Source organism: Mustela putorius, unplaced genomic scaffold, assembly GCF_011764305.1.
Source record: "Mustela putorius furo isolate JIRA1106 unplaced genomic scaffold, ASM1176430v1.1 tig00000127_pilon_pilon_pilon, whole genome shotgun sequence".
Lineage (NCBI taxonomy): Eukaryota > Metazoa > Chordata > Mammalia > Carnivora > Mustelidae > Mustela > Mustela putorius.
The window spans coordinates 15,912,090-16,188,904 of record NW_025421288.1 but is presented as its reverse complement, the minus strand read 5'-3'; the positions used below and the strand labels follow the sequence as shown (position 1 = coordinate 16,188,904).

The 276,815-nt window shown below is 60.7% G+C and overlaps 6 protein-coding genes and 1 pseudogene across 24 annotated transcripts in view; 4 read left to right on the top strand and 3 right to left on the bottom strand.

Annotated features, from left to right (window-relative positions):
* The window catches only part of LOC101692173 (toll interacting protein), a 16,346-nt gene extending 15,382 nt beyond the window's left edge, over positions 1-964 (bottom strand). For both annotated transcript variants that reach the window (XM_045066762.1, XM_045066772.1), the window contains exon 1: positions 791-964. In XM_045066762.1, the coding sequence (XP_044922697.1) occupies positions 791-823 (33 nt within the window). In that variant the 5' untranslated portion in view covers positions 824-964. The remainder of the gene's footprint in view (positions 1-790) is intronic.
* Positions 965-44,671: 43,707 nt separating this feature from the next.
* BRSK2 (BR serine/threonine kinase 2) lies at positions 44,672-102,689 on the top strand. 13 transcript variants are annotated; one of them, XR_006602499.1, is made up of 22 exons: positions 44,901-45,116; positions 80,867-80,961; positions 81,972-82,057; positions 84,533-84,673; positions 85,249-85,365; positions 85,882-85,915; positions 86,106-86,174; positions 86,249-86,395; positions 87,414-87,445; positions 87,776-87,940; positions 88,036-88,133; positions 88,213-88,363; positions 90,050-90,115; positions 91,980-92,040; positions 92,797-93,004; positions 93,601-93,649; positions 97,076-97,199; positions 98,187-98,367; positions 98,438-98,527; positions 98,707-98,801; positions 100,981-101,028; positions 102,496-102,687. XR_006602499.1 is itself a non-coding variant. In XM_045066716.1 (21 exons), exons 1-21 carry the CDS (start codon positions 45,026-45,028, stop codon positions 102,340-102,342), a joined length of 2,277 nt encoding a protein of 758 aa, XP_044922651.1. In that variant the 5' UTR covers positions 44,673-45,025; the 3' UTR covers positions 102,343-102,689. The 13 variants fall into 13 exon arrangements, 9 of the variants coding, with proteins under 9 accessions (XP_044922654.1, XP_044922651.1, XP_044922658.1 ...); XR_006602500.1 differs by lacking the exon at positions 102,496-102,687 and adding an exon at positions 102,167-102,255; XR_006602502.1 differs by lacking the exon at positions 102,496-102,687 and adding an exon at positions 102,119-102,134.
* Positions 102,690-112,440: 9,751 nt separating this feature from the next.
* Positions 112,441-181,686, bottom strand: MOB2 (MOB kinase activator 2). 4 transcript variants are annotated; one of them, XM_045066747.1, is made up of 5 exons: positions 181,577-181,686; positions 120,740-120,900; positions 120,093-120,186; positions 113,704-113,828; positions 112,441-113,022 (listed from the first exon to the last, which is right to left on the bottom strand). In XM_045066747.1, the coding sequence occupies exons 1-5, from the start codon at positions 181,591-181,593 to the stop codon at positions 112,712-112,714; spliced, it is 708 nt and encodes a 235-aa protein (XP_044922682.1). In that variant the 5' UTR covers positions 181,594-181,686; the 3' UTR covers positions 112,441-112,711. The 4 variants fall into 4 exon arrangements, with proteins under 4 accessions (XP_044922682.1, XP_044922687.1, XP_044922690.1 ...); XM_045066752.1 differs by lacking the exon at positions 181,577-181,686 and adding an exon at positions 161,682-161,788; XM_045066755.1 differs by lacking the exon at positions 181,577-181,686 and adding an exon at positions 132,324-132,873.
* A 17,066-nt stretch (positions 181,687-198,752) lies between these two features.
* DUSP8 (dual specificity phosphatase 8) lies at positions 198,753-215,500 on the bottom strand. 3 transcript variants are annotated; one of them, XM_045066712.1, is made up of 7 exons: positions 215,317-215,500; positions 209,153-209,450; positions 207,424-207,562; positions 203,172-203,338; positions 202,481-202,640; positions 202,134-202,257; positions 198,753-201,603 (listed from the first exon to the last, which is right to left on the bottom strand). In XM_045066712.1, exons 2-7 carry the CDS (start codon positions 209,339-209,341, stop codon positions 200,532-200,534), a joined length of 1,851 nt encoding a protein of 616 aa, XP_044922647.1. In that variant the 5' UTR covers positions 209,342-209,450; positions 215,317-215,500; the 3' UTR covers positions 198,753-200,531. The 3 variants fall into 3 exon arrangements, with proteins under 3 accessions (XP_044922647.1, XP_044922637.1, XP_044922643.1); XM_045066702.1 differs by having other exon boundaries at positions 209,111-209,450; positions 215,317-215,497; XM_045066708.1 differs by lacking the exon at positions 215,317-215,500 and adding an exon at positions 211,755-215,134 and having other exon boundaries at positions 209,111-209,450.
* Positions 215,501-227,504: 12,004 nt separating this feature from the next.
* Positions 227,505-228,742, top strand: LOC123394883 (annotated as a pseudogene).
* A 2,836-nt stretch (positions 228,743-231,578) lies between these two features.
* LOC123394882 (uncharacterized protein C2orf16-like) lies at positions 231,579-235,850 on the top strand. Its single transcript, XM_045089722.1, has 5 exons — positions 231,579-231,691; positions 231,889-231,952; positions 234,702-234,808; positions 234,979-235,146; positions 235,276-235,850. The coding sequence occupies exons 1-5, from the start codon at positions 231,579-231,581 to the stop codon at positions 235,589-235,591; spliced, it is 768 nt and encodes a 255-aa protein (XP_044945657.1). The 3' UTR covers positions 235,592-235,850.
* Positions 235,851-246,091: 10,241 nt separating this feature from the next.
* On the top strand, positions 246,092-250,017 carry LOC123394876. Its single transcript, XM_045089720.1, has 5 exons — positions 246,092-246,105; positions 246,303-246,366; positions 249,109-249,180; positions 249,268-249,468; positions 249,649-250,017. The coding sequence occupies exons 1-5, from the start codon at positions 246,092-246,094 to the stop codon at positions 249,946-249,948; spliced, it is 651 nt and encodes a 216-aa protein (XP_044945655.1). The 3' UTR covers positions 249,949-250,017.
* Positions 250,018-276,815: the final 26,798 nt, after the last annotated feature.

Sequence of the window (276,815 nt, the reverse complement as noted above, 5' to 3'; positions counted from 1 at the left end):
CACGCGAAGACCCTGACTGGGCACCACACCCCGAGCTCCCTGTGTCACGCTGCCCCAAACACCAGGGCCCGCGACAGCGGCTGAGCACCACGGCCCGGTCCTGCGCCGGCACTGACGACCCCAGCCCCAGACGCCACATCCCCGAGCCCCCAGCCGCTCCCGCCCAGCCCTGACGTCACTGCGCGCCTGCAGGTCACCGAGGGCACCGCAGCGCGCACCGCGCGGCCGCGCAGAGCCCCAGCACCGGCCCCGGCGGCGCACGTCGGACCGGACCAGCCTGGGGCTCCGCGCGGCCGCAGAGCGGAGCGTCCCCGCACACGGGACGGGCGAGACCGGCCTCCGGGGGCGCCGCGGGGCCCCGCCCCAGCCCCGTCCCGCGGGCAGCGGGGCAGCTCCGCGTCGAGCTCCGGGCGGCCGCGTGCCCGGGGCTCCCGACGACGCCGGGGCCGTCCCTCCGGCGAGCACCGGGCGAGCAGCCCCGCGACCTCGGCCTCCGACGCCCCGGGCGCGTCCGGGCTGCGGGCGGCCCCCGGCCCCGCGCCACCGAGCCGCCCCCTGCGCCGGCAAAGCGAGGCCGACGGCGGGACGCGGGGCCCGCGGGCCCGGGGAGGGGCGGCCGCTGCGGCTCGGGCCTGCCCAGACGCACCTGCGGCGGCCGCTCGGGAGGCCCGCGGGACCCTGCCCGGTGCGGGGACCCACGCCGGGAGCCGGGCCTCCTCGGCCGCGCAGGCCCCGCCGCCCCCGCCCGGCCGCTCCGGAGCCCGCCCCGCCCGGCCGCCCGCCCCCTCACCGGCCCGCGCTGCGTGCTGACGGTGGTCGCCATGGTGCCCCCGCCTCGCGCCCCGGGAGCGGACCCGTCCGCGACCCTCGGTCCGGAGCCTGCGACGCCAACGGCCGGTCCCCGCGAAGCCGCCGCCGCCTCGGTCAGCTGACGGCTGGCCCCGCCCCCGCGCCGCTCACCGCGCAGGCGCCAAGTCCGCCCCGCCCCTTCCGGCGCCGCACGCACCCACGCCCCGGCAGGCGCCTGCGCAGTCGCTCCCCACGGGCCGCGGCCCTGCGAACGGCCTCCCGAGCTGGCCGTGTGCGCATGCCCGCAGTGGCGGGCTCGCGCCGGTCACGTGGCCGGGTGGGGCCCGCCCCCAACCCCCTCGAGGCGCCGCCGCGGCGGAGCAGGGCGGGCCGCCGCGGGGTTCCCCACCTCGGAGGCAAAGCGACGGCGTGGCCCTGCCGCTGCCCCAGGTGCTGGGAGTGCGGGACGCCGCGCGCGGATGCGTGAGCGCTGCCGTCCGGCCGTCGGGGCGGGCCGTCTCTGGCCGCACGCGCGTCCCTCCAGCCCCAGGGTCCCCCGGCCGTGACGGGCGCCGCCACCCCCGGGGCCCCGCACTCCGCTCCCGCCCCGCGCCCGCGCCCGCGCCCGCTGCGGGGCTCAGAGGCTGCAGCTCCGGCCTCCCCCGGCCTCCGGGGCTCAGAACCGCGCGGGCCGCCGGCAGCGGCCGGTCAGAGCAGACCCCGCTGAAGCGCAGCCCTCGGCGGCCCTGCGCGTTCGGCGCCTGCGGAGGCCGGGGGCCCGCGTCCGTCCCCGCGTCCGCCCCCGCATCCGCCCCCGGGCTGTCGCGAGTGGCCGGCCCCCGCGTGTCCGCGTGTTCGCCGGAGCAGCCGGGAGTCCCCGCCGCCCGACGGCCCGTCTGTTTGCCTGCGGGCCGCCCCGACGAGCAGCTCGGGCCCGGAGCCCCGCTTCGAGAGCCCGCGTCCGGGGGCCGCTCCTGGTGGCGGTGACCGCATGGTCAGGGTCAGGGTCCCGGCGGAAGCAGACGGCAGCGCGCGGAGACAGCGGGGTTTAGGGAACCGACGGTTACGCGGGGCACCGTGAAGCGAGGGAGCCGGGAAGAGGCCCCGTCAGCAGAAGGCGCGGCCTAGCCAGAGGAATGCACCCCGACCCCAGGCCGGGGAAGTCAACACTCCCACCGCCCCCAACACGCTCCTCTGCAGGTGTCTCCCGCAGCCCAGCCAGGCCCCGGTTCGCGGAGGTCTCCTTCCTGGAGCCCAGACACCGCCGGGGGAAGGGGCCGGTGCGCCTGGAGCAGGTGCGGAGCGGCCGACGCGCGTCCGAGCACGCTCACCGCGGACGCAGTTCTCTAGAACAGAAAAGACACGGAAGGAAACTTCCTAGAGGTAGTTAAGGAAAATTATGAAACTTTATTGACAGACGCTAAAGAGTCCTGGAGTCCATAGAGAACGGTGTACCATGTTCATGGATAGGAACTCAGCCCCTCAAAAGAAATTTTCATGAAAACCTCAGATGGGGGGACACCTGGAGGGCTCCGTCAGGTAAGCCTCTGCCTTCAGCTCGCTCATGATCTCAGGGTCCTGGGACTGAGCCTGCGTCCAGCTCCCTGCTCGGCAGGAGGCCCACTTCTCCCTCTCCCTCTGCCCCTGCTTGGGTTCCCTGTCTCCATGTCTCTCTTTGTCAAATAAATAAATAGTCTTAAAAAAAAAAAAGATTTGAAACCCCAGATGGGCTTTTTAAAAGAAATTCAACAAACTGATTATAAATGTGTGTGGAAGAACGAAGGCTGAGTAACAGCCGGAACATTCCAGAAGAAGGAAGAGAAGGAGGCGGGGACGGAGAGGAACTGTCCGGGGAGATGTGAAAACACCGTAAAACCAGCGATCAAGGTCCTGGTGCGGTGTGGGGGAGACGTTCGCCAGTGGGGCGGAGTACGGGAATGAGTAACGACGCTGGCCTGGCTGAGCAGATGGGAAAGGGAAATGTGGTTGAGTGAGTGTGCTGACCCGGTCCGCTGAACGCGGGGACCCGGCTTCGTGCCAGACGAGAGAGCCCTTCCTGGCTGGGTGGAGTCGATCCAGTACATACTTGATGGAGCCCACGTCTGTGTGACGTTTGGAAAGAGTAACAAGGGGACAAGCTGTCACTCTGCACTGATCCTTCTGGAAAGACGTGAGTGGGAGTTGGGAGGTGGCCCTTAAAATGGGCGGGGAGCTCGTAGCAAACCTCACGTGACAGCAAGGTGTTCAGCAGGCCAAGCAGGCTGTATCGGGGCAGGAACCAGATGTCCCTGAGAAGGAAGGGCGCAGGGATCCAGCAGGGGAGGGAGGCGGGCCAGAGAGGCAGTTTTCAAACCCAGAGTGGGATGTTAGCTGGAATAATGAGCCGTCATCACGGGCCCTTCATGAGCAGAGTGGGGAGGCCACAGAGTGGGGCCGAGAACACGCCTTTGGCCGAATTAGAAGCCAACTGTATTTCCATAGAGAGCACAGGCTGTGAAGGGAGCACAAACTGGTTCCCCTTACTGACGGCTCACGCTGTCTCACAGACCCACTGCTGACATTCGGAGCCTCGGCCCTGTGTCCCGAGTGGTGTCATTGCCCGTGGAGTCACTGCTCCCAGGCCATTTCCCGTCGTCACGGGAGTCCCACCCTCCCTGGCCTATCTGTGTCGGGGTGTCAATGGCACACATGGGTCTCAACATTTGTGGGGTCCCCTAATGTGTCCAGGAGCCCCAGACAGGTTTTATGGGGGTGTTGGGTGGGATTCTTCAGAAATAATAATGTTAAAAGAACATTTGGAGTGCTCAGTCTGTGTCAGGCATCGACCACACGCTTGACACCTGTCATCTTGTGAATTTGCCCGTTGGTCCCACAGATGGCACGCCTTCCTCCCCCGTGTCACAGATGAGGTTACGACTGAAGGACACATATGTCTGTGCTGTCCACCTCCAACAAGTGACTAGTGCCGACAGCGTACAAACACTTCCCATGAGTCACAAAACTCCCGTAACATGAGACAGAGACCAGGCAGGTAAAGGAATGGGTGTTGTGAGCTGGCGAGTCAAAGCTTTGACAGGTGTATGGAGATGCGCCCAAGCTCACGAATAATAAGGGAGATAATTCGACCGTGAGACACCACTTGACATTTACCAGAAGAGTAAAAATTCAGGAGGAAGGGCCAGAGGCCCCGCGGAGGACTGTGCTGGGAAGTTCCGGGGCACTGGTGGGAAGAGGGGCAGCAGGATGTGCTCTGGAAAAGCGGTGCCACCACACAGGGTAAGCTGTGCTGCTGAGCTGTCCCCGGGGACCCGTTCTGGAAGCACGCACACGGATGCACAAGGGAACGCGTTCAGGCTGTTTGCTGCAGGTTATTTGTGCGGGGGAAGTGGCCGGCCTCATCGCCCACCTCCAGAAGCGCGGAAAAACCAGACGTGATAGGTATGCACCGAGAATGCTGGGCCACGGGTGGGTGTCCACAGGACGATTCCACGCGCTTTTAAGTCCACACGAGTGCTTTAGGCGGCAGCTTTCAGGAGCCTCCCGTCAGGCGGCTGAGGCAGCATTCCCGTGACACCGGAGACCAGAGGTGAGCCCGAGGACCGCCCCTGCTTGCCACCTGCAGAGGGTTTCAGGGCCGCTGGGCAGGGAGGACCAGTGGTCTCCCTGAGCTAGGAGACTCGGCCCCGGCAGTGCGGGGTACGGGGGGTGGGGAACTGCCCAGAGAAAGAGCGATGGCGTCTGCAATGTGTGCCCTACGGTCTCCCGCTGAGGACACATCAGCAAACACATGGGATAAACTGCCCATGGCTGGGGAAAGAGCGGCTTGTAAGAATTACAGAGTGATGCCAGCAGCCCACCCAGGGCCTGGACCAGTTCCTCTTCCCACCAGTCAGAGCAGAAATTCACATGACCTACGGGACCCTGAGTGGACCACCGGGCAGGGTCTGCCTTAGCACCACCAAGGATAAGGCTGGTCGCTTTAAAATGCTAAAGGGATAAAGAAATCAAGGGTATGTAAAAGTTCTACAAGTTTACATGTCCAGTTATAACCCTCCCCTCGATGTGCAGCAGGACAGATGTGCGGCACAACCCGAACAACACTGCCAAACAACTAATCTGATCGACACCGAAAACTCACATAACAGTTAAATATGCATTCGTAAGCACACACTGAACATTTACCAGTACAGCTTGTATCGGGGGCCAGAAAAGAGTCTAAAAGATTCAAACCATACAAATTACATTGCCTGGCCAAAACAGAATTACATTAGACATAAAGATATATATAGAAAATAGATATAGAAAATCCCCCCATTATTTGGAAACCAAATAACTAGCCCACGTGTCAAAGAAGAAATTAAGAAGAAAATTAGTGTTTTGATCTGGGTGAAGATTAAATACTCGGCCCAGGGTGTTTTGCGGGGGCAGCTAACACGGCATATAGGGGAAATCCATCTCTACATTAGAAAGGAAGGAAGGTCTGAAGTCACTGACCGCAGCATTTACCTTGAGACACGAGAAAAAGAAGAGCAAAGTAAGTACCTCCTAAGCGAACAGAAAAAAAAGAGAAAATAAGCGTCATTGAATAAATCAATGACATAGAAAATAGACCACAGAGAAAATCAGAAAATCAGAAAAAAAAAAAATAAAAGAAAAAAAAAAAGGTTCTTTTTTTTTTTTTTTTTTTTTGGAAGACAATAGAATTGATAAGCCTCTGGTCTGGCTGATCAGGAAAAAAAGAGAGAAAACACACATTGCCAATACCAGGAATGAGAAAGTTGGTGTCACTTCAGATTCTACAGATGGTAAAGGAGTGACGTGGGGCCAGTGAGTCTGAGGAGCAGAGTTCGCCAGAAATCTATAGTCCTCCCCACACTGTGGTGCCGGCACTAAACCAGACGCAGAGGCCAACAGTGCAGAACAGAGAGCCCAGGACTGCACCCGCACACACAGGGCCCATTTGTCCGCCACCGGAAGGCGAGCACACGCGATGGGGAGAGAACAGTCCCTTCCACGAACGGTGCTGGGGACACGGACAGCGCCGTGAGGAAGGATGAGACGGACCCCTTCCTCACACCACACACACGGAAATCCTCGATGGAGGAAGTAAACGCTGGGACCTCCGTCCTAGCAATGCACGTCTGGACACGTCCCCTCAGGTGAGGCTGCCTGACGCCAGAGAAGCATCGGCAGAACGAGAGGGCCGCCCACGGTTTGGGAGAGGATGTTTGCGAATGACATCTCTGACAAGGGGCCACTGTTTAAAATGTTGGAAGAACCCATACAACTCAACACCAAAGCAAACAACCCAACTGAAAAATGGGCAGAGGACCCAAGCGGACACTTATCAAAGAAGACGTGTCGACATGGAGAGACGCCCCGCGCCCCGCCATCGACATGATGAGACGCTGCCGCACTCCGGTCAGAACCGCGAAAATCAAAAAGAGATCACGGATTGCACGGTTGGTAGGGGCGCAGACGGGTGTAGCCACTCTGGAAGCGGTACGGAGGGTCCTCAAAAAATAAGAAACAGGGAACGCATGTGACCCAGCAATTCCACGACTGGGTTCTTAGGCAGGAAATGAAACGCTAACTCAAAGAGATCCCTGCCCCGTGCTCACCGCGGCATCGTTGACAGTAGCCGAGATACGGAGGCGCCTCACACGTCGACCGGTAGATGAGTGTGTGAAGAGGATGTGGTACCCGCGCAATGGAACATTATTCCGCCACAGAAAATGAGTGAGATCCTGCCATCTGCGACGACCTGGGCGGACCTAGAGCTTATAGCGCTGAGTGAGGTCAGTCAGAGAAAGACAAACAGCGCATGGTCTCTCTCATGTCGAACTTAAGGGACGAAACAACAAACAGAACAAAACAGAAACGGGCTCCCTGACGCAGAGATCAATCTGGTGGGCGCCGGGGGTGGGGCGTCATGCAGGGCACAGGAAGCGGTGACACGCTAACCCACGAGGTGACAGGTGGCAGCGGGACCGACTGTGGTGACCACGTGGTATGTCTGCAAATGCCAGGCCACTTTGTCGTACGCCGGAGACAGCACGACCTCGTCTGCCGATTACCCGGCGACTTAGAGGAGGGACCGTGAGTGGGCGCTGTAGGGGACCGCACTGAATTTCAGTGGAAGACAATGTAGTAGGAAAAATCCCCAGAAGACAAAAATCACCAGAGCTCCCTCGAAAAGAAATAGAGAACCCAAATTGTTCCTTAAAAAAAGAAAAAAGATTTTATTTACTCAGGAAAGAGAGCGTCAGAGGGAGAGAGCTTCTCCAGCAGACGCCGAGCCGAGCGCAGAGCCCGATGCGGAGGCTGCGGTGGCCGGGGTCGGGGTGGGGGGGGCCTGTTCTCAGGACAGCGAGGGGAGGTCAGTCTCCAGTGAGCCGGCCCCCTGGGCCCCGGCGGTCACAGGAGGCTGGACACACGCCGGCCACGTCACGGATCAGCAAAGGCCACAGGTAAGGAAAGACAAACGACCTCTAAAGCGAGCGCAGTTACGCTTTTCTGCGGGGAAAGCTGCCAGGCCCGGAGAAGCCGTCTGAGCCGGAGCGGGCCTGGAGGGCCCTCCCTGCTCTGGGGTCCCCGAGCGCAGTAGGGGGTGGCCCACCATCTCCGGGTCGCGGTCCGCCCGGCGGGGGAGGCAGGAGGAAGTGGCCGCACACCCCGTACTCTCCCGGCGGCTGGAACGTGCTGGCTTGTGTCCCCACGTCGGTGCAGCCTGGACGCAGGTGAGGCTGGGCCGCGGCCCCCTCCGCCCCCCGCAGCCGGCGAGGTCCACCCGGCCTTAGTGCCCCGGGACCGCCTGCACCAGGCCGCACGCCCCGCGGCGCACCGCCTGCCCGGCCTCCGTGCCTGGGGCCTGCTCTGCTTCTGCCCCAGAGAGGAGACCGGGCTGCTTTCCGAGGGCGCAGGACGTGACCCACGCATGGTCAGAACTTGGTGGCTGGGAAACGTGGTCCTGGCGGGTGGGCTGTGGGTCTGCTGTTGGAAGGAGACAAGGACAGATTCTGGGGGTCGCCTCTTCGCAGTCCCCTCTGTTCCGCGTCCTCCACGTCCACCACCCCCACCTGTCCTGCTCTGGGTCACCCCAGTCCTGCTTGTCCCCCCGCCGCCGCACACAGCCTGGGCTGCTTCCCTGCCCCTGCCCCTCCCCGGGCCGCACACCCCACAAGCCTTTCACTCCGCGCAACTCCACGGCGGTCAGGACGTCAGAATCGTGCGCCCATCCCCCCTCCAACCTTAGGACTCTCCTAACCCCGCAAAGAGCCCGCACCCCCTTCGCCCTCACCAACCCCCCGCCCAGCCCCCACAACCACAAATCCGTTCTGTCTCTCTAGATTTGCCTCATTCGGACATTTTCTTCTTGGTAATATCTCGTCCTCCAGGGCCGTCCCTGCTGCGGCCAGAGTCAGCGTGTCCCCCCTTGTTCGGGCTGAGGGATCGTCCCCTGTGCAGACAGACCACGTGGTCTACGGCCATGGCCACGGACACCAACCCCAGGCTGTTTCTACCTTTCCCCTGCCATGAGCGGGGCTGAGCCAGGCGCGCCGAGCTCCCGCTCTCACCCCCGCCTCATTTCGTCCCACTGGCCCAACAGCCTTCTGCGGCTAGAGACGGCACCTCACTTGCCCCTTGTTCCCATGTGCTGTCGTAGGAATGACGTCGCCGTGGCCATGGCCAGTGTCTCCACTTTGGCCTGGACGTGTCTCCATGCTTCTTGGTTTTCCCCACGGCCCCACACCCTTCCCGGGCACCGGCGGGGTGTCCTACAGGGTTGATTCGACTCTGACCGGAGTCTCTGGAGATAGCGTCAGGCCCCACGGGTACGGCCGGGTCCCCCAAGATGGCCCCACTGCAGACGCTGGTCTAGGCTGCCCCCGTGCTTCTGACCCACTGGCTACAAATCGGAGGTTCCCACAGGTCCCCTTGGATTCAGGTAACTTGCTGGAGGGGCTCTGGGGACTCAGGAAACCAGCCAGCGTACTGGGTGACGGCTTTATTACAAAGGACATTAGCCGGTACAGAAGAAAGCCGGCCGAGAAGATCCGCGGGTGAGGCCCTCCATGCTGAGGGCGCCACGCGGCGGGTTCTCCCGCGATCGTCCACCTGCTTCTCCGCCTACGAGTCCCTCTCCACCACCCACTGCGTAGAAAAGTCCTCTTCCGCCATCAAGACCAGCTCCACGTCCCCTCTCCGCTCACACTCTGGGCAGCTTTAACGGCTCCCTGGGACCTGGGCTCAGGCAGACGGGGGAACCGAGCTCAGGGGAGCCTCGCACGACGAGGCTCCGCGGCAGGTGCGTCCAGGCAGATGCAGGAAGTCAGCTGCCCAGGAGGGAGACGGCGTCAGTGGGTCAGGAATGGCCTTTCCAGAGAACCTGTCAAATCCCGAACTCCTCCCAGAGCCCTGGGCATCAGCTTCCAAAGCGCTAACCGACTCAGAGATGTTTGGAGGCGCGAGTTTGAACCAACACAACCTTGGGGGACAGAACCGAGAGGCCGCGGGGACAAAGTGCAGGTCTTCGCTGTCCCAACACGACCTTGGGGGACAGAACCGAGAGGCCGCGGGGACAAAGTGCAGGTCTTCGCTGTCCCAACACGACCTTGGGGGACAGAACCGAGAGGCCGCGGGGACAAAGTGCAGGTCTTCGCTGTCTGGTGGTTTTGTTCCCTTCTCTCACGATCTCCGCCCGCGACGTCCACGCAGGCCCAGCGGAGGCCCCGAGATGAGGAGTCACGGGCCCTTGGACTGAGCCGGCCGGGCGCCCCGTTGTTCCTGAGTCACGTCCTCACGCGTGGCCCAGGGGAGCTGACCCTCTGGCCGCTTTGTCCGGCTGCGGGGCCGCCCGGCTGGCCCCAGCTCCCGCAGGCTTGCGGAGCGGACTGCTGACTGCCCGGGGGTGAGCCCGCCCCGAGAAACAGCCCTGCTAGGAAGGAGCGTCCCTAAGCTTCCAGTGAAACACGCTGGACCAGAGACAAAGGCAGCGAATACTCAAAACTCAGCACCTCCCGGTCACCGGGCGGTGTCCCCACGGTGCGTGGGGTGCGCGGGGATGCCCCAGATGCAGCCCGAGTGTCCCCCTGCCCCCTCAGGCAGCCGAGGGCCGCAGAAAGAGCCGGAGAAGGGTTAGTGATGCGGATTAAAACACGGAGCAGACGCTCTTCCGGAAAGCACCTTCCTCCAGCCGAGGCGCGTCCATGGGAGCAGGCACGGTGGGATCAAGGGGCCTGCTGCAGGCGGGGGACCCAGCGGCATGGGGCCCACTAGGACCTCTGGCTCCCTCTCTGAGTCTCCCTGGAAGCTGGGCTCGGCACCCCGGGCTCCACGGCTCTCGGGGCCCCGCCTGCCACGCTGCTCCCTGCCTCCCCGCCCCCCGCAGCGGCTTCTCCCCATCCCAGCCTTGGGGGACCTGCGGTTGGGAAGATAGTGACGGGGGAGACTCCCCAGTCCCACCACTTGCGTGTGCGCCTGCCCCACCACCCCGTCCCTGGAGGTCGGTGGCGCCCTCTGGTGGCGACCCATGGGCACATGCACTGTCCGGGCGGTGCCGAGGGTGACCTGCAGGGACACGCGGCTCTGGTGCAGACAGGCGTCCGCGGGGACGCGAGGGTACATGCGGCATCTGTGCGGGGAGGCGCCGTGGGCTGGACTCGCGGACCCGGCGGCGCCCACACCACCATTGGTCCGTTCTTCGGGTGAACGAGGTGTCCCTGGATTCCATGACCTTGTCCGCAGACTCCACTGTCCCCTACGGACCCCATGATCCAGCTCCAGGGCGTCCCCTGGGGCGGCCTGTCCCTGTCCCTGTCTGTCTCGCTGTCTCTCAGTGTCTCAGTCTCTGTCCGTCTCTGCGCCCCCCCCCCGCCCCCGGCCGAGGTTCTCCTTCCTGGGCAGACGCTCGTTCCCCAGGGGCTATTGCACCTTCCTCCGGATCTGCCTTCTGAGCCGGGGGGTCCCTGCGCTCCTGAGCCCACCCACGGCGGGGGGTGCCGCCTCCCCTGCACCTGTCCTCGCCCTCCATCTGTCCCTGTCCCCTGTGGCCCCATTTCCAGAGTGTGCCCCAGGGCCGGCAGCTGGGAGCCATCCTGCACTTACGCCCCTCGGTGTCCGCGGGCTGCTGGCCCGCCACCAGCTGTGTGGCCTCCAACGGAAAGCCACGTCCTGCCTGCATGGCTGAGTGTGTGCAGACTCCCAGCTCCCGCGAGGGCCACGCCACGCCCGTGCGTGCTCCCACGCGGTCTGCCTCTCGGCGCACCGTTCCGGGCCTCTCGGCAGGCCGCACTCCTGGCCTCCCAGCCCCGCACCGTGGGCCCACATGACAGTGCACGACGTGTGCGACGGGTGTGTGCGCATAGGGGTGCCCGGGCGTGTCTGCACATGCGTGTGTGCACACACACGTGTAGGGGGTTTGACGGGAGCCTTTCAAATCCAGTGTAAGAGGCTTCTCTGTTTCCGGAGACGGCAGAGAGCCCCCACACTGTGAGGGTGAAGGCCACGGCCCAGGGTCACGGGGCTCCAAACTCCGTGCTGACCAGCAGGGCAGATGTCCCCGCGTCCCTCGGCGTGCTCTGACCCTGCTCAGCGGTGACCACGGCACAGCAGTGCTCCCCTGCCCACGGTTCCTCCGGACGCCCCAGCAGGAATTTAGAATTCGGGCAGGATGCAAACCACCCAGCAGCCTCGGGGACCAGGCAAAGCCAGGGAATGCGGTGAGAAACGTGAGAGAAAACGCACAGCCCTCGGCGGTCCCAGAGGAGTGTGCCGGGCCTCGGTTCCGGGGAGGCCTCCAGCTCTGCAGTGGCCGCGCAGGCGACAGACGGCATCGGGACCTGCGCGGAGAGCGGGCTCCCGACAGGAGGGAAAGGACGGATCGCGGCCCCACGCGGACGATACAGACAGTATCTGCGGCACAGATGTTCGTGTCAGGGGCTTGGGACGGAAAGGAGGGACGTCCATCTTGACCGAAGGGGAGCCCTCCAAGAGGACCCGCTCTCGCAGCCCACCGCTCTGTGCTCCCCCGCGGCACAGAGAGCAGACCGGGGTGTGGACCAGATGCGCTGTCCCAGCGAGCCCTCTGGGACTCTCCGGAAGTGAGGAAGCAGAGAGCAGGTGCCCGGGGCCGGCTTCCCTCACTGCCGAGTTCGACCGTGTGCGTGACCGCGAGAAGGGGAGAAGCAGGCAGAACCCCATCTCCTCAGGTGTGCAGGCACAGGGGAAGCCGGTGGCCATGAGTCCCAACAGGACGGTCCTCCTAGGCCTTCCCCGCCCACGGCATCAGGGCGCCGGCCGTCTCGTCACTGCTGTTCCCAGGGGAGGACAGTGACACAACGTGCGGTACCACCCACATGTGGGACAACCTCGGGACCCGGCTGGGCAAGTGCATCAGCTCTGCGCCTGCCCCACGGAAAGCCACCGAAGGACCCTCTGGAAAGAAGATGAGTCCGGACTGTTGTCTGAGGACCCGCTTCGCATCTTGCAGGAGATTTTAAGTGCTTGGCATCCCAAGTTGCAAAACTGGCGTCGACCCTTAGAAGGACCCTGGGGACCACAGCAGGAATGCCGCAGGGAAGCCTGGGTGGGGGAGTCCGCGCCTCCCAAGAGGCCCAGGGCTCGCACATGGGGGAGGTGCCCGGCCTTGCACAGAGCTCTGTGCTTCCTAAACGAGCCCACAGGTTTGGAGGGTCCCCTGCAAAGACCCCAAGAAGCCATTCCATGCCGACCAACGAGCTGGCGATGAAGTTCTCTCAGGAGAGAAACATGGAGCAGGGACGGGAGCAGCCATCGCGGGGACGTCTTGACAGCCTCCCAAGCCCTCCGTGAGCTGCAGAGCTGGTGCGGCTTGGCGGCCGGTGCCGACCTGGGGGCGCTGGTCGCCGTGGGAAGCCCATCTGGGACAGGGCGGCCTTGGGAACCATGGGGTTCTCAGTAAGCAGCGCTAGGGGACCCCAGTGGCCCTGTGGACGGAGATGACCTTGGATCCGCTCCAAGCAGATTAGACAGGGAACCAGAAAGGAAGCCACAGGAGCCGATGAAACATGATGGGGCCTCTTTGCGCACTGGGTGGGGACGGGTGTTCCAGCCTGAGGCAGAACCAGAGGCTGCGAAGGAAGATGACACAGAAGTCTAACTGTATCAGCAAATGCTTTTGCTGCTGGGCAAACCCACTGATGAAGCAGCCGCTGCGGCTCAACTGGGGGAGGTTTCCCACCGGCGGAGCTGCCAGAATGGGGGCCAGTGTCCTGTGCACAGAACGTCCCTTCTGAGTTGAGGGAAATGAGCTCAAACACGGGAAGACCAGGCGGGGGGTGGGGACGACACGAGCAGCTCACACACATGGTGTAAAAAGATATGTCTCCAAAGGCAAAAAAAAACAAAAGTGAAAATGAACTTTTGGGACTTCATCAAGATCAAAAGCTTCTGCACAGCAAAGGAAACAGTCAAGAAAACAAAGAGGCAACCCACGGAATGGGAGAAGATATTTGCAAATGACAGTACAGACAAAAGGCTGATATCCAGGATCTATAAAGAACTCCTCAAACTCAACACACACAAAACAGATAATCATGTCAAAAAATGGGCAGAAGACATGAACAGACACTTTTCCAATCAAGACATACAAATGGCTATCAGACACATGAAAAAACGTTCATCATCATTAGCCATCAGTGAGATTCAAATTAAAACCACGTTAAGATATCACCTTATACCAGTTAGAATGGTCAAAATTAGCAAGACAGGAAACAGCATGTGTTGGAGAGGATGTGGAGAAAGGGGAACCCTCTTCCGCTGTTGGTGGGAATGCAAGTTGGTGCAGCCACTTTGGAGAACAGTGTGGAGATTCCTCAAGAAATTAAAAAGAGAACTTCCCTATGACCCTGCAATTGATCTCCTGGGTATTTACCCCAAAGATACAGATGTCGAGAAAAGAAGGGCCATCTGGAGCCCAATGTTTATAGCAGCAATGGCCACGGTCGCCAAACTGTGGAAAGAACCAAAGTGCCCTTCAACAAACGAATGGATCAGGAAGATGTGGTCCATACACACTATGGAGTATGATGCCTCCATCAGAAAGGACGAATACCCAACTTTTGTAGCAACATGGCGGGACTGGAAGAGATTATGCTGAGTGAAATCAGTCAAGCAGAGAGTCAATTATCATATGGTTTCACTTATTTGTGGAGCATAACAAATAGCATGGAGGACATGGGGAGATGGAGAGGAGAAGGGAGTTGGGGGAAATTGGAGGGGGAGGTGAACCATGAGAGACTGTGGACTCTGAGAAACAATCTGAGGGGTTTGGAGGGGGGCGTGGGAGGTTGGGGGAACCCGGTGGTGGGTATTAAGGAGGGCACGGACTGCATGGAGCACTGGGTGTGGTGCAGAAACAGTGAATTCTGTTACGCTGAACAGAAAAAAAAAAGCGGCCCCTGGTCAGTCACAGAAAGACGCCCGAGTCTCCCGAGCTGGGAGAAGTGCGGACTGAAGGTCAGAGCCCCTCCCCCAACAGGCTGGCAGTCCCGGGGTCGGGGGTGGCAGCCGTGGGCAGCCTCCAGCTCACGGGGCGGGGTCTTCTGGCCGCTGCTGGGGGGCGGGCGGCGCTGTGTCTGCCCAGGGCGCAGGGTGGTGCCCCCAGGTCGAGGCTGAGGGAAGGACTCCCTGGTTGGGGGCGGACAGAGGGCTGGTGGGCCCGGGAGAGGGGTCCGCTGCCTCGCCCAGCCCCTGCCTCAGCCAGAATCAGCCCGGAGAAGAGGCGGCGGCACAAGCCTAGAACCGTCCAGGGAATGGCCATCCGTACCCACGCGGCCAGCAAGGACCAGCCCGATGCTGCCGGAGACAGGCCCTCGCGGCTCTGCAGGGGCTCCCGGGTGAGCCCTGGTGCCGAACTCTGGAACCAGATTTCTAAGATTTTGTTTACTTATTTGAGGGAGCGAGAGCCAGCAGGCACCCAGGCCGGGGGAGGGGCACAGGGAGGGGGAAGCCGACTCCCTGCTCAGCGCAGACCCTGACTGCACTCGGGGCTCGATCCCAGGACCCCGAGATGGTGACCCGAGCCAAGGGCAGACGCTTCACCGACCGAGCCACCCAGGCGCCCCAGGAAAGAATATTTTTTAAAAAAGCAATTCTTTACCGAAGTGGATTGGAGGGACTGCGGGACACCGACCCTCCCCAAACGCAGACGGGCCCACGGGGCTCGCACCCACTTCGCCCCATCCCACCTTGGGAGGCCGCTCCGGGCCGCTCCAGGACGGAGCCCCGGCTGGTTGGAGGCCTGCTGACAAGCCCGGCCGGGGTCACTGGGCACAGGGGGCGGGGACGGGGCCTTCAGAGCCTCTGATCCGGGGGAGTCACGAGAGAGCCTGCCGTCGTCTCCCTGCGCGTCTGCCACGGGTGCCTGCGCCCCACGGCCCTGCCCCGGGGCTGCCACCGCCCAGCCTCCTGCTTTCCCTTGTCTGTCCACGTCGTTCCTTCCCGGGACACCCAGCTGCCGCCGGGACGCCTGTCTGGGAGATAGGACTCGAGGCTTGCTGCCAGTGGCCCCTGGTGGCTGGCGGACAGCGGGGTGTGAAAGGCAGAGATGCTGTGTGGGGACAGCCCGGCCCGAGGGTCCGCACACTTTTCCTGATACGTCTGCCGGAAGACGCATTTCCCGAGCTTGGGGTTTTCTGATAGGGCTGAACGCAGGCTGCCGTCAAATGGGTTGTTTCCAATGACTCTGATTTGGACAGTGAGGCCCCCCTGCTCGGGGCTCCAGTGAGCCCCGGACACTGGTTGGGGACAGGCTGGCGGCGGGGGAGGCAGCTCCTAGGAGACCCGCCTCTGCCGGTGTCCTCACGACTGTGTGCACCGGAGGCCCCGGAGAGCGCGGCCCTTGCAAAGCACTCGGTGCCCACTGTGGAGGGGGATGTCGCCCCCTCGGGCAAGACCCCAGGGGCAGCTTCCCCGCGGCGTATAACAAGGCACTGCCTCCCGGACCCACGGCATAACTGGGCACCGAGTCTGTGCAACAAAGACACGTGTGCTGTCGGGCGAGACGCTCGCACGCCATGGGATCACTGAGAAAAAGGAGCTTTTCTAGGTGGGCGTGTCGCCCAGTGAGACGGCGTGGGAGCCAACCGTCAAAGGTCGTGCTAGGATGTCTGTCTGCTCCAGCCTGTCCCTGAAGGGTATCTGTCCGAGTCAACCAAGCCTTTGTGTTGAGACGGGGGGGCTCACCTTGCCTGCCTTCTGGGGCCCTTGACCCCTGAGTCTCTATCCCTCGATCTCCGGAGGTGGACGGGAACCATTGCTCCGTCATAGAGTCACTATTGGGATTGACGACGCGTTTAACACGGAGAGGAAAACCTCGCGCGTGGCCGTGTCCCACAGGTTGGCCTTTATGGCTTTCACTGCAGCGGCTCGTGTTGTCAGGACCCCCCGAGCGGGCGTCTGCAGCTCTGGCTTCTCCCCAGGGCCCCGCGCTCCCCTCCACACCATCCCTGTGAGCGGACGGGCCACTAGCAGCTGCGCAGGCAGGAGAGCCGACAGTCTCCGCGACGTTCCCACCAGCCTCACCCCATTTCCAGTCCACGGCGGGGTCCGGCGAGAGGGTCTTCCTACTGATCCGTCGGACACTCCCTCAGAATGAAATGCCAAGTCCTGGCTGTGCCCACCGGAACCCGCTCGGCCTCTGACCCCTTCCGCCTCTGTCCGTGCCGCCTTCCCCAGTGTGCGGCAGCCTCCGCCCCCCGCCCCCCCGCTTGTCATACATGCTGTGGGGTTAGCTGGCGCCCCCTTCACTGCCCCTGCCCGCACCAAATGAACGCACAGGCACGAGGCTGAGCTGGACGGCCGGGTGGCTGGGCCTGGGCAGCGGTGCCTGTGGTGTGTGTGCCCGCGTGGCGCCGGGGGGCGAGCTGCGTCCTAGCACCAAGGGAACAGGCGTTTGTAACTCCGGCAGACGAGATGCCAGCCGGACTGACACCTTCTCCGAAAATCCAGCCACTCGTGGGACACACGTCTGTCTACCCGGAGCGCTCAGCCTGGGCCCCACCACCAGCGTCGGGGAGGAGCGGCTCTGCGAGCCAGCGGGGCAGCTTCCCTTCTTCCTGCGGCAGGTGGCGTGATTCGGGGGGTCCCTGGGAACGCCACCAAGAGCACGCGTCCCGAGTTTTCCAGAGGAAAGCCCCCCACTTCTGTGTGCCTCTCGTGGGGCCGTGCGACCCCAGTGTGGACAGCCCTCGGCGGACGGTCAGCAGAGCAGACAGAGAAGGCAGCCCCAGGGAAGTCCGCTGCCTCCTGGCCCCTCCCTATTAGAATTTAAATGAGGTCCTTCAGTTTGATGGATGGTTTGTGGCTGTCACTGGACCAAGAGCACAAAGGCCCTGAGTCCCCAGGGGCCCGGCTGCTCCATCTGGCCTGACTCTGGGCGGGCAGGGCTGGCTGCGTGGGGACGGGCCTGAGCTTCAGCTGCTGTCTTGGTTGCCTTTGTCTTCTTCCAAGACCCAGGCTGGGAGCGCTCGCCCCGCCGGCCTGCCGGTGACGGTTGGGGCTGGCCAGGTGCTCGGCCGGATGGCTTTTCAGGTAGAGAGACACCTGTCCGGAGTGCCCATGGCCTGCTGTCGAGAAACCACAGAGTCCCTTGGGTGTGGGGTTTGGGGCTGCGTGCGGCCCAGGCTGAGATCCAAACCCAGGCTGCTGTCCCTGGAGCAAGTCGGCCCGTGTCCTGCTGGCCTTCCAGAACCTTCCGTTGGCCTCACTTCCGGCCATCTTGGTGCTTCACCCTGGGCTGTCTGTCTGGGCTGACTCCCCTGCCTGTCCCGACACCCAGCCCCCTCCTACCCACAAGCCATCTGCAGTGCCCGTCGCATCCCACCTGCTTCCTGCCCTGGGGCTGCGCCTGACTCGAGGGCTCCATGATCCTACCCGAGGCAGTTGGAGCGAGGGTCACTCCGTCACAGTCCCCAGGTGTCCCCCTCAGCCCGCCCTCGCTGCACAGGCTGCCCCTGCTGTCCCGCCAGCCAGCCCTTGCTTGTATGCCCCCACTTCCCGGGTCCCCCTCTTTTCTCCCAGGAATGTCTGCTCTCCTCCGTTTCCAGGTTCAGCTGGAGGCTGGCCTCCTGCGGAAGCACCCCGGCCGTCCGCTCCCGAGTCGGCAAACATTCGCTGCAGAACTTAATTGCTCTCAGAGTGCTTGTCTGAGGGGCTGTCGTAGCTGGGGCAGAGCCAGAAGGTCCTGCGCTGTGGGGAGGGAGCGGCCAAGATGGTGCATGGCCCGCGGGACGGGTTCTGGTCGCACGGAAGCCTCTGTCCTTCCTGTCATGCCGTGGCCGGTGCCAGCTGCTCCCGTCACAGCTCCTCCCGGGCGGGCGCCGCCTTCCACACTGGGGCAGAAGCCCCTTCACACTCTTCCTCACGTACGCCGGGTCCCCGGCCCGGCGCTGTGGCCGCGCGAGGGCGTCTGTGACCTGCTCCAGCCGGACACGCCGAGAAGCTTCCAGCGCTTCCCGTGGGTTCCCGCGTCTCTCGAGCTGTTCAGCACTCGGCTGTCCCATTGGTATAGCAACAATCAAAAGCGCGACGGCGGGCAGAGCAATTGGAAAGAATTAAAGAGAAAAGGGTAGCGACAGAGTGTGGCAATACCGAAGTCCAGGAAAACCGGTCAGCTGTCCGAGGAAGGAGCCCTGCGTTGTCTGCGCGCGGGGATGCGTGGCACTTGGTCACGGTGGCATAGATACTGACTGTTCATTCAAATAAGTTTTCTTTATCCTGAGGGTGTGGGAGAGGACAGGTGGGTGTTGTGGCAGAGCTTAGTCCTCCCCTAGTGTCATGGAAGTTAGCGGGTAACGTCCAACAGTGACCAGTTAGGAGTCAGTAGCGGACAGCAGATGATTTCCCAGCGTACGAGAATGCACTAAATGCCACCAAATCGCAGGCTTGAGAATGATTAAAATGGTACATTTTGTGCTATGTATATTTTACCAGAATTTACAAATTTTGAAGAAATAAATAGCAAATAAAATTGTGTGCGTCTAGGAAGTACTGCTGACGCCTCTGTGCACATGGCAGATGAGACCCCAGCCTTGAGGAGACGACGTGGAGATGCAGAAATACATGTCAGGCTGTACATGATCCCGCTGGGGGTGGACAGTGCAGGGGGAGTAAGGGAGGGAGGGGCGGGCGGTTCTGGTGTGTGTAGGGCGAGTGGCACTTTAAACAGGGAGAAGTGAAGCCTCCCCTACCCTAGAGGCCCTGGGACCTGATACCGGGACACTCATGTGCATGTTCAAGAGAGGAGGATTGCAGGGAGTGAGAACAGCATGTGCCATGGTCCTGGGGCACAGTAGGCCCAACATGCATGTGCAGCCTGCAAGTAGGCCAATGGGGCCAGGCTTAGGGGTGGCTGGGAGGTAGGCAGTGGTGAGGCCAGGAAGGTGGCAGGGGCCCAGTTGATGGGGAGTCATTTGCTCACTGGAGGCTCTGAACAGAGGGTGATGGTACTGGGTGCTTCGGCTCTGGCTGCTGGAACATCTACCCAGGGTTGGGTCACAGCAGACCAGTGAGCGAGGAGAAAGCTCCTTGGCCAGCCAGGGGAGGAGAGCTGATGTCAGGATGTGTGCAGAGGCCGGGGCTGATAGCTTGGGTCGGAGCGCCCCGGGGTGGAGCTGCCACCCACGGAACTGGGTGGGGAAGTTCCTCAGGAGGCCGCCTCGGGCAGGGACCGACCAGGAGTGCAGTCCTGGACACGGCAGCTTTGATATGCCTGCTGGATGCCGAGGGAGGCTGTCACGGTGCCCGCTGGTGGATGGCCTGGACGTCGGGGACCGTCGGGGACGCGGAGGTAATCACAAGTGAGAGACGCGGATGAGGCAGGAAGGCCAGAACGGGCAGGAGCTGCCCGGGACCCGGCATGGAGGGAGACAGACGCCATGGAGGAAGCCAGGCAGTGTCACACAGGGTTATCTGGTGCCACGGAGAAGGAGGTTGGCTGGACAGGACCTTGGGTTTGACCCAGGAGCCAACATGGAGGGTGTCCTGCGGCGGGGTGCGGGGGGGGCTCGGGGTGAATGGGGCAGAGCATCGGAGAGCTGGGAGGTGGGTCGGAGCGGCCGGTTTGGTGTGTGGATGGACGGTGGCAGGTACGCGCCTGCTCCCAGGCAGGAGGGTCGGGGGAGGGGGGCTGAGAGGCAGGGAGCCTGCCGTCACGCTACTTGGAGAGCTGGGACATGGCTTTAAAAGACTATGGGACCCTCCTGCACAGTCCCCTCTGTGCTCCCCAGACAGAGGCAAACGGAGCACAGGAGGTCCTGTGCCTACCCCCATGCCAGCGTCTCCTCCGAGGTCCAGGCCGGAGAAGGCATGTTGTGCCCAGATGACCCCGAAGGCTCCAGGCCCAGGTCCACCCCAGAGCAGGGGGCTGACAATGTCAACCTGTCCCCCTGGTGACTGGCCTGTCCCTCTGGGGAAGGGTCTATTCTGGGGCTCAGCTTCGGCTCTGGTGTTGGTGAGCCGGGCCCTCCGTGGCGGTGACCACACAGCCTTGTGGAGGGAAAGCCACGTTTGAGGCCACGGTAGCCTCCTGCCTGCCGCGGGGACGCCCTGCTTGTGGGCCTGTGTGACATCCCCCCTCCCGGTGTGAAGGGCCAGCTCCCAGCCGCCTGCCCGCTGGACATGCCCTGCCCGTCCCGACCTCCTTGTCGCCAGCCTTCCCTCCAGAGCAGCCGCTTCCAAGCCTGGCGCCGTCAGAACAAACCGCCAGGCACCCCCGAGGAGCAGGGCAGCCTCGGCCACTTCCTTTCCGGGCTCTGCCCACTGGAAGGTGTGTCCTCTGGGGCACATGGTGGCTTCGTGCCCCCCCCCACCCCCGTCGCTTTCAGCACGGGACGCAGAACGGTCTGAGTTTACTCCTCCGTACCCTGGACATGGGAAGCACACAGAGGAGAGACGCGTCTTAGTTTGGGCGGCTGCCCCGGAAGGGCGCAGAGGGGCCCTTCAACACCCCGCGTCACCCCGGGCACCTCTGGAGTCCTGACAGCTGAGATCCAGGTGCCCGCAGATGGGGCATCTGGGAGGACCTGCGTCCGGTTTGTAGACGGCCGTCCTCTGCTGCATCTTCCTGTCACGGAGATCGGGGGACGAACAGGTGCACCGGTGCGTGGATCTGGAGACGGTGACGGGCGGTGGCGGAGGCTCGAGGCGGGGCCCCTCCTCCCCGTGGTGTCGCCGGCGAGGCCCTCCCAGGGTCCTTGGGCGCAGACATGCCTCCTCGGGTGGGCAGAAAGGGCTGCGTCTGCTGGCGAGGGCGGTTCGCTGGGACCCAGCACGACCCGCTCCGGTTCTCGTGCCCTCGCTCCTCCCGAATGAACGCCCTTTGGCTGAAGCGCGGCCGGAGAACCGCGACTTCTATGGCAGCTGCAACTCTGCAGCCGCGACGGAAGTCTGAGGTCCGTTTTGTACGCGTGGGTTTTTCTTACACTCGCTGAAGTTTAAGAAGGACTTTCTTGGGTGCCTGGGTGGTTCAGTGGGTTAAAGCCTCTGCCTTCGGCTCAGGTCATGATCTCAGGGTCCTGGGATCGAGCCCGGTATCTGGCTCTCTGCTCAGTGGGGAGCCTGCTTCCTCCTCTCTCTCTGCCTGCCTCTCTGCCTGCTTGTGATCTCTGTCAAATAAATAAATAAAATCTTCTAAAAAAAAAAGAAGAAGAAGGACTTTCTTGTATCTAATTCTCGTTTGCAGGCATACAGCGCAGTGCCGGGTTCCGGCGTGGAATTCGGGGATTCCGCACCGACAACAGCCAGTGCTCGGCGCAGCCGGTGCCCTCCTGGACGCCCACCGCAGCCAGCCCGGCCCCCGCCGCCTCCATCCGCCTCACGGAGAGTCTCCCACGCTCGGCCGCCTCCTGTCCCTCTCCCGTTTCCTAAGCTCATCTGTCCCGCTCCTCGCGCTCCGCACGAGCGAGCTCACACGATCGCGGGCTCTCTCCGGCGACGTCTTTCCACGGAGCACACCCTCGGGCTCCATCGAGCCCCGGTTCGGGCGCTGTGCTCGGCTCGGAGTCCGCTCGTCCCTCTCCCTCCGCTCCTGCCCCCGCTCACGGCCGTGTGCCTCCTGTCTCAGACCGATCGATCGATCGATCAATCAACAAGTAAAATCTTTATTTAAAAAGCCTCTCGGGCTCCACGCACGTCACCGCAAACGGCGAGCGGTCGTGCTTTCTGACGGCCGAGGGATGCCCCGCACATACGGACACACCCCGTCTTCCGTCTTCTTGATCCATTTGCGGTCCTCTTTTCAAAAAATTGCCTGAAACCTACAAGAGGTCTTTTTTTTTTTTTTTTTTTTTTTTTTTTTTTTTTTGCAAAGGAGCCCTGGAAGCCCGCTGGTTCCCTGGCTGTGCCGTGGGCTGAGAATGGGGCTAGTCTGTTCCTCGCTGTCCCCCCAGTGCACGCAGCCGCGTCTCACAACCTTCCATTGTCACGTCCTGCTGCGAGAGCCCCTTCGTCAGACAATTAGAGGTGATAATTTTGTTGGTAACTATATTCACAGACTATCTGTATCCCGATTTTTTTAAACAAAGATTTGTTTATTTATTTGAGGGGGAAGGAGCAGAGGCGGAGGGAGAGAGAGAATCTCAGGCAGGATCCCTACCGTGTACGGGGCCTGGTAAAGACTTTGACCTCGACCCTGAGATCAGGACCTGAGTCAAAAGCAAGAGTTGGACCTTCTAAGCCATCCAGGCGCCCCCGTATCCTGCTTGATACTGGTCCTAAATTCATTACTGACAGCAAACTTAACCTGATCTGATAACTAATCCCAGATTCCTAATTTTTTTTAAAGATTTTATTTATTTACTTGGGAGAGAGGGAGTGAGAGAGAGGGAGAGCATGAGAGGGGAGAGGCAGAGGGAGAAGCAGACTCCCCGCTGAGCAGGGGGCCCGATGCGGGACACGAACCCGGACTCCAGGATCATGACCTGAGCCAAAGGCAGTGGCTTAACCAGCTGAGCCCCCAGGTGCCCCTCAGATTCCTATGTTTAAGGTTTGATACTACTGGAAGCGCTGCTGGTACATGGGAAAGGTCAGAAGAGGGTACTTGGTCAGAAAAACTGAAGTCACGAGAGAAAGAGATCTATTGTAGGAAATTCCGGGCTTACATGAACAGTGAGAAATTTGGAAGTTGCAGGAGAGGAAAGTCAGTTTCGGAAAGGGCAGGGGGGCTGTATCTGGGACCTCAGGTGACGCTAGAGGCTGCCCAGTGACCTCAGCCTCCTGCCGCACTCAGGGAGGGTCTCACACTGACCCTGGAAGCCGAGGGAAGCTACCGCCACCAGCCGCAAGGGCCCCTGTAGATGCCACGGCGAGGAATGGCCGCTCCTTCCCTCTGCCTTCCAAATCCTGCTCAAGTGTCCCTCACTGTCAGAACGTCCACTCAAGGGACTCTGGGAGCCCGGCTACTAGCTTTCTCTACAGGGACACAGAAGAGAATGCAGCGGGAAGAAGACGATGCTGAGCTGACGACAGGCTGGTACCGAACGTTTGTCTTCGTTTCTAAATATATGAGTATTTTTCTGCTTATCTTTCCTCTGTTGGATTCTAGTATGATTCCACTGTGGCCCGAGAACAGGCCCTACACACTTCCAGTCCTTTCCAGTTTTTAAAGACTTGTTTTATGGGCTGAGATAGGATTGGCTTTTGTAAATGATCCACGCGCTTAAAGAAAAAAACAAAAATGGAGCGACGCCGTCGTCCGGGCTAGCGCTCTGCACACACGTCAGGTCACGATCGTTTTGGTCTTGCTCGTGCGGTCTGGGTGCTGGTCGGTGTCCTCTCTCACGTTGGATCGAGTGCTGCCACTTCGACGTCAAAAGTCCCACTGCGGTTGGGGGTGAGCCTCCTGTCTTAGAAGTACTACGCATTTTTGTTTCATGTATTTTGAGGTCATTATGAGGTGCATGAAATTAAGACTCACACCTCCCTGGTGAAACAGTCCTGTGTCCATTATGAAGTGACGTCCTGTCTCTAGTCGTGCTTTTTCGCCTCGGAGTTCACTCCCTTCTGGTGATGTCGTGGCCCACTTCCTGCTTCCGGTCAACGTTCCCGCGCTGTTTGCTTTTCCAGCATTATTTTCAGTCTGCGTGACTGAGACACGTTTCCTGTGCACATGATGGAGTTGGGTCCTGTTCACTTTTATCCAATCTGACAATCTTCATCTTCCAGGGAGAACCTTTAGTCCACTTACATGCAGTGTAGACACACACCCTGAAGGGCTGGGTCCCCGCCGGTTCCATGACTTCCACTGGTCCTGACTGCCCCATGTTTCTTTTTCTCCCCAATACTGATTTCTTTTGAATTGATTGCATCTTTCCTGTTATTTCACGGGCTTCCTTCTGTTGGTCTGTAACGTATATAGAATGTTGCAATGGCTCATCAAAGAACCAGTCACTGTCCCAGACTGGAGGGAGGGAAACACTTTGCCAGGCTGGGTGCTCTCCCGGAGGGCCACCTGCCCAGCACTGGTCCACGGTGCCCTTCCTGGCGCTGGCAGCGTCTTAGCTGGAGCAGAGCCAGAAGCCCCTTTGGTAGCCAGGACTCTTCTGGGGTTGGGGGTTGTTTCTAGAACAATGATTCCTGAAGAATTTTTGTGCGTTTTTTGGACAAATGCTTCTCTGTTTCAGTTACCAAGAGTGGGTTTTGTTGTCTGTAATTAAGAACCCTGATCAACACAGACTTCAATCCTCCATTTACATTTTTGAGTGTCCTAAGCGTCCTTTGTCAGACTACTCTACAAAGTTGATTTTATATGATCACGTAACTGATGAATAATTAATATCCTGAACATATAAATGGCTCTTACAATTCAACAACAACAGACTGTACTACTTTTACGTGGGCAGAGGACTCGGGTAGACATTTCTCCAAAGATACGTGAATGGTTATCAAGCACGTGGAGAGACGCCCAACTTCACTAATGACCAGGGAAATGCAAATGAGACATCACTCACACCAATTATGACACCCACCTGATGACTGCTGTCAGAAAGACCCACACGCTAACAAGTGATGGTGACTTCATGGAAAAATTGGGATGCCATGCACCGTCGGCGGGCGTGTAAGCTGGTGTGGCTGCCGGGGAAAACCAGGGGCGGTTTCAGAGCCACTGTACGATCTGACTCCCAGCCCTCGGTACTTCTGCCCAAGAGTGGAGGCAGGGACGTGAGCGGACGCGCGCACGCCCGCGTTCACCGCCACTGACCCACGGGAGCAGCCCCTGCGTCCATCCACGGACACACGGACACACTCAGTCTATCCACATACCATACTGTCCCTCAGCCCCATGGAGGGACACGCTGACACCGGCCACAGCTGGTTGGAGCCGGGGGACATGATGCGGAGTGAAATAGGGCAGACGCAGAGGGACAAACACTGCAGGATCCCACCCAGATGGGGTCCCTGGAGTCTCTGGATTCGCAGGGACAGGGAGTGGACGGAGGGCACCGGGGCCGGGGGAGGGATGGGGATCCAGGTCTCAGGGGGACGGAGAGTGGACGTTGGGTTCAGGGCTCAGGGGGTTGGTAGGGATCACTGTTTCACTGTTTAATAGGGACCGAGTCTCAGTTTGGGAAGACGGAAAGCTCCCGAGATGAACGGTGGGGAGGCTCGCACAGCATGAACGTGCTTAGTGCCCCTGGCCACGGGCTTACAGGAGGTGACGGCAATAAAGGTTATACTGTGTATATTTTACCACAATTTTAAAATATCAGTTTCTCTGGAGCGCGTTCACTCGCTGGCTCTGTTTCCATCACTGGTATTTTGGTTGTGCCTCCATCAAGCTGTGAAATCCTTTCAAAAATAAGGAAATTTAAAGCACGATTATGCGTGAAAGAAGCCAGACACAAAAGAACGTGTCCAGTTTGATTTCATTTATGTGAAATTCCAGAACGGGCGCGGCGTGTGTGGGGCGCTGGAGGGCGGGGCCGGGCTCGCCCACGGTGAACGGGGGCCCTGCGGGGCCCGCGGGAGTGTCCAGGGCTGGCCGCAGCCCGCCTGCCCCCAGGGAGAGTGTCGACCGCACACGCATGTGCGCACCCAGACTCCTGAAATCGAGCTCGCTGAACATCTGCCCGTTTCTCCCAGGTCGAGAAAAACGGGTGATCTAAATGACAAGCAGGCAAAGCCGTGTTCGTTATTGGCTGTCTTGGCCCATTCCCTTGGTAAATAATAAAATGGGGAAAATCAGTCACTCTCCGGGAGGTTTGAGTCCCACGATAAACGCGCTGGTGCCCTGAGATGGCGCTGTGGGGACATCCCTCTTTCCAGTGTGAATTCAATGTCCAGAGCAACACGCCGTGTCCGGGTCCACGGAGCGAAGGCGTACACCACGCTGCGTGTGCCCGAGACTTCACCAGGCAACGCTGCGTCCGGGAATCGGGACATGTGCTCCGCCCCGGGGACGGGGACGCTGTGTGGGGCCCGCAGCCGCCACTCCGCCTCGCCTCGCCGCTGCTCACCCGCCTGACCGACTCCGACTCCGGATTCTGCCCCACCCAATCCTCACGCAGTCCCGGCGCGCCCAGCCCTCCAGTGTAACGCGGGACTGACTGGCAGGGACCCCTCCTTGCCTGCAGGGCTTCTCGGCGTCCCCCACGTCCCCTTGCCGCCGCTCCCCTCCTCGGGTCTCTCCCTGAGCGGCGGTGGGCTCCCTCTCCTTGGGGACGAGTCTGTCCCCTGCACGGCCGCTGGGAGGGTGAGAGGACGGGGCGAGTGTGTTTTAGGAGACTCAGAGCTCGGCTCAGGTACAGTCATTGGCGCCGCAAAGGGCAAAGGAAGGAGGGGATGTGTCCCCAGTGTCTCGGGACTTGCGCCCGAGTCGGGAGAGCAGCAGGGACCGACCCAAAATAAATCCCACAGAGGCGTGGGAGGGGCTTTTGGTGAGCAGGACCGCGTGCGCTGACGTCCGGCCGTGGCCGAGGAGGCTCACGTGACGCGCTCGCCTTCCCGCACCCACAGCCTCTGGTCCCACCAGCGGGGACCCTCACGCGCACTCAGGCTCAGCAGTGCCCCGGCCCCAGGGCTGGTCCCCTGGGGACAGGTGGGGACGGGCAGCTAGGGGTCCCAGACACAGTGTCCTGGTCGATCTCAGGACCCCGCTGGGTGCACGCGAGGCCCCAGGAAGCTCCTGGGGGGACCCGTGGTCCGGCGGGAGTATCTGGGAGGGCTTCCCGGAGGAGCTGCCACCTCCTTACCAGCCCTGTGGAAAGTCTCCATGAGTGACCTCCTGGCCAGCAGAGTGAGGGGCCCTGGGCGGACGGTGAGCCGCGGAACAGCGACAGGGCCGCGGCAGCAGGAGGTCCCTCTGGACCTCGAGGGGGGGGGAGGCTGGGCCAAGGCTTTGGGTGCCGCGCGCCGGGACCCGTGAGCAGTCCGGCAGGGAGAAGCAGGTCATGCTGGGGACTGGCAGCTGCGGCAGCCGCGAGGGGATGGGGGTAGCAGATCAAGGCTGGCTGGAGACCGAGGCTGGCCACTCTTCGTGTAGCGGACCCTCCTGCTCCCCCGAGCCCTGCAGGCTGCGTCGAGGTGGGGGGGGGCTGTTCGCCTGCCCTTAGGTCTGCATGGACTCCTGAGTGACCTCTGAGGCCAGGACATTCCTCGATCTTGGAAGCCAGACGCCAAGTGCTGAGGACCGTCAGAGCGTGGAGAGGCAGTGACAGCTGAGGGCCCCCGAGAAGCTCTGAGCTGGAAATGGGCAGAGAGAGCACCAGTCAGAGGAGGTGAGGACCTTTGGAAGGTTCTGGATGATTCCAGAGCCTAGCCTAGCCCTGCAGGCTCCAGCTGCGGCCCCAGGCATCAGGCATGGCCACCGGCTATGCCTGCCATGCCCTGGCTCCTGACTCGCAGGCTCGTGAGCCGAACGGTGGTTGTTGCTGCCACGGAGTTCTGGGGAGGTTTGGTGCACGGCCGTGGAGCCGCAGGTTTGAGAACAAGCCTGGGGCATGAGGGGTTGGAGAGGAGGGGGAAGGAGGGGCCCGGCCAGGTCGGGGGTCCCTCTGGGTGCGCTGAGCACACGGCACCCACTGGGCAGGCCCAGCGGCCCTGGGACCAAGTTGGGCTCTGGAGTGACCACAGTGACGGGGGACGGGCAGGGCTGCCTTGCACACTTGCCCCGAGGACAAGGGCACCGGGAACCCAGAGGGAGACCCATATCCAGGAAGAGAGGCCCACCCCCCAGAAAGAAGACAAAGCAGAATCCCCAAGACTTGAGCAGGTGTGAGGGCCCCAAAAGCCGATACGCAGGCGTCCTGATGTTCTCCTGCTGTGGGTTGTTTCCCCCCAAGTCATAGGACAAGCCCTGGGCCTACAGTGTGATGTATTTGGAGACTGGGCCTTTGGAGATGATTCTGGTTAAATAAGGTCATGAGGGTGGGGCCCTGGTCCCATAGGACCCCCGTCCTGTGGGGGAAGGGCCCCAGGTCCTGCTGCCCCTGCCCCAGACCCCGTACCCCGGCCCGAGCCTGGCTGCTGTCTGCGCCCCGTCTGTGGCGTTTTGTTACCTGCCACCGCCCGTGAGTCCCTCGTCCTGGGGACGCTTCCCTGCTCCTGGCCTCCGTCCTGCCCCTCGCCAGCTGCCCCGGAAACACTGCTGTGCCTGCTGCTACTCCCACGCGGGATGGTGGCCGTGAGCCCGGCAGAGGTGCCCCGCCTGGGCTGGACTGACGTCAGGGCTTGTGGCTCGGGCCCCGGGCCCCAGCCTTGCCTCACCGCCTGCACACCCCGAAGCCGCCCAGCCTGTTCTTGTGGGGGCAGCAGTGAGGGCAGACGCTGCGGCAGACCCAGACCCCCTCCCCGGCACAGAGAAAGGCCGGGACTCCCGCCCAGCAAAGCTTGTGCCTACATGGGGCCCAGAGCCCTCTCTGGAGGCTGCTGCCTGGGGACCAGCCAGGGGTCCTGGACTAGCTGTGCTGGTCTCTCCTGTGTGGCCAGACCACCGGGCACTGTCCCCGGGACAGGCCCAAGAAGAGGGCGCCGCCAGGACCCCAACGCACTCCTGCCTGCGTGCCTGCCCCCCGGGAACCACTGCCACCACCTCCCTCACGCACAGGGGAGGCCAGGACAGGGGAGGGGCCCCGCCATTGCTGGGGGGGGGGCAGATTGAAGCCAGGGCGGGGCGGAAACCTGACCTGGGACGTGTAACCACTGGACCGTCCTGGTAGACTGGCACCCGGAGTCTCCTGTCCTCAGTAATGCCGGGGAGCTGCGGGTGCGCCCGGCTGCGTCCGGAGTCCCTCAGAGCCCAGAGCCTCAGCCCAAGAGGAGCCCCCCTGGCTGGCAGCCGCCCCCTGCATCTGGACTTGATGCCACGAGCAGCCGGTCCCGCCTGGCTGTCTTCTCGTCCTCACCCTCTCAGGGGATTGGAAGCTCAGACCTGATGACCCTGGCCGCTTCCGTTCCTCCTCTCCCGCGGCTGTGTCCACCTCATCCAAAACCAAGTGAGCCCACAGGCTGGGTTCTCCCCTCTCCTCGGGCGCTGCCCCGGCCAGCTTCTGCCTCCCCTGCTGCACGGCCCTGGGCGGCATTCCGACTCGGGTCTGGACGGACGCCGGCGCTCAGCTGGGCCACGCAGAGGCCAGTGCCCGTGTCCCAGCCCGGGATGTGTCTTCACAGCGTAACCGTCCCTCCAGAGCACGCCACGGTCAGTGCTCAGACTGCAGCCCCACTCCGTTCCCGGCCCGCTGGACAGGTCACCCCTATGTCCTCCCGTGGCCCAGGTGGAGAGAACAGACGACCTTCTGGAAACCAGCAGAAAGCCCCAACCAGACTTAAAAAGAAGGGACCAGCTCCTTTGTGGGCAGGCCTCTCTGGGCAGCTGCGGTGGTGGTGGTGAGAGTGTGGGTGACGCGGGGTCCCGCGCTGGCCCACACGCCCGCAGCCCAGTCCCCCCACATAGGCTCGCTGACGACACCAGCTCCCAGCAGCTCTGGCTGGCGGTGGCCCGTGGGCCCCAGAGGCCCATCTGGCCTGGGCTCACACAGCAGCCACTGAGACCAAACAGGCTGACCACCCCGCCCCTCCCCGAGATCTCCCTGTGTCATTGGTCTCACGTTCCGGATGGGGGTCACCAGCCTCCCCCGCCCCCACCAGCAGCTCGGCCGTCTGTAGGACTCCCTGGGCAGGGCGCTCCGTCCGCGGAGTGACCTCAGCGGCGTGGCCTCTGAGCATCTTCGTGGGATCTCGTGTCCTTGTCGTGGGTCCGGCCCTCTTGGCTCCTTGTAGGCGCTCAGGCCTGGGGCCCTGGTGGAGCCTGGTGCTGTGACCGACACAGGCGACAGGGACGGGAAGCCCAGCGCTGGGGCAAGAGGCACGTGCAGGGGAGTGAGCTCCCCGGCCCCTCACGGGGGGCGCAGAGCGGTGGGAGCCTGCATTCCTGTGCCAGTCAGTCCCTGCTGTGAAGTGTCACATAACAAAGAAACCAGATCCCAGTCTGCAAAATGAACGTGTGTGGCCCAGCCGAGCCATGCCTGGCTCTGGGGTCAGTGGCTATGGCCGCGGGCTGCGGCCTGGTGTCAGCCTGCTCCCTGGGTCCCCTCTGGCGAGGCCTCCAGGGACAGGAGGGGACACCCGTGCCGTCAGAAGGCACCTGTCCATGGAGAGGGCGTCCTGCTCTGTGACGGCGCGAGGGACGGCCTGGGTCAGGAAGTCTATGATGGACGGGCCGCGGCCTGTCTCGGACAGAGCTCTCTGACCCCCGTAGCCTCAGCAGACTCAGAGCGAGGCCTGTGTGAGACGAGGCAATGCGCAAACAGTGAAACACCACGGCCCAGGCCTTATGCCCCTGTGTCCCCGGTGGCCCATGCCCAGGATGCTGGAGCGGGCAGGGCGGGGTCCCCCCGAGGCCTCTCCCCTCATACGCAGACGCCGCGCGCTCCCTGGGTCCTCACAGGTCATCCCTCTGTGCGTGTCTGTCCTGATCCCAAATTCCTGTAAGGACCCGGGTCACACGGGATCAGGGCCACCCCGGGGACCCCGTGGTCCCTCCAGCACCTCCTAGAGGCCCCAGCGCCAGATGCGGCCCCATCCTGGGGCACTGGGGTTTGCCTTCAACGTATAAATTTGGGGCCCACGATCCAGGACACAGCAAGGAGGGGGTCAGGGCTCTGTCTCCTCCAGGCATGGCCGTCTCATGACCTGGGCATGACCAGACCGCGGGGACCACCCTGAAGCCAGTATCTCAGCAAAGGCAGCAGCCTCGTCTGGAGTGGGCACCTGGCCCCACTCTGGCCAGTCCTCCTGGGGGAGAAGGTCGGCCTCCAGCCGCTCTCTGCCCTGGACCGCGGGTATTTCCCTCGCTCCCGCCTAACCCATTCATTCATTCATTCATTCATTCAGAGAGGGGCAGGCAGGGAGAGAGAAGCCCGGGGTGCCTTTAGGACCAGTGGCTGGAGGAGTAGGGGGGACATGGACACCACGTGCTGATGGGGCTTCTGGGGGGTGGGGGGTCCGGGCTGGGTCCAGCTGGGCTCTTCCCTGAGAGGAGCTGTGGACCGAGGACCAGTACCGGAGAGGCCAGGAGACTGGAAGACAGAGACCCGACGCCTGCATGCAAGGGCAAGCAGCAGAAGGGGAGCCCCGGAGCCTCCGGAGCGGGTCGAGGGGGCCACGGGGCCACGGAAGCCCCATGCACAGAGAGTGCTGGGTAGGACCCAGCCTGCTCAGAGGGGCAGCAGGTACAGGGCGAGTGCAGAAGGAGCCGATGCCCGCGGCAAAGAGCAGCTCTGAGAGTCGCCGTCAGGGTCAGGCTGGAGGGCCGAAGGCTCCTGGAGGCAGGTTTTCCGCTGCCCCGTTGAGGCCGCCGCACGCGTGCACCAGAGCCGAGGGGCAGGGAATCCTCGGGAAGAGAGCAGATCCGGCCAGGCTGTCTTCCCTGACCAGGGAGGCTCCAGCGCTCCCCTGTCCTCCGGGATGGGTCGTCCTGGGATGAGCCGCTGGCCACTCTCCGCTGCCCTGACCAGTGGTACCCCAGTCATCGAATTCCTGACACGTGGCACAGAGGCACTGACCCAAAAACGTGGTCTCTGGGACTTTACACGGGCCTCCAACAGCCACACCCAACCACAAAGGGTCCCCTTTAGGTGACCAAAAAGAACTCCAAATTCTAACCCGCAGTCTGAGCAACGGGGGTGGGAACCGTCCTCCCAGGGGCTGCTTCCCCAGAGCACCTGCCTTGCCGGGGCTCCCCCAGCTCCCGCCTGGAGCTTAAGCCTCCTCCTGGGCCCTGGGCAGTGCACCAGAGGACCCAGGGGGTGAGGGGGGTCTGGGGACCCAGAGATCAGGGCTCTACGGGATGGTGGGACAGGACGGTGAGCACAGGCGCCTGGGAGTGTGGGCACATGTGAGCGTGTGGACGGGAGTGAGTGTGCGTCAGAGCTCACGGCGGCGGGACCCCGCTGGCATCAGAGACGCAAACACCAGCCGTGCAGCCTCACACCCACACGACATGACTCGGGGGATGGGTCAGCTCAAGGGACCCATCGTGCTGTGGGTCCGGAGAAAAGTGCGGACACAAATCCCTTCTTCAACCTGAGTTTCGGCGGAAACACTGATGTGCGGCGGATGCCGGGTGGAGCAGACACCTTCCAGGAACAGACTCTCCGCTGACTTACAGGAAGTTTAATTATTAACATTCATCGTAATTACGAGATATTTTTCTTCCGCTCCCATCCGAGGAAAGCTGTCTGCCCGCCCTTTGGAGACATGTGACCCGCTTCTGGGGCGAGAGAATATCTGATGGATTCTAATTCTGAAAAACAAATAACAGTAATGATAATCATAAGAAAAACAAAATGAAAACATAAATAACTGGCCTGGTCAGCGGGCGCAGAGCTGCGGCTCCCGGGGTGCGGTGGGGCTGCCGGGGCCTCTCCGGGGACAGGAGCGTGGTTCGCACCGACAGCGGTTCCGCGGTGCATGGAGGACACAGTCCCGCGCGCTCAGCTGTCCTCACCTCCCGAGAGGCCGCCAGCCGCCCCCGGGGACCCCGCGCTCCGTGCTCCTGCGCGCCGGGCGCGGGGCCTCTGCGCGGGCTCCCGGGGCGCGGGGCGGAAAAAACACGCACTCCCCCGCCGGTGCTTCCCGCTCGGAGCCCTTCACCCCGCGAGTGCACCTGCAAGCTCGGCCTGCTTCCTCCTTCCTCCTCCTCCAGGGCGGGAGGAGGGGGCGTGGGGCTGGGCTGTCCCCGGAGGAACCGGATTAATGCTCCAAAAATATCCGGCCTGCGCAGGGCAAGCCGCTGGGAAACAATGCCCTGCTTCCACCCCTGCCCCCAGCGCCCTTGGGCTGCCTGCCGCGCTGTCGCCCCCGCTCCCCATCCCTGGCCGAGGGGGACGGAATGAAAGCCCCTCACTTTTAAAGAATATGACCCCCATCTTCTTTCCAGCCTATTTTTTAAACGTTTAATTGCGGCTAAAAATATAGGTAAGATTTCCCATCTTAAGCATTGTTAAGTGCACGGGCGGCTGCTGGGTAGTGCGCTGTGCCTTCCTGCGGTCCTGCGGCTTGTCTCCAGCAGCCTGGGCCTTCCAGCTCTGTTTCTTATTCCGTCGCCCGCGGAAATACACACGTGGGGGTGTGCATCACGCAGCTGCCTCCCCTTCCCACCCATGACCTCTAATGGGCCCGGTTGCAAGGTCGTGTGCCCTTCCCCTTGACCTGGCAGGTCAGAGGTCCCTACACTCTCAAGGCTCCTCCATGGCCACCTGCTGATGGGCAGACTCCCCACCTCCCTGGGAGGGAGCTCACAGCCTCCTGGAGCCCCAGGGCAGCCGATCCCACCCTTGATTTCCTGGGCGTCTTTCTGTGCCCTGAGGCCAGATCCTCGGCTCTGGACCCTGTGCCTCTGGTCTGGACCCTGTGCCTCTGCTCTGGACCCGGTGCCTCTGGCTCTCGAGCTCACCTGTCTTTCCCCAGGACAGCCCTCGCCCATTAGAGGCAGGCACAGACTCCTGAACTCTCCTCGCTTTACTGTCTCCCTCTCTAGCTCTTTCTCTTGCACCCAAAGATGGGGAAGGAGGCAGAGCTTCAGCGGCTGTGGCAGGGGACTGGAGCGGGGCGGCCAGAGGAGCTGCCGTCCTCGGCTGCAGGGGCTCGGTCTCTCCCCCATCAGGCAGAAGGAAAGGAGGCATCGCCACTGGGACCCTCTGTAGAGCCACTGGGAACTGGCGTATCCTAGCACGGCAGAGCAGGGAGGGCACCTCGGGCTGGCTCTGAGGGCCTGAGCAGTGAGCTGTGTCCCAGCACCCGCTTCAGGCCCCTGCTTTTGTCACCACTCCCTCCCCCATTCTGAGCTGAGGGGGGGGGTGGGGGGTGGTGACCCCGAGTGGGGACCAGCCCAGCAGCCCAGGAAGAAATAGAGCTCTTAGGTTTGCCTCCAGGGCAAGGCAGGAGAGGAGTGACACAGGTGGGCAGGGCTTGGTAGCTCTCCAAGGGTTTCATGTCCATGTTGACAATGACCGGTCAGGCTGCCAGACACCCCTCCCCCCCAGCCCTTGTGTCTCTGGATGAGCTTGGTCAAGGATCTCTCTTGGTAAGTGGCCTACATCACTAAGCCAAGAATAAGTGGAAAATGACCTCAAGGGCACAGGACAGGGGCTCCTGGGCCAGAGGAAGGCCGAGGGGGCTGCCTCTGTCCCTGGGCCCTCCCCATCCCCTCAAGCCACTCCCAGCCCCGCCCTCTCCTCCTCCCTCTCTTTTTTTAAAACTTTTATTTTGTTTTATTTTTTAAGTAGGCTCCGCACCCAACATGGAGCTTGAATTCACACGACCCTGAGATCAGCAGTCATGTGCTCTCCTGACTAAGCCAGCCAGGTGTCCCTCCTCTCCTTTGTCATCTGAATTTGCCTCTCAGGTCTCCTGGGGGCCACCCCACCCTCACAGCTCCCAGACTTCTGTGTCCTCAGGTCGAGTGGGCAGCACCGCCTGTCGTGAGTGTGGGAACTAAACCACTACACGAGGTGGCCTTACAAGAAGAGATGTGGACATGAACATGCATGAGAGAGGGCGCCTGGGGACACAGGACCCGGGGAAGGTATGTGCAGACAAGGAATGAGATTGAACCTGCATTCTCAGAGGGTCCCTTGTGCACTGTAGTTACCCCATAAGAGTAGAGAGTAAAAGCCAAAGACCACCAGGGACTCTGAAATATGAATGTGCCTGTACACCGACACATCAGATAACCTTGGGGGGGGCGGGGCGGTGAAGTCCTAGAGAGACACAAAGCGCCAAAGCTGACTCGAGAAGAAACAGAAAGCCTGGATAGACCTGTAACAAGTACAGTGAGTGAGTCAGTGGTTTACAATCTTCCCACAAGGACAAACCCTTGCCCACATGGGTTCTCTGATGAATTCTACCCAAAGCTAATGAAGAATTCACACCAGCCCTTCACAAACTGCCCCAAGAAGAAGAGGTAGCCCTTCCCCACACGTTCTGTGTGGCTAAACAACCCTGATTCCAAACCAGACAAAGACATTACAAGAAAACTACAGACTGACATAGCTTATGAATATAGACACAAAAATCCTCAACAAAGTATTCGCAGACGGAATCCAGCAAGGCTTATAGTCCTATAAAAAAGGATCATAGACCATGACCAAGCAGGGTGCAGCCCAGCAATGTGAGGCTGGTTTAGGGTTTGAAAATCAGCTAATGTTGGGGTGCTTAAGTGGCACAGTTAGACATCTGACTCTCTCTCATTTTTTTTAAAGATTTTATTTATTTATTTATTTGACAGAGAGAGATCACAAGTAGGCAGAGAGGCAGCAGAGAGAGAAGAGGAAGCAGGCTCCCTGCTGAGCAGAGAGCCTGAAGTGGGGCTCGATCCCAGGACCTTGAGATCATGACCTGAGCTGAAGGCAGAGGCTTTAACCCACTGAGCCACCCAGGTGCCCCAACATCTGACTCTTGATTTCAGCTTCGGTCATGATCCCAGGGTCCTGGGATGGAGCCCAGCATTGGCCTCCCTGCTCAGTGGGGAGTCTGCTTCTCCCTCTCCTTCTGCCCTCCGCCACTCATGCATGCACTTTCTCTCTCAAATAAATACATCTTTTAAAAAATCAAAATCAGCTAATGTAAGATACCATATCAATAGCTTAAAAAAAAAAAAAAGCAGCATAGTGTCATCTCAATAGATGTGGAAAAAGCATTTGACAAAATCCAACACCCTTTCATGACCAAAAAAAAAAGTAATAAACTAGGAATAGAAGTGAACTCCTTCAACCTGATAAAGGACATTTACAAACAATCCTGCAGCTAACGCCAACCTTCGTAATGGGGATCGGACGCATTCTTTGTGAACAAGAACACGGTTTGGAAACAAGGAAAGGATGTGTCTCCTTGCTGGCTTGATCCAGTACTGGAGGTTCTGGGCAGGATGATTAGGCAAGAAAAGGAAATAAAGACATGCAGATTGGGGGAAAAAGAGGTAAAACTACATTTGCTGATGGCATGAGCTTGATTACGGAAGACAGAACGAGTAAGCCTGGCCAGCATCATTTTTGTTTCTCGTGCCAGCAAGGAAAACCTGAAGAGGAATTTAAGGAAGTAATTATATGTATTACAGCATCAAGGAGAAGAAATACTTAGGAATAAATTTAACAAAAGAAGCGTCCAGTCTGTTTCAGGAAGCTGGAAAGTACTGCAGACCATGTAATGTGGAGACAGACCATGTTCGTGGATAGGAGGCTCGCGGGCACCATAGAGAAAATCTGCTCCGCTCCTTCTCTGCCCTGACGGCGCTCAGCGAGGAGGCCCTACCCCGGCACACTCGCTCACTCGGCCGAGGTAAGACCTGGCAGTCACCCGTGCTCACAGCTAACCACGCCACCACGGTGGTCTTCTCTGCGTGGTTTGACCAAAAGTGATTTTTTTTTTTTGCTTCTATTTGTTTATATTTTTCAAAATGTCCTCTGGTAATTAAGAGATGCGCAAGTGTCCTTTTCTCAGCAGAGACTACTCAGACCCCTGCGTCCAGCCTCCTTCTAACCCTTGGCTGTTGGCTTCTCCCGCCCCCCATCCTGGGTCCTCTGTCTCCTCCGCAGGCCTTATGGTGCCATCCCTCCAAGTCCCCCAGCCCCGCCCCGTGGCCCATCTTGCTCTAGTGCACGCGCCACCCTTGGGGCCCATCACCCCAGGCACGACCTCCCTCCCTGTGGGTGGCTTAAGGACACAAAGAGCCAGACACCCGGCAGGGCCTGGCCCTGAGGCTGGGGAGACGCTGCTCTGTGACATGTGGCGAGGGCCTGGGCACGATCCCTGGGGGAAAGGCATCCGTGCGGCCACGTGGGAGGAGCTTGTGGCCTGTCGTGGGGCAGGTAGTTCATCCGTGTTGGTCTTTCTGAGCATCTGAGGCCTGACATGTCCTTCCGGGGCTTCTCCACCACGTCCCTGCCCCGGGCGCTGGCGCCCCCCACGCCACAGCCCGGTGGGGACTCACTCCCCCCTTCCTGCTCTGGCCCTGCCCCCTCACCAGCACACCGACCATTCACTGGAAAGGATCCTCCAGGATTCCCAACTGCCCCTTTCCTGGCTCCCCCTAGCCTGGGCCTCGCTACACCCCCAGACCAGCCCTCAGGCGCCTGCTCCCAGCTCCGCCCCAGCCCGTCCTCTACCCGCAGCCCCGTCACAGCCCCACTGCGGCCCTGCGCTGGTGTCCGGCCGCAGCTCCCACTGCCCTAAGAACCGCGGCCCAGAACCGGGGTCCTGATGCCGGGCTCCCCCCGGCTCCCCCAGAACCTGCGTCCCTACACCGGCGCCTTCTCTCTGCACCCCCAGGCCCAGAGTCCCGATGTCGGGCTCCACCTCTGCTCCCTCTCGGCACAAGGGGAGCTCTGAGGCCACACTCTGCCCGTCCCTGCCGCCTCCATAACTCATATTCACTGGTTTTCTGCCCACCTGGGAAATGTCACCCTCATTCTGCACACGAGGAAGCCAGGCTCCTCCTACAGGTGCCTTCCTGGGGTCTGTGCCAGCCGGGGCCCAGCTGGGGGCTTGTCCAGAGCCTGCCTCCGGGGTGCTGGCTGGCCTCCTACCACACTGTGCCTTCCCGTCCTCTTCTTACCATTATTACCACCCACTTGCCACAGACAAAGAGTTTCGAGCCACCCAGCATGAGCAGGAAGCACCCAGCAGATAGGGCTGCGCCCCGTGCGCCCCTCCCAGAGTGACCCAGCAGAGCTTCAGGGGACCAGGCATGGGGGCACCAGGTGTGGGGAGCACTGGACAGGGGCGACTCCTCGTGGGGGAGAGGGCACATGGGGTAGCATGGCCTAGCCTGCTGGTGAAGACGGGTGGGTCCTGGGGTCGGGGGTGTGGGCACCGAGGGTCACCGTCAGGAAGGGGGCTCTTGGTGGACCCGTTCGGAAGTCATCAAGCAGGGTACAGGCAAGGGGTCGGGCACAGGGAGGTCCTGGCCGCAGTCCCCTTCCTGGCAGAGCTCAGGGATGGACAGCCCTGCCCAGTTCCAGATGACTGGGGGAGGAGGGGCCAGGGTGGCCCTCAGGGCCAGGACGGTACAAGAGGTCCCCCCAGCCACACAGCAATCAGCCCCTGATGGACAACAAAGGGCGTGTATTGGATGCCCCTCAGGTGGGCAGAGGCTGTCGTGTCTAGGACGGCTCCGCTCCATTCCAGAGTGGGTCGGGGCTGGCCATCATCTAAGCTAAGTGATTGTGGGCTGGTGTGGAGGCAGGAAGAGGAAGGGAAGGCAGTGGACAGACCCGGGGGGGCAGGAGGACCCGGGGCCGTCGTCCTCTGAGATGCACGGACAGAGGACGGTGGGAGGCGAGGGCTCCCTCCCGGGGACCCCCGAGACCCAGAGGCAGAGCAGGGTCAGGCTAGGGGAGTGGCAACAGAGACCCTGACCAGAGCCACCCTGGTCCAGCTCTCAGGTCACAGCTGACCCCAGGGTGAGGTCGAGGGACGGGTGGGGCCCTGGCCAGATGTAGGTCAGGTAGCTCAGTGCACCCCTGAGAGAATCAGGGGTCTGTGCACAGCGTGGGGGACACAGGGAAGCCCGGGAGAGCTGGGGTGGTGCGTGAGCAGGGAAGGAAGCCTGGAGGCAGGATGGACAAGTGCCCAAGGCGGCTGGGGTCCAGGAGGGTCCCCGAGTTCTTACATGATGCTGGGAAACATCCTTCCCTTCTGGGCACATTGCTCTTGCAAAGGCGTGTGGGAAGCCTGTTTCCCTGTGGGTGAAGGGGTGGGGGGAGGGCTAGGAGGCCCCTTGGTTCTCTCCTGGCCCAGGAAGCCAGGGCCTGCCCACCCGTCTGGTCAGCTGTCCGCAGGTACATTCTCCCCAGGAGTCGGCTCCGGGCGCCCAGCCTCCTTGGCCGTGAGCCGTAACCCAGCTCACTTATGCCCTCCCCCCAGGACTTGTCACCTTCTGTGTGGCTGAGGGTCAGCAGTGGGGTGGCAGCGTCCTACCGTCTTTAATGTCGGGTGTCCAAGAACCTCAGGCGGCGGCGTGAATCCATGAGCCCTAGGCCTCAGGAAACCAGTGTGGACCCAGGAGATCTCATCCTGGGGGCTGGGGAGGCGCATTGCGGGTCGGACAGGCAGAGAGGAGGCGTCCCCGGACCCAGGGCGACCACAGACAGCCTGACACCGGCTGGACTCGACAGGGGGTGTGGGACGCACCGAGGCACACCCTGAGCCCCTCCAGCCTGAGCCATAGCTGTCTGCGCCCCCACGCCAGCCTCTGGCCACGGCTGCTCTGGGGCCTCGTGTCTCTCACAGAGGCCACGTGCAGACCCGCTCTTTCTGGCCTGTCCTCCTGCTGGCCTGCGCTCGGGGTGGTGGACGCCAGGACGCCCAGCCCTGGCCCAGCCCATGGGAACCCTTAGGCTGCAGTGGAGATACTGTGTCCCCACCAATCTCCGAGCGGGGGCGTGGCCCACTGCGCTCTGCGTCCACGTCCTGCAGCCCGAGCCCGTGTCCTCCAGGAGGCCTTCTCCTGCTCACCTGCCCACAGCCGTCGGATGCAGGAAGCCCCCAGGGCTGCGGGCGTTCTCTCCTGACCTGCTCCCTCGCTCCTCAGCGTGGACGGAACTCGCTCTCTTCAGCCGGTTTCATGGAGGGGACACCCTTGGGCAGAAACACCGGGCCGTCCTGCAGGCACAGTTGGGGGCGGTGACAACTGCACAGCTGTTCAATGCCACTGTCCGGCTAGGGAGCATTCCTGGCACCCCTAAAGGCCCCTTCCTGCCCTTCTGCCAGTGGCTTCTGACCCTGCGGCCACAGTCTGCTTGCTGTGACGGCAGTCTGGCTTTTGCTGGGATGTCATATACGTGGAACCCCAGCGTGTGTCCCCCGAGTCTCCCCCCGCCCCCTGCAATGTGTCTCTGAGCTCCGTCCGTGTAGGGCGCCCCTTGTATCGTGGGATCCCACGGTGTGACCGGACCACAGCCCATCCAGCCGGTCGCCCACTGAAGGACATCTGGGTCACTTCCACTTCCTGGCCGTTACAAATAAAGCCGCTATGCACGTTGGCACCCAGCTCTGGTGTGCACCGAAGTTTTAGTTTTCTCTTGGGCAAATGCCTCCGGGTGGGATTTGTGGATTGAGTGCTAAGTGTGCGGCATGTTAGGAGAACCTGTCAAGCCGGTTTCCAGAGGGGCCAGACCCTTTTGCCTTCCCCTCAGCACATGGAAGCTTAAACCCACTGAGCCGGTGTTCCGAGGTTCAGCCAATGCCCCGGGCGTACAGCGGGTCTTGCTGTGGGGTCACCTTTCCTGTATCAGATGGTGAAGCAGGTTTTCCCCAGCTGGTCGGCCGTCCACGCCTCTCTGTGGATGAAGCGTCTGTCCAGTCTTCCCAGTGCGGTCTCCTCTCATTGACCAGTAAGAGCTCTTCACATATTCTTGACGCACACCTTTCAGCAGGGGTAAGCTTTCAAAGCGTTTCCTCCAACCTGTGGATTTCACTTTCTTCACGGTGCCCTCTGAAGCACAAACGTTTTTAATTTTATTGAGGTCCAATTATTATTTTTCAAAATTTCTGCTTTGTACTTTTGGAATCTTATCTAAGAGATCTTGGCTTAACCCAAGGACGCAGAAGTTTTCTCCCAGAACTTTTACAGGCATCGCTCTTACGTTTCGCTGCGTGACTGTTTCTCGTTAATACTTGTGAACGTCGACTGGTTAATCTGCTCGATTTGGGCAGGGAGTGCCACGTGAGTTTCCAGGCTCCTGATCTGCGTACAGATGTCCAGTCCAACACCTTCCGTTGAAATGAGTACATTTCTCCAGGGGGTTACCTGCCTCCTTTGCTGAAAACCCGCTGCCACAAACGTCATTCTTGGTTTCTGGGCTCTGCTGTCGTGCCGTGGTTTCTAGGTCTATCTTTAAGCCAACAGCATTCTGTCCTGACGGATGCAACTTCGGAGGGAGACTCGAAGTCAGGGAGGATGAGCGCCTGATGTGACCGCTCCTCAGCACGGCAAGGGTTTCCTCGGTCCTTTGTACTTCCTTTTGAATTTTAGGATCAGCTTGTTAATTTCCTTTAAAAAAAGAAAATAAGGAGCTACCTGTGCTTTTGCTGGAAATTGCGTTGAAAATGCAGATCGATTTGGGGAGAATCGATATCTTAACATTACTGAGTGTTGGAATCTGTGAACGGGCACACACAGCTCCATTTACTTAGGTCATTTTTTTGGTCTGATCTCAGTGGTATCTTGTAGTTCTGTGAACAGATTTCACGCATATTTTGTTAAATTTACCTCCAAGTATCTCAAGGGTTTTGATTCTATTTGTACATGGTATTGTTTTTATGACTTCAGGTTCTCATTGTCCATTGTTAGGATATAGAAGCAGCACTGGTTTGTTGTTGTTGTTGTTGTTGTTTTTAAAGATTTTATTCATTTGAGAGAGAGAGAGAGAGAGAGCGTGTGCAAGCAGGGGGAGCGGCAGGCAGAAGGAGAAGCAGGCTCCCCACTGAGCAGGGAGCCCAATACGGGGCTCGATCCCAGGACTCTGGGACCATGACCTGAGCCGAAGGCAGAGGCTTTAACCCACTGAGCCACCCAGGTCCCCCGGAAGCAGGGCTGTTATACCCTGGCCTTGTAGCCCATGTGACTCTGCCAAACACTTGGCAGTTCTGTTCGTGTTTTATAGCTCAGGGTTTTCTATGGACAATAATGTCACTTGTGAATTGAGATGGTCTTAATTGTTCCTTTCCAAGCATGTCAAAGTATAAGCAGAAGGGCTTGGGGGTTTGCTCTCCTTGACTCATTACCTGGAATAAAGCGATGCTGGGGCACGTTCTCGCCTCACCCCGACCCGGTCCCTCACCACTGGGGTGACTCCTGTTTCCCTTTCTTCATCAGATTGGAGGACGCTGGTCCTGGTTTCCCCAGATTTGTTGTTTGTTGACTCGTGAACGGGTGCTGAGTAACATGGCCAGCTCAATCCATCAGCCTAAGACGTTAGACCAACCTTACGTTCCCGGAATAAGCCCCGCCTGGCCGTGCGCGACACTCTTCTTTGCACAAGCGGAGATCGGCTTGTTAAGACTCTGTGAGGGAGTCCTGTGTCTGCGCTGCGGAGCCACACTGGCCTTGGACCTGCGCTTCCTACCTCCTCCGCGTCCGGATCTGGTACTGGGATGGTCTCATGAGAGGCGTCGGAAGCGGCCCGCTCCCCCGTGCTCTGAAAGCCCTCTGCAGTGTCTGCGCTGTTTCTTCTTCAAGTGTTGGGGGCGGTCTTCCCCCCAGATCCCTCACCTGCCCCAAGACCAGCACCGGACTGGGCCAACGGAAGCCTGGCCAGCGGAGTCGTGTTCTGGACCCCCACAAAGATAGGAAGATGAGGGGTTCTGCTGGGAACGCATTGAGGTTGAGAATTTGTGCAACAGCCACAAGGAGAGGTGCAGAAGGCCCCAGGGCCATGGAGCTGGGGATGGGGCTGGCGATGGGTTAAGGTGGTGGCCTGGAGGACACAGAGTGGCACATGCAGGGGTCCCACACAGCCCAGCGAGACCTTGGTGGGTGGGTGGGCTGGGGCTCCACAGAGAAGCCTGAGAAATGACCCCAGAGGGCAGACCCCAGGAGCCAGGGGCAGGGTGCGGTGGGGAGAAGTGGGAGTCTTGACAGCCGGGAGTGTCAGATGTGAGTGGTAACAGGGCCCAGTGCTGCTGAGGCCACAAGGTGAGTCCTGACAGGGATTCTGCAGGACATCTGGGACAAGGACTGCAGGTTGGGGGCTCAGGAGACTGTGGTGACTCCGTTCTGCAACGGGCAGGTGCCCCTTGGGGACACTCCTGGGTTAGCCCCCCACCTCTGCCTACAGAGGACCCTCTGCATCCGGCACACTGGTCTGTGTCCAGGGGGAGCTGGCCACGGGGCCATTTTAGTCCAAGGTCCCAAACGTTCCTTAAATCCATACAGCTCCGCGCCTGGAGCTGAGCCTTTGACGCTGTGTTTCAGGCTGTGAGACCCCCCCCCACGCCCCCCACCCCCGGGCAGGAGCCCCCTCCCCCTGGCCAGGGCCCTGACTAGGGCTGCACACCTCTCGAGGCCCCGGCACTTAGCACAGAACCTGGTTCGTGCGCAGCCTAGCGGGGCAGAGCGCGGAGCGAGGTGTCCCCTGGACCAGCTGGGAAAGGGGAAGGCGCGTGGGAACAGCTCCGCCAGCCCCCCAGTCCGGGCGGGCGCTGGAAAGGTCCGGAGTTCGCAGCGTCCCCAGAGCCCTCCCCGCAAGGTGGGCAGGAGCGGCGGCTGGTCCCGATGGACTGGGGGCCGCTGGTGGTGCCCGGCGGGGAGCGCGCAGCACACGGGCCGCAGGCGTGCCCAGCGCCTCGGCCCGGGGGCCCGGCGGCGGCCCCGAGGTGGCGGCCCCGTCGCCCGCAGGGTCCTGGGCTCCCGGCTCCCCCGCCCCCACCCTCTGCCGCGCCAGCGTCTTTGCGAGAGAATCGGGGCCTCCACGTCCGGCGGCCTCTGCGGACGCCTCTGCGGAGCCGTCGGGGCCAGTGCGCCCCGGCCCCGCCGCGGAGCCGCGGAAGGCCGCCCGCGCAGAGGCCCGGGAGCCGCCGGGGTCGGGGGGTGGGGCGCTGCTGTGTGACTCTGGGTGAGTTCCTTGACCGCGCTGTGCTGGTCGCCGTGGACACCCCGGCGAATGGAGCGGGGGCCAGCGCCCCGGGCGCGGCCGCGGGAGGCGCAAGGTCACGGCTCGGCCGCTCCCCGCCCGCGGCGCCGCCCCTCCCGGGACAGGGGACGGGGCGAGAGACTCCTTCCGACCGCGGTGATCCGGGCCAGCAGGGACGGCGCGGCGGGGCCGGGAGGGGCCGGGGGCCGGGGGGCACCGGGGGCCCCGCCGCGGCACCAACCCGGGAGGAGCCTCTGGGTCCTCCGCTCCGCGGCGGGAGCGCGGCAGGCGGGGCGGGGTCCGGGCGCGGGCGGGGCGAGGGCCGGGGGGAGGACGGCGGAGCTGGAGACCTCCAGGCCCGGCCCCGCCCCGCCCCCGCCCCGCCCCGGCCCCGCCCCGGCCCCGCCCCTGCGCGTCGGCCTCGCCCGGCCCCTCCCGGCCTCGCCTCACAGAGTCCAGCTCTGACGGGAGCTTCAAGCGGCGGGGCGGGCCGAAAGGCGGAGTGAAGAGCCAGGGCGCCGCTGACTGGTTGATGGTGCTGATTGGCGGGCGCAGGAGCCACTCGCCGCCACCGCCTCAGGCCGCTGTGCTCGTTCGGGCTCGGCTCGGCTCGGCTCGGCCGCTAAGCTCGGCTCGGCTCGGCTCGGCTCGGCCCGGCCGCTCGGCTCGGCTCGGCTCGGCTCGGCTCGGCTCGGCTCGGCTCGGCCGCTCGGCTCGGCTCGGCTCAGCTCGGTGGCTCGGCTCGGCCCGGCGCCTCGGCTCGGCTGGGCTGCGCGGCCGCGGACTGACGGACGGGCGTGCGCGGGGGGCGCGGGACGCGGGGCGCGGGCCTCGGCGGCGGCGGCGGCGGCGGAAGCCTGGTGCCCCCGCCCGCCGGGTCCTCTCCGAGAGCGGAGGCAGCGCCGCGGGCCGGGCCGCAGCGGAGCCGGGCGCGGGGGGCGGCGGCGCGGGGAGGCGCGCGGGGCGCGGAGCGAGCGCGGCCCGCCGGGGCGCCGCGGACCCGGCCCAGCGCACGGACGCGCGGACGGACGGACGGACGGACGGACGGACGCGGACGGACGCGGCCCCTCCCTGCCGCCGCCGCCCGCCCGCCCGGGGCTCCCACGTCGCCGGCGCCGGGCCCGGGAGCGATGACATCGACGGGGAAGGACGGCGCGGCGCAGCACGCGCAGTATGTGGGGCCCTACCGGCTGGAGAAGACGCTGGGCAAGGGGCAGACAGGTGCGTGCGGGCCGGCGCCGGGGGCCGCGCGGGCTTTCGGGGACGCCCGGGGCCCGGGGGGAGCGGGAGCACCGAGGGGGGCCCGGGACCCGGCGCAGGGAACCAGGGGACCGCGGCACGGGGGGGGGCGCGGGGGACCGCGGACCCCGATGGAGAGCGGGGGCCGGAGCGACCGGGGCGCCGGGGGACGGGGGCTTCGGGGAGACCAGGGGTCCGTGGGGACCGGGGACACCGAGGGGGCCCGGGGACACGTGTGTGGGGGGGGGACCGGGGACATCGAAGGGGACTGGGGGCATGGATGGGGACCGGGCGCCGGGAAGGGCCGGGGGCGCCGGGGAGCAGGGGCGCACAGGCCCGCGACCGGGGAGGCCGTGCTGACTGCGCGCCTAGCGGGGGAGGGGGCGCCCGGAAGGAGGTCGTCCCGAGCGGGGAGCTGTAGGCCCGGCCCGCGGCTCCGGCCGGCGGCCGCGAACAATGGGCGGCTGGGCGCCGGGTCCCGCCGCGGATCCCGCAGGCCGCGCGGCTGCGGTCGGCCGGGCGCGGCCCAAGGACACGCGGCGCGGACGGGGGCGCACGGGCCGGGCCGGACCGGGCCAGCGCCCCTCGGCTCCGGCTGCAGGTGCGCGGCCCCGGCCGCATTGTGCGCCGGAGCGACCCGGCCCATTGTGCCGCGGGAGGAGGGGGCCGAGCGGGCGCCCATCTGCCGTCTGCCGCGGCCGCGCTAATAGGCGTGCTGCCCGAGCAGCTGCGCCCCGGGCCGCGCGCCCCCGGCCGCGACCCCCAACTCCCGGCGGCTGCGGCGGCGGTAGTGGTGGCGGCGGTGGGCAAGCAAGCAGGCAGGCGGGCAGGGAGGCGGCCTTACGCGTCTTGCGGGCCAAGCAGGCCACCTTGGCCAGGCTCGGACCTTCCTCCACGGTGGGAGTGGGAGAGTACCCAGGCGCCCGGGAGGGCTGGACAGCGCCTTGCACTCCTCTAGCCGCTGTTTGGCCTGTCTGCGACACTGCACTCCCCCAGGGGAGGGACAGGAAGGCTGATGGCCCTATTCGGGATCCCGGATCATACATCTCCAAATCCCAGCCTGTGGGAGGAGGCAGGGCCCTCGCCGGTCCGGTTGTCTTTCTGGGGATCGGGCTAGCGCCCAGCCGAGCACCATCCCCTCATCCAGCCGGCCAGGCGTTCACAGAGTGGCTTTGTGGGAGGCTCAGCCATTTTCTTTCTTCTCCCAGGATGGGCCTCTCCTGGCAGTCCGGAGGTCCGATTGGCACTGACGGCTTCTCCCTGTCTCTCTGGAAGTTCCTTGGACCCAGGGCCGGCAGAGGAGAGGAGGAAGGGACGAGCTGGTGCCACCCTGCCGGTGCAGGGTGGGGGTCCAGGAGGGAGCTGCTCTGCCCAGGAGGCTGCAGGCCCTTCCCAAGGCCCTTGGGTGGCGCGGAGCTGCAGCTAGGAGGTGGTGTGAGGGAGCAGAGTGGGCCAGGCCCTGGGCTCTCCGGGGAGGGCGGCTGGGATGGAACTAAGGCGAAGTGCCTAGCAAGGGACCTGGCAGGGGCGGTGGGAGCTGCCCCTCTCCCACTCTGGGGGCACAGCCTCTGTGCCCACCACGGAGATCCCAAGGGGCCTCTGGCAGTGGGGCAGCACTGTTGGGAGAGGGGATGGTGTGGCCCGGGGTTCAAGGACGTGGTGGCAGACAGCTGGTGTCCGTCTGAGTTCAAAACATGCATGCTTCCTGCAAGGGACAACTGTGGTTGGTGAAGTCCTCAGTGGGGGAGGGACCTGGGGCAGCAGAATGTGGGAAGCAGTGAAATAATCTAATTATTGTACCAATAAAATGTGATTATAAGGAAGCGTCGCCGTGTGAGTGGTGACAGCAAGGAATTATACGTGGGCCGTGCTCGCCCGTCTCCATGGCGGGGGCTGGTCTCGTACTCGCCATCGAGCTGTCTGTTGTACAGGTAATTACGGGAGGTTTCCACTGTAATTAACAGTAACGAATACAAAAGGATGTGCTGTGCGTGTGTGTCAACAACACGTTGCCCTGTGATGTTTAGAAGCAGCTCCCAGGGGCGCACAAAGTGAGCGGCCTTCCTCCTCGGGTCCCTCTCCCCTTCGAGGGGAGTCGCAGCTGGCCTAGTGGAACCCCCCCGGGGGGGGCTGTTCATCCCGCGTTCCTTCTGGCTTCATCGAGTGCCGGCAGCCCAGGAGGGCTGGGGGAGACTGTCCTCTTGGTGCTGTCTCACTGTCCCTTCTGTGGAAGGGTCACCTGGAGTTTGGTGGTTGGACGGGAGTCCTTGGGGTGTGGGTGCTCTGGGCCTGGCCCCGGGGCTTGCTGGCTGGTCTTCAGCATCAAATGCCAAGAGAGTTGCAGTTTCCTAGGCCTGTCCTTTTGCTCCGGAGATAAACGTGTGACCTTATCTGGGGCTAGGCTTTCTGCCAGGAGACCTCAGCGGAAGAATGAAGGACTGTAGTTCGAAGTGCCGCCCCCCGCCGCCCCCCCCCCCCCCCGCCAGCCCGCTGCGGGCGACAGCGTGCCCGGGTTCTCCCTGCTCTTCCGTGCACTCTGCCCGAGTCCTGCGAAGGGGAAGCTGCGCTTGGGGAGGGAGTCAGCCGGGCGGCTGCTGGTCCTCTCAGCCCTGCACATCCGGACTCAGGTGGGGTGGGGAGTGCTGCCCAGGGCGGAGCCGGTGGCAAGCCTGGTCCAGCGTTTTTACCGCAGCTTTCCCGTGGCCCGCAGCTCTTGGTTCGTGCTGGGCTCTGCAGGCGGGCTCTGTCCTTCGTGTGGGTGTTAGGCCACCTCTCCAGGCTGCTGTGGCTGTGGTTTCCAGCGCATCTTCCTTCTGCCTGGGCATCTCCGCACAGCTGTCCTTAACGTTCTGGGGCGCCTGGGTCGGCAGCGCCTGGGAGGTCTCTGTCCCAGCCAGTGTCGTGTTTTCCACTGGGGGGTTGGGTTTTCAGGACCTTCGGGGAGACAGGTGTCACTGCCAAGGCTGTCCATCCGGTCCCTGATCCAGGAAAGGCGTCTTCACCTGGGGGGCAGAGGACCTGTGGAGGGTGCTGGCGGGTCCCAAGCGGGTCCTGGTAGGCTGTAGAGCCGGGGGGTGTTGTGCGCTGTAGTGCTCTGGGCCGTTCAGGCCGGGGAGCGGAGCAGGGCCTGCCCAGACCCCAGCCTGACAAACGTGGCTGCGGCTCAGCAACCAGAAGGCCGGGGGACCCCGCTGGAGGAGGAGAACAGTGGGCTCTGGGTGTGGTTTCCGGAGCGGCGGTGCCCAGTAAGATGCGGGGCTCTCGGAAACCCTCTGTCTGCGGGTGGGAACCGAGGAGGCCGTGGCTGGGGCCTGGTGTTCAGATGAAGGGTCAGTCCAGCTCACAAGAGACATGGGGCAGGGGGCACCCTGCAGCTCACCTGGCTGCGCTGGGAGACTGGTGGGGGGCGGCGAGAGGGAGGAGCCGGGGCTGCCTCACGGAGGGGGCTGGGTCGGCTCCTGGAGGTCCTCGAGGGACCCTCGGAGAATTCCCATGGGGTGCCTGTGTCAGGTAGGCTGGAGAGGAGTTCTGGGGTGGGGGAAGCTGGCCACGATGGGACAGGTGAGGGAGGGGGAGACAGGTAGACCCGCAGGTGCCCCATGGCCCCAAGCTGGAGCAGCTGGGCAGGCCCGAGGCAGGAGGGGGAGGGGAGGTGCCGGGGCACCAAGGATGTGTTTGGTTTTAGAAAGTTGAGCAGAAGACAGTCGGGAGCCAGCAAGAGGCTGCGGGGGGAGGGGGGGTGCCCTGGGGATGGGGGACGGGGGTGGGCTGGCTGGAGTGGCCCCAGGGTGCTGTTGGGAGCTGAGGCCCAGAGAAGGGGATGCAGCCAGAGCAAAAGGAAGGTAGACGGGCGGAGAGTGGCTGGGCCTCTGCTGGCCGTGTGTGGACGACCTCCTGTGTCTGGGGACCTCTCCCCCCGCCCCGTGAGCCTCCGCCCTCGGTGCAGCAGGCGGGCCTCTGTCTGTCTAACCCGTCTCTGAGCCAGGACGCAGGCTCTGAACCGAGTGCTCTGCTCAAGGACAGCAGCTCCCCAGGGGTGGAGGGAAAGCCCCGCCTGCTCAGGGCACAGGCTCGGCTTCAGTGTTCCACGAGCAGGACCCTGTCCTCCAGTAGTTGTGGTCCGAGCCCCCCGTGCCTGTCTCCCTCGGGCCCCTGGAGCTGCCGGAAAGGCCTGTGTCCTGCCAGCCACCGAGCAGCACAGGCGCTCCCCAGCCCCCCTCCCACAGTGCATGCTGTCCCCCGGAAGCCCCGGGCCGGGACTGAGAGCTGTCCCTGCGGGGGTTGTCCCTGCCAGTGGAGGGGCGCTCAGCTTGGAGGTTTCTGGGGTCACGCCTTAAAGGACAGGCTGTTTTCTGAAGGTAAAGATGGGAGGGTCCAGGGGGTGGGCTGAGGCCTAGGACCCTGGTCTCAAAAGTGTCCCCTGCCCACTATGGTCGGCCACAGCTCTGAGTACCCCCGAGTTTTCATAGGTCCCACCTGCCGGGGAGCTGTGTGTAGCCGAAAGGACGTGCCAGGCGGAGGGCTCGGCCCGGGCAGCAGTGCGAAGGGGAAGCCAGGTGCTGCTGGGCTCGGCTCCAAGCTCCGAGGCCAGTACCCCCGCCCCCAGCCAGGGCTCCCAGGGTGAGGTGGGAAGAGCATGTCCTGCGCCCAGGGGCCTGGTTGTCTCTAGAGCTGTCTGGGAACGGGGTGCTCCCACCTGCAAGGGGAGAGACCAGAGCAGGTCATCACGGAAGGCTCTGGCGTGGTGGGGGGGGCAGCCACCCAGGACTGTTTTGGGGGAGAGGAGCCACACAGTGAGGTGCTCCAGGTCCTGCCCCCGAACCCAGCCTGCCTGAGCGTGGCCAGGGGCATCGTGACCCTGTCTGGGGTCTCAGAGGCTTGGCCACGCCTGGTGAAGTGTGTGGGACGGGGGCCTCCGGGGCTGGCTCCTTGGGCTCCCCTGCCCCCCCACTCCCACCGGGGTCTCCAGAAGGACCCTGTGGGGCCAGGACAGGGGTTGGCGCAGAAAACCAGCCTGACTTGGGCCCCACCCAGGGGCGCGGGTCTCCAGCTGATCGAGTCCTGGTTTTCACAGGTGCTGGTGGGTGACCTCAGGGCCTGAATGCACGCCGCCTGCGCCCTGGCCACGTGCGCGCGGATGGGAGGGAGGGTCTGGGACTGCTGCGGGCCGGGGCGGTTAGGGCACCTTCGCGGTGGCCTGCTGCTCTGCTTTGGAGAACACCTGTGCCTTCAGGGCCATGGGACCCCGAACGGGCTTTTCCAGGGGTCGTGGATGGCTGAGGCTGCTCTCCTGCCTGCACCCTGGCCAGGGGCTGTGCTGGGACAGGAGGCGGTTGACCGCCGGGGTCACCTTGCCTTTGCCCACTGGGCTGTGGCTGTGCCTGGGGCTCCCTGGGCCCCAGAGCCCCCCTCTGCTTTGCCTGCCTCTGGTGGACGGTGTCCCTGGGGCCTGGGAGGGCTCGCACTCTCTGGGGTCCCCGGCCGGACGGCGAGTGTGTCCCTGGGGCCTGGGGGGCCGCACGCCTCCCGGGGTTCTCACAGCGTCCGAGGGGCCTTGCCACCGGCCTCGGGCCCCACGTGTTCCCCACATCGGCTTTTCCCTCCGGGTATGCAGGGTGGGCCCAGAGGACTTTGTGGCCACCTCAGAGCTTAATGGGGTGGGTCTTTGCTAGAGGCCTAGGCCAGGGGCTGGCCGGACTTGGCTGCTCAGCCCCCTGCCCCTGAGCCGGGTTCCTGCAGCTTCTGTGGGGCTCGTGCTGGGAGTGGTGTCCGTGGGAGGGTACATCTGCGGCGGGCAGGGTCTGGCGGGACAGCGGGTCCACGGCTGTCAGGTCCCATCTGGGCTCTCAGAGGACAGGAGGGACCCCTGGGTTCCCTGGGGCCCTGCAGGAAGCCCTGTCTGGTGTGGGGAGGGCTGGTGTCTCCTGACAGCCACTCTGGTGGAGCCCTTCCGGGTGCGGGGCCCCGTCAGCCCCAGGCTTGGGGTGAGCCTCCCTGAGCCTGGCTACGGGTGTCCAAGCTGGCTGAGGCCTTGCCCCAGGGGTGCCGGCTAGCTGAGCGGGGCGGCCCCTGGCCGGCTGTCTCGGACGCTGGACAAGATGGAGGCTGGGCCGGGCCTGCGGCCGCAGGGACAAAGCCCGGATTGTGTCGGGCCCCACCCCGAGAGGTGGCCCAGGCCGTGCTCTGCAGCCTCTGAGGGGCCAGTGTTCTGGACCCAGGCAGCAACCCCACCCCCCGGCCAGTGCTCCCAAAGGCCCTGCGGCGTCCAAGAGCAGCGCTTCTCTTCCGGGCGGTCTCTTTGCTGTGCCCTGGGGCAGCGGGGTCCCTCCGGGTGTGTTTGGAGGGGACACGGAAGCATAGAACACCGCATGAGATCCTGGGGACACACACCCTGGCTGGGGGCGAGCTTGTGAGGACAGAGCCACACCCCCCGGTGCCTGCCACATCCTTGTCCGCGCAGGGGCCTGGGGCCGACCCCACTTGAGCCTGACCACAGGGCACAGAGGATTCCCAGGGCCTCCTGGTTCTGGTTTGGGGACTGGTGGAGGGGCTGAGGGTCCCCGGGACTAGGCCCTCAACAGCCCACGCGTGATGGAGGCACCTTCCACCCACTGCCGCCCACTCTGGGCTCAGGCAGGGGAGACTGTGTGCCCTGGAGGGCAGGGCTGGCCCCGGGGCGGAGGTGGGAGAGCAGCCCAAACCGCGATTATGCGGCTGAGTGGTGCAGCGGGCGCTGGGGATATGTCAGCCTCGGAGCCGTGGGCCGTCTGTGGGGGCGGCGGGAGGCTGCCTGGCCAGGAATGTGGCATCTGCGAGGGCCGGTTTGGCCCGGGTACCTCCTGGGGAGCTGCTGGCTTGGGCCAAGGGTCAGGGTGGGAGGGGCCTGGGGCCTCCGTGCTGGGGGTGGCCGCCTGGGCACCTGGCAGGTCCATCCCTGTGGCCAGCGAGAGGAGGCGACCAGCTAGGGAGCCCCTGCTTGGCCTGGCCTGGCTGTGAGCTCTCCTGAGCCCTGGCTGGCTCTCTCCCTGACTAGGGGGCCTCCCAAGGGGGGCCAAGACATGGACAGAGACGGCCACGGGGTAAGGCAGGGCTGGGGTGGGGAGGCAGCCCTGAGGCAGGGTAGCTTAAGGCCCCTAATTCTCTCTGAGACATGGGGGTCACCAGCAGACTGGGCCCCTGTGTCCCGCTTCCCCGGTGGTACTATTGCTCTCAAGCTGGAGGCCAGGGCACAGGTGGGCAGGGGTCGTCGGGAGCCCAGGTCTGCAGAGGCCAGATGAAGCCCCCTAGCCGGGGTGGGGAGCCCGGGGCCTGAGTATAGCCTGGGCAGTTTTCCTGCTGGGTATGGACAGCATCAAGGCGTGAGCCCTTGATGCCTGCGGTGAGGGACAAGGTGGAACTTTCCAGACTCTTTGCTCTTCAGGGGGGCAGTTTCCATGTGTTTGGGGAGCCCCAGGTCCCCTGGGACCATCGAGATGTGTGCGGTCGGCTGAGCTGTAGGCGTGACCCTGAGGCCTCTGACCTGTCCCTACCTCCTGCGTCCTCTCTTGGCATATGGCGTGTGGGAGCCTGGAAGGGGCTGGGCCGGCCGCCCCCTGCCAGAGTCAGCCGGAAGGTGTGGGGTGTTGTGACTGTCTGGGGTCTCCAGGCTCAGCCCAGACCCCCCAGGGCCGGGCCCCCACCGGGCCGTCCGTGAAGAGCTCAGATTGTGGGTGGTCTCTGCGACCTCTTGGAGAGGGTCCCGTCCCTATGCTGTTTCTCAGATCTCCTCACGTGTCATGCTGGTGAGGGACACGGCTACCCTAGGGCTCGGCAGGGGCCCAGTGTGGCTGCTGTACCCAGTATCCCCCTCGGGCCATGTGCCGGCCACGGTGCGTGAAGGAGCCCCGGCCTGGGCAGGGGCCCGCGGGGAGGAACGAGGACCGGTGAGTTGTCTCATCGACTCGTGTCCTGGCGGGTGTGATGTTGAGTTCTCATTGGGGGCCGAGTGGGCATTGATGCAAGGCCAGCGGGGCCAGCTGTGCTGGGCTGCAGGGTCGGGGAGCAGGGGGCACAGTCGCGGGGCCTCAGGGTGGTGGCTGCCTCACCCCGAAGGCTCTGGGCCGGTGAAGAGCTCGTCCTGTCCCTTCCTCCACCCTGCAACGCCCTGCTGCCCTGGGACGCCTCCGCTCCATGCTTCGCTGCTGGCCGGCCGGCGGCTTCCTCTGTCCTGCCCCCGCCATCCCCCCGGATCGGGCCCTGCCTGTCTGCTAGGACCACAGCTGGGGGCTTCATGGGAACCGGCTTCCCCCCTTCTTCCACACAGGGGCATTTTCAGACACAGAAGAGCACCCAGGCCCCGAGAGCCCACCCCAGCCCCGGCAACAGGAGAGCGATCTCGCCCCCTCCCCCAGCCTGCCTTATTTGGAGGCGAGTCCCAGCCATAGTTTAGATATTTTGGTGTGGGTGTCTGACAGAGACTCTAGGAAAGCACAGTGCCAGGTCACCCCGTGCAGCCAGCACCAGGTCCCTAAACTGGCCGAAGTCAGCACGATGCTAGATCCTTCATAAGAAGTGACCGTTTCCTGAAGGCTGAGTCTCCACCACTGGCTGGGTCTCTGCCCGGGGTGCCTGGAGGCCGGCGGGGCCCGGGGCCAGACGCTGCTGCCAGGGGTCCTCAAGCTGGGCATCACCCCGAGGCCTGGGACCGTGAGGGTCTGAGTTCCTGAGCTCCCCCGGGATGCGGCTGCTGGTAGGGGGGCGCACGGTGTGAGGCTGTATCCTGTCCCGGTGCAGCGAGGTCGGTGTAGCGGCCTGTGGTCCGCACCGTCTAGACCACGGACCCTCCAGGCTGGGAGCCAGGTGTGGGTCACGGCAGAACACAGGCTCGGGGCTGCCTAGGGGCCATAGCCCTGCCCCGTCCCGAAGCTCTGGTGACTGCTGTGTGCACAGAGGTGCAGGCCCGGCGGGGCTGCTGCATGTGGAGGAGTGGGGGTCGTGCAGGGTCATGCAGGTGGGGCCGGCCTCTGGTTCTCCCCTGGTCCCGCCTCCCAAGACCCCATGACCATAGCAGCGTGGCAGAGGGAGGCCCATCGGCGCGTGGACCGCACTGCCCCTCCTGGTATCCCGCTGGCCCTTGGCTCCACACCAGCCTCAGGCCCTGGCTACGGTGGTCGTCTCCCTGAGAGCCGGCTCACTGTGGCCTGGAAAGGCAGGCGGACAGCAGCGCGTGTCGTAGCCGGAGCTTGGGCTGGGGGGCCGCAGCCCTGCCCACCCTGGGCCCACGGGCCGGCTCCGTCCTCGCCGAGCGGCTCAGCCAGCACGCCGGGCCTGGGCCTTCCGCATGTGACCTCACGCAGAACCAGTGACTCCTGGCACCCCCTACACTGTGTGTGTTCTTGGGCTTCCTGCCTGGGGCTAGGCCTGCTTGAGGAGGCCGTGCCCGCTCCCGCCGTGGTCAGGGCTCAGGCTGCCTGTGCAGGTGTGTTCCCCAGATGGGCGTGTGCGTCTTGCTGAACCGTCTGACCGTCTGAAAGCCTCTCTCTTTACGCCTACGCCCTCTGCCCCTCTGTGAAGGCAGGGGCCCCCAGGAGCCTTGTGCTCCGGCGCCAGCTCCCTGTGAGCCCTGTCCCTGGAGCATGGCCTGCTGGCCAGCAGGGCCATCAGGAACTGGCACGGGGATGGGGGGGTGCATGGGACAACCTGGGACCCCTGCACTCTGCCCCGGAGTGCCCTTCACTGGTTCCTGCCAGCAGCCGGCAGCCCCCCTTACCCTGCCCCCTGCTTCCTGAGTCTCCAGGGGGCGCAGCCACAAGGCCTCAGGTCATGCCCCCATTTCTCCTGCACCCTCCTGGGTGGGGGGCCTTGCTGGCTGCACCCTGACTCTGGGGTCTTCAGGGCTGAGAGAAAACTGCCCTGGGTGGGGTCCTGGTTGTGGCCGGGGCCAAGGGGCTGCTCTCTGTTCGCGGAGCCGGCCTGCGGGTGGGGAGCTGTCCAGCAGCGCCGTGCTGAAGTCTGCAGCTTCCGCTCCCGGGGAGGGAGGCTGCGGCTGGCGCGTCCTCAGACCTCTGCCGCTGCGGGAAGGTGTCCGGCCAGCGCCTGCGTTTTAGCCCGGCTGTCGGGCCACTTCTGTGCTGACAAGGGGCAGGAGGAGGAAGGTGCTGGGGGGTTAGGTGTGCTTAGTGGCAGCTCCCAGGGGAGCCCCCAGTCCCCTGTCGCCGCTCTCCCTGCAGAAGGAGCTGGGGGCCAGACCTCCTGGGGCTGCCACTGACTCTGGGGGCAAGAGGAGGCTGAGGCCCCAGAGTCACGACCGTCATTGCTGCCTGTCCTCCAAGGCAGGGCCATGAGGGAGACTTCCCTCGCCCTGGGGTTGATTCGAGGTGACTTCCCTGGGCGGCCCCTGGTCCTCCTGTGGTATTTGCTTTGTATCTCCAGAGGCAGGAAACTTCCCCTCGGGTCCCCTTGGAGATGTGTTTGGGGGGGAGTGGCGAGGGCACAGAGCAACCTGGGGGACTTGACCCGTTGCCTGGCCCAGTGCCCTGGAGGCTGCAGGTGGCCGACACCGTTGGGACTCCTTGGGGAGGAAGGCTGGTCCCCACTGGCCAGTCCCCTGTGGCAACCCTTTGGGGCCCCTTGTTTCAGGGGTCCTGTGACCTGAGCGTGGTTGACGTGCAGGGGTTTATGCAGGACATTGAGCCCTCAGTGGATGGCCTTGGGGTGGCCAAAGGGGCTGGGCTGTGGGTTAGAAGTGTGCCTGCTCGAGCCCTCACCTTGGGGGGACAGAGATGTGGGGGGTGGAGGCGTCAAGTATCACCCTGTGCCCCTGTCTCCCCGGCCCATGGCGCTCCGTGCGCAGTCTGCTCTTGCCACCCTCTCCCTGGGGCTGGGCACTGGGGTAGGGGATAGAATTCAGGAAGCCAGGACCACCATCCTGGGCTAGCTGGGGGTGGGCATGGGTATCTCCCACGAGAGCTGAGAAGAAGACAGGAGGGAGTGTTTCCTGTTGCTGGACGGCTGCTGGGCTTGGTGGAGAGCGAGGGGCTGATGCTGGCTTATCTCTAAAGAGGTGGAGGGCTTGTCTCAGATTGGAGGTTTGCTGACTCTAAAGCCCAAATCCCAGGGGATTTATAACTAATCATAAAGTGGCACAGATAGAACACCCTCCAGCAGACGCCATGGAGGCATCTGCACACACGGGCGGTGTGGTCCTGGCTGGCACAACAGACGCATGAGGCTTGGCAGAGGCTGGAGGGGAACCCCCAGGTGGCACCTGGTGGCCTGGGGTCTTCAGGGGAGCACCTGTCGGAGTCTGGCTAGGGGAGGGGCTGTGGTGTGCATTGTCCTCTGCGTCCCCAGAGAGCTGCTGTCCTGGGCGCTGCCCAGGGAGGTAGAGACAGGCCACATCCATGCCCCACCCGGTTCCTCTGCCTGCGGGGTGCTCAGACCCTATTCCACAGCTTGCCTTTGGTCAGTTAGCCTTGGGGCCTCTGACCTTGGGGCTCTGTGTCCTAGCAGCCCCTCTGCACCACACTGCCCTCACATCTGCTAGAGAGGGCTGGGGAGCCCGGTTGGGTCACGTGGGGGGCCAGTCATGGTATCCCCATGTTCAGAGACCCAGAAGGGTGGCCGCTCCTCACCCCAGGCCATGCCATCCTTGGTCCATGGATCAGTGTGGGGATTACCTCCTCGTCGGGCTGCTGCCGCCCCCTTTGGGAGCCAGGCTGGGGGGTGCAGATGACCAGCGGGGGATCGGACAGAAGGCCAGGTCCAGGGGAGCGCTGGGGACCAGGGCTGAGCCTGTTAGCCCTGCAGCCTCCTTCACTGCTCCTTCTGTCCAGGCATCTGCCACATCCTGAGTCCACCTGGCTGGGGGCCCGTAGGTGACAGTCCCAGGGTACAGGCACAGCCCTGGTGGCCCCTGGCAGGGTCCCCCCATCTGCCTCTGCAGCAGGACTTCAAGAGGGGGCAGTAGGTCACTCTATCGAGGGACACCCTTAACCTTAGTGTCTGCGTGACTGGCCCTTCCGGAGCCTGGAAGAGGCCCCTGGGGAAGCCAGGCCCCCAAGAGTTGCTGGCGGCTGTGGGCACGCAATCCAGGCCCCGTCTGGCCGGCTCTACCCTTCCATGCTGGTCTCAGCAGCTCACTGCTGTGGGGCATCCTGCTGTCCAGCACCACCACCCCCGCTGCCAGCCCACTCGCAGGGGCACTTGTTTTATTTTTTTTAAATTTACTTATTTTAATTCAATTTAATTTTATTATTTCGGGCACTTCTTTTAGATGACTAGTGGCCTCTGCCTTGGGAGCTCTGTAGCCCCCAGAAACAGGGCGGGCATGTGGTGGCGGGGCATCAGCTCTAGGCAGGCTCAGGCCAGGTGCTGACTGGGCGTTTGGGGAGCAAGGGGCCCTGAGCCTCTCCTCGGCCTGTCGGGGGCCCATCCACAGGTCCGCAGAGACAGAGCCTGGGAGCCGCAGGCCAGCAGGGTGATGGCAGGTCTGGTGTGTGTGGCCTTAGGACGGGTGGCCTCCACTTGGGTACAGGCCTTCCTCACCCTGGCCCGTGTCCAGGGGGCCTGCTCTGAGGCTGGTTTGCAGGTTCCCGAGGGCAGAGGGCACATGTGTGAGTATCAGTACCTTCCCCGGCCCAGGCCCCGGGCGGTGGGTGCTCCTGAGGGTGGGGGAGGCTGGTGGGGCTGAGCCTGGCTCGGGGTTCAGGTCACTGGGTGTTAGCAGGTCAGGGCAGTGGTCCAGGGCCACCAAGCAGGGGCCTTGGACCCGGGAGCAGCAGGCCTGAGCTTGGGCGCCGGCAGGCCGTGGCCGTCAGAGGAGGGGCTGCTCGTTTCTGGGGTCTTGAACCCATCTCCAGCCCCCGAGGGCCAGTGCTGAGGGGAGAGGAGGTGACAGAGGTGACTGCGGACAGCTCCAGGCAGGGGACCCGGGCAGGGGTTTGGGAGGATGAGAGGGACACCTGTGGGCAGGGGGTCTTTGCCTCTCCCCCCACCCTGCCCGCGCCCGGTAAGCAGATTCCATTAGTAGCCCGCGCCGGAGATTACGTCCTCCTGGCACTCCTGGCTCCCACCCCAGCGGGGTGGCGGTGGGGGCATGGGGCCTCGGCGTGTTCTCCCCTGCTGCGGGGATCGGGCGCAGGGTGTGTGGCCCGCCCTCTGTGTGTCTGGGAGCATGACCCCCCAAGGGACACGAGCATGTATGGCTTTGCCCCCATGGAGGTCACTCCCTAGCAGAGGGGCTGAGAAGTACCCCCGACCGCTGTGCCTCACCCAAGCCCAGTACCAGGCTGCCTGGGCAGCCTTGGCCAGACCAGGAATGACCCACTTGTGGCCCCCCGCCTCCAGCCCCGGTGCCTTCACATCTCGGTCATGTACGACACTGGCCAGGGTCCCTGAGCCCAGGCACCCTGCCCCAGCACCCGCCTCAGCCCCTAACTCCCCTGGCTTAGGTGGTCCCTACAGTCGGGGTGTCTGTGCCTTGGTATGGACTGGGGCCTGGGCCTGCCCTGCCACACCCCGCGGGCTCCGGGCACTGGGCTCCCTGCCCCGGCTTCCTTTTCTAGGAAGAGCCTCCCTGTCCGGCCGGGCCGCAGAGCCAGCACTGCTCTCCCCGGGAGAGGTCTGGGCAGAGGGCCTAACTCAGTGACCCCCGCCCCCCCGGCAGGGAGAGGGCACAAGCTTGCGGGCCCCTGGGAGGGCGGACACAAAACCATCCTAGTGATTGGGGAAACCAAGTCAGAGTGTTTTAAGTGCTGACCAGGTTGGTTGTTTCGTTGGTTGGTTTGCTTTCAGCGCTAAACCCCGCACCGACGGAGTTCTGAGCAGCCCCGTGTTGTCTGCTCCCCTGCAGAGATGGCCTTGGTTTCCTGTGAAGGCCCCACAGACTTGTCCTACCTGGGGGACGGCCCCACGGGGCTCTGTCTGCCCTATCGCTTCTTCCCCTCCAGCCTGCTCAGCTATGGGAGCCTGTGCGTCTCTGAGGCTGACCCGGGCAGCCCTCCTGGGCATGCTGGGCTAAGGGGAGTCTGGGGGTGCCTGGTGGCCCCAGGCAGGGGACTACGCCTTCATCTGCCTGACCCCAGGCTGGCTGGCAGATGCAGGGGCCCTCAGCAGCATGTGGCTTCCCTGTGTCCTGTGTCAGCGGGCTGGTGGCTGGGCCACGGGTGCTCCTGGGAGCTGGGGAGCAGGCACGGATGGAGGGTGTCCGGCCTCTGGCGTCTGCTCTCTCGCGGCTCCTGCCCCATTGAGAAGGCCCCACGGCTTCTAGGAAATGTTTGCACCCCTGCCTTGGCTTCTGGGTGGCCCTGGGCCTGGCTCTGTGCCGGAGGGTCCCTCATGCCTAGCAGGTGTGTGTGGAGTTGGACAGGGTTGGGCCTGGCCCCCAGAGGCCGTGGGTGTCTGTCTGTGTTTGCGGTGGCAGGTGGTGGCTCCCTCGGGCTTCCCAGGGCGGGCAAGCCCATTGCTGTGCCGGGGGCCTGGCGGGACGGGTGCTGGCAGTTGTGGAGACAGTACGGAGGGAAGGCCTTTGTGCTCTGCTGGGCAGGTAGGTTGAGGTCTGAGTCTGCTGCTGGGACCCCAGGGACCCGGATTGCCAGCTGCTCCTCTCTCTGGGCAACCCCTGGTCTTTCCCCTGCCGGGCGCTTGGGCACAGACTCAGGCAGTCCCTCTACACCTCCCTGGGGCACTGGACAGCTGCTGGCCACGCCATGGCGTCCACTCTGCAGGTGTGACCCTGGCCCCCTGGGGTCTCGCCTCGCTGCACGTGGGGCTCCCCAGCCCTCTTCCCTCCGCGGCAGCCCCCAGGCCCTCGCCCTCTGCCAGATGCTCCCCGCAATCCCACCCCCTTCCCGAGGCTCCTCAGCACCGCACCTTTCCCTCCGGCATGTGGGCATTGGCAGGTGACCCCGTCATTAGCCCCAGTCCTGAGGCTTCTAAACTAGGGCACCAGCTTGAACAACAACAAAAAAACAAAAAACAGAACTTGCCAAGGTTGAATTTCTGAATAGCTACTGGGCTTAATCAAAATATTTCACTGGGATAATTTTACAGTATTGAATTGAAAAACTAGTTAGCCAAAGTCTCTTGCCCTCAGCTGCCCCTATGGGAACCGGATTCATGGTGCAGAGTGGGCGGAGGCTCCGGGTGGGGGGCAGGGGCGACCTGCAGGGGTGGGGCCAGCCGTCTGCTGGGCAATTTCCCGGGCTAGCCCCAGGACTACTGGCTCCACAGCCTTCTGTGCCCCAGGCCAGGCTGCGGGGTCCCCTTGGGCATCCTGCCCCAGCCTGCATGTGGTCAGGGGGCATTGGGACCCAGGTTGGGGGGCACCTCCTCACTGTCCCCCGACTCCCCCAGGCAGAGGGGCCCCTGTGGTTCTCAGGTTGGGTCTTCAGGTTCCCGAGCACCTGGGGCTCATGCCCATAGGGCGCAGAGCTGGGCACACCGTCAGTGGTCATCCCTCGGGGATGCTAGCTGGGCGCGTGGGCCCTGCTGGGTCTGCGGGAGCCCCTGCTCTGGCTGTCAGCCAGGGGCAGGCGGCTGAGGGAGGAACGGCTGCCCCCTGCCTGGCTCCCGGTGAGGAGGCCATCTGGGACTCCTTGTCCTGGAGGAATGGTCAGGGGGTCGGGGGGAGGCGGTGCCCGTTGCATCACACAGCCCTGTGAATCTTGATGCCTCTGTGGTTACCATGGCAACCACCCAGCGCCAAGCTTGTGACTCTGGGGGAGAGGGAATCCCTGCCTCCCCCAGCCAGCAGTCCTCTGGAGGGGGCTCCTGCCCTTCCCGCCAGTCTGGGGATCTGTGGCAGCCCCCAGCCTCTGGTTTCCTCAGCAGCCGTACTCCTGGGAGAAGAGACCGGCCCCCTGGCCCCCTGGCCCCCGCCCCTTCCGTGGCCCTGAGCACGTCCCCGCTTGCAGTGGGACCGAGTCCAGACAGACCTGGGGCACGGGTCCCTGGGCAGCAGCCCTCGGAGGGCAGATGCAGTATCACGGGAGGCGCACTCGATGTCTGCCCTGTCCACCACCAGGGAGGTGGCCGGTGCAGGGGGTCCCTGGGCAGAAAGGGCCAGACCGACCCGGGAGTGCTGGCATCCTCTTGCTCCCGCAGTCCCCGGAGCAGCATGGAGCCCGGCTGCCTCCCCCGCTCCCGGGCCCTGTGCCTGAGTGTGGAGAGCTGTGGCCAGGCCGGGAGCGGTCCTCCAGGATGGCCTCCGGCGCTGCGCAGGCCGGCCCGCAGCCGCTGTCTGGGTGGGTGTGTGACGAGCCGCTCCTCTCACCCTTGGCGCTCTCGAACAACGCGGCCTCGGCGGCTTCTGAAGGAGCCGGTCAGGGGCCGCTTCCCCAGTGCAGTGGGCCTTTCCTCCGTGGTCGGGGGAGCAGGGACGCCCGTGCCCGCAGTGCTCCCCTGCACACACCGGGCGGCCGCTGCAGGGGCCGAGGGCTCTTACGGGGGCGTCCCCATGGCTGGCTGACCATGCAGATGGGTCTCGGTGTGCCTAGAGAGAGGCCGCATGGTTCCTGGCCCTGGAGCTGCCTCGAGCCGCTGCCAAGGGCAGCCCGGGGGAGAGGCGGGCTTCGGCGGTAACCCGGACGAGCCTGAGGGCAGCCTCCATCCCGCACGCCGGGCGCTCGCCTGAGTCTGCGGCTCGTGGGCCTTCGGGCAGGTTGAGGAACCCGAGCGGGGCCTTGTGGAGAAAGGCACCCCTGTGCCGTCGGCCTGCCAGGGGTGTGAGAACGCACCAGGGCGCCCGCAGGCCGCTGCTGCTCTGGGCCGCCTCCACCCTGCCCCCGCCCCGCGCCCTCGGGCCCCTGTAGCTGCCCTGGACAGCAGAGCCTGGGGGCCGCCGTGATTCTGGGCCGGGTCCTTGGCCGGCCCGGGTTCGGCTGCGGCTGGCTCACCTGCGGGGCGCACCCACGCGCTAGCCGGGACCCTCCTGAGCCTCCCCAGCAGTCTCCGCATCCCTCAGGGTGGGCCGTCGGGGAGGGGCTGGCCCCCCCTGGGTGCTTCTGGGCTTGAGCACTGGGGGGCAGGGGGGGCAGGGACCAGACAGGCCACCAGCCATTCCCCAGTGCAAGCGCTGCCCGGGGCAGGGTGTTCCGGGGCGGGGCTTGGGGGGGGGGCGCCGAGTGGGTGGTGGAGCGGGTGTTCGTGAGCTGAAGCCAGGCCCGCGTGCCGGGGGCGGGGAGGCCGGGTGTCCACTGGGTGCTGCCCGGCCGAGGAGCCCGGAGAGCAGGGGGTGGAGGGGGGAGCCTTAGTGCGGCCTGCCTTTTCTGCTCTCGTTGCCATGGCAACAGAGCGCGGTTTGGCAGGAGAGAGGAGGGGAGGGCTTTGTATGAGGCAGCTCCGGTTTGGAGACCAGCCGGGGTCCTTCAGGGTTTGGAGACCAGCCGGGGGTCCTTCAGGGCTGCGGTGGGAGCGCCCGCCACCAGGCTGAGCAGGCTCCCCAACCTGGCCTCCAAGGTGGCCCGACTGCCCCGGGGGGCAGAGGTAACCCCACTGGCAGCCTCCAGCCTCACCCCTGCTCACCGTGGGGCCCTCTCGCCTGCTTCTCCCTGTTTCGTCCTGGCTCCTGGGCCAGGGCCCCCACCTGGACATCCCAGCCCGAGTCAGCGGGCAGAGTCGGGGCGGGGAGGGGGCCTGCAGCTGCCCCGTGGGCAGGGCTCTACCCCCGGCCCTGGACAGGCTTCTGACCCCACGACCCCAGCCCGCTCTGGGGACACACCCTTTCCCCTGCCTGTGCTCCTCTGCTGCTGAGAGGCGGGGCCCGGGCCCCCCTGGGAAACCACCTGGGCCCCCTGGAGCCCGCACCCCCAGCTCTCAAAGCCAGGCTGGCCCTGACCCCAGAGGCACCTTCCACCCGCGGGCTCAGCCCAGACCGCCTTATTCCCCACACGAGGGTGAGTCCCGTGCGGGCGCGTGTGGGTCCGAGTGGGACAGAGCCACCCATGGGAAGGGCTCCGTGTCTCCCCTGGGCCACGCGGGCCCCAGCTGTCAGGTTCCCAGGTGGGAAGGTGTGCACCTGAGCCGAGTCCTTGGGCCTGCCACTGCCCACCCCGTGGCTGAGGAGGCCGCTGGCCGCCCGCTGAGGCCGGGGTCCCCTGGCCAGGCCACTTCAGGGGCGGGCTCTCCCACGCGATTCGGTGTCAGAGGCCCTGTCCTGCACACCCCCCCCACCCCACTAGCTCCTCCCCAAAACTAGCTGTGGGTGGGGCTTGCGGGCAGGAGCTCTCTCTTCCCTGGGCTTTATCCCTTGGCCCCTCCCCTGGCCCCACCCAGAGGTCCCCTCATGGCTCTTGGGCTCGTGGGAGGAGCTTCTATGCCTTCTGCTGTGCTGACCCCAGCAGCCCATGGCCCCCCTGGGGGCATATGACCCATCAGCTGTGCCCGGCAATGTCCCCCCCCACCCCCACCGCAGCCTTCAGCCTGATGCCTCCGAAGGCTCCCCTGGGACCTCCAAGGACGGACGCAGGCCCCTGGTCTGTGCCCTGGCGCGGCTGCCCTCTCGTGCGCCCAGGGGACCCCGCCCCTGCCCCACCTTCTGTTACGGCTCTGCAGGCCCAGTGCTGACCCTTGGGGGCGCTCCAAGGGCGCTTCCCCGGGACTGGATTTCTCCATCAGGGGCCCTGAGCAGGCGGCTGTGGGAGACTGGCCGCTGTGGGGGGCCTGGGGCCTGGGCAGTCCCCTGGTGGCGGAGGGTTCAGAAGGCCCAGGCTGCGGGCTGGCTTCTCGATCCTTCCTTAGGAAGGAGGCGTTCGGTGATGGAAGCACGTCACACTTGGACCGCGGCGTGCATGCGTGTGTATGTGGGTGTGAGTGTGCTTCTCCGGCCCCTCCCGCGCTCCCTGCCCAGCACTAACCAGAGGGAGTGCAGTGGGCGGTTGCAGGGGCAGAGCCGGCGTGTGTGGTGGGCTCGCCTCCCCATGCCCGGCCCCTGCGGCTGCCCTCCCCTTTGGGGTGAGGAGGCTCCCTCTGGGGACATGGCCTCAGAGCAGAGAAGCTGACCTATTCCCGGGGGCAGGGAGGGTCCCAGGAAAGCCACTGGTGGGGGCCTTCGGCTGCTGGCTCTGGGGGAGCTCCCCTGTTCCCCTGCCCTCATGACCCTGTGGGGTCTCTGTCTATTCCCAAGGCTGGGGTCCTGGCCCCGGGCGGATGCAGCCTCCCTCCCCTCTGGCTGAGGGCCTGGGGTAGGAGCACACAGGCCTCCGAGAGCAGGTGGGAAGCAGGAAGACGGCCTTGGGTCAGCACTGGGAGCAGCTTCCTGCCCCTTTTCTGAGGGGCCGTTTTCCGAGTTGGGGCTATACCTGCTGTGCTTGCTCCCCTGAGAAGCCGTTTGGCGGCAAAGGGGTGTCCGCTGCTCCTGGCACTGGACAAGCAGACAGATTTCAGAGCCGGTTTGGTAAAATGCTCGTTTTTTTTTTGGTTGGACTTAATTTGACTGTTTCCAGTCTAAGAAAAGTATTCCTGGGAGGCGGGGGAGGGGCAGCCCGAGCAGAAGAAGTTGGGGTGAGCCCACTGAGTGAGGCGACATGGGCGCCGGCCAGGCTGGGCTGGGGCCCAGGGGCCTATGCAGGGCTGTGGGTTTGGCCGCACCCGCCCTCGGGGTCCCCCAAAGGCCGCCCAGGGCAGGAGGGGAGTGGACCTGGAGCGCCGGGGCTTGTGGAGCTGGGGCTGAGCCCTGGCTTGGCTTCCCACGTGGTTGCTGTGCCCTGACCCCGTGTATCCCAGAGCTTACAGGAGCCTGGAGAAGGGGTCCTGAGCTCAGCTCCACAGCTGGAGGGACGAGCTGCCAGCCACCCGCATTGCACCAGTGACGCGTGCTGTCTTTGGTGACACTGGTGGTCCAGGGGCCGGTGAACCTGGCAGTGGCTCTGGCCCTCCTGGGAAAGGGCAGGGATGCTCTGCTGGGTGTACTGGCTGCCGGCCCCGGCCTGGGTGGCCTGCAGTGAGATGGATGTGGCCCTTGGAGTGGCTCAAGGACCAAGGCCAGGGGCGGCCCCGGTCAGCGCTGCAGGGCATGGGACTGGGGCCACCCATGGGGTCGAGGCTTATCCGCAGAGCTTGGCACGGGAGTGGGGCTGCCCACCACGGCTTTGTCCGGATGCCCGTGGGGACGTGTGGGGAGCTGGCTGCAGCCCTGCTGCACCCCCCCTGGAGAAGGGACCCCTCCCCAGGACCCGCACCTTTTCTCACCCTGATGCCCAGAGTGGGCCGCCTGGGCCGTCCTTTGTATGGCCAGTGGGTGACTATTGAGTGCTGACCAGCGACGACTGCTTTCTCTTGATCTGGGCTTTAGTTCTCTTTTTTTTTCTTTTAATAAAATTTTTTTTTAAGATTTTTTTTTTATTTGACAGAGGGAGAGAGATCATAAGTAAGCAGGCAGGCAGGCAGAGAGAGGGGGAAGCAGGCTCCCCACTGAGCAGAGAGCCCGATGTGGGGCTCGATCCCAGGACCCTGAGATCATGACCCGAGTCCAAGGCAGAGGCTTAACCCACTGAGCCACCCAGATGCCCCCGGGGCTTTAGTTTTAGAAGAACTAATGATCGTCAATTTGAAAAGAAGAATTTATTTCCATTTTCAAACAGTAAAATACCCCACGTAGGAACTGAGATTTGTACTGATCAAGAAAGTTGTGCCTGCAGTTCACCATGTGTCATTGGTTAAAGTTTTAAAGCGGAGCACAGTTCCGGGATTGGGGGGCCACGTGGGTCACCTGGTCACCTGCTGCCTGGTCACCCGCCCTGCCGCCCCCCTCCTGGTTGCACAGAGAGGCACCAGAACTCCTGGGGGCCACCGTTGCTCTCAGGACTTCTGTGACTTAGCGTTTACAGATCTGTGCAAGTCAGGAGTTCTGAAGTCCGTGGCCGGCCGGCACTCAGAACAAGATGGACAGAGTTCATTACTGGCCCCTGTGGCAACCGCGGGGCCCTTAGCACATGGGGTCCCTCCCCGTGGCTGGGGGGGCAATCTGGGGGGAGGCAGCCGCTGAGAGTCCTCCTGGGAGGACGGCTTCCTGCCTGGGGTGGCCCACAACTGTGTCCCGCATCGATGTGGGACCGTCCCCTGGGCCCGCCGGGCTTTCTACAGGGCCTGAGAGCTCGCTGCTGGTCTCGACAGCCCTAGAGACCCTGCGCTGGCTCTTCTTCATTCTGTACCAAGGCGCTGCCCGAGTGGCCGATCACACGTGGTCCGCACGGGCGCTGCGGCCCCTCCGCGGAGCGCCGACTTGTGTGATTCTCAGCTCCGGACGGCAGTGTGACGCGTCGGAGGGAAGCGGTTGGGGGTGGGGGGAGGATCTCCGAAGTCTGCACACGCGCCACACACCTTACCGGCTCCTCCGACCTTGTCCTCTCCTGGGGGTCGCAAGCGCGCGCCGGGGCCAGTCGCGGGCTGCGGGCTCCGCTCCCAGTGGTCCGGCTGTGCGACACCCCGCGTGCAGCCCCCACGGCCACTTCCCTGAGCCGTTCCCAGTCTTGGTGCTCCCGGAGGGGGGCTCATCCCCGCATCCGGACAGGCACTCGAGGCAAAGCCCAGCGGCCCCTGCACCCCCGTGTCGGCCGTGCTCGGTCCCCGGCGCCCCGGCGAGGTTTGGGTTTGTGACCAACACATTGGCCTGGCTCCGAGCGGCAGCAGCGTCTCTTCCTCCTGTCCCCGTGCCCCAGATCACACCCCCGTCTGTGCTTTAGCCGCTCCGCGTTGTCTGGCGGCCGTAGCTTGACTCTCAGAACGGACGTCACAAGGAGGGTCTCGTGATTGTCGACGTGGGGATGTCGTTCAGTGCTGGGCGGGGTCGCAGGCCCGAATTCTCTCCCTTGTCGGGCCGGAGCGGCGGGGCCACTGGGAGGAGGCCGCGCCTGTGCGCCTGCCCGAGGCCGGGCTGTTAGGATTTGGGAAAATCCGAGTTTTCAAAGTCCTTTGAGTGGATTCTCTTTTCTGATACCCCATGAATGTTTGCATCTGTGACGCATTCCGTGTGCAACACAACGTGCTTGGAGTCCTTTGATTTTTCTAGAGTTACTAGTTGCCTTTTTTAAAAAAAATTGCACTATTTATCACAAACTCATTGAAGTGAGTGTGTGTGTGAGAGAGAGAGTAAGAGAGAGAGAAAAACAGGAGGATGGGGATGGGCAGGGAAGGACGCGCAGACCATTCATCTTCTCCAGTTCTCCGTCTTCCTGGTGGCCTCCTGAGAGTCCCCGGACGTCCTTCAATCCGCCGTGTCTCTCTGCAACAGCCGCCCTCAGGGCTGCGCGCGGCTCCGTTCTGTCCCGCTCTTGGTTCCGGCTCAGGTCGTGAGCTCGGCCTTGTGAGGCCGGGCCCGCGTCAGGCTCCGGCTGTGGAGTCTGCTCAGGACTCTGTCTCTCTCTCTCAAGAAGCCACCTTCAGGGGGTTTCCCAGGAGCCCCTCTGGGGTCCTCTGCCGCTCACTTTGTCAGGTGACCTCCTCGGAGAAGGTACGTGGGCGAGCAGGCTTCTGTCGCGCAGCTGAGAGGACCCTCTCCGTGCACCCGGGCCCCCGCGGGCAGTCCTTCGCCCCCGGCGCTTTGAGCGACTTTGGCTCCATTAACTCCTGACCTCAGGGGGACGGAGGAAAGGTGCCCGTCTGGCTCACCTGCCTTTCTCGTCACCCCCATGTACATTAAAGCTCTTGAGCCCACATCTGTCTGTCTCTTGACCCTGCCACCCTACTGAGTGACCTGTGCGGTACCGCGGGGTCCCTTCTCAGCCCTTCCTCAACGAGCACGTGGCGCAGTTGGACGTTCTGTGTTCCGCTCTGCACTTCACTGATGAAATTCCACATTTGTCCCCACGCCCCCCCAGTCTGCCCAGCGGCTCCTCCTCGTCCAGGAGCACCCGGGTCAGCTCGCCCGTTCTCCGTCCATGCTCGTCTTGGGGGATCCTGTCCTTGCCCGTGTGCTGAGGGTTGGCAGGGCCCGTCTTCCTCACCCTTTTGCTTACAACCTAGTGTGTCCTTTGATTTAAAGTGTGTCTCTCGTAAACAACATGAGGTCAGCCCCTGGGCTCCCCCCCCCACAACAGCCTGTTATTACCGTAGCATTTAGCCATCTACGTTTTGCGTAGATGTTCTATGTAGCTGCGGACACGGTGTGATTCGAGCGTGCCCTCCTCCTGTTTGTCCCGTCTTGCTACACGTGTGCCTCTTTCCCTGTCTTATTTTGTCTCAAACGTGTCTTTTTTAAAGTTACTTTAATCTCTTTTTCATTCATACTTTTGCTATACGTCTTTCCACTTAGAATCTCATGAGGGGTTACTCTATGGATGTGATTCTCAGAATCTCAGGCCAGAGATCCCATGGGGAGGTCCTTACAAATGTCGTTATATCCCCTTACTTTTGAGGGCTATTTTTGCTGGATCTGGAGTTCGCACTGAGGTAGTGACCAAGCCACTGACTCCTGGCCGCAAGAAGACGGGCACAGCTGGCCCTCCCCCGGGTGTGCTGTGCCTCCTTGTCTCTGGCTAGTTTTCAGATTTTTCTCTCTCTCTTTCCATTGTATCATGGTAGCAGGGGTGCGCTTGGCGTGGCTCTCCGTGTTTCTGTTCCGCTTTCACTTCGGTGAGCTTCCTGGATCTGTGGGCTGATCTATGTAATACCGTTGGGGAAGATCATGGCTCTTCTCTCGTAAACTATGTCTTCTGCTCTGTTTTCTTTCTCTCCTCTTTCCCTGGGGCTCCTGTTACAACGAGACTTTCTGTTGTTGTCCCACAGGCCTCTGAGGTGCTGTTATGCTTGGTTTTTCCTTCTTTGGCTTTCTGTGTTTCAGTCTGGGCACTTTCTGTTGCCCTGTCTTAGAGTTCATGAATCCTTTCTTTTGTGTCTGGTCTGCCCACAAGCCCGTCTGGTGAATTCTTTTGGTCTGTCCTTTACTGTGATTAAAAAATACATTTATGAGGGAAGAGGAGGGGGAGAGAGGAGAAAAAAATGTGTATTTATAATACTATCTTGAAATCCTTTTCTGAAAACTCTAATATTTGGGTTAGCGGTAGCCTGCTTCTAATGGCTGTTTTTTCTCTTGAGAATAGGTCACACTTCTCTGCTTCTTTATGGATGGCATCCTTTTTATTGTATGCTGGACACTGTCTATTTAAGAAGACAGTTCAACTGCAGTGGGGAGGGTTTTGGGCTTTTCCAGAATGGGCTCCACTTTCCCTCTCAGGCATTTAGGGCAGGGCGGGTCAGTTTGATCTGGGCAGGGCTCTGGCTGGGTTAAGACTGAGTGGTCACTTCCAGGAGTTTCTGGTCAGCTCTAGCTAAGTATATGGAGGGCGTGAACCCCACAGTGTGGACGTTGCTTCTTTTTATTCCCTGTTGTTTCGAATGCCTGTCACTCGTAGAAGCCCCGTGAATCCTCGCCGAGTCAGTGAGTGACGGAGGCAGTGAAACAAGCTCCCGGGATCTCACTGGCAAGGCTGTGCCCACATGTGGCTCTGCTTGCGTTCTGTGGCTGGGCAGGACTGTCGGGCCTTTCCCTGGGACGGTCTATGCCCACTGGGCCTGGGGTCTTGGGGACTTCTGCTGCCCACTCTCAGCTTCTTCCTTTGGTCAGCTGCCAGCTTCCCGGGTTATCAGCACCTTCTGGTCCACCTTCCTTCGGTCTCTGGGTTCCGTGCTGTGGTCCTTCTTTCAGCCGCTGGTCTTCCAGCAATTACTGTCCTTGCTTTCCTGGAGCTCTGTCTTGTTTCTAATCCCTCTTGTAGCCTTCTTGTTTTATAGATGTAGCAACTTCTTAAATCTGCGCCAGTGCAGTGATCCGTAAAAGCCTTTCTGACTGCCTGTTTCTCCCAGGTCAGTTCTGTTTCTCCGTCTTGGACTCCCTCTGGTAACATCCAGTTGGCTGTTACCTACATGGAGGGGGCCTGGGTGGGTGGTGAGGCTCCTTGTGTGAGAAGGAGGGATGTTTTCTTAACCGGGTCCCTCCGGGAGGGTACTCCTGCCTGCGCACAGAGTGTGGTCAGTCTGAGGGGGGTGCGCCGCGGGGCGGGGACTGGGCAGTGAGACTGCCGGGAGAAGGAAGACTTGCTCAGGGCAGGCTTGTGGCCCCTAAAGTACAGGATTTTGTCCCAGTTTGTCCCAGTCTGTGTCCCGTTCTGGGCATGGAGAAGGGGGCGCCAGCCTGGGTTGCTCCCACATCTGCATCCTCAGTAAGTGGCACATCTGTCTCCGCAGCTCTACCCTCAGGCCTGCCCTGCGGTCCCTGGCTAAACCTGACACCTGGCACTTCTCTTGGGTCCCCTGGCAACTGGAGGCCCCATCCTTGCCCTGTCCCCCACGCCTGCCCCCTGCCTTCTGTTTTTGGAGTCTTTCGAGATCTCCTTTCCACCACCATTTTTTAACCCAGAAGGTGGCACTGACAGCAGACAAACACAACGGACGCAGGTCTCTTGGACCGCAGGGCTCTGGCAGCCTCGCCAGACACCTGTCCGCAGCGGGGCCTCTTCCCCACGTCCCCCCCCCCCCAGCATCTGCCGGGCTCCCTCTTTTCTCCAGAACTGCACCCAGGTCTGCCTCCTCTTCCAGCGCCTGGGCCAGCAAAGTCCTCTGGGGGCCCATCTTCCTCCCTCCAGTTTCCTTGTCTCATTTGTCATGTGTCCCCAGTGGCAACACCTTTGAATGGCACCTTATTGTGGCTTGCTGAGGAAATGCTTCTGGTGCTTCCTGAACACATGTCTGCCTCTGGGTGGGGTGGGGAGTGCCTTTGTCACTGAGCCTGGGTCTGGGGGCTTGACATGTCTGTGCTGTCCGGCAGAAGCCCAGCATCTCCGCCCTTCTCAGCTCTGAACTTGGGAGGTCACATGGGGCGGGAGGGTCTGCAGTCCCAGGAGGGCCGCACCCTCAACCCTCCAGCTGGGTCCTGGCAAGCCAGTTCCTAATACTGGGGTCCCAGTGGGTGGTCCCTGGCCACCCCCTCCAGGTGGGCGAAGAACCAAGAGGGAGTTTTTTGGAGGAGGGGCACATGCAGTCCTCTTCGGATCTTCAGCTGGCTCTGTGCCCCAACCGTGCCAAGCCTCTGAAGGCTGACTTTGGGCTTTGGCGAGAGTGTGCCTGGCTCGACTGACTGGTCTCCAGCACAGAGAACCCCTGGCTACCTGCATAGCTGGGCCATCCGGGGGGCCAGGCCCAGACTGCTTCTGGGAGGGGCAGGGATCAGGGACAGGAGGCTCAGGACCAGCCACCTGGGGGGCGCTCATGCCGTCTTTACTTAGCACAGGCAGGAGAGGGTGTGAGGACACCCTCAAGGCTGAAGGGGCCACCGAAGCACCCACCCACGAGGGGCGCAGGAGCCACGTTTCAAAGCCGGTGCCCTGGCTCCGTGGCCCTTGCCCGCCGCCCGGCAGCCCCCACCTGCTCCACCTGCCAGGGCTTTGGGGCAGAAGAGCCCGGCTGTCCCGAGGGGACCGGGACCGGAACGGGGGAGGCGGGAAGGCGGCGCGGGCGGGGGCGGAGGGCCGGCCTCTCCTCCCCTGGGTCAAGGGCAGCAGCGGGCGGGGCCGCGGTCCACGGAGCCGAGGGGCTGGCAGGCCCCCGCGTCGTGTTTGGGTGCTGTGGGTGGGAGGGCGGAGAGCCCCGCAGAGGCAGCAGCGGCTTCGGCGGGTGTGAAATATTCCAGGCCTTAATTAATTTAATTTGAGAGGTTCCTTTTCAGAGCGCGAACAGTTGTCTCCCAAGAGACGCGCGCCGCCCCCCGCGCCTGTGGGCGAAGGACACCGCGGAGTCTATATTGAGAGGAGCCGGCTGGGGCCCGCGCTCCCTCCCTGCCCCCTCCGGGTCCCCCATCGGGCCTCCTTTCCAACCTGGAAGAGCGTGCGTGGGGGCGGACCGAGCCCGGCCGCGTGATGGCGGGTGCGGGGGCGTCGCGGGGCGCGGCGGCCGGCCCAGAAGCGGGGCGCGCGGGCCGATGCGGGCGGACGCGGGCGGACGGGCCCCCGCGCAGGTTGGGGGGGGGCATGCGATCCGGGCCTCCCCGCCTCCCAAACAGAGGAGGGGGTGGGGAAGCTCTGAGCCCCCAGAGGAGGCTGAGAGAACCAAGACGCCGGCCCCGCACCCCCTCCCTAGAGCTGGGGCAGGGGCCCGCAGGCGGGAAAGGAGTTCGGGTGGGCGCAGGGGAGGACCGCAGGCCCGGACGCCGCCGCTGCGGGGCGGGAGGCCACGAGTGCTCTTTGATGTCTGGACAACTTCAAAGGGGCCGCCCTCCCGGTCTGCGAGTCCGTGGAGCCCCCGGCGGTGCAGGGCTGGGGAGGGCGGGCTGGCGGCCCAACGTCTGCCAAGGCGGTGCGTTTGAAGCGAGTCCGCTGGGTCCAGGTGCCCCGGGCTAGGACCTGGGGCTAGGACCTGAGGCAACTGGGCGGGCAGAGGGTCTCCTGAAACCTGGGAACCGAACCCGCCCCCGCAGGCGCAGCTTCTGCCCTCTGCCTGCCCAGGAGCGACCCTGGCAGCCAGATGTGAGTGTGGGCGGCCCTGGACCAGCCCCTGGAAGAGGGGACAGGGGGCTGCTGAGGGCTTGGGGTGGGTGGCCCCCAACCCTCTTCCTGGGCTCAGGTCTGACAACTGGATGTCCTTTCAGGCTGCAGGGGGCAAGGGGTGCTGCCAGCAGGAGGGTGCGCGTGTGGCCCTTTATCCAAGGGAGCACACACAGGGTGAGGGGTCTAAGGTTGGATCTTCAGTCCCTGACCTTCCCCAGCCTGCCCACAAGCACCTCAGTCCGGGAGGAGGGGGAGGCTCTTGGAAATGGCGGTCAAGCAGCTGGTGAGGGACCCGTCCTGTGGTGGGAGGCAGCTGGGGTGGGGTGGAGGGGCCGCGGCTCAGCACGGCCCTGCCCGCATCTTTCACACGTACCTGTGTGAACTCTCTCCCTCCCAGCACAGCTTCCCTGGGAGCACGAGTAACCCCCCCCCCCCGCCTGGCCTGAAGAGGGGTCAACCCAGACCTGGTGGGGCTTCCAGGCGGGGGGACTGCTGGTGGGGCCTGCACACTGATGTCATCACACTGGAGGCCAGAGGGACCTTGCGTTCTCCCTGAGCATGGGGCTCGGAGCCTCTGGAGACTGGAGAGCAGGCAGCCGCTCCGCCCCCGGCTCCATCCTCATTCCACGCCACTCCTGGGGGATTTTGTGAGCCAACCCTGCGCCCCTGCCGGGTCCTGGCCTCCTCAACTCTCCCCAGCTGCAGGTTGCCACAAGCCGGGTGCTCTTCCCAGAGGGATGGGGGCTTGCTCCTCCCCACCCTTTGGAAGGAGGCATTATAGACGCTGAGGGCTTACCCACACCCTGCGCCCGGTGCCGGGGACCTCGGGCGGGATCTCCTGAGATCGCTGCTGGCGCCGCCCTGGTTGTCCTGGAGAGCTCTGTGTTCCTTGGTATCCTGGGTTTAGAGGTTACCTCAGGGCTGTGACCCCCAGAATGCGGTGCAGGCAGGCCTTGGCTCCAGGCTCAGAAAGGAGCAGGGGTGTGGCTGGAGGAGCTGCCCAGGGAGCGCTGACACCCCAGGGCACCCTGGCTCTGGTGTCCCGTGTCCCGCCCCCAGCTCCGCCAGTAGCCCTGAGCCGTCAGCTGCTTGGACTCAAGCCAGGGCTGCGTTGAGCCCCGTCCATGGTGCTGAAGGGACCGGGCGGTGGCTGGGGGAGGGGCCCTGGGAACCTGGGTTCATTCCCATTAGTGTCTCCGAGGTTCATCCTGTGTCTTTGCCCAGCACCCGCCTACTAACTAAGCCTGTTGTGAGGTGGTGCTGGGGGTGGGGCTTGTGGCTGCACCTGCTGGGGAGGCCTAGGCGTGGGTAGGCTTCACCCTGACCCCTTGGGCAGTGGCAGGAAAATGGGCCCTGGGGTCAGGCAGGCCCAGCCTGTCTCCTCTTCTGAGAATGGAAGTGGACTATTGTAAGGATCAAGGCTTAAGAGGAGGATCCTTGGAAGCTTCCTTTCTGGGCAGTGGTCTGGCTGGAGCGGGCGGCCACATTCAGGCCTGACCATCCCCCAGAGCACGCCCTACCCCAGGGCCTTAGCATGGCCTTAGGTGACTAGATGCAGCTCATAGGGTGCCTCCCCACAGGGCTGTGCCTGGCGCAGGCAGAGCCGCTTAGGGAGGAAGCAGAATCCGCGCCCCCCCCCCCAGCCCCGCAGCAAATCCTGTCCTTAAATCCCTGGAGCCCTGCTGGGTTGAGAGACTGGTGGTGGGGGTGGGGCAGGCAGCAGGGCAGTTGGCTGAGTGTGGGCGTGCGGGGGGAGGGGCTCTGGTCACCGTGAGGGATCTGGAGCCGAGTGCTTAGCTGGGGTTGTGGCAGCAGGTGCAGAAAGCCCTTCTGAGGCGCATCTCATTTGAGAGGAAAGGAAACTCGAGGTAAACACTCCCATGAGTGCAGCAGGTCCTGCGCTGGGCTCCTGGGGCCGCTATGAGGAGCTGCCCCATACCTTGTCCCCGGAAGGACGACGTCTCTTTCTCTGGGTTGTAGGGGCACATTCCAGGCCCCTGGTGCACCGGCCGCCCCGTGGAGCCCCGTCATGTCCCCGCAACACTTCTCTGTGCCTCTAGTAAGAGCCCTGTCACTGCATTTAGGGGCTGCCCCAAACCCGGAGAATGCTTGTATCGAGATCTACAAATATACTTCTGCAAAGGCTCCCCCCACCCCGAATTAAGGTCGCATTCATGGGGTCCAGGTATTATCACATGGATGTGTCTCCTCGAGGCCACCACCCGTCCTTGCACAATCTGTGTGTGGTCTGGGTCCCCAGGGGTCCCCACGCTGTCCCCGTCTGCACCGCAGTTTCCTGCCCGCGGGCTCAGGGGGCTTCGGTTGGTGCCGGGAGCCCTCAGTGGTCATCTGGAAAGTCCCCTGTGAGGTTCTTGAAAGTCTCACTGTGGCACCCCCAGGGCCCCCCACTGCCTCCGCGGGTGCCCCCGGCCCTGAATGAGGCTGAGTGTGGGGGTGAAGAGGGCATGGGGGAGAACCAGGAGGGCATGAAGGGCACCTTCACCTTGCCCCTGTCGGCGGCCTCCTGCCCAGCCTCGGGATTCCCTGCCTGCCCAGGCACACCGTGGAAGGGGCTCTGGGTCAGGCTAAGAGATAGAGCCAGCGTGAGGAGTTCCCTTTCCTCGGGGACACCCAGTGGCAGGAACATCCCCGGCACTGAAGGGAGAGGGGACAGACACCCCCAGGGACCAGGCGGCACTGTGTCCCAGCAGGAGCGGGACGGCCAGGTCTCATCTGCTCCTCCCCCACCAGCGTCCATGCACCTGAGCGTCCCCCCCCCCCCCGCACCACCTCCTGCCCAGGGCCCGGGAGCATTTGTTCTCAGACCCAGGGTCAGGAGCTGCCCAGCAGGCTGGGGGTCGAGACAGGCTAGCGGGGTGCCTCTCGCCATGGGAGGCCACCAGCAGGTCTCTGGGGCTGCCCACCGCAGACAGGGATGCGGAGAAAGAGGCAGACCAGACCTGCCCCCGTGTGTCCCCCGCCCCCTCCCCCATCCCAGAGTCTGAGGGAGAGAGCTCCAGGGTGTCCAGAAGGGCCTGGGTGGGACAGGCTGTTCTCCCCACTTGCACAGGTGAGGTGAGGACACTGAGACCGTGTCTGGGCGCACCCGCCCGGGTTGCCTGGCTATCCCTGCCTCTGGGAGGCCACCCTGCCAGTTGGTTCAGCTCCTAGCGAATGCTGGGGCCGGCATCCACCTGGACCCAGGGGGCGGGAAGGCAGAGTCTCCGTGTCCTGTGACCTAACAACGTCTCCCCAAAACTTGGGGGCCTGAGACTGCGAACATTGTCTCATGGCTCCCGAGGGTGAGGAATCGTGGGGCAGCCAAGCTGGGCGGCCATGCCTGGGCTCCTCTCAGGCTCCCAGGGTGGGTCAGGCTGGTTCTTGGCCACAGGACGAGGCAGCAGGCTCCTCAGAGCAGGGATCCCAGGGAGCAGACCCCAAAAGCTCTGGTCACCACCCAGCCTGAAGGATGGCTGGTTGTTCCGCCACATCTCATGGCACACAGGCCAGCCTGGTGCGGTACGGGTGGGGCCACGTGGCTGGGAGGCTTCCAGGAGGGGGGTCTCTAGGGGTCCTCTGGGAGGCTGTTGCAGTCCGGAGAGGCCAGTGACAGCGTGGCAGGAAGAGGCCGCAGGGGGCCCTGCAGACGGCCACTGGCCTGCACATGCGGCCTGTGCTCACCGCCTCTGCCCTCGAGCTGCTCCCAAGAGCTGGGGGCGGGGCCTCTGCAGTCCCCACCTGAGTCCTGCTGTCCTCTGGGCTCAGTTCGATCTTCAGCTTCTCTGGGAAGCCCCCTGGGCCAGCTGGCTGTGGGGCCCACAGTCTCTGGCTGCCCACGCAGGTCCTGGGGGAGCACTGTGCCTGGGCCTTGCCGTTCTGGTTCCGCCTCCACACCCGGGCATGTGGGTCCTGGCCGTGGCACGGGGAGCTGCTCCATGTGGGGCCGGTGGCCAGGGCAGGACCACCTGCGATGTCTGTGGCTTACCCCAGTGCGGCTGCCGGGCTGGCCCTTGGGAGCAGAGCCTGGGAAGTTCAGGCCCCAGAGAAGGTCCAGGGCAGTGGCGGGGTGGGGGCTGCGCGGAGCACGGGTCCAGGCGGCTCCCAAGAGGAGTCTGTGTGCTGCTGTTCCCAGTCCCTTTGCCCCCGCAGTCCCATGGGCCCCTGCCTGCCCTCTCCCGCCTTCTCCCGCTGCCCTGCTGTGGGCAGCCCAGCCCCGGGGAGCTGGGACCGGCTCAGGGCCACCAGCCCTGCTGACTCATTTTCCCAACAACCGGTGTGGTGCCCCTTCCTCCCTCCTCCCAGGAGAGCCCAGACAGGAGGGGTGACAGGGCCTGTCCACCCCGGCAAGACTGTCATGTCCGCTGTGCCGGGCCCTGGAGCACCCCCCCTTACGTGCCTACAAATGGGGCCCCACAGTGACACTGGCCATGGAGGCAGAAAATGGGTCCCCTTTGGCTACGCTTGTGGTATTGGGAGCCGCTGCAGGGCCCCAGAGGTGCGGCAGCTCATGACGGAGGAGGGACGATCTCCCATCCCCGGTGTTAGTGACCCTTGCATGGTCCCGTGAGGGCCAGCGGCTGGACACTGTTTTCTCCTGAGATGCAGACAGAGCGTCGCGCTGCCCTGCCCTTCCGTCCTGGCCCAGCAGAAGCAACCCCCCTCCCCCCATCACGAGTCTCCCTTCCCAGAACCTGCAGTGGGAGCCCTCCCCGGGTCCCCTAAGTCCAAGGACCCGCTGACACAGCGTGGGGGGGCCGATGTGAGCACACAGGCGGGGCCCTGCGAGGGCGCCCCAGGCTCAGTCAGCACCGTGGACAGTGGCCGTCCTTTTCCTGACCAGGCTCCTCCCCAGGGGACTCTGCTGCAACCGGACCACAGCTCACCACCCGCGAGCCTGCCCGCGTCCCACATCCGCTGCCCTCGGGGGCCTTCCTCACGGGCCCTGTGCGCGGACACCAACTCCCACCACCCCCCCTGAATTCCCACCCTCTCCTGGGCGGGGGCAGGAGGGACTGCGGGGGTGAGGGGAGCAGCAGGTGGGCCTCTGGGAGAAACTCCTGGCCTCCTCGAGGGTGGGGCCGTGCGGGCCGGAGAGGGCAGGGGCGATCGAAGGCCCGGGAGTCTGGACAGTAACCGACCGTGGGCAGCGGCCTTCCCAGGTCCCCACCTATGCAGGTGCTCGGTGATTTGGAGGAGAAAAGGCAAAAACAGCCACTTCTCCCTTTGCTTCCGGCTGCCCCGAGCAGGAGCTGCAGGTGCCCTGTGTGCGTCCCTTTGCGGACTCTCTGGGGCCGGTGGTGTTCCCAGGTGCCTGCAGAGGCTGTGGCATTCATGTGGCCCCGGTCCACAGCCAGCTGGAGTGCGGTGGGGACAGGCGCAGCTGGCCGCACACCTCGCAGGCTCCGGGCTCCTCTCTGCGGAGGGCCCTCGACACCCGGCCCATGGTGGACACTCAGACTGTGGCTCTCCCTGATGCGACACCGTCACCTGCGCCCAGACCCCTGTCCAGACCAAAGGGAATTCGGGTCCTACTCTGGGGGGTCCCAGGACGCAGGGCGCTCCAGCAGGGTTTTTTCTGAAGGGCCACGGCCAAGAAGGAGGGGAAGGTCACGGACGAACCGCAGGAGGCCTCCACTCAGGACTGGCCTGTAGCATCCGGGTCCCCACTGCTCTGGGGCTGCCCTGCGCGGGGCTCGTTCAGCACGTCTCTTCCCCTGGGCAGCTGGGCAGCGGCTGGTGGTGCGGCCGCCGCATTCCCTGCGTCCCACGGTGCCTGGCGTGGCGCTCGGTGGCGACACCAACGGAGCGACTTTCTGCTTCTGGACAGCATCCTGTCCCTTGGACGCCCGTTTATTTTCCTTTTCTGGAAGCAGGATGACATTTCTCCCCACTCGTCTGCAATTCCCGCCTCCCGAGGACCCGTGTGCACGGCTGTGTGAGGTGCGTCTGTGGGCGCGTCCTCCTGGCCGTGTGCCCACTACCCTGGTGCCCGAGCCACGGTTCCCGAAGTCCTTCTTGTCCAAAGACGCCCCGTCCCTCCCATTGGTCGGTGCGGGAACGGCCCGCAGAGCCGGCCCAGGGCCGTGCCCACCTGTGGTTGGGAATGGAGCCACGGCGTTTGGGCCTGGGGCGTCTCTGGGGCTCCTGTGCCAGCCGTCTCCGGCGTCTGTCCCGGGCCCTTCCGGACTTGGAGGAGCTTGTCTTCCATGGGGTGGCCGCGTTTGCTGCTTGTCTCCCTGGCACCCCCGTCCCGTCAGCCTTGTCCCGCCCGGGGACCTGTCAGGCACGAGTTTTGCTTCTAACTCTGGCTGGTGCCGTGGTCTGGGGGGCTGGGCTGGGGGCAGGGAGTCCTGGGCCTCCAGCCTTGAATTACAGGCAGATGCCAGCAGCGCCCTCCTGCGGGGCTCTCTGTGCTCTTCCTGCTGCCCTGGAATCACAGGGCCCGGAGCAGATCAAAGACAGCTGGCAAGAGCCCTGGGGTCTGCGGGCCTCCCTGGGGTCTGCGGGCCTCCCTGGGGTGGGAGCCGGGGGTGCGGGGGCTCGCTGGGCACACCGTGCTGGAGCCCAGGAGCCCATCTGTCGTTCCCTGAGTGTGCACACGACCCCTGGGCATCGCCCACGAAGGCCCACGCCCCCCTCCTGCCCTCTGGGCGAGCTCCCCAAGCACACAGAGAGGCTGGCCACAGGCCCACCCACCCCAGCACGGGGCAGGGGCAAGAAGCCATGCTGGGAAGGGCAGCTGGGACCATGTTCCGTGGAGGGACACAGAGGCCACGTAAAATTACGGATGTGTGGTCTATGAAGGGAAGGTGTCTTCTGCACACGTGACAAGGAATTCATTTCCCATAAAAGTCGAGGGGCTCTTACAGGTTGGTAAGAATCCCCCCGACCGGGACGCCTGGGTGGCTCAGTGGGTTAAGCCACTGCCTTCAGCTCAGGTCATGATCCCAGGGTCCTGGGATCGAGCCCCACATTGGACTCTCTGCTCAGCGGGGAGCCTGCTTCCTCCTGTCTCTCTGCCTGCCTCTCTGCCTACTTGTGATCTCTGTCTGTCAAATAAATAAATAAAATCTTTTATAAAAAAAAAAAAAAAAAAGAATCCCCCCGACCCAGGTGAAACCCAGCAGCCGGTGAGCATGACAAAGGGGTCAAGGTCACGGTTAAAGCAGCAACAGTGGGGGAGGCCGGGTCACCCCAGCAGCACGGGGTGCGCATGCAGTCAGGGTCCCGACTTTGATGGAGTCTGGCTAACACAGCACGGTGCCCCTCAGTGTCCACAGGCAGGGCGTCCCAAGGTCGGGGTGCGATGCCAAGGTGAATGGGGTCCCCTGGCTCCCCTTGGGCCCCCAAGTGCTGGAGTGGGTCCAGCCATCGCGAGAGCTTTCACGTGCCTGCCTAGGAATGAAAGTCGCCCTGGGGAATGTCGCAGTCGGGGCCCAGGCTCGGGGATGGAGACGGGTGTTCCTAGGCCGCAGGCCACAGAGCAGTCCACCCAGAGGTCTGGAGGGTGCTGGCAGCGGCCCGGGCTGCAGGAGGGGTGGGGCTGTGGTGGCCCCAGAGGGCTCTCCTGGCCGGCGAGGGGAGGCAGGAGACGTGGAGGCCTGGGGCCGGCGGTCAGAACTGGAGCAGGATGTTGGGCTCGGGCCCAACATGCGAGAGTGAATTTGTGTTCTGCCCCGTGGGGGGCGGCCAGGGGTGGGGGGCGTGGGGCGTGGAAGGCGGGGGTGCTGCTGTCCGGGGAGCAGCCTTGGGCCTGTCCTGCTGTCCTGGAGACGGCAGTGACCAGACTCGGGGCTCCTCTGTCCAGAGACGTGCAGGCTGAAGGGGGGCTGGGGGTCCGGTGGCAGAGGCCGCGCATCCTGGGGGGAGGGGCACGAAGGGGGCGGGGTGGCCCTGAGCCCAAAGTCACCCTGCCTCCCCCACTGGAGATGGCTGGGCAGTGGCGGAAGGCCTGGCGTGGGGGGGACTCTGGGTTCCATGACCTCCAGAGCACGGGGGACTCTAGGAGGTCGGAGGGCTGGTTCCGAGGCGGGGGCTGTGCTGTGGGGCAGGGACACCGCAGGACGGAGTTGTCCTGGCAGGGATCAAGGAGCGTGCGCTGGCAGACGGGGGCTGGGGGCGTCCTGCAGGAGGTGCGCTGGGCCGATGGGGGTCGGGGCAGGGCTCAGAGCCCAAATGAGGGGCCAGGAGCAGGGGTGGGGTGGGGGTGTCGGTGGGAAGCAGGGAGGGCCGTGCTGGTTGGGTCCTGGCTGGGGTCTCAGGGGCTTCTCTACCCCGCAGGCCTGGTGAAGCTGGGGATCCACTGTGTCACGTGCCAGAAGGTGGCTATTAAAATCGTCAACCGAGAGAAGCTCAGCGAGTCTGTGCTGATGAAGGTGAGCCGGGGTGTCGGGAAGCTGGGCCAGCGGGTCCCCCGGGACGCTGTGCCCACCCGCTGGGGCCTTGGCTTCCACGGCTTGACTCAGGAGGGGCCCCTGCCTCTGAGCGGGGAAAGAGAATGGGCGGGTTCCCGGGTCCGAGCAGCCCCTCACCTGGTGGAGTCTGGGCCCCTTTGGTTCCAGATGCTCAGCAGGAAGGGCCTCAGGTTCCCCCACCTGCCCGCTTGCCTGTGGGGGAGGAGCCGTCAGACCTGGCCGGCAGGGGGCATGCTGGGGGCGGGGCCCTGTCTCCACTGCCTCGTGGACTGTGTCTCCCACACGCTCCCAGACATCTCCCAAGGGGGCGGGTGGGGCCCACGTGCCAGGAGGGCGGTGACCGGCCGCCTGTGGGATGGAGGCTGCTGACGAGGAAGAGGACCTCGTCGGAGGGCGGGGGGGACTCGTGTGGGCCCCACTGGGGAACCCTGAGGGCCACGCGTGGTGCAGTTGCAAGGGGAGGTGCTGCTTGCTTGGATGGGAGCAGGTCGACCCTGACCTTGCCTTGACAGCACCCGGGCCTCGTGTCTTCAACTGAGGACAGTGTTCTAGATGCCCGAAAGCGCTCCAAGCCAGAGAGACGAGAGCTCCATGGCTGGGGCCTGGGGGTCCAACTGGGTCGCACTCTGCCGGAGGCCTGGCAGGATCTGGGTGGAAGCACCGGGAGGCAGCCCCCTCGTGGGATGACCCTGCGGGGGATGGGCCAGTCCACAGAGGTGCGGGCCCCATCGCTAGGCCGGCCCTCCTCCAAGCCTCCTGCGCCCCCGTGACCCCGTCGAGGCATCCAGGGGGCATGGTCCGCTCGAGCCCCCTGTCTCCCCACCAGCCAGAGACCTGTGGAGGGCAGGGCAGCGGGTGCTGGTGTCCCCCACAGCGCGGCCCCGGGGCTGCGGGTTGGGGCGGATGGGGCGGTGGGTGCGGGGAGCTGGGCAGCAAGCCTGCCCCCAGCCGGACCTCTTCTCCCCGAGCAGGTGGAGCGGGAGATCGCCATCCTGAAGCTCATCGAACACCCCCACGTCCTAAAGCTACACGATGTTTATGAAAACAAAAAATATTTGTAGGTATTGCTGGGTCTGGAGAGCCGGGGTGGGGCCTTGGGGAGGGCACAGGCAGCCCCCTGGGGAGGGGGCCCCGGTGAGCAGGGAGGGGAGCTCTCGGGAGGCTTCCACGCGCCGCGCTCCTGGCCCAGACCTCCTGGCCGAGCCATCAGCTTGAACCACCCAGGGGGTAGGGCTTCCTGGAGGCGGAGGCTGGCAGCCAGGGTCAAGCAGCAGGAGGCCCTTGGCCCCAGCGAGCTAATGCCACAAGCTCCTAGACTCTGCCGGGGCTCCTGGGGACTCTCCCCATTCCCACTGAGCTCCCCGTCTGCTCATCCACGCGGCTGAGACCCCAGGCCGGCCGATGGCTCACCAGGCCCCTCGCCTGACCCGCTGTCCCACCCTCCCCAGGATGCCCGGCTCCCATGCTGCTGAGCGCGGCTGACCTCAGAGGCCAGCGGAAATCTCATGTCCCAGGCACACCTGGGTGGGAAAGCGGAGCACCCCCCGCCCCGATCGCCAGCTGTGTGGCCTCCCTGAGCTCACCTGGGCTGTGGGTGGCGGTACCCTGCCAGGGTCACAACAAGGGGGCGCCCAGCCCTGTCACTCCCGCTTGTGGGACCGCAGGAGGCCCAGCCTGTGATGCCCAAGCCCTCGGGCGTGTTGGCCCTGAGTGGAGAAACTTGAGCAGGGGAGGGGACCCTTGAGGGCTCAGCTCCAAGCCCCAGCCCCGGGGAGGCCTGGGGGCCCGCTGGCTCAGGTGGCCGTCCGCAGCCCACTTGTCCTGGGCAATGGGGTTGGGGCACGAAGCTGGCCACAGAGGGCAGCCCCGGGGGAGCAGGGAGGCTCGGGCACACGGGTCGAGGACGGGCCTTCGGTCCAAACCGCGGGCGCTCCGACAAGGGACTCACTCTCTGGGCCCCGTGGGCGGTGTCCCTGCTGTGCTAGCTGGGACCCCAGTGTTTGCGGGTGACAGGAGACGGCTGGTCAGTACAAGTGTGAGGTGCTGGGTGGCAGGTCCCGGCCCTGGGGTCCCTGATGCTGTGGGCAGGAGGAACCCTGCCCCCTGAGACACGCTCCTGCACGACCCCCCACTGTCGGCCTGACTGGGGTCCCCCTTGCAGTGTGCAGTGGTGTCCCATGAGTTTGGGGGCAGGTGATGTTGGCCGCCTCCACCCACAGCAGCAGATGCAGCCCGTCTCACTACTGCGGGGATCCTCGTGAGGACAGACCTGGGGCGGGGGGTGACAGGCAGAGCCTCTGGCCCCAAGGAGGCCACCTTGGTGGGGGGGGGTCAGGAAGCCAGTGAGGGCCTGGTCAGCAGCCCAGTGCGGGGCGGGGAGGCACAGCCCAGGCAAAGGCCTGGTGACAGGGACACCACGCCCAGCACGAGGGGGATCGGGTGGCCCAGCTGGGACCTGGGGGTCCCTGCACGCTCCCTAGGACCCCCCAAGCCCAAGGCCACCTGGGGAGCCTGCAGCTGGAGGGCAGTCGGGGGTCCCTGCCAGTGAGGCCAGCCCATGGCTTGTGCTTTGGTCGGACCCTCCCGCTCAGGAGCAGGGTGGGACCCCCTGGATGGCCCCTTCGGCCTGAATCCCACCCGGTGCCCTGTCCGCCTTTCCAGCCCCTGCACGCAGGCCCCCTGCACCCCCACCGACCCCTCCCTTCCTGCACGCCCTGCTCTGGAGACGCCCCCTTCCCAGCACCTCCACGGGGTCCTGCAGGTGTCCTCGTGCGCACGTCTCGGGCCGTGCTGTGCCCCCTGCCTCGGCGTCCCTCCCACCGTGGCCCTGGGCCCCCTGCCAGTGACCCGATGCGGCAGAGGGGAAGGCACGAAGGGGTGGCAGAGGGGAGCGGTGGGCCTCAAGGCCACTGGCCCACCGTACCCCGTCACAGCCCTTCTGGTGGCCCAGCCCCCAGCTCCTGCACCAGTCCAGGCCTCTAGGCTCTGGGGAGCTGAGACGGGGTAGTCGCGCCCCCGCCCCCGGCCAGCTGGGCCACGCCCACCTTTCCCGTCTGTTTTCCGAGGCCCGGTGTGAGGGCCACCCCTAGGGTCCCCGGGCCCTGCCCTGTTCCAGCCCCTTGCTCGCCCCATTTAGAGGTCCGGACTACTGGCCAGGCCTCCCTGAGGGCCCGAGTGTCTGAATCAGGGCCCCGCTCTGGGAGCCTGAGCTGGGTTAGCCTGGGAGAGCCTGGAACGGTCACGCGCGGGAGTCGGCCGCCACAGTGCCCCTCAGCCAGGGGCCCGGGGGTGGCCCTGAGCCTGGAATTCTGCACAGCAGAGGGCTCCCCGCATGGCGGTGCCTGAAGCAGGCCTGCCAGGAGGTGGGGGGAGGGGGCTTGTGCTGAGGGTGATCGAGGCTGGGACAGGTGGGGGGTGGCGCTGGGGCGGGGTGCCGGCCTGAGGCCTCTGGCCAGTGCCCCCGTGGCTGAGTGGCCCCAGGGCAGGTGGGTCGGACGTCGTGCAGCCCCCGACGCCCACCTGTGCCCCGCAGATACCTGGTGCTAGAACACGTGTCTGGCGGGGAGCTCTTCGACTACCTTGTCAAGAAGGGGAGGCTGACCCCCAAAGAGGCCCGGAAGTTCTTCCGGCAGATCATCTCCGCGCTGGACTTTTGTCACAGCCACTCTATATGGTGCGTGCCCCGACCCCCGCCGGGTGTCCCCAGCCCCGGCAGGGTGCGCCTCCGTTCCCCACAAGGGACACCCTCATCCCCCACCAGGTCCCCCACCCCCAGGTGCCCCCCACTCCCTGCAGGTACCCCCACCCCCATCAGATAACCGCCCACCAGGTACCTCTGCCCCACCCTTGCGCCCCTCTGCGCCTGGAGCCGGCGGCACGTTCTGTCTGGAAGCTTCTGCTAGGTGTCTGCCCCAGGCTCCAGGAGCCCCTCCTCAGGCTTCTCGGGGGTCTTGGGGCCAGGCCACTCTGGAGTGGGGGTCCCAGGTCGGCCCTGGCGCAGAGCACTAATGGTGGGGCGGCCCCAGGGAGTAAAGCAAAGCCGGCCCTGGGGCGGGGAGCATGTGGTGTGACCCCAGAGGGTCCCTGTGTCTCCGTTCCCGAGACCACAGCCACCAGGATGGTGACTTCCCATTGGCTGCCTGTGACATCACCAGGCTGGGCTGCCATTGGCCCCACACTGTGCGGATGGGCTTCTGGGGAGGGGTGGCAGCTGGGGGACTGCTCAGCCTCAACCCGGCTGCCTTCCAGCCACAGGGATCTGAAGCCGGAAAACCTTCTGCTGGACGAGAAGAACAACATCCGGGTTGCCGACTTCGGGATGGCGTCGCTGCAGGTTGGCGACAGTCTGCTGGAGACCAGCTGCGGGTGAGTGTCCGACCCTGAGGCCCCCGCCCGCCCTGTCCACGCTGCCCGTGGTCGCGGCTGCCCCGCTGGGACGGCCTGGAGCTCCAGGGCCTCTGCCTGTGCTCCCAGATTTCGCTGCCAAGGGCGATGCCTTGAAGGGACCACCTGGTGACCCTTCGGGACAGCTCCCCCCGCTCCCCGGTTCGGGGAGGCGGGTCCTATTCCAGCGGCTGCCCACGCGCTCAGCGCGCTCAGCCCTGTGCTGCTTCCCGGGACGCTTCTCTCCTTTGACTGCCTGCAGTGTGGCGGAGCCCACAGCCTCCTGTGCCTCAGTCTCCCCTAGAAGCACGCAGTGGGGATTAGGTTGTGAGGGGCTCGGCCCTACCTTGAGCCTCCTGTTGGGCACCTCCTGCAGGCAGAGTGTGCCTCCGGGGTCTCCACTGGTCCTGGGGGGCAGCCCCGAGTGCGGGCAGGCTGGGGTGACCCGGGCCCACAGCGGGTCTGATCCCCGGGCCTGATGGCTGCTTTTGCCCGCAGATCCCCCCACTACGCCTGCCCTGAGGTGATCCGGGTGAGTAGCCGCCGCCCCGTCCCCCACCTCGTCACCGTCTATCCAGGGGGTTCGCCGCCGGAGCCTCGCAGCCCCCCATGCCCCGGGCCCCGTCCGACCCCCGCCCCCGGCCCACCCCCTCCCCGCGCCCGGGGCCGCAGCGTCCCAGCGAGGCCGGCCGCTCACCGAGCCCCCCCGCTGCCGCCCACAGGGGGAGAAGTACGACGGCCGCAAGGCGGACGTGTGGAGCTGCGGCGTCATCCTCTTCGCCCTGCTGGTGGTGAGCCCCCCGCCCCCGCCCCGCCGCGCGCCCCGTGCGCCCCTCCCGCGGTGACCGCCGTCCCCTGCCCGCAGGGGGCTCTGCCCTTCGACGACGACAACCTGCGGCAGCTGCTGGAGAAGGTGAAGCGCGGCGTGTTCCACATGCCCCACTTCATCCCGCCCGACTGCCAGAGCCTGCTGCGCGGCATGATCGAGGTGGACGCCACCCGGCGCCTCACGGTGCGTGCCGCGGCCTCCCGCTCCCTCCGACGCCGCCCCACTCCCCGCGCGGGACCCTGCCTGGGCCCCGTCCCCTCAGGGCGCCTCCTTCGGGGGCAGGATGGGCGCTCGCCGGGAGCCTCCCCCCTCCCCGTGCCCGTGCGGGGCGTGCGTGGTGCCCGAGCACTGGGTAAGCGGGCACGGTGTGCGCGTGCACGGGTGTGGACAGGGCTGCTGTGCCTGGCAGGGGAGCGCCGGCTGATGCCGGCCCCCGTGTCCTGGGCTCTCCCGGGCCTGGTCAGTGTGAAGGGCTCCGCGCAACCCCTGCTCCTGGCAGGTGGGCTGGGGAGGGTCCAGGAAAGCTGGTTCTCAAAGAAGCCCCCAGCTGGCCACCTCCTGCCTCCCTGGGGCTCAGTCACTGCCAGGAGGGCCGGTCCCCAGAGCAGGCCGGCAGGACTCGTCTGGCTGTTCTCTCCGGGACAAGGGCGGCCCAGGGCCCAAGAGGCCACTCTCCCCCTCCCTCCCCAGCCAAGCTGTCCCCCGGGGAGCCGGGCAGAGAGCAGGGCCGGCCCCCAGCCTCCTGCTCACACCTGCACCCAGCCCCTTCCTGTGCACAGGAGGGCCGCCCTGGCCGCTTCCCCTGCCCTCCTGCCCTCCTCCCTTGACCTCCGTCCCAGAGCCCTGAGACCCCCGAGGCCACTCTGCTTTCGAGCTCAGTCCCCCTGCCGCCCAGGCCCCCCACGCCTGCAGCCCCTCCGGCCCTGCTCACCTTCCTTCTCTCTCCGCGTCAGCATTTTCTCTTCCACCGGGGGTAGGCAGGGTCGGGGTGCTGGCCTGGAGCCTCCGGGAACACAGCCCCTCCCCACACTCTTCCCGGCCTGCACCCACATTGTCCCATGCCCTGTCCCCGTCCCGCAGCCCCTTCCTCCCCTGCTGTCCTCTCTTGCACACTCCTGAGCTCCGTGCTCCCCACCCCGCCTCCTAACGTGGGCTCCTCGGTCCCTCCTCGTACTAACTCCCTGTTTCTCTTTCCTTGTAGCTAGAGCACATTCAGAAACACATATGGTATATGTAAGTAGCTCCTCCTCCCACACCACCTGCTTTGCCTGTCACCCGTCACTGTGGCCTGGAGGGCCTGCTAGGGAAGGCGGGGGGTGACCCAGCCCAGCGCAGGCCCGGCCCAAGCCTCAGCCGCTCCTGGCTCTCCAGGGTCCCGGGCCGGCCTGCGCTGGGCTCGGGCAGGACGCAGGAGGCGTGCAGGGGCTGGGCACAGGGAGAGCAGTAAGACTCGGGGCCCAGGAAGGGGTGGGCCCCGCCGTCCCGGCACCTCGGGGTGGGGGCGGAGGAGGCCCAGGCTGCGGAAGAGGTGGGGAGTGACCCCGCGGTGCCTGTCGTCCGCAGAGGGGGCAAGAACGAGCCGGAGCCAGAGCAGCCCATCCCCCGCAAGGTGCGGCTCCGCTCGCTGCCCAGCCTGGAGGACATCGACCCCGACGTGCTGGACAGCATGCACTCGCTGGGCTGCTTCCGGGACCGCAACAAGCTTCTGCAGGACCTGCTGTCCGAGGAGTACGTGGGCGCTGGGGCGGCGCGGCCGCGGGGCGGGGCCCCTCCGGGAACGGACTTGCCCATCCCTCTCGCTGCCTCCCCTCCCCACCCCGCAGGGAGAACCAGGAGAAGATGATTTATTTCCTTCTCCTGGACCGGAAAGAGAGGTACCCGAGCCACGAGGACGAGGACCTGCCCCCCAGAAATGAAATAGGTACACGGCGGCAGGGTGGTCCGGCCCCATGCTGTCCCTCTCCGGCCCAGGCCGGGCCCTGACCCCCGTCTGCGCACAGACCCTCCCCGGAAGCGTGTGGACTCCCCGATGCTGAACCGGCACGGCAAGCGGCGGCCTGAACGCAAGTCCATGGAGGTGCTCAGCGTGACGGACGGCGGCTCCCCGGTGCCCGCGCGGAGGGCCATCGAGATGGCCCAGCATGGCCAGAGGTGCGTGCCTTCCAGGAGCTTCCAGGGCTCTGCCTCCTGGTGGCCTGGCCTGGCCAGCGTCGGCACCCCTCGCCGGCTGTGCTGGGCCTGGCCTGGCTCATCTCTGCCCCCCCCCCGGCCTTGGGGCTGCGCTAAGGCCACTGGGTGGGGCCCGACGACGCTGTGCCGGGCTGCTTGGGCTGGACTGCACTGAGCTGAACTGGGCTGGGCTGGACTGAGCCACTGGGCTGGTCTAATCTGGTCTGGGGTGGGCTGAGCTGGACGGGGCTGGGCTGGACTGAGCTGGTATGGGCTAGACTGGGCTGGGCCGAGCTGGGCTGAACTGGGCTAGGCTGGGCTGAGCTGGACTGGGCTGTGCTCTGTTGGCCTGTGTTGTACGGGGCTGGTTGGGCTGGACTGGAGTGGACTGGACTTGGCTACAGTGGGGTCAGGCCGTGTTCAGAGCCACCCGGAAGGCCTGTCCGCACGTGATGCTGGCCTTGTGTTTGGGTCCCCTGCGGCAGTGGGGGTCAAGGACAAGGAAGGAGCCTGGACACCAGCAGGTCTGGGCTGAGCCAGCAGCGCCCCCTGGAGGAAGGAAGGGTGACCTGGTCCTGCAGAGCCTCGGCTCATTCTGGCTGGCCAGGCAGGGCCCTTGGCCAGTCCTCATCCTGGCCCTGGGCAGGGCCTGCGCGGGGAGGGACCCCGTGTTCCTGTCTAGGTGGGGGCTTGCGCCCTAGCCCTGGGACGTGGAGACCCCGCTGTGCGGGTCCCAGCTCTGAGGCTGCCCCTGGTCAGCTCAGGGTTGAGCGCTGGGGACAGCCGGGCCTCTCAAGGTATTTGCCAGCAAACGGCCACCATCGGGATAAAACTGGGCTGCTGGTTCTCAGCTCCCTTGGTGGTCCCAAGCCTCCCCTGGGGAAACAGGCTGGCTGCAGACCACCACGGCCCCTGCCCGTGGGATCTGGCACTGGAGGGGCTGGTGAGGGTGGTGGGGGAGAAGGTCTCTGCTAGCTGAGCCGCTGCCCTGACTGTGCCTCGGGTCCTGCCTGTTGTGGGTGCCCTTGTCCCCAGCAGGCCCCCAGGGCGAGAGGCTGCCTCTCCGCAGCCCCCCGTTCCTGAGCCTCGCCCTGCTCTCCCGGTCGACCTCCCAGTGCGGCTGCGTGCCAACGGGGGCCACCGCATCTCGGCCACCCCACGCCTCTCCCTCCTCGTCCGCCCTGAGCAGGGGCCGGGCACAGGAGGCCGCCAAGCTCAGTGTCTGCTCCGCCTTCCAGGCCTGGCCACCTTGGGGCCGGAGGAGCTGGGACAGGGTCCGCTGTGGACCATCCTGGCGGCCCCTGGAGCCCTTCCTGCCGGCTGCTCCTGCACAGCCCTGCCGCCCCAGGCCCTGCTTCTTCTTCCGGCTTGGCCGCTTGGCCCTGGGCCACAGCGGGCCGCTGGCCGGGGCTGGAGGGGTCCTCGGACTGGTGGTGGGTGCTGGGCACCTCCAAGGCCTGGCCAGGCCCCCCGCCGGCAGGTCACCAGGGTGGGGCGCGCTGTGGCCCCGGCACTCTCCTGCCCGACCTGCCCTCGTGTCCGCGTGCCTGGCCTTGGGCCGGGTAGGCCATGCCCAGCTCGTGTGGGGCTGTGCGGAGGCCCAGCCTCCCGGGCCGCTGAGTGGGGCTGCGTCAGTAACTCTGTTTTCTCACTTTGTTCCTGCTGTAGTAAAGCAGTGTTCAGTAAAAGCCTGGATATCGCTGAAGCCCACCCCCAATTCAGCAAAGAAGACAGGTATACACCCTGCCCGCCCATCCCCCACCCCCCAGCCCCAAGGACGACGCTGGGCCTGGTGGCAGGGCCGGGCCTGTGGCCCTGAGGAGGCGTGGGCTGCTGGGGCAAGGCCCGTGGCCAGCCTGACCGGGTGGGGAGACCCGCTGCGCTCTCCCTGCCCGGGGACCCCCGAGTGTCTGCGAGCTGCGAGGCCTCCTCTGTGTGGCTGCCCTCCCCTCCCCCACGCCGTGCTGCCCACAGGGGTCGGAGCGGGCGGGGCAGGCCAGGGCGTGGCAGGCTCCCCAGGAGGCGGCAGGAAGCATGACGGTTTCTTGGGTCTCTGCATGGGGCCCGGCGTTCCCGAGCCCCCAGCCCTGCCCCTGCAGGACCCGCTGCCCGTGGGTGACGGGGGCCGGGCCTCACCCGTTTTCCCGCCTGCTCCCGTGCCTCTCCGTGCCCTGCCTGCGCCCTGCTGGCCTCTCGCCGCCCACCTGCCCTGGCTGCTCTGCGCGCGGGCCTCTCCTTCCTGTCCCTGGCAGGTGCGGCCTGGTCAGACAGGACTGTGTGGAGGCGGCTCCCCAGCCCCCCCTTCCACTGCTGCTTTTCTGGTTTCCTTGTGCCGAGCGACGGGTGCATGGCTGGCTCAGGAGCAGGCAGGCCCCAGGCGCTGGGCCTTGCTCTTGGCGGCTGCCCGGCTGGCCTGTGACTGCTGGGGTGGGCAGCAGCCGGGACCGATGGCCCCCAGTCCCTTCCAGCGTCTGAAAGCTTTGGACCCAGGCCTGGCTCTGGGCACTGTCCTGGCTGTGCGCAGGCGGGGGGGGGGGGGGGGGGACTGGGACCAAGGTCAGCGCCACACCCTGGCTCCGTGGCTGCGTTAGGTGGTGCAGTTGGAGGGTCCCTGCCATGGGGCCCCGGCCTGCAGATGCCGGAGCCCCGGTCGGAGTGGGCTCAGCGCCTCCCTGAGGCCCAGGGACTGGGCCGGGGTGTGAGTGGGTGGGCGCGGGCCCCCTTGGGGCTGGGCTGCCTGGGGCGGGCCTTCACTCTTCCTCTTCTCTCCTGGGGCTGCCTTGCCCTCCGCCCCGCCCCCATTTCCTTCCTTGAAGGGTGGCAGGTGCCAGCACCCAGGGCTGAGCGAGCATGGTGGGCCTTTCCTGAGGCCGTGTGGTGCGGTAGAGGGAGGCTCCTGCCTCGCAGGCGGCCTGGTTCCTGCCCCGCCAGGTCTGCGGGCCCAGTGGGGCCAGTGGTGGACCAGGCTCGTGGTCCCCGCCAGTGCTCACCCCAGCCTGGCCTGGCCCCAGCCCTCGGGGTGCCAGTGAGGAGAGGGCTATGGGCTGGCATGCTGTGGGCAGCTCTGGGCCAGGCAGGCAGGCTGTGGGCATGGAGGACTGAGCCGGTGCCCACTTGGTGGCCCACACGCTAGGGCGGGAGACTCCGTCGAGCACAGGACTCAGGGCCTGTGACAATTCAGCTTTGGGGGTTCTGGCCGGGCTCAGAGCACCAGGAGCTGGAGAGTGGACCTGACACAGGGGCTGGACGCAGCTCCCAGGAAGCACCTGTCTCCCTCGTCCCTCCGTCCACCCAAGCCCCAGACAACACCCGTGCTGAGGGCTCCCTGGTGCCATCCCGGCCTGGGCCTCCCGCCTGGAGGATACGAGCCCGAGACGGGCATCGAGCCACCCCACTGGGCTCTGACAGGGCCCTCCCCGGTCCTGGGAGAGGCGGGGCGGGGACAGCAGGACAGCCCTGCGTGTGGCCAGGTGTGCGCAGGCCAGGGCGGCCTCAAGGCTCTCGGCCGGGGCTCCCGGCCTCTCGGAGGGTCGGCCCGGGGGAGAGAAGCCAGGAGCTGCGGCCCCCCTGGCTGACCTGCCCGCACCGGTGTCCACAGGTCCAGGTCCATCAGTGGCGCTTCCTCGGGCCTGTCCACCAGCCCGCTGAGCAGCCCCCGGGTGAGCCCCCGCCCCGACCCCCAGCTCCCAGAAGCCCAGCGTGCACCGGCGGGGGGGGCAGGGAGGCTCCCAGAGCCCTGGCTGGGCCCGTGCCCCCCCACCTGCTGCCGGGCCCCCGTGGTTGCTTCTGCTGTGGCTAACTGCACGTTCTTTTGTTTTGTTTGTTTGTTTTCTCGTCTGTTATTTGTTTTCTTTTACGGCAAATGCTCCCACCCCCCATGCCCGCCTGTCCCCGCCGGTCCTGCCTTGGGGTCCTGCTTGAACATTTCTTTCGGGTCCTCCTGGTGCTGTGTGTGTGCATGCGGTGGGGGGGGGGCGGGGGGCGCTCGCATGGCGGACCCTCGGGGACCCTCGCGCTCTGCCCCCGCCCTCCGCACCACCCTGTAGCCTGTTAGAAAGTTTGCCCTGCCCCCCCCACCCCCCGAGAGCCCCTTCGTGGCCTGCCCCCTGGCCACCTCCGCGGAGCCGGAAGCTTGCCGGAGCGCCTCTCGGCCCGGACACGTCTTCCCTCCACAGGCCGCCTCACGGTCCAACCCCAAGACCCAGACCTTGCCGAGCAAGGCCAAGCTGACCGACAAGCCGCTGCAGGGCACCAAGTCCAACCCACTCCCAGCCGGCACCCAGGCCCGACCCCCTGTCCCAGGGGGCCCAGGCCCCCAGCTTGCCCTGCCCCCGGGCCCGCCGACCCTGCCGGCCTCGACCCGGCTCCTGGCCGCCGGGACTGAACCAAACACCAAATCTGTCCCCACCATACAGGTGACCCCTCACCCCTCTCCAAGGGGTAGTCCCCTCCCCACCCCTAAGGGGACGCCCGTGCATACGCCCAAGGAGAGCCCGGCCGGCACGCCGAACCCCACGCCCCCGTCCAGCCCCAGCGTCGGAGGGGTGCCCTGGAGGACGCGGCTCAACTCCATCAAGAACAGCTTCCTGGGGTCGCCCCGCTTCCACCGCCGGAAACTGCAGGGTCAGTGGAGGGACGAGGGTTGCCACTCTGCGCTGGGCCCCGGGCAGTAGTCTGTGTTCTCTAGGCCAGCACAGGCCCAGGCGGGGCCTCCAGATGGCGGCTCGCTCCCAGGCTTGCCCGCTGCGCATTGGGGCCTGGTGGCCGTGGCCTCGGGGCCCCTCCCAGCTCCGGGGCTTCTCTTCAGCCCAGTGGTCACTTGAGGCCAGGCTCCTGGAGCCCTGGGAGGACAGCCAGAGGCCAGAGTCCAGGCGGGTGGGCTGAGGGCCGTCCGCAGGCCTGTGGGACGGGGTTGCGGGGGGAGCCCGTTGCAGAGTGCCAGCTGCCAAAGCTCCATGGGCACTGCCAGGCCATCCGGACCTGCGGCACAGCCAATGGGTGGGCGCGGGGGACCAGTGCCATCTGTCGGGGGACAGCAGGGACAGCTGGAGGCCAGAGTAGGCCTGGCCTGATTATAGCACCAGAGGCTGGGGCAGCCCCCTGGCCCTGGGCTCTGGCAGGGGCAGGAGCCCGTGGGCGCGTGGGACTGCGGGCACAGCGTTGGGGCGGGGGCGACAAGAGCACGGCGGTCATGTCTTTTGTCCTTTCCACGTGCACAGTTCCAACACCCGAGGAGATGTCCAACCTGACCCCGGAGTCGTCTCCAGAGTAAGTGGCGGCTGCCCAAGGTTGAGGGGGAGCCCCTGGCCGCCATCCCGGTGCCCAGACACCGAGGTGGCCGGGGGTCTGCGCTGGAGCCTCCCACACGGCAGGCCAGGGGGCCCTCAAGGGCTGCAGGACGAAGCACCCCAGCCTCTCCAGGTCTTCCCTCCTCTCTCCCTGTGCCCCTGGGCTTGCCCAGGTCCCCCCTCTACCTCCCGCCTGGGACACCTCCTCTCCAGCACCCACAGCTCTGTCTCGGACACCCGGAATGCCAGGTTAGGGAGCAGGACTCTCAGTGCAGAGGGAGCTGGCTGGCTCCTCCTGGCTGGGCTCAGAAGCCACAGCCTGGGGCTGGCAGGAGGCAACGGACGGCACAGCCATGCCTCGGCGGGGCTGGGGCTTGCCCGCTGAAGGCTCTGGCCTGCAAGCTAGGGGAGCCGTGGGGACCAGAACCCCAGCCTCATGGCACGGGTGCTCACCCTGCTCTGGACACGGGCTCAGCCCCAGTACGGGGAGCCCGAGGAGGACCGGCCTGTGGGGTTTGCAGCCGAGCAGCCTCCAAGGAGGCCTGTGCTGGACACAACGGAGGCGGAATGTGGCCAGAAACTTGGGGGCTCGCGGGGACGGAGCGTCTCAAGGTGAAACCTTGGCGCCAGCCGAAGAGGATGAGGAAGAGCCATGGGCGGCGTGGCGGGAGCTCGTGTCCAGGGGATGGTGGCGTTGTTCAAGGCCAGGAGCGGCCAGGCCCTCTGCGGACCTTCGCCAAGAGGAGGGAGCTGCCGTGGGAGGCGGTGGGCGAGCAGAGCCACAGCTCAGCCCACAGCCAGTCTGGACCGAGGACTCGCTGGAGCAGCCCTGCCTGCTCTCCTCACCCCGGCAGCGGCCTTGGTCCTGCAGCCCCGGGAAGACGACGCACACAGGAACCTGCTGTGGACGCTGGGCAGGGCTGGCGAGGGCACAGGCAGCCTCCGCAGAGGCCACAGTCTCGTCGCCAAGCAGAAGTGCCACCACGTGGCTTGCTCTGCGTGAGGCCTGGGGATGCGGGCTGACTCTGGCCGCAGCGTGTCGGGGTTAGGGAACCCATCCCACCGTTAGTGCCCCTCAGCCGAAACGTCCTGCTGTTGTCACGGCGCTCGCAGACACCCCTGTAACGGGATTGTTGGGCGTTCAGGCTGGTTAGACCCCACGGCACCTGACGCCGAGTCGGTGGCCCACAGCCTCCCCTTCTTCCCCTCCAGTCCCTCCGGAGGCCTCGCCGCCCCCACCCCCAGGGGTCCTGGCCAGCGCCCACCGCCTGGCGGGTGTGGCGATGGGACGGAGCAGGCGCGCCGTGGCCCCACAGGCCTGTGCAGCTAGTGCCTCGGCACCGCCTCCCATGGAGGACGCGCTCGCCTGCGGCGTGTGGGGCCCGCAGGGAAGCTCCCGGGACGGCGTGTGCATGAGTGTGCGGGTCGGGGCTGGCGGGTCTGAGACCGCAGACTCAGCATGAGTGTGCGGGTCGGGGCTGGCGGGCCTGAGACCGCAGACTCAGCAGGTGCAGGTTCCGGTTTGGGTGACGTCACGGCCCTGAGTGTGACATGTGCAGGTGGGGAATTCACGCTGTGGCGTTGAGTAGCACTTGGGGAAGCTGCAGCCTTTGCTCCGGAGGCCTTCACCTGCTTGGACGAGGCCCACCACGCCAGGAGAGTGGTCTGCTTTACTCCGAGATGCCCAGCAGCTGCCTGGATGGCCCAGCCCGCACTGAAGTTGGTTGGCACTGCCTCTCTGGCTCCTTCAGGCTTCTTCCGGGCACGGGACTGCCTATTCCACCCGGTGCCAAACTGCCAGCTCCCACACTGCAAACAAGTCGTGTTTTTGGTGCTGTTCTTTGTCAAGGGAGGAAGCAGGAGCCCTGTATGCGGGTCCCAGAACTGCCCCTCTGCGTACTTGCTGGGCTGCAGGTGCTAGGGCACGGCGGGGAGCAGCTGGACCTAGAGCGCACAGTGGGCAGAAGGCAGGATGTGGGGGAGAAGACAGGAGGTCTGGCAGGACATGCCTGCCCGTCATCCCCTCCGCGCTGTGGTTGGCCCGGGATCCCTGGGCAGAGAAGGGGCCAGCGGTGGAATTGGGCACGGAAAGGGAAATCACGTGCTTGGGAAAGCCACCGAGAGGTGCCGGAGAATCTGCCCTTACAGTTCCCCCTGCCAGCGCTGATGCCCATGCCGGGGCAAAATGATGGGCCGCGGCCCTGCTTGTGCCTCGTGGGCCGAATGGGTGTGTTCCATCGGCGGAGCTGCGGGACGGCAGTCAGGACAGGTTGGCCCTGCCACCTGGCAGATGGCTCCGGGCTCAGCAGCTCTGACACCACCCACTCCACGTCTCGGGTTCTGTGGGTCAGGCCCCAGGCCGGCTCAGGAGGTCCCTTCACCTTACAGTCTGTGGGCTGTGGTTACCTCCAGGCTCAGCTGGGTCAGGACCTGTGGCCAAGCTCCTGTAGTCGTCGGTGGGATTCAGGGCCTGTTGGCTTCTGGACCAAGGGCCGCTCCATCACCATGCAGTGGAGACCTGCTAGCAAGCAGGAGACATGGCCTTGAGTGCCATGTTCTTGGAGGTGACATCTGTCACTCATTCTGCTTAGAAGAAAGTACTGGCCTGTCCCCGCCTCAGGGAGGGGTGTGCAGGATCACGGGGCCATCTGAGGGTACCCATGCTAGTGTGCACAGCAGCGGGGGGGTTGCAGACAGCGCAGGTCAGATGCAGATGCTGGACAGGGTAACAAGGCCGGACGGAAGACAGGGCAGGAAGGGGAGCCCTGGGCACCAGTGAGGGAGGGGCTGTGTGCAGGAGGGTATACCGCTGACCTGCCCAGCACAGCACTGGGCTTTGGAACAGCCTTTGTGTCCCAGACTGACCTGGGCTGGGCAGCAGGCAGCTGAGTAGCCCCTGGTCCTCGAGGACAGGGTGGCTGGGGGGAGCCGAGGCTGTCCCACCAGATGGGAGGGGCACGTAGCATCCTGAGCCCTCAGGCCCCACTGTCCATGCAGGGTCTCTCCAGTTCACTTGTCCTTATGGGTGCAGAGCTCCCCCACCAGCCCTGACCCCGTACCCTGGCCTTTCGCATTGCCCCCGCCCCCCCCCCATACAGTCCCAGGGCCAGGGGACACCTTCTTCCAGGTGGCTGCAGGACTGCTGCAAATTGCCCGAAAACTTGGTGGCTGAAACAGAGAGGAGCAGGCCTGGGTGTCAGGGTGTGCTCCGCTGTCCTTTCTGGTGGGCACTGCCCAGGCCCAGGCAGGCCTGGGGGTACGGGGCCAGGCCGAGACCGTGGGAGTAGCATTAGCACTGTAGGGTCAGGGCGGCAGGAGTCGGGGCAGTAAGCTGGCCCTGCCCAGGAGGCTTGGCTGACAGCACACCCTGACGCGAGCTGCCCTCTGCCCCCTCCCCCTCCCGCAGGCTCGCCAAGAAGTCCTGGTTCGGGAACTTTATCAACCTGGAGAAGGAGGAGCAGATCTTCGTGGTCATCAAGGACAAAGCCCTGAGCTCCATCAAAGCGGACATAGTTCACGCCTTCCTGTCGGTGAGCCTCCCCTGGCTGGGGGCGTGCGTCCCACATGGACACTGGCTGGAGCCAGACGGTCGCTGCACACCAGCCTGGCTGTCATCGTGAGCAGCCCCGGCTGCGGGAGCAGCAGGTTGGGTGGGGACAGCTCACTGACACAGGGAGTGAAGCCCAGGCTGCTCACGGGGGCGGGGACCGGGGCCTGGACACAGAGGGACCTCTGCCGAGTCTGTCCCAGGGCCTGTCTCTGGCTCCCATGCGCGCTCCCCACCCCCCACTGGCTGCCGCCTCCTGGAGCCCCTCTGGCTCCACAGAGGCCAGGCTGTGCTCGGGCCCTGGGGGTGCTCCATTCGTGTCTGTGAGACCCTGAGCACGAGGAACAGAAAGCCCTGAATGTCTGCTTCCAGCGTCCTGCAGGGGGCCTGGCCCGGCGTGGGGTCCCCTGGGGATCCCCCCACCCCGTTCAGGGCTGGGACCTGTCATGGGTTTCTTCAGCCTGGTGTGGCCTCAGCTCAGGTTCCCCAAGGGCTGGGGGCCCACCTGCCATGGCGGCCTGGTTCGGCCCCCGGCATGCACCGGGCCTTCCAACTGCAAGGCCAGCACAGCACTCCTGGGCTGCAGAGCCCTGGCCTGGGGTGACCCCTCCAGGGCCAGACGGCCTCCTGACTTGGTTTCAAGGGCATTTCCCCTGGCTGCTCCTATGCCAAGTGCTCAGAGGCCTCTCTGCCCATCCTGGGAGCGGCCCTTTCCCGAGCCCACAGAGCAGTGGGTGCCCACCTCGGCAATGGCCGTGGGGCCCCTGCCTCGGAGACCCTCACCCTGGTCCTGGCCACCGCGCCGTGGGGTCTCCTGGACCCTGTGTCCCCCAGCCCGCTCCTCTTCCACTCTGCTCCCACGTCCCCAACCCGCACCCAAGCCGAGAGGCAGAGGTCCGGGCCCGGCCTGCGGGGGCTGCGGTGGTGCGGGCGGGGGCCCCGCCCACCCACGCCGCCCTCCCGCCCGCAGATCCCCAGCCTCAGCCACAGCGTCATCTCCCAGACGAGCTTCCGGGCGGAGTATAAGGCGACGGGGGGCCCGGCCGTGTTCCAGAAGCCGGTCAAATTCCAAGTGGACATCACCTACACCGAGGGCGGGGCGGCGCACAAGGAGAACGGCATCTACTCCGTCACATTCACGCTCCTGTCAGGTGAGCCGTGGGCCGGGCGCGGGCTCCGGGCACCAGCCCCGTCCCGGCCGTGACGCCCTGTTTCCCCCAGGCCCCAGCCGCCGCTTCAAGAGGGTCGTGGAGACCATTCAGACCCAGTTACTGAGCACACATGACCAGCCCTCCGCCCAGCACTTGTCAGGTGAGCGGGGGCTCAGCTCGGGCCGCCCTGCGGGCTGGTGAGCAGGGGTGTGGCCCCTCTGACGTGGCCCCCCCCAGGGGGCAGGGCCCTCCCCGGCGCAGTGGGCCGGCCCATCTCTGCACACCCAGGGAGGTAGGGCCCAGCACACCACACTGAAAGGCGCCTCTTGTCCACTGTAGAACCCCCCCCGCCAGCGCCAGGACTAAGCTGGGGTGCTGGGCTTAAGGGCCAGAAGGTGGCCACCAGCTACGAGAGTAGCCTCTGACGCTGGCAGGTAAGGTGTCTGGCCCCGCCACAGGGGCAGGGAGGGGGCTGCGGGCAGGTCCTCTGGCGAGAGCCAGACTGGCCCCCAGAAGGGCACCCCGTGCCCGCTCACACATCCAGCGGCCACTCCTGGGCCTGGAGAGGCCGCATAGGGCCCAGCACCTAGGCTGAGCAGCCAGTCACGGGCAGCCTGGCCCCGGGTCAGTGAGGGCAGGAGAGCAGTGGCCAAGGTCCTGCGTGGGAGCCGGCCGCCCTCGGGGCTCCTCCAGTGGTACCCTGCGAGGCTATGGGCCCAGCGCCCACGCTGGCTGACCCACGGTGGGGCTGCCTGCTGCCCGCCTTCCCGGCGACAGGCCTGTGATCATCTGGCCATGAGTTCCCAAAGGAGGAGCTCCCCAGCCGGGCCTATGGGGGTCACACGGAAAGGGTCGGCCCAGGCCTGGACGTGCTGGGGCTCCGAGGGCCCGAGAGGGCCCACACCGCTCAGCATCTGGCGGGGAGTGGGCTACGTGCCCCCTGTGGGGGGGGGGTGAGCCTGTGCCTGGGCCGGGCGGGCACGTGCATGCGTCACTGTCCATTAGCGAGGCCGTGGCGGCTGTCGGAATGTTGGAAGGCACGGCTTGCCGGGAGGCCCGTGTCAGGGTCAGGGTCTGGGGCCCGCAGCACCCCATCCAGCCCGAGCCCCGTTTCTCGAGCATCCCCGGCAGCTGGCTGGCGCCTCCGTGGGCCCCTCGTCCAGCCTGGCCGGCCCGTCCCTCCCCCCGCCATCCTCATTTCATTGTGTGTGTTTACCCTGTTGTCTCCCGACATGTGCCTCGTCGCCCCATGGGGAGGGCAGGGCAGGGCTGGCCCAGCAGCCTGGCCCCGGGAGCCGGGTTGGCATAGGAGGCAGGCCGTGGGGCAGGGGTGGCTCCCTGAGCTTTGAAGGCGCCCATCTCAGAGCAGAGTAGGGGTGACAGAGGGAAACTGAGGCCAGGGAAGGACAGAGCTTGTCCAGTGAGGTGCGCAAAGGCCAGTGCCTGTTGCGCTGTCCAGCGGATGCCTGGGCCTGCAGCCACTGTCTGGGGGTCACAGTCTCTCTGCGCCTGGCTGGGCCATGGACAGTAACCTAAGAGGGGTCATCCTGCCCCTTAGCCGGCGTCCCTCGTGCCAAGTCCCAGGCGCAGCAGTGAATGAGCTGGACACCACCCTTCCCCTGGGCTGTGCCCCGGTCCTAACCCCGTGCCAGAGCAGGGGCCTCTGTTAGCCCTGTCCCTGCAAGCTCCTGGGTGCCCCATCTGGGCCTCAAGCCCATCTCCCCTGCCCTCCTTCAGGGGCCTGAGACCTGGGAAGCCTAATCCGGGACGCCAGCCCATGCCCTGGCCCCCTCCCCAGGCCTTCTGAGGGTCTCCTTGGCCTCTGGCCTTTCCCAGCACGCTCCTCCCTCCCCGCCCCTGCTCTGGGTGCCCTCCTCTGGCGAGCTCAGTTCTAGAGCCGCTGGGAGCAGGGGGCAGAAGTGGGGGCCGCTCAGCTACCAGGGCAAGACATCTGGTGGCTGCTCCAACAGGGACAGGAGGCCGAGAGGTCACCTCCCTCTCAGCGGGGGCCCCTGTGAGGGCCTTGAGGGAGAAGCCCCCAGCCCAGTCCCTGCTGAGGGCTAGGGTCAGAGACGGGAGACGGTCAGAGAAGGGCGAGTCGACTGGAGCTGAGGGCAGGTGGGAGCTGTGCAGCTGCCGGAGCCGCACAGCGGCAGAGGGAGGACACACAGGTGGCCAGAGCCTGGCATTCTCGGCACCAGAACCTATGTCTGGGGCCCAGGGGAGGACAGAGGGAATGGAGACCAGGCCCAGGACACCCGAGGGCAGGGCAAGGCCTGTGTTCTGGCTCTGGTGGCAGGACTTTTCCTCTGCCCTGAGAAGGCCCCCACTCAGCGCCCACCTTCTGGGCAGGCCGCACCCCAGGCTCCACCCCCCAGCCCCCGCCCCCTCTGGGCTCCACCTCTCCCGGCGTTGCCCCTCCCTCTGGTGGGCCGGCCCCAGCAAACCCCCTACTCGGCTATGGCCCCGCCCCACGCCGGGCCCCGCCCCACGCCGGGCCCCGCCCCTCCCTGGGGGCCTGGCCAGAGGCTGAGGGCAGCGCCTGGCCAGGAGTCCAAGCGGGAAGACTTTTTCACACGTCTCCCTCCCTCCTTTCTCCATTCTGTGCTCCAGACACCACTAACTGTATGGAAATGATGACGGGGAGGCTTTCCAAATGTGGTAAGAACCCCCCACGCTCACCTGGGACCCCCCAGCCTATACCCCCACCTGCAGCCTGCTCCTGGCAGGGTGCTGCCCCCACCACCCTTAGGGCCATCCTGGGGTTCCTGTGTATACGCGGGGTCCAGACGTGCACACTCGTGCCCACCCAGTCCCCCACCTCTGCGAGGAGCAGCCTCGGTCACCCACCGCCCTAGGGCAGCCACAGGCCCTGCCCTAGGATCCAAGCAGGCCAGGAAGGGACCCCAAGGCTCAGAGCAGTAAAGGGTCCTCATGCCCCAGAGCTGGCAAGGGTCCTGCGTGTGGGCTCTGGCCTGGGGTCTGGGTGGACTGCAGCTCTTGAGCAGGAGGCTGGTGTAACGCTCTCCCTGCCCTGGAGGGGGGTGACGGCGTGCGGTGCGAGCGCACCGCCGCTGGGGCCGCGGGAGTCAGGTCTGACGATCAGAGCAGAGCAGAGGCCGCAGGACAGCGAGAACAGGCCCACCCAGGTGGGGGTGGTCAGACCATGTCTGCCCTCTTCCTCTTGCGCTCAGGACAGGCCCTCTGGGATCAGGGCTCCACTCTGGCTGCCTGCCCCCGGCCCTCCCACACCCAAGCCCTCCACGCCTGTCCACCCATCCGTCCATCTGTCTGTCTGCTGCTGACCTCTGTGTCCATGCGGTGCTGCCCGGGCTGGCCAGGGGCGGGGCTCCAAGGCTCCGGGGAGGAGCGTGGCGGGCGCGCTGGCTGCAGCCTCCCCGGGCCCAGGGACGGCTCCCCCCGGCCGCACGCACGGAGCCGGCCTGCGGGGCCCCGGCTCCTGCTCAGCCCTGCGGCGTGCGGGCGCGGTGGTTCCTCCTCCGCCGCGGGGTCCGCCGAGGGACGGGCCGGCCCGGCCTGCCCGGGGTGGGGGAGGGGAGGGGCCCGGCCCGGGGAGGGAGGAGGAGGGGGTCCCTCCGCGCGCCCGCCCCGCCCGCCGCCCGCCGCCCGCCCGCCCGGCCGGCCGCGCCTCGCTGGTGGGCCCGGCCCCGGCGGCGACCGCGGGTTCACGCGTGTGTTCTCTCTCCCCTCCCCCCTCTTCTGTTTCTCTCCTTCTGTTCTGTGCACCCAGGCAGCCCATTGAGTAGCTTCTTTGACGTAATTAAACAACTTTTTTCAGACGAGAAGAACGGGCAGGCGGCCCCGGCCCCCAGCACGGCCGCCAAGCGGAGTGCCCACGGCCCCCTCGGTGACGCCGCGGCCGCCGGCCCGGGCCCTGGAGGGGACGCCGCGTGCCCGCCGGCCCCGGACCCGGCCCGGACGGCGCCGCCCGCCGCCCGCCGCGAGCAGCCTTAGCCCCGTAGCCGCTGCCCCCGCCGGCCGCCCGGGGAGGAGAGGAAAGGGGGCACGGGGGCCACCGCCCGCGCCGCCGCGCCCGCGCTTTCTCTCTCCCGCTGTCTCTGTCTCTGCCTGTCTCTGACGCGGCCACTGTTTCCGCTCTGATACCAGGAACTGTCCCGAAAACTTAACATGTCACCTCCACGAGGCCGTCCTCGGGGCTCCGCGCCGGACACCGGCTGACCGAAGGCAGCTGCCGCGGACCCGCCCTCCCTCGTCTCCTGCTGCCGCCGCCGCCCCGCCCCCCGCGCCGAGGCCCCGCCCCCCCGCGCCGGCCCCGCCCCCTCCGCGCGCCGGCCGGCGTGGCGGCTCCGCCCGGGCTCGGCTCCGGACCCGCGGGGACCCCCCCCCCCGCCCGCCCCTCCGCCGCGCGGCAGGCCCAGGCCGGCGTCCGGGGCAGGGCCGCGGCTGGCCGAGTCGGCCGGTCAGCCCGCCCGCGTCCGCCCCGCCCCGCCCCGCCGCCCCTCCCGCCGCTCGCTCGCGTCCGCCGCCCCCGCCCCCCGCTCGCCCGGGGCTGCCGCGTGCGCTCGCGCTTGGCGACCCTTCCCGGCCCGGTGGACACGGAGCCTGGAGGCCCCGGAGCCGCCTGCCCGCGCCAGGGCCGGCCGAGACCAGTGTTATTTATTTGCTGCGCTCACTTATCGAGTCCCTTACTCCTCCTTCAGGGAAGGGGCAGCGGCCGTCGGTCTGTCTGCGTGTCTGGGGCGGGGTGGGGGCCGCGGCGCCCGGAGGCTGGAGCCGGCAGAGCGCCCAAGGGGGCGGCGGCGGGGCAGGCCGGCGGGGGCAGCGCCCGCGAGCTACTGTAAACTTTAAAGAATTCCTGCAAGATATTTTTATAAACTTTTTTTCTTGGTTGTTTTTGGAAAAGGGTGTGGGGGTGGGGGGAGCCGCTGGGGTAGGGCCAGGTTTTGTGTTCGGGTCTTTCTATATACATGCACATATATATATATATTTAAGGAACGGCGCGGTCCGCTCTGTCCCATGTTCTGGCCCGTCCCTGCGCAGAAACAACTCCAGCCCCACGGGGGCCCGGGGCGCCGTCGGGGGAGCGGGATGGCACCGCCCAGGGGCGCGGCCCGGCGCAGGCTGGGGACCATCTGGGTTTTGCCGCTGAGAGTGCGGGTAGCAGAAAGGCCCTGAGCTGGCCTCCCACACACAGGACAGCAGAGGCACCGCAGGGTTTTTTTTACTAAAATGACAAAAAGTTTTTAAAAAAAAAGGAAAAAGTAAAAGAAAGTTAGCGGCACTCTCCGCAGTGTGTGTTCTCTGTACACAGCGAGGTGGTGGGATGCGGCCGCCTCGCTTCGTCCTGTCCCCAGCTTCTGCTGCTTTGTGTTGGTGGGCCCGGTCCCTCCAGGCCGGCGCCGAGCCCGCGTGTGGCGAGCGCCCAGGTGCCCGGCTGCCCTCGGGAGGCGCCGGGGGACAGGGGCCGGCCGGCGGGTTCCGATTGCATGCCTTTGCGGTAAGGAGTCCACTTTGCTTCTGGTGTCTCCTCCGCCTCCCCCCCCTCCCCCCTTGTGGATCGCTCTTAACGCTTCGGTTACGCCGCCCCCCACCACCGCTGGGATCTCCGCACACAGACAGTCACACACCCACAGCAGCTACGCCTGGCGGCACGAGCGGGAGGGGCTTCTCCAGAGACAGAAGACACCGAAAGCAATACCTCTTGTCAGCCTTCCTCTTTTGTACTCGGGACACACGCAGACGTCACGGAAACAAGCCCCACCCAGTGTATCCCTGTCGAATAACTGTGAGCACCCTTAGTTCAAGAACAATAAATTCCTTCAGTAAAAACACCCGACGCCAGTCTCCGTCCGGGGGGGGGATGTGGGGCGAGCGGGAGCAGCTCCTGTCCCCAACACACTCCTCTGGGCTCTGCCGCTGTGGATGATGCTCGATGCCACCTTCTGCCCCGGGTGAAGAGGACAGACCCACCCCCGTGCAGGGTCAGGGGTCTGCCTCCACACTGAGTAGGCATCGTGGGCTGGACTGGAGGCGGGGAAGGCCCCTGGGGAGGGGGCACGGGGAGGCACTGCCCCGCCTGCTCCTGCAGGTCTGCTGTTGTCCCCCAAAGACCTTGTGGGGTCAGCTGGCATCTAGAGAATGAGCCTTCCTCCTGCCCTTGCTTGGCAAGAGGCGGATGGGGCGCTGGGACGCAGCCCTGGAGGTGATGGGCCAGAGAATTTGGGCCGGCCTCTTCCACAGAGGGAAAAGGTCCCAGCCGGTGCCCACCGTGCCTGCCAGCCTTGTAGGCAGCATGACCGCGCACTGACCAGCCACTCCTCTGCTGCTGCAGCGCGAAGGGCAAGTCCAGACCCCCAGGAGCCCCAGGGCCACCCAGCCCCAGGTCACACAGCAGCACTGGGAGTCCGCCTCCCACCCAGCCGTTGAGGACGGGCAAGCAGCAGCGAACCACGCCACCCACCTCCCTCACAGGCCCTGTCTCCCCGTGTGTGAAGGCGACCAGGCCCAGCGTGGCCACGGCTTGGTAGTAGGGCCTGACTGCACCCGGCTGTCTGTCTCGAGCAGGGTCCCGCCACCACAGCGCTGATCAGTGCGGCTGAATGGCTCTGGGGCAGGGGCCGACCTGCGCCCTGAAGGGCATCAGCAGCATCTCTGCGCGCCGCCCAACTAGACGCCCATAGCGCCCCCAGCCCTACATGACAACTATTCCCCATGTTGCCATGCGTCCCCTGGTGGACAGAACCCTCCCTAGAGTCCACACTCTCACCTCCTGTGCCATCTGGCTGGAGGACAGTGCTGCCCGGACTCACGCTAAGCTTGGCAGCGCGGTGGCGATGGCAGCGGCCTCCAGCTCTTCTCCAGGCCCAGGACCGGAGGAAGAGTCTGGGGACGTGGAACTGGGTGGGCTCTTCCAGGGCCGGCTGTAGAGCAGCCCTCTGCTTCTGAGGGGGTGGGCGCCCAGAAGGTACTGCAGAGGGCAGAGGGGAGGGCATGCACTGTAGTCCCTGAACCGTGCGGTGCCCTGTGAGCTGGAGGAGGGGGTCTGGTGGCCTGGTCACAGAGCTGCTGGGGTCACAGAGCTGCTGGGGTCCTGGCTGCTGGCCGCGGGGGAGGTCTTCCTGACCAGTGGCTGTGCATCTGCGTCTGACACAGACCTCACCTTCTGCTGCTCGGCCTTCTGCAAACACTGGCAACGTGTCAGCCTTAACGGGCCACACGGCAGGGATCCTCAGAGCATCTCGGTGTAGCCCACGACCTGCCAGACTCTACCTGTCGCCATCACGCCCCTTGGGCAGGAAGGGCCCGCCCGCCATCCCGCTTCAGACACCGAGCTCTCTCTTGGTTGTAAGAAACAGAAACCAAGGCAAGTGAAGCCAAAAACTGCTGGTATTCCTAACACCCACTAACGTGTGTTATGTATAAAACCACCACCTGGAACTCCGTAGCAGCCCCTGTCCTGAGCACTTGGCCCTGAGCCGGTCCTCACGGTATCTCTGTGAGGCAGAAACGGGAACGGGCACTTAAGTACCAAGATGGCACGCTGGCAGGTCTCGCGCCCGGTGAGGGACGGCCTCTGGGACTGACTCGTTCTCAGGCCTGGCATGTTTCAGGTGCCACGGCCACGGCTGGCCTGGGGCTCTGGTGAACACACCAGTGGCTGCGTGTCCACCAGCGTCACGGCGGAAGGCAGTGGAGGCAGGTGATGGCACGCGTGCCCACCCTGGGGGGCGAGGGCCACAGGCGGCAGAGGCAGGGTGGAGACACACACGAGGGGCGCGTGCCCACGTTCTCAGCCGGCAGTGGAGGCTGAGGGCCCCGCCGGCTCTGAGCTGAGGAGCGACTGCCGGTGTCACAAGGCCGGCTTGGGGCAGGGCTGCGGCAGCCCCTGTCGCTCACGCATGTCCCGTGCCAGGGAGCTCAGCTCCGGAAGCGGCCTGGCCCTCGCTGGGTGGTGGTTCCGCCTCCCCATCCTGCCCTCCCCCTCTCCCTGTGGCTCAGGGCCCAGTCCCCTCTGCCCTCACCCCAGGTCACCAGGGGTGGAATCACCAAGTCCAGTGCCCCCCGTCCCCTGGCTTCTCCTCCCCTCCGGCGTCCGGCCCACTCCCCACCACCAGCCCAAACTTCTTCCGGTGCGATTCATCAAGGCTGGAGGGGAGCAGGGAGCAGAGGGGAGGGCCGGTGGCCTGAGAGCGTCAGGGCAGTCAGGGCAGTGACACGGAGGAGAAAGCAGCTGGGGCGAAGTCACGCGAGGGAGGGAGCACCTCCGGCCAGGGAGCGGTCGGCCTCCGCTCAGGTGGGACGGCCGAGTCTGTGCTGCTGGTCCCAGGCCCAGGAGCTGCTGCCGCTAGCCGAACCCCTTCTGGGGTCAGCCCCTGGGCTGAGTGTCTTGACGGTCATGTCCTGCGCCCCCAGAATCGCCCCACAAGAGCTCTGTGGCTCATCCTCAAGACACGTTTGCTTCCAGTTGCTGCTCTAACGAAGCAGACGTAACACACAGATTGTCCTCTTGAGTTCTGGCGGCCAAGGACTGGGTCCCACGGGGCTAAAGTCACTCTGTTGGCAGGGCCGATTCTCTCTGGAGGCTCTGGGGGAGAACCCGCATCCTGGCCCTTCCCAGTCTCCGGAGGCACCCACGTTCCTTGGCTGTGGGGCCTTCCTCCGACCTCACAGCCCGGGACGTTGGGCTGAGTCCTCCTGTGGCCTCTGGTTCTCTGGTTCCCCTTCTGCCCCTCCTCCGGCTTTAAGAACCTGGTGACGACACCCGCCCTGATCATTTGGCTTCCAAGTTAAACTGATGAGCAGCTTGGACTCCGCTCTGCGCGTCAGGTGCTGTGCTCGCAGATCCGGGACTAGGGTGCGGACACTTGGAGGGGGGCGTGATTCTGGCCCGCACGGACTGCCCTCTAGCAAGTTCCCATTCATCTTGCATGGAAAAACACTCACGCCAAGCCGGGTTCCCCACACAGCAGCATCAGGTCAAGCCCCAGAGGTCACCTAAGTCACCTCAATCAGGTATGGGTGAGACTTTGAGTCCGATCCCTCCCAGTGCAAAGTCCTTTCCTTTGACAGCAGAAGCGCCACGCGCTTCCAGGATGCGACGGTCACAGACATTCCGGTGCCCCAAGGGAGACAAGCGAAGGAGGTGCCGGGCAACTTCACAGTCCAGCCCGGCAAGCGCCATGAGGGCCGCCACGGCCTGGGAAGAACCGTGTGGCTGCAGGCTCGCCCCTCCGGGTCGTGCTTTCTTCTAAGGAAGTTCACCAAGGGACTCGGGTGTCCCAGCTGGCAGGGTCTCCGTTGGTGTGAGACCTCCAGGGACAGTGTGGGTCTCCTGTGTGTGTCATAGGGATTTGCTCTGTAAGAGCAAATTTGGCTTTTGCGAAAATGCACGGGGTGTCTCCTAGTCACACATGCCATCCCCTCGGGGCGTCTGCGCAACCGAGTGCACCGAGCTCGCGCGGCTTCCTCACCCCTGACGGCCTCGACCTGTTCTCTAGAGCACACTTTTTCTGACAGTGAACCTCCATTTTAGCGTTTTTGCCACTTGGGTTGGCCACGAAGCTCCCATGTCGCTCAGGGTCAGGTCCCTTTTGTTCCCAAGCTCTGTCTTCCCGCAGGCTGCCCTCGGCGAGCTCCTTGCCTGCGCGCCCCGTCCGCGGAGATTTCCACCACGTGACCCTGCACGTCAAGGGTCCCCTTTCCTCTGTGCCCACGGACACGATCGTCACTCCCCTGGGCCCTGCCCACAGGGCCCGTCCCATTCCTGCTTCTGCAGACAGGCGCTGGCGACGGTTTCAGGCGTCCCTCAGGGGGCCTCTGCCAGGTCCCCTCCGCGCCGCCCCATGTCTGGGAGTCTTTGCTGGCGGCGTCACCAACAGCCCGGACTTCCTCCTCCCGATCGGCTGCTTCGGGAAACCTGCGCTTTTCCCGCCGTGCCCCTCGCCACCCTTCCGGCCTCCGCATGCCTCACACCCAAGGCCACGTCTGTGTTTGCAGATGCTGGCTGTGGTGGCACCGCCCCCGCCCCCCTCCCGGGACCACAGTCTGCGTTCATGTCCCGTCACCCCTGTGCAGGACGCCACAGAGGCAGCGGCTTAGCCCCCAGCTCCGGAAGTGGGAAGTGGGTCCCATGGGGCTCCACCCAAGTGTCAGCCGGGCGGGCTCCTCTTGAGGCTCAAGCGTGGGGACGAAACGTCCCTCCTTCCTCCAGCTTCTCAAGGTGCGGCACCCCGGCTCACGGCCCCTTCTCCCGGCTGTGGTGGCCAGGTCTTTCTCCCGCCACCCTCCTCTGCTGACCCTTGTGCTGTGTCTTGGCTGCCAGGACGGAGCTAACAACTTGGGGGGAGGGGTGCAGGTCGTCTGGCTGGAGCGGAGACGCCCGAGGGTCTCACCGGAAGCTGCGTCTCAGCACTGAGCCCGGCTGCCACCGGGACCCAGGAGCGCCACACGCAGCCACTGCACTGTGTGTGCCCAGAAGGCCTCGCCACGGCCCAAGCGGCCGGGATGCCCGGGCTCTTACAGCAGAGGCAGCTGGCCGGTGGGGAGCACAGGGCATCGCCCTCCCCTCGGCGGCCTGCAGGCGGCTGCTCACCCTGGCTGCCTGGCCCTTCCCAGGAGACTCTCTGAGGCCCGGTGACCGGCGCTGTACCCATGGCCCCCACGTGCCTGGGGATCCCACAGCTCCTTCCTGAGTCAGAGAAACCCGACCACGGGCATCTGGGACAGCCTTCTGCAGACGCAGAGATCACGCGTGCACACGCGTGCACACTGCATCCAGACTCCATCAAGCAGCTTGAGCCAGAAGTGCCCGTGTCCTCCTGGCACCAGCAGTGCCCACCCCCAGCCCCCGCCCCGGCCAGCCACAGAGCCCCTGACTGCTCTCAGGCCTACACACAGCAGCCGGACCCCACTCCTGCAGACACAGTGGACACGAGCACTCCTGCAGACACAGTGGACACGAGCACTCCTGCAGACACAGTGGACACGAGCACTCCTGCAGACACAGTGGACACGAGCACTCCTGCAGACACAGTGGACACGAGCACTCCTGCAGACACAGTGGACACGAGCACTCCTGCAGACACAGTGGACACGAGCACTCCTGCAGACACAGTGGACACGAGCACTCCTGCAGACACAGTGGACACGAGCACTCCTGCAGACACAGTGGACACGAGCACTCCTGCAGACACAGTGGACACGAGCACTCCTGCAGACACAGTGGACACGAGCACTCCTGCAGACACAGTGGACACGAGCACTCCTGCAGACACAGTGGACACGAGCACTCCTGCAGACACAGTGGACACGAGCACTCCTGCAGACACAGTGGACACGAGCACTCCTGCAGACACAGTGGACACGAGCACTCCTGCAGACACAGTGGACACGAGCACTCCTGCAGACACAGTGGACACGAGCACTCCTGCAGACACAGTGGACACGAGCACTCCTGCAGACACAGTGGACACGAGCACTCCTGCAGACACAGTGGACACGAGCACTCCTGCAGACACAGTGGACACGAGCACTCCTGCAGACACAGTGGACACGAGCACTCCTGCAGACACAGTGGACACGAGCACTCCTGCAGACACAGTGGACACGAGCACTCCTGCAGACACAGTGGACACGAGCACTCCTGCAGACACAGTGGACACGAGCACTCCTGCAGACACAGTGGACACGAGGCTGCCCGGCCTGCTCCCCACCCCTAGCCTGGGACTCTGGCCAGGAAGGCCAGTGGAGCCAGGCCCTGGCCTTCTGCCTTCCCCAGGAGGTGCTCCCGGGCCCCTCAGGTCATGGAGGACCCCTACCTTTGACTCCGACAGCCAGGCTTGTGGTCAAGTTCCTGAGGCCTCTACTTTGGGCGCACATGCCTAGAGAAGCAGAAGGACCTGCGGGGGAGGCAGGGGAGGGGCCGGGGCCCACACTGCCCAGCAGGCTGAGGCCACAGTGAGACCCAGACAGCAGAGGGAGAGAGCATGACAGGGACGACAGGGCGACCTCAAGGTGGCGTTGGGCCCAGGCCTTGCTCAGGGAGGGGCTATGACCTCCCTGCAGCCCACAGAGCCGGCTGCAGCGTCTGGGGAAGCAGCGGGGCAGGGGGTCCACGCTCAGGTCAGAGGAGCCCACCCCTGTGGGAGTTAACATCTGCTGGCCTCAGCGGAGAGGTCTCCTACCCCTGGTCACAGATGCAGTGTAGATGCTGCGGACGTGTCCGGTGATTGGGGGACAGAGAGGGTAGGATTCCCCATGACCCGGAACTCCTGACCAGACAAGGACAGAGGCATGAGCTCCAGTGAGATGGCAGCAGGCCCCAGGGGTACAGTAGGGCCCAGGAGCCTTCTTGCAGGGCTCAGAGCACGAGTGAGTTCAGCAGACGATGTGGGTGGAAGCTTCTAGAATGGTGCACGTTAAAGTCACGGTGAAACAACTCTGATGTCTGCCTTCCGGTCCAGGGCCTGAGTCAGTGGGGTGGAGACCGGCTGACGCACCAGGGGATTTTAAAGTCACCCCCAGCACACCACTGTGCAGCCAACGGGGGAGGTACTCTGGGGCAGGGAGGCTCAGGGAGATGGTGCGGGACCCTGGGGGACAGGTCGGGGCCAGGACACGGAGACAAGGCACTGCAGGGCGCCTGCACTTCGTGGCTGGCGGCAGGACTGTCAGGGGCGGTTCTCCGGGCAGGAGGAGGAGGAACCATCACCAGGAGTGCAGAGAAGGTAGGCGGGTCAGGGGCCACCACAGGCTGGGAAGACCCCCATCGTGGGCAGCAGAGGTGGGGGGTGGGCTCTGGTCTCTGGCCAGGGCTGGGGCTGGTGATGGCCCGGGACGTGGAGGAAAGCCCCAAGCACGTCTGGCAGCAGCCGAACTTCAGGGCCAGATGAGCGGCGGGAGGACAGGAATAGGACCGACCTGGTGCGGTGACAGCGAGGGTGGAGGGCGTGGGAGCCGCGAGAGTCAGGAGGCAGAGATCAGGACCCCCACCTTTTCGGGCTATGTGGGTGCTGGGGGCCGGTGAGCACGACAGCCACCGGCTGTCCCCAGGCAAGAAGTCAGGGCAGGAAGGCAGGACCCTGCCGGAGCCTCCTCTCGTGTCTCCGCCCGCACAGCGCCTAGAAAAGCTCTGGCTTCGGTTCAGGGGCCGCTCCACCCGGCCTCTGTACTCCCCCCCGCCGCTCCCGAGCTTTCTCTCTGCTCACCCCTCAGACCACAGGGCCCAGGCCAGGGCTGGCTCCTGCAGCAGAGCCCCGGGGCCAGGCTGGCCAGGCCCCCCCAGCCCGCTCCAGCACACACTCTAGGGTCCCTGCCGCCTGCACGGGAGGCACAGCACACGAGAGCGGTCAAGGCTCCCTGGAGCACGGGAAACAAGACAGGTGTCCCTCACCCTGAGCTTCCCGAGCCCCGCAGACCCCGTGAGGACACAGGTCAGCAGGGCAGCCTGTGGCTGGCCCTGGCAGGAAGAGCCCAGCCCAGCCAGGGTGGCCAGGAGGCAGGCCATGGTCCCAGCTGTTCGGCCAGGCCACCCTCAGTCTCGCACCAGCCCTGGCGCCCGCAGCACGGACCACCGAGACGCTGAGCACACACGCAGGCACTAACCTGAGAGAATTCTTTTTATTACGCCCGGACAGGTGCACCGAGCAGGGACACCCAGCCTCCCACCAACAGCCGCGTCTCCACACAGGCCACCCGCCCAGGCACCTCGGTCCTAGGCCCAGCTAGTCCAGGGGCCCTCATGAGCAGCGGGCCAGGAGAGAGGGGAACACAGCCACAGGGTCAGGGCCGCTAGGGGCACCCCTGGCCACTCCCTCTACCGGCTCAGAGCCGCCGCCAGCGAGGATCCAAGCAAGGCCAGGAGAGGGGAGGTCTGAGGGGGGCTGGGGAGGAACCTCTGAAACAGCTCCACCCTGGAAACCAACCAGACGGAACCCAAGTCCCTCCTGGGAAGGGGCCCCAGCTCTCACTGGCGTATTTCTCTCAAAACAGCAGAGTCCCCGGGGCAGGAGCGGGGCGGGGAGGCAGGGCGGGGGCCACACGGAAGACCAAGGAAAGGAAAGCCGCGCAGGAGAAGGAAACTCAGACCAGCAGTCCCATAAATGTTTGTTGAGCGAATGAATGAAATCCAAAGGTCCTTCTTGACAAGCGGCACTCATCCGTCCAACAGGAAAACCCCGGCGGGGAGCCAGTCCGACGTGCAGCCTGCCAGCATCTGGGGAGCCCGCTCTCGGCACGCCCAGGCCGGGTGGGGGGGCGCCACGACCTCTCAGGCCTCCCGCCGAGCGCACCCAGTGCGTACGCACACACGCAGCACACGCACCTCCGTCTCTCTGCACACGTGTGCGCCTGTCCGGCCGGGGGCTCACCTCTCCTTCCCGTGGTTCTGTGCCCCCGCGCCCCCGCCGCTGGCCCCGGCCCCCCCGCCCCCGCCGCGGCCCCCGCCGCTGCACAGCACCTCCGTGAGGTCGTCCATGACGGCGGTCTCTTTGGGGTCGAGCAAGTTGAACTCCCTGGCGAAGAGGATGAAGTGGGCGTAGAGCGTGTTCAAGTGTCCGTGCAGCTCGAGGGCCAGCGTCTCCTTGAAGTGGGACCAGTAGATGTGCGCCAGCACGTGGAACAGGTACTTGCAGATCTTCTTCACCAGAGCCTCGAACGAGCTGGGGAATTCTCTGCCTGGGGGGGAGAGCCCGCGGCGTCAGCCTGCCCTCCACTCCATCACCCCGCCTCTCGGGGCCCGGCTCCCCCCGGCCGGAGGGTCCCGCAGCCATGCCCTCCCCACTCAGCAGCCCACTGGCAGGCACCCGAGTGACCTATCCCCCGGGGCCCCAAGAGCCGGGTGTCTGCTGATCTGCACGGGCCACCTCTGCGTCGAGGGGCCCGTGACCCTGCCATGGGCCATCCGAAGCTCAGACTCGGCCCCAGGGTCAATGTGCTTCCCTGACAGACGCTCTTGGGCCTCTACATGGCTGGCCACAGACGAGGACGGAACCAAGGTGCACGGGTGCCTCCTGCTGGCCGAGCACCGTCCGTTAGCTCCGTACTGGCCTGGAGCCCCCGGCAGGACCTGCCCAGGTCGGGACGCGAGGCGGCTACTGCTTCCTGCCTGTCAGACCCCCGGTGAGGGGGACTGCAGTGGCCCCACTGTACAGGGGGTGGAGCTGGAGGCAGAGGCCAGAGGTCCCAGAGCCTGGCATGGGTGGGGTCTTGACCCAGCCTGGGCTAACCCCTGCCAGCGCCCACCTGCCTGGCTTCAGAGCCAAGGCCACACAGCCGCCGCGTCCCGGAGGTCTGGCCCTGTCGCGTCGGCAGCCACAGCCGCCCAGCAGGGAGGAGTGCAGCCGGGCAGAGACGTACCGTACTTCGTGGGGAACACGTCCTCGTCCGTCACCAGCTTCTGCACGGAGCTCATAACAAAGTCGACGTACTGGGGAGCGGTGCACTTGACCTTCTTCCCCCGCTCATCGTACCAGTAGTACTGTCTGTGGGGCAGAGGGACCCGTCACGCCCGCCCCGGCCGCCAGCAGTGGATGCGTAGCAGGTGCCCAGGCTCCCCCTCCCTGGGCCCCCAGGGGCAGACACACTGCTCCCCAGCACTGGAGACCCCCAGCTGCGTCCCACAAGGGGCTGCCTGCACCGACTCAGAGCAGCGTCCAGGTCAGAGCCTGCCGTACAGACACCAACAGCAGGCCTGTCCGTTCTCTCCCCGCCGCTGGCTCAGCCTACCCAGCCTGATTTCTTGAGTGGACCAAGCACCCCTGCCTGGCATGAGGGCCGGCCTATGCCCAGCACTCTGTCGGACCTGTCCTCAGGACAGTGGGGGTTCCCATTTCCCACGGTCAGCCTGACCCTGGCCAAGGCCCTCGGGACAGTCCACCACCGCCGCCGCCTCTGCTCCAGAAGCCCGCCTCCGTCTAGCAGGAGCAGGCGCTCTGCCTGGCCCCGGGTGGGGTGCAGGGCCCGCTGACGAGACCAGGAAAGCACAGCCTCCACACTAATGGACAGGCTCAGGGAGGAGGCCAGCCCTTCGTGAATAAGGGGATAAGCGGCCCAACTGCCACTCGGAGGCAGAAGGTCCGGGGTGTGACTTTGCAGAAGGCAGACCTTCCCGCTGGACCTGCTCTCGGGCTGCTTCTGGGCACTGCGGCGCACCTGCAGGGCGGCCGGACTGCCCCAGAGCCCGGGGCCAGGGGCCGCACAAGGCCCAGGAGTGTAAGTGGGCAATGGAGCTGAAAAGACAAAAGCCCTGAGACGCGTGCCTGACTCCTGGCCTGCCCCCAGGAGGTGAAAACCCATCAGCGCACCCATCTGCTGGGACACCTGCCCCAGCACCCAGCACCCCCCACCCCACCACCACAAGGAGGCTCTGCCGGACCCTCCTCCTGCCCGCCCAGACATCAGCACAGGCCGGGTCAGATCACCTGAGGACACAAAGACAAAGCCCCTTTCTGTGTTTCTCTGGACAGCCCGAGGGGTCCCCGTGCCAGAGGCGGAGCCCGGTGTTTGGGGGCCGGGCTGAGGCCCACATCTGCTGTAAGGTCCATGTCTGCGGTGGGCGCCAGACGCCTGTCCCACCGATCCCCCCGCACCAAGGACAGGTGCCGACACACCAGGCCACAGGGACCAGAGGGCCAGAAAACACAACCGCAGCCAGAAACTGGGACGCGTGTCCCCACCACGTGCAGCCCAGAGAGACTAGCTCCTGAGGGACAAGGACTGCCCCTTCTGTCTGAAAGACGAGACACTCTGCTGTCAACATCCCTCTTGTTTTCGTTTTTTGCGATGGCGCAGTACAGCGGCGCTCGGGCAGGCGGTCCTTCCACGTCACCCACCCAGGCCCAGGAACCCCGGCCCACCTGACACAGCAGGGAGGGCCCCTGGGGAACACCACGGGACATCCTGAGCCGGGCTCCGGCTCCAGCCGCGTCTCGGTGTGCGCCCCGAGGCCCTTCCTCCTCCAGCGCAGAGGGGCCGGTGTGCCCAGCCGTCCGCCTGCCGGCAGACACCGGGCTCACTGCCAGTCTGGGGCAGCCCTGGCTCAGGCGACTCTAAGTGCCCCTGGGCAGGGCTCTGTGTGAGCACAAGCTCTCGCCTCTCAAAGGTGAACGCTCCAGATCAGCAGTGCTGGGCCCCAAAGAGGCCGCCCGCCGCCGTCGGCCAGGCTCGCAAGTCACTCCGCTAGCACGGGGCACGCTGTCCTCCCCGGCCCTCTCTGCTGACCCGTGCGTCCAGCCCGGGCCCGCCGGCGACCACTGCTGCTGTGAGGGCTCCTCATCCGCGCTGGGCGCCAGTGCCCTCCCCAGTGTGTGACTGGCCTGTGGTCTGTCTTCCTCCTCCGAACACGCCCTCCTCAGAGCCGAAGTTCCGCGGACTGCGCCCAGCCCCTGCTGCTTCCTCCTCGACGGCGGGCCTGCGTCGCGGCCGAGAGCTCCTCACCCAGCTGTAGGCCGTGACGATCTCCCCTTCTTTTCTTCCGAAAGTCTTCTGGTTTCACAATTTAGAATCCATCTGAAGCTAATTTTGGCATAAAGTGTGCGGTTTGGGTCAAGACTCACTCTTCTCTCCCTGGCGTCCGGAGGCCCGTCTTCCACCGCGCTGGTTTGACAGACCAGCCTTCCGGCATCTCCGTCACAACCAGATGGCCGCCTTTGTGCGGGTCTGTCTGCGGAGCCTGCACGGCGCCCTGCTCCATGTGTCCGTTCCCCACACGTCCCCGATCGCCGCGGCGTGCCCACGACGGGGGCCGGGGGGCGGGGGCCTGCAGCCTCACCGTTCTCTCCTCAGCACTGCTGTGGCCCTACCAGCGGCCGGGCCCGTCCGCGCACCATCCGCGTCGACTGGTCCCTGCCTGCAAATGCTCTGCCGGGATTCGGACCGAGGAGGCAAGAAATGAGAAGACGGACCCCAGGGAGCTCACACTCGGTGGCCACAAAGGCCACGCGCCCCCCGGCTCTGCGGGCCTCCCGCGGCTGCTCCCTGGCTCCTCGCCCACGGCGGCGCGTGGGTGCGTGCTGGCTCGGGTTTACCCCTGAGCACTTCGTCCTCTGTGGGGCTGTTGTAAATGGTGCGATTCTTAGTTTGGGGCTCCAGGTGTGCACTGCTGGGGGTTTTCTACACAGACAACCGTGCCGTACGCAGTAACGGGGGCACTTCCAGTTCCCCCTGTGGATGCCTTCTACTCCTGGTCTCTTGCTGGACAGCACTGCCCATTTGAGTGAATCTTGCTATTTTGTTCTTACCAAGGAATCAGTCCATTTAAACTGCCCAACTTATGTATGCAGGTACATTTTATGTATGTTGGTACGTTTTTTTTGGTACGTTTCCTTAATATCTGCTTAGTGTCTGCGAAGTCTACAGTGACGTCCCCTTCATTCTCATCCTGACATCCTGCTCCGTTTCTACCCATCCGTCTTGCGAAAGACCCATCAAATTCCCTGAACTTTTCAAGAAATCGGCTACTGGTTTCACGGATTTTCCTGTTTCCAGAGGTCAATTTCAGGGACTCCTACTCCGCTATTCCTTTCTTCCACTCACTCTGGGTCTATCGTTCTTTTTCTAGTTTCTTAATGGAAGCTGAGGTTCCTGATTTGAGATCCTTCTCCTGTAACGAACACGTAACCCTACAGATCCCCTCAAAGCTCCGCCGTGTCTCACAAATTCGGGTGCGCTGCATCTCAGTTTAAAACATTTCTCATTCCCTCCGAGACCTCCGTTCCGACCCGTGCGTCATTCCCAAGTACTCAGAGATCTTCCTGTGCCCTTCCTGTGACTGATTCTAGTTCACCCCCGCGACGGTCAGGTAAGGAATGCAGTAGCGCCCTGACCCGTTCGAGTTTGCACAGGGCTGTCCTGTGAGCCGGGATGCGATCTCCTTTGCGGACTACTCACGCCACGTGCGCTTGAGAAGGACATGGCCTTGGTGGTCGACAGTGAAACGCACCCAGCCCAGCCGGCCGACGGTGCGACTCCGTCCTGTATCCTTGCGGACTTGTGAGCGCTCTGCAGCGGCTCTGGGCAGACGTTCACTCCTGCAGAGCGGGGCCCCTCTGTCGGCGGTTTCACGTTCCTGGGTCCCAGTTCCTGGCGACAGGCGCCGTCCAGAAGCAGACCGGCGCCGCCTCCGGGCGCGGCAGCGGAGGCTCTGTGTGATGGGCGGGCGCGCCACGCCGCCACGCCACCCCCACCCATGTTTCACAGTGGCACACGGTCAGCGGGAGAAAGCGGGTACAGGCAGCAGGAGACCTTGAGAGAGACCGCACTCGCGTGACTGATGACGGCACACTGCTGTAACTGTCCCGTTCTGTTACTGGTCGCGCGTGTTAACCTCTCTACCTGATTTACCGATGAAACTTGACCGCAGGCCACAGGGTTTGGTGTGGTCTGCAGAACCCGGCTCCCAGCGGGGGCCCTGGGCGCACGGCCCCACGAGCGGCAGCCGACTCGGCGACCTCTGCCTTGCACTCAGCACCTCTGTGCTGCTGACGTTTCTGGGAATGTCTGGTGTGCTTGAATTTTTTACCATCTTTCATTTACTGTTTGGCCCCTCTGCTTCTCGTCCCTTGTAACTCCTCTTTCCCGCCTTCTTTTGGGTTATGTGTTCCTCTTCCCTTTCAGTTTACCGACTGCAACTCTGACTACCCCCTCTACACGACTCGCCAGAGGCCGCTCGCCGGAGTCGGAATGCACACCCCACCTGCTCTCCCGCCACGCCAGCCCAGCCCGCCGCCATCTCCTCTGCTGTCACTCATCAGATGGCTCAAAGCACTAGAAAGGGACAGTCCCGGTCCCCTTGCTTGGGGACCCCTTGCAGAAGCAGGTCTGCCACTGTGGATGCTTTAAGTCTTCCGCCATCGGAGAAATGTCCGTATTTCAGCCAAGCCCTGAAGGACATGTTTGCCGGAAGGAAGACTAGGCCTGATTGCTCTTTACTGGCAACACGTTAGAAATGTGGCAGAGCTTCCTTGTGGCCCAAGGGTTCCGATGAGCACAGCAGTCACTCACCCATGTCCTCGAGGGCTGGCTCTGCTCCGGGAAGGCCTTCTCTTTGCCCAGTTTTGTTATGACCCGCCTGTGCATGGAACTCAACAGTCCGTCCTACTTGGAGTTCACTCAGCTTCTTGAATTGTATGTTAGCGTCTGCCAAGCTTGGAAAGCTTCCAGCCATTATTTCTTCAAACACATTCTCCATGTAGCCCTTTCTTGTCACCTTCTGGGCCTCCCAACACAACCCTCTGGTTTCCAAGTCTAGGGCCCAGCAGGGTGGACACAGGTCTCAGCCCCGCTCCAGGCCCCAGGCACACATGTTGGTCCTGGGGCAGCTCGGGGACCTCTGGCAAACCTGACTTTTTCTCCTCACCTAATTTGACATCAAACAGCTGCTAGGAAGGCAGTAGAACACGCCAGGCCCTGGAAGCCTCGAAGACCCTGCGAAGGCAGCTGCAGCCAAGAAGAACGAGAAGTGGGGGCTCAAGCTCCCCAGATTCCATCTCACACCGAGCTCTACGCACTTTCAAGGAGTGTCTTCTCAAGCCTGGAGATACTGAAGGACACTGGGAGCAGAGACAAGCTTCCCACTGCCTGCCCTACGGGCCACCTCGGACTCCGCTGGGTCGGGCACAGCCAGCAAGCGTCCTTCCGAGTGTGCCACACACAGGGCAGCTCTAGGACACGGTCGCCGCTGGCCTCCAGCATCTGCAGCGGGGTGCTCTGCTCTGCTCTGCTGAGGGCACTTCCCTCCCCCAGGCTCACCTGCCCCGCCCTCCCGGGTCATCCCTGGCTGCGGCCAGTGGGGACACATGTAATGTCTGGGCTCCCATCAGTGGCCCTTTCTGGGTGACAGAGTGGAGTTGGCTCTCCAACCACTGTCTACATTTGCTCCCATAGGACCTGGCCCTGAGCTGTGACCTGCTGGGGCCACAAGAGTGGGGCCTGGCTGGGCTGAGACCTCCGCGTGCCTGAGCTGGAGCCGGGTCTATGCCTGGGAGCCTGGCCGGCAGCTGACTTTCTACGCAGCAGGGGCTAGAGGCTCCCGCGTGCTAGCAGCAGCCCTAACGATAAGAGAAGGTGTGAGAAAAGGGCTCCCATGCTGTCGCCTCAGTCCCAACAGCCCCAGGCTGAGCCCAGCAGCTGGCCTTCTGTCTGCAGCCGCCGTCCACCCCTTCTGCGATCAGAGGCCAGTGGCAAGCCCATGCCGTGCAGTGGCTCTCCCGCCCCCGCCCCGAGCAGCAGCTGCCGCCAATCCACCAGGGTGCCTCGAAGCCCCTGGGGTTCCTGCCTACTGAGGACACAAGTGTACACAAGCTTCCAGAGAAAAACGAACGCATCTGGGCCCATGGAAAACTCACTGAGAAGGCATCCCAGCTCCAAAAAAACCAGCCAACGGAGAAAGCAACGAGCGGCCTCTCCACCCAGTCCCTCGCTGTCCCCCTCCTCACTCCTTTGACACCGAGCAGGAGCTCTCGGGAAAAGCCATCCTGCAACCGGACAGCTAACTGAAGCAGGGAAGCACCTGTAGCTTCCTGACGTGCCGTGGTCTTACAAAACCCACTGAGGCACGTACTGTGGAAACACCCCTGCCCCATGGAGCTCAGCCACCTGCCTCTGGCCGGCTGGCACCCCACACCCCAACAGACCCTATACCACAGAGTGCCTCCCCTGTCTGGCCTCTGTCCCCACAGGGACAGGAGGGGCCGCCGCAGCCAGGACCCTGCTGAGGAGACACTGCCGGGGTGCCGTGAGTGACTCACGTGTTGCACACGGCCATCGTCTGGCACGCCTCTCCTGTGCAGAACTCTGAGATGGTGCTGTACTGTAGGTTGACGTGGTGGAAAAACGTGGTGGCTGCAAAAGAAGAGAAGGCCTGGGCATGAGAAGCCACCACTGCGGCACCGTTCTGCGTCCCAGTGCCCTGCGGACCCACGCAAAGCCAGCGCACACCACAGACCAGAGACGCACGTCCCAGTGCAGAGCAGTGGCCCTGGACGCCGGCCACTGGCCGCTGTCGTGCGCGACGGGCATGTGTCTGCGTAGCACCAAGCCGGGCAGAGAGCCAGCGGCCAACCGGAGTCCCCTCCGCGAGGGCTGCGGCAGGCAGCCATGCCGTGAGCCCCGAGCCCCAGGCCTGCCAGGTGGCTGGAGTTCAGGTGCACTCTCCCCTCCCACAGGCCGCAGCCTTCCCACAAACTCGACACTGCCAGCCCTGCAGCCACACACCCACTCCAGACACTCCCTGGCACCGGTGGCCCAGCCCTGGCCCGGCCAGGACCTGCAACGGGTCCTGGTGTTGGGGACCCTAAGCACAGTGCAGGGCCGGCCACCGGCTCCAGGGAGTCCTCGGTCGGGTGAGGGCCTGCGGCCCACTGCGGTGCCCTCCCCGACCCAGCGCCCCACGCACTGTTGCTGGCCAGCCACTCGTTGAGGTCGATCTCGCGGGGCAGCACCACCAGCTCCTTGAAGCCGACGTCGGTGATCCTGGACCTGGCGTACTCTGGCTCCAGGTACATCTTCTTCTCCTCCGTGGCGGGCTTCTTTCCGTTGGGCTTTGCTTTAGACTTCCTGCCGGAGACAAGGCAGCGGGGGTCACTGCGTGACAAAGACAGGCATGGAGGCCACGAGCTGGGTCTCAGGACGTGAGCTGGGCTGTCCCCGCCAGTGGGACAACCAGGGGCTCTTTCTGAGAGCCCAGGAGACTCTGCTCCGAGCGGGCCCCAGGAATGGAAAGGAAGCTGCTCTGCCCTCCCCTGCCATTGTCAGGGGCCCACGGCCCGACTGGCCGAGCCCCCCGCGCCACGACAGGAAGTGGGATGCGGACACACATGCCAGAGGCCTGATGCCACAGGGCCACACACGGACGCCAGGACAGGCAGGTGGTTCGGGGCCCATTGAAGGGGGCGCTGGCAGCCGCACTAGTCAGGCTCCAGCCCCCACACGTGACACTGCAGACACCTTGGCCCGCAGGGCTGCCAGGTGGGACACAGGGCCGAGCTCTCCTGGCCCAGGCCCCCGCATCCTTCTGTGCAGCCGACCCCCCTGCCCGGCCTCAGAGAGGCCTCGCTGTGTGCCCATGCGCCTGGGACTCCCCTGCACGGCCCCATCCTGCTCACCTGGGCTCTGCCCCAAGCCCACAGGGCAGGATCCGGGCGGGGGCGGGGAGGTGGGCATGAACCAGGCATTACAGAGATCGCAAATGACCTCTTTGCACCAGAAGTTTTTTCTGCTTACAAAAATAGTTGTTTTCCACAAAAATACACTGTCATACAGAAACAGAATGGGCTCATTATAGCTATTTTTACAGGACTAAATACATATTTTTGAAACGTCTGTTTTTCCTTCAAATCCTGCAAACATCAGTACCTATGCCCCATCAACCAGAGTTCTCGGGGCTGAAGGGCCTCCCAGACTCGCCTCGTGCCAGCCGCCCAGAGGCCAGAGCCAGGGCCGCGGTGTGTGCAGCCTAGTTGCCCAAACAAGGTAGAACGTGTCCTAAGAGGGAAAAGTGGCCAGGACAGTGGCCCAGAGCCCACGGCTGGGAACACGGCCCAGGCTGGGTCTGTCATAAGTCACTGAACGTCACAATGGAGCCCACACTGGGCAAATGGGCCCGGACACTGGATCCCGTGGAGGGCCGTGTGTGGACATGGCCCTTCCCAGCAGCAACCGCCCAGTGTGAAGGAGCAGGGGGAGTCCTGCCATCTGGGGAGCAGCTCAGAGCAATGCTGTAACCCTCCTGTACCTGCAGGGACTCCCCCTACCGTCAAAGGGTTAGAATTCGGTTCCTGGGGGAAGTTCAAGAAACCGAAAGAACATGCCTAACAGCACGAGTCTCTTGGTTCTCCGTGGGACGACTCCGCTTTCAACGCTACAAGGGGACCCAGTGCGACTCGCAGAAACAAACCGCAGGTCAATACTGTCAGGACATCCTACTGACCAGAAAGGCCACCTTTGGCTATAAATTCTCAAGGAGGTGTTATCGCCGCCCCAGGAGCAGACACTCCGGGGAAGCGTGTCCGTCTTCCCCCGGGGACAGGATGAGACAGACGGAGGCCTCGGAGTTCCAGCAGACATGTCCTTCAGAGTCCCCGTCGTGCTCCACGGCGCTGGGGGGCAGGAGTGAGCACGCCCGCCCCACAGCCCAGCCGCGCACACGACCGTCGGGATGGCCGTGAGGCCGCCCACACACCTGGTGCGCTATGGTCGGGGTGCTGGCTGGGCTGGGGGGCTGGGGGCAGGCAGACTGAGGACCTGGCCTCGGGGCTGCCATACCTGGCCAGGCCCCACACGCTCACACCCTCGGCGTCTGCAGCGCCTGCGCAAGGAGAAGCAAACCAGCTCACCCCTGGCCTCCGTCTCCGGCCCGGCGGCCCAAATGTGAATGCTCCGCGGGTCTCAGCTGGGGCGCAGCCCGCTGTGGCCGAGCCGGACACGGCCGTCCTAAGGACTCCGGGCACCCAGCTCCTTGTGCTCCTTCCCCGCCCTCGTTCCAGTGGGGCAAAAGGTCTCTGCGGCTCCCTGACCCTGTCCTTTTCGTCTGTTTGGAAATGTTGCTAGTGGTTTACTTAAGAGAAACAGGAAGGAAAAATGCTCCCCGAATGCCAGGGAAATGTTTTCCATCAGCTTCTCAGCAAATCTTCTCCTTAAAAGGCGACGTGTTCTCAGCCTCCTGGTGCACCACCGGGAGTGGCCAATGCCATGCAGGGCCACAGTGTCCTGGGGACAGGGAGGGGCCGCATGCGGCCTGGGCCGCGGGAGCAAGCGCGTGAACGTCTCTTCCTCGCTCTGTCACACACACCTGCAGTGAGGACATCAGGGGTCCGTCTGGCTGGGCGGGACTTGCCACTGGGGACAAGAGTGGACACATGCCTCTCAGGGCCCTGTGGCCCCTTGGACAAGACAGCAAGGCTCCGACCTTCCCCAGAGCACGCAGAGGAAGACTGGGCCCTGAGAGGGCTCAGGAAGCCCAAGGGCTCTGCCATGCCCTCAGATGCTCCACCAGGAGGCTGGGCGGCCAGTTCACTCCCTGCCGCCTACCCTTCTCCTGACCCTGGTCTCTGCTACTGAGTCGCATGCCGCCCTGCCAGAAAGCCTGAAGTGGCCTGGAAAGACGATCTGTGCCCACAGCGCCAGGCACGAGGGACCAGCCCACGGGATGCACCTGCAGCCTGCGCCGGTTCTGCCCTGCTCACCCCCCGCTGCGTCCAGGCCCCATCTGACCCCCGCCTCCCCACCTGTGCTCTAGGCGCACCCCTGCCTGTGCCTCCCCTCGACTCACACCTGGCTAGGACCAGCCCTGAGCTCGCCACACATGCTAGGCCTCGACTTTTGGGTCGAGAGGACTCTACTATCACACGTGTGGGGATGCGGCATGAGGGGCCCGGGCTGAAGACGGCTGCCTGACCTCCTCTTCGTCCTGCTGTCCAGGAGCCGCGTCAGCAAGTGACGTGAGGACCATGCAGCAGAACCAGCCTATGGGCAGCTGGTGCCGGAGCAGCAGCGGGAACCGGAGCAGCAGCGGGAACCGGCACAGGACAAGTTGCCACTGAGGCCACACTGGGGCCCACTTGGGGACTCTGCCTCAGGAAGGGTGTGGCACCCTTGTGCTGGCAAGTCCATTTCCAGGGGAGACTAGGAGCCCTGGAAGGGCGTGGGCTGCGACATCTGTGATCAGAAGGCCTCCGCCTCCCCACCCTTCTCCCCTGCTGCTGTCCACACCTGTTCTGCAAGAAGCGGGGCAAAAAGGCAGGTGCACACCAGGCCCGCCAAGCTGGACTTTTCCAAGCTGCTTCCCCCAAGCTCCCCTGTCCCCATCATCCAGGGAGGGCCTGGGAGCCCTGGACCCTGTGCAAGCTGGAACGGGCCGCTCTCCCAGGCCGGCCAGTGCAGATTTCCGCACAGCCTGGTCACGGGGTCTTCTTTCCTTCAGTCCCGCAGGCAGGCAGTGACGATGGGCGCAGACGCAAAGGTACAGGCCCGGGCCCCTGGGTGGGAACGGTCTTGCAAACCCTGCCACACGGGGCCCTCCCACCCCAAGTTCTGTCCCGGCCGCGGCAAACCATTTGGCCCTTCTGAGTGCCGGAAGTGGCCCTGGCCCAGCCCCGTTCCTCTGCCCTCGGCAGCAACAGGCCATGTGATGCCTGTCCCTACCGCCACATGGGGGGAGAACACAAGATCCCATGCACCCCACCCCACTGGCACTGAGCTCTGGAGCAGGCTCTGTCCAGCCACGGCCCAGACGGCTGTCTGGGGGCCGCACGGCCGGGCTCCTTCTCTCTGGCTCTCCCCCTATACTGCTCACTGGGACCCCCAGGGTGGCAGTGAAGGGACCGGATGGTGGACACAAGGCTGTGGCCTGCCACAGGGCCTGCTGGCACCCTGGGGGGGGGCGGGGAGAACATGGCCACAGGCACACATAGAGACCTCCCAACAGAACCCTGCGCGCCGCTCCTGGTCGAACGGGTGGGCTCCGAGGCCAGACCAGCCATCTGGGAGGGGCCCAGGCTCCACGGAGAACATCTTTCTACTGTGTCCTCACCTCACCCTCCCCTGCTCCCGACACCTTTACCACCTCCGCAGCAGTCCCCACGGCCCACACGTGCTTGGCCTGACACATACCACCGGTCCCACCGGGAAGGCCCCTCGGGCTGTGAGCCGGCACCGCCACAGACCCCACCATGTGAGCAAGGGGACACAAGGGCGCAGGAGTGACGCCGCCCGACAGCCACAGCAGGGGTCTCCCCTAGGGATGCAGACACACCAGGAGAGAAGCACCTGCCAGGAGCGCCGGGAACACTCGAGGGCCCCGTGCTGACGCTCCCCACCGAGAGCCGGCCCCCACCGGCAGATGTGGGGTGCCCCGGACCCACCCTCCAGGAGCAATCGGTAACTGCCAGGTCTGGAACATGGGATGCCTCCTCAAGGTCTCGGCCATGGTGGGGCAAGGGGCTGGTGGTCCCCAGGCACAGAGCAGGGCCAACTGCGCCCAGCGGGGGGTGGGCCACACTGAACCCGGAGAACCCCCTCCGCCCCGCCGCTGCCCCTGCGGTGCCCCGGGACGCCGGCATCCCAGGACAGCGGGGTCTGGCTGTAAAGGAGGCAGGGCAGGCGTGGGAGGTCAAGGGAAGCACGAGACGCCGCGTGGGAGGAGGTGGGTGGTGAGACGCACAGCCGCTGCCGCTGCCGGTCTGGAGGCGGCCTCACTGGACGGAGACCAGAGACCCGGGGGTGGGGGAGCAGGATGAGGAGGGGCGCGCGGACGCAGGAACGGTGGACGCATGGTGCGCAAAGGCCCCAGAGACAGTGCTCCAGGGCAACAGAGCCCGTGCTGGCGGCAGCCTGGGAAAGGAGGGGCCCCCAGGGCGGGCGTCTGAGGACTGAGCACGAGCAGGGTCTCCACGGTCCTGGGCGCAGCCCGCCGCTCCCCACATCAGGCTAACACAGGAGGGAGCGCCTAGGCCCGGTCCCGACCGGCGCGGCCGTCTGGGGTGGCAGGTTGGGTGGGGCAGGAGCTCCCCCGGGTCCTGTGCACAGGCCCATCTGCTCCCCATGGGGCCGCCGGGCCCAAAGTCCAGGCTCTGTAGGGACGTTAGACAGCCCTGTCACCCAGACGGTCAGGGCACACCCGGGGCCCCCACCAGGACCAGACATCACCCTCAGCCCCGGGCCGAGTGAAAACACCAGGGCTTGGCACCACTCCCGACCCCCAGGTTTCCGACGCAGTGGGCCTGAAAACCACTTCGGACACGTGGAGGTGCCCGCCTGTGTCGCGTCCTTGCCACTCTAGTGCCCTGGTGTCACTCTACTGCCTCCCGCTGCACAGCCTCGGAAACCAAAAGCTGGGAAGACACCCCCCATGGGACCCCCATCAAATCCCCACAGGCCACGGCCAGCGGGTGCTGTGGAGAGGGGCGCGCAGGTCATTTCTCATCTTGGGTTAACTGCCTGGCGGTCAGCACCCCCAAACAGCCAAGCTTTCATAAGCCCTTGTGTCCCTACACAACGAGACCCGTCGAGACGGAGGACGGCAAGGCAGACTGAGAAAGGTACACAGACACCGTGGACACAACGTGCACACCATCGGGTGCTGCGCGCCCCGTCTGACCCCCGGCCAGGGCCGCAGCGTGGCCACCAGCCTCAGACTTTCACTTCTCCATCGGTGAAGGACCACTCTTCCTCTGGCACCAGGCTGGAGCGTCACCCGCCCTGAGAAGTCCTCTCGGCACCCTGGTGAGAGTGGCCTGGCTCGTCCCCTGCAGCGACGCGCCGACGCCCGGCCAGCTCAGTCTTGCCTCTGTCCTCTGCAGAGCCTGCTTCAGCATTCGCTCTCTCCCACCGTGCACATGCGCACAGGACACGCACCCACACCGGCACCCACGGTTCCAAAGCTCACAAGCTAACATTACGGAAGGACAGCTCAGGGCTAACAGGTGGGGTCTCTGGTTTCTACTAGGAAGTCACTGTGAGTCCTCCCATGTGGCACGCAGGTGACCGGCTGTGGGGACGGATCCCGGGGAAGAGAAGAGTGAAAACCAGAGGTGCCCACAGTCAGTCGGAGGCTCTAGACTGCCTCGGTCACCCTATGCCGACCACCAGCTGGGCTTGGCTTCCCCACTCAGACAGTCACCCAGAGGCCTGCTCAGCTTCATTACAATTAAAGACAGAACTGGAAAAGCAAGAGACATTCACTTTCCATTTTAAAAATGATGACCCGCTGTTCTCAGGCCAACCTAAGAGGTTCGTACCGCAGGAAGCTGGGTCTGAGTCTACACCGTGACCCATTCCGGCACGGGCTCCTGTCAGCACGGGTGTCCTGCAGCCCCTCCGAGCCCCCCGGCACAGCACAGGACCGCCCCCTTTGAGGGTCAGGCCGGCCTGCTGCTGCCTGCCACCCCCACACACTCCCACCAGCAGGCCACGCTCGGTCTGCCAGCGCCCGAAGCAGCTTCCACCCAGACGCAGAACCAGCACTGGAGAGTGTCTCCAGACCCCTCCACAGGTCAGAAAAAACAATTTAAAAAGCTGTCAGAAACGGCCCCTAGAGCGGACAGCTGTGTCCCATGGTCAGGTCTCTGGACAAGGCTACTCAGGGACAGTTTCCGGTCATCCCATCTGGGGACAACCAGACAGACACCACGCTGGTCTGGCAGGCCTGGGAGCGGGCAAGGCAGGACTGCCGTGGTCACAGACATGGTTAGCCACAAGGAGGGAGCCGGCTCACCGGCGGGCCCCTCGTCCTCCCCCAGAGCCTGCAGGGCCGCACCCCCTCCGGGAGCACAAGCTCTGCCACGAGCGACAGGACAGGAGCAACGGGACGTGCCGGCACTCAGGGAAAACGTGGCTCCAAACAAAGTTCCCGTCCAAATCCCAGGGCTCCCCCGCCCCGCCCCGCGGCTACACGCCGCCCGCAATTACAGCCACTGTTCCCCAGGCTGAGCCCGGGCTGGGACTAGGGACCCCCGACCGCCCCCGCCGCCCCCGCCCCGTTCACCTGAGCACTTTGCCAACAGCCTGAAGCACCATTTTGCAGCTGAGTCCGGCTTTGGGGGGCTGGCTGAGCACAGCTCGGTCTGTGGGGAGACTGCTGGGATCTGCAAGCATGCTGGGGCAGCGCAGGGACCGGCACGGCAAGTGGGAGCCAGGGTGGCGGACAGCTGGACAGCGTCCCTCCTCCCGCTCCTCCCTCCTCCTCCCCTCCAGGACACCAGCCAATGAGGACACGGCGGGGGGGCGGGGGGGGGCAAGCAGCTGCTCCTTCTACAGGCGAGGGCTGGCCAAGTCCACTTAAATGAGGGAGTGTCTCAATGGCCTTTTCTAAGTGGCGCCTTGCGGGCACCATGTGGGATGAAGGCCACTGCCCAGGAGATGGCTGGGAAGGACCCATCGGCGAGGCCCAGGGTGGCACCACATGGCCCTTCTGACAGGGCAGGCAGCAGCTCTGCCCCAGGAGCTCGTGCGGCCGACACACACCCCTCGCCTGACCCCAGCCGAGCTGAGACAAGACAGCGGCGGGGCCGGGACGCCGGGCTGCAGACAGACAGGCTGGCCGCACGCCTGCAGAGCACAGGCCCGGTCCCGCGGCCCACTGACACTCACAGGCCCTGGAAAGACAAGGCTGGCCGGCTCCCGGGGTGTCCCGAGGGGCAGTGAGTGGGCACTGGGCAGAGGCTACTTCTGGAGGGCAGGTCTCCACAGAATGCCCAGAGCGCCGTCCTGTGGGGCTGCCAGAAGCCGAGTGCCCAAGGCCTTCTTTGCAGCCGTTCTCGACCCGGGAGACCGCAGGGCACAGGAGGGCCCGCGTCTGGAAGAGGACGGCGCTCCGCTCAGCCCTGGCTTCAGTTCTGACCACAGGCCCTGGCTTCAGATCTGACCACATACAGTGATGGCCCGGCCCCACGGGCTCCTCTGAGAAGCCGCACCCAGCACAGAGCACGGCCGAAGTCCGCCGGGCTCCTGCGCCCGTACGCCCAGCTTGGCTCTGCCCTCCCCCCACCCCAAAAGGCCACGTCCCACAAAGGGCCCTGCTGACCTTCTCATCTGTCCAAGTTCAACCCAACTCTGCAAGGGCCCCCAAAGCCACGGAAAGGACAGATCAACGTGTCACAGCAAAAGGCAGCCTCTGCCCGGCACAGCCGAAGACACCAGCAACAGCGCTCCAGTCACCGGGGAGGCAGGACAAGAGAGGCTCCTTCTGTCCCGGCAGGACACTGTCCCCAGGGCCAGCCTGGGAGTCTGCATGACCTCAGGCACCCCCTTCACTCGCTGCCGGCCCGGGGCAGACCCACTAATGGGAGGGCCACACCTGCCCTGGCGAGACGGAGTCCCCCGGGAGGGGAGGACCAGCCTGCAGGGCCGCAGCGGAGCAGCAGCAGGTTGTGCGGGCTCACCGTGTTCCACGGCCCGCCCTGCGATCAGAACCAGCCAGTTCTCCAGGGAGCCCTGGCCCCTTCTACTGCAGAAGATGAGAAGCTGACAGCCGGCTGCCGGGCGGTCCCCTCCCTGGTCCCCAGACAGCAGGGAGACGCGTGTGTGCTCACCTGCCGCCACAGCACGGTGTGCACACGCTCATCCTGACGCCCCCGACAGACCCATTACCCGCGGGTCACTCCTGCCGCCGTCCCCTGGCCTGTCTAGGGCCTCCCCCTCCAACAGAGACACCTCTGAGGAGACACAGGGTCTGAATCACTTCGCCAAAACCAGTCACGGCAGAGGGAGCGCCACACGGTCAGGCAGGAAGGCCAACGGGCCCGGCACCCTGACGAGTGGCGCGGGAAAGCGCAGGCTTCACTGAGCAGCACGTGGGAAGGGCTCTGTGGCTGAGTCCAACGACACAGAAGACAAGACAGGATGAGCAGCCCCCGACCGTCGAAACAGCCCGGAAAGACGCGCACAAGTGAGGCCGTCTCAGCAGTCAAGTAACTTAAGATCGGAAGAGAGGGGCGAAGAGCTCGAGGCGGAACCAGAAATGAGCCCCTGAAATGCAGGCGCAGTTGGAAGGGACACAAAGCCAACGTGGCAAGGAACACAAGAGAGAAAGAAGGAGTTTTTTGGATCAAAAAGGAATGAGGAGACATTCGGGTGCGTGATGGCAGGGCGGCGGGTCCCGGGAGGACCCCTCCATCACCAGCAGCTACAAACTGGGTGAATCACAAAGCAGTGGGCGTCAGATGCTGGACAGCACGCTGGTGGCTCGGGACGGTGCCTGAGAGCAGGCGACCCGAGGGTGAGCAGAGAGCCACCGTGTGCCGGAGGCTGGGGTGCGGGAAGGCGGAGCCCATGCAGGCCCCGCGGCCTTGGACAGAGGCCAGGGTCAGAGCTGGGGCTGCTGGGACATGCAGGGCCGCGTACCGGACAGCTGGGCTACTGGCCCGCCGGCCCGGAGAAGAGCCTCCAGAAAGAAGGACGGAGCCAGTTAAGCCTCTGACCGACCACTCCGACGAGGGCACGCAGGCCCCTCCACAGGGCCTGGCAAAGAGCAGCTACAGGCAACGGCAGGCCCTGCCGCCCCCAGAGCAGACACGGAGGGCATCCACAGAGGCGCCCGCCCGCTGCCCTGGAAGCCGCGTGAGGAGCAGGGCTGTGGCAGCCCGGAGGAAGGTCTCCCCCGAGCTGCCCTCGCTAGGCCTCACCCAGCCTCCAAGGGCCCTGCTGAGCCAGCCGCAGAGCAGCCGCAGGCCGGAGCGGCACGGCACTCTGCAAGGAAGGGTGAACAGCCGGAGCTCCGGCCACACTTGCCGCCACCCATCTGACACGCGTGCGCACCCACGCACGCGCACAGGCACACAAAGCAGCAACGAACGTTACCATAACCGGGAGAAACGAGAGCCTGAGCAACAGACCTGACGCAAGAGCGCCGCGGCACGCGGCAAGGCCTTTAGGCCACGCGACGATCCAGGGGCCCGCGGGCGGGGACCACCGAGTGTGGGCGGAAATGACACACACAAACTCTTGTACAAACGTAAGTTCCCCAAATGGACAAAAGAACAAATAGGAAGGCCGAATTTATCATTAAAAACCTTTCTACAAGGAAATGCCAGAAGCAGGCGGCTTTGTGAGTGAATTCTACCAAATACACAGAGGAGCAGTACTGGGGGCACCTGGGGGGCTCCGTCCGCGGACTCTTGGTTTCGGCTCAGGTCCCGACCTCGGGGTCGTGGGATCGAGTCCCGTGTCGGGCTCTGCACTCAGTGGGGAGTCTGCTTGAGGGTCTCCCTCTGCCTCTCCCCCCCCACCACCTGGACAAAGACAGGGAGAGAACCATTCTTGCGCACACGTTGTCAGGAGACAGACGAGGAAACAGCGCGCAGCCGGTCAGAGCGGCTGAGGAAGAACAGCACGAGGTGAGATCAGTTACAGACTGTCCCGCAGGAACACGGGTAAAACTCCCTCAGAAAATACTAGCAGGCGCCTGGGGGGCTCAGTGCCTGAGCCCGAGCACTCAGCCTCTGCCTTCGGCTCAGGTCATGGTCCCAGGGTCCTGGGATCGAGCCCTGCATCGGGCTCTCTGCTCAGCAGGAGCCTGCTTCCCCCCGCCCCACCTGCCTCTCTGCCTACTTGTGATCAAATAAATAAATGAAAACAGAAAAAAAACCACTGGCAGAACCAACGCAGCGACGTATCAAGGAGCATCATAACCAGGAAAGCTCCGTGTCTGGAGTCTGAGCTCAGCTGGCACGTGAGGACCAGGGAATAGAACCCACCACATTTCCAGACTAAAGGAGGAAGAGCTGACTCGACAGGACATGGCAAAACGTGCGCTTACGCTCCCAGCAGGACGGACTAGAAGGGAACCTTCTGAACGGGAAAAGGGCAACCACCAACAGCAACAATGACGTCGCAAGTTAAGGGGCGCCTGGTGGCTCTGTGGGTTACGCGTCCGACTCTTGATCTCAGCTCAGGTTCTTGATCTCGGGGTTGTGCGCACAAGCCCCAAGGGGCAAAGCCCGGCACACGTCACCACAGAAGCTACCAGACTAGCAGACAAACATGAGGAACTGCGGGTCGGCGGCGAAGTGCAGGTGATCCACCCCTGACAAGACTGGCTGACATCAGACACACCCAGCCCTGAGCGCGGGTGAGAAGGCAGGGCAGACACATGCTGCCAAGCTGCGGCCAGGAGCAGGACCCGGCACAGCCGCCCAAGAGCACCGCTGGCAGCTGGCCCTAGAGCGGAACCTGCCATCCGCTCCGGACCGGCGGGCCCAAGCCCGAGCACTCAGCCAACGGCAACGAAGTGTGCTCACGAGGGCGCCCCAGGACGCTCACGGCGGCGCCACCACGGCAGCCAGATGCTGTGAACAAGCGCGGAGTCCACCGCCAGAGGAGCCGACGGATTCCGGGGTGTTCATCCCACAGACACGGCTCTGCCCCCAGACGCCGGACGTATCCAGTGAGACGCACCCCGCGCTCAACCTCAGACACCAGGTGAGGGAAGTGCCAGCAAGAAGACGGCTCCATGCATACGAAGCTCTACAAAAGGTGCAGCTGACCTTCGCCGAAGTCAATCCCTCTCAGGAGGGGGCGGCAGGGACACCGGGAGGACAGAATGTTCCGGGCTGGGGGCTGAAGCACAGGGTGCTCGCATCTCTCAAGACTCAGCTAACGGCACACTTGACATCTGTCTGGAAACTATCTGCCAATTTGAAAAGACGAAGTTTTTTAAGAAGGGAAGAGCAGGCATTTTAGCGAAAGCCACAGATGACCTGAAGACAACGACACGGCACAGGGAACGGGCGCACACGAAGGCACAGCTGCCCACGGGGGACTCACCGTCCACCAGTGCACTTGGGACACGGACAACTCCCTGCACAAGACGGCTAGCTGCGGGGGAAGCTGTATTTTCATCAGACTCCGAACACTTTCCATGAGGAGCCACTGTTACAGACGGAATGCGTGTGGCCAACCGTTCCTACCTGCTGGGGCTGCTGTCTGGACTCGGAGCCTCTGGGAGGTGATGAGGGGCAGTGAGGCCATGGGGTGGGCCCCACAATGGGATGGGTGACCTTGAAGTAGAGAAACTGATCTCCGCCCCCAGACCCCCAACACCTAAAGCAGCCAGGACCCCATGAGACTAAGGGTGCTGTCTACGCAGCCCATCCATGATGTCCTGTGCTGGCTGGTGGCCTGAGCGAGGTCGGCCAAGTTTGCTCAAAGAGAAAAGGAGAGAAAAGGTGAGCCGAAGACCCCAGACCCACCCAAAGTGTCTTTCAAGTGGAAGTTCTCAGCTGGGAGCGATACTGTCCTAGGGAACACTGGGTACTATCTGGAGACACGGGCTGAGGCCAGGCAGCCCCCCGCCCTCCCCATCGCCCGGCCGCACCTGCTGACCGTGTGGGGGTGAACAGGCCTGCTGTGGTGTACACAAGGAGCTCAGGCCCATGGAGGCTTCCCAAGCGCCCCCAGACTAGCAGCAGCATCTGGAAGCTGCCTGAAATGCCAGCTCTCAGGACCCCCAGCCCCACCAGCCTGCGCACTCTGCACTGAAGCCGGCACGTGGGTCAACAAGCTCTCCAGGCGGTTCTGCCACAGCCAACGGCGCTGAGGACGTCCACAGAGCCGACGACACCACAGCAGCACTCCGAGTCCGGTGTACGAGGAAGGGGAACGGGAAGACGCTCTGGCCTAAGTTAACACGTCTCTCGTGAAGACAGTGGGACTGGGGGCTACACGAAGCTACCTGCAGAAAAATATCAACACTTAGAAATTACAATTTATCTTTTCTTCCTAATTTTTATTTAAATTCTCGTTTGCAGGCATACAGCGCAGTGCCGGGTTCCGGCGTGGAATTCGGGGATTCCGCACCGGCAACAGCCAGTGCTCGGCGCAGCCGGTGCCCTCCTGGACGCCCACCGCAGCCAGCCCGGCCCCCGCCGCCTCCATCCGCCTCACGGAGAGTCTCCCACGCTCGGCCGCCTCCTGTCCCTCTCCCGTGCCCTAAGCTCATCTGTCCCGCTCCTCGCGCTCCGCACGAGCGAGCTCACACGATCGCGGGCTCTCTCCGGCGACGTCCTTCCACGGAGCACACCCTCGGGCTCCATCGAGCCCCGGTTCGGGCGCTGTGCTCGGCTCGGAGTCCGCTCGTCCCTCTCCCTCCGCTCCTGCCCCCGCTCACGGCCGTGCGCCTCCTGTCTCAGACCGATCAATCGATCGATCAATCAGCAAGTAAAATCTTCATTTAAAAAGCCTCTCGGGCTCCACGCACATCACCACGAACGGCGAGCGGTCGTGCTTTCTGACGGCCGAGGGATGCCCCGCACATACGGACATACCCCGTCTGTACCCACTCGTCCGCGGAGACGGACGTGGACCGTCTCCCTTGTCCGGCTGCTGTCGACAGCGCTGCTGGGAACGCTGGGGCGCGCGGGGCCCCTCACGGCTTCTCTCTGTATCCTTCGGGGGAGTCCCCAGCCCGTGACCGCTGGGGCGGCGGCAGCTCCATGTCCCCGCCCCGAGGCCCCTCCCCGCCGCGTCCCCGTGGGGCTGCCCCAGCTCGCGTCCCGCCCGCAGGGACGAGGCTCCCCTTTGTCCGCGTCCTCGCCGACACCTGGCGTTTCCCGACTCGCTCCGGCCGTTCTGACAGGTGCCACGTGGCGTCTCGCCGCGGTTTCGATGCGTTTTCCGACGCTGAGTGAGGTTGAGCATCTTTTCCGTCTCTGTGGGCCGTCGGGGGTCTTCTTGGGAAAGTGTTCGTGTCTCCTGCCCATTTCTTAACTGCATTGTCTGCTGTTTGAGGGCTGAGTTTGGGGAGTTCTTTACAGGTTGTGGACACGGACCCTTTACCGGGTGCGTCACTTGCAGACACGTCTCCCGCTCGGTAGACCCCTGTGGTCCTGGCCACTCTCCTCTGCTGCGCAGAAGCTCTGCATCCTGACGTCCCGGTAGTTCATTTTTGCTTCTGTTTCCCTGGCCTCCGGGGACTCGTCCAGCAAGAAGCGGCTCGCGACCAAGAGGTCACGGAGGGAGGGTGCTGGGGCGGTCCTGCTAGGATTGTGACGGTTTCCTGTCCACGTTTACGTCTTTCATCCGTTTTGTATTTAAAAGATCAACATTTCTAAACAGTCTTCTTTTTTATCATAGCAAAAATGCACATAAATGTACCATCTTCACCAGATCAGATGCATTAAGCATGTTGTGAAGCCATCCTTACCAAGGGTCTCCAGAACTTCCCATCTTCCCAAACAGAAACTTTGTCCTCATGAAATACCACCCCCCAGCCCTTCCCCAGGCCCCATCATCTACTCTCTGTCCCCCTGAGACACCGACCCCCTCCCTCCCCTGGCCCCTGGCACCACCGTCCACTCTCTGTCCCTGCGAATCCGGAGACTCCAGGGACCCCATCTGGGTGGGATCCTGCAGTATTTGTCCCTCTGTGTCTGGCCTGTTTCACTCCGCATCACGTCCCCCAAGTCCATCAGCTGTGGCAGGTGTCTGTGTGTCCCTCCGTGGGACCGAGGGACAGGCTGGTGTTGTGGATGGACCACGTGTACCCACATGTCCGTCGATGGACGTGGGGGCTGCTCCCGTGGGTCAGCGGCTGTGAACGCGGGCGTACAAGCGTCCACACGCATCCCTGCTTTCGGTTCTCTGGGTGCATAACTAGAAGAGGAACGGCCCGATCACACGGTCATTCCATTCTCAATTTCTGCAGGAACCGCCACGACGTCTTCCACAGCAGCTGCCCGGCTTCCATTCCGCTGACCGTGCGGGGTGCAGGGTCCAGCCTGCACGCCCTCCCACACGCGGGGCTCCCGTTCCCTGTGCTCCTCTTGTGGGTACAGTTGGTGTGGGATGGGCATGGGGGTGGGTACGGCCGAGAACAAGCTCTACGGCGTGGAGATGCAGATGAAGGGGAGGTCCTGAAACCCCCGGAAGATCTCCTGGCTTCTCCACACTCACACCTTTTCTACGTCTGTCCACTGAGAAGGCCAAGGAAACACGGCCAGCTCAGAAGTGGAGAGCACGCCTGACGTGCAGGCTGCGGCCTCCACACGTCGCGGCCCCTGCGCTAGCCAGGCGGGCTCTGGAGTTTGGGTTCCAGGGGTGCACCCTGCTCTCTGGGGAAAGGACGCAACGCTGTGTGTGGCCGGGAAGGTCAGCATCACCGACTCCGAGCTAGCTTGGAGACATTCCCTGGCCAAGGGCGGGGCGATTGATGACCTCGGGAAGGACAACAACCCCATGGCTTGAAACACAGCGGTGGTGAGTCCCGATGCAACGCTACTTCCCACACAAACACTTCATGTTCACCCCTGGACGCCAAGGTGGCGCAGAAGCAAGTCCGCATCGGAATTCTGAAGGTCGGCCAATGAAAGGACAGAGGCAGCACGTGTCCTGCTCCTCCAGAGGCCCGGCTAGTTGGAAAGGGGCAGGTTTTCCTTCCGCGACTACTCCGTCGACCACCGGGGACAGGAGGCTGCCGTGTGGCCTTTGTAACGCCTAACAAAGGAGCGATTCTGGGCAGTGGTCAAGAGTCCCCAAGCAGGTCACAGACCGCCTGAGAGCACAAGCCTCCCGCTGGAGAGACACCGCCCCCCGCGAGGAGTCTTGCTCCCCGGATTAGAACTCCGTCCAGCTTGTGTCCCGGGACAGCCGACGACGGACAGGACACACGGGGGAATGTGCTGCACTGTGTCGCCGGCATGGCGGGAACAGCACAGAAGCTGCCGGCTGTCCTCAGGGGGGCCACAGCGGGAGAAGAGAAGGGCAGGACGTGCGGACTGAGGGACTCGCTGAGTCAAGTCTGCAACTGAGGGAACAGTGCTGTGCCAACGCCACCCTCTGACAACGCAGCTGCCCACAGTGTCACCACTCAAGGGCTGGCCGAATGGGACGCCGGCTTCTCTGGGGCACTTTCTTGTGAGTTCATGATCATTTCAAAATACAAAGCTACAAGAGCGAATCATAAGGCCCGTCAGCGAACTACAACACGTGGACCTCCTTGCGTCCAAGCGGTGAAAGGCGTCGGAAGGAGCTAGAGAAACACGGATGCTGCCCGGCTGTGTGATGTCGTGGCAAGGCCTGCTTCGACCTGCGAGCCGCGCTCTGCTCAGGGAGAAGCGGCCCTATCCTGTCAGGGCACCCAGAGTCGGCTTCCGAGTAGCTCCGATGATGGGGGGGAGGACAGGCAGATTAGGGCCACACTGGGTGTGCACGCAGAGAGCGAGCCCAGGGCCCCTGGGTCCACTGAAACCTCGCCCTTAACCACATAGCCCGTGTCTGGACGCGAATTCTGCCGGCAGCGCCGACCCAGGCCCGCCTCGGACACGTGGGCTTGCGGCGTCCTGGGCAGCGCCCTTGCTCAGGGCACGGGGCCGCCCTGGAGCGGCTAACGCGGCAAAGGCATGACGACACGTATGGTGCCACACGCGGTGTCGCAGAGCCCGTGTGAGTGTGACCTGGGCGCAGCAGAGTCAGGCCCCCAGGACACCCCGGCTACCCAACCGAGGCAGGGCTCAGCCAGGTCCGGAGCGCCACGCTCTCGTCCCCAGTGACGGCAAGCGTGTCCTCCTCCGGACGGCAAGGGCTCTGGCTCTGCACGCGGGCCTTCCGAGGGGACCTGGGACACACAGGCGCGCCCCAGGGTGAGGGTGCCCCCGGGCTCCTCCAGGCACCACGGGCTTTCACAACACACGAAAGGAGGGCTTGGCGGGGCACACGTGTACCTTCAGAGCGAAGTCTACGAACGAGGACGTGTCGGGACTTCTCCAGAACTACCGGGGGCGGGAGTGCTCTGCTGCTGAGACCGTGTCCCGTCTCCTCACACCCAGGCCCGCCTCTGCTGGGCCTGGGGAAGGACTTCCACTCCCCCAGAGGAGGCACGAGGGAGACAGGCGTCCTCGGGAGCTGTCCCTCTCACCCGGTGTGTCGCGGGTCTTCTCCTCACGAGTGCTCTGCCGCTGGCCCTGCACTGTGGCAGGCTGGAGCCCCACCGTCCCGCCAGGCCTGGTACTGTGTCAGCGGCTGGCCGGGGGCGTGTGGATGGAAGCTCCGTGGGGCCGCGGGGGCAGGCAGCGTGCACCCCACCCCTACACACGTCACACCGAAGGAGCGAGCAGAAGCAGGGCTTGCCCGACGTTAGGGCTGCCCTTCTCTGCCAACAAACGGGCCACCGCGATCACACACCGCAGAAAGCGAGCCGGGGGAAATCAGAGCAATTTCAAACCTCGCTTGGCTTTGCGAAGTGTCAGAGAAGCGTGCACAGAAGAAGTTCAAAACAGAACTTCCAGTCGGGGCTTTCACCCTGGTCAAGGTGCAGTAACAGGGACCGAATTTTACCTCCTGCTGAAAACAAGACATTGAATAACACCTGGGACAGCTTTCAGGACCCGAGACGCCAGACAGCAAAGCACAGCGAGCCTGGGCAGGAGCACACAAGGTCAGTCCGCACCACGGGGAGAAGCCCAGCGGGGCCCTGAACCGACCAGTCTCCGCCAGGAAGCCGGGGAGGCCAGAGGCGGAGGCGCAGGGCACCCTAAGAAGAGAGCTGCGCGGGTGTGCTGTGGGCCTCAGGGGGTCCTTGGCCAAGCACTGGCCGGGATGCGCGTGGGGGACGAACCACCTGGAAGGGGAAGAGGCACAGGCCTCGAGGCGCATGTGGCGCGGGAAGAACCTCTCTGCCACTAGCCAGAGTGGAAAACCGAGAACCAAGGCGCCCCGTGTGATGCTCGAGAAGGTCTGCACTGTAGCGAGAAGAACCAGCTCCACGCGGAGCCGCGCCGCAGCCCCGGGGACCAACCACACAGACGAGAACCCAAGAGGAGCAGCCACTTCCACAGCCAGTGCACGGAACACGCCCGAGAGCAGCTACAAGCGTCCAAAACCACGCAGCACCAGCGAAGGCGGAGCTGACACGCCGCCGCGTCCAGCCGGAACCGCGCCTTCACGGGAGGAGAGTGCGAGCCAGAGTGAAGCAACCAACCGAAAAGGACCCCAGCGCGGCCGGACAACAGGAGCAGGTCAGCGCAGCGGTGCCCCCACCCGCTCCAGACCCCGCAGGGGACACTGAGCACGTCAGGGAGACACAGGGAAGACTTTCAGACCCACATTGACCTTCCGGACGCACAATCTACAGCGCTTTGCGACGAAAAGCGCTTGGGGTGGGGCGACAGCCCGGCGAAGGCAGCAGGAGCACGGATGAAGGGACCCGAAGACACGGCACACGGGGCTTCCCCAGATGGAACCAGGGGGAGCTGAAGCGAGAGGCAGCCCCCACCCCGTGAGCCCGCGCCGCCCGGCCGGCTGGTGCTCGTGGGACACCCTCCGACAGCGTGTCCGACAAGGGACTTGCATCCGGAAGGTGTGATGCCCCCATGACTGAACGAGACCGAATCCCATAGAAAACAGGCAAACGGCCCGAGCAGACCCTCCTCACTGCAGAGCAGTCCGCACAAAAAAGGCGCTGGTGGCTGCCAGGCCCCGAGGAAAGGCGACATGAGACCTCACGAACCAACGGCCTCGCTCCCTTACGAGGGCGACGGCAGAGCCCGCGCGCCCGGGCTGACGAGGGGCGGACTCCAGGGCTCCCGCTTGCAGCCGGCACCGGTACGGCGGGCGCACTGCCGCACGGCACGACCGACACATGTAAACACACACGTGTCGTCCAGCCCAGGCGCTGCGCTGAGGAGAAAGCGTGTCTGCGCACCCCTGCACACACACACGTTCCGCAGCTTCGTCCGCATCAGCCAACGTGGGGAAGCCGCCCTCACGGCCCCCGGCCGGGGGACAGATGGGCCAGCAGAGGCCTGCCCGGGGCGCAGAGTCCCACCGGAGGACACGCGGGAACGACCTCCGACATACACAGCAGGGTGCGACCGCAGACCCGCGCTGAGGGGATTTCGCTACATGAGTGGCCGGAAAACATCACTGATCCATACGGAGAGGAGCTGGCCGGGGTCACCTGGAAGCGGGTGATGGGGACGTTCACTTCCTGGACTGTGGAGAGGGCTCCGTGCAGTGGGGCACACACGTGTACACGTACAGGACCGGCCCCGTCCCGTGCGCAGCCTGTGGGCGTCACGCACGGCAGACGCCGGCGACGCCCATCACACGTCCTCACTCAACCCATCCCAACGGCCACCTTAAACCCAGCCTTGCGCCTCCAATGCGGCCTCTCCTGGGTCCTCCAGAGACGCACGCTCCGCGCTCCCCGCCCCCCCCCCCGCCCCACATCCGTCCCCAGCAGGTCCTCGATGCCATCCACAGCGCGTCGGCGGGGACGCTCCCCTCGCTCACCGCAGGACCGCAGCGGCCGACGGTCTCCCACCCTCCGCCCTGTGCCCTCCAGTCTGTCTTCTCTGTCCCACGCTGCTGCCCCGGCGCTCACTCGCCCACACAAGGGCTGGGTGACAGCACAAAACCCACAGACCTGTGTGAAAGGGGCCACATCCCCTAAAACACCCTCCGACCCAGGAGAGAGCGGATGGTGGCAGGGCACCCGTGGGCCACGGCGCCTGCCCGGGCCAGGGTCCTCAGGGAACATCAAAGTCAGCGGACTCCAGCCAAAGACAGCAGCGGGCCCAGCGCCAGGCGGTGTCAGGGCCTGTGACGCCTGCTCCAGCTCAGGCTCTGGGACCTGGACGCAGCCCCAGCCCCAGCCCTGCCAGCACAGCTGCTCCTGCCTCCACCGAGTGCTCGCCCAGGAGCCCGGCTCCTCTCCTGGCTCCTGCAGGTGGCTTCTGCCCCCAGTGTCTCACCAGGACCAGGGGCGATGGGGCCCAGGTGCCCCAAGTGCACTGCCACGCCGAGCCTGCGGCACGCAGATGTCCCCTGGCATGGCAGCTGGACCCCAGCCGGTGCCTGTGCACACGCACGGCTCCCTCTGTGATGGGGCACACGGGGTGGCCACCACAGAACAGGGACTGTCTGCAGATGCGGTGGACACCAGGGGGCGGGCGGGTGCTGGGGGGGCGTGTGCCCGGAGCACCAGTCTGTGCCGGGCCGGGCTGGGCTGGGCTGGCCCGCAGGGCGTGGCGGCTCTCCTGGCTCCCGGGACATGCGGGCTCGGGGAGCTGGGACGCGTGCTGCCTCCTGGGCGCTCTGCCGAGCCTGCGGGGTGCGGCTGGCGCGGCGGGGGCACACAGTGCGTGTGGAGAGGCGGGCCAAGGAGGTGAGGACAAAAATAGGTCTTTCTGACGCGGTCATCCCGGAGGAGACCCGCACCCCACCCGGGCTCTGCTGCCTGCCACCGGGAACCCCAATCCACCCCCTGCACACAGACACACGCATGTGCATTCTGCTTGCCACCTGGCTGAGGCCCTGCTGGCCACCATGAAAGCCTGTCCTTTGCTGGACTGCCACAGCCGGGAGCCTTGGGTGACCACCAGAGGCAGGAGGGCCTGACATCCAGCCCCGGGGGGTCTGGGAGCAAGCGGCGGCCTCCCAGGGGCCCGTCCGCACACCCCTCAGACTGCACAGCGACTTGGACGGGAAGGCATGGGTGCTACTTGCCAGTGTGGGGCCAATGGCTTCAGCCCCAGCCCCAACATGACCTGTAAGGTCCTGGGGACATCTGGCCTTGAGGTGTGAACACTCCTGACGTGCTCTCCACGAGCCAACACCTACCACAGGCAGTGGACACGTGGCCAGGCTGAGGGCGCCTGAAGGCCGAGCAGCGTGTGACTGGGAGGCCCCAGGCATGCTGGGGTCCCCGGCTCCCACACACTTGCTACGCAGTGTCAGGCCAGAGTACTGCTCCCCGGGAAGCGGGACCACCTCCTCAAGGAGCCTGTCCGAGGAGCGTGCACGGCTTCCAGGTGGTAGGTGTCAGGGGGGCACGGCCCACGTGCACAGGCTCCCTGCATCCGGGCCCGACACTCACTCAGCAAAGCAGCACCCGCGCCCAGTGGGGCTCTGAACACATGCGCGTCGACGCCAGCATGCCCGGGGGGGGGGGGGTCCGGGTGTGTGAGGGCTGACGGAGGAGGGCTCGGGAGGGCCAGGGAAAGAAGCATCTGTGCAGGAACAGCCCGTGCAGACGCCGGAAAGGAGCGTGCGGAGGAGAGGCCCCACCCCCAGGAGCGCCGTGTGGAGAGCACGGAAGAGCCGGGCAGTGAGGCTGAGGCCTGGACTGTGCCTGAGGCACATGGGAACCCCTGGAGGGTGGAAGAGCCGTGGGCAGAGGACTGACTTGTGTGGGCTGGGCGGGCAGGCGGCCGGGTCACGGCGACAGGACGAGAGGCAGGGGACAGGGGCTGTTCTGGACGGAGCGGAGGCACGTGCAGGGCTCAGCTAACAGCGCTGCCCCCTGCTGCTACGGAGCTGCCCAGAGGCCCTGGGTGACCACCGATGCTTGCACTGTCACCTCGGGTGACATCTGTCACTGTGCGGAGAACTGAACCTTCAGCTTGGTCCAGCGGCCCTGACAAGAGCCCCGTCTCACCCTGAAGACGGGGAGGCAGCAGCCCCCACCCCAGGCCCATCCGGGCACTGACCGGCTGAGCGATGTCCCCAGAGCTCGACAGCGTGCTTGGCCAGCAGCGCCTCGACATGCCCAGCACTGCGGGGTTCCAAAGGCGGCCGAGCCCCTCCACGGGTGGCCTGACCCCCTAGTGCAGAGCCCGTGCCCCACGTACCTCCTTAGGCCCAGACAGCTCAGGCCACCCCGGCCGGGGGTCTCGAGCCACCAGAGCTGCCTCCCTGCTGTCCCACCGCTCTCTGCTCCCAAGTGAGTGCCGCACCCGGGTGAGCAGAGGCGGCGCCCGAGAGCCTGGCCGGCGAGGACCTGGCCAGCGTGTCGCAGCCATTCCTCACACACCTCGTGCCTGGAGGGAGCGCTCTCAGGAAGAAATCCAGAACGGGCTGCTGCCGACCTGGGCTCCACAAGAAGGAAGCGCCTGCTGAGCAGACCTTTGGGACCGGCGGCTCTCCCTCCTGGTCCTCAGAGAGCCTGTAGGGAAGGTGGCACCTCCCAGGCAGAGAGCAGAGCTGAGAACTTAAGAAAACAAACGTCCTGCCCTGGACCTCGGTTCTAAGGACCACAGAGGCCTTCAAAGCAGGTGGATCCCACCGTCGGCAGCCAGAGGCAGACACCACGGCACAGAGAGGTGCCCGCGAGCAGGTCAGCAGTGCGGGCTCCTCCCCAGCGTCCCCCAGAGCACAGACCAGGCCGGCAGGAGGGAGCAGGATTCTGAGAAGAGCCGGCCCCGGAGAGCGGCTCCTCGGACATCCTCTCCCGCGGCCGCAGACCTGGGGCCCTGCCGCCTTCTCAGTAAATACGGCAGACGCGCTCTTCAGTTTGGGCGCCGGCATCGCGGAGAGAGCCTTCCCGGCACGAACAGTCAAGCTGGAACGCCCAAACCTCCCCAGGGGCCCGAAGGCCGGAGACAGGACGATGGTTGTTTTATCCCCAGATCAGCGGGCCCAGTGCTGGCTCGCAGATGGAGCCCTGGCAAAGCAGCGGAACGCCCCCATGCCGGAACTCTCCAGACGGCGGCCCACGTGCGTGATCTCAGCAGGCCCTCCTCGCCCAGCCAGGTGACCAGAGCAGACACTCTCATAGCCCTTTCGCGTCCAGAAAACTGACGACGACGAAGAGCCACACAAACCCCTTAAAGACACACAGGGCAGACGCCAGGTGCACCAAAGCAAAAGTGTTTCCGCAGAGCCCCAGGCGAGCGGACCGAGAAAGCTGTCCAGCCGCCAGTCCAGCCCCACGCCCACTGCTTCTCCCTGCCTGAGCCGAGCATCTGGACCGTCTGGCCCGCACACGGCCTCCTCCAGGGACCACACGTTGCAAAGCCGAGTGTGTGTATACTTTTGCGTATGCGTGCACAGGTGTGTGCACTTGTGACTGTGCCTGCGCATGGGCTGTGTGTGTGTGTGTGCGAGAGTGCATGAGTGGTGCGTGTAGTGTGTACGAACGTGAGTGTATGCAGCCGAGTGTGCATACGAGTGCGTGTGAGTCGTGTGAGTGTGCGTGCGTGTAGCTGTGTGCACATGTAGATGGGTACACGTGTGTGTGCGCGTGTGCCTGCATCGGACCACTCGGCAACCGTACTTTCTTCCTAAGGCTCATCCCCTCACCTCCAGAGCCCGTGCCCCCTGCACTGCCGGGCCACGCCAGCCCCGAACACACTGTGAGAGCAGGAGCTCGCGGCCACCTCGGGGCTATGGCCCACCTGCCGTCCCTCGACTCTTTCTCCTGACCTGTCGGGTTCTCACTCGCCAGCCCCGAGAGACGCCTCCCCGCACCAGCACACTCAGCCCCCACTGCTCTTCCTCTCCACTAGCACACGCAGCCTGGCACCTGGCTTACTGGTCACGTGCCCCGCGGCCACACCGGGACCCACGTCGGGAAAGCAGGGTGTCCCGATTTGTGAGTGGCCATGTCCTAGCACCCGGAGCACGGCGAGGACCTTCCTCACTTCTCCTGTGAACTGTTTGAGTGGCTGTGACTCATCTTGCATCTTCCCAGGAAGCTCTTTACACAACCTGCAGATAGAGTCCGATGGTGGACACAGCTCTGGCACCAGACGTGCTCCTGATGGCCTTCTGGCTGAGTGAAGGTCACTACATGCTAACCTCACCCTCTGTCGCCGCGCCTGGCACAAGCAACACAATTTCCTAAACACCGGAGGAGCTCTGATGTCTGGGCAAAGCTCAGGGGCCCGGCAACCAGGCTCCTGGTTGGCTCAAGGGTTTCCACTGGTGACGGATCCACGTCCAAAAAGGGGTGCAAAGAGCAGTTTCAGGGAATGGAAAAGCACATGCAGGGAAACGGCTGGTGTCAGACCTCCTCTCCTCGCCTCCCGGCTCCGCCACGTGCACAGCTGCCAGCTCGAGAAGGACACAGAGACAGACGGGTGCTCGTGCCCACCCTGGATCACTGCCTGCCTGACCCTGGCCCCCCAGGAGCTCACATGACATACATACGCCAGCCCAGAAAGTTCTGGAAAGCAGCAGGAGCAGGACCTCAGTGTCCCACGTACAAAGGCCAGCTGCTGACAGGGCAGTCCTCGGAAGACAGTGACCAATGAGCAGGACGTCACCAAAAGAGAGGCTGAGCGCTGCCGGCGGAGCGGACGGGACAGGCACTTCCGGACCAACACAGTCCTCCCAGCTCAGGCGTGCACCACCTGTGCGCCCCAGAAGGTCTCCCGCCTCTGCGGGACAGACGAAGACCGGTCCGGGACGGCTCACGGCATGGCTGTGGGAGACAACCCGAGCGCCCAGCGGCAGGCAGCTAAGCAAACGGTCTTGTCTGCGGAAGGGGCGCCAGCTCAGCCAGGACAAGGAACCGCGTACAGAACACACAACCGGGACGGACCCCAGAGCACCCGTGCCGTGACAGGGCAGAGCCCACGTGAGTCTGTGCTCCTGCGGGCACGAATCCCAGCAAGCACAAAACAACCGTGCTGGGGAGAAGGGCAGTGGTGGCCAGGGGTGTGGGACCCGGGGACACTGAGTGTTCTGGACCGTCACTCTGACAGCTGCACACGTCTGCTAGAACCCACCAAAGCGCACACTGTAGACCGGCGAATCCTGATGAGTGTAAGCACGTAGCCATCACGCTCATCGCAGATATGCAGAAAACATCCCGTGCCACCAAGGAAGCAGGAGCTCCCGCCTGGGACACCAACCGCGGGTCCCACAGACAGAGAGGAGACGGCAGGGAGCCACGCCCCAAAGAGGGGGCAGCGCTGTGGGGTCCCGAGAGCAGGCGCACGATCTAGAGTCAGGAGGGGCGGACGGGAAGGGCTGTGAGGGCCTCTGCACGCTGCCCCTTTCCGACCCTGGACGTCGTGGCGGCATGTGGTCTGCTCATCTGAAAGCCACCTGCAGGCCACTCGCAACCACGCTCGCCCCACGCGCTCTGTTGTGACGCTCACACAGAGCGTCTGGGACACCCTGTCTGCACACAGGGCGGCAGCTCCGTCTTCTCAGCCCTGTTCTGTGCGACCCCACACAGGCACCAGAGCTTCTGCCCATGGAGGGGAAGGTCGCACTCGCCCAGCTGCCAGTGAGACCTGCAGAGAAGCCGCCAGCCAGCCGGACCCCCGCGAGACCCCTCCCCGGGGCCGCACCCAAGGGCCCAGCAGCCCCCGTGGGCACACACAGCCAGGCAGGGCCCACCCGCTGCATCAGGCTCCTCCCCTGGAACGTACGCGAACCTTCCGTGGCAGGGAGGCTGCTGCCCCCACTCGTGGAAGCAGCTGGGGAGGGTCCCAAAGAACACTCCTTCTGTTCTTTCGGACAGCAGATGTCGTGGCGGTCACCACCCGCGTAGGGTCACAGAGCTAGCGTCGCCGCACAAGGAAAAGCAGGCTGTCACCCAGCAGCAACCACTTGGGGAGCCTCGTCAGCAGTGGGAGCCGCAGGACTGACACAGCAGAGGAAGGGCTCTGGGTCGGGAGGTGGTAACTGGGTGTGGGGCAGGTTTTCTGTGGCCAGAGCTACTGGAGCAGGGGCTGACACAGTGTCCTGCGGCCAGAGGTCCCCACCCCACACTGTCCAGGACACACAGGACGGAGTCGCCACCCTGCCCACAGCGGGCCAGGTCCACTGAGCCAGGTGGCCCTGCACACAAGTGGCCAGGGCCTGTGATGTGGTCAGCATGCACCAGGCCACCAGGTCCTAACTCTTCGTAGGCTGCCCTGAGACCTCCCTGTGCACACAAGAGGCGAAGGACAGAAAAGAACAAGCCACTGGAGTCCTGGGACTCGGCGTCCCCACCCCATTCCCACTGCCTCTGCCACAGGGGGCTGGCGCTGGCTGGGAGGGATGCCTGCATGCAAGCCCACGGCCGAGCAGCGGCCCCCGCCCCAGCGCACCGCACTCACCCTTCAGCTGTCTGCACATCCCGTGGCAGAGATCTGACACGGGGTCTGCTCCGGAGCTGTTGCTTTGAACGCGCCCCGCCACCCGCCAAGAGGGGATGGGCACATCAGGAAAGGGAAGCTTATTTCCCTGCTGGCCCAGAGCTCAGCTGTCCCGAGCAGAGAGCAGGCCCTGGACGGTCTGGCCACCGCAGCCTTGCTTCCCTCCAGCCCCAGCAGCAGAGGGAGGAACCCGAGACGGGGGAAAGCCCCAAACCCACCACGGCTGCACGCCAAAGGGGGCAAGGCCCAACACACGATACCCACCCCCTTTGCACTCTGGCCACGGAAAACAGGAGCAGTGACAGCCTGGCCCCCTTCTGAGGATCACCCTGGTACTGGCGTCGAGTGGGGGCCAAAGCCGCTACGACAAGGCAGGAACGAAGACACGGGGGTGGATGAGAGCCAGGGCCAGGCCTGCGCCTGTGGCCAAGCGGGGCTCAGCCTGCATTCCTCACACACTTGCCCAACACCCCTGTAAACCAGGCTGGGGTGGCCAGGGAAGGACCTCTGGGTGGTAGATGAGGAAGACACGCAGGGGTCAGGCTAGAGGTCAAGCATCCTCCTGGAGCCCAGCACCAGGGCAGCCACGGATCACCAGGTCACCGGGAAGCAGGTCTGAGGTCAGGCCGCAAGAGCCAGCCGGATGGGCAGAGGAGGTAGGCTGTGGCCCACACGGGGCTGGACGCCAGGATATTAGCGCACATCCAGAAAGCAGAGAGACGCTCCACCACACCCCCAAAACCGCTCTGTTCCAAGTTCAAGTCAAGCCAAACTGCAAACAATGAAAGTGGCTGTTGAAGCCTGCCTAGTCATCGCACCTGGCCCCTGGCCACCGCTGGCCACAGAAGGGCAGGGGCGTCCAGACCGCACGGCAGCCGCCTCCGGCAAGTCTTCCCTCCTGCCCCCGACACTGGCACCTGCCAAGACAAGCACCCGCTGGCCGGGGCGTGAGCAAGGTGGCCTGCTCGCCGCAGGCTGCTGGGACCGCTGACTCGACAGCGCCCTCTGTCTAGGGCACTAGCCCTCCCCTGCCCGCCTCGGGGCCCAGGTGAGGGCCGGAGGGGCTGTTTACAAAGGAGGGCGGGCGCACCAGCACGGACCCCCCGGGACAGGGTGTGGGATCGGGAAGGCCGGCTGCTCCAGGCAGGTGGCCGCCTCTCTACACCCCGTAGCCTCCCCAAGCCCAGGCTGCCTAAGAACAGGGCGCCTGGTCCCGCCACACCGCCCCGCCCTCCCTGCTGGTACAGAAGCCTGGGCTGCGAGATTTAGCCCAGGCTCAGTCCAGGAAGGAGGCTCAGAGGCCGCGTGGGAGGGAGCAGAGCCCGGTGAGATGCCGCCTGTGCTCCCCTCTCCCAGGGCCCTTACTCCCTCATGCCCCGCCCCCCGCCTCACTCCGGCACTGCACTAGCCTCCCCCCCCCCCACCCGTCCTGCGGGGACCGCAGCACAAATGCTGCCAAGCGGGCCCCCAACCCCAAACACGGAAACAGAAGCAAGAAACAGCCTTTCATTAGAAAAATACCAGAGAGAAACGGGGGCACCTGTATATCACGGAAGGACGGAGAGAAGCTTCCGGAGATGGATGCACCCTGAGACAGGCACCGGCAAGGAGCCCAAGGGGGTGGGGACAAGCTCTAACCCACGGCACCCCAGGCCCATGGTTGCCCCAGTTAGTGAGCCGAGGGTCAGCCTGCCCCTCACAGCCCTGCACAGCGCAGCCCTGCACAGCACAGCCCGAGAGCACTGCACGCCACCGGTCTGGGGAGGATGCAGGGCACTGGGAGGCACCGACAGCTTCATGCGGCAAAGCCAGCAGCACCTGGAAGCCAGCGGCGCCTGGCTTACCCTTTTAATAGGAGCATGAGGCCAGAAAGCCCCAGAACTCCACCCCTGCGAGGGCACTGCCAGCAGGCACTTTGCGGCCGAGTACCGGCCACGTCCCGTCGCGGACGTGGGGCCCGACCCTGACTGCTGCAGAAAGGAAGACTGAGGCTGTGCTGGGCAAGGGGCCCGGGTCCCCTCCCCTGCTCCCGCTCCCCCACGGCACGGTCCCCTCTGACCGCAAGCTCTGCTCTCTTCTCGGAGACGAGGAGGACAGTGTCAGGTGCGGGAGGGAAGCCAGAGCCGGACGCGCCGAGGCACAGGCTTCCGAGTCCGCAGGGGGAGGCTCAGAGAAGCCGTCGGGGAGACACTCGGCACAGCGAGCCGGCTTGGGGACAGAGAGTCCACACAGCAGCCTGGCCTCCTGCCCTGGTGCCGCCTCAGCCGTGCAGCCCCCCCAGCCCCCCGCTGGCCCTGCCCCAGTCCTCAGAGGGCTTGCCTGTTTGTCTCCCTTCTTCACGTGAAGCCCCCCAGGACCCCAACTGCGGTGAAGGCTCATGGACTCTCAAGGGTCTTCGAGGCCCCACGGGAAGTGTGTCCCTGCCCAGTGCCCACCAGGCCAGCCTGGCTCTGGGACACACACAGACGGCCGCCTCATAAACCTTGTCTTGCTCCGTCCTCAGCAAGAAAGCGCCTCGGGAAAGACTCCTCGCTCCTAGCCTGAAGGTCACCTGAGACCCTCAGCCCTCCAAAACTCACACAGCACCCCGTGTACCTCGCTGCGTCCACGTGAGCCCGGCGAGAGCGGGAAATGGGCCCGTCATCTTCCGCACCCACGCGGTGGACAGCGCTTGGTTCATCACCAGGAGCGGTGCTAACACGTGCTCCTGCATGACCCGACTCCCGACATGCAAATCAGAACCGGAAATCATCAAGAAAAGCACGACCACCCTCCCCCCACCAGGGCAAGGAAAAAGCCATCCATAAGCGGAAAAGAAACCCCGATGAATGGTCAATAATCATAAGAAGAAAAGATCAAGTTCTCTAACTCGGAAGCAAACCCACAGAAGACAAGAGGATGTTTCTGATCAAGGACAAGGACAGCCAGTGCCGGGGAGGCTCACCCCCCCACCATAGGCCGCCTGACAAAATGTTCCGGAACGCACAACGTGAAGACCCTGGGACCACAAAGTCTACTTCTAGGAATTTATCACCGATACTCAAAACCTCAGAACAGCTTACAAATAAAGAAACACAAAGAAGCACCGCTCGAAACTAAGATGCTGGAAACTGCCTCCGCCCGCGGGGGCCCGGCGGGTAACACACGGTGACAACGGCGGCGGCCGCGGCGCGTCTGTGCGGGGCGCGCACTGGCGCGGGTGGGCCCCGGCACAGGGCAACTGGGCGGGGCCAGAGGTGCCACCCAGAACAGCTCCTTCGGGGCAAGGTGTGATGTGGATTTCACTTCTTTATAAATTAATGAATTATTAGAATTTTCCATATAATCAGAAAAAGAAAAAAGCTACTATAATTTTGGAAAAAGTCATACATGAAAACAGCAACAAAAGAGTGATTTTTCCCCATGTCTCCAAATATTCAGTTATCTTGCTTTTATTATGAAAAAAATGTCCCTATGTACATCCTAATAAAGAATTTTAATGAGACGCAGCTGAACATCTGGCAGGTTCCCATAAAGTGAAACCCGCACTGTGTGCCCCAGGACAATGCCCTTCCTAACTATCCCCAAGGGGCAGAAGTGACGGCCACAGGAGGACCTTGACAGCACTCAAAGGAGCTCTGGCCACAGTGGGAAGGCGACTCCCGGGGCCACCAGCTGCAGAACGCCGAGAGGCTGCCACACCTTAGCCTGCTCAGCACTTGAGAGGAACCCCTAACCCTAACCCATCCCACGCACTCACTGCTACATGCACGCAGGGGACCCTGAGGCCCAAGGAGACCCGACCGGCAGCACCCAGGACAGGCTCTGTGGGTGTGACACAACAGGGGTGGCTGTGGAGGGCACAAGGAGGCGGTAGCCAAAGGGACAGAAATGCTGGCATCAACCCACGCCTTTGTCAGCTCTCATCCGACTGCCCTGGGAACCTGAGAAGTGGGCAGGTATGGATGCTGCGGCCCCACAGCGCCACCACCACACCATGGGACTCGTACACACATAGCTGGGCCTCCGGGGGGCTGACCCAACCCGCTGACCCGAGTGCAGAGCACACGGCAGCCCCCAGCGTCCGGGGGGCTTCTGTTATAAGCACCTTGCAGGGAACTCTAGGGTTGTGGGTGAGCCTCCGTCTGCTGTTCCTGCCTGTTCCTAAAACACGCCTTCGGAAACTACGCGGCACACACAGCGCTGGAGAGAGACAGGAGGGAAGGAGCGACAGGCGCCCCGACACCTCTCTCCCAGATCCAGGTCTGATGCCACTTTCTGGAAACCTGAAGCCAGGCATTATTAACGAGGGAAGCTAGGGATAGAAGAATGGGGCCCACCAAGACGCAGAACTGAATCAAGGCCCCAAAGGGGCCCAAACTGCCCTACGTTCCCCATGGTTTCCTGCTGCCCACCCCGGCGGCGAGGTCACGGCCCTGTCCTTCAGCCGTGGGCAGGTGTCCCGCCCCGGGGTGCCCGACTCGGACCACGCCTGCTCCCCAGCTGTCCACAGGGCTGCCTCTCCTCTCCCTCGGCACCAGGTCTTCTCAGAAGCTTCCTAAAGGAGGGGGCGCCCGGAAGTAGTCCTTTGCTTCCGAACCTGCGTGAGAAGGTCTGAGAAAACTCGGATCCGAACCCCGCAGGTGACTGATGGCTTGTCTGATGCGAAGCCTGCGCTGGAAATCCTTTCTGGTGGAATCTTGAAGACTATCTTCTCATTTCTGGGTTGGAATCTGTGTCTGGATTCCTGGTGTTTTGTTCTGTCTCATTCTCTCTGCCAAGTTCTTGGGATCCTTTCTTTATCCCAGTGTTCTGAAATGTTGTGGGAATGGGGGACACTCCCTGAGTGGGGCACCAGGCCAGCCTATTCGATGTGGACTCACAGCCTGGAAACAGGCTGCGCTGCTTGGGTGACACCCTCCATCTGCTTCCGCTCCTTCTGGAAGGCCCCTGTGGCCGCATGCCCCCTGCGCGGGCGTGGACGCAGACGTCCTCACCTCTGCACTCCGGGGTCCAGCCCTGGCTCTCTGCTCTACTTGCTGGGAAATGCGCCCAATCTTACCTCTTATCCCACGGCCTCTTGGTTGGCTCCTGCACTTCTAATTTCCAAACATTCTTTTTAGTTCTTTGGATGTCCCTTTCCTGTGCCGTTTCCTCGCTCTGGGGCATGCAAGCTCTGGCCCGAGACGAGGGGTGCGCTGCCTCGTGTGCGCTCAGAGCGCGGCGCCTTCCCCTTCCCTCCCTCCTGGTCACGCCTTACCCCGCGTGTCTGCGCACCCCCAGCTGTCCGCTCCCACTCCACAGGAGGCACAGAAGAGCACAAAGATGGTCCCAAGGGCTTCACCGGGGCCACCTGACTCCCTGCTGGGAGTATGAGGGGACGCCCCCACGTCAGGGTCGGCAGCTGTTCTCTCTGTGGCCGCTCAGACTCCCCCTTCTTCCGCCTGGAGGGCAGCGTCCTGGAGACAGACCAGGAGTGAGGAGGGGGATCTTGACACCACGGCAGTAGGATGTCCTCAAGGCTTTCTGTGCCTAGTGGTGCCCAGGACAGGGCCTGTGACTCGTGCCCTGAGCAGGGGTGCAGGTGTCCAGCTACTTCTGAAACACCTCTCCAGACCTCCAGCTACCTCTTGGGAGGTGCCGAGACTCCACCCATCAGGAACCATTCGGAGCTTCCTCAGGACGGCTGGCTCCCCGGAGGCCAGCTTTCCGCTCTACTGAGTCTGCACCCAATCTGCCCACCGTCGTCCCGGCTTCCAAACCCAGATGGTTCCAGAACCACCTACTGCACCCCCCCCCATCTTTGTTTCTGAGGGCTTCTGCCTTTCCGGTTTCCTTGGCTCTCACTTCAGTGGGGCTGGGGAGGGAACAGGGTCTCCAGGCAGAAGTCCAGCGCATCGTATGTGCACATCAGGGCCAAGTGCAACCCCGGATGCAGGCAGGTGGCTCCTGGTTCCTTCCCTTGAGAATCCACTAGGTCCTCCCCCCCGAAGACAACGCCCACTTCTCTCTGCATATGAGAGGGCAGCGGTGGGGCTGAGCTGGGCCTGGAGGCAGCCTGGCGGCTACCGGCCCCATGACCATCCCTGAGTCCGTGCGGGCTGGGGTCTCTAGCACACAAAGGAGCCCGGGGGCACTGTCAGTCCCACTCATCGGTTAGCAGGACGTCCCACCTGGCTCAGGGAGATTCACAGAGGCAGCCCCTGCCCTACTAGGATGCCACTGGACTCCGCGGTCGGGCCAGCCGGCCTCAGAAGCAACGTGCCCTGACGGCCTCTCCAGGCAGCCCAGCCCCGGCCCGACTTCCCAGCCAGCCCCTCAGGATAACCCCTCCGTCTCATACCCCCAGACAGTCAGAAAGCCATGGGCTCAACCTTGAGGGTCCGTGAGTTATTCCCTGCCCCCGGCCATGGGCCATACACCCCAGTTCCCGCCCAAGTTCTCTAGACACTGCTTCTCCATGCAAGTGAGTGCGCCCTGAGGCCAAGGGCAAAGCCCAAGTCAAGCCTGTGGGGACTCAACCCGGAGCCTGGCTGAGGTTGCTAATCCAGTCTCCCGGAGGGGGTGCAGGCAGGGGAAGGTGCACACATGCCTGCTCAGAGAAGGGGGCTAGCTCCCCCTGCCGCTGCTCACGTCCTATACCTGCGCGGAGCTCCGAAACCACCTGGAGCATGCTTGGGTGGCGCAGAGGGGACCCCGCCCCACCTTCCCACTGCAGCCGCAGGCAGAGCTCCTGGTCTTGGCAGTTACCTGGTCCTTGGCCCCAGGCCCTCAGGGGAGAGTGGGCACAAGTGGACAGTAAGCTTCAAATAGGGCTACCGTCTTCAGGAGGAACCTTGAAAAGCAAATACTTAACTCAAGGTCAACCGTGTGGCACAACCCCTCCTCTTGCTGCCCCCTTTGAGAGGGACTCAAGTACTGGCACCCATCAGGGCCACATGCAGCTAGTCCCGACCACACACCTGCTCTGCAGAGCTCAGAGCCCAACGGGGAGCCCAACGCAGACACAAAATGGACACGTTCCCCTGAAGACCACCCCCTGACGGGCGCTTCGAGGCAGGAGGTGGGCAGGGGCTGCCTAGAATCTCCAGAACAAAACTGGGGGAGGAGGGGCTAAAATAAACCAGGTCAAAAGTGCACCAGTGAGGACAACAAAAGATCTTTTTCAATTAGCAGAGTCCAAGACCGAACCACGGGTGCCCCTGACACTGGCCAGTGGGAGTCCGTGACAGTCGTGGGACAGCCGGTAAGCCAGCCTCACACGGAGTCCTGCTGGCGGCAGCACGCCCTGAGGCCTCCCGTCCTCGGGACAGGGGTGCGCCCGGAGGCAGGACCCTCGGGCTCCCGGCAGCCCACAGCAGACATGTGGGGCCGCGGGGCACAGACCAGTAGTAACACACGCGTGTACACGTGCACACACACGGCAGCTCTCGCTGTCACTGTGACCCGGCTCGTCTTCATGGGGACCCTCTGGCCACCGACCCACCTGCGTGGTCACCTGCGCCCTCTGGTGGACACTGGCTCCTTCCACTCTCAGCTGCTCCTTCAAATCCCTCCTCCTGCTCCAGCTCCCAGTAAGTCCCCGCCAAGTCCCACCGCGGGCCGCAGGGTCTGGACCCACTTTCTGCACCGCACATGCCCCCTCAGCTCAGAAGCACGGCAGGTGTGCAGCTCAAGCCTGTGTCCAGAGGTCTGGAGGGCAGGTGGGGGGGCAGGGGTCAGCCTGCCAGAGGCCTCGGCGAGTGGGCACGTGGGTCTCCAGCAACAACTCCCATCTCTGGGCCGCCTTGCAGTGCGGCCCAAGGGAGCAGATGCGGCACTCGTGCGGGGGCGACCACAGCTCCCAGATGTCCCCGGGCCCAAGAAGGCTGGCTGCCTGGCGGGGGGCTGGTGGGGAAAGGCTCCGAACACGCCATGCTCGGACGGTCTCTAAAACCATCAGAACTGACGTGACAAGGGAGAGGGACGGCTCTGGCAAGCGAGGCTGGGAGAGGAGACTGGAGTCGTCCTGCCACACGGTGCCAGGGCAAGGCAAACAGAGGGCACCGAGCACGAGCTGCTCCCCCGGTCTCGCCACCTCCGCACACTCCCTCCAGCCGCCCGGAGGGAAGTCCTCTGCATGGTGACCGTGACTAAACAAAAAAATAAGAAAATCCTCTTTCTTGGCAGCGACCACACCAGTCAACACGGCCCTCGGAGACCGGAATGAGCAACTCAGCGGAAAACCTACCGAGACTTCTGTCAGAGGAAGACCTAAAACTAGGCTCGGCCCCACCGACAGAGACACGCGGACGGCAGTGGAATCACGCTGCGGCGGACGGGCAAACCCGGCCGGAGCGGACCTCGGCCACCGCGCGGGACGGGGTAACAGAATGGGAGAGAACGTGTCGCCAAGGGAGCGGACAGCAGTGACGCCCCTGGTAAAAACCCAGCAGCAAAGACGGTGGGCCAAGACGGCCCGTGACACGGCTCACGCCGCCCACCTGACCACCACCCACAGCAGCAGCACCCCCGACCTGAGCTCGCCACGTCACATTCACACGGGGGCGGGGGGGCGCGTGGCACCAGAAACTGTGTCCAGAACAGTCGCCCCATTTTTGTTTCAAACGCACAGGACCAGGGGAGAACACTCCATGCGTCCAGACGTAGGGCCTGTGCGCCCGTGAGAGGGAAGGGGGCGCGGGGAGGAGGAGGGATGGATGTGGGGGCCCCCTGCACCGCTGGGACGGGACCCGAGCCTCCTTCTCTAAGAGCGCGTCACAGGAGGCCGAGCTCCCGCGGCGCGCCCGGACGGCCTGAGGCAGGCACGGGGCCAACGCCTCTCGCGCGGCCTGTTCTCTCCTGCGCTGCTCAAGGACACAAGGAGAAAAAGCCACGCGAGGAAGGCAGTGGAGATGGAGACACGCCCGGCAGGGAAGCCCACCCGACAAGCCCCGCCTCCTGCCCTTCACAGCCGAGTTCCGGGAAGCCTCGTCTCCACCTTCCCTGAGGTCCGCACACCCGCTCGCCCATCCCTGCCCCGACACACACCAACACGGCTCTTGCTAAGGCCACACTCAGCCCCGTACCCTTCAGTCCGGCCCAGTGAGTCCGGCTCCCACGCACCAAGGGATCCCCACAGCTCCTCCCGGCCAAGCGCCCGGCTCCTCGGAGCCCAGCCCTGCACCTGCTCTTCGCCTCCGCCCTGCCTTCCCCAGGCCCAGCTCGCTCCTCTGCCCCAGCACACGGACACACCAGGGCACCTCCGACTCACCACGCCCTGAAGAACAAGAGGACAGGCCCGCCCGCGTCTCAGCAACGAGGCTGCCCCATCTCCCCCGGCCCCAACCTGAAGGCCATGGTCACTTCCCTCAATTAGTTCTCAAACCCGACCGGGGGGCCTTGGGAGAGGCCGCAGCATGGCGGTGCCAGGTGCAACTCCAGCACCCAGACCTCCCCGGCCCTCAGGCAGCTTCCTACCCCCTCCGTGCCTGCTTCTGTCACCTATCCAACGGGGTGACCACGAGAACCCCGAAGGCATGCGCTGAGGGCAGGAACAAGGGCGCCCGCCACACGGTCCTCCCCATCCCCACCTCAGTCCCCCAGGCGGGTCCTGCCACCTGCTGGGGCCCTGAGCGGAACCCTGATGGGCCGCCTCCGTGAGGTCCGAGCAACACAACCCTCTCCCTGCGACACCCAGCAGTCGTGGGAAAACACAGAGGCCACACTAAGCCCCTCCGAAGGCTTTCTCCGAAGCATGCCTCGCCTCTGAGAGGCCAGCCTGAAACCTGTCCCTCTGGACTCCCGCCTCCTGTGTCCCTCAGAACTCCCCTCCCCCCAGTGCCGAAACTTCACTAGTGTAAGGAAGCATATTCCCTCAGGACCACCCCCGCCCAAAGGACCCTCTGGCAGCAGGGGCCTCAGTGGGGCCCCCGCCGTGGGGAGGCCCCATCCAGCACGGTTCACGCAGCCCCTCTGCGGCCTGCACCTCTGCCTCGAGATGGACACCATCACCCCTCCCATCCACAGCGGGGTCTCGACTGGTACCAGCCACGGCTGGGGTGGAGTCTTGGCCCCAGGGACCCTGACAAGGCCCCTCTCACGGCCCACTCCCTGCCTTGGGGAGCACCAAGGACGGCTCGGCCTGCGAGACTCGCCACAGAGGCCTGGCCCTGGCACACAGACCGGCGGCCCGGTGACTTTGCCATCCTGGCCACCCATGGGCTGATGCGTAGCAGCAGTGAGGCCTGGGCAGGGCTGTCGGGGACGGGCAGTTCGGCCGACGTCCATCCCGCCTGCCTGGCCTGCTCTGCCGTCAGGGACACAGCCAGGTCAGCTACACAGTTACCAGCCCACATCCCTGCCTCCAGGAAACCGAGGCTTCCAGCGATGGAGACAAACACGGAGAACTCTGGTGCTCTCCGGTTAACACGTGCCGTGGAGAAGACAGCGGTGAAGGGACGGGCAGCAGTGATCGGGGCACTGGACGGAGAGTTCACTGGAAGCAGGAGGTCAGGGACAGTGTCCTGGTGGGGGGACATCAGCACAGAGACCTGAGCGATATAAAGGGACAGGCCACGCAAAGGTCTGGAGGAATCGGGAAGTGCCAAGACTCCGGGGCACAAAGGATCCGGCCGCGCAGGAGGCAGGAAGCCAGCAGGCTGCCACGGGGCCTAGTTGGCAGAGCGGAGCAGGGGGTGAGGGCCCGAGAGTCCAGAGCCGCAAGCCCCCCCGGGAGTCTGGTGCAGCAGAACCCCGGGGGGACCCTGGAGGCAGAGCCACAGCCGACGTGCTGCTGTGGTGCCCAGGCAGAGAAGCAGCGGGGCTCCTCCAGGACACCATGTGCACGGCCAGAACACAGTGGGCTTGGGGTGCGCCTTGGCAGCAGAGCCGACCTCACAGGGCTTGGAGACAAAGAAACCAGAGGCTCACGGCAGCGGCCGAGCAGGCCAACGAGCGGTGCCCGCAGGAAGAAGGCCCCCCGGGCACCTGCGGCGGGGAAAGGAGGAGCTCGCTGTCGGACGCGTGGGGTCTGGGCCAAACACGGGCCACCCAGATGGGGACACGGGTGATGACACAGGGGGCCACAGGCACCGGACAGGAACTCGGGACATGTGGGAGGGAGCGAGCCTGGTCCAGCCAGGGCACAGGCATAGCCCAAGAGGCCAAGGCTCACAATGGCAGGAAGAGAGGGCGCCCACAGACGCCCACCGCAGTACTCTGAAGAGCCCCAAACGACACTCCTAGAGATAACCCCGAGCACCTCGCCACTGAATGCCCCACAGAAGCAGTGGGGAGCTCTGGCTCCTCTGGCCCCCGACAGCTCGGAGAGTAACAGCAACCCTTCCCTGGGAAGGTCCTGCCCAAGGCGGAGATGGGAACCGTGTCCCCCCAGCACGTCCTGCTGCTCTCGCCTCCCCTCCTGCTGGCCCTGAGCAGAGGCCTGAGGCTGAGCCCTGCTCCCCAGAGGCCTTCCCAGCAAGGCCTCTGCATCCTCAGCACCCCCGAAAGGAGGAGGAGCTGCCCCCGCTGCAGAACAAGACATGGCTTGGCGCTGGGGCCACCTGCTGCCGCCTGTGGGGACTTCCCTGCCCAGAGGGCCGAACACCCAGGCGTCGAGCGCCCCCACCCCGCTTCCAGGCAGGCACCGCATGCATTCGGGGGGAAGGCCTGGTGCAAGGAGAGGCGACAGGCAAGACTGTCCTGCTTGGGGAAAGCCTTTGTCACTCGGGGAAAGCGGACTCCGTGACAGAGAACCACACGCGCACACACAACGCGAGGGCCACGTCTTCTCACGGAAGTCCTGACTCTGATTCCTAACCACGGCCTCGTCACTCAGTCCCCACAAGCAGAGGAAATGCAAGGCAGAAGCTGCTGGGCCCGAGGGTCCAGGGTGAGCTGGGGATGGTGGAGGGAGCTGCCTGGGAAGGGGTACAGAGAGCAGGGGACACGGGAACCCACATCCTGCCCTCTGCAGCCCAGCAGCAACCAGGGACTGAGGTGAAAAGCCCAGGTCCCGGTACTTCAAGAGCCAGCGACCCCCCTCCCCCGGAGTGAGGCTGTGCTTGGTGCATACCCTCCCCTCCAGCACTGGCTTCAGGACTCCCACCCCCACAGTGGCGGGGGAGCCTCGGTCCACCCGACCAGCCCCATGGCACAGATCACTACCTTGGCAGCCCTCCCAGGAGGAGGAGCGCACCATGCTTGGCAGGGGCACAGCCCACACGCCGCGCACACGCACACGCACGCGGTGCGCACCCTCCGTGGTGCGATACACGGGTCGGCTGGCGACCTCTGGCGAGTGCTCAGCACAGCCCGCTGACAGGGCCGTCCCCCAACGTCCCCGTGTGTCAGGAAACAATTCTGAGTGAGCGAGCCTGCGTTTTCTCACATTTTAAATGCATGTCCTCTCGTGTGATTTTTTCTTCCACTTTCTTATTTCAGAATGGAAAGGACTCCGGAACCGTGTTTCTCATACTACGAGCGGAACCCACTAATGCGGGTTGTAAAATTGCCTTGGCGGGTCAGATCTTTCAGGGGAAAAAAAAAAAAACACAGAACAGAAATGATCACTGGCACATGCCCCAGGCCGGTCTGTCTCACTCACGCACACACATGCCAACACACACAGACGGGCACAGACAGCATATTCTAAGTCACTTTATAAAATGAATTTCATGATCACGAAGTTTCAAACGTTTGACCTGGAACAAATGGTCACTGTGTCCGGCCTCTCACGAGGGACAGTCTGTGTGGGACACCGGGCCTCGGCGAGCCCGCCGGCCAGGACTGATCTGCTGGGAGGTCTACCTACCGTGAGAACCGCGAGGCACCCTCTGCGGAAGAGGCTGGTGCAGGGGAAGCAGCCGCGAGCACGCGTGGCTCTGCCACAGTCCCGAGGAGAAGGCGCCGCCGCGTCAACAAACAAAGCCACACGTACAAACAGAACCGACGGAAAACGCTCTCCGAACGCAATGCAGTTAAGTGTGTCCACCGAACCAGGCTCTCCGCAAGCTAGCCCTGAACGTCAACCGAGCGTTGCTCCTTTCAAAGCCGCGTCTCAAATTTTGCTCCAGACAGTTACTGGAAGCTTCACTTACTGGAAGTTCTTCCAAAACGTGTCTTACAGAATGCAACGCCCAACACCCCCGAACTCCCAGCCCGCGCTGCAGTCGAGGTGCCCGGGGGTGTCCTGCCTGCTTCTGCGGCGGCCCCCAGCATCACGCCGACGGCATCCCCAACCCTGGAGCCCTGCCGACCCAACAGGCTCTGGCAGTTATGAGGGAAGTTAAGAGAAGCAGTTAAGTGGGGAGCCTGGAGGCTCCGGAACCACAAGCTCGGGGGAGGAATGCTACTCAAGGCCCAGGCCGCTTCCTCCCGTGTCCCCGGACCCCCGAAGCGGTTGTCAGGAAGCACAACACTCGCCTTTCATTCGGGCAGCCTCAGCTCAGTAAGAGTCTGGGATCTGCCACTCTGTGCTTTGGCATCTGGACGTGGGCACCTGGGACAGCTGCTCTTTCTGCCCTAAGCCCAGCACCCAGCTCCTGGCCTCCCTGGATCAAGTCCCTTTGGATAACCAAGTCTGGCCCCTAACCCAGGTGATCCTGCTGGGCTCTTTCCCCAACACAGACGATCGGAAATCCTGGGGCTGCAAACCCGGGGCCCCTTCATCAGGTGAGGGAGCAGTGCTGCCAATGGTCACCCGAGCCGAGCAAGACAGGGAACTGTTCACACGCACCAGAAGGAGGAAGCTGAGACAGGAGTGGCGAGCCAAAACCCAAGAGCAGGGCAGCCAGGGGACAGTCCCCCAGGGCTCCACAGCCATCAGGACTCCTCCCCTGTCCTGCAATGCCCCCGCGGGCCAGAGGAAGACACTGCCTTGTGCTGCTGTGCTCAGCGCTCACGCAGAAACCCACGGGGACTACGGCCGGGCAGACACACCACGGTCTGTCCTGCACATCACACTGTTGAGTTCAATAAATAACCGGCCAAGGATGTTCTGACCATGGTTATGCCGCCACACCCAGCCGAGAGCCACTCAGAGTCCACGCCTCACTCCCTGGCCCAGAGGCCAGCCCGGGCCCCGGGAGGCAGTGCTCTGAACTGGAGTGGGGGGCAGAGCTGTCCACTCGACCTTGCTGAGGAGCTACGGTGGGCACTGCTGACCTGCTGAGAGCAGGCCGCCGCTGGGGACCGTCTCGGGGCCGGCGTCTGGACTACAGTCACACAACGGAGCGGCACCGTGCCACGGGGGGAGAAGGGAGACCAAGGCTTTCTGAGTGTTGGGGGCCAGCCACTGCCGACAGCAGGTGCCCCCGGAACGCGAGGCGAGTCCAACCGGGGAAGGAGCCAACGTGGGAGGCAGATGGCAGACCCCAGGCCCTGGGGCACAGACAAACCCCAAAGCAGCAAGGTCGGGCGGAGCAGAGCCGTCTCACAAACGCTAACCACGGCTCCCTTCCCTGTCGGAGCCCGGCTGCAGGACAGAAGCCCCGGCTCGGACAGAAGCAGCGAGGAGGCTAGTCCAGACAGCAGAAGAGGGGACCTCCAGCGCGCACACAAAAAAGAACACATTTGGGTGCCGCCCCCACACCATGAAAACAAAGTTTACAAAGCCCACCGAACAGGAAGACCTGCTTTTTACTTCACGGAAAGAGGTCAGCGGAGAAGGGCGGTGACGGAGCGACCGGTCACCGCAGGGCGAGGCAACGACTAGGGCAGAAGGGACCCTCTGCACCACAGGAGCCCGTCCCCAAGACGAAATGTAAGCCCCAACTTCAGAACGACTGCACTCCGGAAACTCCAAGAAGCCGAGAGGGATCTGTGCTGACGCGTGAGGACCAGAGAGACTCCGCGCCCGGCCGAGGGCTCCACAGCAGAGCCGGCCCTCGCGGCTCCCTCCGGAGGCCCACGAGCAGCGGGAGCGCCCGGACCCCACCACCGAGACGGCCTCCAGCGGGAAACTCTTCCGGAAGCACGCGGAACTGGAGACCCTCCAGGCCGCTCTGAGCAGGTGCGAGGGAACGGCCCCTGAATTCTGAGGGCGGGTAAACCGACGGAGAAATCAACGCTCACCCGGAACTTCCTAGGCTGATTTGGGAGACCCTGGGGTAACCAAGCCACCGACGGGCGGTCTGTGTTCAGAGCGCTGCAGCCCAGGCTGCCCGGACACCGGCATGTGACTTCTGGCGATGTGTTTAACCCCCTGCTCCCTCCCTCTCACCCAGTGAGGAGAAACAAGACACCAAGTAAACAACAGCCCGTGCCCAGCTCCAACCTCAGTGGCGCACAGGGACCGCAGGAAGGCTGAGCTCCGCAGAGGGAGGTCCTCCGGCCGGCGCGCAGACTCGGGACGCCCGAGGTGTTGTGAATCACGCTCCCTCCCTGCCCGCGGCCACTCTTATGAACAGAGACCAGACCCACGAGAGGACAGCCTAGAAGGACACCCCTCCGCTGGGCGTGGCACCCTCCTGGTCTGCGGGAGGAGGCGGCACTCCGCGGCCAGCCGGGGCATGATCCGTGCATCTGTCCACTCACTCTGACGGGGTTCAGGGTCTGTTTCTGTCTGCCCAGCATCATGACCTCGGGGCGCTGTCCCCAGTCACCTGGGATGGATGGGTCAGCAGGCTGGGGGCCGCAAACCAGAGCTTCTTTCACTGAATGGCTGCTTTGATGCCCCAGAGCCCGGGCTCTCCGACACCTCTGCAGGGGACTGGATGAGCCCCCTCCACACGGGGGCAGGTGGAGAAAGCAAGCAGCCTCAGGGTTCTTCTCATGAATGCCCCACTCAGAGCCCTTGGGCGCTCCAAGACAGATGTGGTCAGGCAGACTGCACTCCCTGGGCTCCCCGGCAAGAGGCTGGGTGGACGCAGCGGAGGAGGCTGAGACAGCCCTGTGTGTGACACCCACGGGACACGCATCGCCGGGCACCTGCCCTGGCCAGCCCTAGAGACAGACCCTGGGACACGGCACCACGGGACTCACTGCCCTGCGTCCAAGGAGACGGCCAGCAAGTGGAGCCCGCAGAGGGGAACAGAGCCTGGAGAGAACCCAGCACCCTGTGGGATCCGAGAAAGAGACCAGGGCTGGGACCTGGAACCTTTCTGTCCCAGGCAGCCTTGGCCACCTTGGGGGGGAAAAGGATGACAGGCTGTGGCCCTGACAGAGACGCTGCCCCAAGAGAGGGGGAGGCCACCAGTGGGGCCCGCCAAGTCTCGGGATCTGTTGGGGGAACACCACAGGGCTTCACACGAGCCTCGGGGTTTGTTTCCGGAAGGGATGTCAGAGCCCAAGTTCACCTAAGGTCACAGCGGGAAGGAAGGTCGCTGGAGTGAAGACAACTTCTACAGGTCCCAACGACTCCTTCCACGGTCGCACACGCCGCAGACTTGGGCGCCTCCAACGTCACCGCTGCAGGGTGCAGCACGAGAGCCAGCGGGGCGGCAGACGGGCAGCGAAGGACACCCGGTGCGCCTCTCGGCAGCTGGAAACAGCCCTACTGAGCGGCGCAGGCGTGAGGAGCAAGGGCCTTACTGGTTGGTTCTCATGAACAAAGACGGCTTTACCCGTCTCTTAAAGGACAGCCGGGCTGTGACAATCGCGCAACACACATATTTATTTGGGAATACCCGCTGCTTTGTAGGTTATGCTGCCTGTGAGCCCAGAAGCAGCCACCAAACTTCTCCCCCAAGTCCCATCCATTCTCTTTTCCTTGCTTCCCAGGAAGGGTCTGGTCTCTGTGGCCTCAGGAGCTGGAGGGTGGACACGCACGCCAGTGGGGCTTTCAGAGGGCAGGCCGGCTGGGCGACCCCCAGAGACTCGGCTCTCCAGGCCCGCCCCCGCCCAGGCTCTGCTGCATGGGCCTCGGGGGCTGGGAGAGCAGAGTGAAAGCAGAAGCAGGAGGAGGAGAGAGGGAGAGGGAGAAGCAGGCGTCCCGCCGAGCGGGGACCCTGATGCAGGGCTCGGTCCCTGGACCCTGGGATCATGAGCTGGGCCAAGGCAGAGGCTTAACCGACTGAGCCCCCCAGGCGCCCACACCTGGAGTGTTTCTTACCCCGATACCACATCACCCTCACCTCTGCCTTCTCCCTTCCCTGTGACTCTCAGCGGTGACTTAGGTCCTGTCTCTCAGCAACCCTGAGTGGCCAGAGGCACGGACTCTTAGTGCAGTGCAACCAAGCACCTTCACGAGAATATACATTCTGTCTTGTCTTGGGTTAAAGAAGCAAGTCACTCTCAAACCGTTAAGAAAAGAAAATATATGTATACACACATACATGCGCGCACACGCGTGTGTGTTGGGGGCGGAGGCGCGGGGCGGCGGGAGGGAACCGGCGAGCAAACCCGTGCAAGGCTCGGAGTGTGGACGGGCACCCAGGGAACACGGAGACAACTTCTGCCACTCCGGACCCTGAAACTGCGGCAGCCAGGAAGGAAACAGCAGCAGCTGCGCCTGGGGGAGCAGATCGCTCCCAGAGGAGCAAGAGTCTACCGGACAGCCAGGTTCTCAAAGCAACACCAGAACCAGAACCAGAACCAGAAGCCAGTGGATGGACATCGAAAAGGGGCTAGAAGAAAGCACGCGAAACCGCGCTGTGCAGCGAAAACGTGTGTCAACGATGAAGGCGGACCGGAGGCCGTTTCAGGCCGACGGGGATGGGGAGCTCCTCACCCGCGGCCCAACACTGAAGAAAGGAAATGGAAAGGATGTCCTTCAGGAGGGAGAAGACCAGATGCGCAGAAACCCACAGAAATCTGGTAACAAGAAAACACACACCCCGAGAGAAACCCAGCGTGCGAACCAGAGCTAACGCGTGCACGGGTACAACACAGTGCGCGAGCGAGCGCGTCTGTGAGTGCACACAAGTCCCGAGACCACACGAGGGGGTCCGGTCTGAGGTCTGGAAGCCACGGGGGGGGGGGGGGGGGGACGGGACGGGCAGGGAGACAAAGGGGCTCATTAGCATCAGACATTGAGTTTAGGGTCTGCGCAGTAAGTGACCTCTAAGAGAAAGGAACGTCGCCTGCACAGCTTCCAGAATGGGGGTGAGGGTCAGGACGCAGGACTCAAGAGGCGCCCGGGGGGTGTAGCCGGGTGTCCTACTCCTGATTTCAGCTCAACTCACAATCTCAGGGTCCTGAGATGAGGCCCACGTCAGACCCCATGCTGGGCGTGGAGCCTGCTTGGGATTCTCTCTCTTTCTGCCGCTCCCCCCAAAAATTAAAGACTAAAGAATAATAATATACAAATTCAAACAAAAGGCAGACGAGCAGCGCTGCAGGCAGGCCGGAGGGGGAAGGTCTGCCCACACACCTGGCTACCGCCATACACTTAAGGGGAAATGGGCTGAAAGGAAGGCCAATCTGCGTGCCGCCCACTGGGGTGACCATTACAGACCTACGAGGTCGGCCGCGTGCAGTGCCCAACGTTGCGGCACCCCCCAGAGGCTCCCACCTGTTTCCTGCCCTTCCACAAGGTCTGGCCGCACCCCCTTTAGTCCATGCCACATGCCACACCTTTCCCCAGGGCGCTGGTCTTTTTGCTCTTCTGGGGCTATCTTCTGATGAACAGAGCTTCTCGGTCTTAATGTAAACCAAATTCTCTTTTCCTCTATGATCAGCACTTCCTGGCCCTATTTAGGAAAACCGCTCTTAACCCAAAGGCCAAGAATAGCGTCTTCTGTGCTATCTTCCCGAACAGCGCTGTCCAAGAGAAACACACCACAAGCCACAAATGCCAGCCACGTCTGTAATCTCTCATTTTCTAGCAGCCACATTAAAGAGTAAAAGGAAAGAGGCGAAATGAATTTTAATAATTCTGTTTGGCCCAAATTATCATCCTTTGAAAATGTGACAGAGGACACAGAAACATCTCACGTTATTTTTTTCGAAGTCTAGGTGTACGCTTCCACGCACCCGAAGCGCTCGATGAGCGCGTGTGGCTCTAGAACTCTGACACCTACTCTCCTCCCGGCCCCAGTGCTCTCAGTACGGTATGGCCTACGGACAAAGACGTTCCTAATACACGGCTGTGCAGCCGACCCCGCACGCTTCCTTACAAAGACTCTGCACCTTCCCTTTTCCTCTGTAGAACAGGCTTGCCGGAGACCTTCCCTTTAGCCCTATGGTCAGCGCATCGGACTCCGGCCTTGGCGACTCTGCCGAAGACCCCGTTTCCGGCGTGACAGCGGCTGCTCCCAAGCTCGCACCTCCCGTCCCTCCACGTCCTCTGGCTAAGACTGCCCTGCGGTGACACCTTCCTTTCTGATCTGTGCATCCAAGGCTCTGTACTGGTCTCTGGTCCACATGCAGCCCACAAGTCTCAACAGGTAGTATCTTTGTTATCTTTCAGCTAAACATATTTTCTGCTTTCCATTACGCATCATTCTTTGTCCCCCCCCAGATCCGTAAAAGTGTATATCCTCCTCATGCCCAAACACAGGGAGTCGGCCTCTTGGTTGTTGATTTCTGGTTGGGTTCCACTTGGACCAAGAACACGCTGGGGACGGCCGCAGTGGGCGGAAACCTGCTGAGGTTTCCATCAGTCTGTGCTCCCCCCTGAGCACTTCAAGAGGACGTGCAGCCTGCGCTGCGGGGCTCCCTGCTCGATCGGCTGGAATCCCGAGGACCTCGGCCAGCTAGCAGGTATGGTTAGGGTGCAGCTAAGCTGAGCTGCCGTGACCAGGACCCGCCCTTCCCAGGCATTAGTGCAGGCGGGGGTGGACTCAGCCTCCCAACACCTTCCTAAGGCCCCAGGCCAGCAGGGCAGCTCCACATCCTCCCCAGGCGCTGTCCAGGGACCCGGAAGGTAGGAACAAGAGGGGAGGCAAAGTCAGGACAAGCAGTGTTTTTTCCTAAAATTTTGTGTCCTTTTACCAATCTCTTACTTCCCCCAGCCCCTGGCACTTCTCTATCACTCTGTTCCTGAGTTTGACTCTTCTTTTTTTAGATTCCACTTATAAGCGATGCCGTGCGCTGTCTTTCTCCATCGGGCTTATTTCTCTTAGCACAACGCCCCCCAGGGTCACGCACGTAGTCGCAAATGACAGGATTTCCGTCTCTGCTAAGGCTGAACGGCATTCCATTGTGAAGAGACACCACATTTCCCTGTCGACCTACACAGGTTGCTTCCGGACGCTGCCTGTTGAGAATAACTCCAGGAACGATGATGGGAACACAGGCGTGTCTTCAAGATCGATTTTGTTTGGATAAAGACCCAGAAGAGAAAATGCTCGATCATACGGTAACTCTGGTTTTAACTTCTTGAGGAAACTCCACACCGTCTTCGCCGGCGGGTGGACCACTGACACCTCTGTGGGCAGGACACTGTTCCCCACCCTCACCAACACTGGCTGCCGCCTGGCTTCTTTATGGCCGCCATTCCGACGGGTGTGAGGGGACAGCACAGTGTGGTGGTGATGTCCATCTCCCTGATGAGTGATGACAAGCATCTTTGTAGGTACCTGTTGGCCATCTGTAGGCGTTCTTTGGCAGACACGCAGATGGGAGACCCTCCAGGCCACGAACACCGCGTGAGCGCAGGTCAGGGATCTCACCTGGAAAGGGCACAGCAAAGGGCTGACCAGGCTGCAGGTAACCCTGGGCTGGAGGGAGATGGAAAATTTGGACAAAGGGTCTTTTAAGCAGGAGTATGATATGATCAGCTTTCTGCTGGCCTGTGGAAGATCAGAGTCAAAGATAAGAACAGGCAGTCCCTAAGCCCACATCTGGGAGAGCCCAGAGCCCCACAGCCTGCCTGAAGGGAGTGCAGCAAAGCCATGGCCCCCGCCAGGTTATGCAGTCTAGGCCGGCTCCTGGACAGGCCCACAGCTGGAGCCACGAGGTGTGTGAGCAGCCGGGACAGGGCCTGCATGGGCACGGGCTCTTGGCCCAGGCACACAGGTCAAAGAGCACAGTCTTCGCCCTAGACCCCTGCAAATGTCATTTCAGGGGACATTTTATTATTTTCATTAGAATTCAAAGGACTCTGAGTTCTGGGACAGAAAAGACACGGAAAACAGCAGTGCTCCTGCGGATGGCTCCTGGCAGGGCCACCTGGCTCTGGAGGGCAGGGTGGCCCCGCCAAGACTGTGCTCCCAGCTGCTGTGTTACTAGGCGCACACTGAGCCGTAGCTACTGTAGAACCGGCACAGAATGCCGACAGGACAACTGGGGACATCTACAGGTACCGCGTCTTGACCCTACCTACATCTGAGTCCCTGGTCCAAAAACAAACCATCAGAACAGACTCAAAGTCCAGCACCCCATGGGCCCTGGCTCTGGCCCCTACACTACAGCCCACCCCCACTGCCTGGTCCCAACCTCACTCTCCCAGGGGACAAGCCCGCCTGAGCCTGGCACCTTTGTCACCTATGGCACTGCAGCTACCAACTGCTGCAGGCCGAGAAAAGCACCTGGCCAGGGGTGCACAGGGCCGGCCACGGAGGAGACCCCAGCCCCCCGAGTCCCGCACAGCAGCACCTGCTCCTACCGTGCGATCACCACCATGTGCGGTAGGAACAGGTCCCACGGGAGCCCATGCCGGAACGTCGCCCCAGCTGGCATGGAACCGCGGGCCTCACACACGGGTGTGGCTGCAACTTGCAGCCCGACACCAAAGGCCCACAGGCACGCTGCCGGCAGAAGGAAGGGGCGGCACCCAGTCCAGGGGACGGCGGCGACAGCGCATCCCACCACACTGAGCCTGCCACCAGCCCAAGCCCCTGGCCGGCCCTGACCCACGGGTCCCTGCTGTGCTGAGAGGAGCAGGCAGTGTGCGCCACGCAACGGGAGGCAGACACGGGCCAGCAGGGGACACGGACCGCAGGACCCCTCGGGTCCCGTGGCCTGTGCTGCTCCAACGACAGTGCCTCCGGCCTCGGCCATGCCAGGTACAATGACCGCGAGAGCACGGCTGAGGCGCTCCATCCCGGGAGCACAGCAGCTCCCCAGGTCTCCGTCTGAGAACTCACTGAACGACCCAGGGCGCTGGCGCAGAGTGGGGGAGGACCTATTGGGCAGGGGGCGGTCTGGGCCCTGGTGCCGGCTGGCACAGACCCATCTTCGGAGGCCCCCTGCACCCCCTCGTCCATCTCAGGCCCCAGTGGTCCAGGGCGGAAGTCTGAGACAGGGCTGGGCAGGGCCCCGGCGCCCCCTGAGAGCCATGTGAGCCCCACCCACAAAGGCCTCCTCTGGCACCAGCAGCAGGGCAGTGGGCTGTGCCCTCCCACCGAGCCTCAGGAGAGAGGACACCCTTTGGGGAAACTGAGGGCCCCGGCCACGATCCTGGTGACAGCTCAGACCTCAGGGGCCAGCAAACCACAAACCACTCCTTAAAACCGCGAGTTCCGTGAGGAGGCCAGAGGGGAGGGAAACCCATACAGAGCGCAAGCCCTGTCCCCAGGCCCCCACCCCCGTGCCCAGCAAGCAGAGAGCCCGCAGGCCGCCGCCCTGCTCCTCGCAGAGCCCTGAAGACAGAGGGGCACACCTTGGGGCTGACCGTCTGCGTCGCTGAACAGCAGCTGCTCTCCGTCGGCCTTGGAGGAAGCACACCAAAGCCAGCGAGGTCACAACAAGACAACACGTTTGTTTTCACGTGAATTATAAATGCCAGGAACTCCTGACACAAGTCCGCTGAGCCCAGCACTTCTTCAGCCAAAAAGGTAGGAGGCCTTTCCAGCAGGAACAATAGAATGTACTTGAAAACAAGATTTTAATTACAAAGCGTTTCAAAACCCTAGCAGCGGAGAAGGGACAGCCGCGAGCAAACCCCGAGACCAAAGCACAGGAGAGAAGTGAGCGCCCTCTGCCCTCCACCAACACAGAGCTCAGGCCGGGGGGGCCGCTCCCAGGAGGCAGAGTGGCAGCAGGGACAGCCCGTGTGCGGACAGAGTGACCCCCGTGTGCCCTTGGCGGAGCACGTCCGTCTCTCTGAAACCAGGAAACTGGGTTACAACAAGGCCCGTGCCCACCACCCACCAGGCACCCGCTACAAAGTCTGCCCCAGTCACGACCATCCCGCAGGGCAGGGGCTGGGACCCGGGGGCCTGAGGCACAGGGGGCAGTCGTGATGCCTGAGACCACGCGGCCTGCAGAGGGCAGAACCAGCGCCCTCGCCTCCCCGCCGGCACCCCCGCCCGAGGGCAGTGCCCACAGGACACACGCGGGCTGCCGACACTCACCGGGCCAGCTGCCCACCGGCAGGCGCAGGGCTTCCCGGGGCGGCCTTCTCCCTGACTACACCAAGGACGACAGAGGCTACCAGGGGTCTGTGGCAGAAGATGAAGCCCGCGCTGAAGGGGCAGCACTCGTGACAGACTTTATTCCGGGCGCGGGAAAGCCGGTGCGGCACAAACACCCCGCCTACGGGCGGGAGGGCCACAGTCCGGCAAACAGGTACTGGCCCCGATCTCCCGCGGAAGCCACAGTGCTCGGCGGCACGGCCGAGTCACGCACTCAGGAAAGCGCGGGCAGCCTCGGGCCCCGCACTCTCTGCCCTGGGCCACTCCCCAGCTCACCAGCCAGGAGGGAAGGTCACACCACCCAGAGCAAGAAGTAAGCACCCTTCAGGAGCACGGCCCAGAGGACACCAGGCCCCCGGGGGGACTCCTCTCTGCCGCCCATCCTCAGCCGGAGGGCAGCGCTGGCAGGGGAGGGCCGGGCTGGCGGCCTGGATTCCTTCCCAGCCCTTTGTTCACTCACCCCAACCGCCAAGAGGACAGGTGCCGAGGGATTGGGAAGAGGGCTGGGGGGTGGGGGGCTCTCGGCCACTGTGTGAGCCGTTCCCAGGGATCCTCCTGGGGACTGCTCCGAGCCAGAACTGCTGTCCACCGAGCTTCCAAGCGGACCCCTAACTCACCCAACACCTCAGAGCATGAGAAGTCCTTGAGGGGCACTTTGAGAAACCCTGCTCTGGGGTCCCCACATCGCCCCCATGCCGCGCTGCCTTCTCGGTACTCTGCGGCCTCAGCGACCCAACGCGGCCCGAGCAGGCCCTGGGCAAGCCTGGCGCTCCTGGCCAGCGCCTGGCACTGACGTGAACGGAATTTCTTCCCAGAGAGCACACCAAGTGGTGCACACGCGTCCAGCAACACGTGTGCGAGTGCATGTGCGAGTACATGTGCGAGTGTGTGGGGCGGTGACGGAGAGACTGTACGAGAAGACACGAGATGCTGGGAAGATCCCCCCACGCTCGCCAGGAGGAAAAGCGCAGGGCCAAGCTCTGCTGTGCCCGCAGCCCTCCCCAGGCTACGACCCGGAGCTGCCACGCCCAGGGCCTGGGGCTCGCTCGGCCCAAACACACTCACACCCTGCAGCATCACTGGTCCCCGGCCAGCGCTCTGGTCTCCCGGCACAGCCTGGACTGCCCGGGGATCTCTGGCCGGCCCAGTAGGGCCACACGCGCACTCCGCCCAGCTCGAGAACGCACGCCCTCAGGAAACACAGCAAGAAGCAGGGTCGGGGGGAGTCCCACTGGGCCAGTTCGAGTGTCTCCCCTACTCTCGCTCCTTTAAGAACAAACTCGAAAGCTCAGTACTTGGGATCACTACCCCCGGAGTACACGGGACTCGGGCCGGTCCTCAGAAAGCTGGGCCGCTCGTGCACAGTGAGCAGACGGCTGCTTCCCCAAGGACACAGGGCCCCGCGTCCCAGAACACCAGCCGCAGCCCTCTGCAAGGGAGCGCGCACTGACCAAACACCCGTCCTTCCTTACCGAAGTGGCAAAGATCTTCGTCACAGGAGAGTAACGCCGGCAGCCGGTCACAAAACGGGGGCGAGCGCACGCCCGCGCCCGAGGAGCGTGCCGGCTCGAAGGCCTCCAGGAAGACCCCCCTCCGGGAGCCCACCGGTCCCCTCCCAGAACTCCTGAGGAAAGGCCCGCGCTGGGCGCTGACGTGCAAGGATGCTCCGAACCGACGTCCGCCGGGAGGAGACCCTGAACACCCACCACGGAGGGGAGGGGGTCATGCACATCCGCGGGCGGCCGCGGACGCTGACCGCTGGGCCAAGTGCACCGCGTGCGACACCAGCTCCCAGCGTGAAGTCACGCTCTCTGGGTGCTGGGATCACTCACTTTTCGGTGTCTGCACGTCCCGTGCTTTCCTGTTTCGACAACAGACCCGTGAAACCAAGTTCCGCGGGCGCAGGCACCCTTGAGGGCTCCCTCGCGCCGCGCCAGCAGAGCCACGGAGGAAGGCCCACCGGCGCTCTAAGGCAGCGCAGAGAACACGAGTGTCTGCGCCGCTGTACTCAGGGAACTTCAGAGCGTTTAAGTCAGGTTCTGGGATTCTTCAGACTCCCTGGACATCCAAGCGGACCTCCACCCTCTCATGCACTTTGGTGGTCCAGTGCCCCCTGCAGCTGCCCCCCACTCTCTCTTCTCCGTAGGCCTCGAAGAGCGCTCTGCGTGGAGGGAACAGTAAGGACTCCAAAGGGTGCGGTCCCTGCAAATGACACTCTGCGTCCACTCTGGCGGCCCCAGGCATGGCCCACCGAGACGGCCGCGCAGCACTAGGAAGCCTTCTACCCATCCACGTCTCCCCAGCGCAGCCCAACCCGGTGAGTGGCAGAAATGCGCCCACGCTGCCGTGACAGGCCTGGTTCTGCAGGTCTCCGCCTGCTGAGCCACACACGGGACCGGCAATCACCTGCGTCTGCGGACAGCAGTCAAGGCCAGGGTCACCTCCCGTGACTCATGGCCGTGCGGTCTCAGCCTGGCCCAGGCCGGCTTCCTGGCACAAGGCTGACTCCCAGGGCTGGGTCATTCCCACGGCGGGGTCATCCTGGCACTACTTCCTGGCCTCCACCCACCAGGAGCCAGAAGCCCCACCCAACCCTGCAATGTGTCCAACCAGAACCTCCACAGCAGGTGAGACCAGTCCAGGGAGAGACCCACCGCCTGGCAGCCGCTCCGTGGAACGCCACTGAGGGCAGCGGGAGCATCCGTCACTTCATGCAGGGACCAGGTCCTGGCTGTGCCAGTGCACCAGGCCCTGGGGAACCCAGAGTAGGTACGAGTCCGCCCCACCCTTCAGAGGTACAGCCTGGGGGCGCGGAAACCAAGCTGGTGCTGCCAGCTTGCGCCAGCGGTGTCAGAGGTGGGCCACCACACAGGGTGCGTCTGAGAAGACAGACTGCAAGTCCCAGAGACCCCCAGCACACGCCCATCCTTCCCAGCAGCCAGAAGGGACCAAGGAGGCCCCAGGAGCTCCCCGTGCAGGGCTCCCCACTCTCTCCTCCCAACCAACCAATGACCCACCCTCTCCCACCCTCCCCGGCCACCCCGGTGCCAGGCACCTCCATGTGGGCAACCCCAACCATCTAGAACCATGGCCGCCACACAGTAAGGGAAGGAAAACAGCTCACTCCCACTGCCTCAGCAACGAACCAGGCCCAGGAGGATAAGGACCTTAGAAGGCCACATGCTAGGATCAGCACCAGGACCGCCCCTGCTGCCCACCACCAAGATCAAGCCGCGGCGACAGGAGCACTCAGCTGTCTCCCACTGGCCTGCAGTGCCCATGCCGCTGGACCCGCTGCTGGACCTGGGGGGCCCACTCGGTAAACATCACCTCCAGGGCACCCCCTCCCACCGCTCCTGCTGGGAACACTCGGCTGATGCCCCCAGCTCTTTGAATGGGAGACCGTCGTCGTGACCTATCAAGGGGGTCTGCTTCGGTGAGCCAGGGTTAAGCAGAGGCAGGAAGCATGGCTGAAAGGGTGAACCTCCTGGAAGGGGAGGCCTGCCCCAGGGGCTGCTGGTGGGGGCTTCCAACCTACTGCGCAACTATCGGGGGGAAGGCTGTGTGCTCCGACGCCTGCTGCCAGGTGGGGTTTTGTAGTCTGTACTGACACCCCAGTTAGTCAGCCGTCCATGTAAGGCTGGCTTCAGGAGGCGTGCGATCCAGGGCCGACGGCACCTCCCAGGCCAGCACCTGCTCGGCCTCCCGCCTTCGGCACCAGGCACATACTCGCCGCTGAGAAGGCGCAGACCCCAGGGAATGAGCAGCCACGGCCTCACGCCTCTGACGGCAAAGGCTGCCGCGCCTTCCCCGCCCTGAGTCCCAGGGCATCAGGACAGGCCTGGGGCAGGGAAGCCAAGGGACGACCCAGCAAGCAGCCCGAGGTGGAGGAGGGAGAGCAAACGGGCTTCCCCAGTGCCTTTCCGACAGCAGTGGGGCCGTCCCGGCTGGGGTGCCGGCATCCGGCGGGGGAAGGCAAGCCTGCAATGAGCAGGTTCTCCCAGCTCGGGGAGCGGGCAGGCCACTGAGGGACGGTGCGGATGGCGTCAGGCAGCCTCCAGAGACAGCCAAGCCCCAAGACCCCCGCCCTCCGCCCACAGGCACCCTGAAAGTCAGACCTGCCACAAAAGCCCTGGGCTATGCTCCGGGTGCCAACCTTGCGATCCCGGGAGCAGCTGTGCCCACAGGACGGTGTGGCCATCAGACGGGGCTCTCCTTAGGGACCAGGACACCAGGGCTAGCTGCACACCAACAGCAGCTGTCCGAGAGCAAGCAGACGTGACAGTGACCAAGTGACATGCTGGGCGACAGCCCCACCCTAAGGGCTGCAGTGCCACGGTTCCCAGTGAGGACACGCGGAGAGGGACGGCAGTGCGATGGTGACAGGGACGTACGTCGCACACACCAGGCCCCGTGTGCAGGTGGCCACGGGCGCCGAGCCGCCGTGGGTGCTGTGCACACAAGCCCCGGTGGGGGAGCGGGAGAGCGAGGACCCCCACCCCACGCCCACCCGGGGCCGCACAAAGGGATCAGAGGCCAGGCTGGTGCCAAGCCCCCCGGTGGCTGGGGGAGGCGGGGCCCTCCACGGCAAGCCTCTGAGCCGCGCCCGCACTGTACGGGGGCACCTCACAGAGTCCCCCAGCCACGGCTAGGAAGGGGTCCCCTGGTGCCGTGTTGCAGATGAGCAAACCGAGGCTCAGGAAGCCCTAACGGAGCTGCAGAGTCGGGACTCAACCCTGAGGCACATGGTCCCTGAGCCACAGCGCCCTAAACGCCTCTGCGCGGAAAACCCAGCTGGTCTCCTGACAGACCTCGGGGCCGCCCGGTGAGGACGGACCCAGCGTCCCCGGCCGCGTGCCGTGCTCTGCAGGTGGGGCCGGCAGCCACCGCCCCCTCCCCACACGGGAGACCCCTCCTTCGAGGGGCAGAGTCCGTCCCCTCGCACTGTATCAGGGTGGCTCTGTGACTTGTCTGACCGACACAGCGGAGGGGACACTGGTCTTCGACAGCTTCCGCCGCGGCTCCGCTCTGGAGCAAGGCCAGGCAAAGAGCCCTCGCCACGGCGCCTGAAGTGTGGCTCCTGCACCCACGTGACGACGGCACTCGCCTCTCCCGTTCTCGCACCCGGGCACGGCAGAGCTTTCCAGAAGCGATGAGTCGTGGTAAGATTATAACAAAACAAACCCAGAAGCAGACATAAAGGTCCAGCTCATGAGGCTTACAAAAGAGTCAGGGCACTCTTATCATGTGTTTTATGCCGCAAAATATGGTTATTTATTTAAAAAAAAAAAAAGTTTAGGGACATCGGAGTGGCTCAGTGGGTTAGGCGACTGCCTTCGGCTCAGGCCATGGTCCCAGGGTCCTGGGATGGAGCCCCGCATCGGGCTCCCTGCCCCGCGGGGACTCTGCTCCTCCCTCTCCCACTACCTGCTACTCTGCCTGCTTGCGCTTTCTGTCAAAGAAACAAAAATTAAAAACAAATTCATGCTAACACATGCTGGGTTTATTGTTCTTTTCAAATGAGTTAAAGAATAGTTTTCAAATCTCTTTTCTTCCACTTCTATTACAGTAAACACTGACAGCTATAACCATACAAGCTCAGTAATTTTTAAAAACGTGGGGGGGGGGGAGTGTGTTGAGACCAAAAAGGATGAGAACTCTGCACCAGAGTCCACGCGCAAAGGGGCTCTATGGGGCAACTGAGGCCCCAGCCAGCAGCCTGCAGAGCTGTCCGAGGCAGCAGTCCTCCTCTGGAGCCACAAGTTCTGGGGTTCCTTTGACAGCAACAGACACGATTCAAAGCCCGAGCTGAGGAACTGCTCAGACGGGCCCCCGAAGAGAGCCACGTTTATCTGGCACAGTGGGGCCAGGTACGGAAGACCCCAGGACTGGAGGTGGGGCACACACCTACCACCCGCCGGAGCCCCCCACACTATTCTTGCGCGTGAAACCGCCAAGATACGCAGGGGGCTCCAGCTGCGGCCCTTGGAGGACACGGCCCACGGCCAAGGGGCTGAGCGCTCCACTGGGTGTGGGCAGGGCAGACCCCGCCCCGACAGCGAGCTCCAGGGGTGCCGCACCCTCGGAGAGAACAGTCCGGGAGCCCAGGGCCGGCCTGGCGGAAAGGCTGGAGGGGAGAAGAGAAAGACGGCCACAGCCCTGCTTCTGACGCCAGCCGGCCTGCTGGGGGGAGCTGCAGGCCCAGGTGGGAGCTCTGGCCTCACCCTACACAGAAATGCTCAATGAACACCGAAAACTGCCACCATTCCTCGACATACCAGCAACATGCCAGACCAACGGAAAGGTGCCATACGGGGTAGGTCTGGTAGGTCGCGACCACACGGCACTATCCCCGGACGAACCGGGAACGGTGACAGGAAGGAAAAGAATGAGTGTCCCGCCCCAGCAACCCAGCAACGGTGCACTGTCGGCTCTTTCGAGCTAGCACGGGAAAACCCTTCAAAGAGAAAGGAGCCAGAAGGTGACAACGTGAATGCGGCCACAGCCGCACGGTCCCCCGGAACAGCCCACAGCCCCCACGTGGCCTGGACACCCCACCCACCACCGCCTCCTCCTCCAAGCTTCCAGGTTCGCTCCTTGCCCCACGCTCCCGGGGGTTGTACAGAGCCGCTCAACGCACACGGGCGTGCCCAGCCGGGAGAGATCCTGCGCGAGAAAAACAAACACGGGGAGACAAAGAGCCGAGGCGCTCCCAGCACGTCAGACAGGAACACGCGCGCCGCCTCCTCTTCCGGACAGGCCGGCAGCCGCGGCAGCAAAGGCACACGTGAGTCACCAGCGGGGACCAAGAGCAGCTCCCTGACCAGCTCCCAGGGTCCAGGTGCCCGAAAAGTGCAGAGAGAGGCTCACCGAGCACCTCTGTCGCCACACCAGCACGTTCACCACAAAACCAAGAGTGGGGGGTCTGGCCGTGTCTGAGTCTCCAGGACCACCGCAAGGGCGATGCAGGAAGTGCTGGGGCAGCGGGAACACCAGCACAGGCGCCCCCACCGAGACCACCGACACCCACCTTCCCAACACACGCGGCCACGGCGGAGGCCACGGCCCCCTCCCATAGGAGACCTCAGAGCTGACGATGGCCCCGCAGTCCCCAGGGAACCCCTCCCAAGCTGCGGCCAGCTGCTGACAGGGCCTGGCAGCCAGCGTCCCCGTGCCGTCTGGCTCTTCCGGGGCCCCGGGCGGTGGTACGAACAGCAGAACGAAGGCCAGAGGCAGGACCCCGATGAGGGTGGACCCGGGCCCTCCCGGGCTGCAGACGTCTCAGACGCACTTGCTACCCTGCCCAAGGCTGGCAACACTTCCCGCCCAACCCGCTTCCCGGCAAAGCATTTCCGCGGCACCTCCAGTGAGTTCCTATCCAGAGGCACGACTCTGAGGACACTCTGCACAAGGCTCCCAGGGGACGCTGCAAGCACAGGGACAGATGAGAGATGCGGGGCTCCCGGGGGCACAGAGTTCGGCCCACGAAGGGGTTCACGGGACCGCCGCTCTCCTCAAATGGAATCTGGATGCGAATCAGGCCCAGGTCGTAAGGACTGCCTGAGTGGGGCCACTGGCACAGCGGCTGTCCCTGGATGTGTTCCCCAAGGGGGCGGACAGCTGGAGGACGCTTCTGCCGCTCAGGCCTCCACGCCTTTGCACCGGCTTGGGCCAGAACCCTTCCTACTTCCTATCTGGAAAATTCCTACACTTCTTCCCACAGGAGCCAATGCGCACCCCTGCTCGGAGCCACCCTGCCGGCCTGGCCTTCCCACCTCCAGCTCGACCTCATTCACTCCTCCACACTCCGTCCCCCGTGTCCGTGGCCCTCATGCCAGCCTCAGAAAGCAGACGCTACGCGTCCTTGATCTTGGAGGTGCAGGGCCTGCCCCCCACAGAGGGAGTGTGCAGTCAGGACCCGGGGTCTCCCCAGCGGAGAAGGGGTCCAGCTCACTGTGGGCAAAGGCTGGGTCACAGCGGCATCCCTCACGATGGGCAGAAAGTGGGCAGAACGCCGCTATCGCTATCGACAGAGCAGCGTGCAGAGCTCCAGACTCCGGACTGCCACTTGCGATGAAACGGACTGACGGCAGATACGTGCACAACACGAACCAACTTTTAGAACGGTCGCTAAGGGAACCAGCTACAGAAGAGCCTGTGCTGTGACCCCCTCTGTGGGAAATGCCCAGAATCGGCAAAGCGAGAAACACAGAGAGAGAGAGAAGGTCCATCAGTGACGACCCAGGGGTGGGACAGGGAGTGACTGCTGTGGGGCGCAAGGCTCCTCTCGGCGGGTGGCAACGTCTGAAGTAAACTGTGTTGACAGCTACACCACCCTACGATTTTACTAAAAGTCACCTAATTGTTAGACTTGAAACAGTAACCTGCGTGGTATGTAAACTACCCCTCAACGAGACGGTTGGAGAAAAGTCCAGAGACTCCAGCAGGTTCAGTCAGGGTGTCCTTACGGTCTGTCCGTCCAGGGCAACGTCCGCCCGAAGGCAAAGTGCAAAGAAAAGGCCCCGAGCGCCCCGCGGCGCGCCCACACAGGCCCGTGCGCACGGGGTCTACCTCCTCCGCCCAGCACGAGAGCCCTGACGGCAAAGCCAGGCCGGCCAGAGAGCCCCGAGCCATCCAACACGCCTGCCCGCGGACCAAGAGCGCCAACCCGTGACGTGTGTCGCGCTCCACGGCCAAGCCTGGAGGCAGGTCTCTGGCAGAGCGGGGCGCTCCCGGCCACACAGCGCACCCACCTCCTCACTGCTCCAGGGCGGCAGCAGCCCCGGGCAGGGGGCCCCTGTGCGCCGGCCCCTGCCGCGGCTGCGGACCCAGGGCGGGCATGTCCCGGCAAACTGCTCCCCGCCGGCCCCGCCCAGGACCCACGGGCGGCTCGCCCTGCTCCCCCTGACTCCGAAGTGGGAGGAGGTGCATTTCCTCGTCTACATTCCCAGATGCTTGGAAGCGTCTGGACTGTGCGTTCTGCCGGGTCAAAGTGAAGCGGCATGTCTACCGTCTGCGCACCGACGCCGGTCACTGCTGGTACGCACGAGCGGAAGTCCCCGTGCCACACTGCCCCAGGCCACGTGGAATCTGGAGCAGCCCAGGCAGCGTCCCTTCTGGGGCTCCCGTCCTGCCCAGGGCAAGGGCAGCATCCTGTCCTCGGCTGTCCAGAAGGGAGACAGCCAAGGACCAAAGACACGGCCACACCGCAAGGACTGACCCCTCTCAAGTGAGAAATCACTCCTTGTAAAAAGACGGAAAAATTCCTGCCGGCCAGTTCCAAGCCGAGCAGAGGGATGTCGGGAAGCCCGAGCTCCACGCCCGGCGAACTCCGACAGCCAGTCGCAACACGCCGGCGCTGGACGCTGCTCTTGGCTCACGGGCGGCTTTCCCGCCAGACCGCCCTTTCCTCCGACGCGGCCGCCCGTGTTACTCTGCGAAGCGCTCTCCTGACGGGACGTGTTGGTGTTCGGGCTCTGCTCCCGACAGCGACAGCGGCTGGCAGAGAGGGCGGGAGCGGTGCCTGCTACTGCAGCGGAGCCTGCCCGCCGCCGGACAGGACCACGCAGAGAAACTCTTCCGCCAGAAACAAACAAAGTGTTCAAACCTAAGAGAGAACCATGTTCCCAAGTACCGGGCTGACGGCGAGCTGCGAGTTAGCAGAAGCAAGCGGCTTCCTCGGGCGCTGAAAACCATTAGAGGGTTAACGCCACGGAAGCTCCAGCTGGTCCCACGACAGGTGCCCGCGGGGTGCGCCCCCTCACCTGCGGGGACTGGCACGGGGCTGGGCCTCCCTGCCTCCAGCAGACACAGCCCCCGGCGGGGGGACAGAGCGCTCGGGGCTCCCAGGCCGGCCCCCCCCCCCACACCTTGAAAACAGGCTCTTGAGAAAAGTCACTACTTGAGCGCTGAAATCCTGTCACTTCTGCTCTAGCAGGCTGGCGGACTCACAAGTAAGGGGCTGGGCAAGAACGCACAGTCCACGGTGCGCTGCGCCGCCCACGACGGTGAGAAACACACAGAGATCACCACACTCCGTCCTGACCCCTCTTTGGGGGCCTCCAGTGTCCGCTGAAGGATTCCAGAGCCTCCCCGAGCTCTGCCCCCGCAGCGCCCCTGGAAGCAGCCGCCGGCGCGTCCCTTTCCCAGCTGCCTTCCTCCAGCACCCGGACCTGCCTGCTCCGCTCCGACCGGGAGGGGAGTCCTGCGCCGACCTCTCCCAGATGACCTCTCCCAGATGACCTCTCCCAGATGACCGCCTGCTTCCGAAGTCTTGAGGGGGGTCTGGGGGGCCAGTCCCCGGAAGCCCAGCGGCGGGGGGAGCTTGGGACACGCACAGTGATGGCACAAAGCCCACAACGCCCCGAACCCGGCCAGTTCCGAGGACTGAGCGCTGCTCGGGTTCGCGCGCGGAGCCCCTGCTCCTCCGACGGGGCCGCGAGAAGTCAGCGGCGGGACGACCGTCAGCGCCTCCCCCACGCCCCAGGCTTGGGGCGCAAAGCACGGCCGGTTGAAGCCCCCGCAACACCCCTCCGACGCAGCAGCCCCTGCGGGCTGGGGTCTGGCTGCTTGGCCTCCGCGCTGCGCGCCTGCGGCTGCAAAGGCGTCCAGGAGGCCCCGCTCGCTGCTGACCGAGCCGCGACGCCCCCGCGCCGGGCCGCGTGCGAAGCGCGTTCCTCCGCTGCCTCGGCTTCGCCTTCCGAGTCCTCCCGCACGGCTCTGACGGCGCAGGTCCGGAGACGTGCGGCGGCCACCGCAGGGCCCAGGGCTCCCAGCGGCGCGGCTAGGACAGCAACGTGACTCTGCCCGAGGCCGGCAGAGCGGCGGCCCCGGCGGCCCCGGCCACGCGCACGCCGGCTCCACGCCCTCCCCGGCCACGCGGGGCGCTTCCCTCCGGGCTCCCGACGCGGCCGCCCCCGTGGGCTCGCGCCCCCGGCGTCCCTTCCGCCGGCCTCCAGCCGACCCGCCGGCCCGGACGGGTGCGAGCCGCCTCCGCGGTCCCGCCGACGGCCCCCGCCCCGCCCCGCCCCGGAAACAGCCGTCCGAGCGGGCGCCTCCCTCAGGGACCCGCGCGGGCGACCCGCACGTCCGCCCGCCCCAGGCCGACCGCAGCGGCCCCGCACGCGCCGCCCCAGCGCCCGGACGGCCGCCCCGCCCCGCCCCGCCCTGCCCCGCGGTCGGGGAGCTACGCGGCGCCGAGCGGGACGGAGGAGGACCCGCCGCCCCGGCCGCGGCGCAGACGCCGCAAAGTTCTGACAGCGGGTCCGCGAGCAACTTCCCGGCGGCGGCGGGTCCCCGCGAGCCGCGCTCCCTCCGGCTCCGGCCCCGGCCCCGGCTCCGGCCCCGGCTCCGGCCCGCCCGCCCCGCCTGCCCCGCGGCCGAGCGCCGAGCCCCGAGCCCCGAGCCCCGCGGCCGGACGCGCGAACCGGGGCCGCCGGCTCCTCCGCTCGCGGCTCAGGACGGCGCCGGCCGGCGCGAAAGTTCGTCCTTCCGGAGCCGGCGCCCCGCGGCGCCCCCGGCCCCCGGCCCCCGGCCCGCGGCCCGCGTCCTGCCCAGGCCGGCGGCCGCCCCCTCCGAGCGGCTCCCGTCCGCGACCCCGGCCCCGAGGAGACGCCCCTCGCCCGCCCGGCCCGCGCCGCCCCGGCCCCGCGCGCTCGCCCGGCGCCGCCCGCAGCGCGCCCCGCGGCCCCCACCGCGGCCCCGGCCCGCCCGCCCGGCCGCCCCACTCACCCCATGAGCCAGTCCATGGCTGCTCGGGGCCCGCCGCCCGACACGCTCGGCCCTCAGCCCGCGGCGGCGGCGGCGGCCGGAAGTAAACACTCGCTCGCTCGCTCCCACACGCGCGCCGCGAGCGCCGCCGGAAGTGACGCGCCGCGCGCCGCCTGCCGGGAAGCGTAGTCCCGCGGCGCCTGCGCCCCTCCCCCCTCTCCGGGGCCCAGCCTGGACCTTGAGCGGGTTCCTCCTCCCCCTCCTCCGCTCCCCGCTTCCACCTCCCCCCGCGCCCCTCCCCCCGCGCGCCCGGATGTCCCGTCGCGCCCCGGCCGGAGCCCCACACTCCGGGATGTCCCCTCGCGCCCCGATGTCCCCTCACGCTCAGGATGTCCCCTCGCGCCCCGATGTCCCCTCAGGTCCCGGATGACCCCTCACACTCCAGGATGTCCCCTCACCCAGGATGTCCCCTCACGCCCCGGATGTCCCCTCATGTCCGGATGTCTCTTCACGGTCTGGCTGACCTCTCAGACCCCAGATGTCCCTCACGCCCCGCTGGCCCCTGCCCCCGGGCCAGTGTCCTGGCCTGGCCTGAGCCCCGCACCCCTGTGCCCGGCGGCCCCCCTCCCCCGCAGAGCTGCTCCAGAGCCCCTGCCCCCACCTCGCCTTCTCTGCAAACCTGGGGCAGGGGTGGGGCGGGAGGCTAAGGCGGGAGGGCTGTCGCGGCAGCGGACCCCCAGGCCTCTGGGCTCGCCCCCCCCCCCGCCCCCAGCCCCTGCCGCCCCGCATCAGAGAGCAGCCCGCACACGCACACCCGCGGGGCGCTGCCCTGGGAGCTCGGGTGTCGGGGGCGGGTGGGGGGCGCCGTGCGCGCCGGGAGCGAGCCTGGGGGTGGGGGTCCGACCGCGAAGACGGGCCCAGCGCCGGCTGCGTCCTGGTTGGGGGGGGGTCCTCTGGGCCGCGGGGCATTGGGGGCCTGCGCGGTCGGCCGGCCGGTGCTGCGACCCCCAGCCCGGGCAAGGGCCCTGGAGAGGCCGGGCGCCCCCCATGGAAGGGGCTCCGGGGGTGCAGATGGCAGCGGGGGGGGGGGGCGCCCCCGCTTGCCGTGACCCCAGCACCGCTGTCCTCCCGATGCCTCGGAAAGGAGGGGGTCCTGCGGGCTCAGACCCCTGCCCCCATGTCCTCACAGCCGCGCTGGTGCCTCCGACCTCCCTTGTCCCCCTTGAGTGCCCGAGAGGTCCTGATGCTGGGGGCCCGCGACCTTCGCCACCAGCAGCCACCTGCGTCCCGGCCCAGGCCCAGGACAGGCCGCAGACACCTGGCGGCACCTGTCCCCACTCCGGGAGCTGCAGCGCACCTGCGGCTGGGCCTGCCCAGCCCCTCCTCCACCTGGGACAGGTCCCTGGGGACGGAGCTTGGGCGGGCTGGCATCCGGCTGCGCCTGTCCGTGAGCGCCCACCCACCCGTGGGCCACCTGGGGCTGGGGAGTGCTGCGGCTCGGCGCCTCCCTCCTGCCCCCAAGGAGGACCCGCGACCCACGTCCCCTCCAGGGTGTGCGGCTCAGATCTCTGCTCTTCTTGTCACCGGCGGGGTGACTTGGGACCGGTCGTTGAGTGACCCTGTGACTCTGTGTCTGCGGAGAGGTGGGGAGAACGATGCTGCGGAACACGTGGTCGTGAGGACCTCGGTGAGGTCGCGGATGAGGGGACAGGGAAGGAGCACGGGCCTTCGCGAGGGCCACCTCCCGGCTCACGGCCGCTCACCTGCGCTCGAGGTTGGTGCCCTTTCCCTGACAATGGTGCATGGCTGGGCACACGCCACCTTTTGGCTCCATGTCGCCCTGTCCCTAGTGGGCGGTTCGGGTCCCCATGGCCTGTGACATCTCTGCCCTGGCCCCTGGTGGCAGGGGAAAGGTGCATCTCAGAGAATCGGGACTGATGTTCCCAGAGGATACGGCGTTGCTCCCGAGCCCCGGGGCCCTGTCGGTCTCCCCGGTGACAGCTCGCCGCCTTCCGCGTGCTGACCCCTCCGGGTCTGGGGCCCAGGAAGGGGCCGTCTGGTCTGCGCTGGGCTCGTTGGACGAGAAGAGCAGACGGGGAGTCAGTCAGAGATGGGAAGGAACCGCCTGGCGTCCAGACCCTCCCTCTCCCCTCTGCCGTTTTGTGCCTCACCCTCCCCACTGCCTCTTTGGGGGTAGGGGGGCAGGCAGAGTGGAGGTTGTCGGGGCGGCTTCCAGGATGTCCTTCCTGTCCACCTGCAGCCCCGGTCCAGTCTCCTGGTGCCTGCTGAGAACAGGCCAGCGATGGCTGAAGATCTGGCAGCCACGTTGGGCTGTGAGGCTGCTGCCGGCCGAGCGGAGAGCGGGGACTCACGCTCCTGCCATCTCGGGATTCCTGGGGGGCTCCATCTGTTGAGCGTCTGCCTTCAGCTCAGGTCATGATCTCAGGGTGCTGGGATCGAGCCCCGCGTCGGGCTCCCTGCTCGCTGGGGAGCCTGCTTCCCCCTCCACCCGCCGCTCCGCAGCTTGTGTCGCCTCTTTCTGTGTCTGTCTCTGTCGAATAAATAAGTAAAATCTCTGAAGAAGAAAAAAAAAGACATCTGGATTAAGTCACCGTTCTTCCCCGTTTCTGTTACCTGAGACTGAAGGTAACTGCCCGATTGCTACGCTCACGCACACGTACGTCTTCTTCCTGGTGTTAAGGTGACGACGGTGTAAGACTTGTCCTGCACTTTGCGGGGGTGTCGTGACATTCCCAGACCACTGAACTCTGGAAATTTCTCGTGGGTGGGTCCAAGTCCCCGAACTGGCAGGGGGTACCTCCCTCTGGCAAGCAGATGTGCTTTATTAATGTCCAGAGCATCGCTAAGTCCGGGGTTCCGTGGCCCACGGGCAGGACGTCTTCCGCACGATGGAGTGGGGTGAAACCCCGAGGCCGGCCGGACGATCGGAACCGGTGTGGACTGAAGCGTGGTGGAAACCATCAGCGGCGACCCGACCGGTGGCACGTTGGTGGTGGGGGAGGGAGGCGCACCCTGGCCTCGCGGAAGGACCCCGTGCTGCTCCCAGCATCGCGGTTTCTGGGATGGGGCGGGGCCGGGTCTGCAGGACCTACGCCGGAGTAGTCGGTGCACGGCTCACCCCAGGAAGGGCATCATGCCCAGAGGAACAGCCGCGCGTGCAGTTGTGCTGTCTTTAAGCTCACGGTCACAGACGGTCCACCGGCAACGGGCCTCCTTCCCCAGCACAGGCCGGTTCCCGTCCTCTGTGTGCTCAGGTCTGGGGCAGTGGCGCTCCCCTTCGTGACTTTTCCGGAGACAGGTGCTGCTCCGGGGGGCGGGAGGTGGAAAGGCAGCGGCGTCCGCCCTTCCTTCTTGCGGGGCTGTCCCTCATTCAGCAGGAAGGACGCAGCGCCAACTGGGAGCCACACACGCGTCGGGTGCGGAGCATACGGTGGGGAGACGGAGCTCACAGGCAGACGTCACCTTACATTGCTCGCGGACCAGCGAGGGCGAAACGCAACACATCAGACCCAGGAACACCGATGACAGGGGGCCTCCTCTCCCCACGACCTCAGGAGGGGACCTGACCTGTAAGGGGGGTAACCGCAGATTACATCAGGCAGGTTGAGGACCCAGAGATTAGGGTGGGCACCTCAAACGGGACGACAGGCGTCCATGTCACAAGGGGGGAGTCGAGAGCCCGGAGGCAAGGCCGGGAGAGGACAGCCACCTCTGAGCCGGGGAGGCCTGGGCCCCGTCCTCACCCACAGCCTCGGAGGAACTGGTGCTGCAAAGATTTGGGGTTCTGATTTCCGGAACTGTGAGACAATACATTTCTGTTGTTTCAAGTCACCGGGTTTGTGTACTTCGTCGCCAACAGTGGCTCCTCGTGCCCACCTCCTCCACCAGGCACCTGCCTCCTGCCCAGACTCCAAGGCGCTGTGCCAGCCGGGAGTTCCCACCCTGGGAAACGGGGCTTGCTTTCCGGGGGTCCTGCAGGAATCCCCCAAGGAAATTGTCCTCTGTTGTGGGGGGGAGGGTGACACTTGGGCACAAAGGTGACTGCGTGGCCAGGACTCAGGGGAAAGATGAGTGTCTGTGCCAGGCCTGACCGCCCTGCTGGGTCCTCCCCGTCCCTCGCTGCCGGCGCTGTCTGGGCTGACCCTGGCTGACCCTGTCTCCCCACTCACTCCCCGCCCTCCAGCGGGGCCCGCCCCCCACCCTGTGGGTCCGGCCAGAGCGTCCCTTCCCTGGGCTCGCTGCCCTGCAGGAGGCCTTGTGACACACACTGTCTGCAGCTGGAGAACAATGGCCCCCTCTCGCCTCCTGTGCTGGTCCCGTGGTACGATCCCAAGTAAGGCTGACGGTGTGGGCCAGTCGCGCCGGGGCAACACGGAGGGCCAGCTGAGGGTCAGCGTGTGATTGTCTGAGAAGCCTGGGGGTCTGCTCTGGGAAGGGCGGGGAGGGACACCAGTCCCCTGAGAGCTTTGGTGGTTGATGGCTCCTTGTCTCTCCTGAGGCATCAGCAAACACCCAGACCCCGTGGCGTGTTCCCGCAGACCCGGGGCGTTGCCCCCCCACACCTGTCCGGTCCCCCAGCAGACCCGGGGTTGTCCTTCCCCATAGCCCCGCAGTGGCCCTGCAGCCGCGTCCGCGCTAGCTACATGGCACCCCACTTGGGCAGTGATTTGAGGCTCGTAGAGAGGCAGGGACTGCCCAAAGTCCTTCCGCAAGCTGGGGGTTGGGGGTGGGATTGCAGAATCGCTCGCTCTCAAGCCCACCGGCTTCCCGCTAAGTCCTGCTTCCCAGGGGCACTCTGGGTCCTGTGAAACAGCAGAAGTTGACCCCTCAGGGGAACCGCCGGCCCAGGGGCCCCCTCCGCGGCAACCTCACCACGGCTGCCTCCAGAGGCCCAGACTCCAGCTCCTCCCCGCAGTGAGAGCAACAGGCCGCTTTGGGGGTGCCGGGGGGTGGGAGCCGTGCCCATCGGGCAACTGGGGCTCAGGGCCAAGGCTTCGGGAGGGCCGCTCCTAACCCGCATCCCCTGGGATCACGTCCGGGTGCTGACCAGCCCCGGACACCAGGTTCCTGCAGGTGGGGGCCCTCAGCTGCCCGACTTAGAGGAACGGAGGGTCTGTCCACCTTGCAGCCCGGGGGCCGCGGAGGCTGGCTGCTCCTGCTCCTGCTCCTGGTTTCTCACCTTCCCACCGCACACCTGGCATTCCAGGCGCTCCCTCCTCCTCCTCCAAACCTCCCTCCCCAGAGCTCGAAGATGACTGAAAACAGCCAAGGTCAGAGCTCGAGCCAGCCAGGACCCCCTGCGCACCGGTGACAGTGACCGTGCTGCTTCCGTTCAGAGGCTGGGCCAGCGCCTGCCCTCCGCCGTCCCCCGGACACAGGCTGGGGCTCCGGGGACCCCTGTGTGTGCAGACTTAACCTTTCCAAACACCAGCGCGGGATCTGAGCACAAAGCACGTGGCTTAAAACAACAGCCGTGTATCCCTGACGGTCCCGGAGGTCGCAAGTCCCAGGCGGGGTGTCAGCAGGTCTCGGGGAGGACCTTACTCGTGGGCCTGTAGGCACCTCACGCGCTCCGGTCTCTGCCCCCTCTTCACACCGCCTTCTCCCCACAGGGGTCTGGGTCCGCTTCCAAACTGCCCTCGTTTTATTCGGATGCCAGTCGCTGGATGGGCCCACCCTGATGACCTCAGCTCACCTCAATGACCTCTGCAGAGACCCCATTTGCAGATAAGGTCACATTCACAGGTACCAGGGATTAGGACTTCCACAAGTCTTTTTGGGGCACATGATTCAACCCATAACAGGTGTGGTTCCTTAGTCCCATGACCCACAGCACATACGACATGCTTTAGGCGGGATTTAGGCGGGACTTGGTACGTCCCAGAGAGCTACAGGTCTGCCAAGTGTCGCAGGTCTATGTGGGACTTGTCACGAATGAAACGCCAGGTCCTGGGGTGGTCGTCAAGCTTCTTTCTTAGGAACAAACGGCTAAGGCAGAACTTGGAGCTGTCCTACGCGTTCCCAGCCTCTTGGCTTTGCCCTCGCTTGAACCTCCAGGTGGGATCTCCAACGGCACGGGGCGTCACCTCCGCTCTCTCTCGGCCTTCACTGCGGGAGAGGAGCTCCCTCTTCCCAGGCCTCCGCAGCCGAAGAGAACGCACCATGGGGAGCCTGTCCAAGCTCCATGGCCCTGACTGTCCTGCTGGCTTCTCTCCCACAGCAAGGGACGGTTCCATTTTAACTGCTCGCCATCCAGCCCGGGTCGGCAAGGAGTGACTTCGTGAACCTAAGTGTCTGCGTCTAAGTTTCCACATGTCCTGTTAGCAAAGGGCCCCCGAGACCAAGATGCTCTCCCTCTGATTAGTGCTGCTGAGGACCCCAGGCCCAGCGCTGCCAGGTCTCCTACTCTTCCAAAGATGAACACGTGAGCGTTAGGAACGTGTCCAGCTTCAATGACACTGGGCGTTGAAGGACACCCTGACCCCTGCGTGGGACTGGAACCCGGGGCATCCACAGAGGAGTCTCAGGCGGGTACAAAGAGCGAGGAGGCCCTCGTCTCGTCTCGGGTCGTGGGGCTGCCTAGGTGCCTCTCTTGCCTCACCATAGCCTCAGCCCCGGCCCTGGGACCCACGCTCCAGACCCGAGTTCAGAGACCGAAAGTGGGCAGGTGGGAAGGGGCTGGCCTGCAGACTGCGTTCCTGGGTCAGCCTCCCACCTCCCTGGAATCCTACCTCCGTCCCGCTTCCGGGGGGGGGGTGGTTCTGGCTGGCCTGGCCTTCCCGGGGCTGCGGGGAGACCCACCCCCCTCTCCTCCTCCGGGGATCCCTCCTGCCCCCACCCCACCTCCTGGGGGTCCCACCCTGTCCTCCAGGGGAATCCTGCCTCCCAGGGGGGCCCACCCCACCTCATTTCCTGGGGGAATTCTGCTCCCCGGGGGCCTCACCTCCACCCACGCGGGAGGGTTCTGACCCGTCCAGAGGCCCGGATGCCAGATACTGCTGGCAGGAAGCCCCATATTCTCCACTTCCAGGCAAGGAGCGGGGTCGTCCAGGGGCTGGGGGTGCCCTGACCCCAGCAGGATCCTCCCCCAACAGCCAGAGCTGGCTTGGGAGGCAGTGGGGTTCTAGGACAGGGCCCAGGGGAGCCCTGGCAAGAGGAGAAAGCAAGAGCAGTGGGATTTCCCAGGCCAACCTGTGAGCCACTGTCCCCAGGCCTAGTAGGAAGGGCCAGCGGCCTTCTCCACTGTGTCCATCTTGCCTCTCCTGAGGACCCTCAGAACGGTCCTTCTTGATGCCGAAGAGACCCCTGCCAGCCCCCGCCCCCACCGCAGGTGGAGTCCGCTTACTTAGCTTGTGTCTTAAGGAAACAACTGCACAGCGTCGCCTGCCGGCCACACCTCGGAGCAGGAAAGTCCCTCTCCTCCTGCGTTAGGAGGTGCCCTTCTGTCCGGGCCCACCGCCCGTCCCGCTGCCTCCACCCCGTGGGGGATCCCCCACTCCTCCCCGGCTCTGTGCTGCCGGCCTCCTAGCAACCCCTTCTGAGGTGCTGGCCCAGGCTGCTCTCTTTGCCTTCAGGACAGAACCCAACCCTTAGCAGCTGACCCAGCCCCCGCCTTCTCCCCACACGAATCCCACTCTGCACCCTGGAGAGCACCCGGCCCGGGGCAGACGTCTGCTCAGTAATGACTTGTGTTGCCTGAACTGGTCGGCTCTCTCACATCACAGGACTTTGCACGTGCTGATCCTTCCACCTGCAGTGCCCTTCCTTCCAGAGAGCTCCCGCTCATCCCTCAAAGCCTCTGTTAAATGCCCCTTCCTCTAGGCACTACTTCCTTCAACTAGTGGCATTCCTTGCCCGGTTACGGGAACTGCTGATGTCACTGTGGCGGCATGCCGAATGTCCCCGGCCACTCATCTTCCATTGTATTGGGGGGCTGGGGGCACTTTGGGGGTGAAGGGTCTATCTTATGCAGATCCTCAGCACCCCGGGGGGGCTGTAATACATGCTAGTAAGTTGAAAAAAAAATCACAAAAGGTGGGAGCAGGAAAGTAAGGCAGCGATGTTCTCTCCCACAGACCCACACCAAGGTTGCGGAGGGTGGGGGGCGCTTCCCCGGGGGCTGGTGCAGAGCTGGCCCTGCTGTGCTCTTTAGGAGGCCTGGGGGAGCTGATGCTGAGCCCACCCCCAGCAGCCCAGAGCTGGGAGCCAGACTGGCCAGATGATGTGTGGCAGAGGCTATCTTGGTGGGAGCCTTGGACCCCGGGAAGGGCGCTGTGGAGATGAGCTGATGGTGACTTGGGGGGTGTGGGGGCTTAGAGGGGTTAGAACAGCAGGGCCGGCTCTATCCCCAATTCCAGCCCTGGTTTGGCCATGGCGGGGGGGGGATGGCCTCCTGTGCGGACACCTCATAGGGGCCTTGAAAGGCCACCCTTGGCCCCTCTCCCCTGGGTAGGGTGGGGTCCCCAGAAATGTCTGAGGGGGAAGAAGAGGGTAGGCAAGGTGTTAGGGATCACAGAGGTCTCACACCCTTCCACCTACCCCTTCCAGGGGTTTTCATGGGACCCCTCCCCAAAACCTCCCTTCCTGGGTGGCTTTGGGTTCCAGCCAGCCAGCAGAGCCTGAAGGTGTCTGGGGTCAGGGATAGTGGCCGCTGGGTCACTAACACTCTCTCCCCTCATCCCCCACTCCATACAGCCCTCCCAGCTCCAGTCCAAGGGTTGTCTGAAGAGGGCCCTGGGCAAGTGGTAGTGGAAGGAGCAGGCCCGGGAGCGAGTCAGCCACCCCTAGCCAGCTCGGGCCCCTTGACCCCTCCACCCCATGGGTGGGAGCCACAAGCCTGGGGTCCCAAATTCCAGATCTCCCCATCAGTTGGCACGGCAGACCCTCTGGAGGGATTCCTGGGCCCTGTCCCTCCTTAGAGTCGGACTTTGTAGGCCTGGGGGTGGGGGGCTAGGGACCCGCACATAGAGATGCTCCCAGGTGATCTGGAAAGGTGGCCAGGTGAGAAGCCTGGGGCCAGATGGCCCCTAACGGCTTTCCCTGACTGACCTCGGGACTGCAAAGTCCCCAGTCAGCCGTGGAGAGGCTCTGCAGACCCAGCGCCACAAAGCCTTGTGTCCAGGGCAGGTGGCTGAGCAGGCCTGTGACAGCGGGCTGAGGGGCCTCCCTGACCGGCATGAAGTGTGCGTGGGTCCCTTCCTCTCTCCCTCCACTGACCCTTGTCACATGCTGAATGGTGTCCCTCCCACAAACGCTGTGTGTGAGTCTGAGCCCTAAGACCTCAGCATGTGAGCTCAACTTAGAAATAAAGAGGCGACATCTGGACCCAGCCACACGCAGGAGCACCCCACGCGGGGATGGAGGCAGAGAAGGGGTCTCTCCGTTTCAGGTCATGCCGGACAGCAGGGCGCAGACCCCAAACAGAGGGGACAGGTGTGCATGTCCTGTCGCCTCAGCGATGAGGGGACTCAGGGAGCTCTGCACCCAGGGCTGGGGAGGCCAGAGAGGGCCTGCGGCGCACGGGCAGACCAAGGGGGGGGGCAGCTGCGGGAGGAGAAAAGGTGCTTTGTAGACAGCTCCTGGGAGGAGGGCGGGTGCGCGAGAGAAGGGGCGGAGTAGGGCGGACAGAACCGAGCGGTGAGAGGCGCAGATGGGGCAGGCGGAGTGAGGGACAGCGCTGCGGGAGCGGGGGCCCAGGTGCGGGGCGGCGGGCACAGCGGGAGGTGCTGAGAGCCGGGACTGCGGACGGCGACCAGCAGCTCGGCGTACCCCGGTCTGAAGGTCGGGGAGGAAATCCGACGGCGGGTGCCGGGCCGGCCGCGCAAGGGTTCCGCTGGAGCCCCGGGTGGGGCTGACCCGCCCGCGGGGCGTGAAGACCCACAGCACGTCTCGGGCAACTGAGGCCGCGGGTGGGCCAAGGAAGGGCCTCAGGAGGGGCAAGCGGGGGCCGCGGGCGCCCAAGACCGCGGGAGACCCGAACCCGCGGCAGGGAGGCCGCGCGGGGCTGGGGGCTCGGCCCGCGACCCGGCCCCCCCCCCACGATCGCGGGCAGCAGGGGGCGCTGCCGGGCCGCGTCTGCGCTCGCGGCTCGGGGCGCGGCGGGTCGGCCCGGCCAGCCCCGAGCCCGGGGCGGAGGACGCTCACGGCGACCCTGGCTGGGACTGGACGGCAGTTCGGGGCGGGACGTTCGGCCCGCCCTGCCCAGCAGACGTCCGGCCGCCTGGGGTCAGGCCGGGGCCTGGGAGGGGTGCGCGAGGGCCTCGGGCTCCACGCGGAGCAGGTGCTCCCGCGCGCCCTCCGCTCCCGGCCGGCCCGCGAGGGAGCCCGAGGGAGCCCGAGGAGCCCGGGGAGCGCGCGGGCGCGGCGCAGGGCCGGTGAGGGGCGCCGCGGCGGGCCGGGCGGGCTCCTGGCGAGCGGCGCACCCCCGCACCCAACGGCCCGACCCTCGGAGCCCCGGCTGGCCAGGCAGTGCGGGCGCGGGGGCGGCCAGAGCGCGGCAGGGGCGCCGCTCACGGAGCCTGGAGGCCCGCGGGGCTCGGGGCGCGCGCACCTGGGCTGACGTCACCGCCCGTCCCGCGGCCCCGGCCCCGCCCCCGCCCGCGCCCGCGCCCCGCGCCCGCTGTCCTGCCTCGGGCGGAGCGGCTGCCTCCTTGTCCAGCGGGGTCCTGGGGCTTTGGGGAGGGCGGGGCCAGCCACCTGCAGGGGGAGGCGAGGGCCCCAACGTCCCCTCCCCCACCCTGCCCTAATGCCCCCAGTCCTGCCCTTCCTGTTAGGGCTGACTCCGGGGGGACAGGCCTTATCAGCGGCGCCCAGGGCCCCCTCGTTCTTTATCAGCCCTAACGCCTGCCGCCCAGCCACCAGCCTGCCCACTCTGTCCCCAAGACCTGACCCTCCAACAGCGATCAACAACACAGAGGGGTGCGCCCCTGGGGGGAGTGTCCCCAGTAGGAACCTGGGCAGAAATCATGGGGACCGTGGGGGTGCCGGGAGGAAGCCCTGGGTTTCTCCCTTCCACCTCGGGCCGCACTGTGGGGCCCTTGAACCAAGCCTCCGAACTCCCAGATAAACAGGTGGAGGAGAGAACAGCTATCCCTCCCCTCACCCCAGGGCCGGCCCATCAGCGCCAGCGTGTCCTGGGCCGGCGGGATGTGCCACTGAGCCGAGGGGATGCTCCTGCCGCACCTTGCAGCTACGGGGTGGCCTAGTGAGCCCCCTTCCTGCGCAGCCTGGGCCGGCTAGTCTCAGTCCCTGGGAGGTGTGTGGGGTCTGCTGGAGGGCCAAGAATCTCATCCCTGCTAGGCATCCAAGGAGGGGCCTTCCCACTACCTGAGACCGGGGGGGGGGTCACACTGTAGGGGCCCGTGTCCCCACCCTTCTTAGTCAAGGGCCAGCCCTCCAGCCCTCAGTCACTGCCCCCGCACTGGGCCAGCAGGGTTCTTGACTGCACCCTGCCCCCAGCTGTTTCTGTGAGCAAACACCCCCATTGGACGGGCTGGGTGGGGGTGGGGGCACTCCAGGTCCTGGCTTTGTTTTCGGTGCTCTGGCCTTTTCTCCTCTCCATGGGCTCCAGGAGTCCAGCCGCTTCCCTCGCTTCCCTCGTCCTCACCCACTTCTATTTCAAGCTCTCCTTGGCTATTTATAGCAATGGCCGGCAGTTGCGTCACACTGAGTCTGGCTTAGCCCAGCCCCACTCCAGGGGTGCCACCACCCCTGTGTGCCGCCATCTATCTGTCCTGTAGGGTCCCTAGTGCCAGGTGTGTGTGTGTGTGTGCATACGCACACACGTGCGTACGCGCGCCCACTGGGTCAGGCAGATCGCTCACTGGCTGGGGCTCAGAAGCGGGAGAGGAGCCCAGGGAGGCGAGGAGCTGGGTTAGGGGAGGTAGCCCCCTAATTCAAGACCGGGGTTGGGGAGGGGAAGCATCTTTCCTTTCTGTTCCCAGAGCAACTGGCTGGCTTGTCCTGAAGAAGGGCCTTTGCCACTCTGATTTCATCTTTGGTATTTGCAAAGAGCCAGGGAGAAGGCTTCCAGAGGGCTGCCCAGGGCTGCCCACCGTGGCCTCCGCCTCTGGCCTCTGGAATGAAAGTCCCTTATGGAACCCAGTCTGCTCTGGTCCTATCCGACTTCAGGGAGCCCCCCTCTGCCCACCCCTTTCCTTCCTGAGATCACCCCATTCCTGGCATTCCCCGGGAACAGGGCAGGGGTCGTTGGAAGATCTGCTCCGCTTTGAGATGCCTGAGGGGCTTCCCAGTGAAGCCCCACCCCTGACCTCAGTCTGCCCTGTGGCCCAGGTGTGTTTGGGTAAGAAAGCACGTTTGTCTTTTCCCCAGCCTACCAAGACCTCCTCAGGGCTCTGGGCACAGCACCGCCATCTCAGCCTGGTGCCCTCTCCCTGACCAAGCCTAGCTCTGGTTCTGTCCTTGGGGTGGTGTCCTCTGTCCTCCCCCTCACCTCCATGAAGCTGCCAGCACCATCGCCAGGGCCTGGCCTCTCCTTCAGAGATGACCTTGTGTCTGGAGACCCTCACTCCCAGGGCCAGGGATAGATCCTGGGACTGCCTCGCCCGCCTAGACCCCAGCCCCCTGACAAAAGCATGAGATCACTCTGGGGGGTCGGCTGGAGGAGCCCTGTCTCCTGGGAGGGGGACCTTGGCTTCCACCCCCCCGCCCCGGGAAGCTCTGCTGGCAGTGCCCCTGTTTGTGCTGGACCCACCAGCCGCTGTGCCCCTTTCTGCAGAGCGGGACCCTCAACTGCCAGTCTGCATTTTCTCTTCAGACCCTTGGAGGCTCTGTGACTTCTCAGGAAGGACAGGTTTTTGGCAGAACAGATGATGCCTTTCAGCCCCCTGCCATCCAGAGCCAGGCACCCCCCTCCCATTGGACCTCACCTTGGCCAGAGGTGGTCAGCTTTCGCCTGGACCCCGTCGTGTGCGGCCCCACCTCCACATTTCTCTGTGGCTCTGGCTGTAGTGTCTCCTTGCAACCCATGTCCCGGACCCCCAGATCCAACCTGACCTTCAGAAGCCAGCCCCTCACCCCAAGCCTTCCTGGGAGCCAGTGGCTTCATGCTTCCCTGGCTCTACGCCCCCTCATGTCTGAGTCTTGAGTCTCCCTCTGTGCTGGAAGGGGCCCGAGGGGCCTCTGAGACTGGTCCTTTCCAAGACACCTCCAGGGACTGCTCAGCTGGGGTGATCAGAGCCCAGAGATCAGAAACCGAGGCCGCCCCAATTCTGCCCCGCTTCGAGGGAGCTTGCAAAGTCAGTTGCCCTTGTTTAAAAAAAAAAAAAATACAACTGAGTACATTTGAAGACCTAACTGGCTTTATTCCAAGACTCATCAATTGGACAGCACCTAGCAGGCAGGAGGGGGCTCCGGGGAGTCACGCAGAGTGGAATGTTTTACAGGCAGCAGGGTGGAGGGGACAAGCAAGCTGGAAGACGGACTGTTTCAGGAAGGTCACCTTCCCTTGGGGAAAGCTGGGCTATTATCCTGCGGACGACCTCACGGGTGCTGGCCAGGAAATTCCAAACCGACTCCGCTCCTGGGAGGGGCTGAATCTGCAGTTAGGGGAGGTGTGAACTCTTGCTTTGCTGGGGGTGGGGGGGCTTAGCACAGGTGACTCCATTCTGAGCCCATTGTCTGTCTTTTAGCCCCTCCCTGGGCCTTGGAGAGGGTTAACCGGGTCTCTGCAGTGGTGCCAGCTCTGAGCCCGTGGTTTATAGAGGGAACACGTACTGATCACTTTGTCTCAGCAGGACTGGGTGCCCCACACGGTCCAGTGCTGGGACGGAGGTAAGCACAGGCCTGCAACGTCAGGTAGAGGAGCAGGAACGCACCAGCACTACAGACCGGGCGAGTACTTCCCCGCCTTCTCCCCGCGCCCGCCCGCCTCCCCCACCACTAACCCACCCGCCCGCCGGGCCGGCCCCCCAGCTCCTCATCTAGGCACACGTCTATGCTTTCAACGACCTGTCCACCAGCCGGCCACCTCATCCTCCTATCCACGCACCGCCATCCGCCCATCGGCTCCCTAATCACCCATGGGCTCAACCACGTACCCCCGCCCCCGCCAGCCCTGGAGCCTAAGTGCTTGGCAGATAAGCGTTTCTGATTGCTAATGGAAATGCCTGGCATTAAGCTTCGGAGTGCCCAGGCAGTCACTTCAAAGACACCCATCTCAAATAGACACATTGCCAGAGCTAGACGGAGAGAGCCCAGCTGCCCCACCGAGCAGTTCTGCCCCAGAAGGTCCTGGGCGGCCACTCTGGAAACCTCAGCCCCCACCCCCAAACCCGAAGAGTTAGAGACCGAGGTCCATGCTGCCTCCCTCTCCTCTCCCCACGACCTTGACCTGTGGCCTCAGATGTGCCTACTCCCTCCAGGGCCTGTGAGTCAGGAAGCTTCCGCAGAGCCCCCTGATGGCTCTAGGTCAAGTGTGTCCTGTCATCGTGAGAAGGACCACCGGGGCCCGTCCAGCCACGACATTGGCCCCTGTGGGGAAAGGCGTCTAGTGGCCCCCCAGCAGTAGTGCGGGCGCACGGGAGGGCCCAGGCATCCCCAGCATCACTACTCACAGGCTGAGACCTACCAGAACAACCCTTCACTGACAACGTACTCGCCCATTTGAAACCCACGGAGAGCCTAAAGCTCTTGATCAAGGGGGTCCGGAGAGTGAGAGGCAGAAGCAGGCAGGATGCCCAGCGTTCACGGAAGAGCCCCTGGGACAGTGCCTGGCTTCGTTGTCGAGAGCAGGTGGAGGTCAGCCCGTGGGTGTGTGGGCCTGGCCTCAACACCTTCTTCCTTCCGCCCTTGGGCCAGGTGACCTGCTGGGGCCTGGGCAACTTGGGAGACGGCTTCCCCCCACCCCACGTGCATCCTTCCACTGCTCCCAGGGTCCTTTGGCCTTCTGTGCCCTTGTGGTCTTCCTGCGAGAGCCGCCACCAGCCTGCCTCCTACGGGGCAGGGGCTCCTGGGCCTGGGGGAGCAGGAGGCACCACCATGGGGCTGGAGACAGCCATCGGCTTTCTTCCACTCCCCGGCTTTAGGGACTCCACAGGACTGCCAGAGTTATAAATAGATGTTCTTGAGCTAAAAATAGCCCCGCTTTAGCCTTTAGCGACAGCCCAGTGCTTCTAGTGTTCAGCCTCTTGAGGGCTCCTAGGGATGCTGGATTCAAGGACCCTGCCTCCTGCCACAGCCCCGGAGAGGGGCCCGCTGAGCCTGTCTCCTGCTTCCGCTCCTCTCCCAGGCTCCTGGAACACGCACACCCTGCATGCGTGTGCGGGCACTCTTGTGCATGTGAGTTCCCATGCACGCATGCGCACGCAGAGGTCTGGCCCTTGTCCCGGGTTTGGCCTACCTGCCATGTGGACCTAGGGAAGTGTCCCTAGAAAGAAGCAGGCCAGAGCCCCAAGGAGGGTCCAAGGCATTGGCTAGAGGGCCGTAGGGCTGGGCCGTATCTGGCAGCCCCCCTGGAGCAGGGGAGAGCCGTCCCGGGAAATGACCGGAAGCAGGAGTCGGGCCTGGCACACTGTGAGCTCAGCGCCGTCGCTATAGTAACAGCCAGCATCAGAGTGACCTGGAGAAGTCCGGTCTGAAAGTCTGTCCCAGTAGAGTAGTGCTGGGACTACTGGGGGGGAGGAGCACTAACCTCCGGGCTGCTGCGGCCTGAGGGCTACGTGCTCTGGTGGGAGTCCGCGCAAGTGCAGGTGCAGCTGCAGGTGCAGGTGCTGGTGCAGGAGCAGGTGCAGGTGCTGGTGCAGGCGCAGGCGCAGGTACAGGTGCGCGGCCCCGTCGGGAAGGTTGGTGGGCAGGGCAGGGTGACTCCAGGGCGAGGAACCCAGGGGCCGGGGACAATAGTGGCTGAGTCCCCTGGTATTCCACCAGATGCCCTTCTGAGTCTTCGGTCCTTGTGGCCACATGTAGCCCACGTGTTCTTCCAGCAGTTGGCTGGAAGAATGAGAAAGCCGGTCGCAAACACGAGCAAACCATCTGCCAGCAGAAGTCGGGCGGCGTGCTCGGCGCGTGTGGAGGTGTGTGGGGATGCGCCGTGTCCGTGCTTACACTGGGGAGGTGGCTGCGGGCAAAGCCCCGTTTTGATTGGACAGAGTTGTAAGTTGGTAAAATTTTCACCAGCATGTGACAACAAACAAGGGTGTTCCACGTTGGAGGATGCGGCCAGGGCCCCTTCCCCACACAGGCCTCCCCCACCCTGCCTAACCCGCCCTCGGGGTCCCAGGTCCTGAGTCCTGCGGAAGCTGGCTCGCTGTCCTGGGCCAACGGCCCAGGGTCCTGGCCTCAGGAAGCCTGCAGGGCCGCTGGCCCACACTCTCCACTCCCCCCACCCCCCAGCCTGAAGAAAGAGGCAGCCAGAGGCACGGGGAAAACATCCATGTCAGGATTTATTACAACACGTTGTTTCCAAATACAAAAGAAGGGGACAGGACAGGGAGCAGAGTGTGGCCGCGCTGGGGGAGGGGTTCTGGGGCAGGAGCGCCACCCAGTCCAGAGAGACTGGGAGCTGTGCGGGGTGGGGTGGGGGGGGGGTGCGGGCCCTACCACCTCCCCTCCACTGGACCTTCCAGCAAGTGTTAGGAGGGGGCGGGGTCCATTCTGGGGTGACCCCCAATGCCAGGGCCAGGGGCGGGGCGAGAGGGGGGGAGGGCTGGGGCCCGGCCCCGCCCTGCCTCAGGCAGTGTGTGGAAGTGACTGGGGAGGGGCTTGTGCCAGGGTCCGGTCCCCCCCCAGGACAGGAGAGGGGGTGGCCGGGACAGGACCTCCCCCCACATTGCAGCTGCTACTTTGGGGTGACCAGTGCCTCAAGAGCAAGAGCCCCCCACACTCCATGACCGAAGTCACGAGAGACGCTGGCGGCCCTAGAGAAAGGGCAGAGGGCAGAGAGGAAAGGACAGGGGCTGTGGGACCTGCCTCCAGAGTCTGGGGCCCAACCAGTGGCCCCAGACCACTGTCTCCTGGACAGCACAGGGGTGGGGCGCGGAGGTGGGGACCAGTGCATCCTCCACACCCAGGGTCACCTCAGAAACCCAACGCGATAGACAGACAGAAGGCAAGTTTACATAATCAATCATAATAATAATAATTAACCAATAATAAATACTTAAACCTCTAATCCATAGATTGCAAACACAACGATGATAGCTTATTTTCTTGGGGAGAGGGGTGGGGACAAGGGGAACAGGAAGAGGACTTTTGCTTAAAGGAGGGTGACAGGGGCACAGGCCGCAGGTCAACAGAACAAACAGAAGAAACAACTACACGGGCAGCTGCTCCCGGACTCGGTCCCACCCAGCTGCTCCCCAGGACGCGGTCCCACCCAGCTGCCCCCCAGGACTCGGTCCCACCCAGCTGCCCTCCTGCCAAGCCCCTGGCCTCTTCCCAAGGCGACCGGCCCCCCCACCCAGGACTTTAGGACATCTGAGGGGTGTCCTAGGATATCTGCTCCTGCCTCCAAAAGCCACGGGTCCCAAAGACCCAAGAGGGTGTGGGGCAGGGGGCAGTGGGGGCATTTTCCTTGGCTTTACCACCAGGAGGTAAAGGACCAGGAGGGCCCCTCCGGGGTCAAAAAGCCATCTGGCCTTCACCTTGAGGATACCAGGGAGGCTGCGGAGGCGAGAGCTCCCCAGGAAAGGGGAGTGTGGGAGGGCTCTTCTCCAAGGACTCCATGGGGCGGGGGGCAGGCATGGGGCCATCTGGCCACATCAGGGGCCTTGATCTGCCTGGAGACAGCTCTCCCAGAGCTAAGGACCCCATCCCCGGGAAGCAGAAGTGTCTGCCACAGTGTCTGTCCACCACCACCACCACCACCACCCCCCCCCGCCACAAGGCAGCTCCTCATGGAGACCCCCACCTGCAGGAACATACCCGAATTCAGGTCTGGCCTGGGGCTTGGGGCCTGGGTGGGGAAGAGCCCAGAACTCAAAATCCACCCGCCCTGTGACCCGGGGAGCCAGCACTCGCTAGCCCAGCTCTCCGGGGCTGGGGGGGGTCGACCTGACCTGACACCCCCGGGCTGAGCTTCTCCTGTTGTCCCCTACCTGGCGGGTGGCGCTAGGCAGCTCTGCAAAGCAGAGACAGGAGAGCAGGCTGGACGGAACAGTCCTGCTGAACCCGTGGAAGGACGGGGGCTCGGGCGGGAGTGGGGGCCATTCCACTTCCATCCCTGCCCGGGGACCCACATAATCCGACACCCACCGAGCCCCTATCCTGTTCTAGCCTCAGCCCCTCCAAACACCCTCACCTCTCCAGGCCGGATGCCAGTCGACACCAGCCAGGCGAGGGCCAGGATGGGGGGGTGGGGGAGGCATGTGGTTAGGGGAGCCTCCAGCGGGCAGAGCCACCTCAGCCTCACCCCAGCCCCGGGGACACTTCCCCCACCTAGACTTTGGTGCAGAGCCCAGAAAGGAGCAGAGGAGGAGGAGCGGAGGGGGGCAGGGGGGGACAGGGAGGGACGGGGGGGGGGGGGACGACAGGGGGGGACAGGGAGGTTCTGCGGCTCAGTTTGTGGCAAAGTTTTTTTTTTCTCCTCTTTCCCCTTTTTCTTATGTAAAAAGTGCACGAAAGCTGGGCAGCCTCTTTGCAACGGTCAGCAGTGTTTCCTGGAGGGGGGGGAGGGGGGGAGGGGACCCCAGGCCTGGCACCCCAGCTTGGGACTGAAGGTGGCCTCATATTGCTTAGAAACGTGGGTTTCAGTTTAAATACCAGACAGTAAAAATAGAGGTCCGGGGGCCGCCCGCACTGTTGCCAAATCGTTGCCAGAATGAACAGCTTAAATAAATAAAAAATCGAAATATTTACTTCTCGATAAAAATCGCAGTAAAACCATTTACCTTTCTTTGCATTATATATAATATATATTTATAGTGGGCCCGGCTGCCGGCGGCCCAGGCCAGGGAGCCGAGGGCAGCGGAGTGTCGGGCGCTGGGTCCCCCGGCCACCGTCAGGACACCTCGATGACCTCCACGCTGCCCGAGAAGCTGGCCTGCTTGCCCAGGGCAGCCAGCTCCTCGCCGCGCGCGCGCCCCTCCACCATGCCCTCCTCGAACTCCATCTGACAGCTTCGGCGCTTGAACTGCGTCTCCGGGGCCGGCTCGTCCGGCCAGCCGGTCCGCGCGTCCCGGGCCTCGGCCCTTGCCGCCTCCCGCCGCCGCGGGTCGCCGCCCCCTGAGCCCTGCGCGCCCGCCCGGCCGAAAGCGCCGAACCGTGGGCCGCCCGCGCCCTGCGCGCCCTCGGGGCTGAAGCACCAGGGCCCGTCGGGCGACGGCGTGCCGGGGGAGTCGAGCGGCGGCGCCCAGCTCCCGGGGCCCACCGGCTGGCCGGGGCCCGGCAGCCCCGGGGCCGACAGCGCCGAGAGGCCCAGCCGCGGAGTCTGCCGCGAGGCGTCGCCGAAGTTCAGGCCGAGGCCGTGCGCCGGGGAGCGGGCCGGGGAGCCGGCGGGAGGCCGGGGCCGCCGGCGGAGGCGCGGGCGCGTCTCCGACGCCGCGTCTGGGCTGTCGGGGCCCGGGGAGGGCAGGCCCAGCGCGCCCCCCGACGGGCTGTCCAGCTTGCACACCTTGGGGGCCTCCCCGGGGTCGGGGGGCCCGGGGTCGTCCGGCCGCCGGCTGGGGGCGTAGGCCGACTTGATGTCCAGCGAGAAGGAGCGCTTCAGGCGGTTGGTGTCCTGCAGGCGGTCGGAGGAGAGGTGCAGGCCGCGCAGGCCCTGCTGCAGCGCGCTGGTGGCCGGGGCGGCGGCGGCGGCGGGGGCGGCCGGCGCGGGCAGCTCCCCACCGGCGCCCGGTGCGCCCTCCCTGGCCGCACCGGCCGCTGCGCTCCCGGTGGCGGCGCTCTCTGAGGTAGGTGGTGGCAGCGGCGGCAGTGGGGCCGCGGGGCCCGGGAGGGGCTCGGGCGTCCCGGGGTGGGACGCCCCGTCTCCCTGCAGGGCGGCCAGCAGCTTCAGGCTGCGCTCGTACTCCAGCAGCTGGCCCAGGAAGTTGAAGTTGGGCGAAATGGATGGGCGCCGGTCCTTCACGAACCTGGGGGAAGGGGGCAGTTTTGAGACGGGGCTCCCTCCTCCTCCCCCTGCCCCCTGCTCCCCCTTCCTCCTGCCCCCCATGTCCCCTCCCCCGTCCCGCTGCCCTGCCCCCACCCCTCCTGCTCTCCCCTGCTCTCCCTGCCCCTCCCCTTTCTCCTGCTCCCCAAGTCCCCTCCCCTTATCTCCCTGCCCTGCCCCCGCCCTTCCTGTCGCCCCCCCTGCTCCATCGCCTGCCCCTCCTCCCTCCTCCGCCCCCTCCCCTCCTCCTCCAGCTCTCCCCCTGCTCTCCCTGCCCCCCCCCCACCCCCTCCTCCTCCTTCTCCTCCCCTCCTTCTGCCCCTCCTGCTCCCCGCCCCCCTGCTCCCCGCTCCCCTGCCCACACTAAGGCTCGCAGCTGATGTGCGGACCCATCCGGGACTGCTGGAGCTGGGCTCGGGCCTTCTGCAGCTAGCTGCTAGTGGGTGGAGAGGGGCACGGGAAGGGCCATCTCCAGCCTTAAACTTCTGGGCCCAGGAAGAAAGGAGAGGCTACCTGTAGGCATCATCTGAGGACATGCCCATGGTCTTCATGATGTAAGCGATGGCGATGGTGGCCGAACGGGAGATGCCAGCCAGACAGTGGACGATGACCTGGCAGCTGGACAGCTTAGCTTTATCTGGAGGCAGGGCCGGTGGGGGGGGGGGTGTTGGTGGGCAGGTGAAAGCTCAGGGTGCAGGGCCCTTCCCTAACCCCAGCAGAGGACCTTACTGGCCCCAGCGCCCACAACCCCAGCCCCACATCTCAGGCCCAGGCCCCCCCCACCCGGGCGGTCACTGAGCCTCCACCCCTCCAGGAGACGCCTGGCGCCGCCCCGCCCCGCCCCTCCCCCGCCCACTCACCGATGAACTCGATGGACTTGTCCAGCCAGGGCAGCAGCTTCTCGCAGTAGCTGTCGTTGACGGGGATGCGCATGAACCGGCTCTCGCAGATGAAGTCCGGCTTGGGGCAGGAGTTGCTGGCATTGAGGACGTAGCTTATTCCGTTCTGGGTCATCAGGTCCTGGAGGGGCGGGAGGAAGGGCTGGAGGAGGGGGTGCCCTGGAGGTGGGAGCCCCTCCCCCCTTCCACCTGGAGTTCCGAGCCTCCAGCGGCGCTGGAGGGGTGGGGGAGCCCGGGAGGCTGGTCCCCCAAGCGCCACCCGCCGCCTGAGGTAGGCTCCCAGGAATGTTATGGCTGCTGGGCGGCGCCTTTGCCTCTTCCCTCCTCACAATTTTACAACACGGGATTCTTTCAGGGCTGCCTGGGGGCCAGTGACATCAGCTGTTTGGCATGTGGGCTCCACCGCCTAAGGGGCTGGGAGCTGCCTCTCCACCGGCAGCGTGGCCCCTGTCCTCTCGCGCCCCAGCCCAGGCTCCCCCCACAAGACACTCATCATCATCCACCACCCCACCCCCCCCCCCCCCCCCCCCCCCCCCCCCCCGCTGGCTTTCAGCTCCCTTCTCACCCCCCTCCCCAAACCAGCCCTGGAACTGCTTCTGAGCTCTGGCCTCTCCCCCCCTTCCAGACGGCCAGAGCCCAGCTTTGTACACACCTTGTTCAGGACATCTTTCTGCGAGCCCAGGTAGAGGTGAGGCAGGATGCGGGTCAGGCCCACGCTGGGCACAGGCAGGCAGGGCTGGGAGAGGCTCATGGGCAGCAGGGCGGCTGGCTTGCCCTCACAGAGGCCAGGGAAGCAGGAGGAGAAGGTGGCGAAGCCCCCTGCAGGAAGAGTGGACATGTGGGTCAGGCGGTGGGCAGGCTGGGCGCGAGAGCGAGCCCCGGGTACCGACCGTCCCTCCATCTTGGCCGCAGCCTGGACCCCCTGCCCCACGCAGTGCCAGGTGGTGAGACTCTGGCCTGAGCACCAGGAGTCAGCACAGGGTGCCGGAGGGCTGCACTCACAGAGTCGAGGCGCATGCTGGGCGCATATACAGCCTGTCCCTATGCCCGCATTCCTCCCCGGACTAATTAGGAGCTGTGCCTGCCAGGACGCTGCTGTGATGCCCATAAATGCGGGCTCGAGGCTGCGGGCTGGCCCAGCACGTGCAGGACTGGGGAGGGGGGCGGCTCCACCGCCATGGAAGGTCCCTGTCGAGGGCGTGGCTCTTCTGTGCCTGTGGTGGCCAAGGGCCAGCCTGGGCCTTCCTGCCTCTCCCCCAGGGCTGATGCAATCCCTCCCTGACGCTAGTTGGCTGGGAGCCCCTGGCCAAGCCTAGGTGCCAGGACCAGGAGGCAAGGGCTTTGGAGGGGGGCCCTCCTGCCCCTGGGCATGTCGTCACCTCCTGGAATTGGCATAGCCTGCAGGGCACCTGTGCTCCAGTTTGGGCTCTCTTCTGCCCAGAGTACAGCACCAGAGGACGGGGAGCAAGCAGGACCTGCAGCGGGCACGCGTGCTACACGTGGCTGGCAGGTGCCCCTGCCTCTCCTGCTCCACCACGTCCTGGGCCACAGGTCAGTGGAAGGAGCCCATCTGCCAGCCTCAAAGACCCCAGCGGGAATCCCTGGTATATCTCTGACTCCGTGAGTGACCACGGGCGGGACTTACTACACCTCTGGCCGGTTTCCCCAGCCAGCCTGCCACATAGCACAGTTGTGAGTCTCGACAGAGGCGGTGGCCGTGAAGACGCACGGAGAACTAAGCGGCCTGCACCCAGGCAGCTGGTGGCCGCCAGCTCCTGGACGGTGAGATCATAGTCCCTGGCAGCTGCTCTGGGGCAAACCACACTTTTGGGGACACGAGGCCTGCGGACATTCCCTGCCCTCCGTGGACTGATCCACTACAGAGTTCAAGCGGACAGATGCCCACCGTAGTGCACTGGGGTGCGGCGGGGGCCCAGGCCACACAAGCCCCAGTGCTCTTTCCCCGTCTGCAGACACAGCTGGTGCCTCACACCTGGCTGATTTCCCGGGACAGAGATGCCTGGTGCCCTCAGCCTTCACCCCTGGCCCAGCTCCACGACCAGTTTGTACAAACTCCCAACCAGAGTGCCAGGAGCGTTCCTTGTGCCCCCAATGACAGCTTGCCTTTGGTGGGGGGCAGGGTTGATGGGGGGGCCCTGCAGGCTGAGGGAGTGGAGGCAGCTGCCTTGGAGGAGAAGCTCTCCCTACCTCGGCAACCTGCTGGCTGGACAGGGAGAAGTGGCTGACTATGAGCACAGCCAACAGGCCACCCACGGGCAAAAGCTGCCCTGGTGTGGGGGCTGGGCTCTTGCTCACCGGCCAGAGCCTGGGGTCCCCTGGGTGTTCCTGCTGGAGGACAACGCCCCCCCCCCCCAGCAGACGGGATGTTTGCAGGGTCTCTGCCAAAGACTCGTCTCTACCATAAGCTTCCCGAGCTCTCTGGGGGGCCTCATCCAAGCCGAGGAGGGCTGGGCTTATGCCACCAGCAACTTCCCCTACAAAGGGGGATCTCTGGACAGGTGCAGACCTGCCAGTTTTGACTGCAACCCCTCAGGTAAAGCCCCACAGGTCTGCCTCCCCTTCCGGAAGAGCCAAGCAGCTTGTGGTGACCCCGACAAGCCCCCCACCTGGGCCAAGGGCAGCAGAGCCTGTGGCCCCGCCCCTCCAGTGATGTCAGGACACCCCCGCGGGGCTCCGGGTTGCTGGAGAGGTCCACCCTGTTATCAGTGGCAGCAGGCCCGGACCCTCAGGTGCTGGCACTCCTCGCGTGGGGTGGGGGGGAGGCGCCCCCATCCCCCAGGCATCCCCAAGGGCACCTTGCTTCAGGAGGGACTTCCACCTCCCTCTACCTCGCAGCTTCCCAGCGCGCGCCGCCGCACAATGGAGCCGCGGACTCGCACAGGAGCTCGCTCCCAGGACGCACGGACCGCACCGACCGCTCGGGCCCCGGGCCGGCCCTGGCCCCGGCCGCGCTCCCTCCAGGCGCTCTCCGGCCCACAGGTCGGCGGCACGCCCCGCAGCCCCCCGCCCCGCCGCCGCGGTCCCCGCGCCCCGGGAGGGCCCGCATCTGCCCGCACCAACCTCCCCGCCCCCGGCCCCGCGCACGCTCCGCGCACCCTCCGCGCAGGGGCCGCTCCCGCCCCGGTCTCCGGCCAGGGTCCGAGGGCGGCGCGCGCGGGGTCGGGCCGCGGGGGCGCACCGAGCCGGCGCCGCGACCGCAGCAGCCCGCATTCCGCAGCAGCGCGCACCCGGCCGCCCGCCGCTTAAAGGGCCAGGCTCGCCTTCGGTCCCCGCCCCGCTGGACGTCACCGCCGAGCGGCCTGGGGAGGGCGGCGGCGGTCCCGGCCGGTTCCGGACCCCGCGCCCTGCCCCATCTCCCTCCTCCGCGGCCGCCAGCCTCCCCGGTCCCCGAGAGGCCTCCCTCTGTCCCCGGCCGCGACGTCCTCCAGGCGCGCCCCGGCCCCGCCCACCGCGTGTGGGGTCCGCCCCGTTTGGCCTCCGCGGAGCCCCCTCCTCCTGCGCTACGGACCCTGGAAAGTCACTCGCCCTTTCCGGCGGGGCAGCACCCTGGTTCCCACTCAGCCTTGCCTTCCCGTTCTCACCCCCTGCGGCCTTGCGCTGGCCTCAGGGGTGGGAGCTGCGGACCAGGCTCTCAGGCTGTCCCCGAGTCCCAGTCCTGACTCGGTGCCGCTGTGAGCCCTTCTCATGCTGCGGTGGGTCGGGACTTCTGTCTGGCTTGGCCCTCTGGGAAATGGGGTCAAATACTCTACCGTCGCAGGGAGGGGCCGGCAGGGAACAAAGAGCAGGTGGCAGCCCCAAGAGTTGAGCGCACCAAGTGGGGCACAGCCAGTGTCAGGTGAGCCCTCCTGGCACATCGGAGACCTGCCCTATGGCTGCCGGGTGAGGAGCCACAGCCTCCAGAGGAGACAGCACTAGAGGTTCTGGGCTTTCCTGGGAAGCCTGGGGGTCAGGGAGGGCGCTGCTCTGGGTCTGGTTTCTCAGACTCCCAGAAAGCCTGGTGGCTCCCACTCCTGACTAGAGAGCCTCCCAGAGCCACGGGGGCATACGACACGGACCCACCGGTAAGCCTCCCGTGGACTGTGGTGAAGGCCCATGCTCCCGCGGGGCACCAGTGCCAAAGGGCCAGCCCTATGCCCACGGACCACTCCGCAGCATGCCCACACGTAAGAGGCGGCTCAGGGCAGACGCTGGCAGGGAGAGTGCACCGTCCAAGACAGGCCAGCTCAACCCATCCCTGGAACCTGGGTTGTGTCTGGGAGGTGGGGTCTACAGAAGTGCCCCAGGCCCTGCCAACCGGAGGAAGCCGCGCGCGCACGCACGGGGGCCTTCCCAGCCTCCGGGGTGCCTGGGCTGCATCTGGGGTCTGGGAAGCCCCACAGGGACCTCTACTGGTCCCCAGCAGGGGCCAGGCATCCTGGGCTGGCTGCAGCGTTCAGAGGTACTCCCTGTCTGGGACGAGTTCTGGTCGGATTGGGGTTTGCAGAGGACAGGGGCTATGCCCCCCTCTCAGACAGCTGGAGGGTCAGACACTCATCTCGGCCTAGATCGCTCCCCTCCTCTCCTGCCACAGATGGCATTTACCGGTTTCCTCCGGCCTACCTCTTCACCGGCTAGGGGCAGGGTAGGCTCATGCTGGAGGGGTGCTAAAGCGTGTGGGTCCAGGGGAGGGAACAACGGAGCTGGGGAGAACTCTAGTTCTCTAGTTACTGAGACAGTGCTCCCCCCCACCGACACTGCCCCCAGTAGCTGCTGGTTTCTGGGCTCAGAGAAGAGAGCAGAGGTGGATCCAGAGACTGACTCCCCCAATGCCCCCCCCCAAAGCTAAGGTCCCAGTGAGGAGAGGGCGCCCAGAGGCCCCTACCCCGGGGCTATCTGGAGCTCACCCGTGAGGATGGCCACACTGTCGAAGCAGCCGTCCAGCTTGCTGAGCAGGATGGAGAGGAAGCTGTCCGCGGCCAGCACGCTGGCATCCCGTGTGCTCTGGTCATAGACGACCACGTCCTGTGGCTCTGTGGCCTCCACCTGGAGGCCATAAGGGCAGAGGTCAGGGCACTGCTGGGCACCTGCCTGATGCCCCATCCCCTGCTGCCGCCTGCTGCTACTGGTCAGGCTCTCTGCTACCCACCCATCTCACAGCTCACACCTGCACAGGTGTGAGTGCCCACAGCGACACAGGCAGGCCCCCAGAGCCAGCAGGAACAGGGGCACGCTCCTCCTCGTGCCTGCCCTCTCACACAGGCACCTCCGCTAAGGACGGACATTGCTGGCACCCCCGGTGGGCCAGGCCCCCTAGGATAAGATGCTGTGAGTGTAACCGGGTCCTCGGGCACACACGGGTGGCCATGGTGACATGAGGGTACACACGCTGTCGGGGGGGCTGAGGCCAAGGGAAAACCATCCCCAGGGTCACTGGGAGGCCATTTCAGCGCTTCTGAGGGTGGTGTCTTTGGATGTGGCCAACTCCCCAGCCAGCGATGGGAAACGTGGGGGCTGCTGTAAGAGCCCCTCTTCATCCAGGAGGCAGCTGGACGTTGGGGCTCCCCTGCCCTCTTCCCACCCGGAATGCCCAGCCTGGGGACCAGCTGCTGAGTTGCTTTTACTCCCAGTGGCTACTGCCCTGCCCCCCAAGCAACTCAGGCCCTAAGCCAGCTGAGCCGCCAACCCTGGGTCGATGATGTCACCAGCAGCCAATGGGATTGCGCTCTGCCTGGGAGTCCTCGCTGGGGGTGAGTAATCACCGGGTTCCCTCCCTGAGGCTGCAGGGAGCTCGCTCTGGCCTTGGTGGGGGTGGGGGGAACTCCCCGTAAGCGGCTGTGCCACCTGGGTCCCTCACATCCAGCTCTGCTGGCGCAGGGCCTGTGACAGACCCCTCCCCAGCTCGGGGCTGCTGGCCGTGTCACTCCCCGACTGGAGGTGTCCTCGCCCTCCCAGGTCAGGGGGTCAGTGGTCCCTCCCAGTGCTGGACCTGATGCTCCTGGCTAATGGAGACAGGATTGTCCCCTGCAGGTGACCTGGGACATTCATGGGGGAGGGGCACGGAGAGCGAATTCTGGGTCACTCAGAACTCCAGGGAAAGAACTGGGGGGCTGGGCACAGAGATGCTCAGCATTAGCCTCTGGCCTCCCCCATCTTCCTCTGGGTTCTCACAGCACTCGGTGTGCTCCTGACCAGCTGCCCTCTGGGTCCACTGCCCCTCTGAGCCCTGGCCTGGGCCCCAGGGACACCATCCAGTCTTACATGGGGAGACCTCTACTCCGGGGCTGAGTGAGGACCTAGATAGGGTCAGCAGGCCCCGGTTGGGAGGGGCTCGTCTCTGGGGAGATGGGCTCTGCAGAGGGCCTCCCCGGGGAGGGGAGGAGGAAGCTCGGCGAGGGGGGTGGGAGCTGCCTGCCGGGCCCAAGCTAGCATTCGGACCGGGGAGCCCAGTGCCGGTTTGAGAGCGGGGGTGTGGCCAGTGGAGGGCCCCTGTGTACCCAGCTGAGGGGCTCTGGCCTGGCCCCTGGAAGTGACAGGAACCTGGGTGGGGGTAGGGTGGGGGAGGGACAGGGCGTGGGGCACACCGGCTGGTACCTGGCCGCGCGCGGCCGGCTGGATGAGCTCGGCGATGGTCACCTTGCCCTGCTGCAGCCGCCGCTTCACCAGCTTGGAGCAGCAGATGTTCACGGAGCTGAGCACGTGCCAGCTGTTGTATTCCACAAATGAGCGGCTGTCGATGACCAGCGGTCCCCCAGGTCCGCCCCGCAGGAGGCTGGCCAGCTTCTTGGCATCCATCACCTTCCGAGGGAGTCGGTCCCCTGCCATGGTGGGGCCGGGGGCAGTGGGGAAGGGGTGAGCCCTGAAGTGTCCAGGGGCTGCTCCGCAGGCCGGGGATGTGGCCTAGAGTGCAGAGGGCCCGGGCATGGTGCCAGACCTGCAGGGAGAGGCAGATGGTGAGTGGGGCTGTGGGCCCCCATGGTGGGCACCCGGCCAGCACCCCAGGCAGGGCTGACCTCCGGACCCAAGGGCACCGGAACGGCCGAGCCGGCAGGCACCCAGGGGGCCCTACCTTGCCTGGGGTGAATCAGCAGCCCCTCTGGCTCCATGAAAGGTGAGGCCCAGACATGCGGGGTGGGTGAGGCAGGCCATCGGACTGGGAAAGCGGGCCCCAGGGGTCCCATCCGGCACTGCATTGTGCAGGCCGCGGCGACAGCCTCCCAGTGGGATACAGTAGGGCAGATGGGGGACCCCAGAGGGAAGCACTGGCTGGACAGGGAGGAGGGGCCTGAGGACCCCTCCCCCGGCCCTTGGGTTCACGGACACTCACTTGATCCGGAACCCTTCATTCTGCCCTCAAGCTTCTGTCATCCCTCTGCTGGGATGCCCCCACCCCCCCACCCCGCCCACACGTCTTCTCCAGAACTCTGGGCTGGGCAGGGTCCAGAACCCGCTCCCTGCCCCAGGATACCGGCCCCCTCCGGCTGCCTGCAGCACTATCACTCCCTGAGCGGACCATCTGGACCCCGAGGAAGGGGGGTTCGGGCTGCGTCCACACACGCTGCTGGGCTCCTGGGGGGGGCAGGGGGTCTTGGGCAAGGAGGTGGGGCTCCTCCGGGCTGCCATTGTCCCAGTCCCGCAGCCTGAGCCCTAGCGCCTGCCGCAAAAAGGGTCTGGGGCCAGTGTCTGTCTCCCTGCAGGAGCGCGTCACACGCTCGCTGACTGGAGCAGGCTGCACGGCAGGCTGTGTCGGGCCACACTGAAGGTCTGAGGTTTAGGGGGACCCTTCTAGGGGCTGGTAGGTCCCAGGATGGGGTGGTATGGATGAAAGGCAAAGTAGGTGACCCAGATGTAGGACCCTTGGGGTGCGGGGACTCTCAGCATGGCCTGTAAGGGCTCTCGGGCTGAGGGCTGTGTGGAGGAAGTACGAGGGACCCCAGATCCTGGGGCTGAGACCCCTCTTGCGGGTTTGGTACTCTGGCCTCTGCCACACACTTCCCAGCCCCACCCCCACGCCCCACCTGCCCTGCCACCTGCCAGGACCAGCCTTTCCTAGGCCCACCTCACCACCCGGCCCACCAGGATGCACAGCGTGAAAGTGTGGACTTGACTTTAAAGATGGGCAGATGGAGACTTGGGCAAGGGGAGGGGTTAGCCTCAGGTCACCCCACGGGGACTGGTCAGGACCCACAGCCTCTACCACTGCTGTTCACACGGGGTCTTCCCTCCACCGCACCCCTACCCAGCTCTGGCACAGGAGAGGCTGGGGGGGCAGATGTCAGAGGACGAGCCTCCAGCTGTGGCAGGTGAGGCCTCCCAAGGACACTTGTCCCTCATCAGGTGGGGTGGGGTGGGGATGGCGGGCTTCAGAGAGAACTAGGTGCCAGGCAGATGTAGACCATGCCTGCTGGCCATGGGCAGCCTTAGGCTGGGCCACTGGAGCTGGCCCAACGGGAAGTGGCCGGGATGGCCCTGGCCAGAAGGCAGGGCCCCGGGATCCCGTTCATAGATGCCTGGCTCCCCGGGCAGGTGCCCGGGCTCCTCCACAGTGGGGGTGAGGCCCGGGGTGCAGCTGGGGCCGCTATCCCTCCCAAGGGCCAAACCAAGCAAGGCCAACAGCAAAAGGGCCCATCTGCCAAAAGGGGTACCCCACATGCCAAGGGGGCTCGTCACCAGCTGGGGGACCTCCCCTGCTGAGGGGGCCCTGTCTGCTGTGGGGGTCCCAGCCTGTGTGGTGAGGGCCCCCAATTCTATTCCTGTCCGAGATGTTTTGAGAAGCTACTGAGTTGCCCTCTGCACCTCAAGACTGTGGCAGACGGGCCGCCCGCTCCAGGCCTGCGTGAGCCTCCGGCCCCATGCCTGACCAGGAGCCCAGCGCAGAGGCCCACCCAGTCCCTGGGGCAGACGTGTGCGGGCAGAGGGGCGGGCAGGTTTCCCATCAGCCAGGTGAGCGCAGACGGGCGCGAGAGGGGACAGCACTTCGGGCAGGGAGAGGAAGGGGCCGAAGGGAGGTCCTTGGCCCTCCCTGCAGTCGCGGGGCACAAACACTGCCTTCGGACCCCGAGCTGGCTGGGGCAGGGGCTGGGGTGTGGAGAGGCAGGCGCCGCTCCCTCTGCAGGACAGGAGGGAGGCCGGCTAGGAGGAGTGCGGGGAAGAGCCCAGCAGGGCTGGGGGGCTGCAGGACGGTGGCGGGGGCGGGAGCCTCTGGAGGGTGGGCCGACAGGCTCCCCCCGCCCAGTACCTGGTCTCAGCCCCGCCTCCCTCACGGAGCTCTCCGGCGCGGCCCCACCATCCGCTCCGGTATTGTTATTTGCAGCCGAGGGGGACTCATTAGCAAGTTCGCGCCTCCGTCGTCGCCATGGCGACCGCAGCGGCGCCCGGCAACCGCTGCTCCTGCGGCACCGGCTCGCGGCCGCTGGCGGTGCGGCCGGCGGCCCACTCCTGGCTGCCTGCAGGTGCCCGGTAGCTGGGGCCTGGCGCCACCCGGAGACCCAAAGCCCAGGCGTGACATTGCTCCAGCACGCCCCACCGGCCTCTGCTCCACCCGGCCCCACCCCCCCTTGCTTGCCCCGAGGGCCCCTGCACGCGGGCTCCCGCCCTCCCGCCCTCGGGGATGCCTTCTCCGAGGGCCGAGGTCTGGCCCAGGCGCACTTCCTGCAGGGGCCGTCTGGCACGGAGCTGGCCTCCTGGGTGTGAATCGAAAGCTCCTGGGGGTGGACCCTCACTTGCTGCGCCCGGATCCGGGGCCCAGAGCTCCAGCGGGGCTAGGGGGAGCTTAGCACAGTCTCAGGCTGAAGCATGCGGCTAGAACAGGCAGGGTGGGCCCAGAGGACACAGACCCTGCAAGGTCTTGGGCCTCTCTGATTTCAAGGACCCACTCCAGGCTCAGCCCAGACCCCATTCTGAGGGGACACAGCACCTGTGTCCTGCTATTCCAGAGCCTGGGCGCCAGTGGGATGGATGTGGGAGGGAGGCACAAGCCCAGAGACCCCCATCACAGGGCTCCTCACTGAGGAGACTGGGCAGTTCCCGGTTGGAAGGCCAGAGGCCCCTCTGCACCTGCCTGCCGCCCCTATCCCCCTGCCGGGAGGCGGCACACAACCACCCCTTGTCCGGGAAGGCCACATTCACGGCACAGCCTGGTTTCTGTGCCGCGTGCCAGGACGGGACCCTCGGCACACTGTCCACACGTTGTTGGCTCGCCTCTTTCCCATTCTCCAGGCCAGCCCCTCGTGCAACCACTCACACGCAGACATGTGTGTTCACGTGAGGTCACTGGGCGCAGTCACTCCCACCCTCTGCACGCCGATCTCTCCCAAACCCCGGGACACCCGAACCCAGGGGCAGCTCCAAGATCTCATCACACCAAGGGCTCCCTGGGCCTCCATGGGGCACGCTCTTATCTCTGAACAAGGGATATGCGTGACCAGAAAACTCCCTGCCGACGGCGCCTTCACCAACATCTCCTGCTCCGCACCTAGTGACGGGGAGCTCACTACCTCTGGAGACGACTGTCAGGACTGTCAGCCATGGGGGACAGTGGATCTCCCTTAGAGAGGTGTCTCCAGCCCAAATGGTACCTGGCATACACAGGCAGGCCCTCGGGAGGACCTGGCCATGGGGGTCCCTAGAATGCTGAGATGTCCAGCTCACTGTGACCCAGTGCACTGGGGGGTGCAGAGACGGCTGCACAGAGAGGCCAGGAGAGAGACTGATCGGTGGCTCACACCAAGTCAGCTCATTTTTCCCTCACCTGCTCTCATCAGGGACCCCCAAAGGCTCTAATCCTGGCCCCCTCATTCCTCTGGGCTAAATGGAAAAGGGTCCAAGCCGACCTCTACTGCATCCCCTCTGTGATGTGGCAAGGCCAAGCAGAGCCAACTTGGTCTGGGGAGGGCACAGGCCTGGGAGACAGTAGGGTGGGGGGCTCTGCCCCCTCAGTTCACAGGGGTCCGGGCAGAGCCTGCGGGAGGAGGTGTCCACGTGTGATCCCTACAGAGGGCATGCTCAGGACCCTACACTTCTAGGTCTCCCCTGCTCCTGACTGGGTGGTTCTAGCCCTACCAATCTGCAAGACTTCTGGTCACTGTCCGCCCATGTTTCGCACCTGGGCCGTCCCGGGACATCCAGCAGTCACCGCCTGGAGTGGGCCAGGCCGAGGAGGACACAGCCCATGCAGGCTGGGTGGTCAGAGTCTGGCCCATGTCCCTCTGGCTGTGGCTTTGGCTCCTTCCTCTCCCTCCCTCTAAGCCGCACCCTCTGGAGATGCAGCCAGGATGCCCTCTGCACACCCCTGTGGGCCCTCTGTCCACTTGAAACATCCGGGCCGCAAGGTCAGCCTCTGCTGGAGAGGAGACGATGCTGGGTAAGGTTCTAGAGCGATGGGTGACTTCCGGCATCTTTCTGCACCCGTGTGCATGGAGGCCAGCATTCCTGGGGCAGCCTCTGGGGCACAGGAGCTTCCAGAGGGAGGGCTGAGGGCAGCAGGACACCAGAATCTCTCAGCAAGTGTCCTGGAGCCAGGAGACCAGAACCGCTCAGCAACTGTCCTGGAGCCCTTGGCCTACTGCCGCGGGATTCAGTCAGGCTTCCGGATGAACCCCCAGCTCAGGGCCACTCGAGCTGCTCTACCAGGCAGAGGCTCATTAAACATCTAAGCAGTGAATTCCTGGGACCGCTGTCCTCCGTGAGCAGGGTTGGGGCGCGGGATGCTAGGCTCATTCCCTCCCACCAGCTGCCCTTGGAGCAAGGTCTGAGGGAGGTAGTGGGGAGTGCACGGACCCTCCCTCGGACCCCACTCAGACCCCCAGGGGCAGGGGGCTCGGCAGATCACTGCCCCCCCAGCCTGCAGCACCCCCACACCCGCCCCAAGCTGCGGCACACCACTAGACCCTACCACCTCCGTCCTCCACTGCACGGGCTCCCCCTGCACCCCGCAATCCCCGCAGCACCCAGGCCCCCAACCCCCACCCTGCAGAAGCCGGTACATTTCTACAGCAGGAAGTCAGGAGGCAAATTGTCCCAGGAGGGTGACCTGACGGGGGGCTGGGCCCACTGCAGCCTCATCGCCTCTGGGCCAGACTGGAAGGTACCCCTCCCCGCCAAGGTGGGCGGACAGGCTGAGGGAGCCTGCTTGCTCTCAGCCTGGCAGTGCCAGCCCCTCCCCCAGCACCCGCCGCCGCTGCCTCTGCAGCCGGCGGCCGGATGGTCTTTATTCTGCAGAGGCCCGCGGAGCACCCTGAGGTGGGGGCCCCCGCGGAGGCCGGCCACACGGGGGATATGGATCTGCAGTCCCTCCCCAGCAAACGCGGAATGGGCCCTTTCCTGGGCCGCCCGCAGGCTAAAACCCTCCGCTCCTTTGCTCAAGGCCTGCATCCCCAACCCGCGGGGGCAGGGACGACCTTCTCCAGTTTGGGGCCGACATGGCGGGGTGGGGGCCATCCTTGGGTCTGGGGCCCTCGCAGGGCTCCATACAGACCCACGCTGGATCGCAAGGGGCCAAGGCCCTGGGTCCTCACTGCATGCCCCTCCCCCCCGAAATAAGGAATTTCGAGGAGAAAGGCGACGAAGCGCGGTGGGGGGCGCGGGGCCCGGGCCGGGGTCCACCGGGCTCTGCGGGAGGCGCGCGAAGGGCTTCCCCCGCCGGTCCGCGGCGCCCCCCGGAGCCGGGTCGCTCACCTCGCGGCCGCCTCCTCCTCCCGGGCGCCCGCCGGGTGCAGCCGCCCCAGCGCTCCCGACGCAGCGCCCCCCGGGCCGAGCCCCTGCCCGCGCCCCGCGCGTCCCCGCTCGGCGCCCCCGCTCACCTCGCCGTCGCTCGCGTCCGGGGCGCACGGGGACCCGCGCCCGCTCAGCGCGCCCGCTCGGCCGCGCCGCCCATGGGCCCGGCGGGGGCCCGCGCAGCCGGGGCAGGGGCCGGGGGAGCGCGCGGGCCGCGTCGCCGTCGCCGCCGTCGCCGCCGCCGCCGCGGGGAGCGCTCGCTCGGGCCGGGGCGCGCGCACTGCGGGCGGGCACGCGCGCTCGCGGCGCGCATCCCACCCCGGGCTCGGCGGGCGCGGCCGGTGCGGCTCCGGCGCGGCTCGGGCTCCGGCGTCCGGGCGGGGGGCGCGGAGCCGGCTCGGCCGCCGCGCTCGGCCGCGAGTGACAGGCCCGGGGCGGAGGGCGGGGCCGCCGGCGGGGATGAGGTCATGCCGAGCGAAAAAGGCCCTGACGTCACCTGCAGCCAATCAGCGCGCGCGGCTCGAGGGCAGGTGACGTCAGCCGGAGCGGGGCCGCGGGTGCAGATCAGAGGCGGCGGCCGCGGGGTGCGGCGGGCCGGGCGGGCCGCCGCCCTCCGCCCTCTGCCCTCCGCCCCTCGCCCTGCACCGGCTCTTAAAGGGACCGCACGGCGTCCCTCCCGTGCCGCCGGGGGCCCCCGCCTCCGGGAAGCCTTCCCGGCCTCGCGCCCGGCCCCGCCGCCCGGGGAAGCCGGGCCCGCGGCGCTCACGCCCGGGGAAGGGCCGGCTGCACGGGTCCCGGCGCGAGGGCTTTCTCTCCGCGGCGGCCGGGTCCGAGCTGGCGCCGCCTCCCGCGCCCCCAGCCTTTGTTCGCGCGGGGCCTGCAGGCCCCGAGGGGCGCTCGCCAGCCTCGGGGGCCCGCGGGGCGCTAGGCTCGGCCGGCACTTCCCCTGCAGCACCCACGCCGACCCTTTCCACGACCCCGGGGGTGGGAAGCTGGGTTTCCGCGTCGCTAGGCAGGAAACTGGAAGCCCAGAGGCGAGGGGGTTTGCGTCGGGTCACACATCTGTTCTCTGGGAGACCCCAGTGCAGCGCTGTCCCCGAGCTGGTCCCCGAGCTGGTCCCCGAGCCAGATCCCCTCCAGCCCCTGGCGCTTGCAGGGAAAAACCGCCCCTAACCAGCGCTCATCGGGGTCCACTCTGACCGTGTGTGTTCTCCCCACCCCCAGTGAGGGGCTGCCCCCAGGCGACCTCGGTGCGCTGGGGACCCGGCGCTGGGAGTCCAGAGCGGGCACAACATAGGTAATTACACCTTGAGCAGGGCTGGGCCGGAAACAAACAGGGGCCAGACACAAGGGGGTGTGCGGTCTGGAGGCCACCCCAGGAGGTGACATGCAGGCAGTGAGGGGAGGCTGTGGAGGCACCCAAGGTGCAGGAGGGACCGCCCCCCCCCACAACCCCCAGGCAGGAAAGACTTGGAGGAGGCCAGGGAGCAGAAGCCAGCAGAGCCAGGAAAGGAGATGCCCTCCTGCACTACTGATTCACCAGGTACTTACTCCGAGCCAGCGCCTTCTGGGGCCAGCCCTGTGCCAGGCACTAGGGGGTTAGCTCTGAGAGAGAGGATAAAGACCCCGGCCCATGAGCTGATGGGAACCTTTGAAAGTAATTATTGGGGGGGGTGACTAGACAGCTCTGATGTTTCTAAACCCCCTCCTCTAAGGCCCCCTGATGGTGAGTGAGGGTGATCTTTCTTCCAGCCTGGAGTCCCCTGGCCTTGGCAGGTCTCCCAGGGCCTCCTTGGGGCTCCTAGAAGGGCTTCGGCCCCCAGGGAGTGCAGCCCCTTCCCTTGGAAGGAGGGAGCTGGGAGGCAACTCTTAGCTATCCCTGGTTGAATGAGGAGTCGGAGAAAAGGCACACTCAGGACCCCAGAGCTCTGTGTGGGCCTGCGGGAGGGCACTGGGCTGCAGGCGGGCACTGGCTGGGGTTCTGGGGGCCCCTTTCTGGTCCTCAGTTCTGGAGAGCAGGCACTGTCACCTGTGACCTCCAAGCTTCGCAGAGGAGGTGTTTAGGAAATGCCTGGGGCCTCCTTCCTTGCTGGCTGGAAGAATGTCAGGATCTTTGTATATGGGGTGCGTGGGGGCGGGGTGTTCCTGGCACAGAGCCAAAGTCACAGACAAGCAGGCCTGTCCTGGAAGGAAGCGCTGGGAACCCAGGGGCTATTTGGGGGCTGGGGCTGGGGCTGGGTTCAGGTCCTTCCTCTTTCTCTGTCCCTAGCTGGAGCCTGGAGGAAGAGGGCCCTGCGGAGGAGAGGTCCTGGCCGGGGCAGACCCTGAGCTCGAGAGATGCGTGTCCAGGTCAGTGCTGGGGGGGGGGGCACGCAGTGGGGCCTTGCTGCGTTTGGCCCACTCCTGTCTGAAAAGTGGTGTGCCCTCGGAAGGGACAGGAGGATTCTGGCTGCGCCTCAGATGGGGCCAGGTGGCTGCAGGGAACACACACGACCTTTGGGGAGCAGAGACAGAGCCAGAGGGCCTGGGATTGACAGAAGTTGGGAGGTTGTCAGTCTTTAGCTGAAGGCGCTGGCCTTGCTCCCTGTCCAGGCCCGGGATGAGCCCAGGAAAGGAGGAAGGTGGACGGTGTCCAAGTGGGTTCCTCTTCTGCTCAGCTCAGAGATGGCCAGGGCCCGCAGGTGGCCTGGGAGTGCCCGTTGCCCCAAAGAAGGCTGGCGGGGCCCTGGGCAGCTCCTCTCTGAGCCTGAGCAGATGGCAGTAAACGGAGGGGCAGGTGATGGTGGCCTCTCTTCCTTCTGGAAGCCAGAGTAGGTGAATGGGTGGGGGTGGCCTGCAGCTTTCTGGGGCGCTGCCTGGCCAGGGAGCCGTGTTTGGGCCATAATTATTTTATGATCCTGTCACTTCTCCTGGGAACGAGCACTTACAACCTGGAGTTTTCCAGCGGTGGGGCCAGGGTTAGGGAGGTATTGTGGTTTTCCAAGGCCACTAGCTCTGTCCTAGGTTCTTCCCAGTCCCGGGGCTAAATTCCCTCCCCTGGCTCTCCTCCAGGACGCCGAGACTCCTGCTCCAAGGGGCGCAACGTGGAGGGGCGGGGGCGACTTGGGGAGGGCTGCGGTCGGAGCCCCGGGTGGTGCGTGGAAGGGAACCCCTCACGGGGTCTCCAGCTCCCCAGCCAGTGGCCCCCGTGTCATGCGGGGCCAGGTCCAAGTACGGCTGCCCGCTGGGTGATCGCGGCTCCGGGGGTCCGCGCTCCCAGCTGTGGAGCAGCACCCGGAGCTGGGCGGGTCGCGTCCGCCCCCGCGGCGGGTGCGGGAGTCCGGCAGGTGCGGGCGCAGCTGGAAGGTCGGTCCGTGCGCGCCCTCTGCCGCCCGGCCGCGCCCGACCAGCCTCGGGGACCGTGCCCAGGGCCGGCTTTCCTTACCACAGTCTCTCCGCGCCAGAAGACGAGTGGGGTCCGCTTTTTCATGCTCATTTGCAACTCAGCGTTTCCACCGACGACTCCCGCTAAGCGCGTATCCATGGCCTTGCTCTTCCCACGACCTGACTCTTTTTTTTTTTTTTTAAGTCGTCATTGTTAACAATAAAATGCCCATCGCCCTTGTCCAAGGAGGTGGGCTCGGACAACTGTGTGCCCCGGTGTTACCACCACCCTCATGAGGGCTCCAACGTTCCCCGCACCCCGGGAAGTTCCCTACCCCCCTCCCAGCCAGCTGTCCCTCACCTTCTGACCTAGCAGTCAGCGCTGCCTGTCCCCGAACTTCGAACTTCGAACTCTGCAGACAGGGTCGCCCGTTTCTTCAGCTGCAGGGAGTGCTTTTCGGGTTGATCTAGGGACCTGCTTTGCCACCACCAGGTGGCACGTGTCCGGGTGGTGTCGCATTTTAGGCACGTCCATTGGTATTTGAAGGAATTTTCTGGAGTTATATGGAAGATTATCTCCATATTTTGGCTATTAAACGACCAGCACAATGGGCAGCACCTTCTCTGTTTCTCATAACACATTAAAGATGATTTTCTTTCCTGGGTTTTAATCATGATCTAGAAAAAAGCCAAAACACCCTGAGAAACACGGAGGATGCTGTAACAAACATCTAGCTCCTGGACCCGACCATGTCAGCAGTTTTCCGGTTTTGATTCAGGTTAGAAAAACAACAGTCTGCATCCTGGGGGCTCCCCAGGTCTGTCCTGGCCCGTCCGGAGCCCAGGTTCAGGGTGCCGGCTGTGTTCTGGCCTCTGTCTGTATCAGTGAACGGTCTTGCACGCAGCAAACGATCGGATCTTGTGTGCTTTTCAATATTCATGGATAAGTGTCACAGCACAACATCAGTCCTTCGATTCACTTTTTCCGCCCACGTTCCGGCCTGTTTATCCTGGTTGATGCGGGCGAGCCGACGCCATGCACGTGAGCTGCCGGCCGGGTGGGCGCTGAATGAGCAGACCCTCACTTAGCCATTCCTCTACCGATGGACACGTAGCTTGCTTGCAAGTTTTTCGACACGCAGCAGTGTTGCAAGGAACATTCCGGTCACTAGCACTGTGTAAGTCACGGTCGTCCCCAGCAGCTTGTGTCCGCACCACCCGTGACTGTGTTAGGAACCCGGACTCCCAGCCCCCACCCAAGTCTGCTATGCCAGACTCTGTGTTTTAACAAATTCAGAGGATCTGTATGCACATTCAGTTTCTGGTTTTTCCTTTTTTGCGTCATTTTATTTAATTTTTCAAATTACCGTGTAGTAACCCTGAGTCATTGACTTTTTTATTGTGATAAGATACGCATAATAGAAAAGTTGCATTTTAGCCATTTTTAAGTGGACGGCTCAGGGGCGAGCTGCACTCACACCCTGTGGAACCATCACCAGCAACCCTGTCCAGACTTCGTCGTCTTGCCAAACTGAAACTCTGTCCCCGTTAAATGCTAAACCCCGTTGTCCCTGCCCCGGCCCCTGGCCCCCACCATTCAACTTTCTAAGTCTGTGAATTCGACTCCTCCAGGATTCATGCGCGGAATCCTGTCGGATGGGTCCTTCGTGTCTGGTTTCTTACACTGAGCGTCGCGTCCTCCAGGTTCGTCTGTGCCGTCGCGGGTGTCAGAAAAAAAAAAAATGAAATCTCCTTCCTCTTTAAGGCGGAATAGTATTCCAGATTTTGCGTATCCATTCCTCTGTCCACGGACTCTTTCTTGGGTTGTGTCCACCTTTGTCTACTGTGAATAATGCTGCGGTGAAAATCTGTGTACCAGTATTTATTTTTAGAGATTGTGTTTATTTACTTGAGATAGAGCGAGAGCAAGTGAGAGAGAGGGATAGCAGGAGCGGGGCGGGGGGCAGAGGGGTGGGGGGCGGGGGGCAGAGCGAGAGGGAGAGGGAGAAGCAGACTCTCCACTGAGCAGGGAGCCAGACGCGGGGCTCGATCCTAGAACCCTGAGATCGTGACCTGAGCCGAAGGCAGAGGCTTAACAATTGAGCCCCCCAGGCGCCCCAGTGTACCAGTATCTGTATGAGGCTCTGCTTTCCACTCTTTGGGGGATATACCCCGATGTGGAATGACCAGACCCTGTGATGTACATGTTTAACAACTCAGAAACCATCCGACCGTCTCCCACAGCAGCTGCTCTGTTTTCAATTTCCACCAACAAGGCCCAAGGGTCCCAGTTTCTCACCATCTCAGCCAACTTGACTCTTTTGGGTTTTGACACCTACTTAGATTCAAGCCCATCCTCATAATCAGGGTACAGGACTGCTCTGTCACCCGAAGACTATCCCTCATGCTAGTTCTTTGTGGGGACACCCTCCTCCCCCTCCTGCCCCTTGGCAGCCCCTGGTCTGTCTCCATCGATATTATTCCGTCCTTCTGAGAAGCATCAGAGGGACGGAGTCGCGCCGCATCGAAACTTCGGGCACCCCGAGGCTTCGGTCTCATCCAAGTTGCTGGGTGTGTCCGTAGCTCGGTCCTTTTTACTGCTGGGAAGTAAATGGTGGCGAATTTAGAAACAGAGCGTACCCAGGACTTGCTGACAGGCACTGGGGGTCTTTTCAATTTTTGGAGATTATGAATAAAGCTGTTACAAACATCCCTGTGCAGGTTTTGGGCTAATAGAAGTTTTCATGTCTCCAGAGTAAGTACGCAGGCGTGTGGCCGCTGGGTCACATGGTAGGTGCAGCTTTGACTTACAAGAAACTGCCGTTCGTAGATCAGTCTGAGAGATTCTGTCCCAGGGCTTTTGGGCCGGATCTCTCTGAGGTGTGTGCCCAGAAGTGCGGTCATCGGGTTACAGGCTACGCTTGCCTTTAGCTTTCGGGATGTTGCTGAACTGCTCTCAAAGCGGGAATACAATAATCGCCCGCCGGTGGGTTGTAAAAGGCCCGTTTTTTAATGACCTCGTCAACATTTGGCCTTGTGGCCGCAGCTGCATTGAACTGGTAGCTTAACTTGGAGAACACTGTTGGCTCCTCTCATCCACACGCAGGTTTGGCTTTTAAATGTCCCATGCCTGTGAGATACACTTCTACTTGCCTTGTGATTTCTGTTGCTGTCGGGAAGGGCTGTCGGTAAAATCCTTGTTTCCGATGCGTTGTCACTTGCTCGACGGCTCTGATCCAGCCTTCCTGAATTCCCTCATTTCGTTCCACCAGATTACCGGTAAACTCACGTGGACTTTCCAAGTAGCCCATCACACATCTGTGGGCCCCACACTTGTTTCTTTCCGAGGCCGACGTCACCCATTTCTTTTCCTTGTCACGTTGCATTGGCTAGTGTCCCTCCATCATAATGTCAGATGTCCCTGGGGACGGTAAGAGTCTCAGCCTGAGCTGCCTGCAAAGCAGCCAGAGGCAAAGCTGAGCGCCGGTGCGGCTGTCGAAGGGTTGCCACAAAGGAAGCCGGAGTGCGGCGGGGGTTTGTCTACTGCAGGCTGCTTGTCTACGCAGGCCAGCCCCGGGAGGCCTCATGGAGACACCGCATCTCAGGGCAGTCTTCATGGAGGAAGAAGCGAGGGCACTTTGTCCTCCTGTGTTCTGTTCTCGTAGATGAGAGCTCACTTCACGGGGAACCGACTTCCCTGAACTTGCACTGTGTGTGAAATCAGCTCTTTTAGGAGGCCACTGGAGGGCCCGGAGCTTTGTGGGTCCAGTAAAGTTGGAGCAGCGTGCAGAGTCTCCTGGGACTCCTGTTGCTGAAGGTCAGACCTGGGGCTGGCCCTGTCTGGAAGCGAGGCGAGGGACCAGGCTGGTGAGGGGCCAGCGGACACTGGGGGGAGGGTTGTTACAAGCGGGGTCCTGTAACCATCCTGTTAACCAACTTTAAGGAGACTATTCTAGTTTTCCAATCTGAATGAGCCGTTCTCCGCCCCTGGCCACAAAGCTGTCCTCCGGGAGGCTCCCTCCACCACCACTGGGTGACTCCCCTGGCCATCATATTTGACACAGACACGGAGATCTGCAGCGTCTGGCCCATTGTACACTTGCCCGGCCACGAGACCTTCGTCTCCCTGCGGCCGAGAGACCTCAGCCCCATGCCCATCCCCTTCCCCTGCAGACCATCGAATGAGGACACAGGGCTATGAGTCTGGGAGTAGGGGTGCCCACAGAGGGATCTGTTCTCAGGCAAACACTGGCTCTTAATTCCTTGGGCAGAGGGCACCTGACCTCCATGAGGATCTTGCTTTGAGGCAGCCCTTTTGGTTTGAAAGGTGCCTGAAGCCCCCTTGGGGCCTCCCATGGCTTCGCACGTGGCCCACATTTCTGGGTGCCTCATGTATTTGCTCTCTCGGGACCTGCTCTTTGAATCACCGCCTCTACCGTGTGGTACGGCCATGGCTAGGTCCCTTAGGGAGTGTATTCGTGCTCCTGTCCACAGTTTGCGTAACACTAAGGAGACTGCATGGTTTGGGGCAGGGGACACCTATCTTTATCCAGGACATTTTAGGCCCTAAATCTTCACAGCCTCCCAGGGCTCAGGACCTCTGGGGTTGACAAGGTGGGATGCTCCTTATCAGTTCATGGGTCGTTGTCAGGTGAACAGCTTGCCCTCGGGATGCCTGTCTGTGGCCAACATGGCCCATCGTGAGCAGCCTCAGCGCTCAGGCTTGGGATGCCCCCCCCCCCCATGGTGTCTGTGGGATTTTATCAGTGTTGAGGCTATCTCTCTGGGTTGGCCCTACTGTGAGCATTAAACAGAAATGCAAATTGCAAGTCTGCAGAGTGGACTGTGGGTGATGCCTGCTTGTGGCCAACACCTGGGAGGGCATGACCTTTGCCAGTCCCTGGGCATCCAGACAATCTCTGTTCCCTGGCCTGTGACCCGGAGGGCTGGCTGGCTCCTCTCCTGCTCTCTGTAGGTCTGTGTCTCAGGACTTCGTGGGGGTCATTGCCCTCAGAGATGATTGTGGCCGTCAGGAAAGGGTGCAGCTATGCTCTCTCCTTGGAGACCGGAAGCTCTCCCGGGCCCTGTGCTATAGGAGAGCCAGCAACACTCAGGACCCTACTTGGGTGTCCCTCAGCCTCTGACCATGGACTCTGCTCATGTTTATTAGCAGCTGGTTAAGTATCCATTTCTTCCACCTCTACTTTGTTCCTTTCTTGCTTCTTTTTTGCTTTCTTTTGGACTTTATTCATTCAATTTCTCTATTAGCCATTCGTTGAGTTCTATATTCCTGTACTAGTCTTTAGTGGTTATCCTAGAGATGATATTTCGTGCCCTTGACTTATGTTTTTTAAAGATTTTATTTATTTATTTGACAGACGGAGATCACAAGTAGGCAGAGAGGCAGGCGGGTGGGGGGAGCAGGCTCCCCGCTGAGCAGAAAGCCTGATGCGGGGCTCGATCCAAGGACCTTGGGATCATGCCCTGAGCCGAAGGCAGAGGCTTTAACCCACTGAGCCACCCAGGCACCCCCATGTCCTTGACTTATTATAATAAACTACCAATTCGTAGTCTTATGACTTCTGAACAAGGCAAGAACCGTGAATCTGTTTAATTCCATTTATCCTCTATATTTTACTTCCAAAAATGTTAAATATCTTACAGGACATTAATATGGTGTTTTAAGCAGTTAATTTTCTTTTGTACTTACCCACATATTTGCAGTTTCCAATGCTCTCTGCTCATTCTTGAAGTCCCATGCTTCACTAGGGGGTTCTTTTCCTCCAGCCTTATTTCCTGTGGTATAGATCTTTTGGTGATAATGTCTCTCATCTGAAAACAACTCTATTTCAGTTGCATTTTGAGGATTATTTTCGTTAGATGTAAAGTTCTAGGTTGGCGGGTATTTTTTTCTTTCTGCTCTTCCATGTCTTCTGGCTTCTATCACTTCTATTTAAAAATCAGCCGTCACTCTTATGGTTGTTCCTCCAAAGATAACCTGTTCTTTTTCTCCTGTTGCTCTAATAGTTTTCTCTTGATCTTTGGTGCTTGGAAGATTTCCCATGGTATGCCTCCCTGTGGTTTTCTATTTATTCATTCTGCCGTGAGTTTGCCCAACTTCTTAGATCTGTAGATTCATGGTTTTCAACAATTCTGGGTAAATATTATATCATGTTCTCTTTGTACGGCCTTCACTCTATTATTTCTTGCTCTCCTTCTGGGAGTCCAAAGCAGGTTTTAAGCGGTTCCCTGTGTCTCATGTTTTGTACTCTTTCTATTCTCTGTGTTTATTCTTTCTTTGCTTCAGTCAGTGTATTTCCCATTGGTGTATATCTGTGTTCTCTAAACCTGGTTTCTGTTGTCCAACCCGCCCAATGAGTCATTAGTTTTAGGTAGTTCAGATACTGCATTTTTCAGTATAAGGATGTTCTTCCACTGAATGTTTTAAAATATATTCTAATTCTTTGCTGAAAAAGATAATCTTTTCATCCATTTTGCTTACCTTTTCCTTTATTTCGTTTGACATATTTATCATAGCTATTTAAAATTTATGTTTGCTTACTCCAGTATATGGTTTATCTGTGGCCCTGCTTCTGTTGTTCATTTTCCTCTCCATTATCGATCACATTTTCCTGCCACTTCCTCTATCCAGACTTTTTGAGTGTGTGCTGGATATTTGTATAAGAGGGCTAGGGAGGATCTAGTTGATACCATCTAATGGGGCACTTGGCCTTTCCTCTCTTATCCTGGTAAGGCAAGAAGCTGAACACTCCAATCCAGTAGAGACTGGGCTGGGTTTGGGCTCACTGTGCTTGTGAGCCTTCTAGGTGTGGCTCTTCTGGTGTCTGGTGAACAGCCTGGGTCCTCTCTATCTCCTCAGGGCTGCAAGGCTGTGGGGACCTCTGTACTTTTCCTCAAATATTTTCAACTTAGCTCTTTAATTTTCTGCTCAGTCAACTTCAATATTTGGAAAATGTCTTATGGGACATGTGTCTTGTGTCTGAGGCAGAAACGTTTTTCTCTAGAAGGACATTGTGTGCTAAGTACAATGAGGTTCAGGACATTTCACTTCACCTGTAGAAGCCTCAGGTAAAGTTTTGTGGCTCTCATAGCCCTGGATTTAGCAAATGTCCCAATTTTCTACACCAGCCCTGGCGGCAATGGCAAGTTCTGTGGGTTTTCTTTTTCCCTGTAGAGCCCCTCCTTCTGGATCACATCTGATGATCAGCCCACACCCGGAAGTGTCTAATTCCCCAATGGTAGAACATGTGGTGGTTGATCCTTAGTTCATCTCAGAGAGCTTTCCCTTGTGAGACTTACTTTTTTCTGGTCTCCCTGATTCTACAGTGCCCTAATATTATATATGTGTTCCACTTTTTACAAATTGTGATAAAATACACACCACATACAATTTGCTAGCATCTTTTACTCTATGGGTTTTGAAACTAGTTTGGCCTTTCCTAGTTGCTGCAATAGGATTGTCAACCTTCCATAAATACTACATTCCCTCTAGAAGTGGAAAGCTTTTATGCATCATCATAAACCTTCATAGTTGAGGGGTTAGGAGGGTGGACTGAGAAACGGACTATTTGGTTTTCAGTCCTGGCTCTGTAGCTCTCTACATTTGAAGTATGGACAAGGTGTTACTATCTTGTGGTTGCCTCATGGGGGAAGGATCAAGTCTCTACCCCAAAGTGGTGTAGATATGAGACCGATGACACTGCGCATACACCAAGAGGGTAGGAAAAGGTTTATTACTTACCTAGACTCTGGGTGAGCAGGGCAGACACCCAAGCTGGTTTGGAATGACGAGTGAAGAGAGGAATGTGCTTTTGTTTTTCTCATGGTTAGGGGTGGGTGTAGGCTTAGGGTTCCCATACAGGCTAGAGATTGAATGGTTTGAACATCCCTGCCAGTGGCAGTGGGCTTTCTCATTGGCTGCCTGGCTGTGGGGAGCCCCTGAAAACTGTCAGCGGCCCAACGTCAATGATGGCGCTGGGCTCCTTATTGCACGCAGTCTCTTTGTGCTTCATTCTACATCTGTAGGCTGGGGCTGCTGCAAGCATTTGGTGTGTAGCACACTGCCAGATCCACACAGGAGACAGTTGGAGGTGATTTCATTTTGGTAAGATTGCTTTAGGAAAGACAACAGGGCCATGCCTACCTCCTCAGCATGGAGCCTGGAGGAGGCCGGCTGTCCCTCAGGATGGAGTCCATCTAGGATGGCTGCTTTACCATGCCTGAACTATGAGGAAGGCGCTTTGTCAGCAACCTATTTTACAGGTGTGGAAAAGGTTCTGGGAAGAATGATTGATTCAAGGCTTCTCAGCTAGTCAGCTGTAGGAAACACCCCGAGTGTTTGCAGATGGGGAGCAGATCAGCATTTGCCAAGGGCACTCTGGGAGCCTAGGACAGGGGGCCTGTGAGCAGGTCCAGGAACTGAGCATGGGCAGACATGTTATTCCAGTTCACCTCCCCCTCCCACCAGAGAGATGGAAACATACACACATTGACACAGTGGTGGGGTTTGGGGACAATGGCTTTATTAGATGCTTCAAAGACAGATAGCTGAGAAATTGGTGCCTGCAGACCGAGCAGAGCTGAGGAATCCTCGTGCTGCCCCTGCTTGGACGTTCTTGCTGCAGAAGGTGCTGGGCAGGCAGGGCTTGGGGTGCGCCACTTCTGCAGGTGCCTGGGAAAGGGCTCCAGGTTCTGGGAAAGGGGAAGTCTTGGAAGTCATTCTTGGATACAAGTGTCCATTGTATTTTCTTGGAGGAAATCAAAGAGAAATGCTCACAGTGGGCAAGGGAGGAGGGGGGATGACAGAATACTGGGTTGGAGGAGAGTCTGGATCAGGCATTCAGGGAAAAGGCAGATATGGCTGTGCTGGAATCCATGACTCTGACCCGGGATGGCCCTGCCTTTGGTAAGAGTCCCTGTGAAAATGGAAAATCAGATCTTGCACTGGCAGCAAACAGGGACACAGCAGCTGGACTGGGAACAGCAGGGTTTGCAACATCTGGACTGGGAACAGCAGGGCTTGCAGCAGCTGGACTGGGAGCAGCAGGGGACACAGCAGCTGGACTGGGAGCAGCAGGGCTTACAGCAGCTGGACTGGGAACAGCAGGGTTTGCAGCAGCTGGACTGGGAGCAGCCACAGGAGCCACAGGAGCCACAACCCCCTTTGGAGCACCCACATGAGCCACAGCTGGAGCAGGAACAGGCTGGGACACAGCAGCACACGGGCTTGCAGCAGCAGACGGGGACACAGCAGCCAGAGTCACAGCCCCCACAGCTGGAACCACAGCCCCCCTTGGAGCACCCACAGGAGCCACAGCCCCCCTTGGAGCCCCCACAGGAGCCACAGCCCCCCTTGGAGCCCCCACAGGAGCCACAGCCCCCCTTGGAACCACCACAGGAGCCACAGCCCCCCTTGCATCCCCCACAGGAGCCACAGCCCCCCTTGCAGCCCCCACAGGAGCCACAGCTGGAGCAGGAACAGGCTGGCACACAGCAGCACACGGGCTTGCAGCAGCAGACGGGCACACAGCAGCCCCCACAGCCGGAGCCACAGCCCCCACAGCTGGAGCCACAGCCCCCACAGCTGGAGCCACAGCCCCCGGAACAACCACAGCAGCCCATGGTTCTGGTGGATTGAGGGTGGAGCAGGTCAGAGGAGCAGGTGCAGAGGACAGGTGCTCAGGTGTGGGGCCTCCTGGGCCGGGAGCCCTTTATATACACCTGCCCCAGTGTGAGGTGTGATGCTGGCCACATGGTCACTTCCTGGTTCTTGTTTGTGCTATGTTTAGGATCTCCCTTCCTGTTTTCCTCTAGACATCAGCCTCTGGTGTAAAGTCTATGTGCCATTAGCTGCTATTGGCTACTCGTTGGGACCTAGCCCCTCCCAGAATCCATGTCTAGACTTGAGGGAGTTCCCCATCCCTTGCAAGGGTTCAGCTCATTCCCTTTAACTGCAGAGTGTCACTTGATTAACAGTGGTTTATTTTAGCTGTACAAGGGGTATACGCAATAACACATCAAAAAACATGTAAAAATGTCCGAGTTATGAAAACAGTAGGAAGATGGGTGAATCCCTGTCCACGCCTCTTCTCGCATTGTTTCCTCCTACCCTAGGCAAGTTCCTGAATCGGAAAGTGTTAGTCCCATGTGGTCTTCACATGCTTAATAAACATATTACGTGTGTTCTTGAAACATTATTTTGCAGGCTTTAAACTTAGTATAGTAAGTGGTAATGCACTACTTTTCTCCTGAAAACTGCTTTTGCAAAATGCAGTGGTTGTAGTAAAGAGATTTCTCTAGGTGGTTTGTACGGCTCTAGTTAACCTATTTTCTTCCTGAAGCTACAACCATCCATTCATCCCTTTACCCATTGTTGGACCTTTTGTTTCCTTTCTTTTGCAATTTGACAGCTTATGCCACTTTCCTGCCTAAAAGCCCTCCTGCACTTTGGAGTGGAGGGGCTTGGGCTGGGCTGCTCTTCACCCTGAGCATGGGTGGGAGCCCCTGTTCTCCACCCACACTCACCATTGTCCCCTTCAGTGCATGCCAGTGTGTTATTGTGAATTAATCTCATATTCTTATTCACCACAAATAATGAGAAAATCTAGTGGGAAATAAGTTATTTAAAGTGTGAACAAAACATTACATATCTAAGAACTAATTGATAAAGAATGCCTGAGACTTCTGTGGGGAAAGTGTAAAAATTTTTTTCTTTCTTTTTTTTTTTTTTTAAAGATTTTATTTTTTTATTTGACAGAGTGATCATAAGTAGGCGGGGAGGCAGGCAGAGAGAGAGAGAGGAAAGCAGGCTCCGTACTGAGCAGAGAGCCCGATGTGGGGCTCCATCCCAGGACCCTGGGATCATGACCTGAGCTGAAGGCAGCGGCTTTAACCCACTGAGCCACCCAGGCGCCCCTAAAAATCTTTTTCTTTCTTCCTTCCTTCCCACCTCTCTTTCCATCTCTCCCTCTCTTTCTCTCTCTCTTTCTTTCTTTCTTCTGAGCCATAAAGAATTGGGATAAATGGAGAAGTATACCATGTTCGTGGATAGCCAGACAGCATTATAAAACATTAATTTCTCCCGTGTTAGTCCATGTATTCCATGCGATATTTTTTTTAAAGATTTTTTTATTTATTTGACAGACAAGGATCACAAGCAGGCAGAGAGGCAGGGAGAGAGAGAGACGAGCAAGCAGGCTCCCTGATGATCAGAGAGCCCGATGCGGGGCTCGATCCCAGGACCCTGAGATCAGACCTGAGCCGAAGGCAGAGGATTTAACCCACTGAGCCACCCAGGCGCCCCTATTCCGTGCGATTTTAGTTGGAATTCCACAGGATTTAATTTTGGAATTTCTCCCACAGATCTAAAATTTATGTGCAAAGTTCATGAATAACTGAGGCAATTGTGAATAATAAGCAAAATATCTGCCAGATATTATTAAATATAAAATAAACATAGAATAAATTCTCATCTAATAAAAGTTTGCTGCTAAACATAGGAACAGATAAATAGATGAAGATACAGAACAAGAACCCATAAAAGGCCCATGTATTTGGGAACTCTACTTTTGAATGAGGAAATTGAATGGGGAAGGTGGCTCACTCTATACAGATAGTTAAAATTAGGGGCGCCCGGGTGGCTCAGTGGGTTAAAGCCTCTGCCTTTGGCTCAGGCCATGATCCCAGAGTTCTGCTCAGCGGGAAGCTTGTTTCCTCCACTCTCTCTCTCTCTCTCTGCTTGCCTCTCTGCCTACTTGTGATCTCTGTCCGTTAAATAAATAAATAAAATCTTACAAAAAAAGAAAATTAAAATTAGATGGTAATGCTGCACCCCCCAAAATACAGATGGATTTAAGGTCTTAAAGTATATGTAAAAGCGAAGGAGAAAATACAAAGTGTAGGAGATAGTATCTGTTGGAGGTTATGGTTATTATGCTCAGGGTAGGAAAGGAATTCTTAAATATGATCCCAGAGCATAAGTAATAGTTAGGAAAATGGTGGATTTAACTGCATCAGAATTATATACATTTGTGTTCAGTGGCAGTCACTGTGGAACAACATAAAAAGATGGTTGGACTTTCAGGGGAAGACACTTGCTGCTTATAATCACTAAGGGGTTAATGTCTAGACTGTACTAGGAACTGCAAACCACCAGGGAATGGACAGAGACTGGGAAGTGAGCGTTCACACGCGGCCAATAAGAACACAAAAAGAGACGGTCACCCTGATTTTCATCAGCGGAAAGCAAGTTGTTGTTGTTATTATTATTTTGAGTTTTACTTATTTATTTGACACAGAGAGAGAGGGAGAGAGAGAGAGAGCCAGAGAACGGGAGCCAGAGAGCACAAGCAGGGGCAATGGCAGAGGGAGAGGGAGAAGCGGATGCTCTGCTGAGCCGGGAGACCAGCAGAAACTCCATCCTAGGACTGCGGGCTCATGGCCTGAGCTGAAAGCAGACACTTAACTGATGGAGCCACCCAGGTGCCCCCCAGAGGAAACCAAATTAAAACAAAATACCACTGTGTTTTTGAAGAGAGGGAGAACTCTGTCAGCATTTTTGATACGGGGTATTATCTCTTCCTTGTGACAAGTAGATTGTCCCCCTGTATGTACCCCAGAAGAATGCTCATACAGCCTGGTGGGATTTCGTGAGTGGAGTACATGCGTACCTTTGACGTGCAGATTCTATCCAGAGAAACACTCATACAGATGCTAAGGAAGAAGGATATTAATTACGGTGTATTGTCTCAGCAAAGAGCTCCCAAAAGGGCACTGAACTCTCACAACATGGTCTATGTATATAACGGAATACGATTTAGTGGCCAGAAATAATTTATTGTATTTTTATGTAGCAAAACAAATCAATCTCAGATTTGCTTAAAAAAAAAAATACTGAGAAATAGAACAAGCTTTAAACCCCCCATGAATAAAAATAAACACCCATTCTAGGAAAATACTACTTGTCATGACTGTATGCCCACATGTGGAAACACATTTCCAGAAGGCGATAGAGAAGGGTGTGCGGACAGGTGTCTGTGGAGGGTGGTGGGGTTGGCCTGAGGATGAAGGAGAAAAAAGGTAAGTAATAAACAGGGAGGACCCATTAGCTGGCGACGTGACTTATAGAATTCACCGTGCATGCTGAGGCTTCATGGCAAGGCTTCGTTCATTTTTGTGACTGCTCTACATGCACTTAGAAGAGTGGAATTGTATAGTTGGTGGCACAACACTTGCCATGAATCCTATTGGGTCAGTTTGTTAACTTGGGGGCCCAGATCCCCCACATCTGCCCCATGTTTCTTGTCGCTTGTGTATAAAATACGGAGAAGGAACCTCAGAGTCTTCCACTCTGATTATGGTTTGGTCCACTTCATTCCATAGTTTGTCCCATTCTGCTTTGCTTCTTCTTTTTTAAGGCTGTTTCGTTCCGTACACGCAAATTTTAAGTGGTGGGAACTCTTAGTTTATGGAAGCGATACTCGTCTTCTCCAGTAACTCTTTGGGGCTTTTTGTTTCTGTTTGGCCTGCTATTGACAGAGCTTTGTTTGCATGCATATCTTTCCCCATTTTTAAATTTTTAACCTTTCTCTATACTTTGGTTAAATGTGGCTTTTGAATTGGTATGAAATTAGATTAAAAGCAAATCTACTCCAGCAATCTTTGTATTTAAGGTAGCATATTTTTGTCCATTTCTACTTAGTGTAATTTCTGACACATTTGGTTTTAAACCTGCCTCTTATTTTGTATTTAATATAGATTCAGCCTGTCAGTCTTTCTCTCCTCTCCTTCCTCGTGCCTTTTCAGGTTGATTTCATCGTGTGACTGTCCCACACAGCTTCCTTTCTCCCCAAGGACCACGCTTAACACTTGGGATCTTCTTTGCCTGTGTTCAATATTCATCACTCTCTCTTGAATCCTTTTTATGTCATTCATTTTGACCTTAAAATGTGTTTTTTTCGTTTGCCGTGTTTCCTTCATTTTAGTCTTGATTTCTGGAGTGATTTTCCTTCTATCTCTCATTTTCCCATGAGAGATGAGGTTTCCCCTCATCCAAACTTGGTGTTCTGTCTTATGTTGTTTCTTTGTCTTGTTTATGTTCCTCTGGTTGTTTATTAGCTTGTTTTGAAATGGCAGCCTACTTGTTGGTCTGTCGGGTCGGGTCGTGTTTCTTTCTGTTGCCCATCTCTTGCCCTAGGGACTCACTAAAGTCCCCTAAAGCCACTCCCCTTCACGGTGGGGAAAGCCGTCCAGGTTCAGATGCTAAACTCCAGGCACACACCATGCTTTCTGACATAGACCAGTGGTTCTTCTTCTGAGGCTGTCCTGCCTTCAGCTCTCTCACATGTCCCTTTGCTTCCTTTTGCTTTCTCCTGCAGAGATGCTGATACCACAGGGAACTTGTGGCTCTTGAGAATTTGTACCTTGGAGTTCACCTGATCTTGTTATAAATTTCAGCCAAGGAATTTTGGTTTTCCTGTCTAGCTGCCTGGTCTGTTTTTATGTGGGGATGTAGGAATATACAGATGAGCCCCCAGGGCGTCCACCTTTCTAAAATTCCCCTACTGAGATTTTGACCCAAATTCCTTAAGTCGTATTTTCTTTTGACATCACAAAACAAACAATAACCCCGTTCCCTGGTGAGACGAGATGTCTGGCACAGATTTTTTTGCCCTCTCCTTGCCTCCTAACTATGCTTGGAAAAAGTCTGATATTTTATTTCTGGATTAACTTGTCTTTTTCTCTTACATCATCTTATCTCTTTTATCTCAAGGTTCCTTTCTTCAGGGGCATGCTGGATTTCTTCAGCCCATCACCTGCCGCCATTTAGGTTTTCCTGGACAGTGTATTGGGGTCGCTGCTCACAGTGTCTCTGTGTTTTCATGCAGTGTTTATTTGGCTGAGGAACATCCTCATGTAACGTTTGTCCCCTCCTCCCTGGAAAAGGTATAGTTTCTAAAAACAGTGCCTGTGCCTGTGTTCCCTGTCCCGAGGATAGTCTCAACATGCATGTCTGTGTGAAACAACCTTGTGCCAAGATGATCTTGCCTCTCCTGGGGGAGACTGTTGTCTCATGGTGCTGTGAGCAGGGCTGTAGCTTTCTGGTAACTCCAGTTTGAAGTCTAGAATCCTAATTTTGTATTTGAATCGAAGGTGGACTGTAACTCACATGGAAGGTACATCCTGATGCTTATGTTTCCTCTCCCTGAACTTGGCCTGTTCTGGGGTCTTCCCAAGGACCAGCGTTCTCTATAGGACCTGGGTGGTGAGGGGATAGGGAAGGTCATCCATCTCTTACTCACATGGATGCACACGCCTAGTCCCTGCTCAGGTGGTTGTCAGCACCCAGCACCTGCTGCCCATCTCTACCTCCCATGGCCGACTCCCTCGCCCACTTTGCTGGGGCTGAGCCCTCTTATCTTGGAGCGGAGAGGGTGAAGATGTTTGGTGTCCATTGGGAACATAGGAGTCAATGGATGGTTCTTTGCGAATGTGCCAACAGAGTTGGTGGATCCAAAAGCCCATTTACAAGGATGTTGCTAATTTGTCACCATATGGGAAAAAGTTTGAAAAAAGAAAAAAATCACACCAAGTGTACAGTTGGCTTACAGAGACAAGATAAATTTTATTAAAGGGAAATACAATTGTTATTGTTTTAAACAAGTGGAGTTAGAGGCAGCAGGAAAGAAGGAAGTTCTTGTAGGGAGAGGAGAGTTACAGGTGAGCAGAAAGTGGCCCAGTAGGATCCAGCATCCTTACGGCTAAGAAGCCAGATTAAAGCAGTCTCAATTTTCACTCAGAAACCTGGACCTGACTTTGCTTCTCAGCCAGCTCCCACCCAAGTTGGAAGAGCTGATTGTAGCATCAGCTGGCACCTGCTTCTAAGCAGAGGCATCTACAGAAAATATTTCTGAGTGATGAGGTTAAAGACAGATCTCAGAGGTGGAGATGAGTCAAGGAAGGAGGTATGTGTAGGAATGAAAAGTAGGAGAAGGTTGTGGATGCATCAGGAGAGGACAGGTGAAAAAGAGCTGATTTAGGGAAACCACAAGAATATAGGTTTCACCAGATATTGAGAAAGAAACCCAAGGTTTGGGTTCAGAGCTTTAGATCTTGCACTGACAGCAGACGGGGACACAGCAGCCGGACTGGGAGCAGCAGGGCTTACAGCAGCTGGACTGGGAGCAGCAGGGGACACAGCCTGAGCAGCAGCTGGACTGGGAGCAGCAGGGGACACAGCAGCAGGATGGCAGCAGGATGACCCACAGCCTGAAGAGCAGCAGCAAGGTTTGCAGCAGCAGCTGGACTGGGAGCAGCAGGGGACACAGCAGGGTTTGCAGCAGCTGGATTGGGAGCAGCAGGGCTTGCAGCAGCTGGACTGGGAGCAGCAGGGCTTGCAGCAGCTGGACTGGGAGCAGCAGGGTTTGCAGCAGCTGGACTGGGAGCAACAGGGCTTGCAGCAGCTGGACTGGGAGCAGCCACAGGAGCCACAGCCCCCCTTGCAACCCCCACAGGAGCCACAGCCCCCCTTGGAACAGCACCACAGCAGCCACTGGGAGCAGCCCCCCTTGCAGCCCCCACAGGAGCCACAGCCCCCCTTGCAACCCCCACAGGAGCCACAGCCCCCCTTGGAACCACCACAGGAGCCACAGCCCCCCTTGCATCCCCCACAGGAGCCACAGCCCCCCTTGCAGCCCCCACAGGAGCCACAGCTGGAGCAGGAACAGGCTGGCACACAGCAGCACACGGGCTTGCAGCAGCAGACGGGCACACAGCAGCCCCCACAGCCGGAGCCACAGCCCCCACAGCTGGAGCCACAGCCCCCACAGCTGGAGCCACAGCCCCCGGAACAACCACAGCAGCCCATGGTTCTGGTGGATTGAGGGTGGAGCAGGTCAGAGGAGCAGGTGCAGAGGACAGGTGCTCAGGTGTGGGGCCTCCTGGGCCGGGAGCCCTTTATATACACCTGCCCCAGTGTGAGGTGTGATGCTGGCCACATGGTCACTTCCTGGTTCTTGTTTGTGCTATGTTTAGGATCTCCCTTCCTGTTTTCCTCTAGACATCAGCCTCTGGTGTAAAGTCTATGTGCCATTAGCTGCTATTGGCTACTCGTTGGGACCTAGCCCCTCCCAGAATCCATGTCTAGACTTGAGGGAGTTCCCCATCCCTTGCAAGGGTTCAGCTCATTCCCTTTAACTGCAGAGTGTCACTTGATTAACAGTGGTTTATTTTAGCTGTACAAGGGGTATACGCAATAACACATCAAAAAAAAAATGTAAAAATGTCCGAGTTATGAAAACAGTAGGAAGATGGGTGAATCCCTGTCCACGCCTCTTCTCGCATTGTTTCCTCCTACCCTAGGCAAGTTCCTGAATCGGAAAGTGTTAGTCCCATGTGGTCTTCACATGCTTAATAAACATATTACGTGTGTTCTTGAAACATTATTTTGCAGGCTTTAAACTTAGTATAGTAAGTGGTAATGCACTACTTTTCTCCTGAAAACTGCTTTTGCAAAATGCAGTGGTTGTAGTAAAGAGATTTCTCTAGGTGGTTTGTACGGCTCTAGTTAACCTATTTTCTTCCTGAAGCTACAACCATCCATTCATCCCTTTACCCATTGTTGGACCTTTTGTTTCCTTTCTTTTGCAATTTGACAGCTTATGCCACTTTCCTGCCTAAAAGCCCTCCTGCACTTTGGAGTGGAGGGGCTTGGGCTGGGCTGCTCTTCACCCTGAGCATGGGTGGGAGCCCCTGTTCTCCACCCACACTCACCATTGTCCCCTTCAGTGCATGCCAGTGTGTTATTGTGAATTAATCTCATATTCTTATTCACCACAAATAATGAGAAAATCTAGTGGGAAATAAGTTATTTAAAGTGTGAACAAAACATTACATATCTAAGAACTAATTGATAAAGAATGCCTGAGACTTCTGTGGGGAAAGTGTAAAAATTTTTTCTTTCTTTTTTTTTTTTTTTTTTTAAAGATTTTATTTTTTTATTTGACAGAGTGATCATAAGTAGGCGGGGGGGGGCAGGCAGAGAGAGAGAGGAGGAAGCAGGCTCCGTACTGAGCAGAGAGCCCGATGTGGGGCTCCATCCCAGGACCCTGGGATCATGACCTGAGCTGAAGGCAGCGGCTTTAACCCACTGAGCCACCCAGGCGCCCCTAAAAATCTTTTTCTTTCTTCCTTCCTTCCCACCTCTCTTTCCATCTCTCCCTCTCTTTCTCTCTCTCTTTCTTTCTTTCTTCTGAGCCATAAAGAATTGGATAAATGGAGAAGTATACCATGTTCGTGGATAGCCAGACAGCATTATAAAACATTAATTTCTCCCGTGTTAGTCCATGTATTCCATGCGATATTTTTTTTTAAAGATTTTTTTATTTATTTGACAGACAAGGATCACAAGCAGGCAGAGAGGCAGGGAGAGAGAGAGACGAGCAAGCAGGCTCCCTGATGATCAGAGAGCCCGATGCGGGGCTCGATCCCAGGACCCTGAGATCAGACCTGAGCCGAAGGCAGAGGATTTAACCCACTGAGCCACCCAGGCGCCCCTATTCCGTGCGATTTTAGTTGGAATTCCACAGGATTTAATTTTGGAATTTCTCCCACAGATCTAAAATTTATGTGCAAAGTTCATGAATAACTGAGGCAATTGTGAATAATAAGCAAAATATCTGCCAGATATTATTAAATATAAAATAAACATAGAATAAATTCTCATCTAATAAAAGTTTGCTGCTAACATAGGAACAGATAAATAGATGAAGATACAGAACAAGAACCCATAAAAGGCCCATGTATTTGGGAACTCTACTTTTGAATGAGGAAATTGAATGGGGAAGGTGGCTCACTCTATACAGATAGTTAAAATTAGGGGCGCCCGGGTGGCTCAGTGGGTTAAAGCCTCTGCCTTTGGCTCAGGCCATGATCCCAGAGTTCTGCTCAGCGGGAAGCTTGTTTCCTCCACTCTCTCTCTCTCTGCTTGCCTCTCTGCCTACTTGTGATCTCTGTCCGTTAAATAAATAAATAAAATCTTACAAAAAAAGAAAATTAAAATTAGATGGTAATGCTGCACCCCCCAAAATACAGATGGATTTAAGGTCTTAAAGTATATGTAAAAGCGAAGGAGAAAATACAAAGTGTAGGAGATAGTATCTGTTGGAGGTTATGGTTATTATGCTCAGGGTAGGAAAGGAATTCTTAAATATGATCCCAGAGCATAAGTAATAGTTAGGAAAATGGTGGATTTAACTGCATCAGAATTATATACATTTGTGTTCAGTGGCAGTCACTGTGGAACAACATAAAAAGATGGTTGGACTTTCAGGGGAAGACACTTGCTGCTTATAATCACTAAGGGGTTAATGTCTAGACTGTACTAGGAACTGCAAACCACCAGGGAATGGACAGAGACTGGGAAGTGAGCGTTCACACGCGGCCAATAAGAACACAAAGAGACGGTCACCCTGATTTTCATCAGCGGAAAGCAAGTTGTTGTTGTTATTATTATTTTGAGTTTTACTTATTTATTTGACACAGAGAGAGAGGAGGAGAGAGAGAGAGAGCCAGAGAACGGGAGCCAGAGAGCACAAGCGGGGGCAATGGCAGAGGGAGAGGGAGAAGAAGCGGATGCTCTGCTGAGCCGGGAGACCAGCAGAAACTCCATCCTAGGACTGCGGGCTCATGGCCTGAGCTGAAAGCAGACACTTAACTGATGGAGCCACCCAGGTGCCCCCCAGAGGAAACCAAATTAAAACAAAATACCACTGTGTTTTTGAAGAGAGGGAGAACTCTGTCAGCATTTTTGATACGGGGTATTATCTCTTCCTTGTGACAAGTAGATTGTCCCCCTGTATGTACCCCAGAAGAATGCTCATACAGCCTGGTGGGATTTCGTGAGTGGAGTACATGCGTACCTTTGACGTGCAGATTCTATCCAGAGAAACACTCATACAGATGCTAAGGAAGAAGGATATTAATTACGGTGTATTGTCTCAGCAAAGAGCTCCCAAAAGGGCACTGAACTCTCACAACATGGTCTATGTATATAACGGAATACGATTTAGTGGCCAGAAATAATTTATTGTATTTTTATGTAGCAAAACAAATCAATCTCAGATTTGCTTAAAAAAAAAAATACTGAGAAATAGAACAAGCTTTAAACCCCCCATGAATAAAAATAAACACCCATTCTAGGAAAATACTACTTGTCATGACTGTATGCCCACATGTGGAAACACATTTCCAGAAGGCGATAGAGAAGGGTGTGCGGACAGGTGTCTGTGGAGGGTGGTGGGGTTGGCCTGAGGATGAAGGAGAAAAGGTAAGTAATAAACAGGGAGGACCCATTAGCTGGCGACGTGACTTATAGAATTCACCGTGCATGCTGAGGCTTCATGGCAAGGCTTCGTTCATTTTTGTGACTGCTCTACATGCACTTAGAAGAGTGGAATTGTATAGTTGGTGGCACAACACTTGCCATGAATCCTATTGGGTCAGTTTGTTAACTTGGGGGCCCAGATCCCCCACATCTGCCCCATGTTTCTTGTCGCTTGTGTATAAAATACGGAGAAGGAACCTCAGAGTCTTCCACTCTGATTATGGTTTGGTCCACTTCATTCCATAGTTTGTCCCATTCTGCTTTGCTTCCTTTTTTAAGGCTGTTTCGTTCCGTACACGCAAATTTTAAGTGGTGGGAACTCTTAGTTTATGGAAGCGATACTCGTCTTCTCCAGTAACTCTTTGGGGCTTTTTGTTTCTGTTTGGCCTGCTATTGACAGAGCTTTGTTTGCATGCATATCTTTCCCCATTTTTAAATTTTTAACCTTTCTCTATACTTTGGTTAAATGTGGCTTTTGAATTGGTATGAAATTAGATTAAAAGCAAATCTACTCCAGCAATCTTTGTATTTAAGGTAGCATATTTTTGTCCATTTCTACTTAGTGTAATTTCTGACACATTTGGTTTTAAACCTGCCTCTTATTTTGTATTTAATATAGATTCAGCCTGTCAGTCTTTCTCTCCTCTCCTTCCTCGTGCCTTTTCAGGTTGATTTCATCGTCTGAGTGTCCCACACAGCTTCCTTTCTCCCCAAGGACCACGCTTAACACTTGGGATCTTCTTTGCCTGTGTTCAATATTCATCACTCTCTCTTGAATCCTTTTTATGTCATTCATTTTGACCTTAAAATGTGTTTTTTTCGTTTGCCGTGTTTCCTTCATTTTAGTCTTGATTTCTGGAGTGATTTTTCCTTCTATCTCTCATTTTCCCATGAGAGATGAGGTTTCCCCTCATCCAAACTTGGTGTTCTGTCTTATGTTGTTTCTTTGTCTTGTTTATGTTCCTCTGGTTGTTTATTAGCTTGTTTTGAAATGGCAGCCTACTTGTTGGTCTGTCGGGTCGGGTCGTGTTTCTTTCTGTTGCCCATCTCTTGCCCTAGGGACTCACTAAAGTCCCCTAAAGCCACTCCCCTTCACGGTGGGGAAAGCCGTCCAGGTTCAGATGCTAAACTCCAGGCACACACCATGCTTTCTGACATAGACCAGTGGTTCTTCTGAGGCTGTCCTGCCTTCAGCTCTCTCACATGTCCCTTTGCTTCCTTTTGCTTTCTCCTGCAGAGATGCTGATACCACAGGGAACTTGTGGCTCTTGAGAATTTGTACCTTGGAGTTCACCTGATCTTGTTATAAATTTCAGCCAAGGAATTTTGGTTTTCCTGTCTAGCTGCCTGGTCTGTTTTTATGTGGGGATGTAGGAATATACAGATGAGCCCCCAGGGCGTCCACCTTTCTAAAATTCCCCTACTGAGATTTTGACCCAAATTCCTTAAGTCGTATTTTCTTTTGACATCACAAAACAAACAATAACCCCGTTCCCTGGTGAGACGAGATGTCTGGCACAGATTTTTGCCCTCTCCTTGCCTCCTAACTATGCTTGGAAAAAGTCTGATATTTTATTTCTGGATTAACTTGTCTTTTTCTCTTACATCATCTTATCTCTTTTATCTCAAGGTTCCTTTCTTCAGGGGCATGCTGGATTTCTTCAGCCCATCACCTGCCGCCATTTAGGTTTTCCTGGACAGTGTATTGGGGTCGCTGCTCACAGTGTCTCTGTGTTTTCATGCAGTGTTTATTTGGCTGAGGAACATCCTCATGTAACGTTTGTCCCCTCCTCCCTGGAAAAGGTATAGTTTCTAAAACAGTGCCTGTGCCTGTGTTCCCTGTCCCGAGGATAGTCTCAACATGCATGTCTGTGTGAAACAACCTTGTGCCAAGATGATCTTGCCTCTCCTGGGGGAGACTGTTGTCTCATGGTGCTGTGAGCAGGGCTGTAGCTTTCTGGTAACTCCAGTTTGAAGTCTAGAATCCTAATTTTGTATTTGAATCGAAGGTGGACTGTAACTCACATGGAAGGTACATCCTGATGCTTATGTTTCCTCTCCCTGAACTTGGCCTGTTCTGGGGTCTTCCCAAGGACCAGCGTTCTCTATAGGACCTGGGTGGTGAGGGGATAGGGAAGGTCATCCATCTCTTACTCACATGGATGCACACGCCTAGTCCCTGCTCAGGTGGTTGTCAGCACCCAGCACCTGCTGCCCATCTCTACCTCCCATGGCCGACTCCCTCGCCCACTTTGCTGGGGCTGAGCCCTCTTATCCTTGGAGCGGAGAGGGTGAAGATGTTTGGTGTCCATTGGGAACATAGGAGTCAATGGATGGTTCTTTGCGAATGTGCCAACAGAGTTGGTGGATCCAAAAGCCCATTTACAAGGATGTTGCTAATTTGTCACCATATGGGAAAAAGTTTGAAAAGAAAAAAATCACACCAAGTGTACAGTTGGCTTACAGAGACAAGATAAATTTTATTAAAGGGAAATACAATTGTTATTGTTTTAAACAAGTGGAGTTAGAGGCAGCAGGAAAGAAGGAAGTTCTTGTAGGGAGAGGAGAGTTACAGGTGAGCAGAAAGTGGCCCAGTAGGATCCAGCATCCTTACGGCTAAGAAGCCAGATTAAAGCAGTCTCAATTTTCACTCAGAAACCTGGACCTGACTTTGCTTCTCAGCCAGCTCCCACCCAAGTTGGAAGAGCTGATTGTAGCATCAGCTGGCACCTGCTTCTAAGCAGAGGCATCTACAGAAAATATTTCTGAGTGATGAGGTTAAAGACAGATCTCAGAGGTGGAGATGAGTCAAGGAAGGAGGTATGTGTAGGAATGAAAAGTAGGAGAAGGTTGTGGATGCATCAGGAGAGGACAGGTGAAAAGAGCTGATTTAGGGAAACCACAAGAATATAGGTTTCACCAGATATTGAGAAAGAAACCCAAGGTTTGGGTTCAGAGCTTTAGATCTTGCACTGACAGCAGACGGGGACACAGCAGCCGGACTGGGAGCAGCAGGGCTTACAGCAGCTGGACTGGGAGCAGCAGGGGACACAGCAGCAGGACTGGGAGCAGCAGGGGACACAGCAGCAGGACTGGCAGCAGGATGACCCACAGCCTGAAGAGCAGCAGCAAGGTTTGCAGCAGCTGGACTGGGAGCAGCAGGGGACACAGCAGCAGGATTGGGAGCAGCAGGGCTTGCAGCAGCTGGACTGGGAGCAGCAGGGCTTGCAGCAGCTGGACTGGGAGCAGCAGGGGACACAGCAGCTGGACTGGGAGCAGCAGGGCTTGCAGCAGCTGGACTGGGAGCAGCAGGGGACACAGCAGCTGGACTGGGAGCAGCAGGGCTTGCAGCAGCTGGACTGGGAGCAGCAGGGCTTGCAGCAGCTGGACTGGGAGCAGCCACAGGAGCCACAGCCCCCCTTGCAACCCCCACAGGAGCCACAGCCCCCCTTGGAACCACCACAGGAGCCACAGCCCCCCTTGCAGCCCCCACAGGAGCCACAGCTGGAGCAGGAACAGGCTGGCACACAGCAGCACACGGGCTTGCAGCAGCAGACGGGCACACAGCAGCCCCCACAGCCGGAGCCACAGCCCCCACAGCTGGAGCCACAGCCCCCACAGCTGGAGCCACAGCCCCCGGGACAACCACAGCAGCCCATGGTTCTGGTGGATTGAGGGTGGAGCAGGTCAGAGGAGCAGGTGCAGAGGACAGGTGCTCAGGTGTGGGGCCTCCTGGGCCGGGAGCCCTTTATATACACCTGCCCCAGTGTGAGGTGTGATGCTGGCCACATGGTCACTTCCTGGTTCTTGTTTGTGCTATGTTTAGGATCTCCCTTCCTGTTTTCCTCTAGACATCAGCCTCTGGTGTAAAGTCTATGTGCCATTAGCTGCTATTGGCTACTCGTTGGGACCTAGCCCCTCCCAGAATCCATGTCTAGACTTGAGGGAGTTCCCCATCCCTTGCAAGGGTTCAGCTCATTCCCTTTAACTGCAGAGTGTCACTTGATTAACAGTGGTTTATTTTAGCTGTACAAGGGGTATACGCAATAACACATCAAAAAACATGTAAAAATGTCCGAGTTATGAAAACAGTAGGAAGATGGGTGAATCCCTGTCCACGCCTCTTCTCGCATTGTTTCCTCCTACCCTAGGCAAGTTCCTGAATCGGAAAGTGTTAGTCCCATGTGGTCTTCACATGCTTAATAAACATATTACGTGTGTTCTTGAAACATTATTTTGCAGGCTTTAAACTTAGTATAGTAAGTGGTAATGCACTACTTTTCTCCTGAAAAACTGCTTTTGCAAAATGCAGTGGTTGTAGTAAAAGAGATTTCTCTAGGTGGTTTGTACGGCTCTAGTTAACCTATTTTTCTTCCTGAAGCTACAACCATCCATTCATCCCTTTACCCATTGTTGGACCTTTTGTTTCCTTTCTTTTGCAATTTGACAGCTTATGCCACTTTCCTGCCTAAAAGCCCTCCTGCACTTTGGAGTGGAGGGGCTTGGGCTGGGCTGCTCTTCACCCTGAGCATGGGTGGGAGCCCCTGTTCTCCACCCACACTCACCATTGTCCCCTTCAGTGCATGCCAGTGTGTTATTGTGAATTAATCTCATATTCTTATTCACCACAAATAATGAGAAAATCTAGTGGGAAATAAGTTATTTAAAGTGTGAACAAAACATTACATATCTAAGAACTAATTGATAAAGAATGCCTGAGACTTCTGTGGGGAAAGTGTAAAAATTTTTTTCTTTCTTTTTTTTTTTTTTTAAAGATTTTATTTTTTTATTTGACAGAGTGATCATAAGTAGGCGGGGAGGCAGGCAGAGAGAGAGGAGGAAGCAGGCTCCGTACTGAGCAGAGAGCCCGATGTGGGGCTCCATCCCAGGACCCTGGGATCATGACCTGAGCTGAAGGCAGCGGCTTTAACCCACTGAGCCACCCAGGCGCCCCTAAAAATCTTTTTCTTTCTTCCTTCCTTCCCACCTCTCTTTCCATCTCTCCCTCTCTTTCTCTCTCTCTTTCTTTCTTTCTTCTGAGCCATAAAGAATTGGATAAATGGAGAAGTATACCATGTTCGTGGATAGCCAGACAGCATTATAAAACATTAATTTCTCCCGTGTTAGTCCATGTATTCCATGCGATATTTTTTTTTAAAGATTTTTTTATTTATTTGACAGACAAGGATCACAAGCAGGCAGAGAGGCAGGGAGAGAGAGAGACGAGCAAGCAGGCTCCCTGATGATCAGAGAGCCCGATGCGGGGCTCGATCCCAGGACCCTGAGATCAGACCTGAGCCGAAGGCAGAGGATTTAACCCACTGAGCCACCCAGGCGCCCCTATTCCGTGCGATTTTAGTTGGAATTCCACAGGATTTAATTTTGGAATTTCTCCCACAGATCTAAAATTTATGTGCAAAGTTCATGAATAACTGAGGCAATTGTGAATAATAAGCAAAATATCTGCCAGATATTATTAAATATAAAATAAACATAGAATAAATTCTCATCTAATAAAAGTTTGCTGCTAACATAGGAACAGATAAATAGATGAAGATACAGAACAAGAACCCATAAAAGGCCCATGTATTTGGGAACTCTACTTTTGAATGAGGAAATTGAATGGGGAAGGTGGCTCACTCTATACAGATAGTTAAAATTAGGGGCGCCCGGGTGGCTCAGTGGGTTAAAGCCTCTGCCTTTGGCTCAGGCCATGATCCCAGAGTTCTGCTCAGCGGGAAGCTTGTTTCCTCCACTCTCTCTCTCTCTGCTTGCCTCTCTGCCTACTTGTGATCTCTGTCCGTTAAATAAATAAATAAAATCTTACAAAAAAAGAAAATTAAAATTAGATGGTAATGCTGCACCCCCCAAAATACAGATGGATTTAAGGTCTTAAAGTATATGTAAAAGCGAAGGAGAAAATACAAAGTGTAGGAGATAGTATCTGTTGGAGGTTATGGTTATTATGCTCAGGGTAGGAAAGGAATTCTTAAATATGATCCCAGAGCATAAGTAATAGTTAGGAAAATGGTGGATTTAACTGCATCAGAATTATATACATTTGTGTTCAGTGGCAGTCACTGTGGAACAACATAAAAAGATGGTTGGACTTTCAGGGGAAGACACTTGCTGCTTATAATCACTAAGGGGTTAATGTCTAGACTGTACTAGGAACTGCAAACCACCAGGGAATGGACAGAGACTGGGAAGTGAGCGTTCACACGCGGCCAATAAGAACACAAAGAGACGGTCACCCTGATTTTCATCAGCGGAAAGCAAGTTGTTGTTGTTATTATTATTTTGAGTTTTACTTATTTATTTGACACAGAGAGAGAGGGAGAGAGAGAGAGAGCCAGAGAACGGGAGCCAGAGAGCACAAGCGGGGGCAATGGCAGAGGGAGAGGGAGAAGCGGATGCTCTGCTGAGCCGGGAGACCAGCAGAAACTCCATCCTAGGACTGCGGGCTCATGGCCTGAGCTGAAAGCAGACACTTAACTGATGGAGCCACCCAGGTGCCCCCCAGAGGAAACCAAATTAAAACAAAATACCACTGTGTTTTTGAAGAGAGGGAGAACTCTGTCAGCATTTTTGATACGGGGTATTATCTCTTCCTTGTGACAAGTAGATTGTCCCCCTGTATGTACCCCAGAAGAATGCTCATACAGCCTGGTGGGATTTCGTGAGTGGAGTACATGCGTACCTTTGACGTGCAGATTCTATCCAGAGAAACACTCATACAGATGCTAAGGAAGAAGGATATTAATTACGGTGTATTGTCTCAGCAAAGAGCTCCCAAAAGGGCACTGAACTCTCACAACATGGTCTATGTATATAAACGGAATACGATTTAGTGGCCAGAAATAATTTATTGTATTTTTATGTAGCAAAACAAATCAATCTCAGATTTGCTTAAAAAAAAAAAATACTGAGAAATAGAACAAGCTTTAAACCCCCCCATGAATAAAAAATAAACACCCATTCTAGGAAAATACTACTTGTCATGACTGTATGCCCACATGTGGAAACACATTTCCAGAAGGCGATAGAGAAGGGTGTGCGGACAGGTGTCTGTGGAGGGTGGTGGGGTTGGCCTGAGGATGAAGGAGAAAAGGTAAGTAATAAACAGGGAGGACCCATTAGCTGGCGACGTGACTTATAGAATTCACCGTGCATGCTGAGGCTTCATGGCAAGGCTTCGTTCATTTTTGTGACTGCTCTACATGCACTTAGAAGAGTGGAATTGTATAGTTGGTGGCACAACACTTGCCATGAATCCTATTGGGTCAGTTTGTTAACTTGGGGGCCCAGATCCCCCACATCTGCCCCATGTTTCTTGTCGCTTGTGTATAAAATACGGAGAAGGAACCTCAGAGTCTTCCACTCTGATTATGGTTTGGTCCACTTCATTCCATAGTTTGTCCCATTCTGCTTTGCTTCCTTTTTTAAGGCTGTTTCGTTCCGTACACGCAAATTTTAAGTGGTGGGAACTCTTAGTTTATGGAAGCGATACTCGTCTTCTCCAGTAACTCTTTGGGGCTTTTTGTTTCTGTTTGGCCTGCTATTGACAGAGCTTTGTTTGCATGCATATCTTTCCCCATTTTTAAATTTTTAACCTTTCTCTATACTTTGGTTAAATGTGGCTTTTGAATTGGTATGAAATTAGATTAAAAGCAAATCTACTCCAGCAATCTTTGTATTTAAGGTAGCATATTTTTGTCCATTTCTACTTAGTGTAATTTCTGACACATTTGGTTTTAAACCTGCCTCTTATTTTGTATTTAATATAGATTCAGCCTGTCAGTCTTTCTCTCCTCTCCTTCCTCGTGCCTTTTCAGGTTGATTTCATCGTCTGAGTGTCCCACACAGCTTCCTTTCTCCCCAAGGACCACGCTTAACACTTGGGATCTTCTTTGCCTGTGTTCAATATTCATCACTCTCTCTTGAATCCTTTTTATGTCATTCATTTTGACCTTAAAATGTGTTTTTTTCGTTTGCCGTGTTTCCTTCATTTTAGTCTTGATTTCTGGAGTGATTTTCCTTCTATCTCTCATTTTCCCATGAGAGATGAGGTTTCCCCTCATCCAAACTTGGTGTTCTGTCTTATGTTGTTTCTTTGTCTTGTTTATGTTCCTCTGGTTGTTTATTAGCTTGTTTTGAAATGGCAGCCTACTTGTTGGTCTGTCGGGTCGGGTCGTGTTTCTTTCTGTTGCCCATCTCTTGCCCTAGGGACTCACTAAAGTCCCCTAAAGCCACTCCCCTTCACGGTGGGGAAAGCCGTCCAGGTTCAGATGCTAAACTCCAGGCACACACCATGCTTTCTGACATAGACCAGTGGTTCTTCTGAGGCTGTCCTGCCTTCAGCTCTCTCACATGTCCCTTTGCTTCCTTTTGCTTTCTCCTGCAGAGATGCTGATACCACAGGGAACTTGTGGCTCTTGAGAATTTGTACCTTGGAGTTCACCTGATCTTGTTATAAATTTCAGCCAAGGAATTTTGGTTTTCCTGTCTAGCTGCCTGGTCTGTTTTTTATGTGGGGATGTAGGAATATACAGATGAGCCCCCAGGGCGTCCACCTTTCTAAAATTCCCCTACTGAGATTTTGACCCAAATTCCTTAAGTCGTATTTTCTTTTGACATCACAAAACAAACAATAACCCCGTTCCCTGGTGAGACGAGATGTCTGGCACAGATTTTTGCCCTCTCCTTGCCTCCTAACTATGCTTGGAAAAAGTCTGATATTTTATTTTTCTGGATTAACTTGTCTTTTTCTCTTACATCATCTTATCTCTTTTATCTCAAGGTTCCTTTCTTCAGGGGCATGCTGGATTTCTTCAGCCCATCACCTGCCGCCATTTAGGTTTTCCTGGACAGTGTATTGGGGTCGCTGCTCACAGTGTCTCTGTGTTTTCATGCAGTGTTTATTTGGCTGAGGAACATCCTCATGTAACGTTTGTCCCCTCCTCCCTGGAAAAGGTATAGTTTCTAAAACAGTGCCTGTGCCTGTGTTCCCTGTCCCGAGGATAGTCTCAACATGCATGTCTGTGTGAAACAACCTTGTGCCAAGATGATCTTGCCTCTCCTGGGGGAGACTGTTGTCTCATGGTGCTGTGAGCAGGGCTGTAGCTTTCTGGTAACTCCAGTTTGAAGTCTAGAATCCTAATTTTGTATTTGAATCGAAGGTGGACTGTAACTCACATGGAAGGTACATCCTGATGCTTATGTTTCCTCTCCCTGAACTTGGCCTGTTCTGGGGTCTTCCCAAGGACCAGCGTTCTCTATAGGACCTGGGTGGTGAGGGGATAGGGAAGGTCATCCATCTCTTACTCACATGGATGCACACGCCTAGTCCCTGCTCAGGTGGTTGTCAGCACCCAGCACCTGCTGCCCATCTCTACCTCCCATGGCCGACTCCCTCGCCCACTTTGCTGGGGCTGAGCCCTCTTATCCTTGGAGCGGAGAGGGTGAAGATGTTTGGTGTCCATTGGGAACATAGGAGTCAATGGATGGTTCTTTGCGAATGTGCCAACAGAGTTGGTGGATCCAAAAGCCCATTTACAAGGATGTTGCTAATTTGTCACCATATGGGAAAAAGTTTGAAAAGAAAAAAATCACACCAAGTGTACAGTTGGCTTACAGAGACAAGATAAATTTTATTAAAGGGAAATACAATTGTTATTGTTTTAAACAAGTGGAGTTAGAGGCAGCAGGAAAGAAGGAAGTTCTTGTAGGGAGAGGAGAGTTACAGGTGAGCAGAAAGTGGCCCAGTAGGATCCAGCATCCTTACGGCTAAGAAGCCAGATTAAAGCAGTCTCAATTTTCACTCAGAAACCTGGACCTGACTTTGCTTCTCAGCCAGCTCCCACCCAAGTTGGAAGAGCTGATTGTAGCATCAGCTGGCACCTGCTTCTAAGCAGAGGCATCTACAGAAAATATTTCTGAGTGATGAGGTTAAAGACAGATCTCAGAGGTGGAGATGAGTCAAGGAAGGAGGTATGTGTAGGAATGAAAAGTAGGAGAAGGTTGTGGATGCATCAGGAGAGGACAGGTGAAAAGAGCTGATTTAGGGAAACCACAAGAATATAGGTTTCACCAGATATTGAGAAAGAAACCCAAGGTTTGGGTTCAGAGCTTTAGATCTTGCACTGACAGCAGACGGGGACACAGCAGCCGGACTGGGAGCAGCAGGGCTTACAGCAGCTGGACTGGGAGCAGCAGGGGACACAGCAGCAGGACTGGCAGCAGGATGACCCACAGCCTGAAGAGCAGCAGCAAGGTTTGCAGCAGCTGGACTGGGAGCAGCAGGGGACACAGCAGCAGGATTGGGAGCAGCAGGGCTTGCAGCAGCTGGACTGGGAGCAGCAGGGTTTGCAGCAGCTGGACTGGGAGCAGCAGGGCTTGCAGCAGCTGGACTGGGAGCAGCCACAGGAGCCACAGCCCCCCTTGCAACCCCCACAGGAGCCACAGCCCCCCTTGGAACCACCACAGGAGCCACAGCCCCCCTTGCAGCCCCCACAGGAGCCACAGCCCCCCTTGCAACCCCCACAGGAGCCACAGCCCCCCTTGGAACCACCACAGGAGCCACAACCCCCCTTGCAGCCCCCACAGGAGCCACAACCCCCCTTGCAACCCCCACAGGAGCCACAGCCCCCCTTGCAACCCCCACAGGAGCCACAGCCCCCCTTGGAGCCCCCGCAGGAGCCACAGCTGGAGCAGGAACAGGCTGGCACACAGCAGCACACAGGCTTGCAGCAGCAGACGGGCATACAGCAGCCGGAGCCACAGCCCCCACAGCCGGAGCCACAGCCCCCACAGCTGGAGTCACAGCCCCCGGAACAGCCACAGCAGCCCATGGTTCTGGTGGATTGAGGGTGGAGCAGGTCAGATGAGGAGGTGCAGAGGACAGGTGCTCAGGTGTGGAGACTTCTGGGCCAGGACCCTTTATATACCTGTCTAGTGGCTTCACAGGCCACAAGGTCACTTCCTTGTGCCTGTTTATACTGTTTTCCAGCCCTATTTTTCCTCTTTGCCAGTGCATTCCTACTGGCTCAGGTGAGCATCCACTTTCTGTTTCCTAAATTTGTCTTCTTCCACTTTTGTTTTGAGCCCTATAATTAGAACCTCAGCTCCAGGATGTCTTTGTTTCCCCAGGAGCCCAGGCACTGGTCACCTGCACTCTCTGTTCGCCTCAAGTGACCTATGGCTCCTCCTGCCCCGGTGCCATTACCTGTGCTGTGCTGACCTCTTCCAATAGTCCTCTTATATGTTAAGATCGTAAAAATCGTCCATGGTCTTTACTGGAAACAATAAAAATCTAAAGAAGAAAAGAATTCCCATAATCCTGCCATCTAGGGTGGCATTTTGGTTGGTTTCTGTAAGTACGAGTAAGTGTGTGTGTGTTTATATTCCATCAGTTTATCCATGCCTTGTCCCTTCTGGAAACGCCCATTCCTTAATGACCAGAATAAGAATAATCCAGCCCCTGTCCTGGTATTTGGAAAGGAATCCTTTTTCTCCTTGATTATTTCTGAAAACCGCAGAAATATCTCTGGTTCCTGTTTGTCCTCTTTCCATTCAGACCATCCATTCATTTTGAGCTACTTCGTCCAGCTTCTGAGACTGCTGCCCTTCTCAGCGTTGCCCCAAAGGAGAAGGGGTGATTTATTTCCAAACAGCAAGCCATGGCCAATGCAAGGTTTCTTGGTTGAAGAGATGATTATAAAGCTTGAGGTGAGCACAAGAGGATTACTCTACTGAGAAGGAAAACTTAAGTCTGCATACCAGATGTCCCTGCTCCTAATTTCTCTTGGCCATGCCTTTGGACATCAGCCTCCTGCTGACTGGCCTCCAACCATCCACCCATGGCTGGACTGCTCCCCTTAATATAACAATTTCCCACCTTGTCTTTATAGTCTTTACCTCTGATTCTGATACTAACAAGGGATCCTCCAAATCAGCATGTTATGTGATAATTTCTGAAGTGATGCACCTTATTCCTCATGAGGTTAGCCTTGTACTTGATTGAACAGTGAATTTAACACATCAGTGCGCTGTCTCTGCGCCTGGCTTGTGCTCTCATCCCAGGTCTTCCTAGTCAATGGGAAGGTGGCGCTTTGTCTATCTGCTGCTTTGACTGGAGTTCCTGGTATTGAACTATCCTTGTGTGCTTGGGGATGCAACCCAGCTTGGTCATAGTGTGTTTTTAGTTTGATACATTGTTGTATTCAGTTGATAACGTTTGTATCTACATCCAGAAGTAAAATTTAGAGGGCATTCTTGGGTGATGGCAGCTTGACTATGTAGCATCTTTTCCCTGTTGCCAACCTTGATTCTCAGCCATGGGTCTTTCAAGGGCAGCAGACAGGGAGGTCATAGGTGAGCTGGTAGAGGAGGCTCAGCTTTCCTTGAACCTCTGAGCTTGATGAGAAGTTGGGAACAGTCAGAGACCCTGGCCTAGGCAAGGACTGACCACATTAAGCCATGGAGCACAGTGCAAATTAGTGTCTGTCTGCCTCCTGAGCGTTCTCTGCCTCTGCTTCTGCACAGTTAAGAAAAAGATGAAATGAGTCCTCTACTTCTGGAAGGACATGGGAGCACTGAGGAACAGAGTGGATCCCACCTGTTGCCTTGCTGGAGGTCTGAACTTCCACATCTTGTGGGAATGCAGCCATTACAGATGCTCTAGCAGGTGAAGTGGGCCCCACGGGGCAGCAGGACACAGGCATCACACAAGGGGGTGAGCAAGTTGGAGGGACAAGGAGTCTGGGCACCAGATCTCAATAAAATGGAGTTTCTGGTGGGATGAATGTCAGGTGAACAAGAGAGGAAGACTAGTTCAGACAAGTCAAGTGTATGCCCATGGAGATTAAAAAAAATAGACAATTTAGTTTTAGCAGGTTCAGGTTTACAGGAAAAAATGAGTGAAAGTACAGGGGATTCCCATATACCCTCTTTTCCCACCACCCCCTGAATTTTCCATATTTCTTACATCTCATGTGGTACATTTGTTGCAACTTACGAACCAATATGGATACACTAGTGTTAATTGAAGTCCAGAGTTTAGGGTCACTCTTGTTGCATATTCCATGGATTCGAAAAATCATTATGACATATATTCTTGGTGATGGTACCACACAGAATAATAGTTTCACTGCCTTAAAATCCTCTGTGCTCTGCCTGTTCATCTCTCTCCCTCCCTCCTCCAACCCTTGGCAACCACTGATCTTGTTATCAGTTCCTTTGTTTTGCCTTTTCCAGAACATCATAGCGTTTGGATCAGGTAGTATGTGGCCATTTTGGACTTTTTTTCCCACTTAGTAAGATGCATTTAAAGTGCCTCCATGACTTTTCATGGCTTGATAGCTCATTTCTTTTTACTACCGAATGGTATTTCATTGTCTGGACTTTTCACCGTTTATTTATCCATTCGTCTACTGACGGCCATCTTGGCTATTTCCAAGTTTTGACAATTATAAATAAAGCTGCTAGAAATATCCACATGGAGGTTTTTGTATGGATGTAAATTCTCACCTCCAAGGAATTCACCAAGGAATGTGACTGCTGAATCATAAGGTAAGAGTATATTTAGTTTTGTAAGAAATTGCCCAAAGTGGTTGCACCATTATTGTATTCCCAGCAGGGGTGTGTGATGATATCTCAATGTTGTTTTGATTTGCATTTCCTGAGTGACCTAGAACATAGAGCATCTTTTCATATGATTATGTGCCATCTCTGTGTCTTCTTTGGTGAAGTGTATGTACAGCTCTTTTGCCCGTTTTTAGATTGAGTTGTTTGTTTTCTTATTGTTGAGTTTCAAAATTTCTTTGTATATTTTGGATACAATTCCTGTATCTGACATGTGTTTTGTGTCCCCCCCTGCCAGGCTGTGTCTTGTGTTTTCATTTTCTCAGTGTCTTTCATAGAGCAGATGTCTTTAATGTTCATGAAGTACAACTTAACAAATTTTTCTGTTAAATTTTTTTGGAAGGATGTCCTTTTGGTGTTGTGTCTAAGTAGTCACCAAACCCAAGATCACCTAGATTTTCTCTTCTGTTATCTTCTAGGACTTTAATAGTTTTGTGTCTTATGCGAGGTCTGTGGTCCATTTTGAGTTTATTTTTGGGAAGGGTGTAAGGTCTGGATATAGATTCTTTCTTTTTTCTTTTCTTTAAAGATTTTATTTATTTACTTGAGAGACAGTACAAGCAGGGGGAGGGGTACAGGGAGAAGCAGGCCCCCCACTGAGCTGGGTGCCGATCCTGGGATGTGATCCCAGGACTCTGGGATCATGACCTGAGTCAAAGGCAGATGCTTAGCCAACTGAGCCACCCAGGAGCCCCTCTTTTTTCTTTTCTCGCATGGAGATGTCCAAGAGGCCCAGCACGGTTTTCTGGAAAGACCGTCCTTTCTCCCCTGAATGTCCTTTGCCCCTTTGTCACATCAGCTGACTACCTTTGTGTGCGTCTGTTTCCGGGTTCTCTGTTCATGGCTCCGTGTATCTGTCTGTTTTATCGGCAGTGCCATGTCATCCTGATTACTGTGGCCTGTGGTGGGTCTCGAGCTGAGGAGTGTTAGTCTTCGGGCTCTGTTTTCCTCTATTAGTGTTGGCTGTTCGGGGTCTTTTGCTTTTTGCTAGAGTCTCCAGCACCAGTTTGTCGACAACAGGCTGGGATCTTTATTGGGCTCACACTGAATCTGCACATCAAGTTGGGATGATCTCTTTCATTAGAGTTTTTTAGATTCCTTGAATATATCTTATATATATTATTAGGTTTTTACCTAAATAATTCATTTTTTGGTGCTAATGTAAATGATATTGAGTTTTTAATGTCAAATTCTAAATGCTCCTTGCTGGGATATGAAAAAGCAATTGATGTTTTATATTAACCTTGTATCGTGCAACTTTGCTACCATCACTTAGTAGCTCTATATTTTTTTGTTGATTATGTGAGATTTTCTACATAAGCAATCATGTCATGTCACTAAACTAAAAAAATCATGATTTAGAAGAACTAAACAAGCAACACCAAGTGTTGGCAAGGACAAGGAGCAGCAGGAGCGCTCTCTAACCACGGTGGGCATTCAGAATGGTGCAGCCCCTCTGGAAGACAGTTTGGTGGTTTCTTGCAAAACGAAACACTTCCCATACGATCCAGCAATTGTGCTCCTTAACATTAACTCAACGGAGCAAAAGCTCATGTGCACTCAAAACCCTGCATATAGATGCTTATAGAAGCTTTACTTATAATTGGCAAAACTTGGAAGCAACCAAGATGCCCTTCGGCAGGTTATGGATAAATAAACTGTGGTCCATCCAGACACTAGAATATTCTTTAAAATTAAATATGCTAAAAATGTTTAAAAAATGAGCTATCAAGCCATGAAAAGTCATGGAGACGCCTTAAATCCCTCTTCCTAAGTGAAAGGAGACAACCACAGACTGTGTGATCCCAGCTCTAAGACATTCTGGAAAAGGCAGAACTAGGGAGACAGTACAGGGATCGGCGGTCGTACAGTTTGGAGTGGGGGGAGGGGTTAACAGGTGGGGCGGGGAGGGCTTTATGGCAGGGAGACCCCTCCGTGTGACACTGTGGTGGTGGATACATGCCATTATATGTGTGTTAAAACCCATAGAACATATGACATCACGAGTGAAGGTGTAGATGAAGGACTTTGCACCCAAGGATGTCAGTGCAGATTCATCAGCTTCAACAAAGCTGTGTCTGGTGGAGACGTCGACGGTGACTGAGGCTGTGCATGTGGGGAGGCAAGGGGTCTGTGAGAGACCTCTGCAGCTTATTCTAAGTTTTGTTGTGAACTTAAAACTGCCTCAAAGAAGTACAATTTAGCAAAAAACCGTAGCTGTAGATGCAGATGCAGATGTGGATGACTTGAAGGACAGTCACGGGCTGAGATGATTGCTCTGGAAGACTAAGTGAAAGGAAAATCTCACATCACAGAACAGGAGCACAAAGCAAAGCGACAAGAGGAAGGGGTGAGATCCCACCGAGGACATGGCATGCAGGAACAATAGGAGTGCGGTCAGGGGCAGGCAGACAGCCAGGGCAGAGGCAGGAGTGATGTGTCCAGTAAGACAATCCCCAGAGCTAGTTAGCAGTCGAGTCAGCAGTTGGAAAGACTCATTGAGTCTCAGGGAGGATTGCTAGGAGAAACAACCCTGAGGAATATTGTGGAAAACTCCCACACAGAAATAATGAGGATACAGCCGTTCTATCACCCAGGAACCCACCCATCTGCAGAAATCCTTGAGGGATGCTCTGTCCAGACACCGAGTAACAGGACAGCCTCCTCAGGAGGGGGCTGCCTTCTTCTGATGAAGACAGGGACTTGTGGAAAAAGTCAAAACTTGGTCACAGGAAGTTTCCAAGAAACATGTAACAGAGCGATGGAGAAGCGCTGAAAATCAGGTGAGTGATACAGAGGAGAAGAATGGACAAGCCCATGGCAGCAAGTGTACAAGGTGACGTTGAAGGTTAAAAGCACTGAACGGGGTAAAGAGGCTGAGGGTAGCAGGTGAGCTCTACGGAAAAGCTGAAACTACGGTGGACCTGTGTGTCCGGAACAGCAGAGCTGCTGCATTGTTCAACAAAAATGATTACAAGTCTTTCTCCGCTTGACTTATTTCGCTAAGCATGATACGCTCTAGTTCCATCCATGTTGTTGCATATGACCTCCCTGATATGAGGAAGTGGTGATGTAACATGGGGGCTTAAGTGGGTATGAGAAGAATCAATGAAAGAAAATGGGATTGGGAGGGAGACAAACCATAAGTGACTCTTAATCTCACAAAACAAACTGAGGGTTGCTGGGGGGAGGGCGTTTGGGAGAAGGGGGGTGGGATTATGGACATTGGGGAGTGCTGTGAAGTGTGTAAACCTGGTGATTCACAGACCTGTACCCCTGGGGATAAAAATATATGTTTATAAAAAATAAAAAATTATAAAAAAAATGATTACCAGTGCATGGGGGAGACAAGTAAAAATGGAATTACGGAAGATTTCGATATCTCACTTTTGGAATTGGACTTATCTTTGGACAAAACTATAAAAGGTTATACAGGAACTGAGTCGTGCAAATGACAATCCCCACTGCCAACTTTGGGAACTGGCTCTGGACCTAGGGTGCTCCTCATGCCCCCCGAACCCTGCAGCTTTGCTGTGGTTGGTTGGTCATGCGAACAGGACGCCAGGACCGCACTGCTCAGTGAGTTTGGCTACCGGCTCGAGGCCGTGCTCTCGGATAGTTTCTGGGTCTTCTCGGTGTCTTGACCTCTCCGCTCGGTTGGGGGTCTCCTTGACTTTTCTCTTGATGAGCCCAACCCCATATCGTGCTCGACTATGCACCTCTCCCCCAACTACTCTACCCCCTTTCTAGCTTACACTCTTCTGTGCCCTGACCTCACAGGGACCCTCCATCCAGGGGCAGGGACCCTCTCCACTGACCTTCAACCTCTCCGATGACTTCTTTTGTAATGGCTGGTTGGCATAAAACTGACATAGCATAGCACTGACCCACTGAAGGTGCACAGCTGGGTGGTGGTCAGTGTTTCCACAACTACACCCACCATGGAGCATACAGAATGTTCATCACCTCAGGAGAAAACCCCCCAATTCATCCTCCCTGGCCTCAGCTTTACACAACTACTCATTTGCCTTCTGTCTCTATGTATTTGCCTATTTTGGAAATTACATAAAAATAAAATGCTATAATAGGCAGTCTTCTGCAAATGGCTTCTTCCACTTAGCATAACGTGTGGAGTTTTATTCTTGCTGTAGCCTATGCCATACTTCATTCCTTTTTATCAGATACTATTTGTTTATCAGGTACTATTTGTTTATCAGATACTATTTGTTAATAATAATCCATTTTATGGGTCAGCTACACCTTTTATCCAACCATCATCTGATGGACATTTGGTTGTTGTGAAGATGCTGCCATGAGCTTTTGAGTGCAGGCATCCTGTGGACATATGTTTTCATTCTCTTGGGTGGACTTCTGGGTCAGACGGTGGGACTCTGCGTTTAGCTTGGAGGAGCTGCCGGGCTGCCTTCCACAGTGGCTGAGCAGCTCATGCTCCCAGCAACAGTTACGAGGGTCCCATGTTTCCCGTGTCCTCTCCGACGCTTGCTAGTGTCTCATATTTTCTATCGAGCCATCCTGGTGGGCATGAAGTGGTACTCTCTCTGGTGAGGATTTGTACTTGCCTGATGCTAATGATGTTGAGAATATTTTCGTGTGCTTGTTGGCTATCTGATTTTTAGTTCTGTTGCTTTGTTTTGTTTTGTTTTTTATTATTCAACTATTTGACAGACAGAAATCACAAGCAGACAGAGAGGCAGGCAGGGAGAGAGGGGGAAGCAGGCTCCCTGCTGAGCAGAGAGCCCAATGTGGGGCTTGACCCCAGGACCCTGAGATCACGACCTGAGCTGAAGGCAGAGGCTTTAACCCGCTGAGCCACCCAGCCACCCCTATCTTTGTATTTTTGATTTGCAAGAGTTCTTTATATATTTTGGACACTAGCGCCTTATCGGTCCTGGGATCTGTAGATATTTTCTCCCACCTTAGGCTTCATCTTCACTGTCTTGACCATGTCCTTTGAGGCATAAACTCTTCAAGTTTTGATGATGTCCAATTTATCTATTTTTTTCTTTTGTTCCTGTCTTGTGACATCAGACCTAAGATACCACTGCCAGACCCAAGTTCATGAAGATCTAACCAGGTCCCCTTCCAGGAGTGGTACAGTTTGACTCTTAAATTTGGGCTTGTTGATCCATTTTGAATTAGCTTCTGTGTGTGGTGTCATGTACAGCTCTGACTCGTCCCCTCATATGTGGCTGTGCAGTCAGCCCAGCCCCATTCTCTGAAGAGACGCTTCTTTACCCAGGGATCTTGACTCCCTCGTCAAAACCTGGCCATGTGCGTGAGGCTCTCTATTTTATTCCATTGGTCTGTGTGTGTGTCCTTAAGCCAGTGCCACACTGTCTTCACCACCGTGGCTTTCTGGCAGGTTTTGACATCAGGAAATGTGAACCCCCAACTTTGTTCTCCCTTTTTTTTTCATTTTATTTATATATTTTTATTTTTTAAATTAGCATATAATGTATTATTTGCTTCAAGGTACATGTCTGTGAATCATCAGTCTTACACATTTCGCAGCACTCACTATTGCACTGCCCTCCCCAGTGTTCATCACCAGCCACCCCATCCCTTGCCTCCTCCCCAGCAACGCTCAGTTTCTTTCCTGAGATTAAGAGTCTCTTATGGTTTGTCTCCCTCCCGATCCCATCTTGTTTCAATTTTTTTCCCTCCCTACCCCCACAACGCCCCACGCTCCCTCTCAAATTCCTCATATCAGGGAGATCATATGATAATTGTCTTTCTCTTATTGACTTATTTCGCTCAGCATAAAACCCTCTAGTTCCATCCACATCATTGCAAATGGCAAAATTTCATTTTCTGATGGTTGCATAATATTGTATTTTATATATATATACATATATACACACACACATATATATATACACACACCACGTCTTCTTTATCCATTCATCTGTTGATGGACATCTAGGTTCTTTCCATAGTTTGACTATTGTGCACATTGCCGCTATAAACATTGGGTGCACGTGCCCCTTCAGATCACTACATTTGTATCTTTAACAAATTTTTTTTTTAAGATTTTTATTTATTTATTTGACAGAGAGAAATCACAAGTAGACAGAGAGGCAGGCAGGGAGAGAGGGGGAAGCAGGCTCCCTGCTGAGCAGAGAGCCCGATGTGGGACTCGATCCCAGGACCCTAAGATCATGACCTGAGCCAAAGGCAGCGGCTTAACCCACTGAGCCACCCAGGCGCCCCACTACATTTGTATCTTTAGGGTAAATACCCAGTAGTGCGATTGCTGGGTCATAGGGTGGCTCTATTTTTGACTTTTTGAGGAACCAACATGCTGTTTTCCAGAGTGGTTGCACCAGCTTGCATTCCCACCAACAGTGTAGGAGGGTTCCCCTTTCTCCACATCCTCGCCAGCATCTGTCATTTCCTGACTTGTTAATTTTAGCCATTCTGACTGGTGTGAGGTGGTATCTCATTGTGGTTTTGATTTGTATTTCCCTGATGCTGAGTGATGTGGAGCACTTTTTCATGTCTGTTCATGTCCTCTGCCCATTTCTTGATTATTTGTTCTTTGGGTGTTGAGTTTGATAAGGCTTTATAGATTTTGGATACGAGCCCTTTATCTGATATGTTGTTTGCAAATATCTTCTCCCATTCTGTCAGTTGTCTTTTGGTTTTGTTAACCGTTTCCTTTGCTGTGCAAAAGCTTTTGATCTTGATAAAGTCCCAATAGTTCACTTTTCCCCTTGCTTCCTTGCCTTTGGTGATGTTCCTAGGAAGAAGTTGTTGTGGCTGAGTCAAAGAGGTTTCTGCCTGTGTTCTCCTCAAGGATTTTGATGGATTCCTTTCGCACATTGAGGTCCTTCATCCATTTTGAGTCTATTTTCGTGTGTGGTGTAAGGAAATGGTCCAGTTTCATTTTTCTGCATTTGGCTGTCCAATTTTCCCAACACCTTTTGTTGAAGAGGCTGTCTTTTTTCCACTGGACATTCTTTCCTGCTTTGTCGAAGATTAGTTGAGCATAGAGTTGAGGGTCAATTCCTGGGCTCTCTGTTCTGTTCCATTGATCTATGTGTCTGTTTTTGTGCCAGTACCATGCTGTCTTGATGATGACAGCTTTGTAATAGAGCTTAAGTCTGGAATTGTGATGCCACCAACTTTGGTTTTCTTTTTCAACATTCCTCTGTCTATTTGGGGTCTTTTCTGGTTCCACATAAATTTTAGGATTATTTGTTCATTTTCTTTGAATGAAATTGATGGTATTTTGATAGGGATTGCATTAGATGTGCAGATTGCTTTGGGTAGCACAGACATTTTCACAATACTTGTTCTTCTAATCCATGAAGGTTTTTCCATTTCTTTGGGTCTTCCTCAATTTCTTTCATGAGTACTTTATAGTTTTCTGAGTACAGATTCTTTACCTCTTTGGATAGGTTTATTCCTAGGTATCTTATGGTTTTGGGTGCAGTTGTAAATGGGATTGACTCCTTAATTTCTCTTTCTTCTGTCTTGTTGTTGATGTAAAGAAATGCAACTGATTTCTGTGCATTGATTTTATATCCTGACACTTTACTGAATTCAGGTACAAGTTCTAGAAGTTTTGGAGTGTAGTCTTTTGGGTTTTCCATATATACTATCATATAATATGCAAAGAGTGATAGTTTGACTTCTTTGCAGATTTGGATGCCTTTAATTTCTTTTTGTTTTCTGATTGCTGAGGTTAGGACTTCTAGTACTGTGATGAATAGCAGTGGTGATAGTGGACAGTCCCACTGTGTTCCTGACCTTAGGGGAAAAGCTTTCAGTTTTTCCCCATTGAGAATGATATTCACTGTGGGTTTTTCATAGATGGCTTTGATGATATTGAAGTAGGTACCCTTTATCCCTACACTGAAGAGTTTTGATCAAGAAAGGATGCTATACTTAGTCAAATGCTTTTTCAGCATCTATTGAGAGTATCATATGGTTCTTGTTTTTTCTTTTATTAATGTATTATATCAAATTGATTGATTTGCAGTTATTGAACCAACCTTGCAGCTCTGGAATAAATCCCACTTGGTCGTGGTGAATAATCCTTTTAATGTACTGTTGGATCCTATTGCCTAGTATTTTGGTGAGAATTTTTGCATCTGTGTTCATCAAGGATATTAGTCTGTAATTCTCTTTTTTGATGGAATCCTTGTCTGGTTTTGGGATCAAGGTGATGCTGGCCTCATAAAATGGGTTTGGAAGTTTTTCCTTCATTTCTATATTTTCGAACAATTTCAGGAGAATAGGTATCAATTCTTCAAATGTTTGCTAGAATTCCCCTGGGAAACTGTCTGGTCCTGTATTCTTGTTTGCTGGGAGATTTTTTTTTAAAGATTTTATTTATTTATTTGACAGAGAGAAATCACAAGTAGATGGAGAGGCAGGCAGAGAGAGAGAGAGGGAAGCAGGCTCCCCGCTGAGCAGAGAGCCCGATGTGGGACTCGATCCCAGGACCTTGAGATCATGACCTGAGCCGAAGGCAGCGGCCTAACCCACTGAGCCACCCAGGCACCCCTTGCTGGGAGATTTTTGATGACTGCTTCAATCTCCTTACTGGTTATGGGTCTGTTCAGGTTTTCTATTTCTTCCTGGTATGGTTGTGGTAGTTTATATGTCTCTAGGAATGCATCCATTTCTTCCAGATTGTCAAATTTGTTGGCGTAGAGTTGCTCATAGTATGTTCTTACAATTGTTTGTATTTCTTTGGTGTTGGTTGTGATCTCTCCTCTTTCATTCATGATTTTACTTATTTGGGTCCTTTCTCTCTTCTTTTTGGTAAGTCTGGCCAGGGGTTTATCAATCTTATTAATTCTTTCAAAGAACCAGCTTCTAGTTTTGTTGATTTGTTCTACTGTTCTTTTGGTTTTAATTTCATTGGTTTCTGGTCTCATCTTTATTATTTCTCTTCTCCTGCTGGGTTTAGGCTTTCTTTGTTGTTCTTTCTGCAGCTCCTTTAGGTGTAGGGTTAGGTTGTGTATTTGAGACCTTTCTTGTTTCTTGAGAAAGACTTGTATTGCTATATACCTTCCTTGCAGGACTGCTTTTGCTGTGTCCCAAAGATTTTGAACAGTTATGTTTTCATTTTCATTTGTTTCCATAAATTTTTAAAAATTCTTCTTTAATTTCCTGGTTGACCCATTCATTTTTTAGTAGGATGCTTTTTAGCCTCCATGTATTTGAGTTCTTTCCAGCTTTCCTCTTGTGGTTGAGTTCTAGTTTCAAAGCAGTGTTGTCTGAAAATATGTAGGGAATGATTCCAATCTTTTGGTACCACTTGAGACCTGATTTGTGACCCAGGATATGATCTATTCTGGAGAATGTTCCATGTGCACTAGAGAAGAAAGTCTATCTGTTGTTTTGAGATACAATGTTCTGAATATATCTGTGATGTCCGTCCGGTCCAGTGTGTCATTTGAAGTCTGTATTTCCTTCTTGATCTTTTGCTTAGATGATCTGTCCATTTCAGTGAGGAGGGGTGTTTAAGTCCCCTACTATTAAGGTATTATTGTTGATGTGTTTGTTATTAATTGGTTTATACAATTGGCTGCTCCCATGTTAGGGGCATAGATATTTCTCTCTTTTCTTTTTAATTTAATTTAATTTTTTCAGTGTTCCAAGATTCATTGTTTATGCTGCACACCCAGTGCTCCATGAAATATATGCCCTACTTCATACCCACCACCAGGCTCACCTAACTCCCCTCCCCCAAACCCTCAGTCTGTAAAATTGTTCGATTTCTTGTTGGAGAGATCCCTTAAGTATGATATTATAGACTTTGGCTTAAAATCTAATTTATCTGATGTAAGGTTTGCTATCCCAGCTTTCTTGTGATGTCCATTAGCATGGTGAATTGTTTTCCATCCCCTCATTTTAAATCTGGAAGTGTCTTTGGATCTAAAATGAGTTTCTTGCAGACAGCATATCAATGGGTCTTGTGTTTTTAATCCATTCTGATGCCCTGTGTCTTTTTATTGGGGCATTTAGCCCATTTACATTCAGGGTAACTATTGAGAGATATGAATTTAGTGCCATTGTATTGTCTGTAAGGTGACTGTTACTGTATATTGTCTCTGTTCCTTTCTGGTCTATTACTTTTAGGCTCTGTCTTTGCTTAGAGGATCCCTTTCAATGTTTCCTGTAGGGCTAGTTTGGTGTTTGCAAATTCTTTTAGTTTTTATTTGTCCTGGAAGCTTTTTATCTCTCTTCTATTTTCAGTGACAGACTAGCTGGATATAGTATTCTTAGATGCATGTTTTTCTCATGTAGTGCTCTGAATATATCATGCCAGCCCTTTCTGGCCTGCCAGGTCTCTGTGGATAGGTCGGCTGTCAGTCTAATATTTCTACCATTGTATGTTACAGACTTCTTGTCCCAAGCTGCTTTTAGGATTTTCTGTCACTGAAACTCGTAAGTTTTACTATTAGATGATGGGATATTGACCTATTTTTTTTTATTTTATTTTGAGGGGGGTTCTTTATGCCTTCTGGATTAAAAAAAAAAAGATTTTATTTATTTATTTGATGGATAGAGAGAGCACAAGTAGGCAGTGCAGCAGGCAGAGGGAGAGGAAGAAGCTGGCTCTCTGCCAAACAGGGAGCCTGCTGTGGGGCTCAATCCCAGGACCCTGGATCATGATCTGAGCCAAAGGCAGCCGCTTAACCAACTGAGCTACACAGGTGCACCACCTCCTGGATTTTGATGCTTGTTCCCGTCACCAAATCAGGGAAATTCCCTGCTATAATTTGCTCCAATACATTTTTTGCCCCCCCTTTCTTCTTCTGGGATCTCAGTTATTCTAATATTGTTTCATCTTATGGTATCACTTATCTCTCAAATTCTCCCCTCGTGGTCCAGTGGTTATTTGTCTCTCTTTTTCTCAGCTTCTTTATTCTCCATCAGTTGGTCTTCTATATCACTGATTCTCTCTTCTGCCTCATTTATCTTAGCAGTAAGAGCCCCCATCTTTTATTGCACCTCATTAATAGCTTTTTTTATTTCAACTTGGTTAGATTTTAGTTCTTTTATTTTTCCAGAAAGCCATTTTATTTCTCCAGAAAGGGATTGTCTAGTATCTCCCATGCTTTTTTTTGAGCCCAGTAGCACCTTGAGAATCATCATTCTGAACTGTAGTTCTGGCATTTTACTAATGTCCATATTGATTAGGTCCCTAGCCTTCAGTGTTGCCTTTTGTTCTCTTTTTGTTTGTTTGTTTTGGGGGTGAGTTTTTCCACCTTGTCATTTTATCCAGATAAGAATAGATGAACGAGAGCACAAAATACTAAAAGGGCAGCAATGACCCCAGAAAAATACACACTAACCAAATTGGAAGAGACCTGTGACTTGGGGGAGAAGAAAGAAAGAAAGAAAGAAAGAAAGAAAGAAAGACATATACTTTTTCTCCTTTTTTCCTTCCTCCCCCCCCCCCCAGTTTTGGGTCTCTTCAGGTTTGGTATATATATATAGATAGATATGTATGTATGTATCTATATATCTATATTTTTTATTCTCAACTGGTGAATAGAACAGGACCACACACTTGATTTTGGGTGTGTTTTGGTCTGTTAGAAGAAACTGTCTCCCCAAATTTTAAAGAAATAAAGACATATATACAAAAATAAGGGTAAACACGATGAAGGGATAGAATATGACTGTAAAGATGAAACTTAAAAAAGATTCTAAAAAAGAAATTGATAAGAAGTTGGTTGAAAAAAAAAGGAAAGAATGTGATCAGGCTGGAGACTAGAACAATGTCATACACTGGATTTAGGGTATATTTTGATCTGTTGAAGAAACTGTATCCCAAAATTTTAAAGAAAGTGAAACGTGTATGTATACAAAAAATAAGGTTAAATACAATGAAGGGATAGAATATGACTATAACAATCAAAATTAAAAAGGATTTTTTTAAAAAAGGTATTGATAAGATAAAAGTTGAAAAACGTTAAAATAGGAAAGAGGAAAAATTTAAAAAGTAAAATAAGAAAAAAATTAAATAAAAAAATTAACTTTGAAACACTAAAGGATCATGAGGAAAAGCCATGAATTCTATGTGTTGCACTCCCCTAGCTCTGGAGTTCTGCGGTTCTCATTGAGAGTGAAGTTGGCCTTGGCGGGATGTTCTTGCTGATCTTCTGGGGGAGGGGCCTCTTGTGGTGATTCTCAGATGTCCTTGCCTTTGGCGGAATTGCTCCGCCCTTGCCAGGGGCCGGCCTAAGTCATCTGCTGGGGTTTGCTCTCAGGAGCTTTTGTTCCCTGAGCACTTTCTGTAGAGTTCCGGAGGACGGGAATGAGGATGGCGGCTGCCCAATCCCCGGGTCTGGAGGAGCCAAGAGCTTGAAGCCCCACTCCTCAGTGCGCCCTCGGAGAAAAGCAGTCAATCGCTCCTGTCTCCTTGGTGTCTGGCCGGGCTCGCTGGGAGCTCAGCTGGCCTGTGGCGGAGCGTTTCTGTCTCTGGTGCACACCCCGTTTGGAGTCTCCAAACCCAGCAGATTCCTGTTACATTCTCCTGCGCTGCCTCTCTCAGAGGAGAAAGGAGGGGGATTTTATTTAAAGATTTATTTATGAGATTTTATTTAAAATCTTTAAAAAAGAAAGAAAAAAAAAAGAAAAATCTTTTTCTGTTCTACCATCTTGCTCCTCCCCTCTGTTCTCTCTCTTTTTTTTAATTTAAAAGATTTTATTTATTTATTTGACAGAGATCACAAGCAGGCAGAGAGTCAGGCAGAGAGAGAGAGAGGGAAGCAGGCTCCCCGCTGAGCAGAGAGCCCGACGCGGGACTCGATCCCAGGACCCTGAGATCATGACCTGAGCCAAAGGCAGAGGCTTTAACCCACTGAGCCACCCAGGTGCCCCATCCTTTTCAAAGATTGTTTTGGCTGCTCAAGGTCACTTGGGTTTCCATGTGGGCTTTAGAGTCAGCTTCTCAGTTCCCACCAAGAAGACAGCTGCGATTCTGACGGGGAGCACACTGACTCTGTGACTCAGTCTTGCCATCTCAACTTCATTAAGTCTCCAGGCCTGTGAGCTTTGTATTAATGAGCTCTGGCTGCCATAACAAAATGCCAGACATGATGGCTTAAACAAATGAAATTAATTCTCATGGTCCTGGAGGGCAGAGCCCCAAAGCAGGGTGCCTACAGATTCAGTTTCTGGTGAAAACCCTTCCTTTGGGTTGCAGATGGCTGTGTTCTCACTGTGTGGACACACTGCCTTTCCCTAGCAGGAGAGAGAGAGAGAGAGAGAGAGGAGAGAGAGATGGAGAGAGAACAGTGGAGAGCGAGAGATGGAGAGAGTGCTCTGGGTGTCTCTTCCTACCAGGACACCAGTCCTCTGGGATCAGCCCACCCTTCTAACCTTATGTAACCACAATCACTTCCATTGAGTCTCCGTGTCTACACCCAGTGCTCAGTGAGTGCGTTTGGTGGGGCTCAAACATTCAATCTCCACATTTACTTACATATCCTTTAATTTCTTTTAACAATGTTTTGTCACTTTCAGCATATTGGCTTTGTACCTCTCCTGTTAAATCCATTCCCAAGTATTTTATTCTTTCATTCTCCTTCTGTTGGGCATGAGGTTTTTTCTTAATTTTGTGTTCAGATCCTTCATGAGAAGTGAACAGACATACCGTCAGTTTCCATGTGTTGATCTTGTGTCCTGAGTCCTTGCTGGACTTGTCCACTGGTTCTGGTCCTTACAGCACAATGGCTCCTACACGTTGACAAATAGGTCAGATTCACTGGCAGTCAGATAAAAGCAAATTAAAAGTAAGATATGGATATCCACCAGTCTGGTAAAAATTAGCAAGAGTGATGATAGCCATTGCTCATGAAGTTGGGGAAAGGAGCTCTTGTACATTGTTCTTGGGATGTAAGTTGGTGTAGTTTTATTTTGAAAGCATCATTTAATAAAATTAGGTGGTATCAATACAATTGCCTTGAAATTACTAAAAGTAAAAAGTGAGTAGAAACAGACCATATATATATGTACACACACACACACACACACACACACACATTTGGCAACCCCCCCCAACCAAATTCGACACCAATAATAATACCTATTAGAAACATTAGATTAGCCATATCGGTTGAATTGGAGAAATTTCCCCAAGGAATTTGTTGGTGAGAAAAGTGGATGTAGAGAAACCAGCACAATCGGATCTCATTTTGGGAACAAAACCGTACGAAGTATTTCTGTTTATTTATTTCTTCCCAGCTGTTGAGGGACAGTTGACATCCAGCGCGATGCTGGTTTCAGTGTGCAAGGTCCCTTCTGCCCGGCGCCTGGTGCTCACCACAGCAGGACAACAGGGCACTGCTCATCCCATCGCCCGTCCCCATCCCCCACCTTCCCCCCCAACCTCCGGGCTCATCAGTGTGTTTTTTAGAGTTAAGACTCTGTTTCCTGGTTTGTCTCTTTTGTTTCCCTGCTGCTCATTTGTTCTGTTTCTTAAATTCCACATATGAGTGAAGTCACATGGTGTTTGCTTTTCTCTGACTAATTTCACTCAGCATCACACTCTCTAGCTCCATCCACATCATTGCAAATGGCAAGATTTCATTCTGTTTTTATGGCCGAGAGATAGTCCACTGTACACACCCCACCTCTTCTTTATCCATTCATCCATGGACGGACACTTGGGCAGCTTCCGTACCTTGGCTGTGGTCAGTAATGCCTTCATGAATGTGAGGCTGCAGGTATCTGTTTGAATTCGTGTTTTTGTTTTCTTTGGATAAATACCCAGGGCTGGAATGACTGGATCACATGGAAGTTCTATTTTTAATTTTTTGAGGAACCACCATGCTGTTTTCCTGAGAGCCTGGACCAATTGTTCCTCCTGCCACACGGCAGGAGGGAGGGTTGTGGAAACAGTATGAAATATCCCTCACACATGTTTTGTGTATGTGCGTCAGGGAGGAGCAGAATAGTTGTTGGGGACAGAGGAGGCCGGCCGTAGGAGGCAGGCAAAGAGGCAGTGGAGAATACAAAAATGAATCCAGTATGTTACATGATCCTACTTGTGTAAAAGTTATTTACATGCATGCCCGTGCCTGGTGAAACCCAAACTTACACCTGTCTTCTTCCTAGGAGGGATATCCATGATATACGGTGATGGGTTTCTTAGTGTGGAGCCCAGTGTGGGGCTTGAGCTCACAGCCCTGAGATCAGGACCTGAGCTGAGATTAAGAGTTGATGCTCAAGGTAGCCTGGGGGGCTCAGTCAGTTAAGCTACTGCCTTTGGCTCAGGTCATGATCCCAGGGTCCTGGGATCGAGTCCTGCATCAGGCTCCTTGCCCAGAGGGGAGCCTGCTTCTCTCTCTGCCTCTGCCTGCCACTCTGCCTGCCTGTGCTCTCTCTCTCTCTCTCTGACAAATAAATAAATAAAATCTTAAAGAAAAAAGAGTTGACGCTCAACCGACTAAGCCACCCAGGTGCCCCTCCAGGCTATATATTTTATGAAAAAAGTCAGGTTGCTGACAAAGATATGTGGGCAGCATCATTCTAATTGGTATACACATAAGACAGTTGCAGCCAGCCTTCTGATGAAGAGTTTGGGGACTGCCTTCTTTTCTGTGGATATCCACAGAGAGCTTTCTGGTGTCCAGGTGGACACACCAGGAAAGTCAGCAGACCACCACATTATCTGATAGATTTTTGCTGTGGAAGAGAATGAATGTCTTACTAGGCCTAAGAATGGTTGTCAGATTCCGAATTTCTTAGATCTATAAAATTAAGAAGAAAAATGGAGCGAAGGACTTACTGCTGACAGCTCTTAATTTTGCCCAGTGAGGAAGTAAACAGCATCTCTCATGAAGTCAGTATCGGTTAAGGAGATGTTAGTGTCCAGAGTTAGCAAAGAGACACTCTCAGTGCAAGGTTAGCTCTTCACATGGAATGGTTTTCCCTTTAGGAGAAACACACCTCCCCCTTGCTTCGTGGAGGGGCCATAGCACAGCTGTGACCTAGACTGGGATGGAACAGGAGGGCTGTCTGCACCGGGCCCCCAGCTGCTTCCATGTCTTTCCGCGCAGCGCCCGGCAGGACCAGCTCCCGCCAGCTCCCTTCCTTTTCCTCAGCAGCTTTCAGAACTCTGCACCCCTCGCAGGCTGCGTTGAGGCTCCTGCCTGCCTCTTTCCCCTGGAAGATCAGACCTCAAGGTCGGGTCTCACGTGCTGTTTACTGCCATTACCCGAGGGCCAGAGCAAGGCCGGCATCCAGCAGGTGCTCACTAAGGGCTCGCAGTGCCGGCGAGGGGTTGCAGCCATTGCTGAGAGACCCAGTGTTTCTCCCTAAGGGGCCGGGAGTCCCGATGCCCACAATGTCTGTGTCTTTAAGAATTACTTAGAAGACTGTTTATTTAAATTTAAGTGGTCTGGATTATTTTACATTTATGTTATTTTATTTTATTTTTTTTTTTAAGATGTGGTCCATACATACAATGGACTATTACTCAGCCAGCAGGAAGGATGCACACCCACCATTTGCATCGACAGGGACGGGACTGGAGGGGATTCTGCTGAGTGAAGTAAGTCAAGCAGAGAAAGTCAATCATTATAAGGTTTCACTTACATGTGGAGCATAAGGAGCAGCACGGAGGACATTAGGAGACTAAAGGGAAAAATGAAGCAGGGGAAATTGGAGGGGGAGGTGAGCCATGAGAGACTGTGGACTCTGGGGAATAAAATGAGGGTGTCGGGGGGAGAGGGTGGGGGAGGGTTGGCCCCGCGGTGGGTATTGAGGAGGGCACAGGTTGCTCGGAGCACTGGGTGTCACACGCAAACAGCGAATCATGGAACACAACGCCAAAAACCAATGATGTACTGTGTGGTGACTAACATAACACAACAAAAAGAAAAAAGACAAAAAAAGGACGATATATTCACTTACTTGAGAGAGAGAGGGCACGAGCCAGGGAGGGGCAGGGAAAGAAGGGAGAGAGGACCCCACGCCGACTCCGGGTGCAGCCGGGAGCCGGTGCAGGGCTTGGCCTCACAACCCTGGGATCAGGACCCGAGCCCAAACCGAGAGTTGGAGGCTTAACCCACGGAGCCCCCCCAGGGCCCCCTACATGTTACCTTAAGCTACATTTAAAATCAGTATCATAAATATGTAGTTTAAAAGTCCTGGAAGATGTGCAAAAAATCTTGTGCTCACCCTCCGTCTCTGCCGCCCGCATCGCTCTCTACACGTGGACGTTTTCCTCTCATCTTTGTCCCCACACTTTAAAGCCATATACTGTCCCTCCCTGGTTCATCAGTTCTGTGTGCGTTATATGTCACCTTCTCACAGGGACAAACCTTCCTCTGTAGTTCTAGACAAAACGTCTTGGCAAGCAAAGAAGGGCACATGCACTGAGCCCCAGGAGGGGGGCGCCTAGCCCCCCGCAACAGGGTGCTCCCGAGGTGGGTCACTAGCGCTGGCCCGGCAGAGCAGTGGGGTGCACTTACATACCTGTCACTCAGGTCCGGGCTCTCAGAAGCCCGAGAGACTGAGCCCCTCATGATCCTTCCTGGTGACAAAATTACCTTCTCAGACGTGAAGATTGCAGTCTGGGCCACTGCCTGGCGTCCACCTGTGCATGCAAAGCTTTCTTACCTCACCAAGTCACCTGCCGGACTGTTGGGAAGCTTTCGCATACTTCCTCTTATAAGGAATGTTTTCACAAATAGCCTCACCTGTGGTCTTCTTGGGGCTAGCCAGCATTTGTTCCGTAGGACATAGTCTTTACTTTTTAATGTTTTAATTTATTTGTTATTATGTTTGTTTAGCCAACATATAGTATATCATTAGTTTTCAGTGTCGTGTTCAGCGATTCATTAGTCGCAGATAACCCCCGGCTCATCCCAACACGCGCCGTCCTTAGTACCGTCACCCGGTTACCCCATCCCCCTCCCCTCTGTAGCCCTCAGTTCGGTTCCTGGAGTCCAGAATCTCTCATGGTTTGTCTCCCTCTCCGATTTCTTTCCCCTCAGTTTCCCTCCCTCCCCTGGGGTCCGCTGCGCTGCTCCTCGTGCTCTGCACGTCCCACGTACGACGGAGAACATACGGTAAGTGTCTTTCTCGGCTCGATGTACTTCACGCAGCAGGATCCCCTCCAGTCCCACCCATGTCGATGCAAATGGTGGGGATTCATCCTTTCTGATGGCTGAGGAATAATCCATCGTATACATGGACCACATCTTCTTTGTCCATTCATCTGTTGAAGGGCGTCTCTGCTCTGTCCACAGTTTGGCAAGTGTGGACATTGACCTATGGACATTGGGGTGCAGATGGCCCTTCTTTTTACTACATCTGTATCTTTGGGGTAAGAACCTAGTAGTGCAATCTCTGGGTCGTAGGGTAGCTCTAGTTTTTAATATCTTGAGGACCCTCCATACTGTCTTCCTGGGTGGCTGCACCAGCTTGCGTTCCCACCAACAGTGTAAGAGGGTTCCCCTTTCTCCACATCCTTGTTAGCATTTCCTGTCTTGTTAGTTTTTGCCATTCTAATTTTTAAAAAAGATTTTCTTTATTGATTTGGCAGAAAGAGACACAGTGAGAGAGGGAGCACACGCAGGGGGAATGGGAGAGGGAGAACAGGCTTTCCACAGAACAGGGAACCCTGTGAGGGACTCGATTCCAGGACTTTTGGATCATGACCTGAGCCAAAGGCAGTCGCTTGATGACTGAGCCACCCAGATGCCCCAATTTTTGCCATTCTGGTGAAAGGTATTATCTCATAGTGGTCTTTATTTGTATTTTCCTGATGGCTAATGATGTTGAACATTTTGTCATGTGTCTGTTAGCCATTTGTATGTCTTTGGAAAAGTGTCTGTTCATGTCTTTTGCCCATTTATTGACTGGATTGACTGGATTATTATTATTATTATTATTAATTCTTGGGGAGGTATTGAGTTTGTGAAGTTCTTTAAAGATCTTGGATACCAACTCTTTATCTGATATGTCATTTGCAAATATCTTCTCCCATTCTGTGGAGAAGATTACCTCTTAGTTTTGTTGACTGTTTCCTTTGTTGTGAAAAAGATTTTTATCTTGATGAAGTCCCAAAAGTTCATTTTGATTTTGTTTCCCTTGTCTTTAGAGACACGTGTTGAAAGAAGTCTCTGTGGTCAATGTGAAAGAGGTTACTCTCTATGTTCTCCTCTAGGATTTTGATGGACTCCCATCTCACACTGAGGTCTCATCCATTTTGAGTTTATCTTTGTGTGTGGTGTAAGACAATGTACATGCTTTCATTCTTCTGCATGTGGCTGTCCAATTCTCCCAGCACCATTTATTGAAGAAACTGTCTTTTTCCCATTGGATATTCTTTCCTGATTTTTGAAGATCAGTTGACCATAGAGTTGAGGGTGCATTTTGCGGCTCTCTATTCTGTTCCATTGATCTATGTGTCTGTTTGTGCCAATACCATGCTGTCTTGATGATCACAGCTTTATAATATAGCTTGAAGTCAGACTGTGATGCCTCCAGCTTTGATTTTCTTTTTCAACAATCCCCGGGCAATTTGGGATCTTTTCTGGTTTCATACAAATTTTAGGGTTCCTTGTTCCAGCTCTGTAAAAAATGTCGATGGTATTTTGATAGGGTTGGCATTGAAAGTGTCAATTGCTCTGCGCGGCATAGACATTTTCACAATGTTTATTCCTATCCATGACCATGGAACTACAACTATTTTTCATTGCTGCATCTTAAAAAAACAAAAGAAATGCAACTGATTTCTGTGCATTGATTTTGTATCCTGCCGTGCTGATCAATTACTGTATGAGTTCTAGTAATTTGGGGTGGAGTCTTTTGGGTTTTCCTCATAAAGTATCATATCATCTGCAAAGAGAGAGAGTTTGACCTCTTTGCCAGTTTGAATGACTTTCATTTCTTTTTGTTGTGATTGCTGAGGCTAGGACTTCTAGCATTATGTTGAGCAAAAGTGGTGAGAGTGGGCATCCTTGTTGTGTCCTGCCCTCAAGGAAAAAGCTCTCAGTTTTTCCTTGTTGAGAATGATATTCACAGAGGGCTTTTCATAAATGGCTTTTATGATATTGAGGTATGTTCCCTCTATCCCTATATTTTGAAGAGTTTTAATCAGGAAAGAATGCTGAATTTTGTCAAATGCTTTTTCTGCATCTATTGAGAGGATCATACAGTACTTACTGTTTCTTTAATTAATGTAGTACATCACATTGATTGATTTGCAAATGTTGAAACATTCTTGTATCCCAGGGATAAATCCCACCTGGTGCTGGTGAATAATCCTTTTAATGTACTGTTGGGTCCTGTGGGCTAGGATCTTGTTGAATATTTTGACGTCCATGTTCATCAGGAATATTAGTCTGTAATTCTTCTTTTTGGTGGGGTCTTTGTATGGTTTTGGGATTGGTGTAATCCTGGCCTCATAGAACAAGTTTGGGAGTTTTACTTCCATTTCTATTTTTCAGAATAGCTTCAGTAGTATAGGTATGACTTCTTTAGATGTTTGGTGGAATTTCCCTGGGAAGCCATCTGGCCCTGGACTCTTGTTTATTGGGAAGTTTTTGATGACTGCTTCAATTTCCTTGCTGGTTATTGGTTGGTTCAGATTGTCTATTTCTTCCTGTTTCAGTCTTGGTAGCTTATAAGTATCCAAGAATGCATCCATTTCTTCCAGATTACCTAGTTTGTTGGCACGTAGCTTCGGTATGTGGTAGTAAGTTATAATAATTGTCTCTATTTCCTTGGTATTAGTTGTGATTTCTCCACTTTCACTCAAGATTTTATTAATTTGGGTCAATTATCTTTTCTTTTGGATAATTCTGGCCAGAGGTTTATTTTTTCAAAGAACCAGCTTCTAGTTTCATTGATCTATTCTACTATTCTTCTAATTCTATTTCATTGATTTCTGCTCTAATCTTTATAATTTCTCTTCTGCTGCTTTTTAAAGGCTTTATTTTCTGTTCTTTCTCCAGATCCTTCAGGTGTAAGGTTAGCTTGTGCATGGGATTTTTCTAATTTTTTAAAATTTATTTTCAGCATAACAGTATTCATTGTTTTTGCACCACACCCAGTGCTCCATGCAATCCATGCCCTCTCTAATACCCACCGCCTGATTCCCCCAACCTCCCACCTCTCACCACTTCAAACCCCTCAGATTGTTTTTCAGAGTCCATAGTCTCTCATGGTTCACCTCCCCTTCCAATTTCCCCCAACTCCCTTCTCTTCTCTAATTCCCCTTGTCCTCCATGCGATTTGTTATGCTCCACAAATAAGTGAAACCATATGATAATTGACTCTCTCTGCTTGACTTATTTAACTCAGCATAATCTCTTCCAGTCCCATCCATGTTGCTACAAAAGTTGGGTATTCATCCTTTCTGATGGAGGCATAATACTCCACAGTGTATATGGACCACATCTTCCTTATCCATTCGTCCGTTGAAGGGCATCTTGGTTCCTTCCACAGTTTGGTGACCGTGGCCATTGCTGCTCTAAACATTGGGGTACAGATGGCCCTTCTTTTCACTACATCTGTATCTTTGGGGTAAATGCCTAGGAGTGCAATGGCAGGGTCATAGGGAAGCTCTATTTTTAATTTCTTGAGGAATCTCCACACTGTTCTCCAAAGTGGCTGCACCAACTTGCATTCCCATCAACAGTGTAAGAGGGTTCCCCTTTCTCCACATCCCCTCCAACACATGTTGTTTCCTGTCTTGCTAATTTTGGCCATTCTAACTGGTGTAAGGTGATATCTCAATGTGGTTTTAATTTGAATCTCCCTGATGGCTAGTACTCGAGGAACTACAGAACACTCATGAAAGAAATTGAAGAAGACACAAAAAGATGGAAGACCATTCCATGCTCTTGGATCAGAAGAATAAACATTGTTAAAATGTCTATACTGCCTAGAGCAATCTATACTTTTAATGCCATTCCGATCAAAATTCCACCGGTGTTTTTCAAAGAGCTGGAGCAAATAATCCTAAAATTTGTATGGAATCAGAAGAGACCCTGAATCACTGAGGAAATGTTGAAAAACAAAAATAAAACTGGGGGCATCACGTTACCTGATTTCAAGCTTTACTACAAAGCTGTGATCACCAAGACAGCATGGTAAAAGACAATCTCTTCAACAAATGGTGCTGGAAAAACTGGACAGCTATATGTAGAAGAATGAAACTTGACCATTCTCTTACACTGTACACAAAGATAAACTAAAAATGGATAAAAGACCTCAACATGAGACAGGAATCCATCAGAATCCTAGAGGAGAACATAGGCAGTAACCTCTTCGATATCAGCCACAGCAACTTCTTTCAAGATATGTCTCCAAAGGCAAAGGAAACAAAAGTGAAAATAAACTTTTGGGACTTCATCAAAATCAAAAGCTTCTGCACAGCAAAGGAAACAGTCGAAAACAAAGAGGCAACACATGGAATGGGAGAAGATATTTGCAAATGACAGTACAGACAAAAGGTTGATATCCAGGATCTTTAAAGAACTCCTCAAACTCAACACACACAAAACAGATAATCATATCAAAAAATGGGCAGAAGATATGAACAGACACTTCTTCAATGAAGACATACAAATGGCTATCAGACACATGAAAAAATGTTCATCATCACTAGCCATTAGGGATTTTTCTAATTTTTTGAGTGAGACTTGGATGGTTGTATACTTCCCTCTGAGGACTGCCTTGGCAGTATCCCATAGATTTTGAACTGATTTGTTTTCATTTTCATTGGTTTGCATGAATTGTTTAAGTTCCTCTCTAATTTCCTGGTTGACCCATTCACTCTTTAGCAGGATGCTTTTTAACCTCTAAGTGTTTGTGTTCCTTTCAAAATTTTTTTTGTGGTTGAGTTCCAGTTTCAAAGCATTGTGGTCTGAAAATATGCAGGGAATAATCTTAGTCTTTTGTTATCAGTTGAGACCAGATGTATGATTCAGTATGTGATCTGTTCTGGAGAAATTTCCATGGGCACTCAAGAAGAATTAGAAGACTGCTGTTTTAGGATGGAATGTTCTGTATGTATCTATGAAGTCCATTTGGTCCAGTGTGTCCTTCAAAGCTCTTGTTTGTTGATCTTCTGCTTAGGGGGTCTGTCCATTGCTGTGAGGGGAGTGTTGAAGTCTCCTATTATCAATGTACTATTATCAGTATGATTCCTTATTTTGGTTATTAGTTGGTTTAGGTAGTTAGCTGCTCTCAGGTTGGGGGCATAGATAATTACAATTGTTAGATCTTTTTTTGGATAGACCCTCTCAGAATGATATAGTGTCCCTCTACATCTCTTACTATAGTCTTTGGTTTAAAATCTAATTTGTATGATATGAGAATTGCTACCTCAGCTTTCCTTTGAGGTCTATTGGCATGGTAAATTGTTCTCTGTGCCCTTACTTTCAATCTGGAGGTGTCTTTAGGTTCAAGATGAGTCTCTTGTAGACAGTATGTGGATGGGTCCTGCTTTTAAAATCCAATCTGAAACCCTGTATCTTTTGATTGGAGTATTTAATACATTTGCATTGAGAGTAACTATTGAAAGATACAATTTTAGTGCCATCATACTACCTGTAAAGTCCCTGATCCTCTAGGTAGTCTCTATCAATTTCTCGTCCATATTACTCTTGGGGTTTTCTTCTTTTACAGAATCCCCCTTAATATTTCTTGCAGGGCTGGCTTGGTGGTCACATATTCTTTCAGTTTCTGCTGGTCCAGAAAGCTCTTTATCTCTCCATCCATTCTGAATGACAGCCTTGCTGGATAAAGTATTCTTAGATACATTTCAAAGATTAATTAACTAATTAATTAATTAACATATAATGTATTATTTCAGGGTACAGGTCTGTGATTCATCAGTCTTACACAATTCACAGCACTCACCATAGCACATACCCTCCCCAATATCCATCACCCAGCTGCCCCATCCCTCTTGCATGTTCTTCTCAGTTAATCCCCTGAATATGTCTTGCCAGGCCTTTCTGGCTTGCCAGGACTCTGTGAATAGGTCTGATGTTATTCTGATGTTCCTCCCTCCACACATAAGGAATCTCTTTCATCTAGCTTCTCTCAGGATAGCTTCTTTGGCTTTAAGATTTGCAAGCTTCACTATTATATGTCAGAATGTTCATCTATTTTTATTGATTTTGGGTGGGGTCCTCTCTTCCTCTTGGATATGAATGCTTGTTT

Bases quoted from the DNA above. Each gene is read 5' to 3' on its own strand.
- MOB2 (XM_045066745.1), bottom strand. From the start codon at position 127,935: ATGCTTGCAGATCCCAGCAGTCTCCCCACAGACCGAGCTGTGCTCAGC. The intron at 120,187-120,739 runs GTGCGTGGGGCG...CTTCTTTTGCAG, and splicing joins CGAGTGGCTGGCCAGCAACA to CCACCACGTTTTTCCACCAC. The intron at 113,829-120,092 runs GTGAGTCACTCA...TCTGCCCCACAG, and splicing joins ACGATGGCCGTGTGCAACAC to ACAGTACTACTGGTACGATG.
- LOC123394882 (XM_045089722.1), top strand. From the start codon at position 231,579: ATGACTGTATGCCCACATGTGGAAACACATTTCCAGAAGGCGATAGAG. The intron at 231,692-231,888 runs GTAAGTAATAAA...TTGGGGGCCCAG, and splicing joins GAGGATGAAGGAGAAAAAAG to ATCCCCCACATCTGCCCCAT. The intron at 235,147-235,275 runs CAGCACCACAGC...CCCCCCTTGCAT, and splicing joins AGCCACAGCCCCCCTTGGAA to CCCCCACAGGAGCCACAGCC.
- BRSK2 (XM_045066716.1), top strand. From the start codon at position 45,026: ATGACATCGACGGGGAAGGACGGCGCGGCGCAGCACGCGCAGTATGTG. The intron at 80,962-81,971 runs GTGAGCCGGGGT...CTCCCCGAGCAG, and splicing joins GCGAGTCTGTGCTGATGAAG to GTGGAGCGGGAGATCGCCAT. The intron at 87,446-87,775 runs GTAAGTAGCTCC...TGTCGTCCGCAG, and splicing joins CAGAAACACATATGGTATAT to AGGGGGCAAGAACGAGCCGG.
- LOC123394876 (XM_045089720.1), top strand. The intron at 246,367-249,108 runs GTCTTCCACTCT...AAGAAACCCAAG, and splicing joins TACGGAGAAGGAACCTCAGA to GTTTGGGTTCAGAGCTTTAG. The intron at 249,181-249,267 runs GCTTACAGCAGC...AGCAGCAGCAAG, and splicing joins GCCGGACTGGGAGCAGCAGG to GTTTGCAGCAGCTGGACTGG.
- DUSP8 (XM_045066702.1), bottom strand. From the start codon at position 209,341: ATGGCAGGGGACCGACTCCCTCGGAAGGTGATGGATGCCAAGAAGCTG. The intron at 207,563-209,110 runs GTACCAGCCGGT...TATGGCCTCCAG, and splicing joins AGCCGGCCGCGCGCGGCCAG to GTGGAGGCCACAGAGCCACA. The intron at 203,339-207,423 runs GTGAGCTCCAGA...CTCTTCCTGCAG, and splicing joins CAGTGTGGCCATCCTCACGG to GGGGCTTCGCCACCTTCTCC.